This window comes from Danaus plexippus, chromosome 8 (genome assembly GCF_018135715.1).
Source record: "Danaus plexippus chromosome 8, MEX_DaPlex, whole genome shotgun sequence".
NCBI lineage: Eukaryota > Metazoa > Arthropoda > Insecta > Lepidoptera > Nymphalidae > Danaus > Danaus plexippus.
In genome coordinates this window covers 1,887,334-2,175,691 of record NC_083542.1, presented here as the reverse complement: position 1 = coordinate 2,175,691, position 288,358 = coordinate 1,887,334, and the positions used below count along the sequence as shown (strand labels likewise).

The 288,358-nt window shown below is 29.8% G+C and overlaps 9 protein-coding genes across 12 annotated transcripts; 5 read left to right on the top strand and 4 right to left on the bottom strand.

Annotated features, from left to right (window-relative positions):
• Positions 1-164,055: 164,055 nt before the first annotated feature.
• On the top strand, positions 164,056-194,290 carry LOC116775534 (voltage-dependent calcium channel gamma-7 subunit). 3 transcript variants are annotated; one of them, XM_032668425.2, is made up of 7 exons: positions 173,789-173,941; positions 182,465-182,478; positions 190,969-191,092; positions 191,608-191,846; positions 192,621-192,713; positions 193,071-193,211; positions 193,305-194,290. In XM_032668425.2, exons 3-7 carry the CDS (start codon positions 190,986-190,988, stop codon positions 194,081-194,083), a joined length of 1,359 nt encoding a protein of 452 aa, XP_032524316.1. In that variant the 5' UTR covers positions 173,789-173,941; positions 182,465-182,478; positions 190,969-190,985; the 3' UTR covers positions 194,084-194,290. The 3 variants fall into 3 exon arrangements, with proteins under 3 accessions (XP_061377383.1, XP_032524316.1, XP_032524309.1); XM_061521399.1 differs by lacking the exons at positions 173,789-173,941; positions 182,465-182,478 and adding an exon at positions 164,056-164,179; XM_032668418.2 differs by lacking the exon at positions 182,465-182,478.
• A 2,158-nt stretch (positions 194,291-196,448) lies between these two features.
• On the top strand, positions 196,449-211,927 carry LOC116776266 (protein I'm not dead yet-like). Its single transcript, XM_032669416.2, has 16 exons — positions 196,449-196,520; positions 196,593-196,613; positions 201,287-201,422; positions 201,545-201,697; positions 202,979-203,103; positions 203,172-203,283; positions 203,472-203,562; positions 208,203-208,263; positions 208,332-208,457; positions 208,768-208,867; positions 209,036-209,145; positions 209,315-209,406; positions 209,635-209,730; positions 210,275-210,471; positions 210,544-210,696; positions 211,608-211,927. Exons 1-16 carry the CDS (start codon positions 196,513-196,515, stop codon positions 211,749-211,751), a joined length of 1,725 nt encoding a protein of 574 aa, XP_032525307.1. The 5' UTR covers positions 196,449-196,512; the 3' UTR covers positions 211,752-211,927.
• LOC116776257 (protein I'm not dead yet-like) lies at positions 211,894-226,565 on the bottom strand. 2 transcript variants are annotated; one of them, XM_032669404.2, is made up of 15 exons: positions 226,458-226,565; positions 226,234-226,357; positions 224,921-225,073; positions 222,835-222,950; positions 222,636-222,750; positions 221,801-221,903; positions 221,527-221,587; positions 220,475-220,600; positions 219,993-220,107; positions 219,505-219,620; positions 219,346-219,437; positions 213,208-213,300; positions 212,540-212,739; positions 212,179-212,316; positions 211,894-212,069 (listed from the first exon to the last, which is right to left on the bottom strand). In XM_032669404.2, the coding sequence occupies exons 1-15, from the start codon at positions 226,532-226,534 to the stop codon at positions 211,971-211,973; spliced, it is 1,728 nt and encodes a 575-aa protein (XP_032525295.1). In that variant the 5' UTR covers positions 226,535-226,565; the 3' UTR covers positions 211,894-211,970. The 2 variants fall into 2 exon arrangements, with proteins under 2 accessions (XP_032525295.1, XP_061377354.1); XM_061521370.1 differs by lacking the exons at positions 222,636-222,750; positions 222,835-222,950.
• A 5,310-nt stretch (positions 226,566-231,875) lies between these two features.
• On the top strand, positions 231,876-232,994 carry LOC116773462 (putative nuclease HARBI1; the record flags this gene model as incomplete). Its single annotated transcript, XM_061521226.1, is given in 3 exon segments — positions 231,876-232,018; positions 232,103-232,815; positions 232,924-232,994. Coding segments are annotated over 3 exon segments (927 nt in total), but the record flags the coding sequence as incomplete, so codon positions are not given.
• Positions 232,995-235,328: 2,334 nt separating this feature from the next.
• On the bottom strand, positions 235,329-241,022 carry LOC116774835 (protein I'm not dead yet-like). The gene is made up of 15 exons (XM_032667612.2): positions 240,931-241,022; positions 240,713-240,851; positions 240,288-240,440; positions 240,022-240,137; positions 239,662-239,776; positions 239,343-239,445; positions 239,211-239,271; positions 238,989-239,114; positions 238,804-238,918; positions 238,619-238,734; positions 238,390-238,481; positions 238,219-238,311; positions 237,570-237,763; positions 236,260-236,397; positions 235,329-235,819 (listed from the first exon to the last, which is right to left on the bottom strand). Exons 1-15 carry the CDS (start codon positions 240,936-240,938, stop codon positions 235,700-235,702), a joined length of 1,689 nt encoding a protein of 562 aa, XP_032523503.1. The 5' UTR covers positions 240,939-241,022; the 3' UTR covers positions 235,329-235,699.
• Positions 241,023-242,021: 999 nt separating this feature from the next.
• LOC116776120 (uncharacterized) lies at positions 242,022-261,521 on the top strand. The gene is made up of 7 exons (XM_032669226.2): positions 242,022-242,169; positions 249,960-250,148; positions 252,528-252,695; positions 258,373-258,450; positions 259,009-259,146; positions 259,504-259,600; positions 259,719-261,521. Exons 2-7 carry the CDS (start codon positions 249,968-249,970, stop codon positions 259,870-259,872), a joined length of 816 nt encoding a protein of 271 aa, XP_032525117.1. The 5' UTR covers positions 242,022-242,169; positions 249,960-249,967; the 3' UTR covers positions 259,873-261,521.
• A 2,873-nt stretch (positions 261,522-264,394) lies between these two features.
• LOC116774776 (coiled-coil domain-containing protein 96-like) lies at positions 264,395-268,698 on the top strand. The gene is made up of 9 exons (XM_032667526.2): positions 264,395-264,521; positions 264,866-264,944; positions 265,210-265,384; positions 265,451-265,574; positions 265,648-265,794; positions 266,048-266,249; positions 267,326-267,501; positions 267,827-267,931; positions 268,299-268,698. The coding sequence occupies exons 1-9, from the start codon at positions 264,507-264,509 to the stop codon at positions 268,446-268,448; spliced, it is 1,173 nt and encodes a 390-aa protein (XP_032523417.2). The 5' UTR covers positions 264,395-264,506; the 3' UTR covers positions 268,449-268,698.
• An 858-nt stretch (positions 268,699-269,556) lies between these two features.
• LOC116776591 (putative inorganic phosphate cotransporter) lies at positions 269,557-272,928 on the bottom strand. Its single transcript, XM_032669821.2, has 9 exons — positions 272,726-272,928; positions 272,445-272,641; positions 271,570-271,806; positions 271,293-271,502; positions 271,004-271,171; positions 270,710-270,926; positions 270,454-270,575; positions 270,256-270,372; positions 269,557-269,864 (listed from the first exon to the last, which is right to left on the bottom strand). The coding sequence occupies exons 1-9, from the start codon at positions 272,817-272,819 to the stop codon at positions 269,625-269,627; spliced, it is 1,602 nt and encodes a 533-aa protein (XP_032525712.2). The 5' UTR covers positions 272,820-272,928; the 3' UTR covers positions 269,557-269,624.
• Positions 272,929-274,933: 2,005 nt separating this feature from the next.
• On the bottom strand, positions 274,934-285,109 carry LOC116771531 (putative inorganic phosphate cotransporter). Its single transcript, XM_032663410.2, has 10 exons — positions 284,866-285,109; positions 283,916-284,085; positions 281,626-281,822; positions 280,572-280,808; positions 280,281-280,490; positions 279,893-280,060; positions 276,234-276,450; positions 275,893-276,014; positions 275,304-275,420; positions 274,934-275,170 (listed from the first exon to the last, which is right to left on the bottom strand). The coding sequence occupies exons 2-10, from the start codon at positions 284,013-284,015 to the stop codon at positions 274,940-274,942; spliced, it is 1,599 nt and encodes a 532-aa protein (XP_032519301.1). The 5' UTR covers positions 284,016-284,085; positions 284,866-285,109; the 3' UTR covers positions 274,934-274,939.
• Positions 285,110-288,358: the final 3,249 nt, after the last annotated feature.

Genomic DNA, 288,358 nt, shown 5'->3' with positions numbered 1-288,358 from the left:
CAACTACCCGCACCCGTAGAGAACAGGTTCAAAGGGGTGAATGGATTTTCAGACGAAATAACATATTAAACATTTATTATCTTTAGAAAAACCTATTCAGAAACTTTAATCAAAATGGAAACAAAATCAGTCATGAATGTAACATGTCTTTGGAATGTTAACCACAGCCCATTCAATAGTTCCCGAATAGTTGTTTAAAGAGTTCAAACTTTCTTTTCCACCAACCTGATTACTATTAGTACTTGAAAGGGATAACTAAAATATAAACCACCTTAAAAGTTAATCTTTTCAAGTGCAAAATAGTACCGGCATTTGAGTCTCGTTTTTTTTTTATAAAGAATATCAAAAAAATATGAAATATAATGAAATGTTTTATTATATTATTGTTTTATTGGAAATTGAATTTAAAATTTAAATAGAGGCAAAAAAACACATTACACGAGCAGGATTATAACTTGTGACTTTCGGAATGCGAACAGTTGAAGTCTAGATATCCAGATAGTAATTATTTAAAAGATAAATCAGGAGGTAGGAGCTACATTTTATATTTATCTCCAGCCTGCAAAAAGTTTTAAGTATTCATCTACACATGTAGATGCATCATTGATGTACATTCAATAAGGAAAAATGTGAAATATTACCATGAACTGAATAAAATTTAATATCGAATATGTTGATCAGCTCTTAAATATCTAATAAATATACATTTTCTCAATCACGATAATTACACGTAAATATTATCATTTATAAAAGCCATCATCATCATCATCATCAGCCTAACAGAGCCCACTGCTGAGCAAAGGCCTCTTCTCACATGGAGAAGGTAAAAAGCCATATTTATACAAAATTATTATTTTTTTTTATTTTAAACATTTATTTAAATTTAAAAACGGAATTATTACTATAAAATACAATTTTGTTTTATGTTGGATACCAATTAGATTCTTTAGGGTATATTTGATAAAAAAAAATTCTAAATATATCACAAATTGCAATCCAATAAACACAGTCTCGTAGAACAATAACATCTCAATTCCATCAATACAAAGTGATCAAACGTAAATAGTTTTCGTTCCATCTACGGAACAGTTTCCTGAATCCCCTATATCGCCACTCACGCCTTGAAAAGGGCTCCGATGACGTATCTATGCCATTGTGTAAAAAAATATGTCAAGACGAATAATTCATACACGGTCAGAATTTTATCCATATATTTTATAAGTTTATACGTATGGTTGTTTTAAATAATTAGGTCATATTATTTTAGGATTTAAAAACATGTATCTACTTTATTATATAATAATCAAGTGGCATTTTTAAGTATTTGATTTTTTAGTTAACGGATGTGATTTGAACATTAGTATAAAATATTTCTGTATTAATTTCTTCCGTATCTTTCATCTTTTCGAGCCCATTTCATGAAACATCTAATAAAAATAAATGTTTTGTAAATTCTAAAGCAAAACTTTATTTCATATAAGCTCACCAGTGTCTTGTCAGTATAAAAGTGTTTATGAATATTCTTCAATACAACCAATATACACATATTCAAATAATCGCTCTATATTTTAAAAAATATTTTTATATATTAAATAAATCCAATGTAGTTCATTATCATTATATAAAATATGAAAACTAAAATTAAAATATGAAAACTAAAACACTTATATTTAATACCTTGACATTTTTAAAATCACTGCAGCAGCAAAAAAAGTGTAAACAAAGAATTTTATTTAAAGAATTTTATTTTACTTTATATATTTTTGAGCTTCTAAAACGAATAAAAATATTTTTTATTTTATTTGCATTCCAGAAAAATTGTTTCAAAGTTAAAATGAAACGTGATGTATTCTTTGTTCCCAGTTACCGATTTTTAGTTTCGCCTAGAAATCTGAATACGTACGATTTATTTCAAATTAAATATTTTGAAGTGTTTAAATTAAGAGGAGATGAAGGAAAGAGGAGAAGAAAATGTAAAGGGATTAAGGCGAATATGTTTTATTTACCTTGTTTCAAGTTACGGCTAAGAGGCACTGTTCGTAATCAGATACTGGCAGGGCTTGCGAACATGTTCCGCGTAAAACACTTTAATCTCCGTATTTTAATATTACATTTGTCATTATGCAACGTGACAGTCAAATTTAATACTAGCCATGTTTTTAAAAACATTGCCCAGAATATTTTGATTGCAAACACACTAATATGAAAAAGTATTTATTAGAATTCAGTCAAAATGAAAACACTTTGAAATACTGAAGTAAGTGTTTCTTTCATTTAATTTTTTATATAAAAAGTAATAATGTTTTTATTGCTTATTTTCAATGACGAGCAAAATTTCGTTAGGGTTATGAAAAAATACTGTCCCACTCTTAATATTTACCAGCTGTTGCTCAAGGCTATGCCTGCACATTAAAACCCGTTAATAAAAACATTGAAACCACTTGAAAATAACATTTCAATTTTAAAAAAAACATTTTTTTTTCAATCTACCTTTAATTAAGGAAATAATGGTTAGACAAATACAAAGTCTTTTGAAGTTTGTTACTTTTGACCAAAGTAATTCATTATGACTTTACCTACCTGAAAGCGAAAGTTAAAGTAGTAGAAGTCAGTTCTGACAAAACTGGTTCATCCTTCTAAAAACTGAAGTGATTCTGCAAAATATACAGACGGAGAGACGGACAAAAAATTTATAGGTTGAATTTTGATGTATGTTATATGCCTTTAATGAAAATCTGTCAATGTTCAATTACAACAGACACATCAGTTTCATTTATTTTTATAGACTAGTTTTTTAAAATGAGTTTAAATAACTATGGAGGTAGGACAATAAAAAAGCCATTTTTTATGCTACAAATTTAAAATGGAAAATAAAGTTCAAACACACGTTCGAAACTAAGCTAAAATTAATGAAACATCATTTCCGATTATGTTTAACTTCACTTGCATTTATGAGACCTATCGAATGGAAAATCTATAATAAAACGGTGACAAAGCTTTTAAGATAACTTATATTACAATTTTTTTTTATATATCTGAGACTTTATTGAGTACAAATTAAAAACTAAACTATGTTTATAAATGATTTGCTACTCGGTTTTATTATTATTTTTAGTAGCTTAGCATATCCGAAAAATGATATGTTTAAATGTTCGAGAACCATACGGAAAACTAATGATATATTTGTTTCTCATTATACATTGCTCTTGTATTACTTTATGGCGTATTGAATGAATCAAACAATTACTGAGGTTAAAAAATTCTTTTATTTAAACGTATTAAAACAACGTTACTTTTATTGATTTATGATAGACGATAATGTTTTAGCTTAGGCATTGGAATTGTCGCTTAAAATATGTGTAAACGAAAATTATTTAACATGTAAATAAATGGATTTTGTTCTTAAAGTAGTAATAGAATTTAAAAAAAAAAATGGTTTTATCTCAGAAAATTAAAAAAAAAACCTTTTAAAAGTACACATGAAAAATACCAAAAATTATTGCAACACTAATATTCTAACCGTAAGCACCAATTATGCAGTCACAATGGTGAAATTTTCAGGTTCATAGATTTACAACGCCCGCTTTAATCAATGATTATTGAGCAGGTTAGTAATAACCTATAAAAGTAAATATTAAAGGTTTACATCAAAATATTGTTTCAACTAAATTGAAATAAAACATTATATTACATTTTTTTGTTCAGTAATAGTAATTGCTGTTTGTGATACTTAGGTTTCTTTTAAATTAATTAATTCCACTGTAATTCCTACATTTACTGAAGAAGTCAGTGTTACGCCGTTTTTTGTGGAAGCAAAAGATTTTTTTCAGGACACTGCAGCAAAAATTATAAGTTAAAACGTGGGTTCTAATGCAGCAAAATGTTTGATCGATTTTTAACAAATCGGGGTAAAATAAGTAACAAGTAACTCATACATAATATAAAAAAAATATATCTTAGAAATGACTTATATTACCTATCAACTATCCTAAATGATGAATAAAATCCACCAAAAACACCGTATCAAAAATAAGAGGAAAGCTCCAGAATCCAAAGACACGTGTATCAAAAAGATCAAATATTCACAAGTGGCTTTCTGTTGAGAGAAAATATCCAATTAGCTGTATTATTACTTACAAAAAATGACTAACGTTTTGGAAAAATTCTATTATCTTCCCTATAACATAATATTATAAATTTCTTCAAAGAAACTCGTACGATCTTAAAAAGCAATTAAAAAAGGTTTTTTTAAGTTAATTTGTGATACCTTAAGTATTTTGTATCCTTTTTTTCATCTTGTAAGCGATTTTAAAATTTTAAATCTAATTTAATATAATATTGTCTAGATAAAAGTGTACCGAAATAAAAAACTGCAAAGGTCTTACTTCTTTCATTTTAATATAATATGCGTTTTAGATATTTTATCCGCACACTGGTTTTTATATATTTACTAAATATAAAATGAAATTAGAATGTTTTAAATTATTCAAAAACAAGTTTTACAATGTCCATTATATTGTTTCGTTACCTTGCTTTGAAATATACTAGAATAATTGATTCACCCTTGAAATTAATATCGTTTATTAGAAGTAGTTGATGAATTTAATATAATATTTTTCAACTACTGTTTGGTATCTAAAAATATTTAAATTTCATATTAAAAAACTAAACAAAGAGCTTAAGTCAGTGATATATTTTCTCGTTATGAAAGTTCTGGTCAATAGTGACTTGTATACGTTATAAAGAAGTCTTTGTTGCAGATTTTGTCACTAATAACAATTTAACAACATTGCTGTTGTTAAATTGTAGTAGCGGTAACTTTTAGCTATTAGAATAAAAAGTTATATATCATCGTATTTTAAATCACTATAGAGGGCCGGGCACATATTACACGCCGAGATTAATAAAATTACAAAATATATTTTCTACTAATCAAGTCGGGCAAACCTAAAACCAAAAGTGTTATTTGTGTTCCAAAATTCTAAGCTAGTTTATAACATTTTTTTTTATAAAAAGCCGCTAGTCAGTGCGTGGCATAAATACTTTGGCATAAATACTTTAACTTTCCTAGTTTGGAACTTTAGAAATAGTTGTTGAATTATTTTTACTATTTATGTATTTTAATTGAAATTATTTATGTGACGATTGCATTGGGTGTTGTAAATTTAAGGATTAGGATACGTAATGCTAAAAATGCGAATTTGGAATTCTTTCGCCAGTTATAGTAAATTTAAGAATATAATATTGCAAGATGGTTTTGTGAGATTGTTTTGGGTATGAGATGACTTTTAAGTATAGAGTACCTGTAAGAATGACGTGTGATGGGGGTCTGATACCCTGATAGATACAAATGTACGTAGTAGTAAATGTCAAAAAGGACGGTTCAAGAGCAGGGTTGATGTAACAAGGATCTTTGTCGAGACGACTTGTTTAGTAAATTCTTATAATTATCTTCGATCTGTGATTCCTTCAGTAAAGATACAAACAACATCTATGTATTATTCTTACTTAATCTCCACACCATCGCTAGTATAAACTAAAACGTACTAAGGACAATGGAACAACAAATAATACATATGTATATGTAACTACAAAATGGGACAAGTGCTATTACACTAGATTAACATTAATATGGACATGAAACATGGAATTAAGTAAACGGATATATATTAATCATAGTAAATTAATTGCTTAGTCCTGATTCGTAGTGGTTAAATGAGGCACTAAACGTGATAATACATGATTGTAATTAAGAAGGCGTAATTCTTAATTAGAAGGTCCCGTTTTAGATTTAAAGTAGAATCTTAATATTTCCTATATTTATTTTAAATATTTAAGTATCCTACAATTTTGAGTATTTTGAAAATTAGCTGTTTATGTTTTAATAAAATTAAATGACCTGTATAACTATGTTTATTCTGTAAATATGTGTTACGAATTTAACCTCAGTTTTCATTTATTTTTAATGCTAGTAGACCTCAGAAGATATTTTTTATAGACTAAATGTAACTTTTATCATATGATATTCTAAGAGATAACTTCACAATAGGGTAATTCTTGTACCTTTACTCTTTGGTTGTCAACTGATTGTGGATCGACCACATTGTTCAGATTGTTCCCATCATAAATTCATTTTTATATATATGTACTAGGTACCAGCACTTGCTTCGCATGGGCTCTTTACAAAAAATATAAAATAGCCTATTTAATTTTGAGAATTATTAAACTTATATTATGATAGCTTCAAATGGTACGCCCGATTTAAATGATTTAAAAAGTAATTTACAGATACTTATGTAGGCTTGAAATTTAATTTGATAAGACTTAGCACCGTATTTATGTAAACAGCTTTTGAATAAACGCTTTGGGAATGCCAATTTTTAAAATTTATAAAATGGATATAGTATGTTATCCTTAAGAGATAGACATATGCCATCGCAGAGTTTTCTGTAGACCTGTATATAATACTCAATTCCTCCATACATTGCTTTTTTATATCTCAAAGGATTTTGGCAGCGTTTCGTTAAAGCTGACCGACGAATAATTTTTTCCCGACATCTTCAAAAAATATCGTTAATTTACACACAAATCAATACAAAACCTTAACAAATTATATATTAAAACATTCCTCGAGAATCACGCTATCGAGTGGTGAAAATCACTTGACATTTGGTGGTGTAGTTTTTTCTGTTTATTGCGACCAGACAGACAGATACGGAGGGGTACTTTATTTTATAATATGTATAGATAGATAAAAGAAACTTAATATATCAGGTAATTATTTTGATGTTCTGAAATATTAAATACGTAAGGAAAAATGAAATTCTTGCTAGTCGACGATATGACAAATGTCTCTTAAATATACGTAAGTATAGTCTAATAATGTCGGGGATCACTCAAGTTCTATGTAATGCCAAAGTTTGAAATAATTAAATAGTCATTGATTAAAATCCTGATACAATAAACTACGGAGACCGCTGTATAAATCGTCGAAATAATACTTAATTTTGTCTACAAAACACCAACTTCACATAAAATTACAAGATTTTATGCCGAGGTTATTGTGACAACAAAGTACGTGGATTTTCATTCATTAGCATCTGTAGAAATTATGAACGTAGGGATCATGAAGTTGGGTGCTTTCATTGTCTACATACACGGGATTATTAACAAAATTTTGTGAATCCACCTAAAACATTTGAATGCAAAGATGAAGGTTTAAAAGAAAGTACGTAAACAAAATCACACACTTGAAATCTAAGTTATTGAAGAGTTGATTTTACATAAAAATATTTATTTTTTATTCGATTTCAAGATTATATATGGCTTTAAGATATAATGCTATATATATGTGATTCTATAAATACTGAAAAATAAAAATAATTCCATATACGTAAAATTAAAAATCTTTTAAATGAAACTAGTATTTTTCGGATAAGCTACGCGTCATTTATTTTTGTAAAAAACTACATACTCCCGACGTTTCGGTTACTTTTCAGCAACCGTGATCTCGTCTGCCCGTGAATGAATAAAACTCGCGAAAATCTTAAATCTCATTATCAAAAATCTTAACTAAATTACATTTTTTACTACATAATTTAAGGTAAGGGAATTAGTGAAACGTTGTATTATACAATCAGCAAAAAACATATTAGACTTTTAGAAATAATATAAGAAAATTTGATAAAATTACGTATAAACTTGTGTTACAAATAAAAGATTTTTACAGGAAACAGTGGATTAAAAAATACAAAATAGGTTAATAAAAGTAATAATCCATTAAAATGGAAAAGGAAACGATTAAACTGATTTTCATTTATGAAAAAATAAGTCAGAAAATGAATTTACAACAAAAATTGCTAAAAATTGCTACTTTGTGTGTATTATGATTCTTTGTCTATTCGTATTAACTTGGGAAAAAGTAATACAGATATGCATAATTTTAATGGCACCACAAAATATAACAAAGGCTTCCATTTTCAGAGTAACCCAAACCGCTTATTTATTTGTACAGAGAATATTTAGCTTATATGAAATTGTAGCTGGCATTTAGTAGCTATAGTTGAAAGTATGAATATTACAGGGAAATAAAACGAGTTAGGAACAAAAATGAATTTATGTTCATTATTTTAATATCATGAAAAATGCAAAGTAAAAATAATATAGTGCAACAGTGTTTGTAACGACGTAAAAGTTTCTTTGTAAATCTTCCCTTATTGTGAAATTATTCTCTAAATGACTCTAAATGATATTTTAAAATTGTGAATGTGAATAAATACTTCTCTTGTACTTGACCAATAGTATTTTATAATCACTCGTAAACAGTAGGAGAATTATTGATGTTTATCAGATTAATAACTTATTATATTTCACCGCGAAAAGCCATTAAGCTTAGTTATCATTTTTAATTACTTTCTTTTCTGCTTACCGTCATAAAAACCAAAGTTTTGTTGTCATTGTTCAAAGTTAATGAAAAAATGCCTAATATTTTTAAGGATTTTTTATTTGAAAATGTTTCTAATTTGATTTGATTTTAGTCAAACTGGTGTAGGAATTTAAAAGAACTGTAAAACTTTGAAATCACTGGCAACTTAGTTAAGTTTTTTTTTATGAATTTGACAACAAGTAACAATTTTTAATAAGCTAAGACATTGTTTCTTTTAACATAGAAATATAACTGTGTTTCTGGAAATGAGACGTTTATCTACTCTGCACACGTATACATATACCTAAATAAAATAATCATCACGACAAGATTAAACTCTAATGACTTTGTATCAGACATAGTAAAAAAGAATCGCAGTTTAATAGTGTATGTTCAGACGAACTATTAGACAGACGTCTAGAATATTGACACCTGCCAATTCCTCATAACTAGTTATGTACCGTTAATAACATTGATTGAATAATTAGAACTAAATATTAATAAATCGTAACATAATTTATTGGCATATTTATTCGATTAAATATAGATTTTCTTATTTGTAAGAGAAATTATATTTCATGCACATTTTAAAAAATATTAACAATTAAATTTTATCTCGGTGATGTTATGTTACTGTTTTTTTAAGTTTTCTTCGGCAGTGTTTTTATTATATATATTATGACGTATTATATTAAGGTTAAAATAGTATGGTTACTAGTCACATTATTACAAAAAAAATATTTGGATTAAAAAAAGCAGAGTTTGAAAACAAAGAGACTTCAAAAACTATTGCCTTTGTGTATATTAATTGATTCGTTGTTGATAATTTTGGTTTAATTTTGATACATTTAGTATATGTTGGTATATTTTTTTATAATGATTCGTTAATAAATTCAATGAAAGATAGAGGTTGGTTTATAGCAATAACACTTTAAGGGGATAGAGGAATTAAGTTCTGCAAAAAAAATAGGGCACACTATTGCTTTTACAATACTGAGAGACTTGCCACTTTATGTTTGTGTTAGGAAACGAAAAAATTGGTTTTAAACAAATCGTAGTCAAAATTAAGGTTTTTGTGCGAGTGTCTACGAATTGTCTAACGTGTTGTAATATTCGCAGCACTTACCAAATGTGACGGCAGTATTTTACACACCAGGCATATGTTTTGTTAACATAGAAGCTGTTATGGTGTGGACTACCGTATTTTTGCTAGGACACGAAATGTTCTTCAAGCTGAATTATCCTTGAACCCAAAGTACCCCTGAAATTAAAAGTTCGATGACACCTCAAAACACGATAAATGACGGCGGTAGTTTAGTCCCAGGACGTATTCTGAAAAGTTAGTTTAAAAGTAATCGAATTATTTTCGAAGCGAGATTGAAATAACTTGCAACTCCTTCTGTGTAATGATTATTAATTATGAGTTATACACAAAAATAGCACTAGTTCCATTACGTAATTTTTAAAAACTACCGAAAGTATTTTATCAACACCAGGCCAATTTTGAATGTTTAGAGATAACTTCAATTTAAAAACCTCTTTTTCTGTAACGTTTATACAGTTGTAAATATCTTCCGAGGCCGTGGACATACACTCCCAGTGGTGTGCGTAATTACTAATTACTCGCTCAGTTAATAATTACATTTTGAAAAAAAATACTGGACAAGTGGGTTTTTGTTAATTGTTTTCCTATAACTCAGGAAACTAGGTACCGGTGTTAATAGCTGTGGATAAATTCATACCATTTAGTTTGGAAATCACGTATGTATATGTTGGTAATAAAATTTTATCGGCTTTGTAAAATAAAATTATTTTTAAAGCATAAAAAAGTTGTAAGGTAAAACGTAATTTTTTTTTAAGGATTTTAAAATATATAATTTCTAGTATTGAAAATGTGTATATTTATTAAGGACTAAGATTATTGCAAAAAGTTTGTTAGGCACATTACAATGGTCTTGGACTTTCGAAATTAGGCAGATTTTCGTACCCAGTCTTTCATTTGTTGAAAAAAAATATATAATATGGTGTACGGTGACCGCTAACAAACATTTTTCGTGGATTATCATCAAAACTTAATTTAATGCTGTTTATAAAATAAATATATGCTAAGTAAGATCATTTAACCCTTATGATCCGGTCTATTGTTTTAAAGCTAAATTTTCTGTAGCTAGAGTTCCATAATACGCTTAATACTGTGTATGAGATGATATAAGACACTGCAATTAATTTGAACATGTAGCAAAATTATATTGAATTTCTTGTATAAACTTGGATTTTTGGCAGACATTGAAGCTGTTGGCGTTCCCAATTTTTTTGTTTCTACTTTTACAGATAAAACAAAAAGATGTGAATGTGGTTGAAGTAATTTTTGATTGAGATTCATAATTCTTTTTGGATACCTAAATATAAAGAAACTTTTTGAAACATACATGCAATTCATCTTATTCTTTAGAACAGACATACAACATTCTTTGCATTAAATTTACATACACACAAATTAAATGATAACAGTGATTCTTTTAAAGCTAAACACGTTTAAGACAGACAACTGAAAAATATTAACGATATTTAAAATTTTACATAAATTGTGAACCAATTCAAAATTAAACCGGTCATTTTGTCACGACCTGTCAGAAACGCAATTTCTGTGCTGGTAGAACTTTAAATATAAAAGATTAATGTTTGTTTTATTGGTTCATTCACGATCACTTAATACTATTTTAAAAAGGAAGTACAGCTTATTTTTTTATTCTTTCCCACAAAATTAATTCATAAACATATCTTCACTTTACTTATAATTTAACAGTTATTGTACTTGGTCTTGTACGAGAAACTTGTTTGTTACTAATATTAATTTTAATCTTTTAATTACAGAAACTAATTAAAAATATTTTTACATTGTCTGGTTAGATGATGAAGTCTGTGTGTGAACACAAACACTATTCACTTCTGTTATCCCATAGATCTTACAAATACGATAACTTAATAATTTAACATGACAATTATATCCGAGAAATTTGGTAATTTATTTCGCCGAACGAAAAAACATAGATTCAAACCTGCTTAAAATAAAGGTCATATGAGAAAAAAAAGAACAATTGAATTATGAACCTACTTTTGATGGTACTTAAAATTGTTTTAAACCTTCTACAAACACAGAATTGTAAAAAGATAATAATAGAAAAGTTTTTATACTTACGTGTATTTTAATTATATTTCCTTTCCAACAGCCGATTCTTTTCAGAACTAATCACTGACTATAATACATTACATACAAAGTAACATAACAAAATAACTATTTATTCTTTTATTGTTATTGAATATATGAATCTATTGAAAACGTGAATGAAAATAAAACTTTTGTGTAACTTATGTATACCTAATTGAAGTTTCAAAATAGTTGAGCAGTGTTCAAATCTTCAAATTCAGTTTTCTACCAACATAACTGAGTATAGCAACTTTACAGGAAATACTTTAAATATGAATTTATAAGAAAGGCTTTAAATATCCATAATACTATTGAAATATGGGCAGGAAATAGAGAATTACTATTATGAAAAAAAAATCTTAAAATTTTATTAGCTTCCTTCTTTAATAGATTGAATTATAAAGGCTTTTACGAAAGTAAAAATTTCAAGTTTCGTATACAAAGTATCCTTTTATGGACTATAGTGATAAATATTACAAAACCGTTAAGCAAAAAGTCATTTTAATTTTTAGATTTTATCAATTGAATAATCAATTGAATTGAATCAATTCATCTATTGAGAAACATTTCGATAAATATTGATAAAATATTTTTAATGGACTGACTACTTGTGTGTGACTGACTTTTGTTAAATTTTCCAAATATCTTTTAAAATATTATTGACAACTTTTTTATGACTACAATATATTGTTATGAAGATAATTAACCATTTTAATGATGCCTAAAAAGTTAATCCCGGACCGTGTCTCCTCTATTTTACACGACACTGGCAGAATATACTGTGCACGTCTTTGTACGGATGAGGGCATTATTAAAAAAAAAAAGAAATGATACCTAAAATTTTCGCGTGTATTCGATCAACCTTGAGCATGTCAAGTCGAGAGTATATAGTATTAAAATAATAAAAAAGTGTTGTAGTTATATCCGAAAATATTTGTTTTATATTAAATTCAATTTCTTTAAAAACAATTAAAAGACTGCATTTTTACTTTACATTTTATATAATTTTTATTAATTCTTAAGCTTTTTGCAAGCCATTTTATCACTTGAAATACTAAAGTAAACAAGAGCCGAGAATATTTAAGAAATGTATTACACATTTTCTCATGAGACAAGTGACGCGAATCGAGTTTTTCCTTTAATTTGTTAGAATTGTTCAGAAAAAAATGTGCTTAAAATTCGTTCACATATAAAATACACATGTTTATTATTTATTTACAACCTTATTTTTTAAATTTTGCTGAATAAATGAAGAAACATTTTAAACAACACCTTGTAGATAAATCGTTGTGTGGCTCCATATAGCTTAATTAACGATACTATATATTAGAGAACCTTAATATATACTAATTCAACTAACTATTGAATAGAAATTTAGTAACCAGTGCTTTTTACATTGTATTTTAGTGTAGCAAAATCAGTAATCACATAATGTAGTTTTTACAAAATTTTTACCTAATAAAATTCAGATATCGACACATCTCTAAACACTTACTCAACTCAATTTTGATGTCAGTGAATCAAATTAAATAATATTATTAAGACATTAAATAAATAATAAACTAAAGTCATGTTCACCAAAAAAATATAAAGAAGTTATAAATTAACACAACCTGGAGTTCTAAAAAATACATACTTTTTCATGAACCTATAAAAGTAATAAGTCATTAAAAATAATGATTATCAAATCATACCAAATTATATTTGCATTAAAAACTATCAGGTGTTTTATGATAGCAATCACTAATAGTGTTCTGCCACGTTTAAGTTAATAGAAAGTTTACAATTGCAATGCTCTTTGGTTTGCAACCAATTTAAAGTTTTACACGCAATATGAATAAGACGATCATGTACTTTGTGTAACACTATTAATTGTCGTTAATGCCATATTTTGTTTAGTATAATTTGAAAACTTATCACAAATAATGTGCTTTAATATCAAAAGATTAAGGAATAACGTTGAAATTTACCGAAATAAAAAAAAAAACATATTTCATTCATAAACAGACACTTCATAAAATATATCTCAAAATTTTTAAAGTTAAAAAAATATTTTGCATATTAGTTTAAATATAAGAATTTATTTTATGCGAACTTAAAAGGCAGCCAATGTTGGTACGTGGAAAGTGACACATGAATTAAATTTAAACTTTATCCTTACTAAATCTCATCATTGGCTTTAGCTTTTAAGCAAACAGACATTTGCCTCATACTTCAAATGAAATAGTCTTGTTTATTTATTAGTCATGTCTATTAAAAAACAACAAACTTAGAGTTGCGGCTTGGTTAACATTTAAAATAAATCTGAGAAAAATATTCGCTTCAGGTGTTCTGGATAATTTAAGCAATTGATGCTAGAAGGGTTGCACAGAAGTTGTATATTTTTAATACTTGCCCATGATCTCACGTGGTGGCTGTGATTTTCCTTTCGTTTTACAATAATTTCAGACTATTTTTTGTGTGTAGCCGTAAAATCTTGAAATCATTAATTTTATAATACTAGGTATTAAGTAAAATTGCAATTTTAACGATAAAAGCATACTATAATACTTGGTTTGTCTCATAATCTTTATATAACTATGTGGATAAAAATACTTACTGTATCTTTACTTACATAGTAGGGACTTTATTTAGACAATCAGCAGTTTCCGTTGACCTCCCTGATTAATGTCAGCTTTAATGAAGCTCCCAGGTCTTAAATCGTTTTAAAGAGGATTTCTATAATTTTTGAGAATGATTTAAATCCTCTAACTACTTTTACTTGAAGCGACGTGGCAACAAACTTAGTTTGAAGTTCTTATTTAAAGTTATAGCGCCTTTGTTATAAATTTTATAATATTTTGCTACAAAACTGACGTAACAATATTTTTGTCGGCTTCAGATTATTAACTTGGTTTTTCTAAAACAAAATTCAATTAAAACATTAAATGAACTATAATAAATCTCATGTTTAAACAATTTTGATATAAATTAAAAAAAAAAATTTGTTAAGTTACAAAGAAAAATAAAATCAGTATACGAGATTATTATTATTATTATTTATAAAACAGGTTTGAAAATAATAATCCAACGGTTATATGAGATTTAAATTTAGATTAGATCTAACAATTCAGATTAAAAATTTTAAGCTATGTTTCATAAAGTGGATTTTAGCGTAGAAACATGAGATTTTATATTAAACGATAATAATATGTCATAAAATTAATTGATGAAATGGCACAGGTGCGGGTAGACCGATATTCACGAAAAATAACGGACGATTTAAAATTTAAAAGCCAATTACGCGGAAATTAAGTTCACCACATTCTAACAGCTGTTTCATCAAAAAGTATTGATAATTTTGTGGTTAATTTGTTCAATACAAAATAATGACAACTTTATTTGAGAAACTTATTTTTCACTATAGTTTAAAGTAACAAATCAGCAAGACAAATAATACAAACTATTCAAAAAAAATACCAGTAATATAGGAAATATTATTGGGAAATAAATAATAAAGATACATAATTTAGACTTTTTTTTTATTATAACACAGAAAAATAATATTCTAAGTGCACCAAAATATTTTTTGTATATTGCATTGTTTGTAATTTTAAACGAACTCATTGTTACAAATATAAACAATGATGAAACTCACAGCAAGTTTAAAACATTATGTGATGAATTATAACTACAACGATATACTTAAAATTATATAACAAACAAAACTCACACCTTAATTAAAGGGACGTAAATAATATATTTTACTAAAATAACAAAGCTCAAAAAAGGTATTCTAATAATTACTAATATCATCTACACTTAAAACAATATTAATTGCTATTTGTAAGTGTGAGTAGTCGTGTATGTGAGCTAATGGTTGAAAGTTTGAATATTAGACGCGAAGAATATGTTTTAAGAACAAAATGAAAGCTAATTCAATTGATGTTCATTATTTTCATATGTTGAAACGATCAAGTAAAATATAATAATTAAATATAATAATATAATTTACAAGGCAATTGAGATCTTGTTACGTACGCGCTACATATTATAAAATAAATTACGAGTAACATCGCCGGGGCAACATCGTTGTATGAATAAAATATCATATAACAAGTGACGCCGCTGACTCCGCGGAACGAACACCAAGCCGTGTGAACCAGGAGATTCCTGATACCACACAAGCTATGGAATGGCATTGCTATCCTAACATCGGGGCAATCATGTAGTCCTAGGTATAGGTTATAAGTTTTAATATGTAATTTTTATTATAATATACATATAAGTATCTTGCGTAGTTTTCCTGGAACCTCCGGTTGCCTCCTTATATAATTATATTTTATTTTATCTTTACTGTCTTATTATTACCAAGACAATATTTAAAAGAAAATTTTAATAACTAATATTGACGTATCCTTTTTATTTATTATTTTCAGCATTTAAATTATTGATAGTTCATTTTCCTTCTTATCATTTAAAAGCCAATAGTGACTTGGTCATTATTGAGATTTCGACAATTTCAGCCCAGCAATATCAATAAATGCTTGCCTAAACGACCCTGCTTAACGTCTTAGGACATTGAAAAAACGTCTCTGTAGGTGTTAGCTTTATATAAAAGAGCTACGTTTAACGTTCATGCCAAATCAGTTAACTTCACGATTTTAAAAGCAATTAATAATCTTATGTAAGAAGAAGTATTTACCTCATGGATATAAATTGTCGTGAACAAAATCGGACAGTAAGTGAGTATTCTGGGAAGAAATATACTTAAAGAGCATTTACTCATTGGCAACTTATTCGTACTTTAAACCAAAATGAAAATGGAGTTTTCCTTTTAGGCGCGTCGAAACATTTTTCACAGAAACATAACAGTGAAAAATTTCGTTAAAATTTCGTGTGATAAAATATTTTCAGTTATTATGGTTCTAGTTAACTGAGAATATATACATACGTGGCTGTTGTCTGTTCACATCTATTTGGGGTTGATTTAAAGGCATTACTTAATGACAATTAATTATAAATGATAGGTTTGCTCCTTGAAGTTTTGATTTAAGGTTGTATATATATCGTTAATAAATTGATCTGTTGGTGTTTTGAAACTTATTGTTTTTATTGAGGGGAAAAAATATTTAAAATATTTTTTTTATAAAGTTATAATGCAGGTAAACCTGCAACCTGCAACATTGAAAAGGAAGAAATACTTTTGTTATGCTTTTTCAAACTACTTTTATTATTTTTTAATTCTTAACTTTTATCCAATAATTTCCAAATATTTACGTAACAAATCTCAAATTTCTAAACTTTTTGTACGAGCTGCTATAATGGCTTTAAAATAACTGTGAAATCTCTCGTCAAGAAAAGCCTTCGAATATTCAACGTATCTATTAAATTAAACCAAGAATTAGTGTCTCTATTTTTAAAATAAATTATGGACTATACATACAACATGGACTTATTTGTCATGGTTTAAATGATTTACAATTTTATTGAGTTAAATAAGGAGTTTTTACACATTTATTAATTAAACATCCTTACTCGTAGAATATTTTTACGATAAATGCAGACCAAATAATGTTCATAAAACACCTTTATGACTTTGACGTCACCACAATTATTATGAAAGAGCACTGTAAACAATATACACTTTAAGTACTAAGGAAATCCCTAATACCTACATATACCACAAAGCATTGTAATGTAATAACAGTCTCGTGAAACAATAACATCTTATTTCCATTAATACAAAGTAATCGAACCTAAATAGTTTTCGTTCCATTAACGAAAGACTTTTGTGAAAATGAACTAATCTACAAATCCGTCCAATGAACTCTGACGTCTTCAAAAGAAGGTTTGATAACGTAGTATTATTTCTATAGCAATTTTTTTTTTTTAATATTCAGCCTATACTGGCAATTATTCTAACTATTATATTATTTACAGGACGATTTTACAACACAGTTGAGGATGCCTACACGATAGTCATAAAAGTATTTACTTAATCGATTGTATACAATTTTATATTTTCTTATAATATATTGTAGAAATATTATACTCAAAGGAAATTTCTTAAAGATCCCACATAGATGATAGAAGGTAAAGTAACGGTATCAAATATGTAGGTTTATTTAAATATTATTAATACACATCAAGGGTGAAGGGTTAATGGAACCTTAAGGAAGTGCCAGAGGTGTGTCGATAATTAAATTTATTAGGTAATATTAGATAAAGGCTTTCAATTTCAATTAATGGGGGAGAAATAATTATGACAATATGATGAGTGTTCAATAATAATTAACAACTAATAATTAATTTATAAATCATAACTCTCTGTGGTTTCTCTATTCTTTTGTTTTATATATTACTTAAATATGAATTCAAAGATATTAAAAATATAAGCCAACATCAGTTATAATTTAGAAGTAAATAGAATAATTAAAACAAATGCAAATCATATTGTTCTAATAAACCAACAATTCAAGTGGAATGCATCACGATTATTAAATAAGCAATATACGTTCATTGTGCGAGACTAAAGCTTTGTCGTACAATAATGTACCCAATATAATTATAACTATACAATAATATAATATACAATAATACAAGGAACGCATTATCCGTCTTTTGATTACAACTATTCAATATGTAACATACATAAAAATGTAATAAAAGCAATATAGAATTGAGCTCTTTCACTATTCATCAGAACCAGGCAATATTATTTTCTGATAATCAATTATAACTAGATCAAACCATAGATATGGACAAATTATTGTTGGTCATAAAATTTAAAGTTCGTAAACACTAGATGCTTATTTAAATTACCTTTATTATTTTATATATATATATTTTTTACCATTATATTTTTTTGTTCATTTTATTTGAAAGACTCTAACAAATATGCTAAGAAAGTAATAAAGATCAAAACAATTTAGGAGAAAATAATATTTCTAAACAGGCTTCAGAATTGTCGGCGTCCAAAGTGAAAGAAGAAAGACTAAACCCAACACTAAGTGAATCACTACATATTAAAGTTACTTTTTATCACGAAGAGGAAAAGGGAACCTGAATGGTAATAATATTTGTTAAACTATTCAGTCAAATAAAAAAGCAAAGTTGAAAATTAAATGTTGTTATTGTTGAGTTAATTATATAAGGTGGTTATTTGCTTTTAAATGATGAGAAGGAAAATGAACTGTCAATAATTTAAATGCTGAAAATAATAAATAAAAATAATACATCAATATAAGTTATTAAAATTTGCTTTTAAATATTGTCTTGGTAAGATACAGTAAAGATTAACAAAAAGCTATTGCTTTATAATTAACAAGTGCTATTGTGGTTACTTAGGAGAATAAATTAATATGATAATTTAGAGGAATAGGTAATATGACACAAGTAGGTATAGATAGGGTAAAAAGTTTTAATTAAATATCACATTGCTTAATAATCTATTCATTTTATGAGAATAAAAACGTTTAATTTAAAGAAAAAGGATAAAATGAAAATGAAAAGTTCATTTATCTTTTAATTTTTGCAAATATAGCATATTTCTTTTACTTATAACTACTTTAAACCTTAAATTTGCTGGATGCAATTTCAAAGGAATAGAGGATCTTATTACCAGGGAAATAAGTAACACAAGAGCGATACTGGTGTATTTACTTAATTTTAGTCGTAGTCTTCCTAGGTCGATGTGTGACGAGCTCTAGCAGCCATCCGTTTTCCGTAATGTTCTGAACTTCCGATAAGGCTTGAAAGCTTCGTCAGTCAGACGGTCTTCGATTTTAGAAAATCCTAAATCTAGCTAACGTCGGAAATCCTACCGACTGCGCCAATTACGATTGGTGGCAGAAAAGGAAGCAAGAAAAATCAGTTTTACTTATAAAGCTATATTCAATTAACAATTAAGACTTATATCTAACTACTTGCTAGAGAGGTGTCTTTAAGTCAACGATTGACACCAGACTGAATATGTGTTGGAACCCATTTCCCATTCCCACCGATGGCTCAGAGTCAGCATTTGGTACTTAACACGATTGTTGTACATATAAACTTATTTCCCGGTTATGCTTGCGTAACAACTTTAAACTTATTTGATCCAAATTAATATATATAGAGACATCTCAAAAATGTGATGAAAAATGAAAAAAAATTGGGATTTTTGTGTACCAGTGGAGAATGTGCAAGATTTCTGACTATTGCTGGAGACTTGTATACATTTCTACAATTGCTGCAGTCTTGTATACTCCTTTAAGTATACACTAATAAGAAAGACTTCACTCGGAAAAAAAATTTTTAGGGACGAAATAGTTTAAAAACATCTTGTTTTTGAGCTAATTCTTGTATTTTTCAGCTTATATGGAAATGAAAAAATTCTTCTCATCAATTTGTTATCGACATATCATATAGAATTAGCAATATCATAATTTTATGGGCAGCAGAGTCACTGAAAACTAATATTTTTAAAACGTTCACTTTAATATTCAAATACAAAAGGAAAGTTATGCGTTGATATATTCATGAAATATCTAAAACAGCATTTAAGGAAATTCAATACATGTTTTGAAATAAACAACAGCAATAATGTCAAATAAACCAAGAGCTGTAACCAATATCAGATTTTATTTTTTCTGTATTAATTTTCGATTTTAAAAGCTGATTATAACTAAATTTTTTTGTTATTTTTGTAGTGTTCATTAAAAAATTAGAGTTAAAATAGAAATGTTATGTATACCCACTGAGCATAACCAACGACCAAGAATAAATTTCTCTTCTATATTTAAGCTTGCTAATTGAAATAAATGTAATTTACTCCTAGTCTTATTTATAAAGTCAGTTAATAAAATGGTACTTAGTGTTAGCCGTTCCGTAGTAAGCCCCACTTATACTCACATGAGTGTTTGGCTTAGATTAGTTAGATAACTATAGTTAAGCTGCTGTCTAGCCTTTATTTGGATGTTGTAAAAAGAAGGTACCTACTCTGAAACGTTACATTTTTATGAGAAAAAAATGTAGTGTCAGAAATAATCAGAACTTTCTGATCGTTAAATATGATTAACGCCTCAAAAACGTGATTTTATAAAATTTAAGCGTTGTTACCAAAAGAATTACGAATTTAAGATATTATTTACTTAAGAATTTATGTTTTTGTCTGGAAGAGGTATGATTTACAAGTTGGTGATCAAAACGTAGAACGTAAATAGTAGTAGTATGCTGTATCAAAGCTTTGTATACCGTCAATCAATTTCTTATTAATGAGATTTCATTCCAATAGAGGTGAGTGTATACAGGACCATGGTAAAAATTCTCGATTTCGTAGGAATTTAAGCACATTGAATCTTTTATCTATACTATTTGTTATAGTAAAAAAAAACTTATATTTTTATTATATTAGGTATTTTATAATTGAAATGATACTACTTATAATATTGGTAGATAGTTTATATACATATCTTTGAGTGTTAAACGTTAAAAATTGCTAAATATATAAGGAAAGAAATTGGTATTTAGCTAAATAAAGTGCAAAAATAATATAATGCCAGGTTTTGCTCCATAAATATAAAAGGGAAGGTTAAGGTGAAGCACGCGATCGAGTATTAGAATTTAATCGAGTAAAATTAAATTTTGGATTATATTTAATTTCGGGGTTCCTGAAAAATTTGAGCAACAGAGGTAATTACTTCATAAGAGAGCTTTAAGAGATGATTCCATTAGAATCATTTGATAAATGTAAAGCGAAAAGTAAATGAGCGATATGACTACAGGTCATTTAGAAGACACTTAAAATAGAAACTAATTACTATACGTACATACGTGAGAAGGCTATAAATCTACCATTTATGTTTCGAGGAGGTGTTAACAGATTTTTAACCTCCCACCTTGATAAAGATTGCTAATTTTTAAACTTAGTACTTCATATAATAAGATCTAAGATTTTCGCGAGTATTCATTTAAATGAATTTGCATTTACAGTGCTTATTTATGATATTATCAAAGTAAAGATCATTCTACTCATCTGTCAATTAAATGTTTATAACTATTGACACTATGCACCCCACGCTTTTTTACAATAATGTACATTTATTTTTTATTTACACTATACTTAATCTTAATTTAATAAATTTTATTTTCTGTTTTTTTTGTTGGATTTTTTATAAAAGCGTGTTTTTTTAGTTTTTTTAAACTATTATTTATTTTTCATTTTTTAGTTGAATTTTTTCGTTGTGTTTTCCATAAAAGCGTGAATTTTTTAGTTTTTTTAAACTATTATTTTTAAGAACATGAACCGGGCCATACATTAATGTGTAGTCATTAACTACGCATGCGTAGTTCGCACACTAGCTCTATCTCTCTTACTCGCATGCAAAGGATGCGGAAAGGAATTAATTAATCCTGGCGAATCTAATTGGGATAATCTGATTTTTTAATCGAATTATTGCATTGTCATCGGTCTTTGACAGGTGTGCAAAGTTTCAATTAAATCTGATCGGTCAAAGTATGGCAAAATCGAGCTCAAAGGAGTCGGTACAAACATACAAACATACAGGTGAAGCTAATAAAAGCGTATTAAAATGGAAAGGTATCGTTACTGCTACTAGCAAATATATGGGTCAACTGAGTTCAGGTATATCATAAAAATTGGGGAAATCAAGAGGCTTTGTGTTTAAATTAAATTTGAATTTAAAATATAATGTTTATTTTTATTTTATTATTTTGTAGTTAACAATTGCTTAAATTTAAATATACTGGTATTATCTAGATAGAAGTTGAAACAAAAATATTGGTTGTGCCAAATTTAAATGAACGACTTAAATTTAATGTTCGGTTAATACTTTTTGCTGCCAATGACATTTCCATTTATAGTAAATTAATCAATTCCTTTGTTATTCCAGTTTCATTTAAAGTATTAAGATGTATTGTCAAGAACAGAATAATCTGCTTGTGACTTTAAGCGGGTGCTCTGTGGAAGACAGATGATTTATTTTTAGCCAAGTGCAGCTAAAATGATAAAAGGTTTATCCATGTCAACATATAAACGAGCTCGAATAAAGTAAACCACAGTTGCTTGATAGAGAAATCTCTTTTAAATCGTATGTTACATATTTGAAAAGCCACGTATATAAAAATTTACTCCGTACTTCGACCGCAAAAAAAGTTATCAAAAACCTAAGTTATCGTCACTTATATCGTGATAACTTGATTTTATTTTAAAATTAAGAAAAGCTTAGATGTTCAAAGTGTACGTGACAAGAAGTTTTTATGTTCACGAGTTGCGTTCAGTTGAGAGAAAATGTCTAATTAGCGGTATTAATGTTACGAAAAGGGTTACTTACGGTTTTGGAAACTTCTTTCTAAATGTAGTTATTTCAAAAGTTTTTGACATTTTACAAGGGAACAAGAGAATTGAAAATTTATTTTTGATATAATAGTATTTTACACGTTTTAATATATTCATCCTTTAAACTAAACGGTACCCTGACGTTACTAACTATTTTTTTAAATTGCTCTTGATTTCATAGAAAATAAATATTTATTAATAAATAAAATATATATTTAATCCTAGTGAAACATGTATTTCTTGTTGAATTTCATAATAATATATCAAATTATAATATTGCTTTAAAATAAATTTTATTTCTTTTCTGATTTATAATATTCTAAACCTATTTCAGATATTTTATGTCTTTACCGACTAATAAAAAAATACCAAAATTTTCTTTTTAGGAAAACTTTGTTATTTGAAATTGAATCACCGTCGGAGTGGAGCGCGGAGTGGAGCGTAATGGAACAAGCTAGACACCTCGTTGCACCAAAATTAAATGCCTTCTAAACCTTATTGACTATGTTTTCATAAAAGCCATGAAATAAGTTAAACAATTTTTGATTTTTTTTTATTCTCTTAATTTGTAAAATTTATTGTCACAATATAAATAGTAAACCAGCAGCAACATTATTTAATATACCACAGTAACATACATAGAAAAAGGGTCATTTTAGCTTCCGGGTGGTAGACCTGGAGACGTCTGCCATCTTACGGTCTGAAGCCCCGCGAACGCACAGTATACCACTGACTAAAATGAAGAGCCCAACTGAAAATGGTCTCTTTGGTGGGGCAGCCGATGCTAAACCACAGCAGAATCGCCTTGCGGGCCCTGTGACTTAGCAGAAGAGCGGCACGTGGGCCATCCGTGTGGTTTTAGTCGGTAGTGCGTCCTTTTTAGGACGAGAGTCCGACATAGCTCCTCTTGTTTTCTTCCTCCCCAAGCAAGAGAGTATGTATAATGTATTTCCCCACGAAAAAAAAAAGCATTTTAGCTAATGTAAAGCACCGATAATTAATAAATTACATTTATGGGTAATGTCTATAGCAGTAATATCTCGATTACTCTGATGTTACCTAAACTAGTATTATTTTCATTTATTTTGTAATGTAACTTATTATTGATAAGTCACAAAGAAAAATGTTTCCTTGTAGTTTTATAAAAAAATCTATCGACAAATGTATAGGGTTGTTTATTACTGTTTGTATCATCAAGATCATCGAATTTTATTTTAAAGTAAAGGCTGGTGTGTTTTCTAACACACCGCTGGGAAAAAGGAACTTCAGAATGTTGTAATGGGAAGATTGACCAGAAAACTGACCATATCGATGTATCTTTCTCATAATATGTAAAGGACAAAATAAGTTATTATAAAGAACAAGCCTTATAATTTTCTTGAACCGTTTAATCAAGAATATTAACATTCTTGTATAGATAATAGTGTAAGCATTTATTCCTCCTTATAAAAATAATCTCACCTTACATTTTCTGCCCCAAAAAAGTTTTTCCAAAAAGCTATTTATCAATTATAATATTACGATATAACGTTATGTTTACACATATCATAACATCGAATGCAGTTGGGCATTGCAGATGTGTATATGGACTTCCTTTATATATGTATGTATGTATGTATGTATGTATGTATATATGCATTGATCAAATTGAAACAAAAAAAAACCTTGAATTTTTCAAAACGATAAAGCTAACAATTACTTAAGGAGATTACTTAAATCCTTCTGTCACATGAACGGATTGTTATTCGTCAAGGATTTCTTGCTTGGTTTTTCCTCCAGTCTGAGAATCGTCATTCTTTTTTCCTAAAAATCTTTTTATATATACCTATATTTACTGAAAACTTCCATAATGAAATTTCTTGTATTAGCAAACTAATAGGTGTAAAGAGATTTTGATATTGATCTCTTAAGAACAATTTCAATTTTATATTATCTTGTAAAAGTTAAACTTTTCTAAGAAAATACCTAAAATGAGAGATTTAATGTATTTATTTGTGATAAATTACATTCCTGAGAAGAAACGACTCCCTTAAAACTGATAAAAGAAGTAATTTGTTCGCTGATATCCTACTGTCTTCCAAATAATGAGAAGCCGTATTTTAGAAGAAAGATATAATGTATCAATTCACGGCAATGTTTTACAGCATTATAAAAATAGTAAGTGATATTGATAGTGACAAGATTTTTTTGACGGTATCACCATAAGAGAGTTCCAAAACAATACAATACTCTTACAGTGCTTAAATCATATTAGTTAAAGAAATCTTGTCAGCCTTTTCGTCAATACTATGTATCTTCTAGAATCAATAAAAAAACTTAGCAGTAATTACAGATTTGTTACATTAAAATGTTGCATACGATAAACAAAGGTTAACATAAAATTAGAAGTAAATTTTTTACCTTATATAAAAACACACAATTTACCTAAAGCTCGTTAAATACGAAATGCTATGTAGAGAATAAGAATTCATAATATTTTTAACAAACTATTTATCTTTCATTGGGATAAATTGCAAATTAAAATATTGTCGTAAATCCTTTCGCACTTTATAAATTTTTAAACAATAGGAAAATCTTCATATAGTTTGGAAAAATACCTTTTTAATTAAACATTAATCATCAATCATTAATTACAAAACAACATATTAAGGCTTATTGTGTAAGGCTTATTGTAAAACAAATTTTCAGTGCTGGTAACTTTATTCTGCTTTTAAATTTTCTAATGAAACAAACAAAAATATAGATTGTTTGATTGTTTAACGAATTACATTTTCATAAATTCATAAAATTGTTTTAATCCCATTCAAGATCTTCATGTTCTTCTTGAATAAGGGAAAAATACCGAAAAGACTAGAAATGATTTCATCTTTAGCTTATAACAGTCTTGAGTTTGATTAAATTAACAACTTTGTTTTGAAATTTTATGTATGAAAGTGATTTTCAATTGTATTCACAATCACAATAATATTTAAAATGACACTATTTGTGAAAATACTTCTTACTCTTTAAGATATAACTAAATGAGTTTCAATAATTTTTAAAGTAAATATTTAATACATCAGAACATATCAATTATAACTTATTCCTTTATTCCATAAAACACCGGAGGCGACGTGCCATGACAGTTGTATTTTGTATGAACTCTAATACCACAGACGATAGATAACACTCCTAGCTACTTAGGGTATTTATTCTAATAAGCACATATTATTAATATCTCTGAACCCCGTTCTAAAGACGCGGGTAAGAGCTAATTAAACGTATATTGAAGTCTAGAGTAAAACTGAAACTTGGTTTCGATGAATTTACAAAAGAAAAAGTATTTCAGTGCTGGGAAATGGCGATTAGTTTTACAGCACTTGGTACAGCTTCAATGAAGACAAAAGAGTTCTTTATTATTAAATTTTATACAAGTCTCAAGGAAGAACAGAAATTAAATAGAATAAAATAATTTGATACCAAGATTTTATGAAGGGTTCAAAATTAACTAGATAAAAATATGTTGTATAAATAGTTAATCTGGAGTACGTAAATATTTTTTCTGAACGCTTTTTCCCTATTGATCTTCAGAACCACAACTGTTTACCATACCAATGTGGCCATTACCGAGAATCCTAACCAAGTAAACAGCAGGTATCGCATCATTATACAAATATTTGTTATGCTAACAGTGTTTATGCTTTATAATTTCTTGTGTTTATGAACATGCCATTTCTACATAAACTTTACAATAAAAATGTTATTTAGGATGGGATTTTTGTTACTTTTGTATGTTTAATTTTAAATCAATGAGTTGCTGTATTGAGTGCTAATTATATTTTAATTGATATTTGTTATTTTTTTTGCACTTTTGATTGTTTTCCGGAATTATTCGAAGCATAATACACATATTTTTACCTTCTGTATTTGAACTAAAATATTTGATTTCAAGAATTTTTGGATATTCTAACATTTTGTTCTAAGTTTTGAATACCTGTTTACTGGATCTAACAGGATTAACAATTTATTGGATCTATACAATTTTATAACATTGTTTGCAATGCGTAAATTTCTTCCAAATTCCCAAGGTGTAGACCTGCCAAAATGGCTAGCGTTTCGAAAACATTTAAAAGGTTTATAGCGCTCTTAAATAAAGTTAATAGCTCCAGAGAAGTTTTTCATTGAGCCCCCTTAGAGCCATTAGGTAATGTCACGATAGGATTTATATTAAGTTTATAGACTTAGGGCTACGCAAAGGATTTTCAGGGCTCCATTGACACTCACACATGGACGATTTATATCGGTGGAATTTTTGTTACCTGCAGATTATCAACGGAAGTGAACTCCTTTTTTTCTACATTATTTTTACTAAACGATAAAACTTTATCTATGGGAAAAAAGACTATATCCAAGGTTGTAATATAATTAAAAATCGATACAAAATATTGTTGATTACAATAAAGATATTCTAGTAGATTTTATAGAGGTTTTAAGTTCAAAATACATTAATATATGTTACTATAAGGGTTCGTCGGCAACACTTTTTTAACCGAAGTTATAATAATAAAAAATATATTCCATATAAAAAATGTAAGGGTAAATTTGTCAATATGGAATTTATTTGATTTTAAGACGGATATTCTTTCATTTGTGAGATAAATTTTAAAATTTATTGTCTTAAGATAACATTTTCTTATAATCTTTAATTTTTTTTGCTTCCACTAGCATGAATAGTTTAGTAGACTCGTTTACCTTAAACATGTCGTTCCCAAGTGATATCAGCAGACTCTCCCTGTAATATGGATTTTATATTCTTATTTCCACGATTGTATATAGCACATTATTCCTCACATATAAATGAATGAGATTTTTATGAAAACTTATGTTAGTCATAGATATAATAGTTCGTTTTTATTTATTTCGAAATTTATATTTATAAAATAAATTTAGAAATTCAAAAGTGATAAAATCTTACAGTGCCTCTTATGGGTAAACCTTCAGGTTTCAAACGGTAGGGTCGTATATAACTTTCTACCATAAAATGTAAGAAATACTTAGCTGGTAACAACAAAAAAAGCAATATTATTTCGTAAAATACGTATTATAATGTAAATCAGAATATTTTGTCATATAATTTGTACTGGTATCAAACTTTACACATGCTCTAAGAGCATCAGGGTATAATTGAGATATATTATTTTTTACTTATTTATGTTTTGATCTTTTATATATATAAAATTATTAAAAACATACAGGATATCAACTTAGAATATTTAATAGTACATAGATGTTCCTCTACCACGAATTTTGGTGCTATTTTCGAAGTGTTTCCTTTTCATTAAGATCCTTCTTAATATTATAAAGTTCAGACTCCACTTACATCTGTTCATACACGGTAATCAGATTACACTTTGATGATAGGGAATGGATCTTAAGTGAAACATACAATAATTCTTCCAGCCTATATAATTAGATATGCAAGGAGTTTGCAAATTTATTATTAATTTTCTTATATTGTAAATATGACAGTTGTACATTATTTATCAGCTTTTTAATGGAATAACAATTTTTGAGTTGAGTTTAATGAAATTTTGTAAATAGCTTAATATATAGATTATTTACCTAGTTACAGTGGTCATAGTATCACAAAGTCATCCAACCGTTAAATAAATCTTATTGATTTCATGCTTAATGCTTAAATAAAAATGTTATGTAAATAAAAAAATAATGGAATGGAATAATAATGGAATGGAAAAATAAAAAATAATGGAATCTTTAAATTTTAGTACACAAAATTTATATGTAGGAAATTTAATAGAATAAGTTGCAATCTAAAGGATACGAAATAAATCAAGAACTGTATGGTTTAATTAATTATGTTAGTTTGTGTCCATTAAATTTTGCTTGAAAGTCATTAGTCGCGTGATAATGACCCACACAAAACTTGCCACATTGAGTATATAACATTAAATTGCATAATAAATTGTAGGCTTAAAGAACTTTGCTATTCTTATGTAATTACTTTTTAGAGTTTCATGTTTATCTTCTTAAAAATATCGCTTCCTAGGAATTAAAAAGATGGGGACCAAATATTTATAAAAATGTATTTGCAATCAAATACATAATTATAAAAGATTGTGTTTTTAAAATCGTTCGTTCGATATATTTTTGATATTTAAAAATCTTAGATAGTAAATTGCAATGTAGCTAGCCATTACAATGATCGTAGCCTTTCGACATCATTCGAAAAGAAAATGTGACTTTTTTACTTCTAGTTAGTTTCACATATCAAGTTAAAAAGAAATACTTTTTTTTGTAGTCTAATTTGCTAAAAGGAAAAACGTTTTTATACATGTTCCCGAACTCACACAAGACACATATATACTGTTTACAAGTGTACATGCGGATTGTAAATAGTGACTTATAAAGTATGACTTTTAGTAGTTAGTGATCTCATTTCTACGCTATTTAGTGTTTTACTACTTAGTGATCTCATTTCTACGCTACACTCGTATTAAATTTATGTAATATTCGTTAATTGCGTACAGCCTGTACATTTTATAAAAAATAATGTGTTAGAGTTAGCATGATCTGTTACTTTATTTTTGTTTGTAGATGTCACTTTTTGCAGTGGCAGCTGACTGCCTGACTAGCATTTCCATATAATTTTTAGATATTTTAGCTACTCCATTATATTTAAATCCATCTTTTTAGTTACGTGTGCTATATTAAATGTTTCATCCGTATTTTCATCTTAGTCTAAGCTTATAAAATAAAAATATTAAAAAGTCAAGAACTATTTAAATCTGTAAAAGCCTATTCTGGCGGGATTAACTCAAGGGTTTTTCACTTTTATGCATAACATCATGATTTTCTATAAAGAAAACATATTTTCTTAATAAGAAAGTAGGTTCTTGTGTATAAAATAAAATATAGCTCTTTTTTTTGTTAACATGAATCGAATATTGAGACAAAATATTAAAAAAAAAAGTTTTTAATCCAGTTTATATAATATTTTTGTTGGGCTATTTTTAATTACTTTATAATTGTATGTATTTTTTTTATATCAATTTCGTTAAGTTCCATCTACTTTACATTATGTTGACTCTTAGTTTTTATACAAGGTTTCTCGTTGATGAGATTTCGGAAATGTCATCAATACAAAGACAGCAGCACATAAAGTTTTAATGGTTTTCTAATCAATGTAGTGCGAATGAATCGCAAAGTACTGGTAAAGCCTTTGGCTGCATTCAATCAACTGGCTTCAATTACTTACGATTCAAGAGCCTTACAATTCAGCGCGATACAAACATACGGTTTCTATTTCTTCACAAGAATAAAACAATAGAACGGATGCTTAATATTATATATTTTTCTGTATAAGACCTATTTATTTATTACAGATTTTGTCTTTCGTGAAATAAAACTCGACAGTAATTAGATATTGAGAAGTATTTTTGAATCAATCTGAAAGATTTCATCCCATTAATTACTTATTATTAATAAATAACTTATAATTAATTATTATCTTAGAAAAAGATTAAAATGTAGAAATATGATTCGATCGATTCGATGATCGATTAAATTTTGTACTGAATACGTAGTGAATAAGTTATTGAATGTGATTCTGATTGTGATTTTATATAAACGAATGGCATGCGTACTTGAAGGATAAGAATTGTATAATAAACTATTACAATTAAATTGTAACACTAATAACAAGGACAACAGATCGTATATTTATTTAAAGTGGGAATATAGTAAATCCCACTCCAGTTATACAATATAAAGTTTAAGGATTATTTAATAATCTGTAGAGATAAACAGGGCAACAATAAGTAAAAGTAATAAAAACTTGAAAAAAGAAACAAATAACAAAGTTATCTGAAGTTGCTGGGGCTGAGGCAACGACAAAAATTTGTTTACACCAAAAAAAATTCTATGTAAAGCTTTAAAATTAAAACACACTCTAGAGTCTAGTGTATTGTGAATGGGTCGAGGGAGACCTTTCCAAATATTTTCCGGAGCGACCGCCGCCGTGTTTTCCTTCAGACCCTTTTGGATTAACGTTATTAAAAATTGGGGTTTATTTTATTTTCAGTCATGTGTTTATTAAATTTTATTTACAATTCTTCACATTTACACTTTACAGACGACTGTTTGCGGTCGTAAAGATGTAGAATAGAATATGTACACGTAATATTGAGCTGAACGGAAGCAAAAATAATGATTAATATTCCATATGTTTAAGGCAACCATAAATATTTTTCATCACTAAATAAATTATATTATTGTTTAAGGTTTTTATTATAAATAAAATTTATTTTTAAAATGTCGTTCTGAAATTAGTTTTAATTCTTTTTTTTTACCTTCTTTCCATTATCTCCTCTAAGCGTGTACAGATATGAGGAGAGGCGACCGCTCTTGGATAAGTGATGAGGATCGAATTCCACTGTAAAAATTGATGGCCATGATTTTTGATGTACATATGTACCTAAAGCCACGATAAAGCAAAAAAATATGGTAATCATGAAAATATAATATATTACTACTATTTTCAATTACTTTATCTATGTATTATTTATTTATTTGACCATCATCGTAATTTTTTACACAAAAATTATATATTGGTACTTAAAACTAGCTTAACTTATCAACATCTTCATGTTAGCCTAAGTGTTACGAAGAATGATAGTGCTAAGCAGAAAATTATACCATGAATTTATAATATTTAAAAGTTTAAAATAATTCTGTTCACCAATTTTAATTGTTAATAATTTTCCTTACATTCCATATTATGGACTTTGAAATCTGACTACATAGGAACGTTCTAAGTTCTGAACTTTGTTCTTGGAAGTTTGCTTATAACTTATTTGATTTATAGCGAAATTTGATGCAACTTTATAATTTGAATTTATATTTTATGTACAAAACTGGTGCCTTCAACACTACCAACAGTGCAATAATTTCAAAACGCTTTGCATGATATTAAATGCACCAAGAAATTGAAAACGCTTCCTGTAAATGTTGACCTTCTTACTTCTCACGAAAATTCAACTGGTTTCAAAAGCTTTCCTTGGTAAATGTATTCATTTAGCAAGTCATCTTGAATTTGACGTCATTTTCACCCTGCATACCGGAAATGTTTAATTGTGATTAAGGCTTTATTCATGTAAATAGAGTTGGTTCTTAAAGTATATTTATTAAAGCTTTACTTTATGTATATTTGAAAAACCAATTGAAAAGTTTGGGAAAGGTTTATTGCCCGGTATCCTGGTAGCGGTAACGGTATTGCTTTGAAGTGTTTAAGTATAATATAAAGAGTAACGCTACTGTATCCGTGGAACAAACACCAGGTCGTAGTCACCAGAAAAATCCTTATAGGCGACAAGTAATGGTATACTATTGCTTTTCTACCATTGGGGCATAAGGTAGTCTTAGATAAGGCTTATAAGTTTTAGTTTTGTAACTTTTGTTAGAGACGGACCCTCTTAGCATTCAATGGATTCACCGTACTGGTGCCGGGTCCATTGCGTTGCAGGGAGAGGAGCTTCAACAGTGCCTAGGACTTAGGACACAGATGTAGGTTTAAGGGGCCCCTAACTGACGCGCGTTAAACACTCACCTCAAATGTACAAGCTCCTCTCCCTACCTAACCAAATTTGAAAAGAAACCTACTGGGGCTGCCTTCGAAGTACGTTCCAAGAATGAATTGATGTGAGTTCTGGACAGGCCCAAGTCTTTTAGTAGGTTGTAGAGAGATTTAGCCGTTATACCTCTCACTCCCACTTCTACCGCGTATAAATCCACGACGAACCTATTTGTAGGTTACCTATAGTGAGTTCGTTAGTGACCTCGTAATATTTGTTGACCTTGATGGAATGGTCTTTGGGGATGTTGGTTTCTCAAGGAACCGTAACCTCTATCCTTGGATATCCTCGGATTTTATATTGTTTTTCATACGTGTCCATCATTATAGTCCAATCCGAAGCCGCTTTAAGGATGGAGTTAGGCTTGAAATTTGATTTTATAGCCCTACTGCCCTCTCTCACAAAACCTATTGATCGCTCGTTTGTGGTTATTTCCCTTTGCGCTCTGGCTAACGAAAGACTCACTGCTTCACGTATCATTTCCAGAACCCTATCGTGATGACGCGAGTATTGACCGCTATCCAGGAGTACCTTACATCTTACTAAGAAATGCCTAGCAATTCCAACTGCCTTCCCATAGATATAGCAAGTCTTTTCGGTACCTTTACCCCATCTTACTAAATTACTCTGATCTGAGAGACTCATTTGGAACGCATTAAGATCGCGACCAATCATGGATTAAGGTGCGCCATTTTAGTGCTAATGGGATGCAAAAATCTCCTATGTTTAACCACTCGATCTGCATTTCTAAACTTATTGCGTGGATCTTATATTTATCATTCTCGTCTTGCCGAATAAAAGACTTCAATATATCCGTATCTTAGACCTTCTTACTTGATCCTAACCCTACTTTGTTACTTTGTGCTCCTATCATAAACTGCTTGTGGAATTGAAGCCTTGACTCTAGCTCTGGGGCATCTTTGTCTTTTGGGAGCGATGTAACGACGTTCAATCATGGGATTTTCCCAGGATATATCTCTTGGAAACTCTCAGGTGTTTATAGCCAAATCCTTTGGCCAATGGCCTTTCTCGACTCATCCCAAAACGATTGCGATCCCTGAATAAAGCTGATGAATCAGCCGTTAGCGCGAACCCGAGCCACAACTTCAACATCTTTATGACACCTGCATCTAATTTTGACGAAAGGGTTTTATTAAAATCATAGAAGAAGAAAGGTCAATTTAAACGTGAAGTTAAGTAATCATCGTAGATCCAAGCTTTTTTAACGTTACTGATCTGTTGGCTATCTACCTCGTTGAGATCGTTTAAAAAGCTATCTATTATTCCTTTTAAAGATTAAATACGACCTATATTATCAATCTTCCGATCGAGAAATTTAAATGGTGCATTTTCTGTAACCGTAGAAATGCATTGACCGCCTAACGATAATCCCGGATCGTGTGGGGTGTATCTTATATTCCGCCTACCGTTTTGACATTTACTTGGTTTAGTCCTCAATCCATCGGTCCACTGACAGAATTTATCCACTTCATTCAATAGTACTTGACAGTATTTGGGGTTACGTGTCAGTATTGCGAGATCGTCAGCGAAGGCTTAAATGGATTCCGTGTATTTATTATTAAACTTGAACCAATACTCCCAGTTTTTCTCGTTGCTGATTAATTTATCCACTAAGGTGTTAATTACAATATTAAATACAATATGAGATAAACAGCAACCTTGAAATAGTCTTACATTGTAACTAAAAGTTATATACATCTAAATAAGTTACGTAACTTTCATGGAATCTCTGGCTCTCCATGGAATTATATTTATAACTCTTGTTTACGTCCAAAATACCTAAAAAATATTATTTAATATATCGTAAGACGTTTATTATTTGTTTTTTTTTCTAACAATAATATTATTTAACACTATTGATAATTTACCAATTTTCTTATCAAGTCATTATCACGTTATTCTAAATTAATGGACCGTCTATATAATCTGTTTCATAACATTAGTTTTCATGAAACAATAATACAATAGTTTTGACTAATGCGTAGCTGTTTATCAATAGTATTGGTAATCTGTCATCACATATGGAATATTTGAATATGGAACAAAATCATCAACCACATCCGTTAAGCATATCGTATTCCCAGTTAAATTGAAATGTTCATTGGTCAAATTATGTTTTTGTTATTCTATCAAGTAGATTGATCAATGATCTCTTAAAATTGTTTCATAATGTTTGTTGCAATTATAATATTATTTCGCAGTTTTTTATTCTGATTATTGGTTTGATATGACCTTATAATTTTGGTGTAATGAATAGGTAATGATAAATAAAATCTATATTACTAATTAAATGTATTATTTGAACATAAAATATTTAAATGTATATTCAAAGATTAATTAATCATATCTCTATTTTAAATAATGTGAATCACGTAACATATGGTTTACGGGAACTTAAGAAGACAAGAAGTGGAAATTAGACCCTGGACTAAATGTCACTACGAATTGGTAAGAGTGAAGAGGGTTCAACAATACATGAAGGTCGAGTTTCTTAGTGTGAATGTTGATTAAACTAGTTTCCGTTCACTTAAACGTTCCGCAAAGGTATAACGTAGTCACTTGCTTCTATAGTACGCTTAAACAAAAAACAAGGAAACAACCTAATACAGCTTAAAACAAGTTTCTTATTGTGATATATTATATATTGCTCTTTTAGAAACAAGCGTTGACGCATTCAAAGTATATATATTTATATCAAATAAACATGCCCTTAAAGGAAATGTGGTCGAAAACAAACAGGTCGGAATGTTTATTTGGTTTATCAAGACCTCAAATATATACATAAAATGATAAATAGTATATTAACTTAATATCAATTATATTTCTTCCAGATAATAGCTAGTCAGCTATAGTCAGGAAGTTTTTACTAATATAACGACTGACTATCACTTCAGTAACGTGGATATCACAACAGTAACGTTTAATTTAACGGATTAGGGACCTTTTAATTATCATTTCCCACATCATCCAAAGTAGTCTGCCTATTTTTTCAACCCACCCGTGGTTCCTGAAGAACAAAAATTACTTTTTAGTGTAAAACAAAATTTATTATTAAAAAAAATTCACTCTACTGCATGATTCCCAAACAGACTTTATAAAATCACTGTGATGAAAGTCCTGTTAATTCAAATTAATTCACTGTCTATTTTATGTCATATTAAAACTCTTAAAACGTTTTTCCGGCACTTATTTGGGAAGCGTGTTGAAGTATGTTAGACAATTTAATCTCAAAAGTTAAACGACAATATCTTTATTGTTTTACAGAACACTGTAAAACGTTACATACTATTTAAATAAAAGTAAGCTTTAACAGTCAATTATTAACCATACTAATATATGTATATTGTATTGTTAGAAGGTCATTAATAAGAAATTTGGTTTGTTCTTTGATACGTCTATTATAAGTTTAAAATATGGTATTCAAAAATATTACCTATTGCTTTCCAATTTTAACACTTTTACTATTTTCCTACCCTTCTTGGTGCGATAGTACAATATTTGTACTATATAAAAAAATATATTTTTATTCATTTCCAAATTTTTCTTCAATTCAATACGAATAAATGATAGTCATGATTATTCATAGAAAAGAAAATGTTATTATGAAGAGGTATACATAAATTATTATAGAACCTAATGTAAAATTGTTACAAAAGTCAGAGGGTGGAAAGATGAGAGGATGCAATATAAAAAGTATGTATTTGAAAATTCTACACAAACAAGGATTACATATGTAATTTCATTTTGCAATTGCAATCACACAGATTATTATAATCTAATGTTCCATTGATAAAGACAAATTGCTCCAAGTGTCAAGCTCAGAGATTAATGCGGGGCGCGATATCTCACAGTCAGTAATGAAACACAAACACATCTCCCGTTCTTATTCATCTTAAATGTTTTCGTTTTTTTCCGTCTGCACCGCAATTTGTAAGCAAATTTATCATGATTTGTCTTACTTCTTTCTTACTTTAGCATCAATCAGTCTTAGCAATTTTTATGCATTCCAAACAATAATAAGTCTTGAAACGTCTAAGTTATTTCGAACATAAATAACAAAGGTTAGTAAGAGAATAAGTCGTTAAATTATTGCTGGATCGGGAATTTTAAAATTAAATTGTATTTACTTTTCATTTTCGTTATCTTTGTAATCATAGAAAAATGAGAATAAGGTAAGATAAGATAAATCAGAAGAACAACTTTCCGTGCAACACGTAAGGTTTCTTATACCCCCATTAAATTTTGTGGTTCTAAACGTATATCACTTACTTCATTTCACATACAAATTATATTTCTGGTATTTATAAAACTCAGTAGTAGTCAGAAACCATTTATATTTTTGAAATAAAAATGCATTTTATTAGTCACAAGAGCCTATAAATTTCCTTAAGATATAAGTTTCATTTAAGAATAGATCACACAAATTTTTCACTGTCATAAACAGGTATCTTTTAAGACGTTTGTTTGTGGAGCATCAGTATTTCATTTTATTAGATTTGCCTCATGCATTCTTTTTATTATTCAAGTCAAATTAAACAAATACTTGACTCACTGAAATTCCATCTAGAGCAAACGGTCGTGTTTTCATAATATCCTTGAGGATAACTACATTTGAATATTTCATCGGAAGTTTTCATAACTTTGTCGTGACTATGTTTAAGTAATAATAATAATAGGATTTTATTCAAGTAGCACACATAGTCTTCTACGCATTGAACACGAACTATTGTATCTAGCACACACACAAACACAAACATACGAGTATGTACGTACATACATGCCGCCAATAGTACAGTATTAACCATATACTACTGAAAAGGCCTCGAGCTCAGCTTAAAGCTGATTTTCAGCTCAGAACTACACAAAGTAATAGTGCCAACACAACATAATAAAACAATTAAAAAAGTGTTTTCACTTACTTCCAGAAAACCATAGTACTACCAACATTTTAAAAGTTCATAAAAATTGAGTAAGAAAAGTAACACAAATGAAATCACAAAACGAATAACGACATGAAAGTCATGAAAATTTAATTTATATAAAATCTGCTACTTGAGAAAATCTTTAGAAATAAATTTGTTTTTTTTTTATTTGGAATTCATAATGACACTTTGATCGCCTCTTCGAGGCTTGTCGCTTTTAACTTGATAGATAAACAAAAGAAACAAGAAGCTAATATTAACCTCACTCAAAGGCAATTAAGTGATTAAGACTGATAAGTTGGAAAATAACCAAAAATTAAGCGATGATAATTTGTTTTTTTATTGTTATTTAAAATGTTTATAGTTTTGTCCATATTATTCAATATTCAATAGTATTTTTCACAAAAAAAAACAGTATATATAATATGTATAACAATAAATTCTTTGAAACTTAACATTTACCATTTTCCGTTTAGTTCTGTCAGTTTAAATTGAATCGCCGTCTACCCCCTTAATGCGAAAATCCAGACAGATTCTTAAAACTCGTTTTACCTTTGCACTCCTACTAACACACAGGGGAAAAACTTCATTGTTTTTATTGACTACCTATAAAATTCTAGAGGAATAAGATAACATTGCAATATTATATCGAAAAATAAAGATATTGAGGTATCGCTGTTTTAACTTATAATTAACAGAAATAAATTGTTTTGAATAAAAAGTTATTTTAAAATCATTAATAATACATTTTTTTGTAACTAATTCCGCTGCAATTGTTTTTAATAGCATAATTTTGTTTGATCCTGCGTGAAATCTTAGCTTTTACGGCTTGGGTAATTTACGAATGTTTTCTTTTCATTAAGCCTCCACACAATATTGTAGGAGGATCGTAAATTCGGGACGCCACTCACTTACATCTGCTGGTACAAAGTAATTGAATTGATAATGCTAAGTAATGATGCTTTAGTAAAATAAATTATACTTCTTATATATTGAAACCGAATAAACTGATATTAAATTTTGGATGAATAAAATCTAATTTAAAACACTGGCTAGAACGATATTACACGTATTTCTTAGCTTTTTTATTCTATTTCATAAAACTCCTGCCTAATAACACATAGTACTAGATTTCTTTATATGATGAAAGACGCAAAAATCTTTTCTTAAAAGGGCGGTGGTTATTACAAATTCTGTGGGATAGTGGTTGTTAGATGTTATTAGCTATGTAATTAGATGTACAATGTTTTTTTTAATAAACTAAAAATTAACACCCAACAGAGACTTGTAGTTTTAATAATTATGAAACAAACATAATACTGTAAGTAAAGTCTCTAGAGTATTAAAGCATTAGAAAAAGAAAGTTAAATAGATTAACATTCTAAATTTTTAGAAGAAAAGGCCAAATCTCTTTTGCTAAATATATGAGCGTTTGCTAGTATGTCTCTTTAAAATTTCGAAACTTGATTTTCCAACATTTTAAATGGCATATATATCTACATATATTAAAACTTTACGCTTGTAAAAAATTAAATTTTCAGGGTATATTTTTCTATGTAGTATAATCAAATAGAGGTTTAAGTTTCTGTACATGTTCTTTTGTACACACACACACACACACACTCACATATATATTAATATATATTAATCCACAACTTAATGTTTCAACATTATTATATTAATAAATAATATTGTTTAAAAAACTGCAACGTTTTTAGGTTTTTTGAACATGCAGCAACGAATAAACTCATAAACTCTTATAGTAAGACTCGTGTTCAGATACGAAGAAAGACAACTAAAAAAAAAATATATTAATTAGTAGTCAACTACCTACCCACTTTAAAGAAATTTCAATGTTGTTTTAAATGACTCATAATAATACTGAAATAAAATGTTATCTCTAAGGTTAACCTTTTCAAATATTTTCATTACATACATGTTTGCTTCCAACCTTTTCAAATTAACATAGCACACAATTTGTTTGCCTTTATTAATCGTTTGTTTATATTTTTATTGCTTATGAATTATTGAGGTGATTTTTTTTCATCACGGTTGCTGCAAAGTAACTGAAACGTCAGAAGAATGTGGTTTAAAATAATGGAAAAATCATAGTACATCCCAAAATATTAGTTCTATTTAAATAAATACTCACGAAAGTCTTAGATATCATTATGTTTAATTTTCTTTAGGAATTAAAGTTAAATATATTTGACAGAAATTCTTAATAACTTTTATTAACCATAAAGCAATATATACAAGTAATTTTAAGACAGATTTATTTCAAATATGAATCCCATTAAATTAAGTAATTGTACCAGTTGTTTTACAATGTATGTTTAAAACACCAAACATTTTTTTTCCATTTTAATGCATTACTGCCGTAAGACTTAAGTATTAGTAAGTGTGATAGGCTGCGATTATGTAGTTGAAATAACAACACATTCAAGATTAGCAGAAAATTGTTTATATATCGTAATTAATCCGTTTTCGTTACGATTATTTACGACAGCAAATCAAAATAAGAACATTTTGATTTCTTATGAATAATTTTCTAATAAATTATATTTTTTATCCTAATTTGTCCTTTTATAAACTAAATCGTTCTAATAAAACTTTCAGATACATTAAACCGCAGATTAAGTCATCATTTTTTTTTATATATTTTTTTAACTATAGCTTGAAGTTATTTTACATAATATTGGATGCAAAGAAATTGCATTCCGTCAATGCATTTTTATTGTGGGAACAAGAACCGGATCTATTCGTGTTTCACGAAATGTATTCTATTCAACTTCTGACGAATAAAATGCTTCTGAAAGTTAAAAATATCGAAAGTACTTCACCTCAAGGAGCTTATGATGAAAAAATAAATATAATAATGATCATCATATTAAACAGTAATATAGATTTTAAGGCTTCATTGTATCCAAAAGAGGCAATACGCCTATACTATTTTGGTATAACTGTATTTTTTCCATTCTGTTTATTGTTATTTTTTTTTTGTTATATCAAAGCTTTAAATGTTTGATTGACGAATAATGTTGTTGTGATGTTAGCTAGTGAGTAATACTTTGTTTCTGTTTTATGTACCTCCATTGATGTTAAAAAAAAATACCACCCATTGTTCGATAGACTGAATAACTTTTAACCTTATATGCCCTGTATTAACAAATTCATGTTATTTAAAATCAATCAAAATCTTTTTCATAAGTTAACACCACGTTATATAAAGAACGTTTTTATCAGGATAACTTAAAAAAATATACATGTATGTAATTGATTTTTATGATTGGTTCCTTCGTTATATTAATGCTTCGTTACCCATTTATTCTACATTACTTATTACCGTCACCTTTATCAACACCAGCAATTTCTGGTATTGCGATACCCATCATATAAAAACTTATTAATCTAAATCATAGTTATTTCTCCTTCGAATTAACTGTTCAGTAAGATAATAAGTACGAGTGAAAATTTATTACTTTTCACCGAATATAAAATCTAAAAGTATGAATGAATTTATATAACTTTAAGTAGCAATCAATTTTTCAAGATTGTACCTAAGTAACTATTGTCGTCCTCAAAGCTAACTAACAAAACATTTTCTCGATAATAACAATCAGCAATATAATTGTGTCAGTATTAATATCCATTGAGCAGATGTTCTAAACGTTTCACTATCAAGGCTAGAGAGCGATAATGTGCAAGATATACAAGTTGATTGATCGAATGTAATAATCAATTGTTTCATATTGAACCCTCAATGTTATAGCAAGGAATTACATATAATGATACATATTTGTGTTGAAAATAAATATATCAATAAAGCGATGTGATAATATTTTTAGAATTGAAAGTTCTATGTGAATAATTGAAATTTTTCATAATTACAAAATATCGTTGTCACTTTACAGTATTTCAATAAAATTTTGTTTTTGAAAATGATTTTTTTAATTTATAAATTATTTACTCATTATTCATTATAAATAATAAAAAGTCGAATACTTCAAATATACCATATTTTCATTGCTTATTCGAAAGCGAAATTAGAATTTTACATAAGTTCTCGTCCTACGAGGAATTACAGAACTTTTTTAATAAGACTGATCTTTGTGATTGTAAGCAAATAAACTTTAGTTAAGCTTTTGTTTTTCATGTTAAGTGAACTTATGTACTTTGAAGAACATACCTCTAAAACGGATGTCATTATTTATATCGTTACTGATTTTTATTATAACTAACAAAAATAGGTTTGGCTATAAACTGTGGTTTGGCTATAAACTGTGTTTAAGAATAATCAGATGTAGAAACAGTGTAAATGCTACTTACTGTCTATGCTACTTACTCTCTCAATACAACGTCATCATCGTCATCTAGCCAAATCGATTGTTGAACATAGCATCCACGTGTTTATCCGAGCAGTTAAACGTGGTGGCCCTGCTTTCACTTCTCTTTCTCTAGTTTCAAACACAGGTCTTCATTACTCCAATTCCTAACAGCACGTCGCACCTGGTCCGCATATTGTTAAGTAGCTACTTATATTTAGTTTCATTGAAAGCATTACACATTTAAATCATTGGTGCTCCCTTTTTCTACCATTTTACTTTAATACTCAGTACTTGTTGTATTTGTAATGTTTTTATTATTTTCATAACTTCATTTATAATTGCATCCATCATGTGCGAGCTCCTTCATTTGAAGTTCTAAGTAATTAAATATAAAATTTAATTTATAATTTATATTAAACCACCCTTGTTGTTTTAATTACATTTTATTTTATAAATTTGTCCAAAAAATCACGATAATATTATACTTTACTTTTTTCATGTTCCCCATATAATTTAAGGCATATTCAAATATAAAATCTGATATAATTTAGAGGTTGAGGTCGTAGAGTCCAAATTCAACATATTGTTTGTCCGAAAGAATACAATATTAGTAAATTAATTCTGTAGATATATTATAAATGGCACTTACTTACTTAACGATAGTTTTTTACCCAAAAAGTATGCTCTACGCTCTAAATGAGGCCAAAAGTTGCTTAAAACCTAAACGGATCAATTAGGAAAGTTGTATCTCTACGTCTTTCGTTCTTTTATATTCAGTAGAAAAAAGTACAATGTCACTTTTAGTCTAACTCCTACCCTTAAATTGGTTTATGTTGTTGTTGTTCAGCTATACAAAGTTGTGTAAATATTTAAACGTTATTTTAAATAAGTAGAATCTAAAATTTCATTTTTATTTCAAAATTTATTAGGATATCCTGTTAGATTTTTTTTTATTTGGAAAGAATAAAGATGATAGTCTACACTGGATACAATTTAAAATAAACATATTTGACTGAGTCTATCGACTCACGTAAGTCATGATAAGCTAATTAGCAAAGCAAAAACAGTTCAAGTGTCATTTCACCAAAGGTTTTTGTGATGCGATTTTTTCATTATAATTTTATTTAGTACTTTTAGAAGGTACGAAATTCAAATTAATTATGTATATATGAAAAAAATGAATTTTATTGTTCGAAACAAATCAGAAAGTTATAGCAATCTTTTAAATTTTATAGTTTTTATTTAAGACTCATTCGTGAATACTTTAATATACAACGGGGTTATAATAAAACATAGAAAACTATTATTTGTCCTCACAAAATTATTAAAGTAAAAACAAAAAGTCGACCCTTTTTGTGGATAGTCTATGAAAGAAATCAAATGTTTGCTTATTTTCTATTAATATGTCGGAGTAGGAGCACTTTGTCGATTTTTTTTTGAAAAGAGTGACGTCAGCAAAACTGACGTCACCAAAGACTTTATTCTTTAATGTCGTCAGGATCTCAGACTCTTGAAGATAACCTCATAGACGGTTTGACGATCACCTTACTTCGAAGAGATCCGATCCCTGCAACGGCACGAGCAAAACCCTCTGTAATTTGTACTCTCGCCTCTATTTACACCACCGCAGGTGGTTACACGGGTGACACCTGATAATTTCAACTACCCTCAATTATTTATTATTCAAATAAAACGAATTGCGCCGATAAATAATATAATGGTTGATAGACTAAAAGAAAATAGCATATGAAAACTTCGCCAATGTGGTCCGTTACAAACACCAAGCCACACTCACAAATATTATAATAAACCCACGAGATTACATGGTAAGTAGGAATAGAATTGTTAAACCGTAGTCTGAATAAAAATAAGGTCATAACGATATTTACAATCATATAATCAGCAAATTAATATTTACCCATGTAAAACATTCACTCCGCCTTGCAATCGTATTGAAATATTTCAAAACTTGTAATAATTAGTGAATCTTACGTTATTTGCTACTGCTACAAAAATTATATAATACCAGGAAAGTCCTACTCTAGTTACGACTAGAGGATAGCTATGGACAGGCGTTTTGTCTTGCTTCGTTAATAATCATGCAAACATGAATAAATCCGCTAGAGCTCAGGAAGTCCGTAAGCATGACAAAGTCTATTCCGAGCTTAAACATTTTATCATGTCTCATTCTAGGCAGAAAATGGATTTTGTAGGAAGATAAGGTTTTATCCAACTTCTAATAAAAGTGTCGTTGCTTTTAACAAACTTTTAGCAAGCTTCACCCTCCATATTATGTTAGGATTATTGAGTGAAACTCTTACCATGTTCTATGAGATTCTCTTATAATGTCCTCAGAAGACAATGGTCTCTCAATTTTGTGGGCGGTGGTTCTGAATATAATAAATAACAGTAGAAATGTTCAATGGTCATATAAATGAGACTGTCTTATTGTTTATTTGAATTTATTAGGTTTTTATTTTTCACTTATTCAAGACAGTAATTACATTTCTACATTACCCATCGTTACGTCTATCAATAATCGCGATGTGTATATTATGGAATAATTAGTAACAAAAGTTTTCATTTTCGTGTTAGAGAATCAGTAAAGTTCCTTACATATAGCTATTTACCGTAGTTGAAGAACGTGTATGAAATGACTTAGTTTGGTGTATAAGATAGTGTTAGATAGGGCCTTTATAAAAATAAAATGGTACAACAAATTTCAACTAACAAATAAATAGAAAAAAAATCATATAGCATCAATTATCAGTTTTTATTTCTTGTTTACTATTTGGTTTATATGTTGTGATATTTCATTCATTCATTTACAGAACATGACATTTTCCTAAACCATAAGAACAATTTTTGTTGTTGTTGAATCTCAAATGCCTATTAATAATCTGGAAGACAATTGCATAAATAATAATTTATGACCACGATTATATTTTATAAGTTACGGCTTCCAATTTCCTATGTCTGAATTTATAGCAATAATACTATTTCCACCATAATAAGGAAGGTTTAAAGGAACTTAATTAAATTTATTAAAATAATCCGGATAGCAGATTTTACCATATTTCGACATATTTCCGTACTTTTAAATTATTAATTCTCTAATTAATCTAGTAGTAATTATTATTAAGAATAATTACTATTAGATTGATTATTACTAAGAATCATTATTTATTTATTAGCCGTATATGTATGTATATATAAATGATAGACTTTTTTTTAGTTTCGACTTGACTGTACCTGTAAGCCCTATTGGCTTTTACAGCGTCACCGGGAGGGTTGGGTGACCCGATGGGATATACCCGTTTAATTCGGGCACAAAGGGTCCGAGTGGGGGTGGTGCGCCCATCCCGACGGCAGAACGCCGGAGCGACGTGTATGAAACGGGACCTCGTCTTCGCCGGCGAAAGCGGTGTGTGTGTACGAGTGTATGAAGTTTCGGTGTGTCTTGAGGACTTTGGTATATGTTTATTGTCAGGGTATAGGAGGAATATCTGAGACGCCTAATCTTTAGTACTTAATTTTAAAATTTTTTGGACATCTGGAAAAATTCGCGGGATGACCCTGCTGATGACCACAAGATGCAGGTGGGCGGCTCCGCCGTAGGCAAGACTCTGCTACTTTCTGACGTTGCCCGGGCACGTGGGCACCTTAAGCAGAACGGGCGTACTTAAGAGGACCGGTACGAATGTAAATATTTGTAAGTTTATAAGACGGCAAACGGAAGCTACGTTAAAAACTTTCTTACCTTCCAGGTTAAGGGACAGGTGCACTTGAACCATATCGAATGGTTTCTTGTTTGTTGGTTTGTGCATACGATGAACTTCCAACACCGGTAGGTTTTGGGACTGAAGGTCCTCTTTAATAATTTCAACAGATACCTCCGCGAGGAGACCCTTGATGGCTACGGTTAGTCTACGCTCCGTAGGTGTGGTATTCAATATTGTTTTTGCTTAAAATCGCGGACAGGGCACGGTGGTCGGCTTGAGTGGCCGTAGAGACCTTGATCCCTATCGCCATGTTTCGGGCCGACAAGTAATTAATATTTTTAATATTGAGCAAACTGGAAGTATTGTTCCAGCTTTTGTTTGCTCAAATATAGAGCGGCGGCGGGTAAGTCAATTTGAGTCCTTTATTGTTAATCGTTATGGTCGGTTGGGTTTTCCGCAGTTGCGCGAAGAGGTGCAGGCGCAGGTGCGGGCACAGATTTGCCCGCAGGTGTGTCCACAGCTGCACCAGCGGCTTCGGGTGACGTCACTGGGTGACATCACTGCCTTCCTTTTCCCCAATTTGGACACAATGGGCTTGAACCCGTCGTTATCCTCCTCAGCGTCCGATGTCTAAGTTAAGATGAAATCTAAGAGTTTCTCTAATCGAGTGACGATATTTTCGCCCAAGATGGACGACGGGGTGGAGGTGTCCTCCCTGCCTTGACAGACAGGTGTGTCATAATGTGAGAGAGCACTGAATCTAATTCCCTGCTTTTAGGTAACAGGGGTGTACCTATCTACCCCATCGACTGTAAACTGGCGGCAGAACAACGGTTACTAGCCAACGATGACTGCTTCCCTCTTCTTTATTTTTCTTATTAACGCCGGACACGTTGATCTTCGAACTTCTTCTTAGCACTTTAAAAACTTTTTGACTATAAACACATCCCATCACTGGACCATACGACTGCACCGTGCGGCGGTCGGACAATAAGTGACAGATAAATAAACTATCCAACCTTTATACATCAAGCAAATGTGTCGCATTAGGTTTCGTCATATCTATACTTAATAAAATATGTTTCTTAATTGTATAGACAATATCAATTGAATACGGATATACTGCGATTATTTAATTAGTTCCAATTCACAAGACACTGTGAGATGTAAGTTCAGGTTTCAAGGAAACCAAATAGCATTTATTCATTGACCATAAATTGAAAGCTATCCCTTATATTTTTATATTTTTGTGGCCAACATATTTTCATCCAAAAAATTCCATAAAAACAAATTATTATTAATTTTCATATAATTTAAAAATGTTGTAAAGAATAAAAAATACATTAGAAAAATTGTGATCTAATTTTATTTAAGCGTATATAGACGTTGCTTCATAAAATGTAAAAAAGGTGAAAGATCACTTGAGCTTAAAAGAACACATCAAATACGACACTGTTAATCTTTTTATAATATTATATTAAAAGAAGAACAAGTGTCCGAAATTGATACAATTTAAATTCATTTTGAATTTGTGATTATATGTCACTCGAGATATGAATTGTTTTAAAAATAAAACACGTCATAAAAGAGAAGCTAAAAATAAAACAAACCCTTGTTGTTCTTTACATCTTGGTTCAATAGTAAATAAAATGGATCTAAATGAAACTAATAGTTTTCGGATTCTCTTACGCGTAATTTATTATTTTAAAAACTACATACTCCTGATGTTTTGGTTACTTTACAGCAACCGTGATCACGGGCAGACGAGATGTGAATGTCTTTCAGTTGATCTTGTTATTTATCATCTACCGCCAACGATTTTTTAATTTCTTGGCGTATAGCTCTGGATGCTGGCAGAATGCGGTACGTGATCACGGCTGCTACAAAGTAACCGAAACGTCGGGAGTATGTAGTTTTTAAAATAATAAAATACACGTAGTATAATCCGAAAAATATTAGTTTCATTTAAATGAATACTCGCGAAAGACTTAGATCTCATTAAATAAAGTGGATCGTTAAATGCGTTGAGTCAATTAGTTGGGTCGGGAATGAGGTCTCTATTTACGTACATCAATAAATCAATTAGTAATAAACTGATACATAAATTAAGTCAATATTACAGTGTTTCTGATAACACATATTTAAATTGAAAATACTAAGTTCCGATTTATTAATAAATTACGGTAAATATGATTGCATTGTAAAGAAAAACACACCTATATCCCAGGAAACGATAATATAGCAATGAGTATATACTAAAAAACTGACTATTTATTCTTAGCATGAATTCTATTCAGTTTAATGAACAATATATTAAATGGTTATAATAGCTAAATGCAGAATATACATTGAAATGTACGTAAAAATAAATATTTAAAGTCGATTTTTTTAATGGAAAAATCTCTAAGTCACCTAAAAAAATTGAGAGAATAAACTGCAAGATAAAATGGGAGATAAAATTTCAAAGAGGTGGCATAGTGTCGAATAGTATATTAGATATATGTATCTAAAGTAAAGAATAAGGGTACTTAAAAGCCCCATAAGCTAAGATTACAAAATGGTTCCTAAGAAAAGTAGCGTAAATTAAGTATTAAAAGAAAGAATTTATCAAATTATAACAGTTGCTGACAAAGGTAATACCAATAGCGATAGGAGCCACAAGGATAATAGCCAAAAGCTCACACAGGTAGATAAATAATTAAGATAATATCATAATAGTTACATAAAGTGATGGGGATACAATATCTGTAGATAGGAACCCGGTTATGAATCACATGATTTCTCAACAGCAGTACAAGATAAATACTAGACCTTGTTAGCGTGTAAAGTTAATAATCAACAACAAAAATATTTTCAGGTCATAAGTATTCCGAATTTTATACATTTTGCACAAACAGATTGAAACACCTATATATATAAGCCAATACAAGTGTTAAAACTGATCACTAAAACCTCTGCAAATAACGTTGAATATATTATGTAGATGAAATTCATTGTTTTGCTTTTTGAGATCACATATTAAGGTCACATTATTTTATCTGATTCATAGAGCGCATTGCAGCATTTGGCTCGTTGCTCTTTTACTTATTTAGCACATCTATTACTGCGATATCTTGAAATTATTGAAATAAAATTATGAGAACGTTGAATTGGAATCTATATTTAGACCGAGCGGTATTTATCCATGCCAGGAATTCACAATGAGTTCTTACCTTTCTATAAACTTCCATGACTTAGAATATTACTAAGAAATGGATATAAATAGTTATGGTATGGGTTTATTGAGAAGCGTTACGTAACGAGGGATAATATTATTAAACAATCCAATCATAACTACAGACGCGATGTTTACTCGATTAGATGGAGGCAAATTCGGTAGAAAGTATAGGATGTTACGGAATAGTTGAATTTTCTGATGTGAAATCTTCGATAAGGAATACATTAGAAACGCATCGGAATAAAACGCATATTACAGTCTACAAATATTAACTTACATATACTTCTCAGACAAAACTTTATCTCTTGTATTTAATACTTTTTAAAGAATAAAAACGCCTTTTTAATGCTGTGCTAACAAGTTAGCTAAATAACAAAATTTATAGATACTTTTTCTGCAGTAAATTACTTAATTTTAAAGGAAATATTACAGCCGCCATGCCGCGCTTCATCCGGTGAATGAAAATAAATGAAACATTCATTTTTTCATAAGAATAACGCTTTTTTGGTTGGAGAGAAAATAAAATTATGATTTAACTATATGTCGGATATGTACTCTTAATGTATTATTTATTTCTAAAACCTTTGCATTCAAGTTTACATTTAGAATAATTAAGGGGTTGTAACATCTCCATTTTCAGTGGTATATTATAAGATATCACAAATATCTTAAGGTAAAATGTTAGTATTAAATTATCTCTAAAGGCTTCTTTGTATATAAAATACATTGCGTTCGAGAATTGATTGAGATTTGCGCTATAAATAGAGAAGCCCTAAAAACTAATTAAACTTTATAAGAGGCTCGGTTTTAGCAGTACCTTCATTCATCTTAAATTGTATACACAATTCTACTAAGTCTTAATTGTACTAAGGCTAAAGTCTTGTTGGAAATAATAGCGTGTGTATCACACACGCTAGTATATCAAGTAATATATCAGAAGTTTAAGTTAAATGAAAGAAGGTAAAAAAAAAATTATACACTTTTATACGTTTTGAGACTAAATTCTTTAACCTAAGTTACCTGTTATTCTTTATAAATAACATTACAATAAAGATGTTCCTTTGAATATAAACTTATCGTAATAATGTTACAACTATGTTATAACTGTTATAGATATGTGTTTATTATTATTCATGATTTCTTGTAATTTCCTATCTTTGAAGAACTTCCGCCCTAAATATTTGTTTTTTTGTGCACTTTCCTTAGTCACTTCAATAGAGTTGTTAACAGGATGTTGATAACATAATAAATAAATCATTACTTGGTTTTTGTTGTCTGAATTTGTTTAAAATAATACCTAGGAATTAACAATAAAACTTTTCAGCTTGCAAATTATTTTATTGTATAAAAAGTCTTAGAAAGTGTTTTGCAGATCAGATGAAAATTTAATTTTTGTCCGCAAAGTTTTTTTTTTGACACATTATTTTCATAATTTTCACAAAATTTCATATTTGTACATATTGTTGTACTGACATCACTTATCAAAAATTATAATAACGCAGGAATTCTTGTAAGTATTGTATTCTTGTAACAATATGGCTAAAAAAAAGGTTTTTCTTACAGTTTGAATGCAGGTGTTCTCTTCAAGTATTTTTTAATGAGTTTATTTATGTTCTATGACTATAAATTAGGTTCTTAATATATGTTTATATTTTTTTATTATTTAACGTACATCACATTGCTTAACTTATGCATTATCTCCCTATTACAAATACATCAATCGTAAAATTGCGTACAATGGATATTTATTATATACATTTTATTTGAACTATTGCTGACTAGGGGTAGGCTTATTTCTACACGAACTGTAAATTTGGTTTAGTCAAAGACTTGAATTCTCTATAAAACAGAAAGAATCCTGCAAGATCTAAAATTTTATTTATGAAGCTACTTAAGCTAGAATATCTTAGGACTAAGAGAGCGCTTTGAGCTCTAGAAATACATAAAAAATTAAATCTCGTCGAACATAATTTGCATACATTGAGTTGGAAAACTAAATTCTTCTAAGAATGATAATTTTATAAGAATTATAATGAATAATATTACATTATGATAAAATAAAAAAAAACTTAGTCTCGGTTAAGTATACATTTCTGGTTAATTGCTATTTCCGTTCAAATTATAAAGAATGTTTAATTTAAATAAGGAAAATGTTTGTCGAACGTTACCAAATAAATAAATAAGATGAACTTATGTTTCATCACGAACTAAGATATCGGACCATGCATCAATCCTCAGCCGTGACAGTTGAAACGATTTGTCTGAAGCAATGTGCTATACATTACATTATCACTTGCTAACGACGTATTAAATATTCCTAAAATATTATTTTTTTAATGTAAAAGTTGGCAAACGAACAGACGGCCTACTTGCTGGGCAGTAGTTACCATCGCCCATGAACATCTGCAACATCCCTTATGTTGCAGATGCATTGCCGACTTTGATTATGGGAGAAAGAAAGGAAAGGGTGGGAAAAGAAAAAAGGCAACCGGCTCTCACACTCGTCGGACGAAACGCAGTCTTTAATGACTACTTCACGCCGACCTTCTGGAAGCGGGTGGTACTTCCCCGGTCGAGCCAGCCTATGTTTGAGCTGTAGTTATTTGACCACAGCTAGGCTCTACCACCTATAAATAATTAATGATAATTATGTTTTTTATCATTCTTTAATATAAATATTTACTGAATGAATATATATCTGTATTTAACATATATTCATATAAATTTCAAATAAAATTCTGGTCTTTGTTAGTTATGTCATTGATATACATAAAATTGTAAACTAAAATTCTCATTGTCTCCAACAACCATTTTTATTTTACAATCAAGATAAAAGGAGCTCATAGTTAACTTATTTTCCCACATATGAATTACGATAAAAAACTTAACAAAATATTTTTACGCACTTTATATTATAACCGTTGTCTTTCTTTGTAGCAATTTATTGTACTTAGAAATTTAATAAAATGCGTAATAATGCAAACCCTTTTTAAAAATATTTAAAATTACATAGAGTGAGACTTTGGAAGAAACATTACACACATAAAACTAATCTAGCTGCAATCCTACACTGAATAACATTATAACAATATTTTACTGGCTTGTTGTTGCTTATAAAATTATGTTTTAAAATTAAAGTAATGTTGAGATTACACTTCAAATGTTATTCAGATTGATAATATCCATTGAAACAATCATCGAACCGAGGTGGCAATTAATGTAACATTTTTTTTAAATATCTCCAGTCTGAATAAAAAATGTAGTGGAAAATTTAAATGGCATAATTTAAGACCTATCAGACGATAATTATCCGGACTTGGATACATTATAAATCTTTAAGTTTAACATTGTCTTTATAATAAAAAAATAGTGAAGAAGAAGCACAATATGATGTGGTGATATAACGATGTTTGCATTGTTATATAGTAGTATGTTTTTAATTGAATTCACATAATTGACATATGTCAATTTTATATAATACACTTTTGAATATATATATATATATATATATATATTGCAATAACATTTTTCAGTAAGAGATCTAGAACTAAACCTTCAATGTAATTAATTTTTATTTTATCAAAATCAATCTCTAAAACGTTTTCATATTCACTTCTACAAATATTATATTCAGTCCTTTGTTAAAGTGAAGAGTAAAGTCCTTTGTTTTAATTCAATGCATGTGTTTGACAACATATGTTACAATTATAATAAATTTAAATTGTAATTTTTAAGAAGCATGTATTTCGGTTATATTGTAGTTTTAGTTCGCTAGCAACGGTGTGAATTCAGTTATATGATCACGAGCTCCGTTATCTTAAATCCGAAGAAAAGTAAATTGTTATGACGACTTATCATTTTTCGGAAAAATTGTTAAATTTGTGTTAAATTTATATATTTGACTTTATGACTTCCTTAAGTCCTTATTAATTTATGTTAATAGGATGTTAAAAAATAGCTTTTAAAGTGTTTTTGACATTTCAACATTTTGAATAACAGTTAATAAATAATTAAATCCAAATAGGGCTTAGCCAATTTAAGCAAAATATCATATATACATAAGTCACAGGAGATTAAATCTGTACTTTTGACTAATGTATACAAAATAAAAAATGTCAATAACTTTTACAGGTTAAAAATATAACATAGAAAACCAACGCCAAACATAATTTTGAAAATAATCAAAATGTTAAGATAGTTTCAATATTTATTTTTAAATATAATAAAATAAAAATAATAAAATTTATCAAAAAAAAAAATATAAACAGAATATGATATAAAATCAACCGGATTCGAAGATTTCTATTAAATATATAAACAAATCGCAGTCTGGAATCGAAATAAAGGACTGTCACTTGAGCGTGCGTTTATTAATTATTCATGAATCCTTATTGCCTTTTCCTCGCGCCTGTAAGGAATAATTTCGCATTCTAAACATTTCCACAAAACATACTCTGTGTTTACTGTTCATTTTATTCTTTATTTTTTTATATAAAAATACGATATCCATCTCAGTAGTATTGCTTGTGTATTATTATTTATAGACAAATATAGATTCATTGAAAAGAGGCTTGGAATTATTGTTGCTTTCAACAGAAAATTTTTCTTCCATTTTTATGAAAGAATTAAATTATTATCTTTTTGCTGATAAAGGGACGAACATTTTACGATGAATTTAATTAAGCCGTTAAATAACGTTGGTTTCAAACACTAGAGTTTACCCGCAGAATTGCGTGATTATTTTGAAATTTTTTGATGTACTCCTTCATTTTAGATCTTTACTTGCACAGGAAGTAATCTTTTTGTTTATAGAGCATATTATTTCGACTGATTTATTATTTTTTGAATGATACAAAAAAAATATTAAAATTAGAAGTAAATCTTAAATACCTAGCTCTTGTTTTAATATAATGTAAAAAAACTACAACTAATAGTGAAGGTATGAAAGTATACAAATGGTTTTTATTTATTTTGCTGTCCCGTGATCAAATAACATCTGAGATAGGACTTCACCAAAGACATTCGCAGTGTTAATTTTCTTTTAACCTTGCAATAAAGTGTTGACTTTGATTAGAGAAAATTGCGCCCAAAACTGCGAGCAAACCGTTAATTAAACGATGTAGAAAATCTTCAGCTTTGGTCAGGATTTCTTTGTCGTTTTTAATTAAACCTAAAATAATATTTATATTCTAATAAAACCTGACAAAAGTCGTTTATAATGTTTTCATATAATAAACGTAAAAGATAATAGGCTAATTTCGTTATGTAAAGTGTTTATTGAACAGTGTATAATATCTCAAAGACATTTTCTAAGATAGGTTTTTGATAAAAAAAGATACAAAAATGACATAATTATTTCAAATATCTTTTAGTCTTGTCTACTTAGATTATCTCTACAAAGCTAATTAAGATTTGTAAATATGTTGAAAATTGTTAAGGATGCAAATAAATATCACAAATATATATGTAATAAACATATTTTGTCTATAGAATTTTGAATAAAATATGATATTTTTAGTAGAATAATATAGAACTGAAAAGTCAGTACTCTCAACTTTCATTTGCATAAAAATATTAATAATAAGTAACTAATTAAAAGAGGTCTTTCAAAAATCTCTTGTTATTGCTTTTCATGAAAGCTTTTACTTAGCGCTTATGAAAAATGAAGCGTCTATCACACTTTTGTTTTGTGGTTTTTTGTTAATATTTTACGAATCGCTGTATTCTTTTCGCCAAGATATTTACTTTTATAAGGCTTAAGAAAAACTTGGTTAACGAAAGTAATAAGACATTAACAGTATCGCTGTGAGATAAGTTATATACACAGAAAGCAAATAAATAAGAAATTAATTAATTCTTATTGTAAAAGTACCTATCTGGCGAGGTCATGTTTTTGTAAAAAAAAATACTGATATAAAGATCGAGGAAAACATCTGAAACTTTTGAAAGATTGTTTTCAACAAAAAAAATAATAACAAGTCTTGAATTCAAACAATCTATGATAAATTATTTTAACGAAGTTCACTACTATCAACTTGGTTATCATGCTAATTTGAAATAAGCTCGTTTTAGTATCATAAGTAACACAACAGATTAACACACTTTTTAAGTAGTCTTCACGAGTTTTAATAATAGCGAGGCTAGAAATTTCTTTATTTCAATATATACAACATAAATATATTAAAATCTATACGTATAGAAAATTATCTGAGTATATTTTTATACAAACCAAGGGTATATACTTTTCTTTGGTTATCTAAAATGTGGAACCCACGGGAGCAAGTTAAGCGATGCCTCAGAAAATACGCTGAGATAGCGTAAAAGTTCTCCTAACATATTTTTCTTGTTCAAAAACACATTTAGGTGCACTTTAGACATTTGAGCTTTTAAAAGTGGTTGAATAATGTACGCTTATATGATCGGCAAATTTCTATGAAATTTTAGAGTAGTTAAATATAAGCAGGTAATTATAATAATAAATAAATTAGTTTTCCATTAATTTCTGACAATAAAATAATAATTAATAATAAAGTCTAAATCGTTTTCTATTGACATATTTAATATATTACTATACAAAGTTTTGTTCGATCTTGTAATTTTTTATTAAATAAACCATAGCTTAATTTATCACTAATATTATCGAATCGTCAAATGAGTAAAAAACGATGACATAAATTCCATTACATTCTTAGTCACGAACTGTTTTGTTTGTACACAAAAAAAAACTCACTAAAGACTATACCAGATAACCTCATAATAAAATACTGTGTCAATATCAATGGTTATCATAGTAATATTTCATTTCACATAAAAAAAAGGAAGTCCAAAATAAAATATGAACGCTCCGACTGTAAACTTTTGCAGCTTTTCGTGTTAGTCTCTTTAAGAACTTGTTATTTATTTTCTTATCCTCACCTTTTTGTTTTATTGGAAAGAAAGTTGGAATTTCTCTGTATATTTTCTATTTAGCGTAGACCAGTTATCGTTTGTAAGGAAACGTGACTTGAAAATACTTATTACATTTTAGGAGTTATGATTTTGTAGATACAGACATCTATTGAGATAAATGTGTTTAGGATCTCTAAGTATTGTATTTATTCTCTAACTAAAGCAGGCACGGCACTATTCTAAATAAAATCACTATGAAATTTATTTGCATGATTATAATTCTTGTAAGTAATAAATTTTAAAATACAGCATTTTCGAAACTACCTAATAATTATAAGGTTTGATTTTGCTACACGGGTATAAAGGACAGATCAACATCACATTTACACATCTGGATGATTTTAACTATGAATATTCAAAATTTCTTGTTGATTAATAACATATCGGATTATTTGTATTTGGATACTGAAGTATCTTATGTACAACATGAGTGAATATTCATAACAAGTAAATTTGGTTTCTAAATCTTATTACGGCGAGTAAGTCTGCGTGTTATGAAAGATACAGCGAATCAGCTCGTTTAGTATATGAAATCAATTAAATACCAAGAGTAATGTTATAAATTAGAACGTTTATATACGTCTGTGCGTCTTTGACAATATAGAAGTAAAGAAATTATTGCTTTAATAATGTATTTTCGAACGTAACATTGATTGTAATATTTGAACACCGACGAAATTTAATATAACGTATTGTACATAGCATTTTTCTTCTTATTCGTATAGAATATTTTCTATAAAATACATAGTACTCTACACTTAGCTTGTTTGTTTTATGTAATTTCAAAGTGTGATAAAGCAAAATTTGCGCTTCGAAGATTTTCCCAAGGGAATTAGCTTGATTTATGCTGAAACAAAGTAATTTGAATAGATACATATGGGTACACATTAAAGAATATATCCTTCAACCTTGATAAAATATTCAGCAAAGTTAATTAATAAATATTATTATAAGTTCTAATAAATTAATGACAAAACGATGCTCGAATAGTTTTTATATAATTTAAGTATGTTGTTTTAATTAAAAAAAATAAATGTTGTTTTAATAAAAAAAAAATCTAAGCAAGGAGTTTTAATATATAGGTATAAAATAACATAGATTCAATTAAGATATATAAAAAAAGGCGGTAGAAAATTTCCTACTTTTAATTTTTTTTTTTAGTTATATTTATGTCAATATTGTTTTGAAATTTGAATTGTTGTAGAGTCCCTGTTCAGAGAGAGGCAATGCATTATATTAATGGACGGGATGATTGCTTTGACCAACGCACTATTTGTTAGGCTTCACTGGGACCTGCATATTGATGTTGTTTACTTTTATACGGCATCAGGATTTTCATGAAAATTATTGACTCTATATACATTCTAAGTAACAAATCAATATCACAAAAATAATTGCAGCAATGAAAAATAAGCAAAATAAAAGTTGTCTCAAAAATTTTATATGGTAAAAATCTATGGCCGTTATGATTTATCTAATATCTTCAATCATACCATTAATCAACTACTGAATTATAGTGTTTTATTTTAAACAACAATCAAATACTTAATCTCTTTGAAAAGTAAGTTTTAATATGTTAAAAGTGAAATTTTCTTAAAGAATTATATATTTCTTCAAAATATTACCCTATTTCTTTACACAGATTTCCACTTATTAGAATTCTGTGTAAAGAAGCAGCATTTAGTATAAGTCATTAGCGAAAACACTTTGAGATGGGTCCATCTACCCAAGGGACCACTTCATACACTTTAATAAATCCTCGTACCATGTTTGAAAAACAGTGGAACGGACCCAAAACCAAAGCAGAAATTAATGCCAAATAAGTTGCCTATTAACGCATACAGGCAATAATAAACATTACCATAAATAAACGAAGTTGTTAAGATAGACACTTCTATTTGTCTTTAACAACGCCTAATACGGAGAGACTTGAAAAGGAATATAATATAATAAGAAATATCTCTATCGATGAATGATAATTTTTCGATTTATTCATTAAAAACAAAATAACATTAAGTATGGGTAAGGAAAAAACAAAGTTTGATTTAAATCAAAATAGGAATTCGAGGAAAAGTTGTTTCCAATTTTAATTGGAATCACATCATGGGTCATGTTTTTACTTCGGCTTTATATTTTAGACAAGTTCCTTGTAATGTCAGGGTTGCCTGGCGGCGATCTCTGTAGCGATAATATCATCTTAGCTATATTCCTGTTGTTTAATTTACTTTGAGAATATACAAATAGAGAAGATTATTATTAATAAATTTTATATGATACCTGCAAAAGATTTATAATGACGTTAAACATAGGACTAATTTGAATTCAACATTGTTACTATAATTTTTTTCTATTGGCCTGTAAATCAGATTAACGTCTCAGACGCAGTATAAAGTCAATAAAATTTTACATTATAGAGTCTGCACCAATCTGAAACGATTGTTATATACTGAACAAATTAACTTCCTTAGAACAGCGTATAATTGCTACCTTTATAAAAGGTCGCCTTATTCATATAAATGAAAAAGTTTTGTAAATAAATGTATTTATCAAAAAATGATATTATAAAAATGATCAAAAATTACTTTTAAAAACAAAACATTATTTTATGAAAAATTATAAAATTTTGATAATATAAATAAATTTACAAAAATATTCTCGACTTATAATTACAGATATCGACAATGGCAATAAATAGTTATGACAGTATATATACTGAATATATTTGTGTGCATAGGACATGCAACACAAGTGCTAGATCAGCTTCAAAGTTAAATTGTTGTTTCTTCAATCTCTTGTAGCTTGAGGGATCTCGTTTCATAGAAGAGATTGTTAGGTAGGATGGTACACTTAGTGGAATTGTAAAAATACAAACATATCGTTTGTTATTCAAGCAAAATATTTTCCTTTTGCTCTAAAGACTTGTTTGTCTTGTTGTATTTTTAAATGTAATGCTGTTATAAGTTAACTTTGAAGCTAAAAAAAATATAATTTATATTATATTAAAATGACTAGACATAAATTACAATGGGAATTTTGATTTATCAACTTTTTATACCGGATAACTATTTAAAACTTTCGCAGGGGCTAAAAGCGAAATCCTTTATGCTTGTTTGTTAAATATGTGGATTTGAAAGAATACCAATAATTATAACATTTTCAGCATATATATTTACATAGATCTGTCTAATGTTTCAAATTCCTTAAAAGAAAATCTCAGGTTTAATAAAAAATTTAAAGTACAAATACACCAGTCAAAAAGCAAAAAATCTCAAAGGCGAGTAATTTTATTCCAAATCTCTATGGACTTTTCTAAAATTATCAAAATCCTGTCGACTTCATTAGAGTTACATTCGCTCTGGGACTAATTTACTTTGGCCCTTTAGAATTTTAGGGTTAACAGTTTACGCACATTTTTAAAATATCTCTAAAAAGAATTTATGACTATCGAATACTTTTTGAATATCAGATTAATAAAAATTGAACTAAAAACTTAATTAAATGAACGCCGGAATTCAAGGATTGGATTAATTTCGAATGTATTAATCTTTTTCACATAAAATATTTAAAATGCGGACAAAAAATATGCATCCGTCAAATTAACACAAAATGTTGAGTTTATTTATATTTGAATTTTTTCTCATATTAAAATAATTTTTCACTTCTTAATAATGTTAGTACGGAATGATTGCCAATTTATTAGCCTGGAAACCAAAATGAGCATAGAATTGTAAGTTCAACCCCAAGGCAAGTTGCCAAAAAACTACTTCCTAATTTTCCGTAATTGCTTCTTAATACAGCATACCGACATTTTTGATTTTCTTTCACACAGTGCAAAGTACTTTTAGTTGTGTATATAAAAAACGTAACATGTAAAATTTATAATTTTTTATACATCGTAGTAATAAAATGTAGACAGAGTTCGAAGTAATAAAAATCTATGGCATCGAAATAACAATCATTGTTTTCATTGTATATTGGTTTGATTGCATCTCATACAATCCGTCTGGGAGGATACGTAAATCGAGTTTGAAAGATATCGAATTATTTGTTACGTATCGAAATGATCTGATATCGAATGTTTTTTTACTGTTTGTACGTTACTTACGTGTTTTAAAATGAACTCTCAGCCAATTTATATTGATTTCACAATAGATTTTTTTTACACAAATTTACATTACATGTTTTAAAATAAAATATTATACAGTAAAGCTAAACTTTCAAGCGCTCGAAGTATTTAACTTTATATGAAGGTTTATTAATTTCTAAAATGAAACTTATTACATCGTTCTAAGATTCTTGGTAAGCACTTTCAATACATTAAATAATTATTTCGATGTAATATACACGTGCATAAACTCACGTATGTTTCCCATTGGAGCAAGGGCTGTTGATTGCTTCACGCTACGATTCAGACAATGAATAGTCCAATAGCGTTGATTAAAAATACAATAGTAGTTGAAATATAGGAAAAAATTCTCTTTTACTTTTTACATGTTTGTCTCTTTTATGCTTTGAAAATCATTAAGCAGATGACATAACATATAATTTTAAATAGGTTATCTTTTGTACGCTGTGTTTTTATAAGCGGAACGTTATAAATATTTTTTTCACAATATTGATAGGATAAATATTATAAATGTTTATATATCGATAATCTTTCCGCAACTCTTTTATGAATATTTTTTTTTACATAAATTCTCATACTTATTTATTGTAGAGACTATGTTTATTCTCTTTACAAGCTTTTTTATTTTATTGCAGCAATTTCGAAAGTAAGGTTATTAAAAAGTTTACTGTATTTATATAGTATCATGACGTAAACCAAGTTCGACGGAACCGAACTTTTATAACCCGGGTATTTTGTAACAGAAAAGATTACAGAAGTTACACCGTCACAGAAACGCCGCATTAATATGTATGCTACAATCCTTATGGACCTTAATAAACAGCTTTATTAAACTCTGCAGCTACCCTCATACTCTATCCCTTAATGAAATCTGCACCTTGTCAATCTATTAGGTACAATATTTTTTTATATTGTTTAAAGACACATGAGTATAAAAATCAACATGAGGGTAAATTAGTGTGATTTCCCTAAGACACTTGTAAATGTCGCTCCACTTATTTTATTGAGCAAGAATAAAGGAAATAAAAATATTGTAAACATTGAAGATAATATTTAGGTTTCAGTTTTATAATTCTATCCATCAATATGGACCTGTAATAATTTATATTCTCTAAGAGTATTGCACAATTTTCAGAACGCTGGTCGAAATTAAAATTGCTTATGGGCGAAGTTGTGGATTCCGCTTTCTACTGATTATATTTGTAAAGTTACATCTTGTTATTTTATAATTTCAAATTAATTTGGGATCACGTGGTACTAATCACATCTATATGTGTAAAAATCACCTGAAATAATTGATTCTATGTGAAACATTAAGTGAGAAACATTTTATATAGAAACTTTTGAAATTTTATAGCGACTCTTTAGTATGAAGTTTATGGTATATTTCTTATTTAAATCATAAAAAATAAATATTAAAAATTACACTATTCTTGACACTCTAATACAAATTATTGGTTTAATAAAAATACTTAAATGTTTAGTTTACTATCTTTTAAGCAGAAATAAAAACTAAATTGATAGATTCGTGAATTAAAAAATCTTTTTATTATTATTCCCAAGGGTCTAATTGAATAAGCCTCTAAAAAATACATTGTCTACTAAAATTCCTAAGGATTAATGCTTGCTTATTTACGCTGTATTTACAGATCTTTATCTAAAACAGTATTTATTGAATGATTTATTATAATTATAATATTGCTATTAATTGAATAAATATGATTTTTTGAATTTTAAATCCAAAGTATCTGTACTATAAATGAACAAATAGATTTTTTTTATATTCTATTCTCAGTATACATATGCCTCTCACTAGCCGGGAGAAATTGTTTCAGGTAAGATTTCATTTATAGCTCCGAGTCAATAAAATTCTAATACATAACTTTTTACCAAATATAATCCATTTTTAGCCTTACGCCCATTGTTCCAAAAATCCTAAAACGTTTCAAACTATGATAGGATAACTGGAGTTATAAATATAAGTATTCGGGGGGCGTTCATAACTCCTTCTCCCAGTTCGCTAGTAATCTACTAACGTGAAAAATATACGTATACTACATCGTACATTTACAAAATTTTGCTGTCGTGTAGACTTCACTTAGGAATACAATATGAGGGTAGCGACAGAGTTTCATAAAGCCGTTTATTAAGGTCTACTAAGGACTGTAGTTTCAAAATTTGGTCATCAGCATTCTAAATACAAGAATCTCCTTAGATTAAAGTTTCAAATGAGAAATTTGTAGGTACACAAGTGTTATGATTGATTAAAATTTCAAAAAGTCTCACACTGAATAAATATAACCCATATTTATTTAAAACTTGAACCTAGGTCATGTATAATATTAATAATACTAACTGATACAGCATTTCTACTGTTGTATTTGATATCTGAAATGATATTCGTATGAGCAGAAAACACAAAATAATTAATGGTTTTAGATATCGTCGTAATATTAAATGACAATATCGCAATATTTTCTAATTAAAGACTAAGACTATAAGAAATTAACATTTTATTTAAGTCTATCCAATTATTTTCCATTATGTGTGTAAGATTGTGAAATTCAACAGTTTTATTTATATAGATGAATTCTGTAATAACGCCGTATGTTGATAGTAAAAAAAAATATATGAATAATTTATTTTATCACATTTAAATAAAAGATTGCTTTAATATTGCTTCGCATGTTTATGCACCGAAATTAAATCCTTATTTTAAAATTTCGTTTTAATATCGACGAAAAGTTCGACGTTCACATCAACGAATACAAAATTTCTTAAATTATTACGTATTTAGTTGTAACACTAGAGAATATTATGAGAAAATACGACAACTCACTGTCTACCAATATATTTTCTTTTATATCTCAATTACCGAGCCTCGCGATAAAAGAGTAAATTTATTTTCAATAGCCCGGGTGATTTTCACCGATATTGTGTTTACGCTTCCTAAAAAAGGATATTAATTATGGAACTATATCATAAATATATATTAGAAAAAAAACGAAGTGAGAATACGTCGGTTTTTGTTTGATAAGTCATTCTTAACAATTGTTACACTATAAAATTGTAGTATCAGTCAAATATATTATGTAATAAAAGAAAAAAAATGAATACTTCACTTATAGTTTACAGTTTATAAAACCTGGCCGACGGTAACCACTTAACGTCTGGTGCACCGTCTTGTAAATTGCTCCATAGATACAATAAATAAAATTTATTTCGTTCAAACTCAACATATTCCCATAACTTATTTTTAAATGAATACTGCTCTCCTAAAAAATATAGTGCTGTATTCTGTATGGATATTTTATATGGATTCGGGCTGTTTTTGTTTTATATCGTATAAATATTAGTATAGATTTAGGTGTTTTTGTACTCACTGCCATAAACTCTGTTTTAAATAAGAAATATTTTGATTATATTGAAACAACCAACAATCAAGGCTGCTTATCCCTGTTAGTGAAACATTGAGGATACCTGTTGAATGAATATTCATAGTTTCCGGCATCGGATGCTCTGGGTAGTTGTTTGTGAGAAACATTCTGCTCTGATTAAGGAAACAATGATTCGGCGATCCTTTGTTGAGAATGAAATATCAATTAAAGGATTTATTTCACATTGTTTTCATGTCCGTGTGCTGAGGGAATCACGAGTGATGTTTACTTTTTTACATTCATAGTGACAATTCACATTTATAGTATTAATATTAATTATCGACAATTTGAAAGCACGTTATTAATACTTTTATATAAAGTATATATGTATAAATACTTATTTTATTATTATTGTACTTTATTTATCATATTATTTTTAATGGAATACAAAAGACACTTAAAAAATTACAATGATTAACTTTTAGACTCGACAAGTGTACATTACCACATTAATTTAATTCATTTGAGAAGGGTTTGAAACATCAGCAGACAGAACAGGCCATTAAGATCAGAGCTTTCATTTGGGTTGGAAAACTTTGGGGCTTAAAAAAAGGTGAAAGAATTAATTTGAAAATTTTCTTTATTGAATTTTCTTTTCATTTACATATTACTTGAATATTCTTACAGAGACAAATTATTATTGGAAATTTTTAATAATTGTAAACAAAGGAGAGACTGCGGATTTTTGACATTAATACTGATTTGAAATTAGATTAAACGGTAATGTTATTGAAGGCTTGTAACATTCCATAACGGGATATTTCTGGATAAAAATCAATTGGTTTAAGTGGTCAAAAAAAGGTTTCTGCGTAGAAATCGGTAACTAAATGTATTTGTTTCTTTTTGCATAGACTATCACTGTTAAACCTATTGCCTTTGACAAATTGTTCAAGAAGGCTTAGTAGTCCTTATGGGACTTGTCTTGTTCATTAGTCATGAAATACGTTCTTGAAGGTCTCAACAGTGCTGCTAAACGACCAAGTAATGTAGTTTGAGGATCTAGATGGTATAGGTATAAACTGCTGTGTCATCCGGGACTAGAGACCTCTTCGATGATGATATGACATCCCGGTACTTAAATACCAACCCATATCACTATTTGGATTGATATTTTAGATACCAGGTAGTTGTTCGTCTATAGAAATGGAGAGAACTGAGCCCCGAGCGACTCCCGTCTTTAGGGAGTGGGATGGGAAGACGTTGCCTTCCGTTCTAAAGAGGAAATAGTAATTCTACAAAAAGTCTCATATGAAGCGCACGAGCCTATCTAACACCTTTAGTTCGGACAACTTATAAATCAAGCCGTTATGCTAGACTTTGTAGAAACGCTTTTGCCTCATCGAATGAGATTGTGATTGTTATATGAGTCTGTTTATTATATAGTTCCTTGACGATCTCTATCGTTAAGCACTGCGCTGGATGGTGATGTATGTACTTGAGTACTTTAGCCGAACTTTGTAATCTGTCCACTTTTTGCCTTAGTCAGAAAACCTAATACGGTGGTATTTTTTACCTTGGTCGGAAAACGGGCATCCGTTCAGTTCAATCGCTAGATTTGGATATGAGGACCACTAGGTAATTAACTCTTGTTGGAAAATGTTGTCTTTTATTCATTCCTGGCTCGTTGCTTTATTTTTGTGGACTATATTTATTATTTCAGATAGTGACAATTCTTTAATCGGTGTCTACCGGGTTTATGAGATTGTTCGTGATATGTAGGCGTCTGTCTCAGCTAAGTGACCTAGGTCACCATTTCTACTCTCGATAAAAAAATTATATGTGAGGTAAACTCAATGTATGCAACTACTCAATAACTTATAACGTCTCTAAGTATATTTTTATAATCACACAAATATCAAAGTTAAAAAATAAAAACTAAACAAAACAGTTCCATAAATATAGTGGCTAATATTCCCATATGAACTGTAAAAATTTTAAATATCAGTCGCATTACGTAAAAGCTATAAATCCCTCCAATATTGTTACTCACGCCAACTTTTTTAAATAATTTAATGCTTGTATATTACCTGCATCGTGCAGTTTGATCTGCAGGTTGAGCCCAGTGCAAATCGCTAATCTAAGCATGGCTAAATTAAATCATTTTGGCTTTAAGCATTTCACCTCACTAACTATCTATGTGAACATTCTAATTGAAAAAAGGAACCCGGGTCACATGGTTTTTTGCCTGAGGTAAACTGGCGCTCTTGATTGTTCAATCTCATTCTGTCATTCTGCTTTCTCTCTGTCATTGAAGGCGGGTTGTCAGTTTGGTTGTTGACTTTGCTTGACTTACCAATTACGCCTCCGTTGGGAAGACCGCGACAGTGGCACTCCTCATCACTCTTTGCAACACTTGTCTTGTCCCTAAAGTCTTACTTTTTTTTGAGACTATGAAGCGCTCTGCTGTTTGCTTTGGCAGTTCTACATCATGGGATGTATTGATGATATTTTTCATTTTTCTATCGTAAGAGAGGCATTGCCAATGGGACATTAATGTCTCTCGTTGAGTTAGTCTATGTATTCAGTTATAAATTAGATTCCATGAAATGTGGCGATCTTCACATCCTCAAACTAATTTAAGTTGTCAAGGATTTGGAATAGCTGCTAATATATAAATTGTAAGGATTTTTTGTTTGAGCAACATTTAAATATTTATATTTTTTCTTTTTGTTGCCTCGGTTTGAAGGCGGGGTCCTCAATGGTTTAGGACGGGTTTTTTGTCCGAGTCTACCTAGGAAAGCTCCTAGACCGAACATAACTAAAGGGCCACGATTTTCAGGAGGTCTATATTAAACAAATTTGGACTGTGGTATGAACTGGTATTTTATAGCTTATCACAGTTTTTACATTTGGTTGGAAATGACAGTAAGTTTGTATCAATGAGGCTTCCTTTATCTCTGATAATCAAACCCTCTTTTATTCAACGAAGAGATAAAAAAGTTAAAAATAAAAACAACACCTTTACATTTGTAATTTGTTTCGAAGTAAAAAAAGTAACTACTTCTTAAATTCCAATAAGTATGCAAGTCGCGCGAAATATTCTCATCATATTTCTTTCAAGGGTATAAAAACCACTTTGACTCAAGATATTATATGGAAAAAAGTTTAGTAAGTCTGTACAATAATATAAAAACTTTTGAAAACATAAAATAAAACTGAAAATACTTTAATGCAAATTTCAACAAAAATACACTATCTGTAAGGTTACATATAACAGTAGTGATATCTAATAACGTTTAATGGTACTTTATATCGAAAAGCAGGATCTTTAGTAATTTTTTTATTTTCACCTCACTATATATTCACTAGACAATGCAAATATTGACATCAATCACTTAGCAAGCCTATTCATGTTATGTGCTTAGCATCTTGAATAAGTTAGTGTAGTTGATTGAATGTTACCGACGTAGGTAGTAACAACATTGTACTTTGGTTCCCACAGATTCATCACTAATTTGTTACAGATAGCAGTTGTCATACGTTTTTGTTTAACGATTTAATTGTGTAAATTCTATAGTGTAGGTAAAAACAAAAATCAGAATTTTTATTAAACTTTTTTAAAAAGAACAAAATGTTAAAATATTATCTGTAAAATATGTGGTATAATTTAATTAAGGTGTCTTCTATTTTTATTTTGTAATGCCAGCATAGGAGTGTAAGTTATTTAAGGGAAAATCTTTAACAAAATTAAAAAGTTGCATATCAGTCCAACTAACCAAAACCCAGAATAGAGAGTGCTTTAAATATACTTTTGGACTGTCTATCACATCATATGTAGAATAACGTCACTTAGCTAATTGGATAGGTCATGTTTCATGCATAGTTATTCAATGAATTCAAAGTAAGGATGTAACATAATTTCATTTCCGCAGGTTCCTCATAGCTACTTGAGAATTTAGTTCGCCTTTTAATCAGATCTCAACATAAGTAGTTCATGTATAAAAGGTATATTTTTCAAAATATATACTCACTTTTATTTCAAAGCTTATTTTAGTCGTCCTGAAATGAATATTATTATTTTTAATGTAATAATAAATACAGACGGACGTTTGGATCCCATTATACACCTTTCTATTAAACTCAAATGATTATCTTACAAAATGAACAATGTTGATTAACTTTGATTATAAACCTTTTAAGGGTCTTGAAGTTAGTGTTCCAGAGGCATTTCATCTTTAATTCCAGTATGAGTTAGAAGAGAGAACTTAGAAAATTTGTCATTAAGTCGTAAGTCTTACATTGGATGGTAAAATATATTATGTTGTGTAATTTATATGTATATCGTGTAATTACTCATCTGTAAAGATAAATCATATATGAGATTTTTGTTCATGTCTCACTGTTCATCCATCCCGTTCCTTTTTCCTGTGTCTATGTTTGATTGAGTTAAATGGGACTATGCGATTTATTAAATAGTACTAAGGCTTTCTTAAGACCTTACAATTATAGTTCAATGATACAATTTTATTTATAACATTTTATTCACTATCAAACAGTATTCATCACATAATATTTCATATTAGATACATTTAATAATATTTGCTTAACTTTTAATCCTCATGATTTATAAGCTATTCGGTAACAGATTATGATTAAAATCCTTATTTTCTTTTCACATTTTCTTTCATATTACGCTGTGAAAAATATCTACTGATATTACAAGTCATGGTTGGTCAATATAACTTTATATGTTATTTACCAAGTCCTGCGCCTTAAAAGGGTAAATCCATTTTCCGGAGCCTCATAGGCCGGTCTCGCCAAAATATTTTTAAGTAGCTTGCTCTAGAAAAGAATTTGTTTTTCACCTAAGCTCGTTTTTTAAAATTTTTGTCAGCCGTTTTTATTTTTTGAATTAAAAACTGATATCGAGACATCTGGTGTATTTTATGTTATGGAAATTATTTGACACAAAATGTTTAATTTCAAAAGAATACAACAAAAATGTTATGAGTTATTTAAAGAAAATAAGAAGATATTGTACATTTTAACGGTTTTAGTCATGTATTGATGTATTATAAACTAATGTACAAATAGGTTTTGTAAACGATAATTTGCCCCTTATAAAAATATTACTTTCACATCCACAATAAATATTTTAATCACTGAAATGATTTTAGATATTTTTATAATGATAAATATTATTTAAGGTAATTATTATTATGATAATGATAAATATTAGGGGTATGAATCGTCCCCAAAAAGAAGACAACTTGAGGGTTATCGGAAAATATATGCAAAGACTCACAAGAGCAGAACTGGTAAATTAAAACATGAAACTCTGATAAAAAACAATAAATAATAAACTAAACCTTTAATAAAAAAACTTTAAATAGACTTAATAATAAATCGCCTTTCCCCAAACGATTTAAAATAGCTTTACATATAAAACTTTAGGTGTAGAAAAATTGCGGATAATAAATTTAATTCGTTGGTTTAATCCACAGCGAAGCTATGCTCAGGTGGGTACAGATAATTTAAATGAATGTTATTTACAGAGATTTCTAAATTAAAAATTTAGTTTCGTAAGTAAAAGCAGAATTTTCAGCTGGAAGAATAGAACTCAATTAAAAATATCGATAGGATAGGATAACACACTATGTAGCATAAAAATTTATTGAACATATAATGAATGAATAAATGATCTAAATAACGTTATTTGATTTCAAAATACATTTTGATTTGATTTCACTCAAACTAGGAAGTGCAATGATTTTGATTAGAAAGACAATATATAAAACTTATACATTACAAAAATCTTGAGAATATTAGAAAAGAAATTATAAGAAAACTAAATTAATTATTGTTTTTAAGCTATTGTATTAAAGAGCTGTCAAGAAAAAAGAGAGCTCCAGGCTATTAACAAAATTTTGCTTATTAAAAGAATATCGTAATATTGCCATTTAAGTTCATTTTTATTTTTGATATAGAGTTGATTCCTTTCGTCACTGTTTTTTCTCAAAAACATAACCAGAATTAGCTCTCAACATACAGACAGACAGACATGACGAATTTATAAGGGTTCCGTTTTTTGCCATTTGGCTACGGAACCCTAAAAAAGAGCTATAAGTTACTAATTTTCATGACTAAACTTTATTGGGTATTTATCATTGAAACTTATTTTCAGTTTTTAATTTACTAAAATAGTAAGTTTTAAATTATTTCATTGTAATTTTTCATCTTTTTATTAAATAACAAAAAATCTTTCTCAAACTTAATGAGCGCTGTGTACTTTCCATTACGTGGGAATGCATTATAATTTACGAGAATAAAAAGATGTCGAAATCTTTAAAAAAATAATTTATATATTTCTGACTCAACAATTAGTTATAAGAAAACTAAACGTCGTAAATACATCTTATTGAAAAACCGGTCCACTTTCTTTTAATTTGGATTGGGAGTAAAACATCAGCAGTTAGTAAAACTCATCAGCGACAACGTTTTCAGCCCGTCAGCCGCCCTGAGGGTCTACTTACAAAACTTTAATAAAACCTCTATGATATTCAAAGATTCTCTGGGACCGTCCGTCGTTTTTAATTGAGATTTCGTTTTTGCTAAAGTATTTTTAATTTAATGAAATCTAAGATTTTCTCATACACACATTTAAACGAAACTAAGTTTTTTAGGTACTAGATGCGTATTATATTATTTTATTACGACATGTTCCGGACGTTTAGATGACTTTTCAAAAACTGTAATTATAGTCAGATAAGAGGAAAATGACTGTCAGTTAGTCTTGTTAATTATCATCTACCGCCAACGATTCCCGAATTTTCTGGCCTATTGCTGTGGATGCACACAAAATTCTCTAACTGTGTCTCGGTCTCGGTTTCGCGACGTATTTACTGACAAAGGATTCAATAGTTTTGATGAGGGGATCCCATATGCTGGATAATTTCCAGAGATATTGATCTCTATTGATATTAGGATGTTGCTTATTTTCACTGGCCTCATGGATGGATATCAGCATGTACCTGTATTCACGAGTTTTGTCCATTGTGGTTTCACACACTGTTGACTTCGACGCGCGCCTATTTTTAATATCTCAGATATCTTTTTTAGTCCTTATACTAAAGTTCGTCTTGGTCTGTCCAATGTATAACATATCACAGTCATGATCAAGTTTGTAAACACCCGCTTTTTGTAAAGGAAAGTTATCTTTAGTCGATCTTGTGAACTTTCACACTTTTTGTGTGGTTTATATATTGTCTTTATGGAAACCTTCTTCAAGATGTTGCCTATTATGTCAGTAACTCCTTTCCAGAAGGTTTACGGTAGGCTGTTGTTGTTGTAGGCTACAAATGGTTTTTGTGATGGTGGTAAGGCACGTGCAAGCTATTATATTATATTATAACTCGTCTTCTAGATAGATCGTCATCAGTGTCACAAAGGTATTGAGCTCTCTGAAACAAAACTTTACCAACAGTGTTTAACTGGCTAGGGTAGTGGTGTGATTTTCCATTGAGGTACCTATCCTATCATATCAATTAAATATTTGTTATTTGACCAGTAAGTTTTACGTGTTATAAATGTTTTAGCTGTATTAAATGTTCTAAATTATTTTTGCTCATATGTTTAATCATTTTTAAATTATTGTTTGTGTACTGTCCGAACTTTCTTTAATATATGTACATATTAAAATAATTGTTTCAAAGTGTTTAATAACTAATGGTTAATTTATTAAACAATTTGAAATCCATTTATATACAAGTTTCTAAGTGCTTGTTCTGGTAATACTTTACCGTCAATTGGTTCTTGAAGATAGAATAATTAACTCTTAACTTACGGGAGACTACCAATCAATTAAAAAACTTTGTACAGACTCTTATCAAAGATAAGGGTTCACTAGAGAGCCTACTCATAAACTATTTAAAAAGTATATTATTATAAAAGAGGTGTATGATAATACGTAAAAAAAAAATCAAATGAATAAACTCTCATCACATTAATTATTAATACCATATTTCTAACTATATCATAATAGTTTAAAATTCATTTCAATAATTAAAGTATTAATCAGATCAAACTAATTACATTTACCTTACAAAATTCACGATATAAAGTTTAATGATGTATACTAATTTCGCTGTAATTAAATTAAATTAATTACAGCGAAATTAGCTTAACTTTAACTCACCGACCATTTATAAAGGGTGAAAGTGTTCGAGAACAGAGATTGCTGACACTTTGGCTCAACAAACAAATTCCGATGTAAAATTTACTTTTCTTCAGTGACATCTTCAGAAACTTCTGCCATCACAAGACTCAATTATGATATCATAAATACTAAACTTAGGGTAATTAAACTTATCGAATATCAAATAATATAACTTATTATATTTTACACAGTTTTTGTTTGAAAATGTTCCTATACAGAAATGAAAGTACTCAATGGGTAATATTATTGTTCTGCGATTATGTTTCACTTTATTATATTAAATACTAGGATGTTATTTATATATCTTAATGAGAAGCGTCAACCATTGTCAATTCATGAACTCTTTGCTCATTCTTGCGTATATTCTCGCGAGAATTACCAGTGCTTTTATAACACCAAGTGCCAATTAGTAAACCTACACCTTTCCTCAGGTTGCCCACTCAAAGGCCTTCCGTTAAAACGATTTTGGTAAATAGCCGTTTATTTTTTCTTCCACTCGAATATATATATTTTTTTACATATAAATATCATTGTTTTTGTTTAATTAAAAATAATGTAAGCAGTGCTTACTTATTTTACGTACTTTTTTCATAACAGTAAACCACTCACTCCTGCTTATTAGCAGGAGTGACGTTGCAGGAGGCTAATAAGCCTGAATGTATTTTTTGGCAAGATAACAAAATTTACAATTGTACTTACAAATAAAAATTTGCTTGATTCTTTTAAATATTCAGGCAAAGTCAGATCAGACAATCTTACGCGATGAAAAACAATAAATATTTGTATCTAAGCTGTATTTTTTTGGTCTAAATTATGTTTTTTGGTATATATTATTATGGTTGAATGTAATCATAATAGTCATATTCTTAATGACTTCAAATTCAAGATATTATTTGTTTACTTCAGCGTATGGAGGTTTTTAATAGTTTGTTTAAATTTTAATGATATAACAAGCTTTGATGCCTTCACGTTCTTTCGAAGATGTAAAAACTTATTTCAAACTTCACCATAATTGGCTACTCAGAATTTTTTAGCTTCATATAATTATGTAAATTATTTAATCCACAGAGACTTAAATGTGCCTGAATATTTAAAAGAATCAAGCAAATTTTTATTTGTAAGTACAACTGTAAATTTTGTTATCTTGCAAAAAAATACATTCAGGCTTATTAGCCTCCTGCAACGTCACTACTGCTTATTAGCAGGAGTGAGTGGTTTACTGTTATGAAAAAAGTACATAAAATAAGTAAGAACTGCTTACATTATTTTTAATTAAACAAAAACAATGATATTTATATGTAAAAAAATATATATATTCGAGTGGAAAAAAAATAAACGGCTATTTACCAAAATCGTTTTAACGGAAGGCCTTTGAGTGGGCAACCTGAGGAAAGGTGTAGGTTTACTAATTGGCACTTGGTGTTATAAAAGCACTGGTAATTCTCGCGAGAATATACGCAAGAATGAGCAAAGAGTTCATGAATTGACAATGGTTGACGCTACTCATTAAGGTATATAAATAACATCCTAGTATTTATTATAATAAAGTGAAACATAATCGCAGAACAATAATATTACCCATTGAGTACTTTCATTTCTGTATAGGAACATTTTCAAACAAAAACTGTGTAAAATATAATAAGTTATATTATTTGATATTCGATAAGTTTAATTACCCTAAGTTTAGTATTTATGATATCATAATTGAGTCTTGTGATGGCAGAAGTTTCTGAAGATGTCACTGAAGAAAAGTAAATTTTACATCGGAATTTGTTTGTTGAGCCAAAGTGTCAGCAATCTCTGTTCTCGAACACTTTCACCCTTTATAAATGGTCGGTGAGTTAAAGTTAAGGAATAGCCAAAAAGGGTGTTAGTATAGATTGGCCTCACCGAGTATGATTGTTGAGAGAGATTAGGTGTTGGATGGGTTCAAAACAATTACTACTTATTTGTTTTGTTAAAAAGTTATGACCATGGCTTATGCAATAAGTATTTATTGTTCTTGTTTTGGAAAATATTTATAGTATACCATATCACTATTTTGTCTATAGAAGAAAGTGATATAAAAGTATTAAGAAAGTTAAGGTAAGAGCTTTCTATCTTACTATCTTAGAACTTCTTAAGAAAGGAAACGCTTAATATTTAGTTAGTTAACAAGTATCGTAATCTTAGCAAATCTTCTAACTTTCTTCTATTCTTATCGTTGCTTGTATAAAAGTAAATTTTAAATCTCTCAGAATAATATAGAGTAAATGAATAGAATATTGACATAAATAAATCACTTAAACTTTTAATGACAATCGAAAATCTAATAAAAATTTGTCAATTTTATTATCTTTACTTCAGGTTAATAGCTTTTCAGTGCTTGTGGACTGCATATAGTATTGAGAAGCGGATATTTTTTTCAGGTCATTTTGGGAGCATCTTTCTATCTAAACTAGACTAATGTTGGCGTCACAGAACACTGTAATGTCAACTTAATAAATCAGGCGGAACTCCGCTTTATTCTTCATTTATTATACTCTCCATTATATTACCGATGATAACTTGGAGATCTATCTCCACTTCATTTATTAGACCCTAAAAGTCTAAAATGTGCAGTGAAATAACTAACCGAATTTTTTCTTTTTAAACTATTCATCACAGAATTCTGGTGTTTACATCTATGTTATTAAAATCAGTCTAGTCAGTGTTTTGCAGGAAGAAAATTTGCTTAAGGGATATATTTTAATGGAATGAATTGATATTTTGTGTATAAAATAAGTTGATGATGGTATAAAGAGGGCAAATAGAATTCATAGAGTTATATTAAAGTTCTCATGACAAGGGTTGACCTCATGTTTGACTCTCTCGTCTTCTGAAAGATATAAATATTATGTCAGACGCATTAATCCCCTCGAGGTTTTGTTTTGTTTCTTTCGATAATGTTGTGAGGACTTTTTGGTCCATTTTTGTTTTTATTTTTAACTCAGTAACATTTTGAAACATAGTATATTCCGTACACATTATTATGTATCACTGTCAAATCATCTGCCTCACTCTTATTTATTTTAATCATTTAATACTGTTAATCATAGATTTAAATTCATTCTTGATGTTGAATGAATTATGTCATTATACAATCCTTTATACAATCCTTATATATTGTTACCGAAAATCAATATGTTTTCTACTTGAATGGTAATATTGAAAATTTTAGACATAAAAACAATTTTTGTATTTAAATGTCCAAACAGCATAGACAACTTCTTTTTGATGAGAGTTTAAAATTATTTCATGACCTCTAAAAGGATTAAGTAGCTCAAGGTGAGGTATAGCAGAAACTTGATGAGTTAAATGTCCTGTTTCTTAATTCCATTTGGTGTTATAACGAAATAAATTTGAAGTAAAATTTTGTTTATGTAATATTCGTTACAAATGTCTGTGTAACAATAATTTTACTCCCCCGTTATATACAGTTATTGTTCTATTTTCAAATACGTATTGTACATTGCGTAATCAATAAATGTCAAGGCTAAGAATTTCATATTTAGACTTCATGATAAATTGGATTTATTTCAGTTTCTCTGACACAAATCAATAATCATATTAGATTATCGTATGTCAAGTCTTTTATCTGAAAATAAGATAGAAATCTTGTTAAATACGTATGTCAAGAAAATAAAGCCTTTATACACTGTTTCTATTTTTTACATCATAAAAAAATGTTTTGGTTTGTATACATTTTTTATTGAAATTTTTGTAAATGAACAATGGATAATGAATGCGTTTATTTTTAATCCTTTTCATTGAATATGATGGAAACTAATAAAAAAAAGTACGCAGGATTCTTGCTTGTATTGAAATAAAAGGAATGAAATCTGTTCGCTGAAATAAAAGGTAAAATATTCGGTTGAGTGGAGGTTTCCTCTTTCGCCGTCTATCCCTCGGGGGTGATTTCTCATCCGTAACTCGTACGTGTCTGTTCTCTGTTCTGGATACCATTTTAACCTTTTTTACAATCGGATCTATGTCTTTGTCATATTTTATTGCCTTTAAGTTCTGACTGGTGTATATAAAGTACATTTTAATTTGTTTAATACTTTTAATTTTCAATCAATTCAAAGCATTAAGGCGAAGACTATGTTAGTAATATGGCTAACGTTTATACTTCCCAATTAGGTAAGAGCAAGTTAGAGAGTGGGCAGCTGCCCGCTGCAAGTGAAACTATAATTAAGGGCAAGTTGCCAAGAGAGCTTAGCCATATGTAACCCATAACTATATCGAAACTTTATGTTTTCATAAGATTTAATTGTATTTAGTTATTTATATTTAAATGAAACAATTCAAGATTCCTCTTGTTTTTTTTAATATGCAATAACATATTAAATTATTTTGAAATATGTATTTATATTAACAAAACAACATTAAAATTTACAAGTAATACGAAGTAAGTCGAAGAAAAATTATGTATATATCCCAAAAAGTAGTCCCTTTTTACAGACAAATAATTATAAATATAAAAAAAACGAATTATATTTTGTCATAAAACATAAAGGACTTGGGTTGTTTAATTGATACTTAGTACTAAAACACGTGAATCTTGAGATACTGCAGACATTGTTCGGGTGAATAATGAGTTTCAGTTCTCCTGTCAGTTATTGTTTACAGTTTATTGATTTTCCACTCGTTATTATATAAGTAAAATTCCTAATAAAAAATATTTTTTTCCAAATTTAAAATAAATGATAATTTTATAAGCGATATTTTAAATAAAAGAACTCTGCTAAATAAAGAAAAATAGGGACGGCTGCGGCCAAATCGAGCAAAAGATTTCTGATTCTGTAACAGTTTTAAAAGATCATGTTATATTTAAATTTGAGAAGAATTTACTTAAAAGGACAATTCAAATACTGGTATGCAGGTGTCCCAGATCAGTGAAATATGAATGCCATATCGCGATGGTGTTGAATTATTTATGAGGCAAACACAACGCTTATGAATAACGCCGTTTGAATAAAGGCTGATCGGTTAAATACTGCCTGATGGGATATGGGACTTTGAGGTTTATTGCCTTTTGGATAATTCCCGCTGATTTAATAGAAGGTTTTAAACGTAAATTCTGTTTATGATGTTTGCTTTATAAACGCAACATAAGATACGATAATGTTGATTGATTTTTTCCACGTCTTTTTTATCACGGTCTTATTTTTATACCAAATGCAACTTGTTAAATTCACGCAACTACATTTGGATAGTGAACACAAATAATCAGCTATACATATAAATGTTACCAAAGAGCGGCTTGACAAATTAGATAGTCTTAAGTATTTTTGCTTTGACTATGTTTTTGGTTTCGGAAAATTCATTTATATATTCTATTATGATCGTCACCTTGGGTGGCACCAAATTAGTTTTCTCCAGATTTCGCACATACTAACTACCCTTTGTAGAATCTTGGGTCACTAAACAAGACTCTATTTACGTGAGCGTTTCAAGGACTCGTCCTAAGCGATCGACCATCTCAATCATATGGTCCCTAGATACCACTGATTGTATTTAGAGGTAGTACTCAATTTTATTCAGATTCATTCACAATAAAAGCAGCACGTTTATTAAACTCCCTCGTGAACTTTATTACAGTTAGGGATAAGTTTTTTCGTTTTTTAAATGTAGCTATATACTGAATTTATTTGGTAAATAATGATTTGAATAAATAAGTTTATTTTTATAAATAAAAGAATCAAACTTACAAAGATATAATAATTCTTTAAAAATTATGCCAATTAATAGCCTGTGCCAACTAATAAAAAGTGGACATTTTTAATATAAGTGTAGACATTTTCCGTACTTTACGTTAAGTACAACAATTTTGTAAAAACAAAATGTAATTTTTGTTTTACATAGAAAAGATAAAAAGTAAATTTGTGTTCAACTTCTACTATTTTTGGTTTTTATAATTATCGATCGGATTCAAAACAAAAATCCCTAATTAAGATTTTAATATATTATTATAATCCTGTTCTCAAAGTCTGCAGTTTGATGTATTTCATTTAAATAATATGAAAATTTTTCCTAGATCTACTATTTCAAAAGTTCCTCAAGTGCATAGTCTTTTATAATCTTATAAAAACTTGCTCCCAATTCAAGCATGATAATGATAAATCACTTTTAATGACGAGATTAAATTCAACAACTTCAGCTTAAGTTCCCAGCAGTGTTATAAGGTTTTGATGATCAAAATCCCTCGAACGAAAACATTGCACCCAAAACGTACCGTATTTTTTTTACAGTAGCATCAGTATAAACGTCATTAATCCTTCCAACTGTTTTTGGATCGCTTCTGCTACGTTGAAATATTCGTAAATAGTGCGATATTTAATGTTGTCCATTTCAAAAATAGTTTCATGTCCGAAAAACAAACTGGAATGAAAACAAATGAAAAATTAAATAAAAAAAACATAAACAATGGTTTTTTTTGTGCTTTTTTTTTAAGAAACATCTTTTCAAATTTTAGATTACTTGAAATCAAACAAAATATTTCATATTTAGGGACCTAACAGTACTTGTAAAATTTGAACGTATCTAAGCGGAATTGATTTTGTTTGATTACTATAAATATTAGAAGACCTCATTATGACACTAAATACAATAAACTTAAATATGACTAGTTAAAAAAAGGGTTTAGTTTTTAAATCATATAAAACATTTTTAACAATTTTAAAAGATTTTTAAGTAAATACTTTAAGTTAAATAATTTCTTTATATAAAATATCCTTCAAATCAGGATCCAAAAATAAAACTATTCCAAAATAGTAAGAAATTGAATAACTACAATTATGTACTAGGCGATTTGGTCAAGATACTCATTTCATACATTTTTTTTTGTATTATCTTAGCAGTTCATATGCTGTTACCTTATTCATACGAAATAAATCGAACGTAATTTTCTACTCGCACAAAAAGGACTTTGTAAAGGAGTTCAAGAGAAACAGATTTGAGTATAAAATAAAAAACAAATTAAAGTCATCTTTTGAAGTTGCTTAACGAGACTCTTTGGTTTCCAAATTCAGTATTTTTCTGCTTCATGTAGTGGGTAAAGCAGTTTATATTATCATTCATATCACATATTAGTGTACCAACTTGCTATACAGATCTAATGATGTAATATTTTGTATAACAATACGTCCTAAACATACGTTGTGCCCTTTCTTCGAGTGAAATAATGACTCGCATTAGTCTCACTAACAGTGATTAAATAGGTCGGTAGTGCGACGAGATGTAATCATGTGTTAACGTTTATTTTACACACAGTCATAAGAAATTCATTTGATTTCATATACATATATTTTGATAAAAGTAAAAACTGTTAGAATCTCGCCCTCGTAACTTCCTATAGAGATCATTTAGTTTTCAATAATACATGTTCTAGATATTACTAAGCATATATTTTCTTTCAATTTCAGTCATGTATTAAGAATTTATTTGGGATATATGACGATTAAAATATTTAAGTTTATTATATTTCTTCCATTGTAGTATTATGCGTGATTATCTGTGATACGAAGAATAAATCCGTGTGTGAGTGATAACGGTTATAGATTATGTGGGCTTAGAATAACGCCGACTGGGAGGGAACGCTTAACTAATCCAGTTTTAATATAATACAGCATACAGAGTTAGAAGAATATTATTTTTTCTCGCTTTTATTGAGCGAATGTAGTTTTTTCTCTTATTAAAATAACCTGTATATTTTAATTGTAATATCACACAGGATATATTAAAACAATAAATACGCTAACAAGTGATCTGGGGAGTGAACCACAAGAATGTAATAATTTTTCGCCCCTTATAAATCAGTGTTTCTGATACATGCTATTTATAACGGCCATGATATACGGTCTCTAGGGTACGCCCAGTGACTTGCAAAGTATATGAAGATTTTTTATCAATTATTATAAATGTTTAGTGACACGTAGTGAGAAAATTGTATATGTCAAGTAAAAAACTGATAGAATGATATAAAATGTAAAGATTATCATCAAAGTAAAATAAGATTTTATTTTCAATATAATTTCGATGTCAAATATTACAAATTAATTTAGAAAACTATAATTATTTAACTAATCATCTTTAATATAATATGTTATATAATGACAAAAATATATATGTTCATATACATCTGTACATATACTCTACAGCTTATCGTTCCTCAGTCAAGTGTTGGAAAACTACTGAACAAAATTGTAAAGTTTCTTTTATAAAAGCAAAACTGAAGCTGATAGCTATAAATAAGCCCGTGGCGTCGTCTGTAACGTTTCCGTGTCTTCCCGTGGGAATAGGATTTATGCCAACAGAATAACTTCCATAAGAATAAAGGGTTCTTTATTATGATGTTGACTGGTTGAAAAATGTGCATATATTTAAATATTAACATATAGCGAACGATATAAGAAAAAAAATGTCTTCAAATAATTAAAAGGCCTTTGGACACTGTTTTGTGTGCATTTTTACTTGAAGTGCAACAACAATTTTGATGTTGCTAGGGTTCCGTGCTCTAAAAGTAAAATCTTTTATAGGATCCATTTACTAAGATTCCAACGTCAGTCCTGTTGTCTTTCTGTGATCACACTGTATTTCACACACCGTGGTAGTAAGACAAATTTTTATTGATGGTGATTAATTTGTCATTTTTATTGGTAATGGCATGAAAACTTTGCCCCTACTCGTCCAACTACTACTTGGACCGTTTTTTTTTTATTTCGAGATGTTAACAAAATTTATTTACGACAGCTGTTTCACATTATTTTTGTTGTGTAAAAGATAAAGCCAACAGAGTATTAAAAAATGTTTTTACAATTAATTAAAACACTTGTACTACATTATCATAAAATTTTGTACAATTCGGGTTACTAGCGTCTCATCATCGCTTCTCTAATATCATTTACAATGGCTTTATTTACGCCTGTAATTCCGTAATGTAGATCGTGATAACGACAGTTTAAAGTATATGACACAAAAAAGTAACCAAAACATAACTATTGTATTTAATTTTAAACTTCAAACATATTTAGATGTTTAGCTGTAAATGGATTTTCAGCACAGAACCGAACGAAGTGTCATCATTATTTATAAATAATTTTTATTTATTCATATAAAGTAAAATATACCGAATGAAAAAATGTAAATACATTTTCATGCAATGCTGTTCGTGAGCCCCGGTTGCCTCTATCTGGTTTTTAATAAGCCGTTATAATATTTTCAACATTTTACAGCGAGGATTTTACGAAAATTGAGAAGCTCAGCCAAATTTTCATGATAATGATCCCCATAAACATTCGGCTTTACCACTCAAATAATACGAGCATAAACTATCAGTGTGACAGCCAGCAGTAATAATATCGCTCTTATGCTCTTTTATAACAGCAGAATGTTATTATGCGTGAAAATAGGAAACAATTTTGATTTTATGAACGATAGGAAAACATGAAATATAATCGGTGTTTGGCCTCTTCAGATGTATTGTAATACTGATAATAATTTCCAAGACTCCGTCATGACAAATTATTTTATAAATCAATGTAAAAATTTTAATTAGTATAGAAAAACATCTACACACTTTTTTTTGAGGTTTAATTGATATATTATGTAAATGTTAGTAAACAAATTGTTAAATCAGTTATTATTTGATAAGATAAAATATGATGACAATGAAGGCAAAAAAGTAATATACACACATATATATTATAATCATTAGGCCATTAAGACTTTCGTGTGATATATAAAAAAATAATATAGTTCAGGTAGGTTCTTTAAATAAATTATTATTTTTATTTTTTTTAATTATTATTTCTAAAGCAAAGTTTTAACATAATTAAAGCTGTATTTTTTGATTCTTTGTATAGTTCAGTTACTAGTTTACAGCAACTATGATCAGAAAAAACTAGATGATCATTATTAAAAAAGTATCATCATCATCATCGTCATTATCAGCCTATAGGAGCCCACTGCTGAGCAAACGTCTCTTCTCACATAGAGAAGGCTAGAGCTTGCTCAATTATAAGTCCAAGTTTCCTCAGGATATTTTTCCTTTCAGTGGTGTCTGAATTCTCTTAGAAAGTTCAAAAAAGTATGTATAGTTTAATTAAATATTTTAGTTGTATAACTGATCAATGTGATATAAATTAGGTTTTAGATATAAAAATATCTTTTCTCTAAATTCAAAACCTTTCGATAGATTTTGTAACAAAACAATTATGCCAAAAAGACATTAATCTCTTTATCAACAGTCTCTATTCAGTCATTTCAGTATTATTAGTATTTAGTACTAATATTTTTTTATACTATATCCAAATTTTTTAATCATAATTTTTTGTCTTTTACATCCCTAACATAAGTTAAAATGCACTTTAGAATTAAGATCGAATTTCGTACAAAATTTGTATCCATATGTACATATGTGTGCAAAAAAATAATAAAAGTGAAGAATCAATACCGTTAAATAGAGTACTATGTTATTTTAAATTCCTTAGTCTTATAAAACCATTATGAACATTAACATTGTGTATTAGTTTTTAATAGAACATTAGACAGTAACATCCTGATAATCTATCACTGTAATGTGGATGGATAGGCGTGATGCATTTTGATTACCACGATGCAGCGAATGAGCCAGAAAATGACTAATGGGAAAGAAAATTGTAGTAGCTTGATTACTTTGTTATTCTTACGTGTTTTTGAAAAAAGAAATCATTAGAATATGCATATCAGTTTATAACTATTAATAATTCTTATGTAATAGTTTTTATAGTCAGTTCTCTATTATATTTCCTGCCTGGAAAAGGATTGGCATAAAACTAACCGACTTCGAATTTAATTTCTCGTATTGAACGCTACGTGATGACCGGTTTTTGATGTGCCGAGTAATATTTTTACATCACTATTAATTGTCAATTATTATAAATTTTTGTCATGACTACATGAATTATATTTTCCTTTACAGATAAAACGCACTTTATCAAAAAAATATGTTATAATAAATAGTTTATGCTTTTAAAATTCGAATAAAAAAATCTAAATATATATTACGTAGACCACTCTATCAGTCACATGGTTTAAGCATTTATACATACATTTCAAAACAATTTTAAGATTATTCTATAATTTGCTGTTAAACATCCATGACAAATAAGTCCATAAAAATATATTTAACATGATATTGGTTGTTAACTATACGAGTATGGCTTAATAACTGTATACCAATAAAACCAAGATGGAGCACTTTATGTTTATAACTAAGATGATACGAGTATGAATCAGCATCCTTATTTAGGACATAAAGTTTAAAGTATCTCACGTTTTATTTACCGTGATAAGGTGTGGCCATAAATAAGATGGAAATATATAAAAAAATATATTTCATTAATAACTAAGCAATAGGAATAAATCAACATAAATTTTAGAAGAACGGAACGAAATAACCTTACTTTTATGAAACCTTATATAGACATACTACTTACGTACATATGTAGATGCCCAAAGATGTAACACTCGTTATGTCATGCTGATTCACACGAATTTTAGTTATCTACTGCTTCTTAACCATAATTCATGACATTATTCAAAAAACTAAATAATAGATAAATATTTAATTCTAACCTAACCTGTAGTCCTTAAATGAAAATAATATTTTTCGGTTTGCACCCGCGATCACGGTTGCTACAAAGTAAACGAAACGTCGGGAGTATGTAGTTTTGAAAAATAATAAAAATACGGATAATAAAACCGAAAATTATTAGTTTCATTTAAAAGAATACCCGCGAAAGTCTTAGATTTCATCAGCAGTCCATAAGATTAGTTGTTAAAACAAACATTATACAAATATTTCAACTTCACAACCGTATTCATATTCATATTGTGCATTGTCTTGTTTCTCTAAGATAAAAGTACATTCCTTAAGTATATCATCCCCAGCCTATCGATGCCACCACTGAGTAAAGGGCTCTTCTCACACGGAGAAGGTTAGAGCATTATTCACCATGATTGCTCAAAGTGGATTGTCGATATCCAACTTTTAATTTGAAATTATAAGTCCAGGTTTTCTCACGATGTTTTCCTTCACCGCCTGTCAGTGGAGTCTGAATACTCAAAGTGCATATAACTAGGGAAAAATCACTTTGGTACTTGCCAGATTTCGAATCCGCACTCGCACACGTGTTAAATGTTTTAAACTATGTATGTAAATATGGTAGGTAGGTACATCCGTCCACATAACTTATATAAGCGTTTATTGATATTTAAATAATAAGCAATAATGTTATCATATTTTTTTTTATTGTAGTACATACAAATTACTGCAAATGTCAAGCATTATGTTATATTTTATAATTAAAATGTTCGACTAGTTCGACAGTACCATAAAAAAAAATAAACAATTACACAATAGTAAAATGATAATAAATATTATTAGAAGGATATTATTTTTAGGTTTCGTACCTTTAATTGTTTTTCACGTTCGTAGCCGTGGAGCAACTGACTATTGTACTGAATACCCCACCTTTTCCACCTGTTCACAAACATCACGCGATAGACAGACGAATCGATCAGTGACTTATTAGAATTGTTTTTAAAGAAATAATATTTAACTGTATAATGAATTATTAAAATATATTCGAGATTATTTCTCTTAACGACATAAATTGTAACACATTTCTTATTTAAACCGGGTCACAAACATCCGGTTTGTTTGTTGTCATTGTTTTTAATAGTGTCAATTAATAATACACATAATATTAATTTCATTATCTATATCACAACATATTTGAGATTTCTATAAATAAAATAAATGATTGCAATATTACTATTTAAATCTTCTTACAACATCCGGTGTTTCACATGTGGTAAATTAATCGAATTGATCTTTTAATGAATTATTTATTAATTTATACATATTTAATACTATTTATTTTATTAATTACATCTTTAATTGCATCTTATTATTATTATTTATTATCAATTATTAATTACATCTTTAATTACTTACATCTAACATTTACAAACTTCCGGCGATTCACATCGCAGATTAATCAAATCTGTTATTTTATAAACTACCCACATATACATTCTCATAATGTCCATTAAAATGCCTTTTGTCCAAATTACAGTTAGTTAATTAAAATATTAAATTTATATATAAGTATTTCTATATTTTTTAAATAATCATATCTATTACACGAGAGGCGGGATTAAGTATATACATATATTACGTATATTTTTAACTACTTAATTTATACAATGACGAATGTATTTTTTTGAAATGTATTTTTATGAAAGCATTTGTGTCAGAATAGCAACATTGACTTATGTAATATTCGGTATAATATCTTTATTATATATTTTATAACTCCCGTGTTTTATTATAATACTAGCTTATACAAGCGAATTCGTCTACGTTGTTTGATGTATTAACAAAGTTTCCGTGTGTGCAAGTAAATTCACATGACTGAAAACATAATGTTTATGAAAATCGTTATTTTTTTTAAATATTATATCATCGCATTTATTTTGTAGATGAGGGCTAATAGTCTGAGAAAACAAATATATTTAATTTAATTTATATCCATCCAGTACTCTAGTGATGCATGATGAAGAATTTCCGGCTTCTATCATTGTATCATACAGATTACTATTTTAATTATAAACTGTGTTTTATTAAAGTCAATATTAGGAAAGCCTTTTTTTTTCGTTTTGGCTAATTTCGACAAGCCTCGGACTAAATGGATCAAAGGGCAATTTTGTCGTTACTTTTTTACGCCTTTATCGGATTCCTGTCTTTTCTGATCGTCAAATAACAAATTTAAAAGATTAGTTGTCACGAAGTCCCTTTATACTTTTTCTCAAATTACGTCAGCTGTTATTTTGGATTCTATCTCAAAGATGGGATGCCTCGGTTGAATAATTTTATAATATTGTTTTTGTCCGTGACTTTATCTTAATTAATCTTGAATTACATATCCTTTAGTAAAAAATATACCATAATCTTGACTAGGAAACACGTAATTCCACTACTTTACTCAGAACTCGGTAGATATCGTACCTAATAACAATTGAAGAGCGAACTCACTATGGAAATTGTTTCCAGAATCGAGTTAAACTGTCATCGTTAACTTCAAAGTGCAGTCGAGTCCGCTTTAACAAACTTTTATTGCTTTTTATTGCATTTATTAGTTACATGTTCAAATTTAAACTCGCAGAAATCTGATATTTTCGCTTATTTGGTACAGCTTTCATATCATGATAATGAATGTATTGTTGAAAAGAATAAGGAAGCAAACATACTTTGAAATATATTTTTTACACAGTTTATACTCCCATAACTTCTATCTCGAATACATATAAGTAAATAACATGTCTAAAAAAATGCTTAAATATTTTTACATTATATTTATTAAGGTTTTAAAGGTTACATACACCGTTTTTTGAGTGTTTAAAATCTTTTTATTTGAATACAATATTAATTCCTTTACGTTCATCACTGTGATTTTTGTTGTGATTTTAACTTTGTTTTATATATATAACAAGTCTGCAGAAGACATTGTAAAATATTTCTTTTTTATATTTATATATTAAATCTGGAACTAATCAAAATTTGATCACATGATGTTTAAGATTTACACGACGATAAATTATTTATAGCATAAGGATTTGCTTGTAAAATCACATATTTTCCTTAAAAGTCTAAAAACGCCATTAATCTTATAAGGGTTTTCATTATTTATGACCTACATAATACTAAATTTTAACTTAAAGTGACTTTGTTATGTTTGTGAGAATGAAAAATGGATTATATAATCTAAAACAAAAAGGAAATGACTGTTGTAAGAAGTTTGAATTTTCCCAATAACTCTTATTGCTTTTCATTTGTTATTCGACTTGGCTTAAATTACATTTCATTCGAGCCCTGCGGTTAATCCATTATTCATCATTTATGTTCAATTAGACTTCGATTGATATTAAAATGTACAAAAAAATATAAGACAAATTACGCATTACTGCTAGGGATTGAAACAACAATAGAGATAATCATTCATTTAACGAATGGCCCAAACAAAAGCGATCGTTCGATTGCTTCAACCATTTTAGAAACGACAATACGTGACGTGGAAATAGTACTGCTGCAGAATTTTAAAATTTATATAACCAACAAACCCATAACTTTTTATAAAAAAAGGAATGCTTAAATAGCCATTGATGGAATGATAAATGTTTTAGAGCACAAAATTATAATTAGTCAAATAGAATAAAACAAGTTTTGTGCTGAAAGCAGCATATAAATTGAATTAAAGCGTGAATTCAAAAGGTTCAAATAATTCTAAATGGCCACATTGCAACACAAAGATAATTTGGATCACGCTGACTCATTTACATCTCAATTCAATCGGCGCATCGTTGAGATTTATTAATTTGCTCTCAATGTCTGCTTCTGATCTATTTACACGTTAGAATTTCAATACACCATGGAAATCGTTGCCTTTATCACATTATTTTTATTTGTTGTACTGATGGGCAATAAAAAAGTCGATTGCAAAAGATAAATGATATATAAGTTTCAAAATTATTACAAGCGGTATATGGTATACTTGTAATATTATATATATTAACGATTAAGAAATGAGTTTGTATGTCTGGCTATGAAGAAACACTTAAAACAACTCAAACGAATTTTTTGACATTGTAAGATTAAAAAAATTTAATAAACGCAGGTTACTTTTTATTCTACATATAAACAATATGGAGGAGTTAAAGCGAACTTATAAATATATCTGGTAATTGAATCCTTGTTTTACTTTTTTATCAGAGGTAAGCTTTAGGTTTTAAAAGGTTAAAGAAAAGTAGGATGAATGTGACTACTCTGTCGTCGTTATTTTTTTAAAGATAAATAATTATTCGTTATTATGACTATTTTATTTTCCTTAACGTATAGTAATTTTTATGAGATTCGCTCTTAGTTCCAACAAAAATACTTATTAAATACAAACTATTGTATTTGAAAGAAATAAAAATTGATGTAACATTATTGAACTTGTATATTTGAAGTGAAGATGGCAGTATTGTCTTTCTTTATTGCATTGTCAAACATTTTTGGACGCTGAACAATACATTTGAAATGAACTTTAGCAAATTGAATTGTTTTGGTTTTATTACATAAGTTTCTTTACTTAGAGCCCATACAAAATGTAGAAAATTGTGATATCAAAGGTTTATACACAATAACTTAAGTTAATTTTGTTGTATAATTAATTTATGTGGTTTATATTATTATTCATATATGCTTATCATTTGCAACATATAGCCATTTATATAATTCAGGAGCAGCCTCTCGGATTAAAAAAAAAATGAATAAATATTTATCAAACAATATGATTTATGGACAGAAACTCTTTCTCTAAATACAAATGAGGAAAGTAAGGACGCTGGGTTACTGCCAGAGTGGACTCTGATTAATGACTTTTGACATAGAAATGTTTCTGAGGAGAATGGAAACTCGTTTATGGGACGACAAAATATATGTACATTTTGGCAAAATTGTTGTTTTGTTTTAAAGTGATTTTAATTTTTATACCCTAACTTGTATATGAAATATTATCTTATATGCATCAATTTGAATAGGGGTCGTAATCAAAATCAAAAAATGAGATAATAACAATAAAAATTATAGCATTTTTTTTTACAATTTCTTAGATTTCTTCAGCAGATCTTTTGGTCATTGGTCATCACCATATCGTCATCTAATCTGTTAATTTATTCTTAAGCAGCAAGCTTATTTATAAATTTTTTGATAAAGCTGCACTAATGTTATGAAGTTTTAATGTAACATTGATTATTTCTTGCAATGATAGGAGTTGGAGATAGGATATTAAATTTAATTAATTTAATTTTATAAAATAGAATTTTCACGTTTACACATTTAAAATTAAAGTACGTTTTTATGTTTAATTATTATAGTATAATTATAATAATTAAAATAATTGAATTCTCTATTAATGACTTAATTCTATGTAAAAATATTATTCTGTAATGATATTTCCTAGTCAACGTAAATATTATATTAAAGGAGTCTACAGAGGTATTTGCGCCTTATGAAGATAGCATTCAAAAAGGCCACCTTTTAGTAGTTCGGTTTCTGCAGTGAGTATGGCGCAGGTTCAGGACTTCCGGCAGTTGAGAGATCAGCGTTAATAATTTCACGACCATCTGTAGGTGAAGGTGACTAGAAAGATATTTAAAAAAAAACTATAAGTAGTTTATCAACACTATGACACTGCGAGTTCAAACATTATTTTCGACGCATATAACATTTCCGGCTCATGAAAATTATTTAATATACCCTGATTACAATTGCGAGCTTAAATTTCTGGCTTTGTATATCTATTATTTCTTCCTGGTACATGGCTTTTTTTTCTGCGTGTGGCAGTACTAGCGAGCAGACTGGGATAGATGGCATGGGCAAAGCGTGCAGTATGCGTGGAGACAACTTTGTTTCAAATTAGGATGTCTTCCATTCTAATCTGCCGCTACCAATGAGTCCTGAAGGTATGGAATATCTTATTACAAACTCACTAATAGTTTTAGAGTTTTATATTCCATTATTGAATCAATATACTTTTGTTCTTTTGGAAGATTATTATTGTGACATATTGTTTCAAAGAGTACTGTATAATACCACAAACCGCAAAGACTGATAAACTCCGTGTTACCATGGAAACCATAATAAAATCATATTAAAAAGCAAATAATAGTTACAAAAATATTTTTATTTTTAAAATAAATAAAATTTGGAGGTCTGTTTCTTGGAATCACAGGAGACTTAGATAAAAATGGGTTAGTTTATGCCATATAAATGGAACATTTTGTAAAATGTAAACACCTGCAAAACGTAACAACATACGATGTGTAATTATCCTTCCTTATAACCACGGCTCCATTTCCATCATTTAGAAATTACTTAAAATTAAAGATATACGAGTATAATTACGGAACACAATATTTAAAATTTATAGCAAGATGAATTTTGTCTTCTAAAATATTCGTATGTATTAACTTAAAACTGACATTAATGAACAGAATAAATGAATTTATATTAGATATATGTCTATAATATCCTAGTAAGAACATTTTTCAATGTGATTAAACCTTATTTCAGGGGAAATAAAATATTTATTAATATTTTTATGTTATGATTTAGAACACACAGCAAGACTTAAGGTTATAATAAGTTTGGACAAAATAAAAAAAATATTGATTTTTAGTACAATTTTATATGACTGGTGAAACAAAATTCTAAAAGCTATTGTGCCATACGAAAGAAAAAACTAAAGCCAAAAAAAGGAATGCATATTTATTTATCTTAATCTAAATTATATTTTTACACAAATGAAAGTAAATAATCTAGCCTTGGCGACAATTAAATCTAGAAATACTGTTAAGCAGTAAGCATGTTTTAACGAACATAAAATTATTAAAGATGCAAATGAAACAAAAGACCACTATGAACTATTATGTTATAGAATAAAACATATCAATAAAAATTGTATTTATCATAATAATTAGGTAATTTTGCACTAAGGAAACAATGATACTTACTACATTTATTTTAAAAGTAAACTCCGCATGGAATTTTACTATCAGCTGATAAATTAGTTGCCTCTTTAAATCATAGTGAGATCTACAAGCCGAGAGATGATTTATGTTGACTGCATTAAGCCGCAGAGCGCACCAAGTGGCATGTTTCTTCCCAAGTCAAGTTTGTTTAGAACTTTATATATTATGACGTTATACGTAAATTACTTTTGTATTCAAATTTTATACATTATTTAAGCTATCCCTAAAATGTACTTTTAATAATTCGTCGAAGTTTAATATAAAACAGTTTTTATAAAACCTCTCAAACTATAATATAAATATTCAAGAAAAAATTTATGAGATTTAAACACAATGACATATAAAAACTACATATACCTTCACTTATATGCATATTTCTCTATATAAAATTGTTGGTCTAGTAGTATTTTTATATTAATAATCTTTCTTTAAAATCGGACAAAAATATATATAATTGTTTGTTTACAAGTACAGTATACTTGTTACGTATGCGCAACATTTCCGACGTTAATTAGATTTAGGATGTTCTAAAATCGAAGATTGTCTAACTGACTAAGCTTTCAAGCCTTATCGGAAGTCCAGAACATTATGGAGTAGAGGTTGCTGCTGGAGCTCGTCGCACATCAACCTAGGAAGACTAGGACTAAAATTAAGTAAGTGCATCAGAATCGCTCTTGTGTTACTTCAGAAACCAGCCAAAACCTTAGGGAAATGGTTTCGCAAATAGAGAATCAAGATTAATCCAGACAAAAACACTGCAGTCATTTTTACCAGAAATAATCGAGTAGGCAACCCCTTCCAAAAAAATTCCTTGTACGACAGCCCCATTCCTTGGCAAAGAAGAGCCAAATATCTTGGGGTCACTCTGTGGATAGATATTTCACTTTCAAACCCCACACTCCGATAGTCAGAAATAAGGCAGCCGACATCCTTGGTCGCCTATACCCCCTGATCTTCAGTAAAAGTAAACTGTGCCTTAGAAATAAGATCACACTTTACAAGACCTGCATACTACCTATCATGTCGAACGCAAACGCGTGTTTTGCCCACGTCCGTCCCTCAGCCATCAGCAAACTGCAAGTGCTGCAAAATAGATTCATGCGCACAACCACAGGCGCACCCTGGTACATCAGGAATTCCGATCTCCATAGGGACCTCCAACTTCCTACGATGGCTATGCACTTCAAGACGATCTCAAAGAGATTTTTCGAGACCGCGACGGTACATCCCAATTCACTAATAGTCTAAGCGTGTGATTATTCCCCATCACTCAACTCCCCGTTAGGCAAGAGGCGTCCCAAAGACGTTCTCCTAGACCATGACGATAAAAAAAACAACAGACACAATGATCCCCATTACACAAAACCACATTTACACACACCGCCTTGACTGGCGAAGACGAGGTCCTATTTTAAACACGTCGCTCCGGCGTTCTGCCGTCGGGAAACGTCAAGCTATCCAATCTCCGATGTCATTCTCCACTACAACGAAGTCCTAAGCCGAGGTCCAGCCTCTTAGAGGCACCCCTGGAACGGGCGTATCCCTCTGTCGGGTCCTTGGGGCCCAAATTAAACGGGTAGGTCCCATCGGGCCATCGGACCATCGGTGACGCTGTAAAAGCCAATAGGGCCAACAGCTACAGACAATTCAAAACAAAAAAAAGCTCTTGTGTTACTTCTTTTCCTAGTAATAAGATTTTTAATCCTTTAAAATTGCATAGAGCAAATTTAAAGTTTAAAGTAGTTATAAGTTATTGAGATTTACTATATTTGCAAAAATTAAAAAGATAAATGAACTTTTCCTTTTGATTTTATCCTTTTTTTTAATTTAATTTTTCTATTCTCATAAAATGAACAGATTATTGAGCATGGTGATTTTTAATTAAAACTTTTTACCCTATATCTACTGGTGTCATATTGCCTATTCCTTTAAATTATCCTATTCATTTATTCTCCTAAGTAACTACAAAAACATTCGGTGTAATAGAGGCAGAAAGCCCGAAGTTTTAAAAATAAAATCTTCTGTAACCAATCTAATAAATTAAAAACTTGCAAAAAAATAAGGAAACCAAAAATCTGGATTCATGGAACACTGCGGCAACATTTTACTTTGTGGAAAATGGTTACCGATCTGTGGGTGGAGATGTTACGTACGGGCTCCATATTAAAAAATAGATGAATATCGCCGAGGCAACATCGTTTTATGGACAAAATATCATATCACGATTGACGTTTCTGACTCCGCGGAACGAACACCAAGCCGCTTGAACCAGAAGATTCCTAATACCACACAAGTAATGAAATGGTATTGCTATCCTAACATCGGGGGAATCTTGTAGCCTTAGGTATGGGTTATAAGTTTAAAATATGTAATTCTTATTATAATATCCATATAAGTATGTTTCGTAGTTTTTCTGGAACCTCCGGTTGCCACCCTATATAATTTACTTTTGTAACGAAAACGACCCAATTATCTATCTACATCAAACTGATCCTAAAAAAAAAACTAATTTTTATTTATTGAAGAACAATAATTTTATTTAATGTCAATGCCCAGCAGCCCTCCTCAGTGAAGAACGATCTATTTCAAAAACAATAATTCATTTTATTTAAACTGTTAATTACTATAGTATTTCAAACTTTGGTACATTCAGTGAATAAAAAATATTTTAACACTATTTTTCTATGATATCTAAACACATTTTTTATATTAAGGGGACGAACGAGCAGACATATTTTTATCGTGTTAACTTCGATTAATTTCATTTGTTGAGGCTATAAATATAAATGTTCTGTTACACAACGTATACGTATCTATTTATTGGATAGAATTGGATAAACGCAATGAAATGCTCCAATTAAAGCAAAATTTGCAAATTTTCTTCTTAAGCGGATTGTAGTTGTATATTTCTTTGGAATGTGGCTGCGTAATGGGAGAATAATTTTGCTTAATACTTAAGTGGCATCGTTTGTGCTAAAATAAACGTTGTAAATGAAACCTCGATCAATACATTGCTTCAATTTTAAGCTTCCCAGTTTGTTATTTAATACAAAAATGTTAATTTCCTAATAACATTAAAATTTAATTTCTTTTGAGTGAATCGACCAATGCGAGCGGAACGCTATACTCAGGTCATTAATTCATGGATATGATCTCAGCAACCGAATGTCTAATAGAGTCGACATTTTTTTTTCAATAGCCCAGTTATCTGGCAAGTTTTATTTTCAAAAAATATTTAGGTCGGACTATTAATTTCAATTTTAGGACTGGAAAACCAATAACTAATCTATTTATTTTTCTGGAAAGGATGATAAAATTAATTCTTCAATTTAATTAATGTGAAATGTCTGTACTTACGGTTGGTGGGGGAATTATTATTATAAATCTTTCACGGGCTCAAAGAAGATTTTATTTGTGTCTAGTAGATATGTGCCTCATTAGTTACTTTTTTATAGTATTACTAAGAAATATTACTGATCATTTTTAATATCCGACTTTCTTTTAAACGTTCTTCTAAGTTCGTTCTTCTTCGTTCTTCGTTCTTATAAGTAAAAGTAAAGAGATATGTTGACATAAATAAGCAGCTGTAACAAAAGTGTCATATCGACTAGTTTCAAATTTTTTTATTTTTTATTTTTAGAGTTTGATAAGAATGCGTTAATTACAGTTTAAAAAAACATAAATTAATTTAAACAATAAAAAACTGGATTTTAACATTAATTCTGTACAATTATATATTTCACTGTTTAAATCGTATGATGTTATATGCTGCGTTTTAGTAGATCTACCAGTAAAAGTGATTGCTAACCACTTTTTTAAATATGTAATTAAAATGTAAACATTCTAACAAACGATAAAGAATTGAGTTTTACGCACAGAATATTTTATGTTGCGATTGTCAGGAATTACATTTCGTCCAACGAATATCGGACGTGACGTTGCCGACGGGAGATTGTAAAATTGTTATTCTAAGCGTGCTGAGCTCGCGCGGTATTACGAAAATTGTTTCACGAATAAATGTGTATCCTGTTTTAACGATATACTTTTACGTCTTAACCAGATGACGACATTTATATGTGCTGTGCCAAAACATTTATAGCATTTAAGAGTTTTGCGAAGTAAGTGCTTTTTGAGCTTTCTAAACTTTGTAATACAAGTTACACATCCAAAGCCTCGTCTTAAGTAACAAACTTAAATAGCTTTAAGCGAACTGCATAAATTGTAAAGAGCTTTAAATAAATTTGTCGAGCGACTAGACTTAAGACAATAGCTAAAGTCAACTTACATGTAAAATGTTTTTTTTTGCGGTTCGATAAGCATTTCTAAATGTTAAATTAACTATCCTAACTAAAATCTACGTTCTAAAACATATACTAAATACAACGAAGTATTAAGAAATATACGTTTCAACAAATTTATTTAATAGATGCGAGTATACATAAAGTTTGCAATACAAAACATAACAAGCGAAACCAGTTTTATAGTCACAGATTCATTTCTGTCCTTCCGAAGGTAGAGTAAGAGATATAAAATGGATGTAAAATTGTATTAATGAAGCAATTAAAAAAGAGGAGAAATTGAATAGAGTGTAGAAACAGAGGACTTAATCGCATCTAAAAGTTAAACTAAATCTCATCTCAAAGCTCCTCATCTTCTGTGATAAATAGAACATCCTAGTCAGGAAAGTCTTTAAAAAAGCTCTTATAAATTAACTGGATAAAGTCATTGTCACTCTCGTCCTAGTAACATACAAAAGTTAAAAAAAAATTAAAGATTTTTTATTTAGTTCAAAAGCAATATATTTTTGTGCTGGTTTTTGCAATTCTTTAAATATATTAAGAGAATTTAGGTACAAAATACAAAAGTTTTCGGGCATATTAAAAGAAATGTTATTTTAATTTATCCGATTGCATATAATTAGAGTTTCTTGAATATTTTTTTTATTTATTGGCATGAACATTTATTAAAGGAAGTCAACGAAAAATTATCCATAAAAAATAAATGTTCTATCACATGTTTTCCTGTAATAAAGTGTCGGAACAGTCCACCTTTATAAAGTCTACATCAAACAGCACATGGCGACAATGTGCCAACTTCGGACGTAAATTATACCCTTGTAATGTTCGGCTGTCTTTGACATTGTTTGGGTCAAGGAAACCTACTCGTATATTAAAAAGACATTCCTTCCTTACACCCTATATTTATTATTATATAAATATAATACTAAAATGAAAACTCCTAAAATTTCAATCATTTATGATACATCTTACGAAATACATAAAGAGCATTGCACAGTCTGGAGTCAAGTAAGAGCGGACTTGTTGACTGCATCAATGCAGAACGATCATGGGAAAATTTTACTACCTTTGGATATGAAGTAGTAATAACTTGTTGAACAGAAACTTTTATTGACAGACGTGGTAATTCAAAAAATTTAAAATTATTTAACGGAAAGTCAACAACTGAATAGTAAATTTCAAAAGGATTGCCTGTATAAATCAATTTTCGATAAAAAGTTTTTGTCGATAGTAAGACCAATATAAAAGCTTTAATCAGCCACAGTCTGGTTTTACCGGAATAAATTTAATTTTATTGGATCTCAAAATTATTATAAAACAAAAACATCTTAACAAGTCGCTAATAAACAAAAATATTTTAAATACAATTATGATTTTTTGCGTGTGTTTAGACTATATTACGTATATTGTATAAAATATTTTTACATGTTTTCCGTATCAATTTTAGTATTTTTTAATAATTTACATTACTGAACATTATGCAAACCAGAAAAATTGAGTCTGTTTTTACCAGAGCTGCAAAATTTAGTTTTTACTACAGTATGGAACGCATCCAGAATTTGCAAAATTTTTCAACAAATGCTAATTTCTATTGTTATTACCGAGGCATCTTTCTGTTTAAAATTTTGCATTGTGTTAGTGCTAAAGTTCTGTATTTCAAAGTAAGTATTCTTTATTCAAAAATGTTGCATGTGAGGTAGTTAAATATTACTTTGACACTATTTTCACATTAAGTCTGGTGATGTGTGAAAGTACTAAGTACACAATAAAACAAAAAAATTATTTAACATTTGTTTACTATCCAAGCAGTCAGTGATCCTATCTCTGATAATAAAATGTATTTTTTTTTAATAACATCCAAAGAACTTCTTTTAATCTTATAAATTTGTGGTAGGTTTTAAATTTTGACCTTGACCTTGACCTTGACCTTAGCTTGAATCATAATTTGCTTATAATGGAAACAAATACTCTTAAATAATATATATAATATAATAATATTAAATACTATAATAGAGTTGACCCTCATGTATCCCATGGTCAACTATTAAGTGAAAAATACGAGGAGTCCATTGACATCCGGACACGTGTTAACATTCCAAATATAAAACAATCGACTTGGAAAGTTCACAACGATAATTTAGGGGTCCTGTTTGAGCATCCGTGCTTGAAGCAGGAATTGAACTCGCAAATAGAAAATTCCCAAAATACTGTTTACGACTATTTTAACGAGAAATATCCACCTCAAAATCGTTACGCTTACAAAAACAAAGACCATTATTTCAAGATAAAAATGAGGAGGAAAATACGGAATTTAATAAAAAATCTAGGTATAGCTAAAGCCCTTCGCGACAATCACCTAGTCATCAGCTAACTAAGATGGTAAGGTCAATTCTAAAACCAATTCAATAAAAATTGGCGGAAACCGCAGAATATCGCGATAATTTTGACCGGGCAAAACAGAAAGTAGATTTTGATAAAAACTCTTAGTATTCGAAAACCATTTTTAGGAAAGAACGCAGAAAGCTTCTCCATCGAACAAATTTACGACCATTTTAAGCGCACATATAAAGTACCTAAAAGTGTCAGACTATATAAGAATCTCGACGAAAAAAAAACCTGGAATTCCTCGTATCGATTTCCTCGACATTCCACTAACGCTGGAGGAAATAAGTTATCAGATTAAGATAAATTCGTCGAAATCTGTACCAGGACCCGATGGTATTCCATATAAGTATAGTGTTTAAAAAATGTAATATCTTAGAAATATATATTGTAAAATCTGGTCAAGGAAGCAAATCCCGGAGCCCTTCGGAAAGAAATTTTTGTCCTCTTTCCGAAAAAAGATCGAGTTACGGATCCGAACGATTCTATACCGATAGCCTTAAGAAACATCATGGCCATAGTCTTTGTCTCGGTACAAACGAGAATGACGCGATTCATGCTTAAAAACCGGACAAAACACCAGAAAGTTTTTTTACCTGGGATTTTTGGATGCCTAGAACACAACACTTTGTTGTCGGAGAGCTTAAAAGATGCTAGAAAAAGCGAGAGGCAAATTATAGTTTGTTGGATAGACTTAGAAAATGCGTTCGGGTCGATACAGCATGATTTAATGCTATTCGCGGTAAAATGGTATAATTTTCCAACACTAGTTAGGGATATTATCGCGTCACATTACTCAAAATTAATGTTTTCTATAATAACTAAAGAAGGCTCTTCAAAAACTTTGAGTAATATTGTAGGACTATTTCAAGCTTGTCGTTTATCTCCAATATTATTTAATATTGTCATTTATATCTTAGCAGATAATCAAACAAGCAACGAGAAAAAATGGGGTATCGGTTCAAGTTTGGAAATAAATACATAAAATCCATTTAAGCCGTCGCTGACGATCTCACAATACTAACACGTAACCCCTAACACTGTCAAGTACTATTGGATGAAGTGGATAAATTCTGTGAGGGAATGGATGGAAAGGACGGATGGATTAAGGACAAAATCAAATAAATGTCACTGTTTGTGTCTCGGTAGGTGAAATAAAAGGTGTACCGTATACGATCCGGGGTTATCGTTAGACCGTCAATGCGTCTCTCCGGTTACGTTTCCGTAATTATGCACCATTTAAATTTTACGGTCATAAGATTGATAAATAAAAGGGGTCATACTCCACCTTCAGAAGGTATAGTAGATAGCTTTTTAAACGATGTTAACTAGGTAACGTTAAAAAAGGTTGGATCTACGATAATTACCTAATTTCACGTTTAAATTGGCCTTTCCTCGTCTATAATTTTAATACAAACCTTTTGTCAAAAATAGATACAGGCGTCATAAAGATGTTAAAGTTGTGGCTCGGGATCGTTCTATCGGCTGATTCAGCAGCTTTATTCAGGGATCGCAATAGTTTTGGGATGAGTATAAAAAAGCCTTTGAAGCTCCATAAACACCTAAGAGTTTCTAAAAGATATATCTTGGGGAAATACCATGTTGACATCGTTACATCGTTCCCAATACGAAAATGATAAATATAAGATCCTTGCAATGAGTTTAGGGATGCAGAACGAGTGATTAGACATAGGAGATTTTTTCATCCCATTAGCATTAAAATGGCGCACCTTAATTCATGATTCGTCGCTAGCATTGCTAAAATTTTACCTCAATGCGTTCTAAATGACTCTGCCAGATCAGATTAATTTAGTAAGATGGAGTAAAGGTACCGAAAAAATTTGCTATATCTGTGGGAAGGCAGATGGAACGGCTAAGGATTTTCTTGTGGAATGGAGGGTACTCCTGGATAGTGGTCAGTACTCGCGTCGTCACGATAGGGTTCTGAAAATCATACATGAAACGGTTAGTCTTTAGGTACCCAGAGTGCAAAGAGGAGTAACCACAAACCAGCGATCAGCAGTTTTTGTGAGACAAGGCACTAGGGTTATAAAATCAAACATCAAGCCTTATTCTACCATTGAAACGGCTTTGGATTGGACTATAATGATAGATACGTATGAGAAACAATACAAAATCCCATAGGATATTTTTAATAATTTTATTTAAGGACTTGGGCTTGTCCAGAATTAACATCAGTTCATTCTTGAAACGTGCGTCGAAGGCAGCCCTTGTAGGTTAGTTTCAAACTTGGTTAGGAATAGAGAGGTAGAGCTTGGACGGTGGAGGTGAGCGTTTAACGCGCGTTAGATAGTGGCCCCTTAAACCTACACCTGGGTCGCAAGTCCCAGGCCCTGTTGAAGCTTTTCTCCCTGCAAACCCGATGGACCCGGCACTCGCATGGTAAATCCATTGAATGCTAAGAGGTTTCGTCTCTATAGCGTATTTATTTACAGCCATTACGCCAGTAAGGTATCACACCACACATTATATTATGATACGTCAATTAGTTCGAGTTATTTAAATGTTAAATAATTTTCAATTAAAATAAAACTTAAACAAAATGAACACAACTTAAATGTCCCAGGAATTTTCCACTAAGGACTTTTTATCTAATTGTAGCTATTTAAGCGTATTGAGTTAAATTTTAAAAGCAAGAGCCGTTAAGTTTGAAAAATTCATTTTTAACAATTATGCCATTTTTTGTTTGAGTTAAATTAGATAATTTTAATTGAAGTGCAGTTGAAGTAATTGTTATAAAAAAAAAAATTAAAAAAAAAACTAAAATAGTTAACCAGTCAAATTAATTTATTATATTCTTTTCCAAGATATTTTCGTATACTTTTACTTTGTTAGAACTCCCTATTATGTGAAGGTCAGAAATATGAAAATAATATTATTTTCTTTTGTTATATTCCGAGTATTTTTCTACAAGACATTTCAATCATAATTACATGACATCGTATGACTGTAACCTAAAACCCTCAACCTAGGACCCTCAAAAACTTATTTGATTGTATTTGGCATAAAATCTTCAGCAATTTGTATGGCTTAGGGTAGAATTTTAAATAATACAAATAAAAAACTATGAATCTTTTAAAGATCACATGGTGAAGGGAATTATTTTTTTCAAAAGCCACATTTGAAAAATCTTGCAAAGTTTCAAGAACATGCATGCAAGATCCCATCATGATAAACTAAAACCCCCTAAACACGGTGACCAAACTGTAAAAAGTAACTGGTTAATTCATAATCTAGACACCATTAATCACGTAACCACAAGTAACCATGTAATCAATCGAGAAATTACAAGTTGTAGAGCATTGATTTTTATACTGGAAAAATTTTGCTTAAGGTAAATGCATAAATGAACATTCACGGTGAAATCAGAAACAAAATGTTCATAGAATTGACAATAAAAATGAAATATACAATTGGAGTTAAAAGGCCGTGATACAGCTATTTTCACCATAAAGTCTGTTCAGTTGACCGTAAATGCAACATATTGCGTCCAGAATTGTAACGAGACAGGACATTCACGACAACACGGCGTGATGGCTGGGCTTCCGTTATATTGCTGACATTTAGTGGATATGAGCTACTGTAGGGCTTCTGTATTGTAACATGCCGTAATAGAAAAATATATAATATAATTAAATTTCTTTGTCTAGCTTTAAAGCTGTAGTACTTTAATGACGGTAAAAATGTGTAATGTCAGTGTTTGTAAACTAATTTCTTGATAGTTTAATATTTTTAATGTTTTATTTTACTCAATAATAATTGTAATACATATGTACCTGAGTATATAAACGATGTAAGAGATATTTAAATAAAAAAGCTGTGAATGTTATTAAAATTGCAACAGATTATTTTCTGTTTGTTCGTTTACGTTTATTGTTACTGTATTATTTAAAAAGTACTGGAGAAATTGAGATTAAAATTTGTACTTAAATAAGAGGCTTTAGAGCTAGATATAGTTTACATAGTTTAAAAGGCTACAAATACTAGGGAGAGTCTTGAGCGAAATACAGACCATGTATAACGTTAATTAGCCACTTTTCAGATGAATTTTACATTGAACAGAAAGCAGTTTATCAATAGACGCATTTTTTAGACTAGAGGGTGCCACTAATTATTTCATAAAACATTTATCATTATTTTTAACTACCTAGTATTAATAGTTTAGAAAATAAAAAGAAACAAATATTATATTTCTAGCAAACAATATTCAGGACACTTTTTAACAGCGAAAGTACAGGAAACCCCGTATTTACATATTTTTAGCAAAATGTCAAGCTTCATTTTGATCATTTGAGAAAGAAAAGATTTCAAAATTTTCTTTGATCATGATAAGAAAGTATTTTTTTTACAACTCTAATATAATAGTATAACTATAAACATCTGTTACTGCTTCAGGACTGGAAATTATTAACTGTATATACAATTTTGCGTTTCTATTATTTTTGTATAGGTATATTGAAGCTAGAATACAGTTAGGCAAAAGGCAAGGTGTTAAAGGCACTGGCGATGTCTAATGGCACCGCCAACACCACTTTGCCTCATTACCCTCACCTGCTCAATATCGTCGACAATGGATCTGCCCCGTCGAAATCTAAACTGATGGTCGATGTTTGATTGCTTGCTCCAAAGAGTCTGAAAGATGAGCAGCCACAACAGACTCGAACAGCATACTGATTTCAACGAGGAGGACAATTGGCCTGAACGCAGACGGTGGATCAGAAAGGCGGCCCTTCATCTTGAGTAAGTCTCTGTCTACTATGTTTTCCAAGCCTTGGGAAACTAATATCGCTGGAGACAGACTCTCACTCGTGACTTTAGGGGCCCTCATAACCACAGCTGCCCTCTCCTGAATAAGTGGTAAGCGCAAAGTATTTTTCCAATCAAATATAAAAAACAAAGGGACCTTGAAGCCAAAACAATCACTCGTCTCGGGATAAAATCCAAACCCGGAGAAGTTTTCTTCCTACAGAAAAACTACTTCCAAGTGTCTTGATGTCGCGCCGCTCCACACTCATTGCGTTAACGAGCGAGTTCAACCCTATTTGCGTAAATAGAAAAAAAGATGACATCCTGGTATTTAATTGTCCTGGTCGAGAACGGAGTATGGGTCAGTGACAACTGCAAAGCAGAAGTTGGGCCTCCAGGAGCTTCACCTTATCAGAGGCACAAACTATAAAACCATTGACTTCTTAAGTCAGATTTTTGCAATTTAGTATTGACATCCTCGAAAAAGCAATCGCCAGAGTTAAGTTCAATTTCATAAGCTGAATTAGTTTTCGATCGCTCGGTTAAGCTGCTGAGAGAATTTTGTTCAGTCGTCTCTATCACCTCTGCTGGAAGCCGAAGATAACTTGGCCCATAGAGCTAAACGGAAACCGATATACTGGATAATATTTGCCTGGAAATCGACCTTGGACGGTTACACTAGTACCAAACCTCCTATCATCTTTGATACTGTATGTCCGAAAAAAGAATCTTGGTTGAGAAATGTTTAGCGAAAATACATTGTCTTGATGTCCATAAATTGAGTGGGTTTGATGGCATACTAGCAATGATCTCACACACCGCTGGGCTTCGTTTATCTCTGGACTTCGTTCAAAAACAAACTGTGAGAATCCTGCGCTCACGGGTTGTATTTAACCATTAAGTCTTAGGAAAGGTTTTGAGTCCGTGTATGTGCTTTGCTCCTATCTACTGAGTTTCCCCAATGGATTACTATCTAGGTTTCTTCAACAGAGGAGTGAATAGGTATTTAAAGGGTTGGCAACGCACAAGTAAGACCCCTGGTATTGCAAGCGTCCATGGGCTATAGTGAACGCATAACATTAGGCGGATTCTCTGCTTTTTTCGTCAAGATAGTGGTATTTTTTAAAAAAAGAGTCTGTTTAGGACTGAATTTAAAAACTATTCATGAAATCATATTCATAAAATATAGTTTTTAAACTCCTTGTAGCAATGCTAGTAGACATTTTATACTCTTTCATCAATGAACATAAACGATATCATTCAAAGAAAAGTATTTATCTTAACAATTGTAATAATAAAAATAGCAAATAATACAAACAGCCTTTTACAATCACCTAAGTTATTTATATTGAATAGGGTAATTGCGGCCTTCGTGAATATACCAATATTCTTCATAAACACAAATATGAATGTAATGCGGTTTGACGATCGAAAGGTATGTGGTATTAATAAACTCCGATGTAATTGCGTTCTACCAAAATTTAATTATAAGGACCTTATCACTCCAACAATTTAACACCCCACTCAAAGCTTCCTACCATTGTATTAAAACTAAAGCTGGCTCTCGAGTTTAGTATGGAATTATAATATATTTCTTAAATTTTCGGTCCATGTTTTATTTATATTTAATATTGATATATGCTTAAGCGAAAATAATTTTTTCACATTTGTTTTCGGTTCATACAGTTCCTTTTATATAATGAAACCTTAAGTACTTTTACTATAATTAATAAACACATAACTTTTGTAAAGAAATTTTTGCAGTCCAAAACGAGTTTAGTAAATAAAAACTGCTCAGTTTTAATATCAAGTAGTTTTAAAAATAAAATGACACCCCGTCAGCAAATCAAAGCGCCTTTGTAAGCGCAGTTGGAAAAAGATAGAAAGTTTTAAAACATGAAAGGGTATTACGTTGCAAATTTATTCAGACCAATCTAAAATTTAAATGGGAGTTCATCAAAGTTTCGTCGTTGGCAATACTTATGTATACTTGATAGTAGCAAAAAAAATTTGATAGGTTTTAATTTCTTTCTACAGTTCTTTCGAGACTATTCAACTATTAAGTGGCATTATCAAACTTTTACCTTTCTTATCAATCATTCATAGTATATATAATGTTCAAATAATAATCATTATGTTCTTTTTAATCATATAAAACTAATAACGCTTAAAATTTTACTGATCTACTAAGTAGTGTGTTTTTAATTTTATTAAGTTTTGATTATTAATTGTTTATTTTAGTAAAATGGAAATGAAGTTAATGAGAAACCTTTTTTTTAATACTGATAATATTCTTAGCGAAATAAAAATCAGTATTCCGAAAATAAATACAATGTAAAAATATTCTTAAAAAGTTTGGTTAAGTAACACATACTTAATGTGTATGTAGATACTGCTAGAGAGCCAAATTTATTTAGTTTTATTTATGTTACAATACACGTTTACTAAGCAATGTTGGTAAGGCGACAGTGCCAACAGTAATGCAATATTGGCTTAGAAACTTGAAGATGCAATGTAACAGACGTCTCTTTGAAATCCAACTGAACTTACTACACTACACTTCAAACAACAATTTAAATATATGTATTGTCTTTAAGTAAAGCAGTATTGCTAAAATAAATAATAATTTATAGCAACAAAATAAAAGAAAATGTAGACTACATTATATATAATAAAATAAAATTGTTATGTTATTATAATAAAGTTAAATGTATGAAAATTTTGTCTTTTGGGTTTGAGGATTTTATAACTGATTTTTGTATTTTATCTCGATGGAAGCCCACCCAACACTAACATAATTTCCACCTATACATGACAGAGTTAAGATCTAAACCATTGTTGGTTTCATCACGCTGACTGGATATCGTGCAAGAGTTATCTGCGAGGGCATGGATTAATTATCCATGAAGTCTCCAGATAAAGCCCCCATTGGCAGGTTGACCTCTCTTTCAAAGTTTACTTTACTGTTTTCTTATTAGTACCCCAGCACCTAGAAACTAAAAAACCGGACTTGCTTTAATTTATAAATTCAGTTAAACTTTGGAATCTAACTTTATTAACGATATCTAAAAAGTACCTATGTAAGTGTATCGTAAATAATATCTGCTTTCAGGTTCTTCGTCACCCTGGAGACCCCTTAATATTTACGCTCTAACGTATCTGAGCTGTCTTGGTAGAAACTAGTGTAATAATAATAGTTTATGGCGGTATCTACTAATCTCACAGTGCTAACTATGGGATTACTCAATTATTTGAACATCTTGGACTTTAATGCATACTATTTAAAAATTTATTTAACTTTGTGAGAAGACAAGCTTGGAATATCGTGTTAGAGCTAAATTTTTACAGTGATTGAAAGAAACTAGAAGTATTCTGGATATTGAGGACCATTAAAGACACGGTTGCGGCTTCCTGCTGTTTGCAAGTATAGACCTCTGACCATTGTCTGGTTAAATTCCTATAACCAAAACTTTTACCTGATCACGAGATGAGGCCTAATTTGTACATAAAAGTCAGCAAGTTGGGATAAATTGCGACAATGTTTTGCTTTGGTGGTTCAGGGGCAAATGTGATCGGTTTGAATATTTAAGTATTCTGGATATCTTTCCTGGATAGATGTTCTAACATGAAAACCCTTGGATGATAGTTCCAAAAAGTGAGTTTCTAACCAAGCTTTCCAGTGCTATGAAAAGGAATAAACAAATCCCCGGTTAAAAATTTTACCATTGAGGTTTCCGGTATACTATGATATAAACATAGCGGATCATATTGAAACTACTCGTTGGGCAATTATTTATGAAATTTAACACCACCAGAACATAAAAAGCTCTTTCACCATCACGAGAAGTCAGTTTATCTTGAATTCAACTACTCACGATGTTTATTTGGCATACCCAAATCGCCTTTAAGAATTATCTGCACTCAAGCTTTAAGTTCAAGTCATTCTTTGAATCTAAGACTAAGGTAACTAAGTGCAAAAATATAGCAGTAAATTACGCTGGGACAGCTTTTTTATCTTCATAAAGCGTAGATCAAATTGTGAGGAGTAATGTTGTAATTATTGTGAAAGTGAACTCCTGGGGGATATGTTGAAAAAATATTTGTTAGTTAACATATTTTCTATATTTATTCTAATTAGTTAATTGGCGTACAATAGCCAACATATAAATATCATGACAAGCGTCTTCAAGAATTGCACTATATAATACCCCGTTTTAGTTTTGATCACTAGAAAATGTCAGACGGATTGCCATAATTTCGTTATAGATCTTTCTTGAATTAGAATAAAGCTATGCTTATGTATTTAATAACTTGTGCTTCCTTATGTATATACTAACTTATGCTTCATATCTTTTGGTCGTGATGTTTTTTGTGACTAGAAATAGGTAAGCTACTTATACAAAAGTCAATGTTTTATTAGTGTGCGCGTTAACACTAAAAGAGGACGTGCTTAAGCATAGGAAAGAATAAGTTATTTTAATGAAAAATATTTTATTTTTGGAATTGTAGACACTATTGCTATTTCATTGGTTCTTATATATATTTGAGGAAGTTTTTAATGTAGAACAGTAAATAGCAATCGTTTCAAATATCAAATAAAATATAACTCAATAAATATTAAATACTTTAAATGTTTCGGGAAATTCCTTTCGATTTAGAGTGAACTTGATCCTTAAATCGAACTTAAATCAAGGATTAATTATTTCCGCTCAAAAGTATTTTTACTTGTATTGAATTCCGTTTCCTTATTTAAATGACAGTAAGCCACGTCCACTTACCTGAATATCCATCAAATCATTGCATTTAAGGTTATCAGTGTTATTATTGTTACGTATTTAAAAACAAGGCTGGAAATAATTGAACAATAAATTAATGTATTAAATAACATGAAGCAAAATATCAGTATACCAAATTAAATATCCCACTGAAAATACGAGAAATTGACCTACAGGTTTGATCGATCACCATTACATCCGGGTATAATTAGTGCTATGCAGTTCATGCAGGCTTTATTTCACAATAGAGATATTACCTCGGCATTGCAAGTTATATTACTTAAAGTTACGACAAATTTAGTATCAAATGTAAAATAAACAATCCGAAAACAAAATGGAAATCATTCAATAAAAATTTACGAGCTTAAATATGTTAAAAATATTATTGAAAAAATATACTAAAAGTTGATAGCTGTAGTTCATCAATTCGAGTATCGATTAATATATGACTATAAATAAATAATTAACGAAATGTGTCTCAACATATTTTATCCCCTTATCGATAAACTTTTTTTTTTGGTTCAATTAGGTTTCTGAAAATATATACATTTTTTATACATTTCAATTCTTAATTATAAATACAAAAATCAACCTATGATAAAAATACTAGAACCTTTTTTAACTATAACCTAATACAATTCAAAGGTTTACCTTTTTTAAAAAAAAATATCACGTGACACTAAACGTGTCACAATTGGCGGTCTTATTTGGCATATCATAATGTTGGAGTATTTTCTATAGAGACCATGGCTCACATTTTTACATAACATATATTGACAAACCGTATTAGGATTTTTATGCAAGTTAGATAATTTTTGAACGTAGATTTATAAAAATGTACTATAACGGACTTCTACTTAACAAGGCCTTTCAAAGAAATTGTTATTTTTCTTTAGCTGATGTAAGAAACTAACAATTACAACCATTATTTCCTTGAAAATTAGGAGTAATTATTTTTAAGGCTTCATGTAAGAATTGCAGATATAAGCCTATATGTTAGGAATAGATTTATTCCTCTTTTTTCATTGACTATTTAATCAGAAATTAAAATAAACGTTTAAAATAATAGACCATAATTTATTTTCAATAAAAAGAATTATTAATTAATGAAATTAATATACTTATTATAATTTATGTAAAACGCTTGAATGGAAATGATGATATGAAAATTATTGTTTTGCGTTTTGTCGTGAAATTTATTAAAAAAAGATACTACCTTCATTTAACTTGTTGTCATGAATGTTTAAAAACTTGTGATTTTGAATACGAATTTCGTATTAGCTGACAACTAGGTACAAGTAAAAATTTAACAATATAAAGTCACACGCACTCATTTTTTTCCGTAACTGACGGCGCATGTTCGGTATAAGGTTAAGGTTTAAATTAATATAGCTTATTATGACTTTTTTTCTTTTTTTTCTCTGAGTGTGCATGTACTGACATTAAATGTGTTGTATTGAAATTAATTTGAATGTCATTTCAAATTTATGTATGCTTTTTTAATTTTCCTAAATCTTACCATGTGTTTCAGTCATCAAGGCTTTATATTCGTGAGCGAAAAGCTCATAGGTATTTAGACCGGCCATACAGTATCTTAATGATTCTCTTTCACAATATTCGAAATCTAAATTTCGGTTGCTGGGACATATCCGAGCAACATCTTCATCTAATATAATCATAATATATATCAATATTCATCTGATAATAGTAAAATAATCTCAAAATTTTCATCTTTAATATCTCATCTAGTTTGTTTGAAATTTTTCCACAGTATATTGACCAAACTTTTGAAAACATCTTACAAGAATATGTAAAGATAATCCCATTAAAACACAGTTCAAACAATTTTTAATTGGAATTTATTAGTATTATAAAACATAACAAATAGTTATGTATTCTTTTTTAAATATTACAGTATTAGAACACTAGCAAATTAAATTTGAAAAGTTTTAAATTCAAAATGTCACTGAATGTTATCTTCGTCGCAAATATAATAAACGAAGTAGGACATTTTGAGCTACTGGGCAAACATAATAAGACATAATAAGAATTATTACATAAGTATTTGATTAATCTCTAGTAAGGATACAATTGAAAATTAAAATGTTACTGCTAAATAAACATATTTTTATATAACCTGTGACAAACTCGCATTCCACCTGTTTGATAGTAGAGAACGCACTATCTCAGTTATAATCGATTTACTGTAACTTTTTGGTCTGGGCATAAGGAAGGAGATAGAGAGTATCATCTATAAAGATTAAGGCCTGAGCTGCGTCTCTTTGTAAGATGATGTAAAAAGGAAGTAAGAAATAAAACATTTCTTTACTGCATATAGCCATATACTTTTCAGAGTGTTTCCTATAGAATTATTGAGGCTGGCTACTTATCCCTGTGCTCACAGACGGCTATCGGCCAGTCACATCAATTTCTTTTTTCAACTACAAGTTCAATTTTTTGTTCAGTTTATCTTGTTGACATGTAACAGAATAAAACTAGTGTTATTCGGATTTACTACGCGGATTTTATTATTTAAAAACTACATAATCCCGACGTTTCGGTTACTTTGCAGCAACCGTGATCACGGGCAGACGAGGTGAGGTGAATACTCGCGAAAATCTCAGATCTCATTATGTAACAGAATACCCTTATTCTGTTACATGTTTTTTTCACAGTGTTTGTGTACGTTATATGCCATTTTCTTGGATTTATATTGGTAAATTACGTAACTGAGCCTGTGATTATGTTACGAGTATTCAGATAAGGCTCAGCGAGAACTAAGTTATACGGCTGGCCTATTGATTGATTACAATCAAATAGTCGTCATCAAATCCGTGGTACCTCAAGCGGTGATGTGACATTTGGCAGCACTTTCCTAAGCGTGACGGCAGTAGTTCTTTACCTATGAAAGGGCATTGTGTTTCCTTAGATTTGACCCCTCCAATTAGGATTCGGCGACCGACCCACAAGCTCTAGTTCTGAAAAGTTAAAGTCAAGATATATGGACTCTTCTTGGCTGTGGAAACAAATCATTCTGTTTAGGTAGATATCACGAGAGAGAATGTAAGTAATTAAAAAGAATGACAATTACCAAGGTCTCCATGGTTTCCTTCGAACAAGTACCAGAACAAAACAGGACCGATGTTAGTCTCCCACTCAAAAAATTAAACGATACTACGTACAAGTACTAGTCAAAGGAATAAGTCAAGTCAATACTTAAAAGTGCCATGCAAAATTTTATGAACCAACAGATATAAGAGAAATACACACACTAGGTAAATATTGGTACACATACGCATGAACACATTTTATACATCTATTTCGTCATATAATTATAAAGCTCTTGTTTTTTTCATCTTTCAGATTGATACAAAAGAAATAAAGCATTAAGTGTTAGTTTTGTGAATAAAATATTAACTAACAATAATTAATTATTACTGATTTTTCATAGATTAGAGCTGATTCAGTAAAAGAAAAGCAATATGCTTAAATGCGGTATACAGTAATATTTGTAACATAATAAACTTATACATCAATGTAAATGAGCTATGATGTAGACCCTCTCTTCCTAATAAGCGTGTACTAGCACTTTGCAGACTACTCAAACAAACTTTATTAACCACTCTTTGGTTTAATTAGATTTACAACATTAGGGTGGGTACCTTTATCAAGTTAGACTTTATGTTATGATATCATCTCTACTGTAATCCAAATATTTATACGTTAGTTATTTCTAACGAGATTGGGTGTTAGTATTAAATTTATTATATACATGAAGAATTATTAACTGTTAATAACTACAATTATATTTCTCGCATTTGAAAGAGATAAAAATTACTTTCTTTGTAATCCTTGAGCATTGCTGTAAGGACACCATTGATACTAAGGAGATATATTGGGTAGATTTTAAATATACCAGTAATATGGAAGGCATAGCTTACTTTAAAATCACTTTTAGTGAAAGTCTACGAGGCCCTCAATGTGTACTCGTATATATGAGATATTTTAAGTGTCTAGTCTGTATCCTATATCCTAGAAGGTATTTTTTTATATTTTTTGGGATGATATGTTGGAAATAGACATCAATATTACTTCACAGCACATTAGAAGCTCTCGTTACTCCATCCATTACAGTTTAAGTGTTCGCAGCTACAATAAAGTTATCGCACTTTGAAACCCGAATATAAAACCACCCCTTGTTATTACAATGGAACCAGAAGGCTATATTAAAAGCTTTCTAGAATCTTTTATCTATTTGAAACTACAATTGTGAATGGGGTGTCGTCAATATTTTTTTCCTATAAAATTTAACTATTACTTAATATTTGTGGTTAATCCTTTAGAAAAATTTCTCATTTACCATTAGTATATTGAAATAATAAGTTGTGTTTAAGTTAACAAACTTAACATAATTGGTTGTTGTTGTGTCAGTTTGATAGTAAACTATAAATTGATATGAGTTAAAAACTGTAATATAAAGAATGTAAGAGCGATATATATTTCCAAGAGCAATAATATAATAAGCTCTAGTATCTCTGGATGTTTGAGGTAAATGAATTAATATAGGTTCTCGTTAGAACGTTCCTGTTACGCCTCTTGAATTATGAACATTAATATTTAAAAGTCAACAAATTATAAATATTTAGGTACTATAATATAAACACAATATAGTGTACGTTTTAACAGACAACCAACCTAATAACATTTGAAAGTAAACACGCTACTATGGAAATTGTTGCCAGAAACTAGTTAAATTGGCATCGCAACCACTTTAAACAACTTGCCTTTTATAGCTTTTGTTTAGTCGTTTGTTCGATATACTCTGATTAAAAAGAAATATGTTTTATTTGTATAACGCAAGAAAAAAATATTGCATTTAATTTTTACCATAATGATAATTTAATTAAAGAATTAATATCTCTTTAATTAATAAGTTAAAATAATATTAATATTTCCATATAATCAGCTTGATCTGAAAAATAACGGTTGCATATGAATATTAAACGTTTCTGCTTTAGCATAAAACATAAATAAAAAAAATATAACAGAGAAAAATCCAACGTCAACTATTTTGCAGTCGCACTGAATTTCACTTTATGTCTACAGTCGTAAAATTAAAGTACCTGGGTCATCCAGTTAAAGTAAATGTCTTAGTTATCCTCCTTATATTACAGTCTCATCAGGCATATACTTATTTTGTATTTTAGCTTTTATTTTATATATAATACATATTATTTTGTCTAAATAACACACTGGTGTACCTATTATTTGTGACACTGATATTTTTTTAATATAAAAATTTCGTTCAAGTGACCGTACTTGGGCGTTTTCTCAAACAAGTTAAAGTATCAAAATGCATTATTCACAAGCTAACTAGCGGTACTAATAAAATAACATGTATTTTTGATATAATTTTATTTATCTTGGAAAAGATATGTTATATATTTTAGTTACATGTTAAACTTTACAGCTTTTAATATATTTTAATAATTAAAATATTTTATGAAACAAGAAACCGCTAACGTATATTGTAGGAAAGAAAATTAAAAGTGATGATTTTTAATCTTGCAAGTTCAATTTGACATAAGACTATATTTTGTAGGTTCAGTGGTAATTTTTCAGATCAGTAATCGCGATCACAGGCTGACGAAACGTTCAAAAAGAAACGAAACGTTAGTTAAAACATATAAAAAAATAATATACAAAAAGTACATCCGAAAAACATAGTTAAATTTAAATGAATAGTGGATTTCAATAATAATTTGCGCTGTAGACAATCAAACAAATCCCATTTCACTATAGTTTCTATTTTGACATCCGAGTTTGTGGGTTGGATAAAACAAAATAGTAATTTACAGTATTGCGTTCGTATTTCACCATCCTGGTTAATACTATAATGTTACTTATATGGATTTTGGTGAAATTGGTCAACCTTAAATATATTTTCGAAGGAATATATAAATATTCAATCATTCGTACTAACATACGAGCATGAAATATAAAGACAATGGTTTATTTTTAACTTTGTCGCAATCGAATATAATCTTTTTCAGAAAAGCAAAATTGCAATATATAAGATAGAATAAGTTTTAACAAGTACCTATAATCAAGTCAAAATTTGCTTTCAGTTATTTAGCTTTGATAATAACAAGACATCGAAAAAGACTGAGACTAGAGCGTGTTTACAAGACAGATACAAAAGGATGTCCTTGATGATCTATTATGATGATAGAGAAAAATACGAATTGTCATCAAAAATTTACGAACACTTCAAACCAAACCGACAAAATTTTCACTTTATCTCTGGGTGTACGTATATCGAAAAACCTTTTAGATTATTTTAGTCGATTAAATCGTTGGATTTCCGTTCCAAAGAAATACTGTATTCAATAAAAGTTAATTTGGCATGAAACCGCCCTTAGTACCTATCCCTTTTTCTGCTGAAACCTTTATCCCGAGATTAATAATATTGAAGAGAATTTTGTAAATATTTGTAGGATTCAGTTAAATGTAATTCCTTACTATCAAATTAAAATTAATTGCTTTTTGAATATAAAATAATGGTGATTGGATTTTGATTTTAGGTTCACTATGATATGATATAATTGGCACTTTAAATGTTACAATATGACCATATTTTCATAGTAATCCATTTAGCATGTTTATATTTAAATCAAATAGAGCGATGCCTTAAACATACCTTAATGTAATTATTAAAAGCATATACAGAGAAATAAAATAAAGGCATCTTGAGGTGAGGACGAAGATTACTTTTAGATATCATAGGAAGTGAACAACCAAACGCTTCATTTCATCTCCCTCGATAGTTTTCAACATTCCAAAGTGTATCACTAAATAAGGAGGTAGCATTTCTTATATCAAATGTGTGCTTATATTTTTAAGCTTGCCATGATGTTCGCATACAAGCAATGAATAAGAAAGATGACTATTCGAGTTAAATTTGTAGTTGTGATAATTTTGTGACAAACAATTTCTTGATATGAAATCTATATTATCATTAACGTAATTAAAATTAATTCAGATTTATTTTCTTTTGTTGATGTTGACAGTTATTTGCTTTAGTTGAAATATATATAATATCGCGAAAATAATAGTGTAGTTCAGTTTTAAAATTATTGGTCGTATTCAAGTTTCAGGACCACTTCTAACCATTTTCATTTTCACAACCCATTTAATAGTTTAAGCTTCGTTTGCCCTAATGAGAACGTTGTATAATAATTTAATTTCTTTTTCTCATTTACCGAAAAGAAAATAAAAAAATATGATAGCAATGATGATCACAGTGACCGTTAAAAAATTATATTAAACACTTTTCGTAAAAGCAAAAATTCTGGATTAAATATATTTATATGTTAAATTAAATAGAATAGGTATCAGTGAGACATTTCCACAAAAAGTCATTATATTTATTTATAGTTTTGGTGACGGACAAAGTCCTGACAAAATTAACTTACCGTAACGACCTTGGAGTAGGTAACGACCGAAATTATTAGAATTCCTGTACAAGCTTTAATAACTATTCGATCGAAAATCACATAGTTTAAATTTTATCAGAACCAATAAATTACCGCAAGTTTTGACTACAGCTAGCTAAGCTCAGTAATTTATGGCTTCGTTATATTAATATTTCTCAATATTGTGGTTTAGTGACATCGTTATAACATTGTTGTGGACATTAACTAGTTCGATAATTAGCAACAATAATAAAGATATTCCAATATTTATAAACAATAATGTAAAGATTCGAAGTCATACGTTATTTAAATAGTAGTGAAAAATCCCCCAAACAATTAATTGAAGTTATAAACTACTAAATAAGGTTGAATAAAAAAATTATTTATATATAATTATTATAACAAAATGATTTTTCTTTTAAAAAAAAGATATTGTATTCTAAACACAATTAAATCAATGATTAATTCAGGGTAATTTTTTTGAAAAAGAACAGAAAAATAAAACCTAATAAACATATGAAAATTTGAAATATCTTAATTCTCAAATGATTTTTGTGGAAGCTTTTAAAATACGTCTGGAGAAGTTAAGGTCGAATTTTATACAGGAAAAGGCAATCTGATTTGCTACATTTAACGGTCATATAAAATCACGCACGACTTGAGAATTTCTGTTTTAGAGTCCCATGTTGAGCCAGCAATATGTGGTCGAAAATATTTGAATATGTTGAAATCTTAGAAGAAGTGCGACGATTAATTTATTTATTTTGTAGAACTATGAATGATTTTTTTATATTTAGTTAAAAATATCTTTCTTTGCTAATTATTGATTATTTGCTTTTTGCTATTGGAACTTAAATATTATTAAATTAACAAAAAAATGGTAGGAATTCTAAAATTAAATATTTTTAGTAATACTATTCACGTACTGTTGTAATTAATTAATTGTACAAAATGAAGTACGTGACTTTGAATATCATGTAATTTCATCCACAGGCAGATACAACTCTATCAAATTAGATTTTTTTACGTCTGCCCTATGTTATCACGGCAGTTATAAACATTTGCCTAAATTAAAATAACTACACAACACGTTGCTTAGCTACAGTCAGAAAGCCTAACAAAACCCACAGTCACTCTCTTCTTCTTCTTAGTCCTATGAGCCCTAGATGGGGCAGTTGGCGTCCACAGTACGCCGCCATCCCGTTCGGTCCCGAACTTCGCCTTTCATGTCGCTCCAAGTCTTTCCGATGGTTTTGGCTTATCTGCCGCCAGGTCTGCTTAGGGCGGCCACGTTTTCGCTTTATTAGGGGAGTCCAGTCTAGGGCTTGCCTCGGTATGTGTTTCGGGTCCCTTTGGAGCGTGTGGCCAATCCACTTCCACTTACAACATTTGATTTGCCGATATCGGTCCGGATTTGTACTATTTTGTACTATATCTTTTGGATTTAAGTAAGCGAGTCACTCACTCTAATAACTTTTGTTAATTACACTCTAATAACTTTTGTTAATTACAACAATAAACTTACAAAAATAAACTTAACGTTGTTGATTGTGTACTATCTTGTCAGGAAAAATATAATACAGTGTAACTCCTAAGTTGCAATTAAGCATTGTCAATTATTGTAAGTTATTGTAAATTTCTATGAAAATCTACATGAGCTATTTTACTGGGATATGCGTGTATAACTCGCACGTTCACTTTCATCGTACTTAAGTTTTCAAGTTAACAATGTAATTTATTTTTATAATAATATTAGACATAGTAACTATTTAGCTACGGCTATAATATATTGAAATAATGAATAAAAATTTTAAAATATATAGATTAAAAAATATATATTTTTTATTACTATCTAATGACTTATGGTTAGGAAATCGTTTTTCAAATATCAATGAGAGAAATGAACGTTGGGTCACTGCCAAAGTGAGGTCTGATTAATGATTTTTTGACACAAAAATGTTTCGTGGCAAAATAAAAAGTCGCTTTGGTGACGACAATAACAGAATATTTCATATTTATTGTTGTCAAATATGAATTTAGTTTTTCATTCATTATTTTTCTTAATATTTTTTTTGTTATTAATAATTATTGAAATCATGACTAATTTGTTTGTATAATGTTATTTTGAAACACACTGTTGAATAATAGTCATTTAATTCAATTCTTCGATTCTTGGATAATAACAGCTGAATTTAGGCGGCAAATCATTGGACAAATTCTGATATATTTCGTGCTATCCTAACAGCAAAATTGTATCCCGCGGCTATTCGAATAGCCGTTTTCTGTTTACACATAACATGTTAGCGCTGCTCTTTAATAGAAACTTTTATGAATAAGGGACAAAGTGAGTTGTATTCATGTGTGTTTTGCTGTTTTTCATACATCTCTTAAATATGTTCTTTTTTCATTATTGAGTAATATGTATTTGGGTACTGAGAAACGTAACGGCTAATATCTTTGTATTTTTATTTACATTTGGTATTTTATTTGACTTTATATTCCGACATCTTGACCCTTGATATACTAGTAAAAACGACAGACTTTTTCTGCTATATCAAAAATATCATTCCGACCAGGTACCGTGGATATAATTTGTTCCTAATGCCCTCCATGAGTATCCAAGATAAAGTCATGGATTTCGACTGATACAATTCATTCAACAAAATGTAATAAAATTACTTTTGAATTATTTCATTTTGTAAGCGAAAAATGCTCTATTTCTGATTTTTCTCTATATTTAGTTAAATTGCCTGATCAATTACGAGACAACTGTCAAACGACTGACAATTATTTTAAACGTTAAGTACGCAAAGAGTATATTAAAAAAGTGATCTTAAATTTCTTAAATTTAAATCGTATTTCTCTATATTATTTTACGTAAACACTTTTTGAAAAGTATTATGGAATTCTAAAAAAAGGTGATTAAATTACTAAAGCTGTTTTCAACTTATATCCACGATATATTATTATTACCACGAATAGCAGGGATTAATTTTGATATATAAGGATGAAGTAAAGTTTCCATATGATGTGGTGAGAATTGATTCTGTTTGAGTACTACCTTACAAATTATACAAATGATACTACCATATAGTTCGTTTAAAATGAAAGACTTGTTAACTACCAATGTTTTTAAATAACCTTGTACAATTTTTTTATTTATTTTAGGATACAGTTCGCATGCGATGAACAATGAGAAAGCTTTAATAGTGAATGAAAATTCATAGATAGAGAAAAAAGAATATTCAAAGCTGTTTGTAGCGACACAATTTTAAATACCGCGTGATTAGTATAAGTTCGCATTGTCAATTTGCGCGTCTATTTAAAGGTATCTTTACGTTTAAACTGGAAGTGCATAGATTGGAAATGCAAACTAGTTCTAAGGGTGCAGCTTTTAATGGTCTGCGATTTGCATACAGGTAATTTGTATATGTTTACGACGGCTTTACATTTGCTGGGAATAATTTTATAGATTCAATTTCATGAAATTGGATGCAAGTCTCGTTATTTTTATTCAGTTACAGGTCAGTTTTGAAAAAGGTTTATCATATACTCCATAGTAATGTTTGTTATATATTAAGAACTACATCTCTGTCTTTTGGATTTATAAAAAAAAAAATTGAATATAAATTTCAATATTTTTCATGTGACGAGAATGTTGTGAATAGACTCCTAATAACTTAAAACATCTTAACTCACGTCTTCAACGCTCTACTTAAAATCTTTCTTAGTGCAATTTAAAAAGATTTACTTTTCAACTTGCAACTTGCTTCACTGAATAAGTTCTTAGTATTGTTTATTCTTATACTTATTTGTTAAATTTAGTCGAGATGCAGTTTTGAAGTTGGATTTTGTAATAACAGCAGATTGTTGTGTATTAAAAGACTTCCCTTATAGAAACTGTGCAAAAAATTATACACAATAATATGAGTTACATAAATATGTTGTACTAGGTTTTAGACATAATATATCGATTTTTTTTTTACTTCGAGTACTTCTTCTAAAAGAAATATAGAACAACCTTAGTAAATTTTATTAAACGATTATTTGTACTGATAATCTTATAGAAGACAATTAATAATAAGCAAAAGTTTCTTCATGTTCATGGTTGAGGATATTGGCACACAAGAGTGATTTATAATAGTAGAGGTCTGGAAAACGGAATTTATTCAGTGGACCAAGATACCGACACACTTTATTATTTTCAGAAGTTACAATGTAAAAATAGCTAAAAGCTATCTTTAAAATTTTGTAAAAGAGACTAAATACGATATAAAGAAATCTTAAAACACTCAGAGCCTCATCACCATATTCCATAGTATAGATTTACCGTTTAAAATATATATTTTATAACGTGACGATAAAATCTTTATCTCTTAAAAATAATTAAAGTTTGTGACATACAATAATAATCTGACATTTAAAAGACAACAAAGTCCATGGTCGAGATAAATCCACCTTTTAAGATCGAGACGACAACACTCTCAAAAAATAGTTAAGCTCGGTCAAGTTTCACTAGTTTTTCCAACGCTTTAGTAATATGAGAATAACATCGAAGTAGGTCCCTTCACACGGAACGACAAGTATATTTTTTCATAGCAAGTACTTAAACAGGGCCTCCCTTTCTAATTCTGAATACATTAAATTTATTCTGTAAAATGCAAAAACAAAGTATCAAAATGCCTTCGAAAGAAGGTTCCGACACTAATATTTTATCAGAAGTGATGAAAATCAATGTTTTATTGGTACAAAGTAATTTTATTATCCTTATAGGTATAATCATTAAAATTGATATCCGACAAATAAAGAATCGCTAAATGTAAAAGACACATCGGGAGGATTTGGAAGGGTGCTAACGACTCGCCATGTAATCTCAAGTTAGAGAGCAATTTGGTGTTTGCTTACGACGTAGCTTTAACTATTGGATTGTCTTTTTCTTGTTAAAATACAATTTATTTTTGATTAAAATTACTTCGAATACATTGCTACGTCATCTTTTATAAGTCCCATTTCTGACCTTACTCCTATGAACATTTTTATATAGGTCTGCAATAAAAGTATTGTAAAAACTCCTATGGTTTAAACTAAATTAAGCGCTTTCTTTACTCTGATTCAAAAACGTTTTATCTCTTGGTGAGCCCCAATATTTCGTATATCATGTATCCACAAATATGTTACAGAATATTATTATGATTTTTCTTGCTACATAATTTTACTAATTTATTTATTTTACAAGTATAATCATAGTTTGGATAGAATTCAAATCCACTCCAACATACTAACAAAAAACACAAGATACTAATGAATAGTCACTCTGCTTTTAAAATTCGATTGTATGTAAATAAAAATGTTTTAAAGATTATTTTGGTATTATAAAAAATATCAATATTGTACAATAAAAACCTGGTGGCCTAGTTTGATCCAGCTCATTGTGTAAAGTATCTGCCATTACTTAAGAATAGTTCTAAGTAGTTCCAGGTAAGTTGTCGCGATGAAACAATTTTAGTGGGATAGAAAAAGTGGAGGATTCAATATAGGATGTGGAAAACAGCTGTTATAGTTATTTAAAACAAGGGGATTCTATCGTTTTTGAGCCAGTCCTAATACAAGTGACAATCTATTGACCACCTTTCCTAGCATCTAAATGTTAAAATTATCTTAAACTTAAAATTCAGAATGCGCGGAATTTACATTCTTAATAATTAACACACCTGCATAATTTGTCATATAAAGATTTAACATTTTTGACGTGGAATGTAAAATATAAATCGAAAGCTTAGAAAATTTTATGACACTATTTGTACGGAATAAAGAAGAGAGTATTTTAAATCGAGAGTTCATATTTTTATGTTTCAAGCCCTGATGGTCATCAATTGAGATTAGTCGAGGCTGCGAAATGGTCCGCGGTTATAGAACGATGCTCTGGTAAGTTAGAAAACGAGAAAGGCGAAAGATGAAACATAAATTGGCCCTATTTTTATTTGAAGAAGTCGCATGTTTGTCTTATGTAAGAATGTTTTGGGAGTAAAATTATGAAACAACAAATAGGATACCTTTTTTTCTTCTACTTCCTTAATATTAAAGTCAATTTATTTTAAAAATAGGCTATATTTCAAAACATTCTGTTGAGTGAACTTTTCGTTAAATGAGTGTTATTATTGCAGATTTCTTAGTATATATCCAGGGTGAAAAATAAACACATTATTGTAATACGAAAATTTCGTCGAATTAAAGTTCCTAAGAAGGAATTGGATAAATTTACTTAGAAGCTTGATTAATTAAATCATTGTAAATTAATCAAGTTTATATTCTAAGTCTTTTTAAAACTTAATCTTTAACACAATACTATTTCTCGTATTATCTAAATATTCAATTACACACTTCGTATTTTGTTCTCAGCGTCAGGTCATCTTAAATGTTTCCGACTAAATAAAATAAGAAAGATTTTCAAATAAAATAAATTGTAATTCGAAACAGAAATTTTAAATAAAGAGTTTTATTAAAACTTCGTAATAATAAATATATATTTTTTTAAATAAACTAAAGTTGCAGACACAAGTTTTACCTAACTTGTTTAAAATTATTGAGGTTTCAGCAGTTTTGTAATAAAATTGTCAAATGTTCCCTATGTTTGAAATAACCTTTGGGAGTCAGTCTACCGATATGCTAAGTTTGCTAACACCATAGAGGTTGCCTTTTAAACTTTACTCTCAGGAGTTCTAGTAAGCTCTAAGTTAAACAAACACATTTCTACTTTAAGATATTGAAAAAAGTTTTCTTCGTATTCTAACTCTTAAGACAGAATATATTTGTATTAATCGTTTGAATGCAGTATTAATAAGTTATCAACTTTAATGTTTGTTACAGAATTTAAATATAGTTTAAAATTTGTTTTTAATTTAATATTTTTTTATGAACTGGCAGATTTTATAAAATGTATGTAAGTTTAGTAATTTAGAATTTAGTTATAATTATAAGTGTTTATTGATTAGCAAACAATCTTCAATAGACTACTATATTATTATAAACGATGATTAATGAGAAAGTATTTTTACAACCAAGTAAGATTAATGAAATATTTAAAGAAAAAAGCAAATGGCAAGTTTGCAAGCACAGCCATTACGGCTTGGATATGGGCCCTGCCAGTTAAATAGAATGTATTTTTTATATTAAGCATTTTTTTTTCTAACTGATAAATATTTTACTCAAACTTATTTTAAATACAAAAATCCAATATAGAAAAGGTGAGTGATTTGTAAGAACTTGTAAAACTATTTGGTTTGTTCAGATGAACACACTTAAAATAGTTTTTAGGTTTGAGTTGTTAAACAACGAGGCAAACTTAAATTAGATTGTAATGTAGTTAAAGATTGTTGCAATTTTGGTGAATAAAGAGAGGATAAGGAGAGAGGAGGAGGGTGAAAAATGAATATAATATAGAAAAAAAGTATTTGAAAATAAATTTGAATTTTTCTGTGTAATTTATAATTTCAGATTTGAAGTCAAACATACCGTCAAATCAAAAAAAAATCTAATACCGCGGTACAGGCTATCGATATTTATCTTCAATATAAAAATATCATCAATATAATAAAAAAAGTTTTGTCAAAATGATTACCAATGCACAGGGTGAATTTTTTTTATATCTATGTGATACAGCATCATATAGATGTAAAAAAACCAACGAACATCACTGAATAATTTATTCATGGCACGAAACAGGTACGATACAGGCAGTAAAAGAAACTTCAGTCAAAAGGCAGAACTATAAAAGGTCACAGTTAAATGTTGAGTTTATAAACTTTGTTAATAAAAACAGTATACAAAAGGTGAATTTACAAAAGTATTAAACCTTATATTGTCTATGGCATGCCATTAAAAGTATTCACCTGATAATAATACTTTTTGATCATGGTTTGTTAATTACAATTTTGGAATATCAATTTAGATTTTTTTTTAATATAGAACTACCAATGCTTTTAAACTGTGCGCTCTTAATTGGTTAGATTTTCTCGTTACTAAGTTTATTGTTATTTATGCTTTCAAAGCTTATGAATATATTTTTACTTTTTAGTTTTTTTATACTTATTTATAAAATGCAACTGTATTTAGACATGGTTCGGGTTATTTATTTTACAATATTAATTTTAATTGACACGACGTTTATTGTTACTATATAAATTAATAGTTATTGTATTTTATATAACATAATAGTTAATTGAATTATTTATTGATAACGAGGTTATAGTATATAACCATAAGAAACCCTTGTAAATAGCCCCGAGGATGCACAACGATGGTCACTGGTTATTTAGAGCAAAGGAGATAAATGAAGAGAAAATATGGTCAACCAACTGTAAAAACGCTTTTATGAAACCTTTTGTGAATAAAAATAGCCTCATTTATAACTAACAGGCGTATGAAAGCATATTATTTTTAGTTTTAAAAGTGTTTAACATTTATTTTTAAACGGCAAAAAAAATTGTATCTTCCTACTAGCTCTAAGCAATGTTCTAAGCGTATGAAACAACTATATTCTTACTTAAATTTAGTATCAATTAAAATTAAAACTTTGATGTTATATCGAAAAAAAATAGTCATCATCATTTTCATCATAGCCACTCATAGTCACTCTTGGTCCACTGCTGGACATAGGCCTCTTCCAATTCACGGCACAATACCCGATCCTCCGCCTTCCGCACCCAGTCCCCTCCAGCGACCTTTTTCATGTCGTCAGTCAACCCGGCAGGGGGGCGTCCTACCTTACGGTAGCCGAGTCGCGGTCTCAGTTCTAGGACTCGTCTGCTCCATCGACTATCGGTCCTTCGGCAGACATGACCAGCCCATTGCCACTTCAGCGAGCTAATTCTGCGAGCTACGTCAGTTACCTTGGTTCTTTGTCGGGTGAATTCTTTGCGATCTTTATCTTTCAAAGAAACTCCGAGCATAGCCCGCTCCATAGCCCGCTGTGCGACTATGAATCTATGAGCCAGTCCAACCGTCAATTTCCACGTTTAAGCACCGTCATGACTGGTCATAACAGGTAGGACGCACTGGTTGTACACTTTTGTCATCAGGCATTGCGGTGTAGGTGAAGAGAAAACTCGACGGAGTTTGATAAATGCTGCCCAACCCAACTGAACCCTGCGATCGACTTCTCATTCTTAGTTGTTTCTACCGAGCTTGATTACTTATATACACCTGAACAACTTCAAGCATCGATCCTTCGACATATATTGGACTTGGCAGAACATGTTACTTGAACATGACTTTGGTTTTATCCAATTGTCAAAATAATGTCCGTGTGGTGAAGGACGTAAAGAATACAAAGGTCACCACCCCATCCCATCCCGTAGGTGTCGTAAAAGGCGACTAAGAAAAATTTAACGGTGCAATAACCACTGCCTAGAGAAGGAAAACTCGAAACCAAACCCTATGCCAACCCGTCTGGCCAGCGTGGCATCAGTAAGCCAAAACCTCCTTATGGCACTACAACACCGAAAACGGCCCCCAGTTCCCGGTGGTACCGCTATTACCGACCAAGGTAGCGGTCGTGGTTACAGTGGTACATTGGGTGCTAAGAATCTCCGGGCTACGGTAGGCTACCACCATCTCAAGAAATTGACCCTGGCGACGTACAACGGACGAAGTCTACGGCTGGACCAACACCTCACCGAACTCGAAGTAGAACTGGGCCGCATAAACTGGCACATAGTGGAATGATCAGAAGTCAAAAGACAGGGGGAGGACAAGATAACCCTTGAATCGGGCGACCTGTTTTACTTCTGAGCAGGTGAGAGGCCCTCCCAAGGCGGTGTCAGTTTCTTGGTCAACAAGTGTCTCACTAGCAGTGTTGTGGAAATCAGTAGTGTGTCGACAAGGGTAACGTATCTTACACTGAAGATTGCCGACAGGAAATTCCTGAAGGTGGTCTAGGTATATGCGCCAACCTCGACATACTCTGATGAGATTGTCGAAACCATGTACGAAGACATAGCTAAGGCATTGCATGGTACCAGGAAGGCTCACTACAATGTTGTGATGGGAGACTTCAACGCCAAGATGGGAGTACAAGAACGAGAAAAAAAAACAAAAATCGGACCTAATGATGTGGGGCGCCGAAATCATAGGGGCCAAATGTTGGTCAACTTTCTAGAGTTCCAAGAGCTCTTTTTAATGATTTCCTTCTTTAAGAAAAAACCCCACAGAAATTCGATATGGCGAAGCCCCGATAATGTGATGAAAAACGAGATAGATTTCATCATCACAGACAAGCGGCATATATTTAGAGACGTATCTGTGATCAGTAGGTTTAATACCGGGAGCGATCATAGACTTGTCCGAGGCACTCTAAATATTAATCTCAAGGCCGAAATAGTTAGGATAATGAGACCTATTCTCCGACCCACGCTGCCCGAAATAGCCGCAGGTTCCGAGAAGTTTCAGTTGGAACTTAAAAATCGTTTCGCACTACTGGAAACTACGGACAATGTTGACGAAGTAACCGACGCAGTGTTCAAAATACTACAGAATGTGTCTCCAAGGTTGCTTCCCAGAAAACGCGGTAATAGGGAGTATAACCTTTCGGCCGAAACGCTCGAATTTATGAAGGAAAGGCGAGAAAAGCCAGACGCCCAGATGTTTTCGTCAGATAAGCGGTCCCTAAACCTGAAAATCAAGAAACTGATGCAACGTGACCTCCGACGCTGCAGCACTCCTAATATCGAGAGTGCGATCGAGCGAAACAGAGGCACCAAAGTCTTCGCTCAGCAATTAGGTAGACCCCATTTGGCGAAACTGAAGACAAGAGATGGCAGGACCGTCACCTCCAAGTTCAAGATTATTGATGAAATCGAGAGCTTTTTATAGACACCTCTACGCATCACGGATGACTAAACCATGGAGACCTAGCGACGATGACCACAGAGCCCCAGTCACACGCCACTACACAGAGGAAATCCCGGATGTCGACCTGGGAGAGATTGAGGCAGCTTTCTGGCAGCTTAAGAACAACAAAGGCTTGACGCCACAAGCGTGGAGCCGGGGTGTGGTGATTCTGTTCTTCAAGAAAAGCGACAAAATCTTACTGAAGAATTACAGACCTATCTCACTCCTGAGCCACATTTACAAGCTGTTCTCGAGAGTAGTCACCAACCGCCTCGCTAGAAAACTCGACGAGTTCCAGCCACAGAACAAGCTGGGTTTCGAAAAGGCTTCAGCACCGTAGACAACATCCATACTGTTCGGCAGATTGTACAAATAACCGAAGAGTACAATCAGCCGCTGTGTCTGGCTTTTGTGGACTAAGAGAAAGCCTTCGACTCTATCGAAACTTGGGCAGTTTTGGACGCTCTGCAACGATGTGGTATAATAGGTTGGCGATACATCGAGGTGCTGAGAAGCATATATGACACCGTTACCATGACCGTCCAGCTCCAGGACCATAAGACCAATCCCATCGAGCTGCTTCGGGGAGTGAGACAGGGGATGTTATATCCCCGAAGCTGTTCACCAACGCACTCGAGGGCGTCTTTAAGACTCTGGACTGGGCTGGACGGGATATAAACGTGAACGGTGAGCACATCTCGCGCCTTCGGTTTGCCGACGACATCGTTATAGTAGCATAGTCGCTGGAACAGTTAAGCGGGATGCTGTATAGCCTTAATGAAGCCTCACGACGAGTCGGTCTTGGCATGAAAAAAAATAGTAGATCTTTGAATTTCCTGAAAATAATAATGTAACCGTCATAAAAGAACATAAGTCAAAACTTCTTTTACCTTAACATTGTAAAAAACCATTTGTAATACTTAAAAACGAATTGTTATAAAGTTCACCAAACAAGCTATAAATTAATAATCATCAATTGTAAATGCAATAATCGCTTTTTAAATGAATTATTACAATATGAATTATCTTTAATTAATCTGTAATTTATAAAACTTTACTTACACTTTAAAATTTAAATAATACTTTAAAATTTAAATGGTCGAAAACAGTCACATATCAAAATAGCTCAGTGTTTTGATTGAGAAAACAAAATTAATGTTTCACTACATTTTGTTAATGGTATTATATTTTACCATCACAATTAGATTCGACAAGAAAACCTGCCATCTTAATACTTCTGATAAATAAATTAGGATTTAGGTAGAAATATTATGTCCAAGTATTTAGTCAACATTGACAAAAAATTTGCCTTTTTTAACAAGTACTATTTCTTAACATCCACAACAACAGCATGTGTACAAATTTTCCACAATTAAAACATTAAGTTTCTTAATATACCTTGAAGACATTTATATATGTAATTGCAAATAATTTATAATATTTATCAAATAAACATGTATTTGTCAAATAAATATATTACATCCGACTGTCACCATTGACCCTATTTCTAATTTATTATTGATTTAAAACCACTCACACGAGGCGGACGATAAGGTCTTTGATTATATTCGTGTCACTTACTGTTATAAGTTATCAGTAGGTATCTTCAAGATATTTTATAATACGAACGCAAAGCCTTTCCACGTGTCATGTTAAAAAATATATATTTATTATTAATGAAATTGGGAGCCTATTTTATTTCTGTAACGATCGTTCACTATTTTTAGACTCTAAGAAACGCAGACAATTTTATACTTACCGCCAATTGATAAACCTACTCGTAATATTATTATATACCGTAAAAGAACGACTCACTATTATACAATAGAAATACCTAATATATTCTCAAATGTTCATATTCGTATCAAACATAAGGTAAGTAACGTTAAATAATTATAATAATTTAAATTACAACTTTATTTTTACTCTTCGAACCTCTGTTATCTGTAAGCAGAGTTCAGAAGGAATTTTCCAGTAAACAAGGTTATAGCGTTATTAAATTTTTATTTCCAATAACCTGAACACTTTAGTTAGTAGTGTAAATAAAATACTACTTCCACTTGTAATCAAAATTAAACAAGATATTAAAATCGTTAAGCCATTCATGTTATGCAAAATTTAAATTTGACATGGTATAGAATGAATTAAATGCATAACCTGCCTTCATTACACTTAGTTGGTACTGAGATATAAAAACTTTAGCAATACAAGTTTGAAAGTTGTCTTTATAAATTTGTCCTTATATAACGATTATATTTAACATAAAATCATGATTTACGACGGAAAATAGTACGGTAAATCAAGCCTTCAACCTAAAATTGCCAATGCCTTACTGATATTATTATGAAAAATAAAGTATAAGCCACCTTATGACGAGAGAAGCGTGTACAAACAGAACATTTAACAAAAAAAAAATGAGGAGTGAAAAGTGTAATTTTCTCCTCCATAAAAACAGATCAGTTATTTACGATGAAACCGCAATCTATAGAAGGGATTTGACCCGGAGCGAAGTATTAACGATTACCCTTAATACCCATGAAAAAAAAAACATTTCCATTTTGTCAAACGAAAATTTCGCTAACATCGAACAAAATAATTTTTATTACAGCATGAAAAAATATTCTCTAAGATTAATAAAAAAGAAATATATTTTGATGAATCGGAAATTTTCCCTGAGGAATATTTTTGCAGTTTCAGGAAATATCCACCGTTTAATAAATTGATGAATCATCAAGTAAAGCGGAAGGAATGATCGATCACAGTTTTTATAAATAAAAATTATTCTAAAATTTATAAAACTTATATATGTGTTCCAATATAAAATTTTATATGGTTACTGTACTAATTATTCCATATTTATTTAGTGAAAAAAAATATTTACTTTCTTAACGATGGCTGTGCAAATATTAAATGACAATAGATTTGGTATATTATAAAGCAAAAAGAAATAACAGCTAAACACATTTCCTCAAATTCTTTATTTTTGTAAAAATTAACATAAACTAAATTTTTCGCTGAAATAAAGTTGTAATATTATATTTCAATTGAATAAATATTAACACAAGAAATAAACTCATTTATCATGAAAAACGCGACGGGAAAAGAAAATGTTTGTTCAAAAGCGGTAACGAGGCGATTTTAAAGTCCGCACTCCGTTGACAAAACTCCATGATTTGCATACAGATTGTTTACACATGTTTACGATGGCTTTTTCTCTCCCGAGAATAATTTTGTATACTAAAACGTGAATGCCGCGGGACTTTTGATACTTTTGCTGGATTTTATGTTTTAGAATTTCCTTTATGCTTTGAATTCAACGTTTTACGCTAGCTTAAAGGTTAACCAATAGTTATAAACACTATGTTTATCTGGTATTGTTATAAAATGTTTACATAGAGTTAAAAAAATAATACATGTATTTTTTTTTGTTAAAAAAAAAATATGTTGAATGTATTGATATTCGATTAGTTTACCATGTATGTTTTGTAATTTCAGATTTTAATCGACTTAAAGAGGAAGAGGTTCTCAATATGGTTCTGAGTTTCAAACTTTTTTTATAATCTGAAAAAAGGGACAAACACAACATAAAAAAGTCTGAGCTGTAACTATAAGATTAACGTCTTGTTTTTGAAACTATGTAAAAAAAAATAATCCTTTTTCTTGTATTAAAATATTATTTTTTTTTTGCATAAAAATAAACTCATTTTTTATTTCAAATGTGTTATCTCTTTCATTACAAATAGTTTATTTTCATCATTAAATACAGAAACTAGTATATATGTTTCTCTGTGTCCTTTATTTTGCGGGTTAAGCCATGTAATTATATTTTTTGTTTCTTGGTCGTTACGAAATTAAAAGAAATTCTATTAAATAGTCTGTATAATAATGTGTTGGTTTATCTGAAATCTCATCACGAAAAATAATAAATATCACGTCCACCACCAAACTGCAAGGCCTCCATTGCAGTTAGTCTGTTCGGCTTACATGTAGATTAGTAAGCCAGTGAGTAAAGACATTTTTGCGGGGTGATGACAAAAAACACTAACTGACCGAGACTTATATCATTTTCCCGTTATCATTGTTGTTGAAAAGATATCGAAAAGTTTAGTAAGATGGTGTATAAGCAACGCAAGTTATATGAAAATGTAAAAAATGTTTTATTTAAATGTTTAGGCAATAATGTAAATCTCAGAAATCATCTAAATTTCAGGAGTAACTTCAATGAGATTAAATCCTATTTTAAAATATAATTCGAAACCAGGAAAATATTTATTATAGCTTTCAACAAATAAAGGCAATTTAAAAACTTATTTAATAGATTAACAATTGAACTTATAATTTAATGCAAAATAATCTTCTCCGCATAGCTTATTCCGCAATTTGCACGTTATAAAGGAAAAAAATATGTCATTGCTCCACCCGTGTGCTCATTTTGTGCTATAAATTATATTATGAGTCTCTTTTGTACACAGGCAGCAAAAAGAAAGAAAGAGTTTATAATAATTTTAACCAAACTCATCAAAAAGAAGTCTAGAATTTTTATCTACGGTGCCAGTTATTACTCAAATTCGATTGATAAGCTTTACAAAAATACTTACAATATTTTTTAAAGAACAAGTTAGGTACAAATGAAACTAATATTTTCGGATTAGTACGCGTATTTATTATTATTTTTAAAAGTACGTATTAGTTATGTTGTATCAAAAACTTTTGTATTTTATAAAAAGCACAGTAGCTATTCTAAATAGAATTGCTAAAGACATGTCTAAAGTTTGGATTTCAATAATACCTTAAACTTAGAATTTACTTCGTTACAATGTAGTAAAGTACTTCTTTGTAAAACAACAACTTTTTATTGTTGCTATTTTTAAACACATCCGTTACCATTATGTCTTATTGCCTCTTTTATGTTAAAACAGTGCCTTGAGAGCAACTTTGTTTAAATTATTGAAAAGAGGTTGGTATACAGTATGCACATCAAATCATAAAAAATATAAAATTGAAAAAAAAATTAGGAAAACCTTAGAAGAAGGTGGTGTATTCAATCGATAGTGAGTAGGTAATAATTTGAAAATTTCTCAGACACACGGACCTATGTCGATTTGAGCATTTCCTGGACGTACCTTTAGGTTTCTAGGTTCGGATTAAAATTAAAAATATTTTATCGAAACGAATGAATATTGTGAAAAGTTATTTTTATTTGTGAATAGCGGAGTAAGAAATATTAGTTACCACACCATACGCGAGGGTTAACTCACGACATCGTTAAGGTAAGAAATTCTTTTGTTTGTTCCTCGTCTCTCAAAAATACAAGATAGAGAGCACATTTAAAAGCTAGCCTTCAGATTTTTACAGTATTATTTTTTTAATTAAAATCTCTGTTTTTATTTAAAAAAAATTATATATATGACAATCTGTTTCTAATACCAAATATATTTTTATAAGTAAAGATGTTTAATATATTTTTTCAAAGTTTGCTTCAATATTTTAATAACTATATTTTGCGAATGCTATTTCTGAGATTGTACTGTTAAGTGTTCCAGTCGCTTTGCCAATTAGTCTATCGTGCCCTTCCCCGTAACAGAGAATTTAATTTTCTATAATATATTACTAACTTAATTGGGAATGGAAGTAAGTTTCAAAATTGGTCGATGTTTCTGAAGATTTTATTCTATTTATATAAAAATTTTTTCTTTTATATTTTGCATCCAATGTTATATGCTGTGTTCATGGCCTGGTCAAGCGTTTGTGAATTTCATGACGTGGTTCCCGTTTAATTATATTATTTTAGGGAATGATATCAACATTAGTTAAACAACGAATTCCTACACGCGAATATATTATGTATAATTGGATTTACTAATTTACTTGACAAATTCAGGAAGAAGTCAAAACCACATAAAACTTTGATTGCAGTTTTCGAAAGCAACTTAAAAAAAATCAAATGTGGATCTATAAGATTGTTATATGACATTACTGAAATATACACTGAAATTTTGGCACAGATGAAATCCGTAAATAAAAGAACTGAAGTGGACTGAAAGTTCTTGGTTTTATTATCGAAAATCATTAATATTGGTTACTCATATAGTTATCTCGATTCGATACTTCGGTTCCAAGAGAAATTTAATCAAATTAAATTTAATGAAATATTATTTCTAACTTTTTTATTATATCATTATTGTGGTTTATTTTTTTTATTTGCCAGCTTTTATTACATCAAAATCAAAAGAGCATCTAGCAACCTTTTATGACCATAGAGTAGCCGGTTGGAGTACGCTCAATGAGTTTAGATGGCTAACTAGGCCGCAGGATGAAGTTAATGAAGGGAAAAACTGATTGACCAGCTCTGGAAGCCTCTTTTTGAAATTTATGCATGTTTAATTAAATATATTGACATCAAATAATTGTTTTAAAGTTATACACACATGTTCAAGTTTACGGTTTTGTTTATAACAAAATTTAAACACATAAAAATGTATTTACAATGTTGATATAATATCTAAACACTTTTGTAAGATTTTGTTTAGAGTAAAGCAATATTGGCATTATAATGAACAAACATGTTCTAACAATATCTAATTAAAACCACTACGTGAAACTAATTCAACTCGTATTTCACATTAGTACATAACAGAAAATAGTTCCAATTTCGCTAGAACTAAGTGCCTTTATAGGGAAAAACATAATTTGTACTGCACAATAACTTACAGTCTGAGGTAATTTACAGTATTTGGCCACATTTTATTCACTGTGTTTGCTTGGAGTAAGTTAATTTTATGTTTACAATTTGTTTTTCTTGTCGGATTCTATATTTACTATTATTGTATGGTATATAAAAGCGAAATTTTAATTGAATTTTCAATATAACATTAAGAAACAATATTAATATATAAAAATGTCAATGTATAGATTAGGTTAAATTATTCTTAGTATTGGATTTTCGTTGTTAGTCTTATTTTGTTGCTAAGGTCTAAAATCAAATATTTGGGATAACCCTTCGCTGGGCGTTGGAAATGGGAACTAATTGGATTCTTTAGTAGGAGGCTTTATTGTGAACTGTTATTATATGTCTCGGATCACAGCTTTTTATATACTTGGGAACAATTATTCAGCACATCCACCTAAACGAGAGAGCGGTTGTATTACGTAGGGCTCACACACCTAAGTATGGGGTATGTACACTAAAACTGTATGTATCGATAAAAGCGCCCTCTGTTACTCTAAAAACTAATTACGGGGGGACTCCCTAGAAGACGCAAAACGTTTCATCTTAGTAGGAAGACCCCACAGATACGCCACAGACTCAATAGTTCCATGGACATAACGATATTCTAAAGGATCTTTGGTAATATTTTAAAATATCTTGCATATTTGTCTGCTGTTTACAATGGGATGTGTCAATTGTTCGATGAACGATTTAATTGATCGGTCTATATAGAAAATGCAAGTTCTTCTAAAACAACCAACTACGCTTTTGTCTAGATTTATATCTGCCCTATATCTTTTCGAAGGGAAAAAGAGGTACATCAACTAAACTGTTCGCTGCAGATATATAACTTATGATAAGGGGTAAAAATATGAAGTGACAGCTGAAAACCAAGAATCTTCGGTCCACCGGCAATTTGTGGGGCTAGGAGAGGAGAGTGCGCCAGTCAGTTAGTAAGCGTATTAATTCCAAATATAATCTTGTGCAATGTGTATGAACTTGTCTCGCACATTGAAAAAATGAAACTAGTATTTTTCGGATTTACTACGCGGATTTTATTATTTAAAAACTACATAATCCCGACGTTTCGGTTACTTTGCAGCAACCGTGATCACGGGCAGACGAGGTGTGAATGTCTGTCAGTTGGTCCTTGTTATTTATCATCTACCGCCATCGATTTCTTAATTTTCTGGCGTACCGCTCTGGATGCCGGCAGAATGCGCTCACGGTGTCTTGAGGTCCTGCGGTGTGGTTTCGGACATGGGATTTTATATTTTTAAGAACGGGGTCCCAGGTGTTTGATAGATTCCAGCCATCTTCTCTATTGAAATTGGGATGTTTTTTAATTTCAATAGCCTCGCGAATTAATCTCGGTATATACTTGTCTTCCCGAGCGAGGATTTGAGGTTTATCAAAACGAATGTAGTGGCCTGGTTTGTCCATTGTGTGTTCACACACTGCTGACTTCGACGCGCGCCTGTTTTTGATGTCTGAGATGTGTTCCTTAACCCTTGTACCGATGCTCCTCTTCGTCTGTCCAATGTATGACAAGCCACAGTCACAGTCGAGTTTGTATACACCCGCTTGTTGTAAAGGAATGTTACTCTTGATTGGTCTCAAGAATTGGCTCACTTTCTTATGTGGTTTGTAAATAGTTTTAATGGAAACCTTCTTCAAGATGTTGCCTATTCTGTCAGTAACTCCCTTCACATATGGTAGTATTGCAGGTTGTCGTTCAACTGTGGGTGGCTTCAGGTGGTTCTTGCGATGCTGGCGAGGCACGGGCAGGTTGTTGATGGTGAGAGCATGTTTTACATGCTGCAGCTCGGCCTCTAGGTGGTCAGCATCACAAAGGTGTTGGGCTCTCTGTAACAAAGATTTGCCAACGGTAGCTAACTGTATGGGGTGGTGGTGCGAGTTACCGTTGAGGTACCTGTCCGTGTGTGTGGGTTTCCTATAAACAGTATGTCCCAAAGTATTGTCAGGATTCCTAATGACAAGTATATCAAGGAAAGCTAAAGAATTATTTGCCTCCAATTCTATAGTAAACTGAATCTTACTATTGATAGAATTAAGATGGTTCAGAAAAGCAGATGTTTTATTTTTATTTAATATTGTGAAGGTGTCATCTACATACCGTTTATATATTAAAGGTCTTATAGGAGGAGAGCAAAGGGCTCGCACCTCGAAGTCTTCCATGAATATGTCAGCGACAACGGGGGAAACCGGCGAACCCATTGCAACTCCATCTACTTGTATGTAGAATTCATCCTTCCACATGAGGTAGCCAGATGTTAGGCAATGCTTTAATAGTTCTGCATATTCTATAGGCATATTGTTATCCTTTAACTTACCTCTTACAATCTCAATGCAGTCAAGAACAGGTATACTAGTGAATAATGACTGTACATCGAAACTGACCATACTGTCATTGTCGCTTAATTTTAGGTGTTTTAAATCTTTGACAAATTGGTAGGAATCCTTAACAAATGACTTTGTGTGGCCCCGGAGTGGTGATAATATCTTTGAAAGAAATTTAGCCAGTTTATAAGTTGGTGAGTCAATCTGGCTTACTATTGGGCGTAATGGAACATCTTGTTTATGGATTTTAGGCAACCCATACAATTTTGGAGGTTTTGCACACGATGGTACGAGTGATTTGATATCAAGATTAAGTTTTGAACTGTATTTGTTTATTAAAAATTTTGTTTTTGTTAAAACTTTAGTTGTCGGGTCTTTGTTAACTTTTTTATAAATAGAATTATCTGAAAGTATTTCGATTATTTTATTATCATAATCACTCGTATCCATTATTACGGTCGCGTTCCCTTTATCTGCACGGAGGACAGTCAGGTCTTCATTGTTGCGAAGTTGTTTGAGTGCAACCGATTCCTGACGAGAGATATTTTGTCGAGGCAATTTGCTCCGGCGCAGAACATACGAAACATCCTGCCGGATTGCTTCAGACTCTTCTCTCGTGACATGATTTTTATGAAGACATTCCTCAACGTTACAGATAATGTCTTCGAACGGTAATTTTGATGGCACTGGTGCAAAATTCAATCCTTTTTTAAGGATCTCAACGGTTTCTTTATCTAAAGTTTGTTTTGACAGATTGACAACAGTTACCGATGTTTGTGTTGTTGTGTTGTAATTTAAGTCGGGCATATTTTATAGTCCTAATGCCCTCTCTCACAAAACCTACTGATCGCTCGTTTGTGGTTATTCCTTTTTGCGCTCTGGCTACCGAAAGACTAACCGCTTCACGTATGATTTCCAGAACCCTATCGTGACGACGCGAGTATTGACCGCTATCGAGGAGTACCCTACATCCCACTAACAAGTGCCTAGCAGTTCCAACTGCCTTCCCACAGATATAGCAAGTCTTTTCGGTACCTTTACCCCATCTTACTAAATTACTCTGATCTGGGAGAGTCATCTGGAACGCATTGAGATAGAATTTTAGCAATGCTGGCGACCAATCATGGATTAAGGTGCGCCATTTTAGTGCTAATGGGATGCAAAAATCTCCTATGTCTAACCACTCGTTCTGCATTTCTAAACTTATTGCATGGATCTTATATTTATCATTCTCGTCTTGTCGAATAAAAGACTTCAATATATCCGTATCTTGGACCTTCCTACTTGATCCTAACCCTACTCTGTTACTTTGCGCTCCTATCATAAACTGCTTGTGGAATTGAAGCCTTGACTCTAGCTCTGGGGCATCTTTGTCTTTTGGGAGCGATGTAACGACGTCATCCTGGGATTTCCCCAAGATGTACCTCTTGGAAACTCTCAGGTGTTTATAGAGCTCCGATGGCCTTTTTAGACTCATCCCAAAACTATTGCGATCCCTAAATAAAGCCGATGAATCAGCCGTTAGCGCGAGCCCGAGCCACAACTTCAACATCTTTATGACGCCTGCATCTAACTTTGACAAAAGGGTTTTATTAAAATCATAAACGAGGAAAGGCCAATTTAAACGTGAAGTTAGATAATTATCGTAGATCCAAGCTTTTTTAACGTTACTGATCTGTTGGCTATCTACCTTGTTGAGATCGTTCAAAAAGCTATCTACTATACCTTCCAAAGATGGAGTACGACCTATATTATCAATCTTCCGACCGAGAAATTTAAATGGTGCATTTTCTGTAACCGTAGAAATGCATTGACCGCCTAACGATAATCCCGGATCGTATGAGGTGTATCTTGTACTCCGCCTACCGAGACACAGACAGTGACATTTACTTGGTTTTGTCCTCAATCCATCGGTCCACTCACAGAATCTATCCACTTCATCTAATAGTACTTGACACTGTTTGGGGTTACGTGTCAGTATTGCGAGATCGTCAGCGAAGGCTAAAATGGATTCCGTGTATTTATTATTAAACTTGAACCGATACCCCCATTTTTTCTCGTTGCTGGTTAATTTATCTACTAAGATGTTAATTACAATATTAAATACAATTGGAGACAAACAGCAACCTTGAAATAGTCCTACATTGTAACTAAAAGTTTTTGAATGGCCTTCTTTAGTTGTTATAGAAAACTTTAATTTTGAGTAATACGACGCGATCATATCAGTAACTAGGGGCGGAAAGTTGTACCATCTCAGCGCGAATAGCATCAATTCGTGTTGTATCGACCCGAACGCATTCTATCAGTCTATCCAACAAACTGTAATTTGCCTCTCGCTTTTCCTAGCATCTTTTAAACTCTCCGACAGCAAAGTGTTGTGTTCTAGGCATCCAGAAATTCCGGGTAGAAACCCTTTCTGGTGATTTGGCCTAAAATACCTGTTGCTCAGCATGAATCGCGTCATTCTCGTTTGTAGAACTGAGAAAAAGATTTTGGATATAGTATTTGTTAAGGCTATCGGTCTAGTATCTTTTGGATCTGTGACTCGATCTTTTTTGGGAATGAGGACAAAAATTGCTTTCCCGAAGCACTCCGGGATTTGCTTCCTTGACCAGATTTTATCGTATATATATGTGAGATGTTTACGAACCGATGGACATTTTTTAAAGACTATATATGGGATACCATCGGGTCCCGGCGCAGATTTAGACGATTTTTTCTTTATCTGAATACTTATCTCATCTAGCGTTGGTGGAATGCCGTGGAAATCGAAACGAGGAATTCCAGGTTTTTGTTCGTTGGGATCCGCATAGAGTCTTACACTTTTAGGCACTTCGTATGTGCTCTTAAAATGATCGTAAATTTGTTCATTGGTCAAGAGAAGCTGTCCGCGTTCTTTCTTAAAAATGGTTTTCGAATACTCAAAAGGGTTTTTATCAAAATCTACTTCCTGTTTTGCCCGGTCAAAATTATCGCGATTTTCTGCGGTTTGCGCCGATATTCCTTGAATTAATTTTAGAATCGATCTTAACGCCCTAGCTAGTTGATGACTAAGGTGATTGTCGCCTAGGGCTTTGGCTATACGTAGATTTTTTATTAATTCCCGTTTATAAAATCCGCGTAGTAAATCCGAAAAATACTAGTTTCATTTAAATGAATACTCGCGAAAATCTTAGATCTCATTACATTGAAAAAAGTTATTGTTTAAACCATTTTTCAAGATTTAATTGAATATTTATGCTATATATCTATAGAGGAGGGTACCATGTGAACCATGTGTATGACATCTCTTTAGGACTCTAATAACCTTCTCCGCTAAGGTAGGCACTGTATCATTTTCTGGGTGTTTGTCTATACGTGGGATAATATTACAGTATGAATTTTAACATCGATTTCATATTTTTGAGTCTCTGCGTCTCGTCCTCATTGTTTAACTAAATATACTTGAATTCTATCTAGATGAAGCTACTCAAATCTATAATAGTCTAGCTTGGACAAATTCGCTAACAATATATAATATAAAGTAAACTGTGAAACATACGTTTAAATTAAAAGTTTTAAACGAAAACATTTGTGTGAGTTTTTAAGGCTTTACTAGATAAACAGCGAGAGAAACTTAAATGAAAATGCAACGAAGTTAGAGTTAAACAAGATTGTGTTTACACAAACTTAGGAAAAAAGAAACACGCTACACTTAAAATGAACACATAACTTTAGATGACATTACTGCTATGATTACCAAAAGCTGTTAAACTATTCTCGTTTTTAACTACTAATTCTTCTTAATGACTTTAAATGGATATAAAAATCCGTATAAAATCTGAGCTGATGGTTAAATTATTCCTTAACTGGTAACGTTAAGAATTTATTCCTTATTAGACAAGTAAAAACCTATGACCACAACGACATGAAAGAAGGTATCGGGTCGTGTACTAATAGAATCTAAACTTGTGTTAATCTCTTTCATGTGACTGGCTTACAAAATCGAAGACCGGTTGTTGGCGGTGAGCCAAATGGGTGGTCGCATTCGCCATTACACGTCGATAAGTTATTTCTTTTCTATTACTTAAACCTGTCGTCTTTTTTGCACTCGTGAAGTTGTAGTTCTATAAATTTAAAAAATTCTATGAATGCTTTTACATATATTTTATATATTCTTATTTACAGCTGTTCCTATTAATCATATTAATTGTGCTTGTGCATTATAATTGTGTAATTATTTTTGTTGAGTTTTGCCTTCGCATATGTGTAATTAAATTATGTAGTATACATCATTATTACTGACTAAAGCGCCATTGTGGGTGTGTTTTGAAACTTTTAATAGACATAAAATTTGTAAAGTTAAAAACAATTTGTGGTTCAGTAAATATAATGAGTTTTTCTAATTATGTAGAAAGTCATTTATTCCCTTGTCTATCCTACTAAACGGGTTGTTGTCGCGCTACCCACTAGTCTTTCATAAAGACCATTTAACGTGGTCGAAACTATAGTTGGACCTTTCCTACGCTGAAAGCGGCTTAAGGATCATTAATTAGGATTATCAGAGTTTTGCTTGAATCAGTTTTAAAGTTGCTACCCGCTATGCTTAAAACTCAATTCAGCTTAGTTTTTTGTATCTCTAGTACCTACTAGTACTTTTAAATTGCACTTATTTAAAAAGAAAAAGAAAACAGGCAGATTTGAAATTTTTAATTCTAGGATTTAAACAACATTTTATTAAAATAAAATTATTATTATTACGTATTTATTTAATTTGTAAATGCCAACTTTGTATGAAATATTTTTTATAAGTATTTTTAAAGACATTCTTATTTCTTATTTTCAATAGACGGTTTTCACAAAACCTACTTAAACGTAGTCAGATTAGAGATAAATTTGCAATGAATGTAATTGATATCCAAGATGTTAGCGAGTTGGTACACAGTTAAATGAAACTATTGTTTTTGATTTTTAGATTTGACGTTTCGATTACTTTACAGCAGGCGTTATCAGTGGCATCCGAGAGGAAAGAATATATGAAGTAATATGTAGATCCGTAATGGAATTATAAAAATCGTTTTTATATTTATTTGTAAGGTTATATTTGTAAAATAATATAATCCGAGGGAAAATTAACGTCAATAATTTATAATTTATATTTAAAAAATATATTGTCATCAAAACTTTTTTGTAAGACAATCCAAACATTGTTATTATTTAATTCGATTTTATTTATACAAAGATAATTATTGTAACATTAGCCTCTGGCAACATTGTCGGAGGAAGGGATGACTAAAGTAGAAAACGTCAAAGAGGTAGATATAAAAGGGGTAAGCAGTGATCGGTCGGGGGTTAGAACTGTTTAAAAATACTTGGTGTATACGCGTGTTAAAGTATTGTAATAAATCGAAATAGTGAATCTCTACTATGTTGGATTTTCAATATATCCTATACTGAATAGGTATTTCTACATATTAATAATAAATGATCATCGACCAGTTTGGTTAAAACATTAAAAAAAAACCTTTGTATCAAACGTCTTTGTTGTTTTTAATAATTCTAGTATAAGATTCTTTACTGACATTAAAAAAATACTGAAGGTAAATAAATGGTGTCCGTTGTTATTAACTTAATTGAAAGTAAATTTTAAATTCCAATCAGGTACGTACTTTCTATGCAAGTTATATATTATTTTTGGACAGAAATGTTTGAAAAATTTTCAAATGTTTTAGAAAATCAGATAGACACGAACTCACTATTAAAATTTGAATAAAATATTATAATTAATTAATTAAATTAGGCAACTTCAATGTTTCTGGTTTCCCGAAAAAAATGTGTTTTGTTGCATAATTGAGCACGACTTTTCATTTTCGCTTCTGAATAATCTCGATTAATAAATTTCAAGCCTTGTAACATAAACAAAATTATATTGATCTTTATCTTTAATACATATCGTGGTAATTTGTTAATGTATTTTCTTAGAAACAAAAAGTTTATTCTTAAAAAAATATATACAAAAACACAAAATCTACATAATATTAATTTAACACTACTTTAATATTAATTACATTATCACAACAAATTTACAAATTAATCATGTTGAACAAAATAATTACACAATTAAATTTAATTTCAGACAGAGCTCTCGCTAGTCACTATTCTTCGTAAAAAAATGTTTCTCATAATCAGTGCGCCGCTGCTAATGTAGGCGTTGCTCCCCACCACTGATCCTTATTTTTTGTCTATGGCTTACACGGCCTCTCCTAATAGGAGGTCGTCCTTGGCCTCCCTTTCCTTAGGCAGACAACTTGTACTCGCACTGGAGGTGCTGGGCTCAGACTCTGTTATCAAGGGCATGTCATTGCGTAGAATCGTTCAGTCGTGGATTCATCATAAAAATCGTTAAAGTTTGCGCCCGTAAACACACAGATTCTTATTATAACCGGGTGATTATAGGGAAACACAATATTTGAGGAATTCGAAACAATTTCAAAAACGTTAATTAATAATCAACTCATATTACATAGGCGCGACACTAGCTTATCATAGGGCACCAACATGTGCATGACATAGGCACTTCGTTAGTTTCTCACACACAAGTAAGGAATACACAAATACTCAGTCAACCATATGACATAGGCATTACGTTAGCATATCATAGGTCATGTAGCAATGTATAATATAGACACTGCGTTAGCTTGTTATACAGAAACAGCAATGTATGACATAGGCACGACGTTCGCTTATCTGAGACGAACGGTATATTGTGATAAAAATATTCTGAATGTAACGAAAGGAATTTTGGTGAAGGTTTCAAAATTAGATCTAAAGCTTTCAATTTTTTATAATTTACCTTATTTACTTACTTATAATTTTAAATCTTCGTCTTTTAGAAAATGGCCTCTTTTTCATAGCCTCTGTGTTTTTTTTTAATTTAATTGCCCCTAGTATAGATTCATGCATTACTATGCAATGTTTAACAGTGAGCTGTTTCATGAGCATTTGACGCAATATTACAAGCATATCTAAGTTCATACGACATGGAGAATCATTTTGGTCAGCTGTTGCAAATACAGCTTCCTTACAAGAATTGGTATATGTTTTTACTTTACAAAATTTAATAGATTCTTAATTTTTTTTTGTTTATTTTGTACGCTACTTATTAAATAATGAGGTTTTAGTAATATATATTCAAAGTTGGCAATTATTATTATTCATAGTTGAACTGTAATCTTTAAGATTTATGAGAAAACTGACACTTTTTTTGCTTCAAGTATTACTAGTCTTTGGTAATGAGCACATCTCTTTTGCTTTTATGAATTTATGACTTGTGCCTATTGAAGATAACTTAGACTTTTGCAATAACACTCTACGTTGGTAGATGGTGGATTTACCCCTTTTACGTGAACTTGTGCAAACAACAGAATCTACACACCATTCTGGTTCAGATTTTTCTCCAAAATAAAAATCATAATTAGTGGTATATTTAGCTAGGTTATAATTTCTTGATTGACTCGTCTCAATAGTCGAGCATAACAATGAGGAATATGAAATTTATCGAATATAGTAAACTTATTTACCTTGCAGCTTTTACACCCCTAGCTTCTGCAGAAGTAGAGTGAGGATTATTTGCAAGGAACGTAGTTATCATAAATACGTCGATTTGAGGTAGATTATCTGACTGTGCCTAGACAAAACCACTTTCATTTCTTGTGGTGAGTCTTTTCACAAGCAGTTACTGCTATCAGTAAATAATATTAAAAGTACTCCAATAAATTATCTTAAACACGGTCAAAACAAGCAATTATTTATACAAATGACCTGTTGAACAGTCGTTGATAGTGCTCGATGACGTCACATTTTAATCTGCCAATAGTTTTGCCTTTTGGAAACTCGCGAGGGAATGTCAAAGTTACTATTAAATTTGATAATAAAACATGATTATTTGGAAAAATATTTATGTGAGAACATTTCATTAGTATATATGATTACCTATGATTTTGGTTAATTTTGAAATCAAATGCCTATTCCCCATTTTCACATTCACTAGTTGTCACACAGCAAATAGATGGAAAAAATAGACACACATATATTATATTGGTATGTACATATGTACATAAATATAGTGTAAATCAATAGAAGGAGTTGTACAAATAATATATCTCATGCTTGCATTGAAAGATTTACTCCTTCTTGAAAATTTAAATAAAAATGTACTCGGATCGATTCTGAGTTATGTGGAATGGAAATATAATAAAAAGTGAGTTCCAGATTAGCGGTACTCATACAGAAAAACGATTTGCAGACGGACTTGAACTAAAGTATGAGATTTCAAGAACTTTTTGTTCTTTACAAAAGCGTTCTAGAAATGACTTCGTATAGCAAAATTTATAATGCTCTAATAAATACATAGAACAAAATCATTAAAGTCCATTGTGAAGTATTCCTAAAACATGCATATAAGGCCAAAAAAAATATAGTCGGACATTTTAATTCATAAGCCAAATGATAATGTGATCGTATTGACATTAGGTCGGATATATAACGAATGCGTAAGTTTTGAAACAAGGTTTCGGTTTCGGTACGTTCACAGGCTATATTTAAATAGCTTATACAGCCTCCATGTAGTATCAAAAACATGTAACACTAAAAAATTAAAAATTCAATAAGTATTTTATAAAAAAAAAATATAGCCTTAGAACGTTAGTGTTATTCAGACAGTTAAAGAATTAAAAAGTTAAAACAAACGTCAATAATTTATTGTTTTATTTTTTTAATCTAAATAATATATTTAATCAGGCATAAGGATTGATCAACTTTTATATATGTGTGATGATTTTAAGACAAAAAAAAACTCTCTAGCGTGGTGAAATAGTAAACATTGAGAGAACATTCTCAAGGTCTCCAACATATAGAATTTTAATTATAACACTCAGATCAAAACATAAATATTCTGCGGTATAATCTAAAGATTTTGACGATTGTGAAATGAGATGAAAGAGTATATTGTGACGGAGATTAATTGGGACACAATAGCATCTTTTCAGAATTGTGTCCCAATGTATGAGAATTAGTGAATTTTCTTAAGGGAATATTTTTAATATTGATTAATCCATAACCAATTCTTGTTTAGAGCGGTTGAATAAGTTATCATTTATTTTATAAGTTTGTTTTCTAAATGAATAATCTAAATAAAATACTGGATTCGTTGGATTAAACATTATTATAACAAACTATAATCTTATTAAGAAAGATAAGTATTTGAACGAGATTATGTAAAAAAATAAAGATCGAACAAAGATTATGATAATAAAACATGGATATTCATTTTAACACAATAATTGAAATATAGTTAAATATAAAAATTAAATCCTCAAACGTCGTTATCCCAATTTCATTCACTGTTACTCTATTCAAAGTCTGGAATGCTTTTTGCTTCATTACGCTCAGGGCTCTTCATCACACCCTTTTGTTTTTCATATATGTATGTATTAAATTATGTTATTTATGAAGTACTTTGTTTTAGTGATTTTCCATAATCTTAATATATAAGGTAAAACTTTCATCAGAGAAACATTAATGTGAAGAGGTTACATTATACTTTCCTATTTATTTGTTTACTAAATGTGAAGATATTTTCTTTATTTAAAAATATATGGCAGTAAAATTTTTAGAAAAATTTAATTATTGTTACTTGCACTGCTTGCGTTTTTATTTTATTTAATAAATCTTTAAGGAAAGCGTAATCAAGAATTTTTAGTTTATATTCTAATGCTCTATTTATTCATAAAATTCACTAAGGACTTCATGTTTAAATAAACACCATTATATTTTGAATAAAGTTAAAAATATTCCCTATAAACATATGTATTATATTCAGCTTTTCAAGAGACTCAATTTTCTGTAATTTACTACGAAAACAATAAAATTATTTAACATAATTTTGAACTACTAATAAAACCAACAATATTATTTGAAATAATTATATAATTTATCGAATTACTCTGAACTTGGAAATGTTATAAATGCTAATTGGTTCATATCTATGTGAAATTCAAATACCTATGAACATTTCCTAACGACCGTTATCTCTCGTACATATTCATAACACTCAAGTAACAAATATTAACATATTTATAACTTATTACTTTATCTTATTTCTTAAATTACAATATCTTCTAAATATTTTAAGAAGCTTTATCAAAGTGAATAGGACATGCTTAGGAAACCATAATAATTACGCAATTTTTAATATCTCAGTTACATTTTCATAGAAATTGATTTAAAATATTGGTGCGTAGTTCGAAAGTTTTCGATATCTATATCATGCCTAACCTAATTAGTAATAAATTCTCTCGCCTATGGGTATATGAATATGCGTGTTAAAGTTCAGTGGCCAACACGAACAAAGGGCGTGACTAATGAAGAGAAATTAATCAACCAACCATGATGACCCTTGGGTAAAAATATAGTGGTTTGGTAAATAATATTCATAAATATTCAAGAAAATTGTTTAATCAAATTCAAAATACTCAGATGTACAAGGGTACATTTAGGAATAATATTGCACTATATTTTATTTCAATTAAAATAAAAATGCTTTAATAGTAACCTAACCTAACTTAATTTATTATAAAAGAAAGTTAAATGAAGTGTATACAAATAAGACTAATATTAATGTTTGCATAAAAATGCGATTTAAAATTTAAAGAAGTCCTGTAGGACTTTAATTATGTATAATAGGCTTATAAGGAAATGTATCTCAAGAATAGCTTATCAGTTCTAGAAATTGTCCTAGGCCTCATAAATGTGTAATAATATTTTACCATTTAGTTATATGCATACAACTAAGTAATTATAACTTAAATATTTTGAGATTCTTAGCAAAAACTTCAAAACTATTAGGTATGTCACTGACTTCTTTAATTTGTAACTAATATTTTTAAACTAATAGAATGTCCATGTTTTATTGACAGCCCATTAAAAGTTATTTTGTTCTGTTCGCATTTCAGACAATTTACATAATTTATATAAAGAGAATTTTTCTCTTAAATAGTATTACATCATAAGTGATTTGCAAAATCCCGTAGCGCTCGCAGCATTTTTTTTAAATAAACTCAGCAAAATTATAGTACCACAAAATAATAAAAAAAGTTATGAGCAATAAAACATCGAAACCCCTCTATTTTCTTAGAAAAGTATTAGTTATAATCTCTAGAAAAGTAAATTTCATAATTATCTACAGTAATCAGTCCACTGATTCAATCTATCCCTGCCTTACGGATATGATCATCCAACCTAGCTACAGGCGTCCTGTACTACGTTTTCGTTTGTTCATGGTCTCCAGAGGTTGTGGCTTAAAATTGCATATTATTCAAATGAATTTTTCGTGCTAATTTCAGAAAACTTAAAGGCAAGGTCAGCCTTTTCCGGCAGTTACTCTTTTGGGGGTGATAAGTATCATCGGGGTAACGCAACTTACCAGAAACGGTTCATCAATAATAAGCAATACTATAATTTGATTCATTATAACATCCTAAGCGATAATATGTATTTTTCTAGAAATTTTAATAAAGTCAGACTTCATGTATTTTAATTAAAACATTAATAAAGATATCCTTTTAGACTTTACAACATCATCAAAGTCTTGTTGTATAACCTGTTTGAGACTGCTTTCAATTAAAGTGGCGGCGGTTGTGCAGCAGGCACGTAGTGTCTCCGCTTCATATAAATGTCACGGTATTTTATAACATTTCGCCATACCATTAGCGTCTAGAAGTCCGCACATTATTCTCTTTCTTGCCAGGTCCACTATGTCTTTCATCTAGTCGTGCCTTAAAGTTAAATTATATAAGTACTCTCGAGACACACTTTTATTATACAATATTTACAAAAAAAAATACAAAATGTTAAGTAATAAAATCTCTGTGATATATGTTCTTTTTATTTGCATTCTGAATTATTTTCCTCTGAATAAGAAGAAAATCTTATGTATAATCAACAATATCTTTAAAATAAATGGTTAGAGGTTTTTAGGTGGAAATAAGAAAAATATATATTTTTTGGTTTTGATATTAGTTAGATGGCTAATTTTGAATTTTTGTATAAAATGTTAAAATCGTATACCTTGAAGCATGATATCTCACTGTTAAAGAGGCTAATTTCTGTATTTTAAAACCATTTATTTAGGATCTACTAACTAATAACTTTGAAGATGTCTTCCGAAGCATTGAACCGAAAGTAGTGCTAACCGAGTGTAAAACATGGAGCATTTCCTTTACTAGACTACAAGAGACACTACATGTTCACCACAACTAAGATAGCAAGACGTAATTGTTTTAAAAAGTTTGTATAAAAACGTATTTCTCAGTTGAGTTTTCTGAAATAAAAGCGATATTCTAATAGGACTATAATAGTTGTAAGATTTTTAAGGTTGATGAATATAAAATCTGACGCCGTGATCCAAAATAGCTCGCTCAATTTAATAATATTTATTTCTTAATCCAAAATTTGAAACAATAATAATATATTTTATTTCTCTTTAAATAATTATAAACCTTACAAATAACCATATAAAACTGATTTTGTTTTGTAAATTAGTGTTGTACATAGCAAACTGGAACTTTAAATGAGGCTCACTGGAAATAATTCAACTGACGATAGTGCCTCTTGCTTCATTATGCCGTAATAAGTGTTCAAAATGAGGCACTATTTCAGAAATATGAATTTGTAACAGCGTTATTTTACGTATGAAATATGTTTTAAATTATTTGTGAAAGTTTGATATAAAAGCTATTCACATTGACAGTTCTACACAATTATCATTAAAATGGCATTCTCTTTAAAATTGTAATTTATACAAAACTAGGAACCAGGCCCTGCTTCGCACGGGTTATTTATAAAAATTTTAAAGTAATCTATTTAATTTTGAGAATGATTAAACTTATATTATGATAACTTTCAAATGGTACGCCCGATTTAAATGATTTAAAAAGTTATTTATACACACTGATATAGACTTGACAACGAAGTAATTTATTTTGATAAGACTTAATACGGTTTTAATGTAAATAGCTTTCCAATCAACGCTTTAGGAATGCCAATTTTTATCATACCAGTATGTTATCCTTAAGGGATAGACGTATGCCACCGCGGGCTTTTCTAGAGACCTAAATAAGATACACAATTCCACCATATATTATTTTGTTATATTTCAAAGACTATAGGCAGCGTTTTTATTGAAAGCTCTCAAACGGCTCATGTTTACCCGACATCTTAAACAAATATCGTAAATGAACACACAAGTTAATATAAAACTTAACAAATTATGTACTAAAACCTTTCTCGAGAATTACTCCATCGAGTGATAATAACTGTTTCATAATCGGTGCAGTAGTTTTTCCGTTTATCGCGAACAGACAGACAGACAGACGCGGCGAGGGACTTTGTTTTATAATATGTATATTGATGTATTGATTTATTGATATTTTTTTATTATCTAGTCTCGTCCTCCCAATCATGACAAGCTAACATAATGGTAAACAAAGGTATGTTCGAAGAAATCCCTGAGATATATTTACATAATGTGCTGTTTTCTGAGGTTTACGTACGTGGCGAATTTCTGTCTTTCTACTGTTCAGCCAAATAGTACAAAACTTAATACTTGAGGAACATATGTATTAATTGCAACAAAATTTTGAGTACTTTATCCTAACACAGCATTTTAATTTAACACTATAATCAGAAATGAGAAGAAAAGATTTTTTCTTAAAAGTATTTGTAGTATTGGGGACATACTTGTAATTTGATGCAACGCCAACCCTTTTCAACCCATATCAAGAAACACCTTGTCAGCAACCTTATTTGGTCGATATTATAACCGATTGTTATGAATAGAAAAGAGGTATCATTTTTATTATTCATAGTACATTGAGTTTAACAAATATGCTATGAAATGTAATGATTATTGTGGAACTGTTGCTATTTTATGAATTTTATTAACAAGCAACGAAGTGTCAAAACAAAACGAATTTATTCATCGAATAAACAAATAAAGTTAAAAATATCCAAGTTGTACTTCTGTACTCGAACTATTTTAGGGTTAGTATTTTTTTACAAACGGTACCCAAAATAAAAACTAAAGAATGAAACTGTACAAATAGGTTATATTTTTAGTGTCAGTTGAACAAATTCCTTTAAATAGCAACATAAAATCCAGTGGCCAAGTATAGAATATTATAAATTCACTCTTACTTGGGGTTGCGAGCATTACTTTTAATATTGCCGTACAGTGCAGTGCCGGAACCTTTAACATTATTTCTCCTAGTTCTAAGGGTAAACTTAAAAATTTTCCGTTATGGTAGAGACAGACTGGCAGAACGTATATACGCATATTCAGAAATAAAGACATCATTATAATTACATCCTCCTTAGCATTGGATTTTAAAGCAAAATATTTGATAATAATGATTCTGGATTCAATAAGTCAGTGCTAAAATGTGGTTCTTACACAAAATAATTAAAGTAAAAGTATTCACTTAAATCGATAATATATTTCCTAAAACTTTTAATAGAACTTAAAATGTCCGAAACAAGATTTTAACATGATTCTCGCTTTCTCAAGCCATTTATTGATTGTTCGGAGTTTGTGATAAAACAAAGAGTGCATGATTTGCATCGAAATAGCTTTCATAAATTACTCTTCAAATTATAAAACCCCTGCCTTCTTCAGGAACTAAAAGAAAACTCGATTCTGTATATAGTCGTTTCTCTATAATAATAAATAATAATGATTGTATATGTATATAAATATCATGACATCCGTTATTAGTGATCATTGTGAAAGTCAAAATCAATACCCCGAAGTTGAATCACAGTGAAGCAGACAACTACCCCAATTGACTGGAGATTTTGACTTTCTACTATAGACTGTCTTGCAATTCCCTTGTCGGCAGGCAACATGGAATTTACCAAATCAAACTACACTTTGCTTGTAAATTTAAATCTCCTGGGTACATTTCGTTTACCCAAAAACTTATTTATGATTTGTTTAAATTGTGATAGTGCGATAAATGTTGACTAAAAATCGACTTAAAATTTCAGTTAAAATTTTTTAATACTTCTTTAATATTATTTTATAGACTTATGTTTAATGTCCAAAAGTTGCTTGGTTTAAAACACGATCAAGTAATTATTCTCAGCTGTTATTTCATATTTGCTAATAATAGAACGCTTTTGGGAACATGTTTGCAACATGTTTTCTTTTAATGCCGTTGTATAATTTTGTGATATTTAATACTTAATAGGCCAAGGCAAGGATTATATTAGAAATATCTATGATATTTTATGTTATATATATATAAGTTTATACAACTTGTAAGTACATATGAGCTGAGGAAAAGTATACTTATTTTTCTTGATGCTAAACAAACCTCGTATTTATTCTCTAGAGATTTCCAGAGTCTTTTTATTTGCATCCCAACTTTCTTTAATATTCTTATTTGTGATTTCCGCCTAATAACTTTTACGAGATGTATAAAGTAAACCTAAAAATATTTTAAATAATCAGTCCGCTTTCAACTTCAACTCAATATGTTATAAATAACCGAAAAATAAAAATAAAACTTTTATTTTAAAATCGAAAATTAATACAAAATCAGACTAACATAAAAAAAAAAACGAGAATTTGTTGATCCACAGATTTTTGATGATCCACTTGTCAAACAATAACTCCTCTGCCAAAACTTAGTAAGTTGTCTTTTATTCAAAAGTGTACAAATAAAAAAATACAGGGAACTGCAATTAATCTATAAACCGCAAAAAAAAAATTAATAAAATCTCGTTGCCAATAGAACATTTTTTGCGTAGCAGATCTAAGCCTTTAATTGATATAAAAATCGTCTATAAGGCTTTAGGGTCTCTCTTTTTACAAGCTTTTAACTAACTTGAGATGGGGGGTTCATATGTATATATCTTTTCCCAGTGGAATCTTGCACCTTAATTTTGAACCAGTTATCTTCAACTGGTTGAGTTGAAATTTTGTATACATGCTGAGTTTAGCTGAAAATTCATGATTACAAAACAAACATCGAATATGGCGGATTATCTAAGACAAAGGACTAGTATTTTTATTTCCACTACCGTAATACTGGTATCAAATTAAAAGGCTTGTTAAGTAGAAAATAACAAATAGTGCAACGTCACATTATATCTATAAAATTTAATTGATTTTCAAGAAATTTTACTGTCGAGGAAAACACATATAATAATTACAACAAAATAAAATATAGAGTTTTAATTAAATGAAACTAGTATAATTAGTATTATGAAGCTATTATAAAATTTAAAATTTATAAAAGGTTGTGGCGACACTTATTTCCTTATTTTCTAAGAGACATTTCTTTTTATGTCAAGTGACTTAACATTGTATTATAACCAGGTAGTTGCAGGCACATCTCGAGACATTTATGCCCGGATATATTATATTTTCCCGAGAGATATATGTCCCGACGGTATATAAAACATCATCTGTATTGTCATCCTCATAGAAACGTATGTTGTTGATTTGCAACATATCGTTGATATGTAAGATAAACAGTGTGGAAAACACCGATCTTTTGGATACACCGGCGCTAGTTAGTATACGCACCATTCACATAGTGTGCATGCAACGCGGTAACATAGGTGCTTTTCTCTAGACGTCAAGAGTTAATTTCAAAGCAAAGAAGTTCAGCTCGCTCTTGAAATGCGCCAGCAATCCGACAAATTTATACAAGGGTAGTAAAGAAGACTTACAGAAGTTCCCTTTCACAGCTTTGCTAAGACATCAAAAAGAACGGGTTCCAGGGAGAAAGCTCAGCAACCTCCTACCAAGTCTATAGAAGAAAGCAGAACCTTTGCTCGGTCTATTATTTTCTTATAAGACCTACAATCTGCATTATATATGGAAAATATACTCTAAAATATATATGGAAAAGATACTGTTAGGTCAACCACCTTCCTGTCAAACTGAGTTTTGTGCGTCACTGGCATGTGGGGCAGAAAATCCCCAAAAACGACTCGTTGTGGAAAGCTAAGTTACACTCCAGTCTCCCACTTAAACATTTTTGGCGGTAAAAAATATACTAAAATTACAAAAACAAAAAATACATACATGTTTAAAAAACTACGTTATAAACTATATAAATATTAATAATAATACCTTATATTAATAATTACTTTTCCCATTTAATAATGGGAACAAAAGAAGCTTATTCAAAAATATATTGTAAAGTTACAGAATCATAAATACAAAAAAGCTGTATAATTAAAATTTCGTGTTTAAGATTTGTATGATAAAACAATACATTGCTTTAAATTTTCTTTACAAATATATATTTAAAATTAGACATATTTATTCTGTAATACTTTTAAATTCTTTACCCTTGAATAGATTCTTGAGGGTGATATTTATAAATATAAATATTTAAAAAAAGGGTCAACCCTTCTGGCTATAGATGCGTAAGCCTAATGCATAATAGTGTTCATTGAAGCTCGTGTTGAAACAGAGGTGAGACCAGTCAAGAGAAAGATTGGTCGACCACCCACGACAAGAGATATTGGGTAAGCTTCAGTGTAATTATTAAAATCACACGCATTTGATGCGTTGTAATAATATGAATATATTGAAAAAAAAAACATTGTCTTGGTTAAACAATTAACTAGGTTTAATGGTGTCTCCGGTAAAGTGGTCTACAGAATCAGTGATCTTTTGTTACGTTGTTAAATATATGTGCTAATACATGTATGTACTTAACCCAGTTATTGAAAAAAATGGACTTAATATAATTACTAATTTCTAAATGATTACTAAAATAAATTATAATACGTGTGAATTTAATACCACGTATTAATTTTGTAGCTTTTCAATTCGTATTATATAATATAAAAACGGTGTTATTATTTCTTAGAAATTTAAAGAATGAATTTTAAAGCTGTAATTATTTCCAAAAAGCTCCATTAAGTTGGAACTTCGTGTCTAAGACGGCCAGCGCATCCTTCCGGCACTATCCAGCCGGAGATGAACAGTTCATTTCGATCGACAGCTATAAAACTTAGTCCAACTTAATAAATATATTTTCATTCTATTTACTGTGACCACGTTATAACTTTGGTATTGCTATAAGTATTTTGATTATAAATCGATCTTATATACTGAATTCGTTTTTAGTGAAAACTACCACAATATGGAAAAACCTCTACTAAATCACAAAAAATTCCTACTATCATTGTTTTAGGTTAAACCATTGCTTAGATCACGTATATTACATATATCAGCCAGAGGAATTTATCAACTACAATATTACTAAGTTATTGGTCAAAACCCATTTGCTTGGAAATTATGATTTGATGTGTTAAAAAAATGATCGTATCACCAATTAAATATTCTAGATCAACACCTCTATAACAGACTCTTCAAGATTAATCATTAAAAATTTATACCGAAGTATTCATAGATTGCATTAAAAGTTCTCATACAGTTAAATTAAATAAATGTTCCACAAACATTATGAAAAACATAGAAAATTTTCTCATCAATAATATTGTTGAGGTTTATAGATTATAATTTTATGAACGTATGTAAATATAATCGTACTTAATCCTGTTGAGATGTTTTGATGTGTGCTTAAAGCTTAACCCTCCCTTTAATATGAATTCAAAGGTTTTTTAAGTCATAAAAGAAAAATCGGTTAATAAACGAAATGTATTATTATATTTAACATTTCAATAACGGTTGTACCAACATAATCCCAGAACATAAAGGAGTAATTAACGCCCTTGTTCTCATTATTTTTTGCTAACAAAGAATACTTTTGAAACTCCATATCAGCTTTTGGTAAAAATAATCTCTTTTTAAAAAAATAAAAAATTGCAACTTGAATTTCATTCACTTGCAATATATAATATTTAAAATTTATTTCACAATGTTGTCTTACATAGATAGCTTGATATTTTTTTTTAATATAATACCGAAAAAATATTAAACTTAGGTAAAACTGTAGAAATTAATCAGTAAAACAATTTTGGAAATATGAATAAAAATCAAGAAACTAGTAAATATTTTGGACAGTTACAAATTCAAAGTCAGTTTAAAAACCATTATGCAAGCTTAATTATAAATACGACCTTATATCATTCCAGCAAAATTTCTCTAAAAGAATCCGAAATAAATATCGTATATACATAAAACACTTATACTTCCTACGTTTCCTGTAACCGTAGTCGAGTAAAATTTGTAAATCAAATTCTGCATCATTGATGAGGGGAGTATGAAGTTATAGCAACAGAGAACTTTCTAAGACGTATTTATTAAATGTTGTTTAGCGTCTCAGAGAAAAACAACTCTATTTATGACTACGTTATCTTGAAACGTAAAAACTATAAGAAAATGTGAATACATAACGATAAATACATCTAGAAATACATACATTACACGGTGTGTTTTATGAATAGTAACTTGATTATACTATTAAAATACTTCATTTTAACCAATCCCATATCCTATGTAAAGCCTAGATGCTAGATTTTTAAAAATAAACAAATTTAGTAGTATACATTTTATATTTAAAATCCATTTAAGAATGTAGTTTGAGACTAATATTTGTATAAAAATGTTGCTACAATGAAACTTCCTTCAGTGTTAAGTTGAAAAAGCGGAAAACATAAAAAGTAAATTTATGGAAGAAATTTGGATGCAAATCATGAGCCATTGGCTTCCAGAAATCTCAAGAGGATGAATACCGACTCTTTAAATAGAAAAAATACCTTCGTGAAGGAGGGCCTCAGAGAGTTTGAGCAAATAGATGAATTCACATGAAAATATACCTTAATAAATTAGTATTGAAAGCATAATATATATGTACCAGCCTACAATATGCATGTAAAAATATGTATCAAGCTTAGACATTCCGTTTCAACTTCAGTCTTTACAATCCTTTGCAGTATTTTTATTTATTAAATAAATTTGAACAATGAGAAAATTAAGACAAAAATGTTTTTTTGCGTTGGAAGTTAAACAACTTCTAACAACTTACTCTTGTTTATATTTGAATGTATGCGATAAATATATGACTGGAATTATTAATACAATATCAAATTTTTAATGTCTTTGATATCATCATCCAATAAACTAGCGGAAAAAATAAAACAGGTGTAGGCACCTGTTTTATTTTTTCCGTGCTAGGGCACGTAATACTACAGGGCCTGTAGAAATATGAAGATGATCAGAGAAAAAACACAGTTTTTAATCAAATCTCTATAATCTCTAAAATAATATTTTTGTACTTGTAAAATTGGAATGTAATTTTTAGGTTACTTCATAAATCATAGACAATTACGACAGTTAATATTTTAGTTATGCCATTTGCAAGATGAAAGATTCTAAAGGTAGACATTATTGTTACAGTATTCATCTTATAATTACAAGACAAGATAGAAAAGAAGAGTTGTCTTACTGTTACTTTTATTAACTCTTAATTTATGTTAACACTGCGTACTTAAAAAAGATGGCAGACTTTAGGAAAGATCTAGAAACGAGAAACACATTAATAGAAGTTTATAAAGTAATGTGGCAAGAAGTCCACTGAGTCATTTAGCATGTTATAAATTCATATTTGTTCATATACATATTTGAAATTCAAATACGACTTTCTAAAACGACCCTTATCTTTGCATGCATATTCAATACAGCCGAATTGAGAAGCGAGCAATCGGCGTCAATATCATAAATTTTTGCAAATTTGAAATACTGACATCGTCAATTGACGAATTGAAAATATTGGTATTCTTGTAAGAAAAATAGATTTTGAAAGGGCAACGTTTAAGAGAGTCAAGAGAAAAGAGAGTTGAATAAAATTATTAAAATCGATCTAAAGATTTAGGAATTCACAATCTGAAATTATGATGAACATGTATAAAATTATTAGGAACTAATTTTTATTTGCCGCACAAATTTTGACAGAGATACTGATTTTAATTAAAACAGAATTTCATTAAAATTCTTTCAGAAGCTCTTTCTTGCATGATACATAAAAACAGAGATAGGAACTCATTTTAACGCTTGATTTAATATTGACGTATTTTATGGCAAAAGAATTTCCAAAATATGGTACAATTTGATGTCAGGATTTTGCTTTTCCACTTTAAACACATGCCGTACGAAATAAATAAATAATAATTTAAATGTTGCAATCAAAAACTTTACAAAAAAGCAGCTCATTCGCAGCAATTTATTCACAGAAATGTTGAACTAACGAATCGTGAGAAGGAATTTTGATTTTATTTTGATTCAGTCGGCTGTAAAATATTTCAACAATATCATGTTAGCTTCATTGACTGTATATTTTTTAATAAATGCTATGTTTACTTTACGTATCTTATATATTTTGTCTCCTTCTTAATTTACCATTAAAATATAATGTCATTTCAAAGGATTCTATAGCATCAAAATAGTTCAGCGATACGTAGGATTGAATGTTTTTGTTCACTGACTTTATGATGTTGGCACCATACTTTCTAATAAAATAATTATTATTGAATGACTATTGGAATCTTTCAAAGTATTCTTGAACATTTGTTATACTGATTTAAATCTTTGAATTATATTCATAAATTGCATACTCACTCACAGACCGATGACAATTCAATAATTCAAAGAGATTGACTAACTAGGCTGATCGGGAATTTATGGATTAGCAACTATATAAATCCGATTATTAGTAATGTCTGTCTGTCATGAAGATCTGGGTTAAAGAAAATCTCAGAACGGTATTCTAATTGGAAGGATTTGATCACTCAAAGTTAACAGGAAAAGTTGCATGTAATAGTGATGCTCTAAAATAAATGGCCCGATGTCGATAATTGCTTATAAAATATTTGCGGACTTTGAATCTAGGGTTATATATATTAGTTCAAATACGATATCAAATTGTAAAAATCATAAATGAATTTAAAAGTTTTGTCGAGATAACCTAATGTATAATATATTTTTTTAACAAAAAGTTAACGAATTTACATATACAAATTATTAAAAGGCATTCTTTAATCGATAAATAAAATAAAATCGCTTCAGAGGCGGGAAAGGTGGTAAATTCGAATAGTAAATTTATAGAAGCCATCTAGATGCAAATGAACTCTCTCTAGTGCAGACCTCTAGGGAATAAATACCGTTGTCTTGAACGAAAAGAAAATTACTTTTCGGATCTTTAACTCTAAAATGCGTCACGCAAAAAAAATTATTTTGAAGCTATTTTTGTACGTACAAAAAGGTTTACGACTTGAGTTGGTATTAAAACTGACATCACGTTAAAGAGCCGTTGGTGTATGTACATTTATCGATTCCATTGAACGGCCCTGTCTAAGTGAATAGCTCCGGAAGGATGGACCGTCCGCTCTCACTATGTATCCAGCCTCAATTTATTCTACATTTTCATTTCTCCCGTTGCGTATTATTTTATAAAGCATTTAGTTAGTACTAGTTTTATGTTTTAAACCAATAAAAAAGTACTTGAAATAATTGGATTATATTTTAAGATATGATGTATGGGATAGTTTATTGAAATTTTGAAAATATATTTTGAAAATATATATATATATATATATATATATATATATTATATGTATATATTTACTGAGGTAATAAAGCAGGAGAATACAATAGTTTATTGTTTCACAGTTTTAAGATAACAGACAGTTGTTGTCAATAGATTCCTCTTACATTAAGTGTACTTCAATGGGTATGCAAAATAATAATCTAACAACCCGATTTTGTGAAACATACTTTGGATGATAATGAACAAAGTTACATAAAAGTGTCTTATATGAATAAATTTTATACACTCGTCATTACTCATAGCTGCGTTTAAAAAAATGTCATAATAAAACATTTTGTAGGTGAAAAACAATTTATGAGTTTTGTCAGTTTTTATTAAGGCAATGGAGACTAAAACGCTCTTTTTTTATATTTGTATAACTGATAGAGTATATAAAAAATTTTGTACTTTTCAAATTTGATGAAATTATATTGCAATTTTATTTTATTATTATTTTCGGAACTATCCCTCATTAAATAATTCTGTTTTTTTTTTCTATCATTCGCTGACTTCTATTAAATTAATATTCTTAGTTTGCTGAAAAGCTAACCATTGATTCGATGAGATTCAAACTTAAATGCCCCGAAGATATCAATAATGAAGTTTCTTACATTGAAAATGAATAGGTAAATGAGTTGCTATGGATTTTCTGGTGTTATGTAAATCCCTTCAAAGCTTTACATTACTCCAAAGTTTAACACTCCCCGGGAGAAAGTTAATTTTGAAACGCTAAGAGACCTTTCTCGGAATCATTTGACTTTCATGCAGGGTTAATTACTGGTTACATTCAGAGTAAAGATAACAAAACTTTGTTTATTTATATATATCTTAAGTTATCAATAAATAATTTAAGATATATAAAAAAACAAAACGAAATTTTTAAAATGCGTGTTTTTACATTTATTGTTTATTTTTTTATTTCATTGCATAAAACTTTTAAAGAAAGTTACTAAGACACTGAATTTAGATTGTACTGGAATATTGTATCAAGATGATTTTATTTTCAATTTTGGAGTTTTAGAACCCAATTTTAATAAGACATAAAGATTAGTAACTGTATTTTTTTTTTATTCTAAAAATAATACAGGCTTAGTTGACAATTCTGTTGATGAAATATAATATAATATCGGATCAAATATAGAGATAATATTCTTTCTAATATTAAACTTAAATTAAATTGTAATGCTACATTTGTGATTACGGGAGATTGAAAAGCTAATCGGACCTCTGTTACGTAGGGATTAGGTCCGATATTACAACTTTTTCATACTATATATGATAAATATTTTAAATAATAACTTTAAGTTCTTCTCGAATATAATTAAAAGTATATTGTTAGCTCATATATTTTACTTGTCTTAATTTAATTACAACTAACAAATCATATTTTCCATAAAATTTCAATTTCACATTAAAATTTACTAAAGTTAAATTCATTATCATTTAATAGATTCATTATTATTTTGTGAAGATCATTGAATTTTGTAATTTAAAGGGAAAATTGAAAAGCCTAGAGGTATCAATAATGGAAGTTTTCAAGTTCAAAATAATTCCGGTTTTATGTAAATCTCTTTAGACGTTTACAATTCTCTTCTTAATTTTGAAGAGCTGAGAAAGCTCTGGAAACTCATTTGACTTTCAAGTCGGGTTAATTACAAGTTTCATTGAGCAAAACGTTATACAATAACTTATTTTATCCTTACAGATCTCAAATAGACGTAAATATGATACCGAAGACGAGTAAAGGCTTCAAAATTTAATTTATTCTATGTTCTCAAATAGTTTTAAATATATATATTTTTACATAAAAATATAACTTGTAAATAATAAGCAAATGTTACAAAGACACCAGGTAATCTAAACTTCGGACCAAATTACCGATAGTTGGAAATTGCAGGAAAGTTAGATACCTAGCCCGGTATCAGCCAAATCCTTGCGTTCTAAACTTTGTTTGTTCAATTTTCGTATAAACTACAGAAACTATCCAAGATGATATCTTAATGACATACATACATAAAATATGAAACACACATTTAACTACGTACAATACATACATGCATGTTTGAACATTAAAATGAATTTTGGGACAATAGTTTATTAAAATCAAAATAGAAGTTGAAGAAGAATGAAAAATTCAATGACACAACAGGATTCGTAAGTTCGCGTCGTAACGGAAGATCGCGTCCAAGTTGCTTTTCTTTTCATTTAATGTTTTTTATTTAAATATACAACAAATTAAATTTTATAAAAGTTATACAATTTATCAAAAAGTTTTATAAAAGTTAATTGATATATATATGACCTATTTTGCCTCTTAGAAACTATTTTGAAAATACAAACGCAGAGTTCTTTTATTAATGAAAAAGAAAAAGATGGATGGAGATCGTAATAATGAATGGCTTGACGGAACCTTATCAATTTTTTATTTTTTTAGTTAACTTTTACCTTATTGTGTTAAAGATATTCCAAGGAGTTACTCTTTTTATGAAGAACAAAATGAAAAGATAACGTTTTTCAAAAGTTATTGTCTAAAACCGTAATTTAAAAAAACGGTTTAATTAGTTCATTTTTGACTTACGTTTTCTCTTAGTACTTTTTCCTTCAGTTATTTTATTAATTATATTTACAATGTTATAAACCTTTCGTTACTAATAATGATTAGCAACAAATCATTTTTTTTGTTAATATCAATTCTAATTGTGCTGTTAAAAATATAAATGGTCTTCTTTAAAAAAATTAATACAAAAATAATATAATAAACGCCTTTATTCCATTCCAAACGCTCCTTCGTCTTTTCTTTACACAGTACTGAAGATTATAATTTGTCCAACATATAAAGACATACAAAATATTCAACGATTCCAGGGGGAATCAATTCATAGCATAAATAAAAAAACGTTTCTTGAAGAATCAACTATAAAAATTACTTATGTAATCTATAATGATACTTACATTTATTTCTTGGTAAACCATTAGACAGAAGACGCAAAATGGACTTTGGTACCTTTTTCATTTATGCGTTTATATCGTAGCGGACCTTCCCCTTCAGATTCAACATTTTTTCGTTGGCTATGACAAAACCTATAATGTTTAAAAAGTATAAGACATATTTCTTTTGATTGGAACAGAAAATCTTGAAGTTTGTTTTATTTTCAAAAACATATTCCGTATGTTTTTAATAACACCATTTTTTTTGGAGTTTATATACATGATTTAGTCATCAATACATTTTAATTGAGATATTATTTAACAAATACATAATAAATAAACAGACCTTGTTTGTTTGTAACCTTGTTACATATATATTTGTAAAATAAAGAGATTGTATAGCAATACCATCATATTATTACTTACAAACTAGAAACAAACACGAAATTATGAAGAATATATTTTACTTACTGCAACTTAGAGAAATGGCTGAATTTTGTCAAAACTGCTACTTCATAAAATCTTACATTCAACGATTTTAACAAGAACTATGCTTTGGAAGCGTGAAGTCAAAATTTCTCCTTTATGTCTTGTAAGCCACCGAAAATAATCAGAGAAATAATTACTCCTTTGTGGTTTGGGACTAAGCTAGTACAGTGCTAATTAGACTGTAAAATATGTTGCAAGATACATTTTAATTATGTAGCTTAGCTTTTAAATATGTGCTTTAAAATATTACTAAAAGTGACTCCCTTGTGTGATAAAAACGTTTCCGAGAATTAAAAATTGTATTAAGTCCCAAACCACAAGAACTGCAACAAACTATGTACAGAATGAAACATATTTCCTAAACTACAAGTAAATTTCTATAACCTATGCTATAATGTATGAATAGTAACTTTGGCAATTTAATTTGAAATGATTTTTTTTTTTCTCAATTCTACCCAAGACTTCGTTTTCTATAAAAAATAATAAGTGTGCTAAAAAATAACTTGTCTACGATGCTTGATTTAAATTTAAACTACTTTGTTTTGAATTCTTTCGACGAACCTTTCGATCTGATAACTTTTCATGCAATTGGGAAAAAGGTACTTCAGTGCACTCTAATACTAATTGTGATCATTTCAATTTCAAAACACAAACGATGACATACCTCAGACTTTTTGAATAATCGGATTAGTGTATGTGTGTGCTGAGTATCAGCGTTCTATAATGATGGTACTAAATGACAAAACCTTTGTGTTTCAAGTAATAATTATAATTGCCTCTTTGTCATATAACCACTATTAATCATGTGTATTTTTTTTATTACAAAACTGCACAAGTAACAAATAAAAATAAAAAAGTTTTCTGTAGTTAAATTATATTTTTCCGTTAATATTTGTAAATCTCCTAATAAAATTATAAAATAAAAGATATTTATCATTAATGTGATTTTAAGTTAAATTATTAATATTTTTCTATAACATATATAAATAAATAACATAACATAAGGGAAAAAATAGAAAAACAATAATTTCTCCTTTTCAATGATTGCTGCCTATGTTTCGGTTACTTTTCAGCAACCGTGATCACGGACAGACGAGATGTGAAATATTTTTTTTTATGTGAATGTTGGCAAGCGAGCAGACGGCCTACTTAATGGGAAGTAGTGACCATCGCCAACCTTGATTGTTGAGGAAAAGGGAGGGGTGGGAATAAGGAAATGGCAGGAAAGGGTGGGAACGGGGAAAGAGCAACTGGCTCTCTCACTCATCGGCCGAAACGCAGCCACTAAAGGCTACTTCACGCCAATCTTCTGTGAGAGGGTGATACTTCTCCGGTCGAGCCGGCCTATGTTAATGTTTTAGTTTCATTTAAATAAGTACTCGCGAAAGTCTTAGATCTCAATATTTGTACACTTTTTTTAAATGATTCCCATTCATTTACGTTTACTCGCCTTTTAATAGATCACACTGCTTTATAGTAATAACATATTTATTGTCTGTAACTTAAGTTAATCTGTTATTATAAATAACTTAAATGAATTTAAGATAAAGATAATGTCTTAAATGTATATATTATTTTCTTATGAAGTAAAAAAAATACAGAAAATAGGATATGAGAAATAGTATGTCATTATTTAGCTGGTAATAATTTTAACGACCTGTTGTTAATAACAACCTTTCAACTTCTTCAGTTTTCCCTAAACCTATTTTTATCTTGTTATTTTATATTTCTAATGTAATTTTATTTTTTTATATAACGTGTAAAAATTATTGTCTCTTTAAATGAAACGAATATTTTTCGGATAAACTACGCGTGATTTATTTTTGCAAAAAAAACTACATAGCCCCCGTAACTAACTACGCGTAATTTATTTTTTACAAGAATAAATCACGCGTAGTTTATCCGAAAAATATTAGTTTCATTTAAATGAATAAAGCTCGCGAAAATCTTATATCTAATTATTGTCCCTGTTTTAACACGTTTTAGATCTGAACATTGCACATCTGAAGAAGAAATACTTATATTTGGTTAACAAAACATGGTCTTTTATAAATAATATGCATATATTATTTTAAATTATTCAAATCGATACTAATTATTTTCTATTAAATCAAAAATTTCTGTAAATAAAAAATACACTGTCGCCAGTCCAATAGCTATCTAAGGTTATATTTCTTCATGTTTTGGTCGTTGTTAACAAAGTATATTTAATCAAAGTATAGTAATATCAAAGTATAATAAATGAAACAAATTTAATTTAATCTTTAATATTTTTTAATTGTGAAACTACATTCTCATTCTAGGTAATGTTTAAAATAATTTCTAGTATAACATTGTAATTTGTAATATAACACTAATTGTTCTGACTTAAAGGAATAATAAGAAAATATTTAAAAAAAAAGTAAAATAAGTCTAAATTAATTCACAATCAATATTATTCTTATTATAAAGAAGTAATCTTTTTTTGAACGGCTTGTTAGATAACTCATTAGCTGATATGTGAGCGATATAATTTATAGGGAAAGGTATTTTTATCCCTAAATAGATATTTCCCATTTCTGGTCATATGAAAATATGGTACTAATGTTAATTCCCTAGTAATTTTCCGAGATATTTATGTACCAAACAATTTTTAATAAAGAAACGAATGAAAAGCGTTCCAAACATATTAAATGTTATGAAGCAAAAGCATCTCGCAAATACCGAAAGGTATTCCGCATCTCATATGAAGCATTTTTCAGGCTAGAAACAAAAAATGTTGCACAGTTTTAATAAAAGAAATTTAAAATCCTTAAAATCTTCATTTCAATTTTCAACCGGGCAGTATGCTTATATATTTTTAAAACTTATTATTTGACAATTCGTGATTTTTTTTTTTTAATTTTATTTACGTTTCTCAACAGATCGCTTACAAAGTTTTGTTCATAAACCAACATACATTTTAATAAAGTATCTTATTTAATAGAGATACGCGGTTTGAATTTGTATTTTCTTTTTATAGTCGAATGGTGTTTGTTTGGTCAAAGTACATAAGACCTCAAAAAATTAATTACTTCACCAATCAGAGCTTAATGCTAAGAACCATTCATAGTCAAGAAGTGAGAACTAGAAATTAAAAATGTACGCTCCACTACACTTAATTGTTTGTTATGAGATTTACCTCTCACGATATCGTCTAATAAAAAGCTAATTGATTTCATTCATTAAAACAATTCTCAACACTAAGACAAAAAGATTATTTAAATGTAAATTGGAAAAATTACGTATGTTTTATGAATCAACTGCTATATTTTATTTCAAAAATTTGAAGGTCCCTGGTGGGGGTGTTGAAATAGTTTTTCAAACGTTTAACTAGGATTTATAAGGCAGCGATTGACAATAAAAACGAATAAGAGTACTATGAACTAGTTTTATTTTTCATCAAACTATAGTAAGTCGAAGTTATGATTTTCAATTAAGTTATAAAACTCCAGGATGAATTTTTATACTACTATATATATTCGGTGATTTTAAATTGACAAACAATTATATTACAATATAATAATCCATTAAAAATTAAAAAGGTGTAATCCAGGCTTCTGGAAGAACAGATATAATGATAGAAACGAAAATTTAACCAGTCGTTAAATTTAAGTCAATAATTAACGGAAAAAAATATGAAATTCATATAAATATATCGATAATGTATCAATTTTCTACATTAACATATATTATTGAAAGGAAAAATAAGGGTATGGCTACAATTTTCAATCATTGTTATCACAAGTCACTGGGTTATAATTATTGTACTGAATTTTATTCCTAATATATTTTATATCACATAAAAACAATACGTAATCATTTTAACGAAACGAATTTATTGAATGAAAAAACAAAAGAAAACGACAATGGTCACATTAATTGTAACTGTATATACACATGAACACTGTAAGTAATTCAAAAATAAAAATATATTCTCAGTACGAAACGAAAATAAAACGTGTGGGAATTCAAAGCTTCGTCCGTAATATCTGAGCACGTTGGCGTAAGACCAGAACGCGTATTAGCAACAAAGTGCTTGTTTTTATTATACTCATTGTCACTATAATGCTAATTACCGATCTAAGTGTGTTGTTATTCTGCCAAATGAATCATAATGTAACGTGTAATACTCTTCAAGTGATTTATATTTGGTGTAAACTAATATAGATGTTACATTCCAGACATCCTACTCCATAAAATTTATATATAAAAGTTGTACCAGACTGCAGACCCAATATAAAAACAGTTTTTAATGAAGCACCGGCAAGAGACGCACGCAATTTTAGTACGGCACATTATAAAATTTCAGCAAAAAAATGTTTAACCACACCACAAGTACATTCACTGCATCCAGTACATGCAACATACCGAAACAAAAAAAACGTGAGTAATTCAGTTTTTAAGTTCGTATTTGTTTAAATTTCTTTTTCGTAACGCTTCCTAAAACAACTATTCTTCTTGTTAGAAACGAGTCATTTTTACACGAAACCAATATATTAGTAATATCATATTAATTTTTTCGTATATGGCTTGTAGTAGTTTTTGTATGGTCGTGAAAAATAAAGTATAGAAAATTTTGTACCTACCAACCTTACGAATAATATTATTTGTTGTGGTTGAACATTTTACAGTGAGCTTCCTGATAATATCTTCTGATTCGCTTTTATTACTTCATCGCCTTTATTCGAAGTCGTAAATTTAAACAATTAAATGTTATAAACAATTCAGTTATTATCATAGCATATAAAATGGTATGAATTATATTTTACGGGTAATAAAGATCAGCTTTTCAATGGGATTATATTATCAAACATTTAATTCTCTCATCAATAACGATACAATCGAATTTAACTACGGCTATACAGAACTGGCTAAACATTTAGGTTTCATCTCAGTGTAATATGTTTATTTCGATGTTTTTATACATATGTTCTTGTACTAGTACTGCATATTACTAGAGCTACAATATCCCGTGAGATCATTACGGAAGCTGGCAGCAGATAATTAAAATGTGGTTACAGCGACATGAGCGACGTCAGTAGCAATTTGTATAAAACAATCGATTGAAAAATGCGATTTATTAATTATTGATACAGTTTTAACTGAGTTGAAATTATTTTTTTTTTCTCTTCAAATCTGTTGTCGTGTTTTTTTTTAAATATTATTTTTAAATTTGTAAATAGTAAGTTAAATCTGCCATTCGAACCAACTTCGAGATTACCAGAGTGACTGAAATGGATTGCAATGGAAATAGTTGGAGAAATTTACCAACAGGTGTTAAGGCACGCCTGAATTAGGAAACACCTATTTTACAGCGTATCAATAGAAATGACAATATATAAAAATTGCTGTCATAACTCTTTAGTGTTATTTGTCGTCGATATAAAATATATTTAATTTTATGAAATAATGTTTTGTATTTCATAAATCCAATCTGTTATTTTTTCAAGTTTTTGGTTGAGATTTCATTTAACGTGTTATTATTTTTATTAAAGAAACTTTTATTTGTAATGATATTTTCAACTTTATATGTATGAGTTGCATATGATACGAGGCTTTGCGAAAGTTGTTCAGCAATATGAAGGAAGCGTAACTTCGCGTCGGTGAGTTATATTGTCTTGTGACAGTTCACTGGCATTCGCATAGTAACTTTGCAGCATTGAAACCGCATTAGAAACAAGTCAGAACTGTGAACAACAATTTCTATGAAACAAATATTTGCAATATATCATCGAAGTTGTATTTATTTGAAATAAATACACTAATATATTAATCTATCTTTATTATGAGAATTCTGATTAAAAATTATATCACTGAAAGAATATTATGAAAAATAATTAAAGAAATTCTGTGTATTTCGACAAGCATGGCAATTAGGTAGGAAGGAACAACTGCGACCTTTACGGGCTTCCATCCCATTACATAGTTTGTTATACGGCATCCTTATAATTTGATTTGATTTGCCCTTTTGTTATATCAAACATATTATTCTAAATAACATGATCATTACAATATATGTATTTTTTAATTTTATGAAACTATAACCAAACTGTCATATTTTTTTTTTGTCAAAATGTTATACGATGGAGTTGTTTAATTACAAAAAATATTTTGGTGGAATTATCGAATAACAGATAAATAGATTTATTTTTAGTTTGAGATGATAGGAATGGAGCAATTGAAGTAGTGACATCTAGCTCATACTCGTAATTACGTTATATGTCATAAGGGAAGAAATTTAAAGTGCGTTGTGATAATGGAGCTTATGGTTCCTTGGGAAACTAACATCCCCAAAGACCATGCCATCAAGGTCAATAAATATTACGAGCTCACAAACGAACTCACTAGAAATAGTTTCGTCGTGGATTTGTACTCAGTAGAAGTGGGAGCGAGAGGTATAACACCTAAATCTCTCTACAACCTACTAAAAGACTTAGGCCTGTCCAGAACTAATATCAATTCATCCTTGGAACGTACTACGAAGGCAGCCCTAGTTGGTTTTTTTCTGGTTAGGTAGAGACAGGAGCTTGGACGGTGGAGATGAGCGTTTAACGCGCGTTAGATAGGGGCCCCTTAAACCTACACCTGGGTCGCAAGTCCCAGGTTCGGTTGAAGTTCCTCTCTCTGCAACGCGATGGATTCGGAACTCGCATATTGAATCCATTGAATGCTAAGAGGTTACGTCTCTATTTCTTACAACTGATCACTAACACTATCGATGATTATTTCAAAAATGAAGTTAATTTAATATTATATTAAATATAAATGGTAATAACAAATAAATTCCCACATCTGAAGTCGAAGAATCGGAAGCAAATACCTTAGGTGAGGGAATTCTAAAAATGTTCGTAGATATTCGTGTCCTCTGTTTTACGAATCCTTTTCTGTATATTAAATTCTATGGACCGCATTGTTTTCTGCCTTATCTGCTCTGCTTTTGTATTTTATTTCAAACACTTAACACCATATCAAATATTAATAGTACCCTTCAGCTGTTTAAATATTTTTATTGTTTTACGCAAGATAGCTCTGATGTTACAAACACGCAATTATTACATTATTTTTTTTGGAACACAAAACAAAACAAAATTATTATGTATTGTTTTGTGTTCCAAAAAGATACGAAAAGGGGACTCCATAACATCTTTAATGACAAATATGTTGAGGTAATATTTAAAACCAAAACCTCATTACTTCTAAGTAATACTTTCACAATTTTAAACAGGTGAGTTTTAGGATGATTCTTATATTTTAATAACTTTAGGATGCGAATATGTAGAATTCAATTAACAGTTGCTTAAAACTAATTTTTATAGGTAACCTATTTTTAAATAAAATTTATTATTACCAGTTACGAAGTAAATGAAACTTAGACAATTGAAGATCTTTCGACTGAGCCCCGGAATAGACCTTATCGCCTGTTTCCATTCACTCAATAGTCTTTATTAGAACAAACTCTAGACGTTGCAAAAGATAATCTATTGTCTTCAAAAAAGTCTTCGATAAAACTTGTTTCTCTTAGTAAGCCGATAATTGTTACATAAAATTATTATACATGTGTATAAATCTTGATAGCTACAGAACATTCAGAATATATATATATATATATATATATATATATGCGAAAAAATTATAATTTGGTTAACAACTTTAAAAAGGAAGGCTCAGATTCACATAGTTTTTTATATAGACCAACCCGTTAAACTCATGACGCAAGCCCTTGGTCAGATTTTAATATTATTTGTGCCTTCGTTGGATAGACAGAAACCTCTCTAGTTAATTATATTTTATTATCATCATATAATAGTCGTTTATTTACATACTTCATGTATTAAAAATTGTTTTAATTTAAGCTATGGTAACTAAAATCCTATGACTTTGGATTTAACATGTGCATTCATTTAAATGAAACTAATATTATTCGGAGATACTACGCTTTGTTTTATTTTTGAAAAAAACTACATACTCCCGACGTTTCGGTTACTTTTCAGCAAACGTGATCACGGGCAGACGAGATGTAAAACTCGCGAAAGTCTTAGACCTCATTTTGTCCATTTCCTTTGTATCTGTGATTAATTTTTGATATCTGCATCAAATATAAACAAACTCTAAACAAATTTTTGTTTTCTTGTATATGTATCGTTCTTTTAGTTATTTTTTCCAATTAAGATTTGATACCGTAGCGATAAATATAAAAAAGTTTACTGTAGGCGCAACTTTTGGGTCTGAATATTTTTTTAATGTTTTAATATAAAAATAATATATTTTAGGTTACTGCTAAGTACATAATGAGTAGTAATATTTATCAAAAGTCAGTGTGTCGCTGGCTGCTCTCGTTTGTATCACGCCAAAAGGGTTTGACATACACGTGTTAATACTTACCTGTTATTGCAGCTTGTTTGTTACATAGGACGGATCCTTAGTTAAGATACAGGATAACACTGTCAAGGGTCCATCTATTATTATTAACTATAACGCAATTATAATAACAAAGACCAATAAATTTAGGTTTTTTGTTTCACTTTTTATTTAAATTCTCTATTTATATCCAACATTAACAAATATACTTAACAAATTATGGCATTATAGAGAGATTTTATAGAAATAATTTTTTGTAGATACGTCATATGCACATGTTATTGCTAAGAATACGGCCATGGTTTGATATTCTCATTTATATTAAAATAATTCAATACTTTATACAAGTAAAAAATATAATTACGATTACATGACCGCGGAACCGAAATGTGAGTCGTATATGAAAATGATATCATATACTTTTTTTAACTTAAAGCTTATTCAGAAGCAATAAAAATATAATTATTTTCTCTCTCAATATCATTTCTCAAATACAGTGAGAGATATGTTACTGCAGTTTACACTAACTCAAAAAAAGCAAATTAATAAAATCTAGACTTTTCATACAGATTTCATACATTATTGTGAATATAATAATAGCACACTGGTTATTTACGCGTAATAGCAATGTTAATTTTTTTTAATGATAATTATTATCTTGCTATTACACGAATTAATGATACAGAATAGCTGTAAACTTAAATAAATCCTACTTATTGTTGACATATTTTTTATTAGACTAATTAATAATTTTAGTCTAAAAGATCACAGCTTGATAAACCATTCTGTAAGCATACGAAAAATTTTAACTCTATAATCGACAAACAAAACTCTTTTTAATTCATGAATTCAACTAGATAATTATATGACATTCAACAATTATCGTATTTGAATATTTGGTAGGTACTTGTAATACTCATGCCTTAACTAAATTATTCTGAACCGATTTGAAAATATTAAAAATTCCATTTCTAATAATTAAATCCACTTATTTTTTTTTTGCTATCCCAATGTACTACATTAAAAAATAGAAATACGATTTTTTCCAGATAATATTTTCAGCCGTATATTTCAAATATGCGATAGACAAAGAATTACGTATTTATTTGCGCGTAAAGACACTTTCAGCGCAGTATTAAATATCAACAGAACATAAACGCATTTATGGGATAGTTTTATTTTTCATACAAAATTTTTTTGGGTATGAAAACAATATATAATATGATACAAAATTTCCATTACTGTAGTTGTTATTGCAATTATTATGAAATATTTTGTCCCTCTTACTTACGATTTTAAATTATTAATACCATGCCATTGTTACATAGCATGGTATACATAATTGCCAGAAATTAAAATAAGAGTAAATAAATCCAAAATAGATTTTGTTTTTATTAATTTTAGTTTTGTTTGTAGGATTCTTGTAATACTTTGAAACTATAAAAAGATACTGGAAATATCGTTCAGGTACAGTTAGTTTAAATTAATATAATTTCGTTGAAATGAAAATTATTTTCATAAAAACATTTTTCATATTCGTTATATATCTGTATTAATACACATGTTTAGTGCATTGACCTTTGAAATAATAGTTTAGAATATTATATGGAGAAAATTATATCTGCATGGGAACACACTCGTTAGATAGATTAAAGTGCTCATCGATATAATATGCTTATGTACTAGATATGATTATGAAAACTTTACTGGTATCGAAGTTTATTGACCTAGAACAAAACTAAGAGTAGATAATTATTAAGAACTCATCATATATAACTATAAATTCTATTACTCCCACTTCGCTAGTTACCATAAGTAATTATCAGCGATAAAGACACTAATGAAGACTCCAAATTAATATCAAGACTAATTTTCTTCAATTCGTACTAGAAACCCTCTGTGTACGTGCAGTTAACCGCTCTGCAGGACCATTTTCGGCGCCATTGTGCCATACCATAGCCATTTCCATTATTGGACACTATCTAATGAACACAAATGACTTGGAAGCTCCAGCTAAATGATTCTCCTCCATTCTTGCCAACCATTATAGTTACGTTCCTGAATTACCTTTTTTTTTTGCTTCATAATATTTATGCCACTAAAAACTAGAAGTAAAATGTGACAAATAATATTATTTTATGAATGTTACATTTGTATATCCTCGTAACACTAGTTAAGTAACTTCGTAAGTTTCAAGGATCATCCCGCCTATCAAGTAAACATAAAAAATCATTAAATTATCAAGGAAATCTTATTTATTTTATTTTATTCTTATTATAAACAAAGTAACGGAGCACTCATACATAATAACAATAATTTATTTAGTAAAAAAAAAAAATAAGAAATTTTCACACAATTTCGAAGACGCGGACCAATTCTCACAGAGTATAATTAAACTCAGTGGAATCGTTAAAATGAGGAGAAATCTAGAGGCTCATAATCCTTTAATCTTCCTTGAACGCGAAACCGTTGGTAACAGACAGTAAATTCAATATGCGCAAATTACTGCCATCGCTATGGTAACATGTTTTAAGTGCCGTCGAATTTAGAAACGAATGCCCGGTTTTATTGAAGTGAACTTTATTATTATGTTTTTAACAGTAGTCCATACAAGAAGCGAATATTTATTTCATATATAGTTTTCACGAAAAGATTCTTTTATAAAATGATAATTTTTTTGGTACTTGCCCTATGTAATTTAGCACAGCGCTTTGATGATTTTTGCTCAGCTGAGTGTTAATATCAATGGTAGGGGATGGCAAGGATATGATGAATGGCCAAGCTATTGGGTAAAAAGGGATAATTATATAATGAATATAAAAGACAAAAGGTTTTAATAGTCGATTTTTTTGTAGATTTTTAAATATATAATACAAGTGTTATGTCCAGAACTCAAACATTTAAATTGATATTTTTTTTAATTTTTTAAACCATTTATTTAAAAATCCCTTGAAACAAACAGTTTTACTTCTAGTTCTATAAAATAAAAATATCTTTTAATACATTTTTATGTATCGGCTTTAGGTTGTTTTTATTATTCTATTCTGTTTTAGACACAAATTTAAACTGGTGATGATTGGCGGATTGTTATATTTAGACGGCTTTAGAGGGTCTTTAATATTACAGTTATAGCTATAAAATAATGCAATAAAATAGATACACAAAATTTTTTTTTCAATGACTTCAAAATAGTATAATGTTTATATTTACGAAGAAAAAAAATAATACCTTGAACCTCCTGATTATGTATCAACTGGGATGTAGATACTTCCAGGTGCTAGTTCAGATGTTTTGTCACTCTGAAGAGTATGGAAATAACTAATTTAATTATCGGAAGAAATCAGAAAAAAGTTGGATCTCGTTATCGTCACTCATCTCAAGTATCGCCGCTTTTTATCTTCTTCATATCTTCGAGAGAGGGTTGTATTTCTTAATGCAACCAGTCCTTACCAATGCTGCACCGCACAAACTACAGCTATTTTATACTAAGTAAAATTTAAGTCAAGATATGAAAAATAGACAGGCAAACTGGAGTCAAAAACTTGGTTAATATAACAATTACACGTCCTATTACGCTGGTAATTCACAAGAATGTTAAAGATACTACTAAAGCAAAGATTACGTGTGCAAACGATTTATGTACAAATAGAGTTCTTAAATAAAGTTCTTAAAAGATCAGACTTTGGATTTTTGTCCAAAACGTTAGTTTTAGGACAAAAGTAGCTCCGACCAAAAGTTATAGGTTAATAAATATCTAAGATTTTTATTTCTGAAATAATGCTATTCGAAAATTAACCGAAGCTGACAGTTTTTAATGACATAGGAGCTATGACTAACATATGATAGTTACGACTAATAGCAAACCAAAACAATTTTTATCAAACGTTAATCATAAGCGTCAACAATATTTTATCATCGTAAAGCTCGCCATTGGCAGAAAGTACATCCCCACAACTTGATTCCCAAATAGCCAAGCACAGTACGGTGTCAGATTAATTTTCTCCGAACGTTTATGCAACGGAATAAATTGTCTTCTGTAGTTCTACCGAGGGACTGCAATATGAGGTTATTCAGGTTATATTTCAGACTTCCTTAGGCTTGATATTAAGCGACCCTACTTGTTACATCTAATTCTGATATTTATTTTTACATGCATTTACTGCCTGTGATACATAAAAATTGCTCTGAAGGTGAAAGACATCAATGTTAAAAATATTCTATCATGTAACATCTGCTACTTTGTCCAATATAGACATCTGACCAAGTAATTGTTAATATGAATTCATCACCAGGAACTCTAATCATTCACCAAATTCATTTTCCTTTTAAAGTCCATGAAACTGCTGCAAAAACTAAACACATTGATAGGTATTGTAACTTTATAAGCTAGATAATTACGTTAAAAATAACGTGTCCACTAGAAATATATGGTCGGAAGCTAATTAACATTATGCTGGGGCGGATTCATACTCCACGCGTCGCTTTACACATGAGTTTCTCCTTAGTAACCCTTTCGGCAAAAAGGTGTTCAGTGCAGCCTCAAAAGCGGGCTATTTTATTCAACGAATATACATATATATTTATTTATATATATACTAACATAAAATAAATTATTAATCGTAATCAAATGTATGTATGCCTCTACAACAATCAACATCGTCTCAGGTAAATATTTCCACAATATAATAGAAGTTACTAAAGAAGATGTTGATGGAAAAAGGAAGAGGTACAGGTGAATAAAATCTAAGTCATCATTAAAATACTCCGGGGATTATGCCCACCACTAAAATTGGGTTAGTAAATACATTTTTGAAAAGGCTAGTGAAAAAAAATATTTATGAAAGAAATGGAAATGACACAGTAGAAATATAAAACATTTTTGGTTGTAAATAATTACAAGAAGTACTAGGTTGTTGGTAACTTACGAAAGGATCAATATTTTTTCAATAGAAGTCAAAATAAATATATTACTAAGCTAAAATACATAAACATATTTTGCTCTCATTAGTTAAAAAATACCTGAAAGGATAAATTAACCTTCAAAACATAAGTTAACATAGTTTAAACAAACTATGTCTAAATAATGACTTTATCCTATTTAAATTATATGATAATTGAAACAAATTTATTTTGTACGTGAATTGAAATCCAAAATACTTACTTTATTTTCTTTGCATCGTTTGCTTCGTGCGTGATATTTAATTTCTCATTTAAGGTATTTAATATCAACTGTTACCTGTCTTTGATGATTTAAAAACGAGAAAGACAACGGAAAGGTAGTTTCCTCAACATATTCTGCTATCAAAATACTGCTCAGTATCTTCGTATTTCTTTTTTCCGAACAAATTCGTCATTACTATAATAACTTTCTGTATTCATTGCTTGTAAGCTTTCTTAAATATTATCGAAAGAGAATAAAACAAACAATGAAAAACATTGTTTTTTACTATCGCGAATTTCTTATATATTAACGTCCGGCGTAATATAATCTTTGAAACAAAAACCCATATAACTAACAATTCCTCACATTTCATATGATATCAATCACGACTCGGCGTCTCGGCTGGCGTCGGTCCCGTTCGGATCTATTCGGCTGATGCTCGTCGCAAGGGTACTTCAGTGTTCCTAACAAGCTACGGTATACGCACGTGCTGGCTGTACGTTGCATTGGACGGGTTACGAGAGCTATCCCCGCGTTGACTTTGTCTTGTGTACATTTTAGTGAACAATGGTGAACTTAATATAAGGATAAGCCTGTGTGATACAATTGTTGCTTTTCATTATATGGTAAGTATTTTGACGAATATAACAATTAAAGCATGGTTTACTTAAGACATGGACTTAATTTAATAATCGTATGTAATTTATATCATAATTATAACAGTAATGTGTAATCAACGTATTTAATTTTTGATTTTAATTAGACGTTGCTAATCCACACGAATTACGTCTTAGACTTTTAAAGAGTAAGTTAAAAAAAAATTGTTTTATTTAAATTTTTGTATATTTTAAAAATGGAATAGAATTAAATCATACTAATAAAATCGCAATTATTTGACAAAACCATTTTATGGACATCTAATGTATTATTATAAATCACTTAGTTTTATTACCAATGCTGTTAAGCCTCCTAAGAGGCAGGCGCCTTTTATTATTACGCTCATAAATACATTATAATACATTTTAATACCAAGGGGCCTATCTTGTACATACACGACAACGTTTATCTAATGGTTTGATTTAACGAATATGTGATGATATATCTCTCATTTTTTCTCGCGGCTTTACTCGTATTGAAGTATTATTTTAGGGAACCTAAGTTTATGAGATTATGCGATAAAAAACCTATACTTTACAAGAGTTGAAAAATTATTAAAATTACCATTTTTTATTAGTTTTTGTGTTATGAATAATATTATATAACCTTCTCATTAATAATTTTAGATAGACATAATAAGTAAATGATATTTTCATTTTTGTCGGCTTTAAAGAGAACAGTCTTTATTATATGACTAAAACTCTTGCTATGATCACTGGAAATACAATTGTATCTATTGCACATGTAATGTTTGCGCAACACGATTCCTTTTCAATATATTTAAAAGATATACATATAAAGCTTGCTACTACAAAATATGTTACGAGTAAATAATATATTATTCATTTTTATTGCACGAAAAATTATGACTGTGACACTCAGAACGCAAGATTACACAGAGGGAAATGTACAAGTTGATATAAAATATCCGCGGTAAGGATTTAGTTATCATATTTTATAAATGTATATATATTAGTTAATATTTTGTCGTTAATTCATTTGTAAATAGGCTTAAGTATCGTAATAAAAAGTTTTATTTTGCACAATTTTATCATGTAATTATAGTTATGGTAAAAATATTAGGTGTGATTTTATAGCGTATACGATGTTATAGCATTATTTTCAGCTGTGATTCTGATAACATTAAGTTATAGAATATTTAAAGCGTGAAATGTGGTTGTTGAAACTAGATATAATAGATATTGAACAAATATAAAAGACATCTCACATGTTTACTTCACGTATGAATAAGTGTTGCTTTAATATTAATAGTTCTTTTCTCTTAATATGTTAGTTTAGAAATTATATTTCGGATTCGTGTGTATTCGTCGTATTCACACGCCTTTATCAAAATTATTGCATATTGCATTTTGATTTAGACATTTGTTAAAATACTAACTGTGACTTTTTCTCACAGTTTATTTAAATTATTTAATAAATTCTATGGCAACAATTTAAAAAATAAGACCCTTATTAGTGGAAAAGTTGTGATAATGCGTCCAGTCGCTATTTAATTTCGAATAACTCTTTACAAAATAGTCACATTTAATTACAACTTGGTTTTAAGTTTAATATTTCGAGTCCCTAAAGGTTTCAATTTTGTAGAAAATCTCTTGAGAACATGTAATAAATTGTTACAACAAAAATTTTCAACGAACAAACAAATTTAACGTTATCTAGAAAAATTAAGTTGTTAAATATTAAAATGCCATAAAAGCTGGCGATTATCTTTTTTATCGGATTATGGAGTCATTCCTGGCAATGAGCCTAAAAAATGCGGAACTTCAGAGCCAAATTAATGTTTATAACTTAAAATAATTGACGGATATAACATAATTCCGCATTTTGAGGTGTATATTTTTATTAAAAATGCTTCTGTTCATATAGTGCTGTTTACTTTAAACAACAAAATATATAGACTTATATGTTATAAGAAGACCTACCGGAGGAAAATATTTATCCCCATATAGAGGATGGAAGCCATTTTGTTTGCTTTCAATTCAAATATTACTCCTGCGTTATTCAATACAAAGTAATATTTAAGGCATATGTGAATTCAAAAGCACTACAAGATCAATATGAGAAAACAGAAAGGAAGTTGAAGTCAGACATATTTTTTATTAAAATATTATATAATTTTTATATATCTTAACGGTTTATTCGACGATATTAAGAAGGTATATAATTAGACAAGAGGAAAATATAATTGTTTTAACAGGGCTGTATTAATAAGAAAAAAATCTGAATGCAATTTTTTTACTCAAACCTTCCAGAATGACTGAACTGAACTAGATGGGATTTGGCAAATAGCTGGATAATATTCTTCAATATCGTATAATATTATTATTCAAATTTTTATTCGGGAAAATTTAACATTCCAGTGGGATAACTATTGCATAGCGAGTAATTGTATTGCCGTTTTATTATACTATTACTATCCCATATTATGCATCTTCATTAGTTTTTGACTTAATATTTTATACAAAGCATATTTCCTTATACAATATTAGTTTTGATTTGGTATCTACTTTCACTTTATAGTTTACAATGTGTTACAAAAATAACAAATATGACTAAAATATTTTTCCGTTCCCCACAAAACACAATATTATTATAAAAGTAAGAAAGTAAACTCTCGTGTCACGTCATCTATTGTCCGCAATCTAAACTAAATTTACGTCGCACGTTCAGTTCATTCTGTTCGCTAATAGAGGGCAGCCCAATTGACGCCTATAAAATCAAATGAATCATTGTTATTGTTCTTATTCTATATATTAAAATTATTAAGGGTTTTATATTCCAAAGAAAAATTTATGTTTAACGAATTTAATACAAATGTACTAGTGCCATCTATTGCCTTACAGTAAACATTTCTTATTAGTCTGTGACAGCGTCTATCAGCTCGTTGTATTAATTTATAGATGTCTTTACTGAGCTCGCTGCAAAGTCGTTGGTAGCACAATTCAATTTTGATTTCAGGATTATTTATAGTCAAAATCATGGAACACTCAAATATTGGTCATATCCGGTATTGGAAATCTTAGTTATTAGATGTTATTAGAATTAAGACTATGCTTATTAGATACAATTAATAACATTTATATTAGAAAATATGTAAAGTAAACCTGAGCTTTTAAATGCTTTATGGTAAATTTTTTTCGATACCTTGTTATTAAAGGAAGAAAATTATTATTATATATTCTATGTTCTCAAACGAGACAGGTGTAAAAGAAAGTGATTATTTTATAATAATCCATTTGTCGTTTATTTGGAAAATTATACATTAGTTGATTTTTTGTTTGTTAATTTCTTATCATTGTTTCATGTAGGTTTTTTTTTTGTTTTAGCTTTTTCTCGCAGTAAAATAGTGTGAAGAAAAGTTAGGTTAACAAATTATAACATAAAATACTTCTGAGGGATATATTCTATTGACAATCTGATATATTGTGACGGAATTCAATCAAATCGACTGAATGAATATCATAAAGATTATGGACTGTTGTGTTGGATAACCAAATATAAAACTGGACCCTACATTTATTTTAAATCATTTTAATTAAAAAGGTGAAATTTTCATAGACGTTATACAATCAAAGCATTTCTTTCTACACACGTATAATCATCTCCTTGACAACCTATTTCGTTATAACATTTCGCATAGATTTATTAAATAAAATAAAATATATTTTATGCCCTAATTATATGGAGTATAGACCAATGAAAAACAAAAATAAATCATAATACCTGGTTTACTGAAATTTTAAGTGCTCGTATTGTTTATTTTAAGTCTTTATTTGATTGAAAGAGCACTTAATTTTATTAGAAAATGTTTGATCATTTTTGTAAATAAAATAAACAAAAGTGGAAAATAAAAATATTAAACGTTTATTCCATTTCTATTTGAAATACACTCGTTCATTATTTATTGATAAATGTTTTTTAAAGCGGTACACCAGTCAATTTGATTTAGTTATTTTTTACGAACTTATTTCTTTTTAAGTTTTATTATTACTCAACTCAAGATATACTTGTCTTGCTGTATTGTTCTCTCAATGGTTACTAGGAAAATTAGTGATTTTTACATCATAGCGGACAATTTCTCGAAGGCACCTCGTTAGATATAGATGTTGCATTTATCAGACCACGTTTGAACTATGCTACAAGAACAAGGTTCTTATTTTTGTTTGTAACCCGGAAAAAACCCATTTGAACGATAAAAACAACATATTATGTGTAATATCTACTAAGATTTAAATAAAGAATGCAAAATTCAACGACACGGCAGAATTCGTAGCAGCAAGCTATGTATTTCCCGTTCCAGTTGCTCTACCCGTTATACAATCGTTTCAGTACCTTGACACTTTATATCATAATTAAAAAAACAATAATTTAAATACCACCTAAACAGTTATTCAATGTTAACAGCTTAATTATGAGTTTTTTTAAAGAAAACCATAAGAATACATAAAAATATCTAGACATAAATAAAGTTAAATATGCTTATATCCAAAATATAGTTGTTTTCAATATATTGTTATAAATTAAACTCGATGTATTTATTGGACGTTCGTCCGATTGCTACTTTGTACATACGAATAAAAATTAATCATCCTTTTAAGTTCACCATACATAAGAAGGAAAAAAAGGATATTAAAATTAAAACCAGCCTTATCATCATCTCTATTTCATGGCACAGGAACTTTTACAGCAACAGCCTAAAAAAATTTAAAGGCGTAACTAAATGTTTGATTAGTTTATAATTTTCTTTATTTTACTACACATAAATAAATTTGTTTACTACACATATATAATGTTTGAAAACAGAACATTTTAAAATATGATAAGAGATTGCAATACGTCATCGGCGTTTGTTAATTAACTTGTTAACTAATTCAAACTCCAAACGTTTGAGGAGTCCCTTTAGAGAAGATCCAATCTAATCTGAGTTACAAGCTCTCTGATTTTAAGTACCTATATGAACTGGTAATAAATGGTAAAACCCATAGAATGTATATCAGTATAACTATTGTATAAAACTAATTTACTAAGAACTTGTTTGTAACAATACTATAATCTAAAAACGAGAACGAAAATTCGAACCTTTTTACAAGGATTAGTAAAAACAAAGGTCTTTGGAAAGGTTGATAATAATAGCGACATAAAATGCCGCAAATCTATTATCCATCCCAAAGGGTTTTTGGATTTTAATGGATTCCTGAAAACACTTAAACTGTTAATATAATATATTGTATCTTATACTAGAGTACAGTAGTACTAATATCAAAATAATTTGACATAAAGTATTATAAAATACAAAAAAATTATAAACCATTTATCTTATTCCACCGCTGCTAAAGTACTTAGAAAGTTAAGTACTTATAACAGTAAAGGTCTAGATAAAACTCTGCTTTATAACCTATTAGTAGCAATTACAATGAAATAAAATATGTACAAAACAAACTATACTATGATGTTTGAGATTATTAATAACTTCATACAATAAGAATAATAAATGCGTTTTAATTTTATTTTATTCCAAAAATTCATTGCATCCAAAACAATGTATAACATATTCATTATTTTTACGGTAAATGATGGACGAATATAGAACCTATATTTTTAAGACGCTTAATAAACTATATAATTTACAAATCCGTGATATATTTTTTGTCAAAACAAGATCTAGTGATCATAGAAAATCATAATTATAATATCATATTTTGTTTAAGTTACGAAAGCACATCCCTTTTGTTTTCATTACACTTTTTATACACAATTAAATAACAAAGGTCTGCAAAAGAAAATATTTAGAGCTGTTTCGATTTTTAGATGTGTTGATTCCGAAAAGGACTTTCATTTTGTCATAGAACGTCACGTTTTCCGACAATGTAGGTGTTTATGTTAAAGAAGTTATCATCTTAAAATAAAGTATATAAGACTAAAATTGTTTTCTTTACTAATAATTGCATAACAAAACTTATTATTTATCTAAAATACATTCATAAGTAAGCACTAAACAGTTTTCCTCGTGAGACTCCTTTTGGTACGTTTTCGCGTGTTGGAAGCATCTGGAACGTCTTGCTTCGATAAATTTCTGCGTTTTGCAAAAAAGCCTGAAGTTCTGGAATTTTTTGAGTATTTTTTTCGTTTTCAGAACACTTTAATACATACAAATTAGTTGAATTCATGCAGACAGTATTATTATTGCACACCCGTGTAATCATTGTCGTGTTTCTAAGAGTAAAAAAGACAACATAATATAATGTGGTTTTTCTTGTTATCTGTGAAAGTTTCTTGCAAGTGCCTTTGTGTGCATAGAAGGTAGAATCGTACACCAAAAAAAAATTTCTCAATTGTAGGTGAAAAAACACGTTTCGATTTTATTACTACTTACACTTTTTTCATAAAAATCGACATCAATAAAGCGAAGTGTACATAAAACTTTCGATTACATTATATTAAGTTAGCTTTTGCAACTTTTGATGTTTGTTATCGGACGAAAATAAACTTATTCTTATAAGTAAGTATACTTATACCTTTTACGAGGATTTTCCTTCTGCCATCAAACAAGATTTTATTTTTAATATTTGGATAAAATCTTTTATATTTTTTATGATAACATAAGGTAATGAACTTAAAAATCTTACAAGAATATATAATAAGAGTAAAAAACCTTTTTACTTTAGTACAACCTGTCATACAGCAAACTAGGAATACATTATCTCGTATACAGCAATTTCTTACTTACTCGTTTAAGTTAATTTGTAAAGCTAGTACTATTCAATTGGATTTTTTAATTAATTTCTATTTTAATATGGCAAAAGTATATTAGCATTAGTAGAATTATAACAAGACTAAATAATATGTTTATACGATCAATGGAACTTTAACACTGCGCACGTTATAAATAACCTAATAGTATTTGATCGGGTAATAATTATCTGTATTAATCTAATTAGTATGTTGAACGTAGTACTATTTGCTTAGTGAATATTAAATTTAATTCGGTTGTAGATTCACGTCAGCTTGATTATTTACATTTAACGATTATTGAAATTAGAGGTAACAAGTTGCGTGTCGTACTGAATTGTTACAATACAAATTATCATGTAAAATTTAATGCTTCCTTCATCGCAATAAAAATGTTATAATAATTGTTAGATAAGGTAGAAATAATTTTAAATATTTCTTTAGGAATATTTCAAATATATAAGTCAGAATACTGTAGAAGTACGAAATGTTATTGCTTTAAATGAAGCCACATGGTTACTTTAGACTGTAATATAAATTCCGCAACATCCGATAAAAACGCGTTCAAAATTTTATATAATTAATTAAATTAATGTCTCTAAATTTCATAGAAAATATAATGTAATTATTGGTGTCTATGAAAATGTTTGAATGATTCAAAATATGAACTGCAGTTTTTATATCTCTTGATTAAAGCGTGCTACTTATTTTAAGATAATAAAATGGATGTTATAAAATTAATCAAATTTAGGGATGGAATGTATTATCTATAATCTACGTACTTAGCTTCCTATGCATCTATATGACTATAGCTATCTGTATACTAGTATGTATGTAACAGTTCTGAATAGTCAAATATATGCGTAGTCCAAGTTTGTATCGTCACACAATATAAGCAGTTTCCCGTGCCGTCTTGAATAATAACCTACTTTAATACTATAATTTGCGTAGATTTATGAGTGGGAAACTAGTAACTCGCCGTATAGCATACTGTTATCTTATGCAAATCACTCGGCAGGACTGCGACTTCTGAAGTAGCATCGGTGTTTAAAATCAGCTGACCCTACGGTGCTCTAAAGCGTTTATATTCTCACTAGATCTACCAAATGCTTGGTCATATCAGAGCGCTTTTAAATATTTACTGTTTCCAAATAAAAATTAGGTTCAGTGTTCACGTATGTCTATTATATGAATTAATGTTTTATAATTATGTATTTCTTATCTTCATAGACAGTTTCAAATCAAAATTTTCTTTCTGGATATTTTGCGTGCTTTGTATTTTATTTTCGCCTATCATTCTTATTCGCCAATTAAATTGAAATTAAAAATAAAATTTCGATCGAATAATCTTTCAAATGACTTTAAATTGTACATAAATTTCTGTTATTGTATCATTTTTCTTATTTTATCTAATTGAAACCCGATAAGAAGCAACAGAATATATAAGTAGGAATAATAAATAATATAAATTTCCGTAACTAATTAAGATTGAAAGAAAATAATTTCATTTAGATACAAATTGAAAATATATATCTAAGTCTGGATGTTAATCAAAATCTTATTCAATCAAATACATTCAATGGGATTTTAAGAAATTGGCTTTCAAATTCACTTACCTAACACCTCTTATGTTTGAAGATGTCGATCTTTTTATATTTAAATGTGAATAAATGAAATTGTAATTCTCTTCTAAGTGATACTGTAAATGCAAATGTAATTAACCTTGTCTTCAATTGTTTCAGATTAGTAGCAGATGGTAATGTTGATAACACAATAATAACATTTTTGAAATCAAATTTGATAAAAGCTTCATTTCTTCCAGTTTTAATGATGTTGGTCTTCGAAATTATTAAAAAATATAAAAAAAAATCTGTTTTATAGAATGAATTGATAGTACTTTTGTAAGATCTTTAAAGATCAGGCTAAAACATAGTTTATAAAACACAGATGCTTTACAGAAATTGCTGTTTCTGTATAGCCATGAATAATATGTGAACCAATGTTATTACATCGTGAAGGCCCTCATTCGTGTCCACAGTCCCTTGTCGTTATAGAAACAAATATAGTACCTTATTAGGTATTCGATAATGAGTTAAGGTTTTTTTCTTTTACATCTTTGAAATACAGATATTTAAATTTATAAATCCCGCTGTTACGTATCTTATAAAATCAGTACATAGTACCTAGCTGCGATTCCACGATGACGCACGACCCGTTGTGTTGCGGTTATTTAATAATAATCCCATGAAAAGGCCACTCTTTAAAGTGCGACCCTCATCCCTTGCTGCTTACTTCATTTAAAAAGATTTTGTACAACATTGGATTCCCTAATATTTCATTGTTTAAGTGAACGTCGATAGTGCTATACAGAGCCCTAACTTTGTGTTATTTATAGCATATTATCAACTGAAAATACAAGCAAGGCATGTTTTATTTCCAATTTTTTAGACAATTTTTAAATGAATGTTGGGTAAATGTTAGACTTTAGCAAAGACAAAGAGTGAATCAATAAAACAAATAAAATATTTTATAAAGAATTATGATACTTACCTGATTATATTTATTAAGTTTTTTACAAGGTATTGTTGTATGAAGGTAGAGGAAAATATAATCAGTTTAATAACAATGTTTTTGGGTTTTTAATTTTCTATTAAATTTCTCCGCTTGTTCAGTTTACGTTTTTTAAATCACTTGGAGCTCCAAGTTGTTATAAGTGTCTTTTTCTTAGCCTTGATTAGATTCTAAATCAAGATTAATTTTTTTAACCGTATAAGAAACAAGAGGATCAAAATTTTAAATTTTAAATAGTAAAGAGTTTTCTCTGCTGAACGATTACTTCATGATGAATTATGTGTAAAATGAAACGATGTTTGTCAGATACACTTACTATTTTGTATTATTATTTTTACTGACACTTACTTTTTCATTATTTTTATTATATTTTACATTTAAACGAAGTTTCGATTACTTTAAAGATACTGTGATCAAGGGCAGAGGTCAGGAAGTCTTGTTATTTTTCATGTACAAAGCACGATTTTTTGGTTTCTCGCGCAGTGCTGCTAACACACAAAATGAGATAACTGTATCTTTAGACCTTGCGGTATCGATATGAGATTTAATATTTTTGACATGGGAATCCCAAGTACTAAATAATTGCCAGCCATCTTCTCTATCGAAAATATGATGTTTTTTTATAAATTTCAATACTTGCGCATTATTCTCGGTACGTCATATCTCCACAAGCAAGGATTTGTGGTTTGTCTGGACGTAGTGTCTTGGTTTGAACATCACGTGTTCACAATCTGTCAACTTCAACGCACGCCTATCCTTAATATCTGAGGTATATTCTTTAACCCTTGTACCGACAAGCCACAGTCACAGTCAAGTTTGTATGTTCCCGGTTGTTGTAAAGGAATGGTTGTCTTTATCGGCCTTAAGAATTTGCTCCCCTTATGAGGGGTTTATATATTGTTTTCTTGGACACCTTGAAGATGTTTAAACAAACTTTTATTTCCATACTCACACGTAAAAAGCGTAATCTACTGTCATCATCTCTAGTATTTGAATTTAGAAGATTATTGTCAACCAAAATATAAGTATAACAAGTTTAACGTGTCCACTATAATATGGACAAGAGGTTATTTAATTGTGTTCATAATTTATTCCAATCTCATTAAGCTGTCTGAAACTCTTACTAATAGATGTTTCTAATTGAACGGGTGTACGAGGTTTTCTCCTTAAATATATTTATATTATTTAGTAGAGGCCAGTTTAAATATTTTATCCCTGTTTTGAAGATTTCGTACGTATTTTTATGATATAAAACTATTGTTGGCATTCATTCTGTTCCATTTAATGAATATTTATGAGAGTTGTATCTATATGCAAATGAAGTAAGAGTTCTTCAAAAAATCGTCTAACAATTTATGGTGTTGTAAAACAGTAGTTGCAACTAAATTAGAAAGGCACGCTTTGCATTGCCCACTCACATACATGCCTTCGCCTGAATGGATTTTCAGTAGAAACATAATTAAATCTTTTTACGTGTACATATTATAATTCAAGTAATCATTGTCAAATTAAACTTCCATAACATGCTAAGCATTTGTGAGCGGTTTCGAAGGAAACATAAGATATAGTCGAAATTTTCAACTGATTTGTCTTTCATTTCAAAATTTAATTTTAATAATGAATGCAATTCAAAGCACACTTCTTTTTAGCATGTCTAATATACTAAAATATTCTTCATAAAGAGTGATATTGCCATCATCTTGTGTTCAAAATGCAAGAAGAGCGATCCATATTTCATTTCTATTCGCCCCTTGAATACAAAATGAGTGAAGCACCATGAATGTTAACTAGAACACAGTTTATTTTGTTAATCGTGCAAACAAGAACTTTCAGTTTATATTGCCTTATCATTACTGGACGACTTTGAAATATTATGTTTCAGTTAAGCGCCGTGGGATTTCTTTGAATTTTATTTATTTATTTTATTATGGAAAAGTGCTGTGTATGTCCAGACTCCATGTATATCGATTACGAAAAATTTGCATTTGAACTTCAACCAATAACATGAAATTTTGAATACTGTAATGGTCTTTGAGATTATAGTTCCTTTTTGTGCACTGTTTCTAATATTAAAAGTATGAAATTAAATTTTAAGAAGTAAATCCTTGCTGGAAAATAAAGCCTCTAACTGAAATACACCCCCTGCCAAACTAAAAATAAATAAAAGACTGAAAAAAATATACAAATCCAAATCTTGACGGTAGTCTTGTTTCTGTTGAAAGATCTTTTCGTTTGATCTGGCACCGAAGCGGCATCTCGTATTACAATAATACATCCCGGTATCTGTGGTTGACGCATAAAGACGTATTCGCATGTTTCGAAGGCAGTCCTTTTCACCCTCAAAAATTATTTTGTATTGTATCATCAAACCAGCATTTAAAAACTTTCTTAATAATGTCGAACATAGTTGCACCACACCAAGAAGGGAAGAACATTTTATAAGCATCAAAAAAATTATAACAGGAGAGGCATCACGATCCGGTATTGTCCAAATGTAGGATGTGTGTAATCTGCCTTTCGGATTTTTTCCAGAAACTTATATATAACGTTGGGTTTTTTAGGCGTTAACTTGGATGTCTTCTTCTACAAAAAATACCAAAATTAGTTCCGTTTGTGTTGAAGATGATAATTATTCATTAGTCATTATGTAAACCGTATAATCTGGGTTTTGCTGATAATTATCAAAACAACAACATTCAAAGTTTTAGAAATAATTGAAAAATTTCAATAGACAAAAAACCTTCAATTTATGAAATTACACAATTACACATGGAGGCAGAGCAACTAAATAAACTTATTGTGAAGGCATCATTTAGCGCGACAGTGACAAATACTTGTCTCTTATTATTCAAGTGAGCGTTAGTCTCACATTTCCCCCCATTTCTTACACACTGCGCCGTTTTATCATAGATATTTTGGAACTTTTCCCGTCCCCTTCACTTCAACATGTTTGATTGATGACTTGTTTTCTAACAGCGATATAAAATCGCGGTGATTCCCATCAAATTGCTTGATTGCTAATGTTGAGCTTGAAGGTTTGCTTTAGATTGTTAGGATTATACTGTTATATTGATTTGTGAAAAATGTTTTGTTATTGGTACGCTTTCGATTAATGAGTAACATAATATATTTATGTTGCAATAGAAATTTTAAAGTATTTAAGATTATTTGCCATTGAAAATCTTATTTAACATGGTAAATATTTTTAATTAATGAACACTTTTATTAAATATGAGATGAATCAGGTACTTTTTAAGTTTTACTTAATTACTCAGTTAGTAAAACGTAAATAAATAAACTGCTATTGCTTGGTTGAATACACATCTACAAGGCGTACTATTAAAGTTATTTATAAATAAGTAATTTATTAGGGACTTACGGTTATGCGAATATATACGTGCTAAAGTATAAAGCCTCCCAGCATTATGAACTCCCTGTACTGTAACATCAATCAATTAGAACTCCCCAAAGTTCTCCAGTGTTTCTTATTTCTGCCGAAAAAGTTTCGGAATAATTTAATACAAAGAGGGCAAGTTCATGTTCCGTAAAACTTAATCGTAGACACGATTACTGCAATATGAATGAGGTGACCTTTTTTTACTAATATTTTACTTTTTTTTCTGTGAACCCTTACATATTTTCGAGATTTTGACATCAGTTGTTTATATCAACATATTGATGTGGTGAAAGTGAAAAAGTAAATCTAGAAATAGTAAAAGTAAAATAGTATCTAACATAAAATTGAATTAATCTATTAATATTATTTCATTATTATTTATGGAACTCTTTAAGAGAAGTGGCTTATGAACACGACTGATTGTAAAACCAGCTTACATCGAAATATCATTAAAATATCTCTTTTTAAATTGTACTTGTAGTATTGAAAACTAAATGTAGTTTTCTTAGCAACTTCAATAATCCGCTGTGATTATAACTATATATATATATATATATTTATACTTGAGCTAGTTCATATTTTTCTATGATTGAAATATATCATAGCCGCATCAAGCTAAAAAGTGTTGATACTTTGATAACAGACACAATTTATTTAGAAATATCCCTAAAATGGGCAAAAATATAGAATTGCATTGTCCACAGCATAGAATGTAATTAAAAACATAACTAGGGAATGAGGGTAGATGTTCCAGACAATAAATATTTACGACCTATCTTGCAAAAACAAGATTTGAACAAGCAAAGTCAATAATTCTAACCATAATGTATACTTTGAATATGTGCATTACACAAAGAAGAGATATATAAAACAGCAATTTAACTAGTTATATTACACAGAGGTTTGGACCTTGCATCATATCCTGAAATATAATAGACGTGCATGTGAATAAACTGTATGTTTTGCTTTTTTTGTGTTCGCATAAGTTTTATATTCATGAAACGATTCAGATCGTGACTAGAGAATTCAAAAGAATTTATAGTGAATTTGTAAAAAAATTATTATAATATAATTATATGAGAAGTTGAACACAACAAAAGATAAGTCTACCATATATAGTGTTCAACACAGAGTTACATTAGGTCTTTCAAATTAGAATTCATTTCAAATAATTTTTTGATTTTCGAAACTCTTGTGTTATTAATGGACATATTTTTTATTAGACTAGAGTTTTTTTATTAGATATGGTGGGGATGAGTGTGTCGGTTAGTCAGTTCCATTTAAAAAAAAAAACTTACTTTCGACGTTTCGGTTACTTTGCAGTGACCGTGATCGTAACCGTGATCTCGTCTGTCCGTGATCACGGTTACTGTTGTTGCAAAGTAACCGAAACGTCGGGAGTATGTAGTTTTTAAAAATAAAATAGGCGTAGTAAGCCGAAAATATTAGTTCCATTTAAGTAAATACTCGCGAAAGTCTTAGATCTCAATTAGTATCATGTTGAAAGCATCCTACAAATGTTATTAAAAAATTAAATGTTGAACTTTCGACAGCCAGAATGAAAAATAACGATTGGTGGAGAGGTCATCCTAGAGGATAGGAATGCGAATTTTCTGTTATTTATTTAAACCTTTATATCTAAAACACTCTATATATATATATATATATATATTTAAAATTAAATTATGATCTTAGTGCATATACTTAAATTTTTAGGTTATGAAAAAATATCTATTACTTTTAACTTATCAGTTCCCGGGATAAAATGGGTACCCGGGATATAAAGAGCGGGTTGCACAATAAATAATATTTATTGTTAGAGCAATTTCTACATAACACAAATAATGTATAAGGGAATTTAAATTTTTGTTTTTAATGTATCCTAGAACTACAAATATATAATGTTGCTTGATTTTTCTATGTAAGAATAACTATTAAATATAAGATATTATTTTTTACAATATTATATTATATATTATTACCTTTATATATCATTCATGTTTTGCTGACTATTTAGTTTGTTAGTTGTTGTTTAAATGTTTTATAAAAATATAATTTGTTTTTAAGCAATGTTGTCACAGCAAGTAGTAGAAGGGGTAGTAGAGTTTCTTTAGTCAAGTTCTGTAAATATATATAAAAACCGATTTTTTTTGCACTTATTACAAGTACAAATACACGAGACATACATACGTTTATATATTATCTTGAGTAAGGAAGTATTGTTACTAAGGGAACACGTTATTACACTTCGGATGCGGTTTTCAATCTTTTCATTGTGTTTTGATTTTGTTTAATATCATTTAATATTCGTCATTTCCTTTTTGCATTTCATTTGTCATATTTTTATTTTATTAAGATGAATGTAACAATTTGCCATGCATATGTATGTATATATGTAAATAAACAAAGTATACAATAATTCATATTTATCAAACACGCTGTGACGAGACGTTGGCATACCGTATCATAAATTACCAATTTTCTCATACCGGTGTCAAGGCGAAATAGGTCGCTAAGGGTCGTGTCAAAATTTGAGAAATACATCAATCACAACGCAATCGAACATTGTTAGATATAACGGAAACACGCTAAAGCATTTTGAAAGCATCACATCATATTACTAAACACTTGCATGTAATGTTTCCGCCGTATATAATAATTATTGAGAATTTAAATGAAGACTAAATTTAAAAATATATATAGGTTTTTTGACCTTATGACCTTTATCTTACTGTCAGCTTTGGAAGAGGTAAACTTCGATTTAAGTTACGTTAAAAGAATAAATATAAGTAAACAGGAAGAAGAAATAATTGATTGTGGTTGAACCTAAGTCATTTTTATATTCCTATGTGTCTGGTAACCCTCTAGTGATAAAAATAGTACATTTCAATTCAGTTATTGTCGTGAAAAATTTATATTTTTCAAGAGATATTTGTTTGATAAAAGATACAAAATTCTCATTCTTACTATAATTATCGATAACATTAAAGTATTTATTATTCATACATCAGATAACTTTATTTCATGTATGAATTTATGAAAAACTTTAAAATATACTTATTGATAAAATTTTATAACCAGGCCCGGTTATATGTAAGTAATTAACGTTACAATAAAATTTAGGATTCTTAGGATGACCGAAAATAAACCTAATTTACTTTATTTTTAGATTTATAGTTGAATGATTTTTAAATAAAAATATACACCGTAGTGTTAAAGTATTCAATTTCAAACATTAAGTTGTTGTTAACTCAGTAAGCTACTGCGTTACCCAGGATATTCAGCTTTGAAGTAATCATTTAACGGAATTGAAATTTATTTCCCAATACACAGAACTCGGTTTTAATAGAACGTTTATATTGATTGTTCTAAATCAAATTTCAATTCATATTTATATATTTATATTTAAAGTCATATAAAGCTTTTGTAGGATATTCATAAATTTGGACAGTCAGTAATAGTTTTAGAAAAGTAAAAGTCGTTTTGTTTTTTATATAATTATACTTTAAAAATAAGAACTGTTACTTATTCATAATTACAACTTATTACATAAGCTGTTAAAAATATTTCTATTTTTTATAATACTGAATAAAATTATACGACGTTTATAATTATATATCATGGTAGATCTAAAATGAAATAAAATTATTTTGAAAATTATAATATACATTATTAAAAAAGAGCTTTATGGCCATCTAAAAGATCTGTCATATTCATTAGTCATTAGTACTGAGTAATCTATACTTGTACAATACTATTTCAATAATAAACCAAATAAAATGGAATGTCTTTTTCCGACAATTATTGTAAAATTTTCAACCTAGAATAATAGAAGGAAGCCGTAGAGAAGTTCCATGTACATTTCAAAGGACGTATGTATATAATTCCTGCCCAGTTAATCTATGTATGTTTATTACATTTCGCCACTTAAGGAATGCGTTTCTGGCACCTGTCAATTCTTAACGGCCTGTGAGGTAAAAAAAAAGTTTATATCATTTAGTAAAGATTCGATATTTTTTTATTATTTCAACTTCGAACACAATGTACACAATATTATTTATTTAATATTAATATCCAGATCATTCAACGCCCTATCTGCGCCATTTATTTATCTTATTTTCCAGCTTACTCTTCATCACCATATTTTATAATTAAAATTTTAAATACTGTAAATCAAAGTTCTGCCAAGATGTACAAAGAATGTGTTTCTGAGTGGACCTGTATAGATCTCTCACAGCCAATTGTTTGTTAAAATTTATTTTTGTTATTGTGTTTCAGTAAAGCGTCGGCAAGGCATGTGGGGCGGCGGCGCGCAATGCATGCACTCGTCGCTCCCGCGCGGTACCCGCGCCCAGCCTGCCCCGACCCTTAGCGGGGCCATTGCCAGCCGTCGCCCACCTAGGTACTTAAACAATGTTTTTTGCTGTTTCTTATTAGTTAACCACATTAATTATATTTATTGTTCAATTAAATGCTAAAATTACAGAAATTTTTCTTCTGTATTTCTTACTCTAGAGCTTATAAGTGGCACCGCCTTCATCTTAAATGTTCAGTCATAATGAATATGTGTATGTAACTAAAATATTTATATAACCATGTATAGATTACACATTCCTATTTTTACACAAAACACAAATCTATCGAAACATAAATAAAAAACTAAGGTACTTTAAGTTATTGAAAGTTAAGGATAGTAATAAAAGCTTAAGGATTTATAGATGACAACGCGCACGATCAATACATTTTATTGCACAATACATAATTTTTTCATATTTCATAATTTGGTTACTACAAAATATACATTATTTATTGAATTTTATACCGTTAAAGTAATAAAAGAAAAGTATTGATAATGTTATTGTTTATAATACAATAATTTTCATGAATTCTAATAGTTACCACTTATGACTTTTACAGGCCTATACCTCCATCACCAACGCTAGTATCTCAGATCGACTCATCCGTGGCTTGTTTATGGCTACTAACTCCTTTGTCGGCTGGTACTGCTGTGGTTGCAGTCCTCATAGCTGTGACAACAAATAACTGGTTACACACCCAAGAAAATATGTTGAATCCGAGTCCGAATGAAACTGGAAAATATGAAATTCTTGCGAAACATACTGTCTCGGGACTTTGGCGGATTTGTTATACTGATCGTTAGTATTATACTGTAAAGATTTTTTTCTTTTATTTGACAACATTTATTGCTAAAGCCTTTCTTAATAATCTGTAAAATACCCAAATAACTAAGGGAAAATCTTTGTCCGATATTGATTATATGACATACTAGTTTTTACCCGCGACTTCATCCGCGTTAATTTCGGCATTACTAATATATGTATAGCTGGCCGAACGAACTCTACTTCGCCCTAGAGGTCATAAATAACCAGATATTGGAATTTATTCAGTTTTTTTTCTTTTTCGATCGAACAAAATTAAATAACCTATGTCCGTCTCCTGGTTCCAAGCTATCTGCCCGCCAATTTTAAACCATATCCCTACAGCCGTTCTTGAGTTAAAAATAGAATAACTAACTCAACTTTCTTTTATATATAGATATAATATAATATAAAACGAAATGAAATTGTTTTATGGTTACCAAATTGTGTAATGAATTAAACAAAAAATATTAGTGGACGTAAAATTTTCGATTACTTTAAAACGTCATTAAAACTAAAACGAAAAATATTTTAATCACATTTAGTGGATATATAACTTATTAAATAGTGGTATAAAGATTGAAAACTTTTAATTTTGGTATTAAATAAGTTACTATTGGCCAACCACTTACCTGGTTATTAGATTCGCCTCACCTCAAGCTTCGTAAAATAATGATCGTTTACGACTGGGATACATATAAACCTGCCCGTGTGCCTATAAACTACATTTACGTTAATAAAATTGTTTCAAACTAATACTTTTTATTTCAGCTGGCAGCACTGTTTATCGATGTCTAGATATTCCATACTTTCCACTATCTCAATATGCACCTGATCCAAGCGATTCTACCAATGCTATACCATGTGAGTAATTATATAAATGTAATGTGGATATTTTTATCATTTTAATAGGTCGCCAGGGAGATGTAAATTTTAATAAATTGCTGTAACTCTTCTGTAAGACGATAACAATCTTAGCAAGTCAATCGCATATTGAAGTTATAGCAACTTTATTCGATTAGTAATGGTATAGAAATCAAAAATAATTTATTACTTTTCACAACGTCCGTCGTCTATCTCTTAGTTCTAAAATAAGATAATCAATTAATATTATGGTAATTATCTGCTTAAAGTCGTTATTATTTTAGTATTATATGTGTTCAATTTTCTAACACATATAAACTTTATATGTTTTATAACCAGTAAAATATCTATTTTCAGATGTAGTGACCAGATCAGCTATACCTCTGCTGCTAGCAGTTTTAACTCAAGCAGTTGGAGCATTATGTTGTGTCTTGGGACATTGTGTGAAAGGAAGACGACTTTGTACATTTATTGCTGGTGTTCTTTTTATAATTTCTGGTAAGACACATAGTATATGAACAGAAACTATAACTACTCGTTATCAAATAAATATAAAATAAAAACATTTTAAATTATTATTTCTCATTTTAGGTCTTATAATGTTAACCGGAATCGTCATGTACATATCTGTTTTTAAGTCACAATTAGGCCATAAATTACGTTACATGGCTTATTTTGATGCTCCGCGTATGTCATATAGCTATGGTTACTCGTTTGGTCTATATATTAGTGGATTTATTGCCGTTGAATTGGCAGGAACATCCGCCATCTTTCTATTCCTACAATGGTATCAAAAAGACTGGATTACAGAACTATGCGATAAAGCGAAGGCAGATTGTAGAGCTTGGGACCGAGAATATGCATTTTCAGACTTAAGAGAAAGAGAACCAACACTACTAGATAGGCGAATTATGAAAAGAGATACGTACCCTCCTAGTGGGTCATCAGCAGCAACACCAAGAGAGCGAAGACGTTTTGTCTATGACGATGATGATCTTCCACATTGTTCCATACATAAACACAGAAGGATAAATTTAAGCTCCGCATCTCTAAAAGACTTGTCATCTTCGACTCTTTATGGTTTTCCAGCTGCACCTCGACCAACAGCTTGTGATAATTATTTTGAGGAATTAAAAGAAATTCCACAGAGTGCCAATACTTTGAGTGGTCTAAGGAGTGCTTCTATATTTCAATCTACAGCTTCAGTAGCTAGCGGAAGATTTTTGGATAATACTGTTGTCGAACAGCCACCTCGAGAAGAGGAAATGGTAACTTTCGGTGCTGGTGTGAGGACGGCAGTAGAAGAAATACCAACCCGACATGACCGGGCTGTCGGCACTGATCCATACCGCAGAACTACTCCTGTCTGATTCACAAAATGAGTCTTTAAATCATATCGATGTATTATATACAAATTGTAAATAGGGGAAACATTTTGCATTATCATGTTTCCAAATGTTATACCACCAGAAATGAGGTCAATAAGTGATTTTTGAATTAACGAATTTAAGTGACAAGTATCATAAAAAGTTTTGAATGTTAAGATTCCTTTAAATAAATACTGCCATTTATGTAAACTATATTTCTTTATTACACCACCAATAAAGACTTCTACAAAAAAATATAAAGGGTTATATGAACATGTGATAAGAGATCGATGACCATATCCTGGTCATTAAAGATTACAAAAATTTTCTAAAACCTAATCAGCTCAGTGTCCATTCTGAACCCCTTAAGAGATTGAAATATATTACTATCAGCAATTTTATGTGAACTTAAAAAGATTTAATTTTCAAAGACGTAATTGGAATTGAATTATTGCAATCTCTTAGATTGCAAGAATTGCATCATTGCATCTTAGCAGGAATTTCATATGTCGATTATAGTGCCATTACTATTAAAAAGTTAAATCATGCCCAAACGCGCAAAATTAATACCCATGAAAACCCTTTCCCAGTTTGGCAAATGTAGTGTATATACCAAAATATTCCTATTTATACTTATATATGTAACAAAAATGTCGAAGTTAGTTAATGAGTATTATTAGGGGCAATGAAATTAGAACCACTTTTTTACCATAAATCTATTCTTCAAGTTTAGTCATATTATCTGGGTTATTTTATTTAATTTTCTATTCAATACTTTATAGATTTTATTTCTTTTTTAACGTTTATACGTTTTTTTTTACCAATAAACTTAAAACAGTATTAGAACAATAATTTTACCAATGTCTCTTTTTCTTCAGGTTTTAGGCCAATTTAACATTTAATACTCCTGCTCAAAACATTAATTAAAAACGACTGTTTAATAAAGTAAAATCACTATGGCGTTATTATTCTAATATGAGAACATTATACTTTTATTTTAATCTATAGATACAAAATTTAGTAAGCAACACAACATCCAGATATATTTAGCACATCATTCAGTCTCTAAAAGCGAACAGTGCATTTGTTACTACACAGATTAAAGGGTGACGTGCACCAAATTCTATTAAACTGTTTATCTAGTTTTTTTTTTTTGATTCTTAAGCATCTTTTTATTACCGTCTTCCTCTTCACTATTATGTAGTTATTAATAATATTAAAAATTTTGTTCGGATCCAGCAGACACATAATATTTCATTCTTTGCTCAAAAAATGATGTCCATATTATAAAGACAATATATAAAAACTTAAATCTTTCACTTTCTAACCTTTAGGTTATTATACACTTTAATACAACTAAAAACTACCCAACTATACAAAAATAAGGTCGTTACAAGGTGTGACTGTAGATAAACAATTTAAATTTAAGGATAGCATTGGGTTAAGAAATTTTAAAAAGCAAGCAGTAGCACTTATAAGGAATTAATGTTTGAGATAAAGTTATAGCTTTGTTTTTATACATATATAAAACATTAGATTTAATGGGACTAAGTTACTACACTACTAAACAAATATTACGAAGTATATTGAAAAATCGTTCATGGTAATATAAATAACAGTGTGTTAAAGAGTTGAAGGCTAACATAACTCCAAATATAGCACAATCCCAAAATAAACAAAACAGAGGAAGTCACTGGTTTGAATCCTGCTTATATCAATGAATATTTCATATATCGTAATTAGATAATACATTTAACGATTTAGATAATTATAATTAATAAAAATATTCTAATTAAAGTTAACATTTAAAGAAAAACTAGGAATAAACTTGTACTCTTTGAGGATGTATATTCTTTTTATGAAGATTACTTTCCAACAACCGTGATCACGGGCAGACGAGATGTGATGTGATGGGATTCACCAAACATAATGTCATACATAACCGAAACGTCGGAATTATGGAATTTTTAAAATTATAAAATTCGCGTAGTAAATCCGAAGAATGTTAGTTTTATTTTAATGAATACTCGAGAAAGAGTTAAATCTCAGTCTAAAAGTTCTCCATGAATAACCAATTAGCTCACTGAAACAGCATATAACACGGTTTCTTTTAATTGAAACACTTATCCAACAGTTGTCACATGGAGAGTCTATGCTTGATTTGAAATTACAATATCGTTGAAAGAAAAATAATAATAAAAAAAATGTATTAATTTAAGCATATATTATGTTATACAGTAAGTAATATTATCTGTAAATATTATTTTATTAATTTTTTCTTTTTTTTTTTAAACTACTATTTTATTATCATAATGCATAGAAACTTTTTTAGGTACTAGTTCTAATTATTTTAAATTCATATTTTTATGATTAAAACTTAGACGTCAAATTCACTTAGCATATTGTATCGTTCTTGATATCAATGGTTTACAATGGGATCGTAAGTGTTTTAAATTTTGGTTAATATTTACAATAATATGCTCACAATTCAATAATACTTTCTATTTTTCAGCGTTTTGTCTTGGATTACTGGGTAAGAATTTTGTTTTTTATTTGAAAGTAATAAATCAGTGTAAGACCAAAATTAAACTTTAATGTGCAATAAGTAAGTAGTGTAGGGCAATGTAGTGGCTCGTATTCGTCTTTAGTTTGTCTTAGACCAAGCAAAGTAATTGGTAAAGACAGTACAGCGAACCACTTTTAAAAAGTCTGATTCGTGTAAGGGAAATCCTTACGCCACTTAAAAAAAACCTTTGATTAAGATGCATAACTGATGAAAACAATAGTTTACTCTCAAGCAGATAACAAAACGCTAAATAAGATTAATCAGGCCCAATTTACACTGGTATTAAAACCAATTTATAAATATAGTGTGTTCTTAATTTTTACCTGTACAATGTATACTTAAATTCTGTTTCTGAATTTTTTTTTTTAAAAGACAAAAAAGGGTCGTATTGTGTACCATGTCGGTTAAGGAGCTCTTTGTCGTTTTATAATTTACTAATTTTTGTCCACAACTTCGTCCGCGTTAATTTCGGAATTAGTAATATAAGTATAGCTGACCGGGCGAAGTCTATTCCACTTTAGATGCCTTAAATAACAAGATATTAGAGTTTATTGAGAATTTTTTTTTGTTTCTATTATACAGAATTAAATATCCTATGTCCGTCTCCCGGTACAAAGCTATCCCTCCGTCAATTTTCAACCATATCCCTACAAACGTTCTTGAGCTATAAATAGTGTAACTAATACAACTCTGTTATATATATTAGGGTATCCCTTATTTTTCAAAGTTTTACATTTGTAACACATAAGTCCTATATTTGTTCAATTGCCTCTAAAACACTCGGAAATTGTTGTTTACCTCAATTGAAGAACAATAATTCGTGCCGACTTGCATCGAAACATATTCATACTCGTCCTGCGACAGTAGCGGCGCATACTAGCGGCATTTGTCATTTATTGTTATTTATTCTCGAGATTAACACGTATTGTTTTACATTGAAAAGATGGCAGTGGATTTAAGAAGTAATACAAAATGTGTTTTCTTAGTTGGTGACGTGAATGATCAAATAGCAAGCGCAAAGTAACCGTCAAATCGTCAAGTTCTAGCAGTACTTTTATTTAACATTCACGAGGTAAAGTTTTCTGTTACTGAAAGCGCTAAAATTATTACCTGGTCTTGACGTAAGAAGTTCTAAGAAGAACGCCTGGCAATTTTAATTTTATTTGGAGAAAAAACAACAACTTCTGGCTGTAACCAGACTCGAAAGCTCTTCTGGTCAGGATCAAGCTAAAGCTTTGTTAACTGCACGTTATGACTGGAACCTTGATGAAAAAGTACATTTAATGTGCTGTGATACAACTGCGTCTAACACGGCGATTGAAAGGAGCTTGTGCACGTTTGGAATTAAAACTAGACAGGGAATTATTACTATTCGCTTGCCGCCATCACGTGTACGAACTCGTTTTAAAAGTATTTTGAAACAAAAATCCACAGTCCTGAGAGCTCTGATATCTCACTGTTTAAAATGTCGAGATAAATGGAAAACTATTAATCCCGATTCCGTTGAAGCATTTACTTATATCGTCATGCAACATTTTAATAATACTACAATAGATTTGTTGACATTTTATAATGATGAACTGCAAAAAACCATTGTACGTGACGATAATCGGGAAACTGATTGAACTGTCTATAATTTTCGTAGGAGGAGATAGTGAAAATTAGATTTTCTGAAGCGATGAGTCAAGCAAGGTGGATGGCTAGAGCTATTCATTCTTTGAAAATGTTTCTTGCAATCCCAGTTCAAAATGAGCGCCATAGACAAGCGAGCATTTCAAGACGTATGTTTATTCATTGCGGTGTTATATGTAAAACCATGGTTTGGATGTAGTCTCGCCGTGAAGGCACCAAATTAAGATTTGTGCTTTTCAAAAAGGGTCAAGAAATATGAAACTGTTGACAAATCGATATCCAAAGCAGCTCTGAGCAAGTTTAGACAACGTCTTCGGTACTTATCAGAAGAAATTACGGTTTTATCGCTCTTTGAGGAGAGACAAAAAGGAAAGTGCTCTCATTAAGGGCTGTTAATGATACGGCTAAAAGAGCTGTAAAACTTATGCAAGATTTTCATGATTTCATCCCTGCAAAGGAAGCGCAAAAGCAACTTTTGCTTCGTTGTGTTCAGGAGCATAGAAATCTGAATCCGGACTGTAAAAAAACTAATTTCAAAAGAAACTATCCTGCCTGATCTGTAATTTTATCTTTTAATAAATATTTTATAGAAAATTGAGTACTTTAAAAGGTTTAGTTCTACAAGGGAATGGGTCAAAAAACGCAATTATTTTAATCTTCCAAGCCCTGTGGGCACGGGTTAATGTTGATTAAATTTTATATTTAAGTTAGTCTAGATATTCTAAAAAGAAATAGGGAGTATGAGTTTTAATATCTGAATTTTTTTGACCCATATAAGGGACACCCTCATATATGTATATAGATTTCATTATATTAAACATTTTTACAAACAATCTATATACATATAGCTGTTTTAATGTTTAGCTTCATACTAAAGATTCAAATATTGGTAAGCAAATAAAGATTTTATGACTTAAAAAAAACCAAGGTAACTATAGTAAACTCCCAATTATCTAGGTGGTCGATAAATCATACTAAAGCTGATTAAGGGATAAGCATTGCCAGAAATATCCTCAGATTTTCTAATCGCTTTTGAAGTGAATTAATAAAAAGCAAACATTTAAATACTCCTTTCCGATTTCTGGTCGATAGTACTGGCCTGATGGTTGTTTAAAGAATAATATTAAAGTCTTCATTCTTTAGGAAATCACAAATAACGTTGAAACGGACACTACAAACCTTAACGTATAGGCAACAAAATCAAATATTTGATTTTGGTGTCAAAAATAATTTGTCAAAAAGTAATTGTACACTAAATAACAAAATCGATGGCAGTACATTAGACGCCTGAAGATGTGTAGGGTTATCCACTTATATAAATATACTGTAATGCAGCGGAGTTTGGAAACATTTTATATATTTTAATTGGCATTTAATATCCCAAAATACTTTTTGCATTTCATGTTTAAATGTCTAAAGCATTTTTACCTTTCAATGACTTTCAACTTGATAAAATAACAATAAGGATACAAGAGGTATTATTTCTTTCATTTCCTTAAAATATTATTTTGTGAAATGGTATTTATGATAACTTTCATATGTCCAAAGTTCATATCAGTGAGTGAGTAGATAACAGTTTATTGTAACAGAAAATGAAAATAAGCCACAAGTTTTAAACATGATATTTCCAAATCAATTTTTTATAAAATTTTCTTACGGGCGCTAATTTCTTTCACAGCTATACATGTTTTTAATTTTATTTTTGTAAAGGAACCTCGAGTTTTTTCTTTCTTGCCATTCCACCATTGCAATTAATTCCTAATAAAAGAAAAAGGGGAAACGAAAATTTTAATTGCGAATTTCCCAAACTGTTTAAAAATATCTATTAAGCCATAGGATTATGGCAGCATAATAATAATGATCTATTTTTCATATGATGTGATGAAAACAAAAATAAAAATTTGGCGTCACATTTACATAAATACAACATGTTACAGATTTTAAGACACTTCTGATTATTTTGTTTTTCTCCATGTCAGATACCAAACAAGTAAGGTTCATAGATAGTTCAATTAAATTATGGTCAAGTACAAATACTCCAAATAGAAAAATAGATTAATGAAATACACCTAATAGTTTGCTTAACTAAGTCCCTAAAATGGATTACATACAAGTATTCTAAAGCAATACCTGCTTGAGGTTTTGACGATATGCCTCTAAAAGTAAATGATAGTACAGCAATTTTTTTTAGAGCAAATTAAAGAAAAAATGTGCATCTTAACAGTGAATAGTGATAGTAAAGGAAACTTAACCATATAATGTCGAATGATTTCCATACATCTACCATTCTATACCGAGCATAAATATAAACAGTTATAAAATTTATATTTGAAGTAGGAAACTAAAAAAATTGGAAATGATTGTTGACGGCTCAGCTTCCGAATTGAACTAATTTAAAATACCACCAACTAAACTAATATTGTTTTAAAATTATCAAATAAATTTTTATTCAGTTAAATAAAACTTCTTATTCAATTCGTTATTTAACATATTTATATCAAAATAGTGGATGGTATAAAATATATATACGAAATGGAGAATGAATTGAAAATTGGAAACCTACACCAAGAGTCGATTAAAAATTAGAGTTCAAATCTATAAAAAAATCTTTTTAGAACATGATTTGAGTCAAAAATAATTGCAAGAAAACTCGTCCTAGATGCCTTTTTCCAAAGCTTTTTTCCACCTTATATTTAAATTTTTCTTTGAATACTTTGCCAAAATTTTCAGCCTACATCTGACTATATTGAAATTTTCAACCATACTGATCTATACATTGTTTTTAAGCCCATATGACACATATTGTAACATTTTTGATATTATTGAACGAACACTTATTAATAACTGTAATTTTTTTTGTATGTAACTTTTTTTGATTTGCTATATGTTTTCCAAAATAAAATTATAAATATGTATATAAATAAAACCAAATACATTTATTAAAGGCTATTAGTATATATTAAGAGTACATTTAATTTGACAGCATTTAAACTTATTATTTTTACCAGACCACAAAAAGATCCCCGAACACCAGTAGTTGGTTTTGCACCAAGAATTAAGAATATTTTTAGAGTTCATTTTAGAGGACTACTGGGTGTCTTAGTTCCTCTTTTGCTCTTGACATGGCAGCCGTCAAAAGGAAGAGTAAGTTTTTTAATACACATATTCTTCTATATCTGAAATAATATAGATAATTTACCACCATAGAAATAATATAGATAATTTACCACCATAGAAATAATATAGATAATTTACGCCTATTACAGCATGATATTACAGTGAGATGTATCTGGATTTTGATGTTTTGGTTTATGCTAATGCAACCAATGGCAGCTCCTGCTGCCGGTTTCATACCTTTATTTATGTTACCCATGTTCGGAGTACTTGATACAGTGAAAGTGGCAGGAAGCTATTTTAATGTGAGTTATTATAATTATGGTATAATTTGAAATTACGATACAATATGGAAGGCAAAAAAATAAAATTAAGTATTTTTAACAAAAACCACTTATAACGTTCATTTTATAAAGCTTTCGACGCCGAAATGTATAACAGCTTCGCTTTTTGTTCAAAAACGAAGCTTATCTCTAAAATTAAATTATCGAAAATTTGCCCTAAATTACCATTTAATCCATAGTCATTAGAACATGGAATAATTGTCGCTTGAGATCTAACTTTAGACAGGAAGTTCCCGCTTGGCTGAAACTACTAAAAATTTGAAATCAAGTCAAGCAAAAATTTTCATCCTTGTTATTTTGGGAACTTGTAAAACACTGGTGACGGTGACGACAACTACCGATAGCCCTATGTCTTCGAGTCACCTGCTCGTTAGGGATTTACGTTAGAGTTGGCTAACAATTATCAAGATAATTAATCTGCAAAGGCATCGACTTACGATACTCGGTATCATCAAATATTTTCTCTCGATTTCGTTGATATTTCACGACAAACATACAATATATAGAGGTATACCTAATTCAGTACCACACAATTCAAAACGTTTTATTGACAATGGAACAGGTCTCCTTGCTTCTAGATTCATTGACTATAGCGTGGTTATTAATATATCGAAGAGCGCGTTTGAGAGTCTCAAGGTATTTTTTTTGGATTTACTTATTATGAAGAAAGGAACCAAAATTTTCAGTGAATGAGTTTCACGCCATCGAGGACTTTAAAAGAACATCATATGGACGTTGTTATTCCTAGTAACCATACCTATCTACTCGCCAGACGATTTTTGATCTCTTCTATTCCTTAAGTTACCTACTAGGGGATAGCTGAATGTTTTGTGTGATCTGGACTTTGAAAAATATACGAAGTTGACTCGCAGACATGTGTAATTTTACCAATGTGATCAGACATGTATCGACTCAATTTGGTGCTTTCTCCGTACCTTCCACAATCAAATTTTAATAGGTTTAGTTTAGACTTATTCATATCATCCGCTAGATAAAAAATTTGCAAATACCTTAATTTTACAAAAAAAGTGTGCATGTACAGATTTTAATAATACTACGATTTTTATCTTTTTATTGAGTTAAATATTTTTGCGCTTGATTTTTTTTGGATGGATCTAATATTGGTAGTAAATTTAAATCATATCTAACCACATAATTTTCATTGTTAAACACTGAAAAAAAAAACAGTGACCAAGTTTCTAAAGAAAGATTTTTTATTTTTTATATTAAAAATACTTTTAGGATAGTATTTGTTTATTTGTTGTTGCCGGAATGCTGCAAATGTTATTGAATTCCTCCGGCTTTGATCGTCGAATTATATTATGGCTGTTATGTTCTGGAGACAACTGTCAATTTGCAGGAAAAAGGTTACAGATTTGATATATCACTGTTTGTTTCCTTTTTTCATGTTTCTAAAAATATTTTCTGTTTTCAGACTCATATTTAAAGCTTGCACGGCGGCATTTTTTCTTTCCATGTTTTCTAACAGACTAATTACGTCATCAACTATAATTCAATTTTTGACGCCAGCTTTAACGAATTTGCAGGTAAATATTTTACCATCAATTGTTGTGTTTACCTATTAACGAGCTTGTCTAAATATATTTAAGTTTTTTATTTTTAAAGATTTATGAAACTTCTTCGTGCCATTTTTATCATAAAAAGTTTAATTAGCAAAAAAATATAAATTTTTAAAGCCCACCACGGTCATCTAATTGTTTTTCATACTTTACAGTCTTTGACTTCAAAAAATAGAAAAGAAGAGCCAAACTACGATGAAATGAGATTTATTATCCTAAACGCTGTTCAAACTTCTGCATCAATAGGTAAGAATAGCTGTTGGTAGGATAATAATACTATATATAATGAGTATCTATAACGATTCAATAGATGAAAGTTCTTTTAATACTTATAAACTTTTATTTTTTGACAGAACACATCGAGGTATTAATTTTAATGACTATGTTACCGAAATTCTATAAGCGTGATAATTTTTCACTAAACGTGTAATAGAAAAAGCTCTCGAGTTCTACAATAATATGAGAGCCCATTTCGCTCACCCTATAAATAGGTTGAGTTGAATTGCAATTTTATAATGTAAGGAAGGGAAAGAAAATAGTTTTTTTATTTAGTAAATTTGCGATCGTGTGAGGTAGCATCAACCTCCTTTTTTCACCACCCGTTCGCAACCTTAAAGCATATGCTTAAAAATAAGAAGTTATACTTACGCAGCTTAAAAAAAAATTGTGATTGCGGCGTCTTCTTTTCTAACATTATTAGGTATTACCGTGATTGTTCTGATTTATCGCAGGTCAGTCCTGATGTCTACCAATGGCTTTCTATAGTCATTTTTTTGTATCAGATGGTTACGTTTGTTTGAAAACGTTATTAATTAAATCTTGGGGATTTCAGTAAGAAAATACTCGGAATAAAAGACTATTTATTAAATAAAAAAAGTCACGGTTCGGCTAAACCCTAACGGCAAAACTAATTCTAGATTACGTTAATAATTCTAAAAGTTTGTATCGATCTAAACATTAAAAAATAATATATAGGTGAATCAACTGTTTACTTACAGCCTTTATCGTTCTCCTCATTTTGTCACGGTTCATTTCTGGCAACCAATTTTGTGGAGGCATATCCATATAAACTAGCAAATATCAAACCTAACGTCCAGCAATGCCATCAAAGAAAGGATCCAGTAAATACTATTCCTCACCCATCTGCCTAGCGCGGTGACTGGTTCTTTATTCTCCAATAAACTCTCCAGGTAGTCAGACTACTCCTAGATATGGAATTGTTTATTATATAAGGGCTGCTGAGCAAGAACAGGGTGTCCAAAAATAACTACATCTAGTTACATATAATAAAATCTCCGGCAGAAAAACCTTGAGTCTTTAAGATATGGTGGTGTCAGATTATTGTTAGTGTGTTCAATAGAGTAGTATACATTACAATAGGTGAGCAAAAGATAGTCCCTTAAGGTTATTCAAGTGTATGCTACTACAACCGCACACTTTGATGGAGACGAAGAAAATAGTAAAAAGATCTGGAGAAAGGTATATTACGATTTTTATGAGTGCCCTCAAGGCCTAAGTGGTGGTATACAAAGAATGCAAATCGACTTTGGGGCTTAGAATTACCGACTTTGGCGCTTAGAATTACCAGAGGCAGATCCTAGTAAACTTCCGTGGAGTGCAAGGACTATTTTTAATTAATTTCTATTTCGCGGGAACGCCTCAACGGACGTGGTATTGGTAAGCCCATCATATTCCGGGATTTTCGGTATTTAAAGTTTGAAATGCCGCCTCCTTGTATTTAACGCCTTTTGTATATAGTAGCCACCGCCGCGTATTTATATTTCTCTCAAACACCTCCACTTACGTTCTAAGACGACAGCTTTCTGACGTTGATATGAGCGAGATGGAATCTCTCCCAGACAAATTGCTAGTGACATGGCTCCGAGTATCCCAGTGTATCTGAGAGGATATAATTACGATAGTATTAAGGTGGTAGTTTAGGTGTGGTCAAATTACTGCAGCTCGAACATGGGCTGGCCCAGCCGGGAAAGTACCACCCTCTCACAGAAGATTGGCATGAGTAGCCTTTAATGGCAGTATTTTGTCCGATGTGTGAAAGCGATTGTCCTTTTCCTGTTCCCACAAATTCCTACCCTTTCCCCTTTCCCACTCTTCCCTCTCCCTCTTTTTCTATCAAAGGTAGCAACGCATCCGCAAAACTTTAGCATAAAAAAGAAAAAACAAAAGATCTCATCTAACTCAAAGCCACTACGGTTTTAAAAGAGAAAAGAATAAGATAACAAGATACTTTATTGCCCTTGTCGGCAATTATATTACAACCGAGATTTGAAGTACAAATGTGGTGATACTTTTTTTTGTCGTATTGAAGAACTACCGACGTCTTCAACCATTTCTAAAAGTTTTTCTTCAGAGTTATTACAAATCACCTTACCCTTAAATTTAAACCCTCTAAAATTATGTGAAAGACAGAAGAATAAAAAAAGCTTCTTTGCTTTGTATGATAAAAAAAAGTTTTCCACTCTATTGACACCTGGATTAGAGTAAACAATGTTGCTTTATTGACATGCAAAACATTCAAGGGTTTAGACATTTCTATAACAGTTCCATGACGTTCACCTAGGCATACAAACACAGGGAATATTTCTTAATATAAATATTAAGGAATAATACAAGGAGATGTTATCTTTGAAAATATGCTTTCTAACGCGTTGGAGGATATTTTCAGGTCATTCAAACCTGACTAATTTGAAAGAAACATTTTATTTACATCAATGAAGAATTCCTTATACAATGTGGTCATCTTGAAGGAAATTGTGTCGGATTTGATAATGAAGCTTAACAGGCGGAGTAATTTTAAAATTTTAATTTTAATTCAAGTTTAGGAATCGAACTTGTCATAAGTTATTATCAGTTTACGCTCCTCTTGAATTTATCAGTTGAAGAAACATCTAACTTAACCATATACTCCAGATTGACCGACAATATTTTGAAAAAGAAGCATCCATAGAATACATCTGGACTCTTAGATGGTGTTTGGGAATCTGTGATATTTTTGAGTTTTAATCGCACAGTCTCTTAAAAGCACAACTCTCGAACTAGTGGAATACATCTTACAAAAGAAAAAACGTTGACACTCACCTACGCTTTTTATTTCTCACCATTTTGTCGGAATTATATACATATATGCGAACCAATACAATTCCCAGAGAATACGTATGCGTCGGCCTCCAGACCAGACATATTTAGGTAATGGCGAACTAGACATATTTAAAGCACGTTGTGTTCATACAGCTTACGGTTCCTTCGGAAACCAACATAACCAAAGACCATGCTATCAAGGTCAATAAGTATTACGAACTCACTAACGAAGTCATTAGGAATAGGTTCGTCGTAGATTTGTTCGCGGTAAAAGTGAGAGCGAGAGGTTAAATAGCTAAATCTCTCTACAACCTCTAAAAGACTGGTAGGCTCAGAACTAACATCAATTCATTCTTGGAATACTCCGAATACTCCGAAGGCAGCCCTAGTAGGTTTATTTTAAATTTGGTTGGGTAGAGAGAGAAGCTTGGACGGTGGTGAGCGTTTAACGCGCATTAGATAGGGGCCTCTTAATCCTACACCTGGATCGCAAGTCTCAGGTACTATAGGAACTCCTTTTCCTGCATCGCTATGGACTCGGCAACCTCACGGGAAATTCATGGAATGATGAGAAGTTTCGTCTTGTCTATTCACTTATATAATGCATTTGTAACCAGCTGAGCGTTTTTAAATAATTATGACGGAATGAGTTTTGTTTACATGTTTACCTCTTCCTTTAAGGGGTTCATATAGGTATAAAATCAAACTTTTCATATAGGTATAAAATCAAACTTAATTGTTAGAAAGTTAATCAGGGTAAAATTAAAATTCTTTTCAAAACTGCACGCAGATATTCATCACTGGCTAGTGTTCCCAGCGAACAACTATTTAGTGGAGTTGGGTTAACTTATTTTGGAAAAGGTTGGGAACAGGTTGGAGGCTGAGAATGTAGCAAAAATACCTGTTTATAAAGTATAATGCACCAATTTTTTATTTGGATTATTAAATTTAATTCTATTATTACAAAACCTACTCTAGACTTAAATTAGAATTAAGCTTTGATCTCAAAGTACGATTAAATATATTATTTTTTCTTCATCGTCGCAATAGGCTTTGCAGACTCGTCGTGGTCATCACGTATCAGTGATCCGTATACATGATGACTTTTATGGAAAGATAGTTGCAGTGGTTTCCCATTGCCTTCTGCAACAGCACTTTTTTGGGGGCTATTTTGACCCCGAGGCTTGTTCCAGCCAGTAGTGTCTAAATACTCTTAGAAAGTACATATGACTTGAAAAAGATCACATTGGTACTTGCCAGGTTTAGAACCCGCGCCGCCGCGCTCCTAAATATAATAAAAAAATGTTATATTGAAATGATTTCCATTTATTTATAAACAGTCAACAGAATAAGAATCCACATAAAAAATGAACTGTCTTTAAAAAAAATTCTATTACATGTCAAACGCAGTTAAATTACAACTGAGCAAATTTGACTTGAAATTGGAATATTTTCAAAAACAATACACAAATCTGGATCCGCGGATGTTTGCCTCCAATAATCCCTTTGTAGAAATTTTTTCACCCGTAACAAACCTAATATGATGAACCCCTTAAACTGCTAAGTTGACTAACATTAGTGCTAAGGCTATAGTACCTTTTTCTTTTTTAGGTACGTACTTTCTTAGATAAGGACCTGATGTACTGTGTAGTGTACATTAGGTCCAAGGTTGATAAATGTTTAATTGTAATGTATTTCATAAAAAATATCTATGATATCTTAGGCCTAATACTTTCACATCTATGATCTCGCATATATTTTATAGAATTTCATTGCATGCCACTTAGGAAGCATCACCATCATCCATGCAGCTTTGACCCCTATAGCTATGAGAGCCATTTGGTCTTCGTAAGTATTATTATTAATATCATGATAATTTGAAGAGAGTTTTTATTAAACCAAATATGTTCTAACAGAAATGTGGGTGGGAGCGAGGAGTATGCAGATATTTTTAACTATTTGGGATATACATGTTTTGCCTTTCCTGTGGCATTTCTTATGTTCATTTTCAACTTTTTGTACCACATGATGCTTATTAATTGGCAAGTACTCGTTTACACTTAAACTATATCAAATATTTATATTTTTCATCCGATGTGAGTGAACCACCTTTTATTTTACGTCAAGAGATTTTTTAACACTGGAATTCTTATAGTTTCTTATTCGTCCAGCCAAAAACTAGTCACAAATGAAAGAATACTATGTAAAATAATAAGATTTTTTTTTTCATTTTTAAGTTCACCAACATAGTTGATTTATAATATCGTTATCGCGTAGAAAGTTTACTATTGATTCTTGAATATACGAATAAATCAAGAAATGGCTTTATATTGATATAAAATATTATTTTAGTGTAATTGGTAAAGCGATGAGTGCAAACAGCATGACAGAAATGAGAAATTTTCTAGTAAAACAACAAAATGCCTTGCCACCCAGAAGCTGTTTTGAAATGGTATTTTGACACAATCTATTAAATAAGATTTAATAATATCAAGTATAAAAATCGAAAAATATACATTAATTTAACTAAGATTGAAATCCATTTGTTCATATATTTTAAACTATAAATTGAATTAATATAGAAAAAATCATCTAATGAATAATATTGTTGTTTTTGTAGGAAACTGTATTTTTTTACCTATTTTTTTTGGTGGTATGTTTATTTCGATGGAGTGAATGGTTAAACATCGGTTGGGCGACTTACAATAGCGACATGCCTGGAGCACCAAAGTAATGTTCAAAGAAATATTTTTTTGCATATATATGTACATACATATTTACACATTTATTCCTTACAGATTAAGAAGATAAACATTAGGGCGTGTATTTTATACATTTTATTGATTACAGCAGACTGTTAACAATTCCCATTTAAATGAAATATTATTAAATTTTACAGGATCAAAGATGCTACCGTTGCTTGTTTGTTTTTGGTGGCCCTTAGCATTTTGCCGCGATCGCATAACATTTTAAAATACATAAATGCTCAAAGTAGGTATATGCATATAAAATATCACAATAAATTTTTACCTTCATGGTTTCAATCAATCTGTGAATTCTGGTTTTTGTAACATTTCGTTTAAAAATTTGGAATTTGGAATTCACAAGTACGACTCGTTTAGATATTTGGAAAATATCATAAATAACTTTATTAATGCACCAACTATAAGCGCTCCGTTAATATTTTTGAATAATTTTTACGCTTCTATATTTTTTCAGAAAAATCTGACTTAGGTAATGTAAAGCCCGAGTCTGCTATTTTGTGGTGGAAGTTTGTCGACAAAAATACATACTATGGCTACATTATACTATTGGGTAATTTATTTTTTACTAACAAATCAAGGAAAGTAAATATTATTATTTAGAATATATTACCATAAATACTTGACACATAAACGTTATTATAATGAGCAATTTTAGTACACAATTTGGTTAGATTTTAAATGAGTCAAAGTATATCAAACAATTGACACAACTGTCTACGTTCAGTGGACATTGTGAAAAAAATAACATAGAAACAGAACTAAACATCAGTGTGTGCTAGTCAGTATGGCTTGTTGCTTGCTAATGTTATCCAGAAGGACCAGAAAGATGTGATTAATATGTAATATTACACACCACACATTTGTAATTGGTTTTTGATATTTAACTATTACAAGTTTAAAGCAGAGAAGAGGATTATGATAAATAAGATATCAAAAATTTAGCTATTATGATTACCTAGAAACTCTGTTTAGCTTATAAGTATAACAGTTAATTAGGATGTTATTGAATTATATCTTGAGACTTATTATTGCTTTTCAACTATAATTCTCGATGAAAAATACTTAAGTAACATAAATAATGAGATTTTTTTTAGGTGGTGGTGTGGCATTAAACACAGCAATTAAAACGACCGATCTTACAAAAGCAGTGACTTCGGACTACGGCACATTTATAACAAATAAATCATGGAACACTTCAATTTTTATTGTCTGCTTGATATCAGTTTTACTAGCGAACATTATGACTGGCATAGCTGCTTGTTGCACATTTTTGCCGTTTGTATTAAATATGGTCAGTTTTTTGTAACTTAAATATTATAAAGTGAAAATTGGGAAATTAAGAAATTTAAGTATTTACTTGAAGGCAGGAGAAGGTGTATCAGAAGTATGGAAAAAACGATTGTATCTGGGGACATTAGGGGTTGGCATTGGAACATCATTTGGTTTTGTTAGCCCATTCTATTTCACTCCCGCATATTTTTGCCATCATACAGGGAAGGTACCTCTGAAGAAAATGGTAAATACATACTATAACATAACTTACATATTGGCACACAAGAATTTTAAAACAAAATAAGTAGGTTTACAAAAGACGAGTATTTAATTTAGATTAGTTTAGTTTAGTAAAAGTCTACATAAAGTTAACTTTAGAGTAATTTCAGATAAAAAAAATTAATGACCAGAAATTCCATCGGTAATTTTTTGTAGTCGATGAATAAAAAAGAAATATATGTAGTATCGGCAGGATGTTGGATTGATACTTGTAGGATATAGGATGTTGGATTGATACTTGTAGGATATAGGATGTTGGATTGATACTTGTAGGATATAGGATGTTGGATTGATACTTGTAGGATATAGGATGTTGGATTGATACTTGTAGGATATAGGATGTTGGATTGATACTTGTAGGATATAGGATGTAGTATATCTTATTTATGAAATCCCAGGTCAATGGTTATAATATAGATGTTCGTTTATTCATCGGTTTCTCAAGAGATGATTGACCTTGCATCAAGTCTCGGCTAGAACTAACCAACTAACTTAACTCTAAGTACAAGTAGCTTATTTTTCTACCTGGCTCTCACCCCGCTTGTACTGACTTAATTACAAGAACAATACACATTGTTCTTAAGTATATAAACAATACACATTCCATTCCCACGCTATCTTAAGAGATCTTTTAACTATTTTACTTATTTCAACGATTCACAAAACATATTGCACATTTCAGCCCACGTCTCAACACAGTATGCCCAAAATGCCCAAAGCTTTAATCCCATCATTTATGATACCCCAACCCTTACAGTAATAAAAGTGAAACTTAAATACTAAAGTACACAGAATAACTTAAATTGCTATTTATAACTCCACACATATGATTTTTACTTTAAAATAAGTCTAGCATTTTGATAATTTCTTTTTCAGGTGAAATATGGGATTGGCAGTGCTATTATTTGCCTGATTATTTTATGGCTTGCTTTGTGCTTTTACGCTCCAATTATTTTTGATCCGGAAGATAAAGGCATACCCGTTTTCACAATTGGAACGCAACAAACAACTGAAACCTAGTCCGTAATCCGATCCGATGAATAGATCTTGAATTTAATATAAGATATATTTAATTACTTACCCAATATGATATTTAGTTGCTTAGAAGTTAAAAGCCCTTAGTTTTGTGAAAATAATATTGTCTAATAGGATTATTTGAAAATAATAAACTGTTTTTGTTAACCATTTTATATGGATATATTAAAATTTAATTTTACAACGATTGTTAATTTACAAACATCATGTAGATAAGTCAGGCCATATAATTGGAGCCCAAAAACAAACGGCTAACCATGTTACAAAGATACTGGAAAACGTAACTCCAATACCGGCCTTTATCTGAAAGAATGTTCGTGATTTGGTATTTTAGGTCAATTAAGTTCAGTTAACGTTTATGTATGATTAGTAACAATACACAATGGAGATTAAGAAAATTTCCTAGTCTCACCATTTTTGAACTTGGTATATTGGCCGCTCCTTGAACTATGAGATTCCCTGGCGTCCCAACGGGTACGCAAAATGCATAAGATGAAGATAAACCAGCGGCAAGGTTGTACCAAAGCGGACTTCTATTAATTTCCCTCGCCTACAATTTTAAAAATGTAATATATTCTTTATATTATGTATTATATATATATATATATATATATATATATTCTTATCTTCTATAAAGTATTACAGTACAGAAGTTATTATTAATGATCGATATAAAATATATTTTTTCCGTTTTGTTCTAATTCATGAACTCTAGTTTGCAAAAGTTTAATCTTTCAATAAGTAATGTAGATATTTGCCGAAATGTAACTTACCAACTGCATTGCAATCGGAACTATAACATTACAAACTGCAACATTTGAAGCAAAGTTTGTTATGAATACAGTTACGATAATTATTAACAAAAGTACTAATGGATTCGGCAGATATTTAAAGTTCTTGAGAATATTTCCTATTTTTCCATTGAGATCGGTATAGTCACTTTTTGCAGCTTTAGAAAGAGCGAAACCACCACCTATGAGAGGAAAAACACATCAGTATGATATTTTGTCACTGATTTATAGGTGCCTCCTATTTTAGTTATGCATCTTTTTGAACCTCCTGATGGCTTACGAAGGTAGTACTTGAAGTGAAACTTCTAATAAGGCTTTCAACAACGTCGTGTTAAAGGTTTAAGGCTCCTGGGGAGGGAAAAGAAAAGTCGGAGCGAGAGTAAATGAGTGAATTATAGCATCAATTGAATATGAATCAATTGAACATGAACTATTAATTAAAGCAATGTTAATAATCTTTGTATTTCAACCCATTTACATATTCATTTCCACATTACGAAGTTTCACTTCTTCCACACGAACGGACTCCACACACTATTTTTTTAATTCATTTTCAAAACTCTCATGGAAATAAAATGACGTTAATAAGCGGTAGGTGATTTTAATAAAGTAGGTTTTTCTTCGTGAAAATAATATGAAACTATACTTGCCTAACAAAAACATAAAACTGTAAGGCATTACTTCATTCATTTTATCCCAAAGAAGTACTGATGGTAATTGTTTGTCCGGAAAATCTTCATATGCTAAAATAAAAATAAAATGTTTTTATTAGGGTAGAGCATAAATATATGTCGGCTCACGATTGAAGTATGGTCGAGCTAGGTGGCTCTGAAGGTTGTAAGAATTATCCTCCATTTTATAATACTTATTAAATAAGTATCATCAAAACAGGTAGGCGATTCAGGCGGATCCGTTTGACCACAATAATGAGTTGTGAACAGGACAGCTGCCGAACCACCACCGGCTCATTTTTTTTTTTCGAGTTGACAGTAGCTGTTAGCCCTATTGGCTTTTACAGCGTCACCGGGAGGGGTGGGCGGCCCGATGGGACCTACCCGTTTAATTCGGGCCCGAAGGGCCCGACGGAGGGATACGCCCGTCCCAAGGGTGCCTCTAAGAGGCCGGACCTCGGCTTTGGACGTCGTTGTAGTGGAGGATGAATCGGATATTGGAATACATGACGTCCCCCGACGGCAGAACGCCGGAGCGACGTGTTAGGAACAGGACCACGTCTTCGCCGGCGAAGGCGGTGTGTTTGTGTCATGTTGTCTTGTGTGTCTTGAGGACTTTTATGTCTGTACTGTCGGTCATATGTTTACTGTCAGAGTCTAGGAGGGGTGTCTGGGACGCCTAATCGTAGGTACTAATTGCCATTGGCTTTGAACGCTCCCATGGCACTCAACATGCCCGCGTGCTGGCACATTGCCAGCATGCGGGCCTGAGGATTGCCATCGGAGGCCCTCAGCTTGGCTGCGAACGTCTGCACCTCCGCGGGGTCTGTAAGACTCGCGAAGTTACAGACTAACTGCAAGTCAGCTGCGAGGCCGGTTGCCGGTATGTGCGCGGGTGCCTGAGGGGCCTGTGTTGCCTTAGGGGCCTGGGTTGCCTGAGGGGTCATGGGTGCCTTAGGGGCCTGGGTTGCTGTCGGTTCGTTAATAATGCTAGGCCTATGCCAGGCGTTTTTTGCAGGAGGAGCAGCAGGGATGGGAGCCGGCTCCTGGGCTTTATTGGGTTTCCGCCCAGCTTTCGCCCAGTACGGCGCTTTGGGACATCCGCGAAAGTTCGCGGGATGACCTTGCTGGCCGCACAAGACGCAGCTAGGTGGCTCCTCCGTAAGCCCGACCCTGCTGCAGTCGGATGTGCCATGGTCGCCTAGGCACTTTACGCAGCTCGGGCGTGCGTAGCAGAACCTCTGCGAATGGCCATATAGTTGGCATCGGTGGCATTGCCCCGGGGCGCCGCGGTTTCTCGGGGGCTCGATTTCCATGCCCGACTATCGGCAAATGGATATAATGTTGTAGATTTCCTTACCTTCCGGGGTAAGCGATAAGTGGACTAAAACCATGTCGAATGGTTTTTTGTTGGGCCTGTGCATGCGATGCACTTCCAACACCGGCCACCGGCTCATCGACGATTAGCCCTGCTTATATAGGAGCCGTCCCCTCCCTTCACAACTCACCTGATTCACTGATTGGTGGATGAAGTCCGAGTCGTTTTACTTATAAATAAAACTAAAATTATTATTGACAATGAAAAGTAATTTTGATATTAATTTGATTTTATTTACAAATTAATTGACTAATTATGAATTTATTTCGAATTTTAATCATTAACGCAAAAATATTTAATTCATAAATCATTTGACTTCTTTCGAATAATAAACGCCGAGATTTACAAATCAATTGAGTGATAATTGATTTTGTTTTAATTAATACATTTTTATCATTAACGCCGACATATATGACGAATTTTTTTTTTAATGTTTACGTTCCTATAGTTCATTTCAATAGAATTCGTAATCTTGTAAACAAAGCAATCGACCACGATTACTCCGTTCTTACGTACAATTGAATGTCAGTCCTGATAATAATTACATCTCAATGAACGCGCCCATGTTTTTAACTATCTTTTCATCATCAGAAAACTGTATTGATCATTTCAATAGAATTTAGCAATCTTGTAAACAAACGAGATCAGCTGATATTGAAAGACTTGTCTATGCCCTTGTGATGTGAAAGATACTAATCTTATTTGTTATTTTAAAGTATTTATATACAAATACTTTGTAATTATCATAAAGACTTATAAATACGTATATATATTTTATTTATTAGTGAGCTTTTTGTAATGTGTTTGAAATACAGAACGAGTGGCTACAAATAGTAGATTTTTGCTTCCCAATAGCACTTACATGGCGCAACTTAATAAATGATTGGTCGCCAGCATTGCTAAAATTTTATCTCAATGCCTTCTAACTGACTCTCTCCCAGATCAGAGTAATTTAGTAAGAAGGGGTAAAGTAATAAAAAACTTGCTCTATCTGTGGGAAGGCTGTTGGAACTGCTAAGTATTTGCTGGTGGGATGTAAGGTACTCTTGGATAGCGGTCAATACTCGCATTGTCTGTCACAATAGGGTTTGTACTTTTTAGCCGTATCTATATTTAGTTAAACCTGCTAAATATCAGAAAAAAAAATGCAATTTTACTTCTCAGTTTAAGCTGATTTTAATCACAGCCTGTTGAATAAATTATAGTGTTTGGTATAATCAGATCTTTTTAATATTTGTGACTTGGTTAAAGTTCAAATAATAATGATTATAAATATCTTTATATATAAAAAGAAAATCGTGTTAGTTACACTAATTATAACTCAAGATCGGCTTTACGGGTTTTGCTGAAAATTGGTAGAGAAATAGTTTAGAACCAGGTAAAGGATACTTTTCAAAGATCGAAAAAAAGTAATTAAATGAAAAAATTCAAAATCTTCTTATTTACTACGTTGAGTAGGAACAGAGTTCGACCGGTCAGCTATACATTTCTAATTTTGAAAGTAACGCAGACGAAGTCGGGGAAAAAAACTATATACTTTCCATGTATCTGGCAAGATGTAAAAACCACGAAAACTGACCGGTTATTGAGGTAACATCTTTTTATAGATCCCTAAGTAACATATATAAAAATTTGCTTTTATACTATAAAGAAAGTTTAATTGTAATTTATTAAAGTTTAGGTGTGTCTGGCAGGGGGTAGCAATTGTCATAAGTGTCCCACAATAGATGACGAGATTTCTAAAGTTATTCTAAGGAAATATAAAAAAATTGTGTGTCATACTTTAATAAATTTTAAGTATTATTTTATACACCTTTACTACCTGTTACCTGCCCAGGTAATCACAACCCAAACTCTATAAACGCTGGTCGTTCTTATCTGTATAGCAGACACGTACAGAGAAACTTTCAACTTTTATACAATAACGAAGGTCTGGCCGTCGTGGGCTCTTGCTCTATCACTTTTAAAAGATAATTGACTTTGATAAGTAAAACATGATCGTGTCAATTTGACAAACGCAATAAATTTTCGTATTCAAAATTATTTTATAAAATAAACATGTATACACAATTTATTGATGATGAAAAGATTGTTAAAAACAGTGGTGGGTTTATTGAGATGTAATTATTATTAGGACTGTTATTCAATTGTACGTAAGAACGGAGTAATCGTGACCAATTGCAAGGTTTACAAGATTTCCAAATTCTATTGAAATGAACTGTATAGAAATATGTTTATTTATGCTTTATGTAAAAACATAAAAGTATGCCAATTTTCATAAGAATTAAAATATATTTTCTACCTCCGAAACCGCATTAAACTTTTGAAATTCTTAAAAATACTCCTTTTCTCATATCTATATTTAATAGATATTAAAGGTCAATAGGCGCAAAAAATACACAATGTAATGATCACACAAGTAATAATGTAATGATTTCAAAAATATGAAAGTTACATACAAAATATACAAGTTAAAACACCTTTAATTTGGCTTAAATGACATTTTGTATCGAATTTAGACATTTTGTCTCTTGATTCCAATTTTGCTTTTATGGCAACTAATCGCGATTTTTAGTACATTGAGAAATAGCTGCGTCTGTTGTAATCTTCACGGCTCGTTCTACTACCTGCGTATGACACCGAAGACGCAAAAATTTAATCTGATTCTCACCACCAGACTGAAGAATATTAGATATTGTCAGTGTTGACGTTTTAAAAATTGGTGGATCAGTTTTCTTTTTGCCAGTCTATCATGTCGAAATAATTTGACGAATTAAAATAAATTTCTGGTCTATCAAAAATCCTTAGATTTTGTATGGTTGCTGCTACGAGCCTTCAAAATATGCCGGGCAGCCAGATCACGAATGTGTTTTCGTTCATCGGTTATCATAGCTAATAATAAATTATCGGCATGCGCGAAATAACCATTCCTTTGAATTACAGTATCTACTATGGATTTCAAATTTTCTGACAAGTACGATGACGAAGATATAATTTTGAATAAATGACGGGTACCATCTTTACACGATGGATTATTCTTTATTGAAAACCAGGATATTTTATAATAAACGTAGCTAAAGTAATCAAGGCAGATGTCGGGTTTCCGGTTGCGACATGAAGATGCAAAAATCAAAAAATGCAAAAATTTTCCTTGTGACTTGTGTCCTAAGTCATCAGCAAAAGTGCCTGTAATAACTAATGTAATAATTCTATGTAAGGACTTTTGGTCTGTACTCCGATCATTGGTCATTTTCGGTAGCAAATCCCCTTCAATTTTTTGAAATTTTACTAAAGGAAATGCTTCACAATTCTTTACTGCTTTACCTAATGGACCATAGAAAGACTTGAGTCCTGAAGTTAAACCATCAAGATGAAAAAATAAATGTCGTAGAAGCAACTCATTTATATGAAGTAAACAAATTATCCACTGAAGTGGTTTACTCAGCTGTTTTTCGAGAAGCCTTATAAAATCCCCATTCTTCCCAGTATTGACATTAGTTCCATCACAACCAATTGCCATAAGTGTATTTCAGGAAACACTATGCTGTTCAAAAAATGATTTTATAGAAATACAATTCTTTTCAACTTGCGGTACTACGTAACCTAGCTAAGTGGATTCTGGCTCCTGAATGAGTGATAAATGTTCCCAACTATTACCTTTCTGTAATTTCTTTTTCCTTGTTTAATAATTTTCAAAGTTCTGTTCTTTCTTCCATCGAAGTATAGTGCAGAAATATCCCTGAGACTTACCTGTTCCACTAACTCCTGTCTCATCTTGTTTCTTTCTCTTCGTAACTTACTTCTGTCTATAAATTCTACCTCGGACCCAAAGTCATGTAGGACTTATGACACAACTGTAGCAGCAGCCCTGTCAGATACTCCCTATCTATCACATGTGTTCGATACAGTAGGTAAATTAATGCAGGACACTTTTTTCCCCTTCTTTAAAGGAATGACAGCTTTAATATTGCTGGCAGATGATTCATTTATTGTAGGCTCATCGTTATCGAAAAAAATGAAGAGGTGCTGATGTCTAAATTAACACTCAACGTAATTACACTGGTAGGGTAATTGGAGCAATGTTTTCGTTTTAACTTCCGTTCCTGATTTATTTGATTTTTTTTTTTGGTAGTGACAACATCAACTCCGCCAATTATCATTTTACGAGCCATCCTTTGGTCAAAAAAAAGGAAACTATTTTTCCCTTGGACAGGTGCAATAGTTGAAATCCTTGCAATTGCAAGACGATATAAAAAAAAGTAACTTTTAATTTTGTATAAAAGTTTCCATCGCTTGCTGAGATTTTTTTTTATCGACTTCAAAAGAATTTTTCACTTCTATGATACGCTTTTAATATCTGGTCAATCCTGGTACTGGTAACTATTGGTAAAGATGTCGTTTGCCATATACTTTCGATTTCTGGTACGATTTTATCAGCAATTTCTGAAAATCTGGGCTCTTTTTTGCTTGTTTTCATAATATGCCGCGTCCATTCGTAATGTTTGACAACATCATCGTAAGTTGGTAAAACGTTTCTCTTTAACTCACAACATTCACCAAATATCGGGCATTTAGAAGCTATACTTATTTATTGTAAATAATATTTTGCAGGTGCTTGTTTGAGCTTAGAAAGCATAAAGTTTTAACACTTAGAATTACGAAAAGCGAAAAAAAAATTTCGCTCCACCCTAGTGCTTATTCTTTATAAGGATGAAAACTCTTTAAGGAGAGTAATTTACCTTTTGCCCTAAAATTGTCATAAAATTTTAGTGATGACGGAATGAGCAGCATCAAAAACACTACGAAAATAGCAGCTGCTGAATCTCGGACACTGAAAAAATTAGTAAGTATTAAAATTTAAGATATAAAATATTTTAACGCATTTAATTAGTACTTACAATTTGACATCTTCAATTCCAAAATAATTGGAAATAGCATCTCCCCAACCAACAAAGATTTGAGGTGAACGGGAAAAAAATAACAGTATTGCTCCGGTAAAGAGTATCAAGACAAACTAAAAAAAGACATTTCCAACGAAAATGTAAACAATTCCGGTAAAAGACTATAAATATAAATAAATTAAAATTAAAAAATACTAGTGTATAAGAATATATGATGCGGGCTAAGGCAGGGAAAACGCTAAAAAAACATGATACTTTAAATGGTAATGATATATGATTGTCAGTTTAATAATTGTATAAAAAATAAGTGATATGTGGCATCGATAGTGTCATCCTGAGGAGGAATTAAGAGACATAATTATAGGCATAAAGATCGTTTTTCACAACGAAAGTAATAAAAAACGTAGAGTATATGCCGAAAATACTTTTCTTGCAATACATTTTTTTTAAATATCCAATTAAGGTTTAGAATATGCAAAACTTACAATTTCCCACGTAGTTACTGAACCTATTTCTTTAATTTTTTCTTCAACAGCTTGTTTCGCTGCTTCCATTCCCGATTCTGTTATTTCAGCATTCCTCGCGGCTTTACTTTTTGGCCTGAAATTAATTCTTATAGGAATTACAATATAGGAATTCTTCAATTATTAATAAAAATACTAACTAATTTTTAACTTTTTTTTTTACTGCCAACTTATATAAAAATAGTAATAACTAAATTAACAACTGCTTTATCGAGTAATTTCAAAAAATAAATAAAAAACCATTTGTAGTTTTATTCTTTTATGCTCTTTTTCTATGCGAATCTTTTTGCCTACAATATCTGTTTGTAGGACCACTACTCTGTAGCGTTAATTTATCATAGCTGAGGTGGATCTCTCATATGAGATCTTCAGTCTCAAAGATAACGTTATAGTATAAAAGAAGCTTACTTAATATTGAAATTATATTCCAATTATAATATTACCTCAAATATCCAAAATAGACGATGATAAGATATAAGTAACAAAATAATTCCATTATCACCATAAAAGGTATTGTAAAAGCGGAAAATTTTGGAAATGACAAATATTCTGGAGCATCTGGGTAAAGTCTGAAAATTGCGAAGTTAACTTCCATTATTTAATGATTTAATTAGTTATAAATGTTTTCTTAATAAAACTGTGATTTTGGATACACTACTAAAATTTTATATTATTGTATATTTTTTACACGATGATTTGGTTATTTTATGAAACCGTGATCACGGACAGACGAGGTGAAAGTTTCATTGTCGGGAAAAAATTTACAATAATGTAATAAAAGCTCTTGGTGTAACAGAAAATTTTATATTTCTTTATAAATATTTTAGATCTAGAGAAGAAATACTTTATATAATAACGGTGAAAGGTGAACGGTAAAGTTGACACACTTTGAAGCAGGTCTTCATTCGACGAGATTTAATTTTGTGACGGGAAATGTTTACCTTATTGCATATAATATTTTAAAAATATTTTTATTCATTTAATTGACATGCAATCATCGCGGATCAATTCACATCAGAATGAAGTTACCCTAGACCTCTAACGAAAGATTATCAATATTGACAGTCTTTGAAACTTTCAATGTTAAACAAACTTTACTAAAAAAAGAAATGCTTAATCTTAATAAAAAAAAAATCAAATATAAGTTATCAATAGACATCTATATATATAATTCCCTATTTCGTAATTTCATTTCAGAGATCACACTAACGACTTGAGTGGTCTAACATATGGGCTAAGCTTTGAGAAGGTGATCCAGTATTGCTGTAAATAAATAACTGAAAAAATGATCTAATTCTGTACTCACTAAGGGAATCACTTGGTACAATCGAAATACAGCATTCAATTTTGTGCGATCCCGTATTAAAAAGGTCAGCAAAATTTTTATTTTTTAAAAAAAGATACCAAACAGCAATATCCGTAGTTACATTACGTAGTTCCAAAAGTCGACCTCTTTAATAGTTTATTTATTAATTTTTTCAGAAGAATTTAATACCTTGTAAATAATTCTTTAAAAACCAAGTTAGTAGCGGTTCCCACTAAAGATCCAATTCCACCTTAAATTAAAGAAAAATACATAGCTTGTCGAATTATTCTCCTGCATGGGATATTTTGTTAATTGCATGGAATATGTGTTAATTTAATATAACTTTTACATATTACATATAATCCACCACACCACAAATACCACATCATAGTGGTAGTGATAAGAAATTTACTCATTTTAATAATAACAGTCTTTTTAAATATTCTAAGTACTTTATACGAACCTATACTTGCTGATAAAGTAGCGGCACAGAAATAGCAAGTTGCAATGTCTGACGCCACTTTCTCCCCATGAGATCCTTCGTCGTAAATTTGAAGCAAGTTTTGCTGCAAAAATAATTATTTTGATACATTTATTTTTAAAAATGATTCTTTTGTTACGTAAACAAACACGAGCTAGGTACAAAACATATATTATAGTTACGAAAACCATAAATAGCTCTCCATGTTAAAAGAGTAATCAAAGAATTAAATTATGTAATTATTTTCTTTATATTTTTTTTTTTGAAATGTGTTAGCCTGTGTTACTGTTAGCCCTGCGGCTTTTACAGCGTCACCGGAAGAGTTCTTTATAATGTACAACATTGCTGATATTTTAAATAGTTTCCACAAGCCTCAAACAGCTTACAGGGTACACATTTAAGTGTAAAATCGTTAATTTTGGAGTAAAATAGTACATGAATTCATACAATATAATTATCATCTGTAATTGAACAATATCCGTAAATGCATTTTCATTCATTGTTAACCATAGAGAATTTCATAACTTCAGCTACCAGAGTTATAAAGTTATTTCTCAAAATATTATATAAGAAAGGCCAAAGTTAAAAGCTTCAATACCCAACTTGCCGCTTCGTGTTTTGGGTATGTAAATTTTATACAAAAATATCTAAAATACTTATTTAATAATATTATAAAATATTTTTTTTTCTTAACGCAAAGTGAAAAAAGATAAAAAAAAACAATACAATTAAAATACGTGTTAAAAAAAAAAGGAATTGTAAATACATACTTCTATAACTCACAAGAACACAATACTTAATTTTAATAATTACTAACATCCTCAAAAACTTTCAGTATTGCAAAATTTATGGGCACCATCATTGTTGTAGCAGCGGTATTTGTTATCCATATCGAGACAAACATTGTAGTAAAGGACATAGAAAACAATAACCTATATTGAGAAAATATGATATGTTATAACGAAATTGAGAAAAACACTTATTTCAGGTCAACATAAGGTAGAAAATGTAATTACTTGTAATGAGAATAGCCCACACAACGAATGACATGATGCGCTAATCTTATATGTAATCCTGATTGTTCTATAGCATATGCAAGCCACATGCTAGCTAGGAACATCATAATAGAATCCTGAAAAATATATTTCATCAAATATATAAAAAGTAAGTATTGTAGTAGGAAGTAAGAGTCTCGATTACAATATAACGATGTAATTTACAATTATTCTTCATATAAGTCACGTAACCTCACTTAGTCACAAGAAACATCATCTAGGCAAAAATCTCAAAATTTTAATAATTCTATAATAGATTTTGTAGCGATATGGCAGTCATTTTATAATCAAAAATATCGTGAATATAAAAAAAAAAAATTGCATAAAGTGGTGTAAGGTCAGTCAGTTACATACGGTAGTTTTATTAATTTCTTTAGTTATTCTACCACATATATACATACTCAACTTTTGTGTCTTATATAATTACGTGTTTTCAATCCCTAATCTAAACAGACGCAAAACCTTGAAGTCTTTAGATTGAGCGCAAAATGTTCACCAAGTGTTTTATTTTAATAATGCTTTTATTTACAATTTTTATTTTGTTTTATAACATCTGGTTATTTGAATTTTACAAGGAAGTAAAAAAGTAGTCTGAGGACCTTGTTTAAACTTAAGAGCTGTAAAAAATCAATATCTTAATTCCAACTATGATATTATAATTTTCACTGAGACTTGATTAATAATGGCAAAAGCTTCGGAGTCAGGTATTATATTTATAGTTGCGAGCTCGAAACTTGTATTATAACTATAAGAAAAGTAGTAGAAGTATTTTAATAAATGTTTGGAAGAGTGACTTAAATCATCATTAACAATTTTCATGAAAAAGTAATTGCGAAGACCTGTAGATTACAATTGAGCTTGGATTTGCTAATATATTTTTCCTCCGCCTGATTTTACAATGCTAGATGACTTAAGTGATTTTTTAAGTAAAAACAAAATTTAACAAATTAAAATAAATTTTATAAGCCTAGCACAATATATGCTACCACTCATTCGTGATTTTAAGATAAGTTCTATTACAAGGACAAAAAAATCCGGAAAAAACGTACAGCATGCATCAGCGGATTACTACACAATCTATCAATTTTTGTTTTAGTTTTGTTCAATGTACATAACTGTTACCGTCGATGAAAGTCAGCACCCAGACCATAACTTGAATCTACCGTTAGAACCTTCTCAAAAAAAAAACGCATTAAATAATACCTGACTTAAAATAAAAACTAAATACATATTTATCCAATTATCAAAAAACTGATTTCGATTCGATGAAAGAGTATCTATATACAGAGACTCTATTATAGAGACAATATTGACACATAAAAGACCCTGTGCGCACTGAATAATGTTAATAATTTTATAAAATATTGCAAGTCGCCAAAAATATTATATACGTTTCTCTGTCAAGAACATAATTGAGAACATATCCTAGCTTGTTGAGCCTACACTAATAAGACTTCATAAATCATAGAGCAAATATGGTACCACAAGCTTTTAAAAACCTGGACGTACTAAATAGACATACCCAAACTGTCAGATATAGTTATCAAAGGTTTAGACTTTTGTAAGGACGTGAGTTCGTTCTGCAAGTCTTATTGTAGAACCACGGAAAATTTTTAGTGGAATTACTAGATATACTGCCATTTACACCTTTGAATTTTAACAATCTAGGCCATATGGTAACATGTCATTCGCATAATGCGGAAGCTGTGCTGTATAAAACGTTTATTTTTAAGTAAACAGCCTTTTTTCAAGAGCAGATTGTGGAATAATATCCCTTCAGTAGTCGAGTGTACAAGTTTTTAACGCAAACAAAATTTGCAACGCATCTGTTATTTTGCAACCACATTACGACAGGTGACATGAGAGAAGTAGTCTATTGTTTTAATGGTATGCCATATTGCATTAGTGTGAAGAAATCGATTGTTAAACAGAAACAACGAATGTTATTATAAAGTAAGGACTGCTATTTCCATTTTTAATGTTGAAAAAAAAAAACATAATAACCAAGATAATAACTTTTAGAACTTCGTATTAATATCATACTAACATTCATGTAACAAGCACAAGTTTCTGCTGTACTCATTATTCCGGTAAGAGGGAAAATCACTACTGGCAGAAAAGATGTGACCGCTAGAGGAATACATTCCGTTACCCAAAATATGGCCATCAACTCAAGAGTGTAAGCACACATCTCATATCCCTAAAAAGTGAATAATCAATTTCAAAGGTTATAATATAAGACATCTGACCTTAAGTTAATGTTAGGTCATTACATATGAAGTTGGCATTTTGTCGTAATAGAACAAGCCCCATAGGCGGCTGGAACCAATAGTTAGTATTGACGAATTGAAGACTGTTGTGGAAGCGGACCCTGCGCAAAACCATGACCGAGTTAGCTAAAAGCTGCGGCGACAGTGACAAAACTGTTTTAATCCACTTGAAGCAAATTGGGAGGTGAGAAAGCTTGAAAGGTGAAGAATTGAGTGGAACAAATTAACAAACGCTCGTAGATTGTTGCAACGTAACATTAGTCGACCAACATAACAGGATAATTGACCAAATCCAGCCAAATCGTGCCCCAAGCGAAAATTAACTCAAAAAAACGGTGTTGTTCACTTCAACTTTCTTAAATCAGGCCAGACTGCAAACCATGGCGTAAAGGCTACCTGTTAAACAACCAAGGCTGAAAGCCGGTAAATCAGCACAACGCTAGACCATTAATTGTGCACAACAGACAGTTACCATATTAGAAGTGATTCAAATAGAATGTGTAAGACATCCGCCGTACTAGCCGAACCTTGTTCATACAGACGACCCTTTTCCCCATCAGATAACTTTTTGCAAAAGAAAAAAATTAACTCTGATGGGGCAGTCCAAGCCACCTTCAATGATTTTATTGATTCCTGTCCGAATGGTTTTTTTTAATAAAGAGGTCAATGAACTACCTATGAGTTGGCAAAAGTACATAAATAGCAATGGTATATACTTTGATTAAATAAATATATTATATTTTGAAAAAATCGACTTTAGGTTAGTACCTTACAAAATGCCAATTTCATATGTTAGGACCCAATTACATTTTTTATATTCGAAATGTTTTTCTTGCTTGAAGTTTAGACTGTCAATAACTTCAAATCGTAAGATCTTCGTTTCTGGGAACTTGTTCCTTAATTAAGGAGTAATAATTAAAAAAACATCATATAAATAAAGATTGTATCAAGCTTTTGCAGAAATAGTTCATGCGTCCGATAACATATATTAGGATACAAGGATACTTCGTCGTTTCTACTTTCTAATGAAAGAAAAATAAAAAGAAAATATAATTATTTTTATTTTCACAGCATTAAAACACTTACTTACCTTAGGCGGAAACGATAACTGTATAGGTATTAAAATAATGGGCAAAAATGTACATATTAATCCCCGCCAATGAAAGCAGAAATAATAAATAAATTTCTTTTTTATTGTCAGCAGTTCGTCGTCCCTAAAAATTAAAATTTATTATTCATTAATTAATTCATTGATTAATTTCAACAACAAATAACAATAAAGTGTAATATGGTGCATGTAAAATCTTAACTTACGGGGAAAACTGATCTTCCTCTTCATTTCGTCCAATATTTTCAGATATATTGTCAGGATCACTTGCATATTCAGCCATTTTGAGTAATAAGAGATTATAAGCAATATAAAAAAATATTTTAACTCAAATCTAGTTGGCCATTTCATAAAATTCATAAAAGTTGTTTCTATACGAATCTTTTTAAGGGTAGGAAAAATACTATAAAAGTGAAGAAAAAAAAATCAGAATATGCTAGGACAAACTGTTTCTAGAAAATTTACTTACAGGTAGATAGGTATTTAAAAGGAAATCACACCAACCCTTGCCAGTTAGCCCCCGTTGGTAATTCTTTGTTTCAGAGGGCCCAACCAACACTTTTAAGATGCTGAACATCGAGACCCCGACCTGCACCATGGATAGCATAATCTTACCATTAACAACATCTCTATGCCTCCACAGTATCACAAGAACCATCTGAAGCTCCCACAATTGAGTCATAACCTTCTCTATATTTGAGGAGAATCACTAACAGAATAGATTACATTTTTAAAGGTTTCTGTCGAAATAATATATAAATCTCATCAAAGAGACAGCCAATTCTCAAGACCAATTATGAGCATCATTCACTTACAAGACATGGATATATACAAATTTGATTGTTAGTAGACCTTGTCAGGCATTGAATAAATGATAAGGAGCGTCGACATAAGGGCTAAAAAATTTGTAATATTAAAAGCATAATTGTCCAGGCTAATAGTATCTGAACATACATTAGACGAGTTTAGTTACAGTTAGGCTTTGATGAACCACAGATTTTTTCTCAAAAAAATAAATATATTGAAAAAAAATAATGAAAAGTAAAAAGCTACATAATTAAAACGGCGAAATAAAATCTGAAAATCATATATTTATTATAAATGCTCCTTGATATTTCTGATAAAAAATACATATACAATCTTTATTTCACTTATGTTAATTTTATAAATAAAGTGAATGTAAAATAGACTAAGAATTTTTTAAATACGACCTACGTAGGATCGTTTCTTTTTGTAAATATTTTAACTGTTTCGGATAATCCAGAATATTCTTTTATATTAGTAATAAGACAACGTCTCAATACTTTTAAATGGACTTATAAATATTGGTTACACTTCTAATTATTTAAACTGAATTTTAAACATTTTTTTGTTTTCAACTAATTTATAGAATTTCCGAAAAAATTATAAAATATCTATTAAAACACTTAGAACTTATGACCAATAAACTGGTGACTGGCATCGTGGTGAGGACTAAAGAAAAGTATTAATTGAATTAATTAAATTTAAAGTAAAACCACCACTAAAAAATAATTACAGTAGAAGTTATACAACGCAATATTCTGTTATTGCATTGAAACCATGACAAAATAAAAAAAAAAGAATATAATGATACGGTATTATATCAAAAGCAAAATTATAATTATTATTGTACTTGAGAGTCAATAACATTGTTTTCACATAAAGAAGGTTCTAAGCTTTCAAAAGGTCTGGTTTTAGTGAGTAGGGACCTGCCCAGGTCGAGTCTCACACATCCTCTCCGGCCCCACCAAGGCCGGTGAGACGGCTCGTAAAAAGAGTTTCCCTGCGTCATCAAAAAAAAAAAGGATAAAAATTAAGAAAAAAACTCATATAAGCAATCATATCAAAAGTCTACCTAACATGTGTTCTCTACGTGTCACAAGTACACTTATTAGATTCTAATTCACGATAACTACTAATATAGTGACACATCTAAGCAACTTGTCTGATTATACAAATGAAACGAAATCATTATTAAAATACCTTTTTTAACTGTAGGAATGACAACTTTTTCTAACTTATTCGGTAACTGGTCGTCATTTTTAATGTCTCACTCTCTTCCACTTTTACTGTATAGAGAACTTGGTAAAGTGTATTTTTTATTACTCCATAGAATAAAGTCAGATTTATGGAATAAGAGTAAATTTTCTAAACTGAAGGTATACTTATCTAAGTTGTTTTCTTGTTATATACCAAATGACAGAAGATATAAAAGGAAAGCATTAAGGTTCGCGGTTCATTTGGTTTTCCGACGGAGAAAAAGAGCTTAAATAATTTATTCGTGCCATTCCAGTTCACACTCCCCTGAGTGTATCATATAAAATACCAAGAGGCTAACTATTCCACGTCTATACTTGCGGCTGACAATATTGGTTTTATGAAAATTGCAATAAGTAAAACAGGTAATCTTTTTTAACATAACTTTTAATTGTCAAGCAGTACAAAAGGAGTGAGATGACATTCCTCACCACTTGGCAAAATGTAACAACATACTCCATAGATGCAGAACTTTTGCATTTCAACGTAAAATCAGTTTTCTCGTAGTGAGGTATTACCACACTTTTGAAGAACATGAAGATCCTTGACAGTTACTTTGGATTGGACTCAATGAACAACTGAAATGTTGTGGTTTGAGAACCCTTTATGCCTAATAATTGAAGTTGATTCGTATAGTATTATACATTTGGGATTCCAAGAAAATCATTAAAAAAATATAATTAATTGTCTTATATAGCCAATACTTTTCAATAACAAATAAAACCTTAACTAGAACAAACTAATTATTATCTTAAACCAAAACACCTTAAATAAGATAAATTCAATTTACAAAGACACAAATTCCGTCGATAAATATTTTAACGCGTAAAAGTGAACAAAACAAATGTCATCGCTTTAGCGGCACTTTGGATGCGTTCAGGAATTTAATAGTTCGGTTCAAATTAAATATGCGTTCCCTAAATCGGCCTCTCCTGAAAAACCGTCGTCCTCGGTACGATCTACATTATGTTCAGTTGATAGTGAAGCCTGAACTTCAGCGGGAGGGTCGCCACTACATCCAGCTATGTTGATACTTAGTTGGACGGACGATGATGATGACTCCATTCTATGGCCTTTTACGTCGTCATCTTGAATACTTTAAGAGATTGTGATAATCTCATTGGTTAAGCACACGAAGAAAGTGGTGTAAAGTGAAATTATATATATAGGATAAAAATCTGTGAAGCCCTCATAATTCGTATTCCTGTTTATACTACTTTTCGCAGCAAGGTTCCATCGAGCCGATCACCAAGCCTGCATCTGTAAACAAATCAGACAGAAGGTGTCCCCACTGTCTGCGGATGGTAGATGCATCTCTGAATTGCTCGTCAACATTCCAGTTATAAGTTACGTGCCTCTAATTACAGGCCTATCATTACGGACGGAGGCATTTCTGAATCGCACTTCCAATACAAGATTGTGGCGTGTATGAGATATTTCAAGAATGACATGAATATGTTTACCATGGAAGGAGGCATCAATGAATCGCACGTCCAATATATGATTATATCATTAATAGTTTTTCGATAATGACATGAATATGTGTCAAAGCCAATCATCAGCTTGCAATATGCAACTAGATTTACACTCTATAAACTGCGCATGATTTAGAACATCTCTCTCAGTTCAAAGGTACCATATACTCAGATGCTGCTTGTGTAGTTTTCCCACACGGACCACTGATAAGTTTGAACTGATAGCAACCATTGAATAGGACTTCAATTACCTGATAAGGTCCACGTACACTAGAGTCTAGTTTCAATTTGAACTGTGAATATTTAATTAAGAAAACTAAACCAACGTTGCTTCCGCCTCTGACGATTTACATAAGTCTTGTTCACATAATGAGATCTAAGATTTTCGCGAGTATTCATTTAAATGAAACTAGTATTATTCGGATTTACTACGCGGATTTTATTACTTCAAAACTACATAATCCTGACGTTTCGGTTACTTTGCAGCAACCGTGATCACGGGCAGACGAGGTGTGAAAGTCTGTCAGTTGGTCCTTGTTATTTATCATCTACCGCCATCGATTTCTAAATTTTCTGGCGTACCGCTCTGGATGCCGGCAGAATGCGCTCACGGTGTCTTGAGGTCCTGTAGTGTGGTTTCGGACATGGGATTTTATATTTTTAAGAACGGGGTCCCAGGTGTTTGATAGATTCCAGCCATCTTCTCTATTGAAATTGGGATGTTTTTTAATTTCAATAGCCTCGCGAATTAATCTCGGTATATACTTGTCTTCCCGAGCGAGGATTTGAGGTTTATCAAAACGAATGTAGTGGCCTGGTTTGTCCATTGTGTGTTCACAGACTGCTGACTTCGACGCGCGCCTGTTTTTGATGTCTGAGATGTGTTCTTTAACCCTTGTACCGATGCTCCTCTTCGTCTGTCCAATGTATGACAAGCCACAGTCACAGTCGAGTTTGTATACACCCGCTTGTTGTAAAGGAATGTTACTCTTGATTGGTCTCAAGAATTGGCTCACTTTCTTATGTGGTTTGTAAATAGTCTTCAAAATGTTGCCTATTCTGTCAGTAACTCTCTTCACATATGGTAGTATCGCAGGTTGTCGTTCAACTGCGGGTGGCTTCAGGTGGTTCTTGCGATGCTGGCGAGGCACGGGCAGGTTGTTGATGGTGAGAGCATGTTTTACATGCTGCAGCTCGGCCTCTAGGTGGTCAGCATCACAAAGGTGTTGGGCTCTCTGTAACAAAGATTTGCCAACGGTAGCTAACTGTATAGGGTGGTGATGTGAGTTACCATTGAGGTACCTGTCCGTGTGTGTGGGTTTCCTATAAACAGTTTGTCCTGGCGACACAACCACAAAATTTTTCGGTTCCAAAGCTTCTATTATTTTCTGTCTACCTGCTAACTAGCATTAAGCATTTCACGAGTTATTAAATGAATGTTGCAACCAACTTTGGCAAGTAAAGTAAAAAACTCAGAAAATTGGAACATTCACTCACGGTCAGATACTACAAGTTTAGTGAAGCCAAAGAGTGAGACTGTATTGATAAAGGTGAACTTACCCACTCCTACATATGCTTAACAATTGAATATAGCAAACAAAACTTACCGAATGCGTCTTCTTTTAATTAATTAAATTTGTAGCTGATAGACTCATGCATTAATTTAAATTAATTTAATTTGAATTGCTTGTTCTTTTTTTTTTAATTTCCCAGTTGAAAAAGTATACCGAACAGTTTCGTTAATTTTTATTTCGATGCTAAAACCCAGTTTCGCCAATAAATGTTAAATAAATAATGGCTTGTTAAGGCGTTTGATGGACTGTTAGATGTATCGAGCGTCCTACCACGCACTAACGTCTGTTTAAATATTTTAACAAGACATTAATATTAATTCCTGCTCGAAAAGTCCGTCAAATGGCTAACGGACTATTAATCTGTTGTATTGTCAAAACTCAATGTCAATTAAATATTGTGAAATTTTGTGATAAATCTATAATCATTCTCATTATGGATTCTGCATATAACTTTATTTTTGGAAACGACATTAACGAAAATTTTGATAATTTAGACGTTTTAGATATTATTGTAAAACGTCCAAGAATATTTAAAGAACAGCAGGATTACTTTGAAGAATACGACGATGTTGATTTTAGCACAAGATTTCAGTTTTCAAAAGAATCTACTCTGGGTGTTTTGCGGTTACTAGAATACAAACTTGAGCACCCATCAGATTGGTAAGTATATACCCATTCGTAACTATTCGTGGTATTTATTCTAACCTATATCTGAAAAATATTATAAACTCAATTTTGTTACAGAAATGAATCTATTTCTCCCATAAACTAACTTTTATTGACTCTACGATACTATACAACTGGTTCAACACAAATGACAGTGGGTGACAATTGTGGCAAGTCAACTGCACACAGAATTATACATAAGGTCACCGCTGCTATAGCCTCTCTTAGCCGAAATTTTATACAATTTCCGGACACTATAACTGAATAAAGAACAGTTCAGCTACTTTTTTATAATAAAGCACGGTTTCTAAAATTTCTGGGTGCTATAGATTGTACCCATATTAAAATCCGCTCCCCAGATCGAGAAAATGCTGAATATATTAGAAACTGCAAAGGCTACATGTCAATTAATGTCCCAGCAATTGCTAGTGCAGACTTGAAAATTATGGATCTAGTAGCAAGATGGCCTGGTAGTAGTCAGGACCAAACTATATGGAATTCTTCATTCAGAAATGCAATGTTTGACAGAGGTCACTATAGTGATGCAGTTTTGTTAGCTAAAAGTGGATATATGAATAAACCCTATATAATGATGCCACTGGATAATCCCAGAACACCTGATGAAAGTCTATATACTGAGGCCCAAATACGAAGCAGAAATCCAGTAAAAAGTCTGTTCTGGGTTTGGAAGCGACGGTTTTCTATACTTTCTCTGGGCATGCAGATTGAGCTGAAAAACTGTTTGGCAGTTGTTGCTACTGGTGTATTTCATAATATATTGATGAAATCAGGCAGGCAGTTTATCAATAATTATTTAAAAAGTTTGCACCAGTATAATGATTTATATTAATGGCGACGGCGTAAGAATATAAAGTGTCACCACTTCGTTTCTATCCCAGGATGTCGTAAGAGGCGACTAAGTGATACTGCGCTCTTAAGACCTATGCAAGAGAAAGAAAAATCGAAATAAAACCCTCCGCTTATAAAACTCGTCTAATAATAATGTTAAATATAATAAATGAATAATATTACTGTTGGAGTTTTTTTAATTCTAATGTTAAAATTTGCGTCTTTATTTGTTCCTGCTTAATTTGTTCTTCTAGTAATTTATTTTTCAAATCTGCTTCTGACTGAGCATTTTGTTTTAGTTTTTCTAATAACTCAATTTTATTCTGTAAAACTTCGTCCTAGAGTGATGTTCTTGGTCTTCTTCGATGAACTATGATGATGATGTTCGATTATTTTCGCGTTTAAGAGGATTAGACACCTTGGTCTTTAATGCTGCTGGTGTCCAATTTTTTCAAATATTGTCTGTATTCTGAAACAATAGTGATAGTTATGCTAACACAAATCACAATACATGATACAATTAGGGTTCTGTTGTTTATACACATTTTGTACATACATATATTACTATAAGGAACATAGTGTCAAAATATCATTGTAATTTACAAACAAGCAATACCTACATCTGATGGTAAATTTTCTTTTTTGGCTTTGTGAAGGTCCAGCATCAGTTTTCTTGTCTTCCTAAAATAGAAATAAAAAAATTATATGTGCATACAATCAATAACCTACAATAAAAAAACTATGAAAAAATTTGCATTTTTTTAATATATTGCATTGTATTCATTTTATTTCACTTACTTCTGTTTCAGTTTCTGCTAGAACTATTACATATTTTCTCTATAAATTGGGTGTCGGAGTCGAAAACATTAACAAGTCCGTCTAAACTTGGTCCTAGCAAAGACTACCTGTGCTTGCAATGGACCATCATAGTTTATAGCAGGCGTGCCTCCTTCTAAAAATAAATAAAAATGCAATGTGTTTGTTCTTAGGGTTTTAATACTATATGATGAACAATGTGTATATTATGAATTTATAACCCTCAAAGAGATATAATTACGGATTTTACCTGTTAAGAGGGACTCCCGTTTTGCTAAAGCCTTCTCTTTTCTTGTAAATCTTTTTATGTTGTCCCAACGTGTTTTTAATTGATCTATTTTTCTATTACATAAAGAGCTGAAGGAATTAAATTCCTCAGCTAGTTTTTCCCAGCCCTGATTTTTTGCAACGATAGTTACAGCATCGGTTTGTTTATTTTCAATTATCTCCTTATATTTATCAATGAGATGTATTAATATCTCTTTTTCATTTAATGGAAAATTTGGTATAAGACTTTTTCTTGGCCATTGCAAATAAGATATTATATAAAATATTACATATAACGGCTACAATTCACAGCACGAGTTTGACAGATTATACCTAGTAAAGTGAAAAGAATCTCTTTTGTGCGTCAAATCTATGCAATCAACGACATTATTTAATTCAAAATTTAGTCTCATCACCTAACAACGTCCGTATTATACGATCAAGGGATAAAGTGGTGCATCGCAGCAAAGATATCGTATTTAATATGTGTACTTCAATGTCTTCGTATTATAAAAAGAACGATAAAATTTACTAGGCGGTCCTTTAACGCATCATTTAATAAAGGCTTGTTAATTTTTCATCGTAGGACAGAAATATTTTGACGGACCATTATATTTTTGAAGGTTCGTTGGTAAATGCCTTGTTTAGATTTAACAAACTGAGTAGTGAAACTGGGTCTAAGATTCGCGTTACTTAAATCAGTGCGATAAATAATTAACGTATTGAAACGTGATAGGATGGTCTGACCAAGAATGAATCCTACTTCTCGCTCGTAATCTAAACATATACTCCTAGATCTTATTCTATTACAAAATCTACGATCCCTATTTCGTCGACGCGATTTGTTGCGAGACTAATGTTATCTATCAGTCATATTCACACGCAAGTAATTTTTAAAGTAGATTTTAAAACATAATTGGTGTTTTATTTTATTTAATACTTTTTGTACAATCAAAAAGGTTTTACATGAAGGCTATCCCACTTCTGAATTTAGGATTCTAACAAAACCATTAAAAAAAATTGTCTTATAAAGCCAGTACTTTTAAATAACAAATAAAACCTTATCTAGAACAAACTAATTATTATCTTAAACCAAAACACCTTAAATAAGATAAATTCAATTTACAAAGACGCAATATACAAAATAGTATGATTTCGTTTTTACAGCCCCCAAGATCCTGACAACCAAAGGTATTATCATTGTCACCGCTTTGCTCACTTAGCTATAAATACCTTTTTTTAGAAACCAAACCCCTTTTAAAGAACTCTAGGCTAAGCTGTAGAACGTATAATAAGCAAAACGTTTTAAAAATGTTTAAATTAGAACAAAATGTAAACCAACTAGGGAAACTTAACCAAATAATTACACCAATTGCGAATTAAATTAATGTTTATTTAAATACAAACGTACTAATTACTACAAACTATAAAATACTTTAAGGTGGTATAAATAAAAAACTATAACATAACTAATCATAAAATAATTATTTTTTCCCAATTTCCTTACACACATTAAACATTTTCCCATCCCCTATCTAATCATTTTTTTCAGCCAGAAATGATCATATATGTACATATACCCCTATCGCTGATGATTTATGAATGAAAAATATTAAAGCAGAGAGTGTTAAGTCAGCGATGCAAACTTGGACTAATGGTACTAGTATATTGTTATTAATTATATAAATCCACTTCCATAATATTACAATGCTTGTAAATACTATCAATGTTCAAGACTAAACTTTAACCAAGCCAATCTGGGGATGGATTTTTCAAAATTGGCCACACAATAGGAGCATAAAAATTTACTGCAAGCCATGTTATAATGATAGTTGATATGGTTGGTCCAATTCCAGCTACTGCCTGATAAAAATATATGTTTTTATTATTGATTGTTGTGAAAGTATTAACCTAATTGTTATCGCTAATTATTTTCGATTTCATGACAACTTGATATGGATATAGTATAATATGAAAAAATATTTACATGACAATAAAATTTATTTGATAATATCTTGCATAAATACTTTAAAAAAGAAATAAGGAACGAAGAAAAACTATTCACATAGAAGAATACATTAGAGACGATTATTCTTTTAATTCATAGCTAACTAATCAAAGTATTAGTGGGAAATCAAGAAAAGATAAAAATACTGTCATATTTTTTTTTTAATATCAATAAATTCAAAAATATGTATTAAGGCAATATATACATATATATATATATATATATATATATATATATATATATATATATATATATCTATCACAATACGTAAATATAATTATAGATTTTTATTTACCATTTTTGATGTTGGAACTTTTGCAGCACTTTGCACTATAAGATTACCAGGTGTACCCACTGGCAACAAAAAACAATGAGAAGCAGCAAACCCAGATGCAATGCAGTACATCAAAGGATTGTGTTTCACTTCTCGTGCCTAAAAAATGTTCTAAATATTAGTGACGTCATTCATATTTAAACCATCAAATTTATAAAAAAAATAAAATAACTACAGCCATTCCTGTGCATAAATATCATATGTGCATAAAAAAATTGTGGTAACAGTAACAATTGATAAGTATTGTAAACGTCTTACGGTTTCCTTCGTAACTGTTTTTTAACTAATAAGGAAGTATTGTATTTATAAATTAAAAAAAATATATATTTATCCTGTCTTTTTTGCTGTATAACTTATATAATAATTAACACCTTTCTTTCCTATATTGACCGACTATTAACGATACATGAAAGTTAACATTGAATCGCATTCCAATGACGACGAAAGGGGAGTCGCTTGTTGTAAAAGTAACATAAGCTGTTCCTTGTTTTAGGATGTCGTAGAAGGGAGGGTACATTGAGGGACGTTACAGCATCTCGTCCTCCGACGACAGGACGCCGGAGCTACTTGTATGAAATGAGGCGTTGTTCGTAGGTCAAGATCGTGTATATTATGGTACGTTGCGGGATTATAAACTCGTATGTACTATGTTACGAAAGCTTAAATTACGGTAGGTGTTAAGATTTTCCAGTAGAACTTAGGGTTTTTCGATATGAATTTGTTAAATGTTGAAAATGAGATGATTTTTTCGGGTATTTATTATTCGAATTCCGTATATGCTAGGTTTTATTGCTGTTAGCTGGTAGTTGTTCGTTTTAGAAATAGCACAATGAGGAATTCTTAATTATTTACTTCAATTAACCGATCCTTACCAAACTTATCATTTGAGATTTACCGTAGTTCGAGCTTGTACAGTAACATTCGTCGTTATTTTGAGATCAAATTTTTCGAATATCTTTTGTTTATCTAGTTACCTAGCTCGCGCACGGTAAATAGCCGATCATTTTTAAGACGAGCGGATTCGGACACGAAATCGCAGTCCATAAAATTTCTGAGATTGTTATCAAAAGCGTGGTTGCCCTAAAAAGGTGGAGGTCTCTATGCAGAACGGAGTTCGATGTACCGTCGCAGGTCATGCTCTACATTTATAGCAAACGACAATACAGTGTTACGACAATATGTCTCTTGGTGTAGTGTGTTGTTTACAATACCATTCTAAGTTATGATAAATTTTTGGACGTAAAAAATATTTTACTAGTATAAATGCTTACCAGTTGCATTGAAATCGGAGTAAACACGTTACAAACCGCAATATTTGATGCAAAATTTGTTATCATTATAACAACAGTAACTATTATCAAGACAATTACTATATCGGGTAAAACTTTTAGTCCTTGAATGCATTCTCCAATTTTCGAATTTAATCCAGAGAGTTTAGCAGCAGTGGACAAAGCGAATCCGCCACCTTAAAGAAATGTTTTTTAATTTTTATAGATCACTTATTAAGTATTTTGTCATATCAAATATTATTTATTTTCTTAAGCCGTTTTCATCAACAAAACTGACGCATAAATTACGTTGGCTAACTTTCGCTTTGATTTTGACGAACGACTTATAATTATTTATCCCATTCATTGTACACATTCGGATTTTCTAAGAATAAATATATACAAGTTTAAATAATCCACATTCAATCAATAAAAAAAAAATTCCAAAATTACCAAGCTAGTTTCTATTCCTATTTTGCACTATTGGTATTAGGATATATCCTATATGCAGTTAAGACAAGCTTTGATGGAAAGGTCAAACGACTTATAGATACTATGTTGTCTATGAGCGCTAAAAAAAATCTCTCATTCTGGCCAGCATCGAAGCCTTAAAACATGAAGCCAGGTTAAAATTTGTGTTAGTAATACACACCGAGAAGGAAAACGAAACTGAAGGGCATTTCTGCCATCATTATAGCCCAGTCCAATACCGACCGAATTGGTTTTTTCGGTAAATCTTCGTGAACTAGAATTTTTAACGCAATTAAAATAAACACACTATAACGCAAACTATCAAAAAATTCGTAAGTAAAAAGTTATTCACATTTTGCACTGCAGTTCTTAAAGAATAAAAGATTAGATGGAAAAATAAGCATTACAGTTATTATACATGCTGCTACGGCCGAGTCTCGTACGCTGGTTAAGGAAAAGTCATTATTTTTTGATTAAGAAACAAATATGTTATGTAAATATATATGAATCGCGTTATAAAATTTATTAATGATTATATTTCAATCAAAAATATTTTCATCTACTAAAGTTTTTATACATACAACTTTATGTTATTTAATTCGAAGAAGTCGCTTATAAGATCGCCCCATCCTTTAAATATTTGAGGAGATCGACAAAAGAATAAAATGATGGAACTTCCAAATAATACTATGACTGCCTGAAAACAAATAGGAATGTTATTATTTATTTGATCAGCTAAATATTGTAATCCTACAAAGACAAATACTTTTTCCCAAAATGTTATTTTTCCCAAAGAAGCATATTCACGCGCAACAGCCTCTTCAGCGGCTTTTAAAGCGTTTGCTGGTATTTTCGTTTTTCTGGCAGCCTCACTATTTGGCCTAAAAGAAATGTTAATATTATAATAAAAAAGTATGCTTTAGTTTTAAGTACTATTTGATATTTTCTTACCTAAACAAACCAGTATAAACTATTAAGATATATAGAACCAAAAATATATCTAAAACTATCATGTATGGAATACCAAACGCGGAAAACAAAGGAAATGATAAGTAATCAGGAGCATTGGGATATTCTCTGAAATAAGTTGTAATTTATAGTAGTTTGAAAAATTATAATAAATTTAACTTCTTTTATTTCATGCAAAAAATATTTAAAATGATATTAACATACGTGACAAATAGACCCTTAAAAACTAGGTTTGTTCCTGTTCCTATAAGAGTTCCAACGCCCCCTAAAATATGGTTTAAATTATATATAAAGCATAATAATTTGCCCACGAAATGAAAATCTTAATACACAAACCAATTGTTGCCGAAAATGTTGCAGTACAGAAGTAGCATGAAGCGATATCAGAGGCAACTTTAGAACCGCTCACATCTGTGTCATATACATTAAGGAGTTTTTGCTGAAAGAAATTTCATATAATGTTTATAACACTCTTCTCCTCTGTATATACTAGTGACAATCATACTTAAAATAAAAAAAATTAGTAATATGCTTTAAAATATAAGTTAGTCAATTTAAGATATTTTTTTAAAGTTTTCAAATGATTTGATTCAACGCGTCTCGATTTCTTGAATATTTTAACTCGTTGTGTACATATTCGTGGTCATTTACTTACATCTTCAAAAACTTTTAATACTGCAAATATAATGGGCATCATCATTGTCGTGGCGGCTGTATTTGTTATCCACATTGAACAAAATGATGTTACTATGACCATCGCTACCAGCAACCTTAACAGAATCAAATTGCATTCAATAAATTATACTTCAAAAAAATTGTAGTGGTGCCTGCTTTAAATTAATATAGATTTATAAAAGATTTAAATTAAATAAATTTATAAAAGATTACTTTTTTATTTTAAAAGATTTTAATTTAATTTAAATTGATGTTTTCTTCTAAGAATTGTAGACATTTATTATACATTAAGGTATACAATGTTACTATGGCGATTAAATTTCATAGAACGAATACTAACTTTCGATGTGAATATCCAACTGATCGGATAGCTACAAATGCCATACGCCTGTGAAGTCCTGACTGCTCGACCGAGGCTGCTAACATAAGACTTCCAAGAAACATTATCACTGCATCCTGAGTAAAAAAAATAATATCATTATGTAGAACAAATTTTCTATTCTATTTAAAATCTTTTAGTCCTCTCTATTTTAATAAACACTTTCATTGCAAAACATGGATATAAACTTTGTTATAACAGATACCTGCATATAAAATTATACTTACACTAACGTAACACTTGCATACTTCAGTTGTAGTCATAACTCCAGTGATGGGAAATACTATCACTGGTAAAAATGCCGTCACTGGTAATGGAATGCATTCAGTGACCCAGTAAACCGCCATAACAAGAAGACAATATGCAGTCCATTGCCATTTCTGAAAACAATACAGGTAGGTTCCTATAAATAAAATTGTTCAAGTACCTGTGACGTTTCTTATTGTGTAATAATCTTCAGCTAATATCAAAGTTACTAAATAAAGATATATACAAAAAAAAAATCATATTAAAATCATTGTGACAAATAAAAAGTGTTTCATTCTTGTTGTTGGGAATACAGAACGCACACTGAATAAACTGGTTAATAGTTTTTGAGAATATTTTGTTAAACTGTATTATTTTCTTATGACTAATTTGTAATACTTAATACCTCAGGTGGAAATGGTACTAGGATACCAATGGTTAACAAAGGGACTAATAGGGTAATGATGCCACGCCAGTGAACGATCAAATAAATTTTTAGTTTATCCGTCACTTCTAAAGGCGGAGCTTTTTCGGTTTCCCCATAACTAAAAAAATCTCAATATCATTAATAAATTTAAAATTATAAATATCTCATAGTGTTTATGAAATAAAAAAATACTTTACCCAAACATCTTGCGATATGGCGAATCCACAAAAAAAATATGTTATGAATCTTCTTTTTATAGGAATAGAAAGAACAGACGTTTTGAAGTTTGAAAGAAAATTTTTAAAATATGAATTTTTTAGACAGCTGAAGAACAGTTTACAGCAAAACGTTTTGATAGCATTATTAAAATATCTATTTATTAAATATTTTTATTTGCTATAAAGTTACAATAAAAGTTGTTACTTTTGACTGTAAAAGCAAGCACTAAGATGCTTCTGAAACATGCAGCCATTTAAAAAATATACTAAATTTATTAGGTAATAAAAAAATTATATTGGATAGTTGCACTGAAATTTAGGAGGTATGTAAAACCCGTCAAGTTACGAGATTTTCTCCACCTGGTAAATGTATTCACCACCTTTAGTCTGCTGGAAGCATATCTTCTTTCTTGGAAGCATTTATTTTGACACTTTTTGTCAGCTTGTACTACAATAAAACCTGAAGTACAGAAAAAGAAATTAAGAACATACCACTTATATCACACTCTCTATCTATGATCCTTTCTCTTTATATTCTTAGTCACACAAAACCATATTTTGCATGTAGCATATACAATCTACATATAAAGTCTTTGATGTGGGTATCTACATCAAATCTACGTCAAAGGGCCCACAAAAATTACAACTGTATTTCTATTCAGAATAAAACTGTTCTTAATTACAACAACACATTACGTTCCTGAAAAGATTCCAGTTTTTTTGAGTTCACATCGCGTAACTTTTTTGAAACTTTATCGGGATCTATTTAGCGTGATGATGTAGGTTTTAATCAATTTTAAAAATACTAATGAAAATTGAGAGTACAATATAATAGACCTTATTTTAATTATTTCATACTTTACAAAACAAATATTGTGGCATACATGAAAAAAAGACTGTTACAAAAGACCTTGCTAGGATGCGCATAGATTAAAAAACATAGACTTAATAAAAATATAATGCAATATATTAGACAATACTTATTAATTTAAAGCGAGAAAGAAACAAACACAGATTATCTCAAAATAGACTCAAGACGTGAGTGTGAGCCCGGTAACTGGCGCGCGCAAAACGCTCCTGGCCACGTGGTCTCATGTTCAGTTCTACAACGGCTTAACGGGGGACGCACGTCCTCTGACAGGCAACAAGTGAACAAGTGACAGTGTTCCGTGAATTCATGTGAAATATGATCGAAGTTACATAGCTGTTCCTAAAAAGGTTTGCTCCAACTTTTCGAACCATTCCTAACTAAAAGTAATGACAGTATTTTTTTATTTGTGTTTTATATATATGTTTTTGGATGTTATACTTTATTATAAAACAGATATTTTAATTTAATTTAATTTCTGTAACTAATGTTTAAACATTTATGAATTTATATCGTTTTTCCTTCATTTCTTTTTACATCAGTGTATATAAAAACAATATTTGATACCGTTTCCCTGAATAAAAAAAAATACTTTTCCGTATTAAATTAGACAATTTAATAATCATTAACAATGTATCTGTATCATAAAACCGTGACTATTGAAGGTAAGACGGTGAACTTTAAAAGTTGATAATAAACTTTCCGTAGTAAAATATTCGACACTATCGAAAACTATGGATCTAAACGTACAAAACCATAAAATCCATTGAAAAACAACTTGGAAAATAGAGACGACGTATTCATCGTCTCTATTATCCAAGTTGTCTCTATTATCGTCTATATTATTAAAAATTAAATATCCTTCCCATTGAATGAAACTGAACTTTACCATTGAACGAAAACTGAAAAAGTTAATATACATTATTTATTAATTAACGTCATATAAGTAAGGTCACTATAGTTTCAAGTGAGCGTGCTAATTAATAATTCAAACATCCTACTTTTTTATATCTAAACAATTTTCTATGGCCACGTACCCATTTTCTCTATACGGAGACTCTTTGCTATGATTTGATAAAGCAAAATAACCAGATTTAAATAAAAGGCATAAATTCATGAACATTTTAAAAATAAAAACTTTTGTTCAACATCTAACATTCAATGATCAATTAAAAAAAAAACAACATTTATAGTAATAACATAAATAAACTGGATCTGTTACAATTGGGAAAAATCTTATTTCTAAAATATTAATTTATTTAATACAAATACAAATTACAAGTTTATATGCAGTGGGTATTGCAATAAAATAATTAATTCGTAACAATTTTACAATGTCCGCAGTAGTGAACAATATTTAGAGCTTGTGGTGTTGTCATTTCAATACAAATTGTATAATCTTTTGTATTTTTGAATAAGAATAGCTATCCTCTTTTGATAAGTTTGAAATCTCTATACAAAGAGTTTCAAACAGCTCAGTCCGTTTTTCACTTACGCTTCATTTTAATTACTCTTTTTTTATTGTTTTAAAGCCACAATTAAAAGTTAAAGAAATAATATTAAATTAAAAAAAAATCTCAAGTAACACGAGCAAGCCAAACGTTTCTAGATTTGCGTTTTTCTATGAATTTTATTAGAAATTTTTCCTTCTCTTTTCTATTTCACTCCAATATCAGATCATCTATTCTATAACATTTTATATCCTGCAATTATATTTAATAAGTCAGGAGGTAGTAAATATGAAAAAAGTTAATATTTATGTCTTTGCGAAAACTTATATTTAAATAGATTATGATTTATGAAGGAAGCCTGGTCCTAACAAATATTTGTCTGAAGATTTTTTTATTAAAATGAAAAAATTTAAGAAATAGTAGTGGTTTCTCACAAACACCATGTCATAATAATTACGCCGGAAAACAAGGAATAAAATGTTACTACCAATCTATATCCAAACGGAAGATTATATTTTACACTAATTTCATACTTGTTAGTGAAACTTAAAACAGTTGAATTAAATTATAGCACATTTTGATTTCAATACAACGAACATTGACGACAACTAATAATAGTCGGAGCAAATAAAAATATAATTATAAACTAATTAATATATTGTCTGTCAATATAACCCAACTGAAATAACAAAAATGTTTTAAACACAGCCAAGTTTCAATATGCTGGTCGATTGAATCAATTTATTTAAATGTAATAATCTCTACTATTACACTACGAATGTGTAACACGTGAGTGACAGAACGCTAAATATATTTAGATTAGCTCTTGATCGTTATTCCGCCGTCACGATTTCGGATTGGTTTTTATTTGGCAATAATGAAATCGTGTGATATATTTTACGTTATTTTTAGGATATTATTTATTGAAAATTCATATATTATATTTATTTACGTCGATTCCCTGAGGTTCAAGATAAAGATTTTAAATGTAACATTAGAAAAGTTGTTTTGCGCAAAATAAATTAATAGGAGGTAGTAATAAAAAGAAATGGTTAGAGCACTACACAATACTCAATATTTCTCACTCATAAAGTTTATTTCTTAAAATAGCATGAAGATATTGACAGAAATATGTTAAATATAAATAGAAAGTCTAAAAATGTTTGTACGTATAGTAATCTTCACTAATAGTATAAATTCAAATGTAATATTACTGTTGTCTTCAGTAATAAGAGAATAGCTATTCAATTTGTCTGAGTGTGATTTGAAACATGTAGCATTTATTGAACAAAACAGTTTTATAGAAATAATAAATACATGAGTTTAATGAATTTATCAATGTGACCTGTTAAATAATTTGATATTAAATTACTTAATTATTTTTTAGATTACTAGTAGATCAATAGATTACTAGTAATCTAAAAATAATTAACAAGTCGGGAACAAAATTGTCCTCCATAAAACTAGCATTTATAAATGCATTTTTTTTAATGTTTGTTAAATTATGAACTTGGACATAACTTTCAAACTAAGTCTTTGTGAAAATTGGAATATCCCCCATATTGATATAAATATAAATCTAGTAGCGAGAGGCTTTATCAGTCAGCGTATCAGCTGTTACTATCAGTGAACGAGCAATACCCACTTGAATATTAATGTGTTACTCATATTTCAGGTAGACATTTCTATAACATCCGATTTTATTTTTCATATTAAAACGTCCTCACTTTTTAAATTTCAAAAAACACTCGCCCTTCAAAATTTTCTTTCAAACGAAATGTTTTTAAGGTTTCTACAGATATTTTGAAAAAAGACCGTCTTAAAAAAATTACGATTATTAGTAAATATATTCTTTCTGATTTTACAATATTATGTAAATATCAAAATTTAATACTTTTTTCAAAGAGTTTTATTTCAGAAATATAATACATAAAAAACGCTACAATAATTTGAAACTCTTTTCAAAATACTTTATCACTCTTTATTTTTTTATTTTTTTATTAAAAAAATACGTTATTATAAGTGTTTTCCGTTAGCTGTTTCAGAGAATAAGAAGTAAATTCGCTTTAATTATAAACAAATTGAAATACAAAACATGATTTTTTCGACATTTCAGATTTCGATAGCGACATTTGTATAACCTGATATTTCATTTACATTTAAGTTATAAGGGTAAAATATTATTATAGTTACATTTATACTACCACGAGCATAAAAAAATATTTTCTTTTTAACCAACCAAACGGAAACGTCACAAAATTTATTGTTGTGCACATTTTGATTTTGTTGATTTTTTTTTATACTTATATTTTTTCTGTTTCTCATATCGTCACTTAAAGTCTCGTGCAAATATATTAAGAGATCTTTTAGTATGGCAAAATTTACGGAGTCCAAAAATAAATAGTAATGAAAACTAATGAAGTTACTGACAATTAGCCGGTCATGCCATTTCTAGCTGACAGCTTTATGAACACCGACTAACTGTTACGCAAAGTCAATGAAACTATTACATACATATATTTGTTTTGTCCAAAAAGATTCCCTATATTTCCTAAAACAAATATTTTCATACATTTATCTCGCGTATAAAATATTTTTTTTTAATTTTTACACTGAGCACTCGATTGTCAACATGATATGATAGGGAATGTGGTGAGTTTTTATTATTATATTTGTATTCGTTTGTGATATAGTAATTTCATTGTATACTTTATGTTGGTATATAATTCTTTTATAAATTTTATTTAATCTTAATAGATATTAAATAATATTGATATTAATTTATTAGATTATAGCTAAGATGTTATGTTCCAAATGCACTAAAGCAAATTAAAATCTGCATTAAATACGTGACTACTCTATTGGATCGATGTTTATTTTATTGATTTCATTAAAAACTTTGCTAAAACATCAGGAACCGTAATTATGGTTGAAATGCTTTAAGATTTTTTTTTTTTATTTCGTTAAAAGGAATCACTTTCAAAAATCAATCAACACATCAGTTTACTACCGAAAGATCCACTCCTAGAAGAATTTAATATAACAACAAAAATAAAAATTCAAAAAGAAAAATATGATTACAAAGAAATTCTACGAAACAGAAACAATGCTTAGCAATCGCGATACATGAACTGTTATTTATAATGTAAAATTGTTGATATAAATAACTTATTTTAAGGAATTTGTTTTTATTGGAAGAGAAACATTGAGAAGTTTTAAGCCATTAATTATAATTATTCCTAATTTATTTATAAAAAAAAACTTTCTTTATTTCGATTTGGATGGATTTCATTTTAGCTGAATTCCCCTTACTAAGTTGGTAACATAATTTTCGTTTGTTACAAGCAAAAAATAAATAAGGTAATTCATATACCCTTTGTATATAGCATTGGTGCGGAGAAACATTATATATAAATTGCAAATTTCAATATGAATGTTTGCAAGGTGACGAAGTTAATTTTACTTATGCATATGACTATAATATTTTATTTATATCATTTAAACTATAGTTTTATGATGTTTATATAAGGTCATAGGACTAGGAGATAAAAATATCAATTCAATTTTTATTATTCTAAAATCACTAAAAAAATGTACTTAAGTTTACAGACAATGTTGATTTTATAATACTATGAGGTATTTAGCGCTAATTAGAGATGTTTTTTTACTGATATTATTATGACACTTACAATGAAAACATTTAAGTGAAGGTTCTACGTGGCGCTAAAGAATTTCATGTACAAAGAAATACTCACCTGGGCACTACACAAACAGACATACTTGATTCACGGTTACCATTTTACGGCACCACTTTGATATTCCCATTGTTGCTTTTATAACCACTTTTACAGCTACATTTATTTTTAATTTCGCCCTTTGTTCACTGTAGAATAAATTGCAAAAATAATAAACCCTTTTTACAGACTAGATTCACAATTAATTCTAAATTTAAATTATATAACCTTCAGATGAATTCAACAAGTTAATGTGCTAAAAGGAATGTAACTATAAAAGTGATTATATACATACATACGTATACATATTAATTTTTGCTCGCGACTCCATCAGAGACGCACTCAGAAAGAAATACATATTTATTATACAGTGTATTAAAACAATACACATAGTATCAGAGAGGGTGTCTATTCATTTTAAATAACCTAAATACCGACTGCAGCGCCATCTACAGGCCTAACCTGTGAATCTAAACCAACTGGGGAGTCGTCAAAATGCAAATAAAAAACCATTAAAATCTGTTCAGCTGATTAAGTGGAGTTCAATGACAAAGAAACGTACAGTAAAATTATATATATATATATATATATGATCTGGGCGCACTATCTGAAGTTAATCGTATAAATATTTTACTAAATTGCACACAAAGGTACTAATCGGTTACGTGTTACTAAGTTAACCTTCAAATTTTAAAATAAATTTGATCCGTGTAAGTATAGTATATACCAACTAATGAATTATACGAAAATAAAGCTTTAATCAAAGCTTTTTAAATACGGATTGAACAAAAAAGACGTTTTTATTAATCCTAGAAAAATATAAATATTGCTCTTAAAATCGTTCATCTCCTCATTCGAAGGTTTTTTGTTAACTTAGTTATCCATTTATTCGTTCATTTTCTAAATCCAATTATTACTTTAAACATCAAATTTACGCTTGTAATACGTTAAGAGGAAATAAATATTATGGTATGTCAATTTATTACTGAATCTTAAAAAAACTGAGTCCATATCGATCGATATAATATTATGTTGTATAAAAATGTTAACCGTCAAAACTTTCATGCAATTGTTCCGGGATCTCGCCAAAATATACGTCAAGAATACAATAAAGTATGAATTACGTCCTCGATAAATTCTTGAATCTAAATATTTTTTACAAAAACAATATCAAACGTCAGTTGTGTTTTCTTTTGTTTTTATAAATTAAGACACATCGTTACAGCTTACGGCATTTGTATCCAAATAAAATGAAAATTAAAGAAAAAATTACTTAAAAATACACGTAGTGTTAATATATGTATTAAGTCTGGAAGTCTACTTTATTTTACAGAATCTGTTCTTATTTATATTTCTTACAAAATTCTAGAGTTCAGACTAAAAGTGATTTATTTTAATTTTTAATGTAACTTAATCAGTAAAACATATCATAGGTTGAGAAGCATTTATATATAACTCAAATTTCTATTTGCTAAAAGGTATTTAGGGCAAGTATGGTTTGACATCTATAGAGACTCGTGCTAAAGCAAGTCTTGTGTAAATATGGCGTCATTGTAGACGTCGCCAGGCGTCCCGACGTCCTACGACCCTTGAATACAAAGTGAGTAAATAAAACAACAGCTCTTTCACATTCCAGAGTGATATAAGCTGTATTTAATAAAATATTTACTGCTTTGGAAATGTCTTTATATAAATATTAAATAGAAACACTGCTCTGGATTATATGATCATTTGAGTTATAAAAAAAAATTGTAATGATCTTTATTTTGTTTCTTCTCAAAGATTTTCTAAAGTCTCATTGATTTTAATTTATATTTTTGATGAGAATAATTTCGCTGCTCATTGGTTCCTACAAATTAATGAGAATTTTGAGTGAATTATCGGAGAAGGAATTCATTATATTTATTATTTTTAAACGATACTGCTGTCAGTAGTGAACATAGATCAGCTCTCGTTATCTCTCTGTTCTCTTCAGTACCACATTAAGCTCTATGTGAGTAGAATATTCATCTGTACTGTCTTCACAATTAAACATGTATGACAATTCTGGGCTCTGTTTTTTAAACAGGTAAATTAAATTTAGGAACGAAGAAGTCAAAACACCAAGTTTTTACAATACTCTCATATTGCTTTGTTCCCCGAAATATAATTTTAAATCTAAACCCGATACTAATTTTCATTATTTTTTTACTGAGAACATTATTTAATTTATATAAAGCAGAATAACTTATTATCCGATGTTACTTCACCACGGTTATAGGAGGTAACAATTTGGGACAAAGATTTGGTTGTCACTTCAAACAAGCTTAGAAGGACAATTTAATTGAGTGGTTTTTGCTTGAAATTTACAGTTGAAGTGATCTTGAAATTGACAGTTCCATTCGTAATTTTACTTTCCACTGTATTTTCTATTATTATTTTCTATATTTTTAGAACGAATTTTTTAAATTCAAATCATAAGGTTCAAATGTTTTTTAAACATTTAAAATAAAGTAGATACAATGAAGCAGACTGTTGAAAAGCTTAATGAAGCGAGGGTAAAAAGTTATGTAGTTATTTATAGATTAATTGATTGAAAAGAAAAGAAAAAGTCAAATAGCTTTCTGATAAAAGTGTTTCAGTTTATTTAAACTTATTTAGAGGCATCCTAAAAATGTATCCATTTTGAGATTGCTGCCGAGAATTCTTTCAAATCAATGAAACTGAACAAAACCAATTTGGGTGCTAAGATTAAAGATATTTTTAAAGAACACTTAAAAAGTGCAATTATTTCGTACATACGCAATACCAAATATGTTTATATTAAAAGAAACTTATTTTTATTCGAATACTAAAGTTATATTTATTTAACTCATAATCATCACTCGTACATAATTTAAATTGTATGTTGAATTATCTCTAAATTTCCAAATATATCTCTTTGTTCATAATTTCTGATTGTTTTCATTTTTACAGATACAAGTATGGAGACTGATAAGATGTCAACGGCATCCTCGGTCGGTGCTGAGAGGAGACCGCTGATGCAGGCACTCGTAATCGAAAGACGAATTCTCTTCGGATGCACTGTATTCGTTGGCCTTTGCACCTTTCTTTGGATAACAGCTGTTTGCACGGAAAAATGGGTGTACATTTCAGGAGGAGATGGTAAATGGTCATTATTATAAGAAATATATAAGGAAACTTAAAAACTTCTCTTTTATTTAGAGATATAATTGCTAAATGTACCTTTAATTATACAACGAAGCTTTATATAATGATAACATAATATTATAGCGCTTCATATAAATAAAGCTATAACAGAATGTCTTATTTTTAACTTCACCTAACATTTTGTACAATGATGCTTTACGCTTCACCGTCAAACTTGTGAATTATAACAGACTCATGTTCTTTAAAGCGCCTATGACGGTAACAAAAAGTCGTATTTTATAACGTCAACATAATTGTATCTGTGATATTAAAAACCTAAAGATATCTCGAAATGATTAATGACTCCTCCACGTGATATCAAATTATATAGTTTGATGCTAATAATATTATTTTTTTTAAATTTTGATGAACATTGTTTACATAAATATGACGTATTAAATTTGATATCTTTTGTAGTAATATGATGTAAATCACGGAGACGCTTCGTCGCCTATAGAATAACTCAAAATGCAACTGCTGTATTATTAATTAAAAGCTTATAGCGGTCGGGTCGACGGCCGAATATCTATTTCTGTTTCCATACGCTAAATGTAAATAAATTAACATAGAATTTTTTAATACAGTTTTTTTACAGAAGAGTCAATTGTTGGTCATGCTATTTAAGTCTGATTGATTGATGAATATGTTGCCCCAACAGATTTGGCAAAGGGATGTAAGAAATATCTGTGCATTGTTATCGTAATGACAATTAGTCATGCTTGCGTGTAGCTGAATAGGCAAATCAATTGCATTTCATTCATATTTTAAATAATTAGAAACAATAAAAAAACGTGGTATTAAAATATGAAAACGTTAAAGTAAGTTCTGCGCTGTGTTGCTTTTTATTAATAATTTTAAAATTATTTTTCCAATGAAACTGAAAATGGTGTATATTTTTGTAAAAAGCAATGATTGTTTTATATTGGCGAAGTTAAAACGAAAGATTGTCTTAATTAGCGATCACAACACCGCAAGTGAATCGGAATAAATAATTTAATTAACAACAGACTTGCAGACAACGATTAAAATAACAACAGACTTTAATCGCAACATTTGAAATATGAATAAAATATTTAACTCCATTACAATAATACAAAAAAAAATATGTCAGGTAAATCAAACATAAATAACGTACAAATAGCGGATCATTGTCAATACATCCCTTATTGTAATACAGGTAACATTAGTTAATTTAAATTTTAGAAATTCAAATCAATAAAATATTTTTAAATCCCCTAATATTTATTCCATCTAATACTTTTAAATGTTTCACTTCCTATATTTATTAGGTTTGTTAATTTTAGCTTTAATAAAGCAATATGAGGATGATGCCAAAATAATTCACCGAATGTTTTAGATTGGCAACACTTATTTAATTTAAATTGCACAGTGACATATCAATGCATGCAATTGCTTCAATTTGTGATTAGCAGATTCAATTTGAGTTGTTTGCATGTGAAACAAAGAAATAAATGTAGTCCATTTTAATAACATATTAAAAATTATTTGTAGAAAATCCAGAACCGAATATAGGATAAAGTATATATATAGATAAGTATATTATTAGGACGTTGAAGATTTTTTTAACAGACACTTTATGAAGTTTTTATTATAATTTTTAACATTACCCTAAATTAACTTATAAACATATATAAGATTTTCCGTGTACTCATTTAAATGAAACTAAACGTTTTGGATACTACGCGTTTTTTATTATTGTCTAACTACATAATCCCGACGTTTCAGTTACATTACAGCTCACCGTGATCACGAGCAGACGAAATGAAAGTATCCACAGTTATTCTTGTTGACAAGAACTAGAAATAATAATAAAAAACCGAAAGTATCCGTAAAGCTTAGTTTCATTTAAATTAACTTATAACATTTCAAAATAGTAAAATTTACATTGTATTTCTTCTGCCATCAGTTATGTTACATACCTTGTATTTTATGATCGAATACGTCGAAACATATAGAAGTTTTTAAAATAATCCGTACATATTAATTTCTGGACGAAAATTATTTGAAATAAATATCTAAAATATATGCAACTGTGTTAAACGACTTTAATATAAAGATTCATAGAGATAGAATTTTTTTTTTACATAGGTAATGATTCCTTGATAATTGACATTTCTTTAAATAGATAAAGTAAATTTTAGAAGTAAGTAACTTTTTAACGTCCAAGTTGCTGTCACAGTTATTCTCTTTCCTCGACTTTTTTCGAATTCTTTTGATAACTATCAAAAATTTAAAGGCAAACTGTATCCACAAAATTAAATTAAAAGCCAAAAGATCTATATTTTCGAACGCTAAAAAACATTCTTGTTTCAGGTATTTATTTGCCGTCCAGAGGTAATTACTTTCTATGGAGTGATTCAGGTGTATGGGAAATATGTCGTAATGTGTTCCATCCGACTGAGAGCTTTAAGCACAACGCGTCAATGCACACCACCCCGATACCCATTGACCTAACTGTAATAGCAGGAGAATATTACACAAGTACGTACATAATTTAAATTAATTTTTATTATTATGATTATGACGTTACCTGAAGCACGAATACTCGCTTCCTGTACTGCTTTCACCCGAAAATGATTTTTTTGTATACAATTATGAAAAAATAAAAGTGGTACCTACAGATTGTGAAAAATATTTATGTTCTTTTTAATTAACAATTAACTTGAAGCACTGTGTGCGTTTAAATTAAAGTGAGGGACTGTTTGTATGTTTGACGAATGAACGGTTTAGTTAATTTCAATAACAGTTTTAGCAATTTGAATGTTTTTATTAATTAAAATCATAGAAACACTTTATTTTCTGAAAGGGTTATCCAATCAGGAATTTTAATGAAGTTATGCTTGTTATTTAGGTTGACAGTTTTTTAAACTTGGAATTTTCATTATGACTTTAACTTGAAAAAAGATTGTCTTTGATAAGAGGACACTTTAGTAATATAATCTCACTATAGCTTCTCTAAATCATACTTACATATATACAAACGAGCATAAATAAAATAAGTGTCCTTTTCTTATCTTTAAAAATAGCACCATTGAACTAAATGCGTATAAAATTATAGGGGATGCTTACTTCAAAATTGCAGTTATTGAAACATTTGTCTGTCAGTCTGTCTGATTACTTTGGTTTGTCTTTGGAGCGGCCGGAACGATTCCGATGAGAATTTTATGTACCGGTAGATAATGCTGTTAGAAGGTGTTTAGTGTACTTTTTATCGATTTCAAAAAGGAGGAAGTTCTCAATTCCACTTTGTGTTTGTTGTGCTATTATTACTTTAATAAAAGGCCGAAGTTAGAGATTTTTTTATTTCAGTAAAAGGAGAAGGTTTCTTTCAAATCTTAGGAAAACTTTACGATGACATTGATGGCGCGGAGTTTAGACTCAATTTAAAATAAAAATTAACCATGTCGTACACATTACTTTTTTATAATATCATTATAGAGAAGTTATATAAACATGAAACTAGAATTATTTCGCAGTTATGGTAAATTAAGAAACGTTAACAGTTGAAAGGCGGTTTATTTAGTTTACTATTTCTGTGAAAAGAAAATAGATTTGAAAGAAAAATTTAAACCAGCGGGTGCTAATGGAGTTACCGAGTGAGCTAAAACAGAAGGTGAATGAAAAAATAAACTGGGTGTACGTGCTCAGTGTTAGTTACTCAGTTAACAAGGTTATAATCACGAGGCGATATAATTCAATCAGTGTACAAATGGATGTGTCTGTGCGATGCTTTCCCGGAATTAGCGTCATCTCCCAAACAAAAATATTTTCTGTTGGTGTGTGAAATAATATTGCTTATATAACTATAAAGAATAAACTAACATTGCACCAAACACTACGATATGCTTATTTTGTTCATTTATACAAAAATACCGTTTCTTTTAGTATGTCTATTTGTTACTCCGATGAGGTATTTGATTGATTTGAATTTTATATGCAGTTTCAAACAAGGCTGTGATAGTTAAATCAATATATCTTTTAATTTTTTGTGTCATATTTACACGTGTGAGCGGTAGGTTACATTAGCGTGTAAATCTTTTTATTTCTTTAAATATTTCAAGCGCGAAAGATCACAAAACGTATATCAATTTAATTTCCTTGGTTTTTGTAACATTAGTAAGATTAACAATTTCAATGTAGTGAAGGCTCGACATGATTGCTATAATTTTTTGACGTGTTACAAAATTTGAAACAATCTTAAAGAAGTAGTCGAATGATTTAGTCGTCGGGTTTTGTTCTCGAGCGACTATGAGTAACATAAATCACTCGTCTTCATAAATTATAGTCAGTGCACCAGACTCCACAATTAATTTGGCTTGTATGTTTACGTATTATGAAACAAAAATTTACTACTTTAAAACAAAGTCTTACATTCAAAAGATTCAATTTCACTATAAAGTTAGAATGTAAAATAATACAAAAATAAATTATATATATATTATGTATCCTATAAAAAACATAACAGATCAAAACGCAATGACATTGTACATAATAAAATGTGACAATGAGAATTCTTACTTGATATGACTACCATATATTTAGTTATATATATATTATAATCTATGTGTTATTCAAAAAGTGTTTCAAAACTTTGAGTTTCCTTGCGTTAGTTATCATTATTTTTCGAGTCTTTAAAGTATTTTGTAGGGGTTCCTTAATATCTTATTAAAAAATAATTGCATTCAGTAAATTTTTTACAGCTCCCTTATTTCGATGTTTTTTAAGAGTTCTTAAATTAAAGGATCAGAAAGGTCATTAAGAAATTAAATTAATATCTAACGGAGACTACTACAGAAGAGACAAGATAATTAAATTTTTATTTAGAAATAAATACGTAATATTTAGATCAACAAAATTCGCGTTATTTTTTAAATAATTCACTTAGTCTTATTTGGTATTGTTACGGTACGGAGAGTTAACAGTTTTACAAGTGTTCGAACATTTTAAAACATTATAACGTACATTTATAATATAAACGTAGGTTATTGAATATGAAAAAGCAAACACCCTGTATGTAGTTTGACAATCAAACTGCCGCTTTTGAGCATCAGGACAGCGAGTAACTCTCAGTTTCCAATTCAGAGAGCTAGTGTAGTTTCAATACACAAAGGATTGACCCTCACCAAATTGGCACGTAGAGGTTGTGGTTCAGGTTAGGTTACTTCTAACGACCTTTCTCACAGAAAGACTTTATAATATGAACTCTCGACATAAATAAAAGGACTGAACATCAAAAAGACCCTACGTTCGATGGATTAGTATTCAAGTTGTATCAATTGAAATTGTTTGAGAGGCTCCTACTCATCATAACTTTTGAATGGTTGTGTCCAATAGGAGGGAAGGATCTTTTTTTCCCAACCTATCAGAGTCGGATTCCTCAGGGATCCGTGCTAACACCCACAGTGTACACCATATTGAAGAATGATATTCCTAGATCCACTAGCCCTGTGAAGTTAGCCCTCTTCGTAGATAATATCGTTATCTATTCCACTTACTAGGATCCAAAAACTATCTGCTAGCAATCCAAGCCACGGTCACCGCTCTAAATGACTGATATCGGAAATAGACGATCTTTTCAAACCCCGAAAATCGCTATTTTCTTCAAAAAGGATTTATAGATGGATGTTCTGCGGGGGATAAATACCTAGGATATACTGGATAGGAAATGGACTGGATAGGACTGGATAGCTCCGCAAATTAAAAATATCAGAAATAAGCCTTTTTGGTCTTCCTTTTCATTTTCTTAATTATTATAATTAATCTTTATAAAACCAGTTACTAGTTTTTTATTACATAGGCCGCAACACTTTCACAAACTGAGGCTGGGAACACGTCATTGATAAAATCCAATAACATACCGACAAAATACATCATAGGTCTGCTGATTTATGAATATAAAATTGATTTTTGTGAACATGGACCTGTATTATTAGTATGTAAAAAATCATTACATTAAAATAACAATCTACTTTTATTCAATGAATGTTAACAACAAGGTATTAAATAAGAATACAAATAGTTGCTACTTAGGTACTAATTATAATTTTCATTCGACTACTTTTAATGAACATAGTTTACAAATTTCAATAACATTTATTTTCTTATGCAATGTTTTTTTTTTAACATATATTTGTGTCCAGTATAATTTATATCAATTCAATTATACTTACTTCGCAAGTGTTTTTATGCTTTGTGTAGAAATGTTTATCATGCAGGTGAAAAAATATTTAAATATTAAATTTTGATGCGTTACTTAAATTTATCAACATTGAGAGTTTATTAAAATCATTCAGATAATTAACTTGTGTTGTGGCTGTTGATAAGTTATCATCACAAACCTTAAGTTCAGTGTGACTTTCCTCGCAAATAACAAACGTTTAATAAATATTATTTTCGTATCAATAAAATCACATCATGAAAAATAAATAGAAAAAAAATTTTCAAATTTTATTATTTTCTTACCATTTTAATTACTAACAAAACCTTGTTTGAAAAACTTTTTCATATTTAATGATTTTAACAAACCTTATATAACCTTTTGTTTGACAATCAACATATTTATTTCATCGAACCACTTTGTGCCTCTGCCAAGAACATAGTACATGAGAAAATTTAATTATATATATAGTCATTAATTCTCAACGCATTATTTAAGACATTTTGACTTCGGAATTTCATTTCATTTCCTGTTATACAAATTATTATGTTTCGTATTCTAATCATGTTGTAAAAATATATATATACCTTTAATAATTAATCTTGGAATTAACTTTAACATAAAGCTCATTTTATTTTTCTTTTCCAACAATACTAAACTATAACTGTAAAAATCTTTTCAAACCTATTCTTTAATTTTTTTATCACTTACTACATAGAATTTACATAAGTATGTTTTTTACAGATAAAAGTAACCGAACGAAATAACACCAATTAGTTAAAAATTGAATATAATTAGTTTATAGCAATTATATTCTTTACAACTTTAATTTATATAAAAATAATATTTGCAAATAAGTGATGAGAAGTGATTTTGATTACATCTACTCGTAATAAAGCCCAGTGGCTACCAACTATGCAAACTATTGTTTGCAACAATTTGTAAATGAATATCAAATTTAACCTCAAATGATCAGCTATTTTCGTCTACAACGAGATTAAATGTACCATTTGATGCACATTAGCTAGACAGGGCCAATGCTAATTCATAAACAACAGCTCACCACTGACAAATGTATGAATATTGAAAAGCTCGGTAACTGAAATCAGCTGAAAACACAAAAAATAAACCTCAACCCACACAATGCGATTTATAGTGCCCGATAAAAATACCGCATTACAAGTCTGCGACCTACATGTATAGATATGTTGCGTGATGCCAATGTAAATAAATAAACAGTGGTTAAAGCAAACAATGAGGAATTTGTTAGTGATAATATATTTCTGCATGGTGAAAATATTAATCTGTTACCTACAATGTCTCTGAAACATGAAGACCATGAACATTAAGTCATTCAGTTTTCTAGTTTCATATGTATGTTTGCTTGTTCTCTTGCTACGAACTAAAACAGATGTATTAAATTTATAATAACGTTAATAAGGTTCTAAAGATGCCAGTTAATGTTCCTGATCTAAAAACTACTTAAAAGGAGCCATTTAATTTTAATTTTTTTTTTGAACCAATTTTTTTTTCATTAAAACAAAAAAAAATTATCGATACCATATAAGACATGTTACCAAAAAGAAATGCTTTTTATTGTTGTTTGATTTTAAACCATACAATTTTCTGAACTTCATCGTTTTTATTTAAGGCCTCTTCTGAATCATCATTGAAATGTCAAAATATAACTTTATATAAATAAGGTAGATAGTTAAAGTATCGAATTCTTCGATCCCAATTATCAAATTCGTTTAATTTTCCATTCATAAATAAGATACACAGATATCACATAGATAACTGAATAGTATATAGTTTTGTATTTTTGTTAAACATCTACGCGAACAGATTATAATTTCAACAATTACGCTCGTTAATACATCGATGATATGAATGAAAATAATAAATTAAATCCATATGAAATTGAAATTCAAAACATTATAGACATACGAAGCTGTCGTATAAATGTGTTGATGTCACTATATTGGATATAAATTGCTACAGATTGCACAAATTACCTGTCACAGCCAATCATGAAGAACGGAAAGCCAGTTGATCCAGCATACGATGTTGACATAGCGAGTAAGTATGAAACAAATAGTCTTCAAATTTCAAATAGTAAAACATATGTTTAAAGATAAATATAAAGAGGATATAATAATATAATAGTTCAATAAATAATATTCAAAAGCTCACCAGAAATATAATCATTAAGATAAAGCATTATTGATGAAGTTAATAAAATAAGAAAATTAGGTAAATGTATATCTGTTTGACATAAAATATAAAGATTTTCATGTTAATTAATTGACGGTTATGTTATACTTTGTTTTAGAACGACTAAGTTCTATAGTAGCTTTCATTAACATACTTTCTATGCTATACTAAGAATACAAGAATGTGCGTCTCAGTCGAAACTATTCAATTGCTTATAAATTGGTATGATTATAAAATTTTATGGAGTAAATATTATGTTGCGTTCCGATACAGCTCTTCAACTAAGTTTTTATTTAAATATACATTTCAGTGTTTGCAATAAACTTAAAATCTTTAGTGTTTCACGTGTTACTATTTAGAACATAAATTCCATATCAATGTGAAATATATACGAATAAATAAAATAATGTAATATTTTTCTAGGCTACGTACGAACGATGATCTCTTTTGGCATCATTAGCCTGTTCGTAATGGCGATGGGCTGCGGCTTCTCAGTATACACCTTCCGCAACCCACGCTACATGTTTAAACGACTAGCAGCAGGCATACATTTCATCAGTAGTAAGTTTATTTTGCAACGGAAATCGAGTTTTAATTGTTGTTTTCTCTTCATTTAAATATTGTATACTGTTAAATTAACTTTAAAATAACAATTATTTAATACTTATGTATAGAACTAAGCACATACTAGCACTAAAAATATTTATTCTGTATGGAAATCTAAAAATAATATCATTAGTATAATCACAAATTATGTCATAAGCAACTCATCCTACTGAAATTTAAGAATCATAGTGATTGTTTTCACTTTAAAGCATCATTCATATTTTTATCAAAATCGGGAAAAAGGTATAGTTAGGTAAGATACTGTGTACCTAGATTTGGATGTTTTTTTAACTCAAATCTTCTTACTGCCAGCCTCGTGTACTCTAGTGGTTGTACAAGTCATGATGACATCGGTAGACCATATGAAGAAGAACTTGAGATACATCTACCCAGAACATGCTTACCACTAGTGAGTATTAAAAAAAAATCTTTATAAATTATAAATTATTAAATAGAAGTCATAATAATATACTTCCCAAAGTTTTTCTTAAACTTATTAATGTAAATACATTATGTATTATTTCCAGCTACCACGTTAGTTTCTTCCTAGCGTGGTTCGTTGTTTTAGTAAATCTATTCGCAGCGGCCTCATTTCTATGGTATTCCCGTAAAAGAAAAGGCGACAAAGCTGCCACAGACGAACTAGCCATGGCCGATGAACCCACTATCATTGGCCGATGACGCTTCCAGTTTAACTTCAAACGGCTGCTGCAATCGTGTGGACTTTTCTTTAAATATCTCTTTAAAAGTGCTCAAATGACCAATAGCTGTAAAAATAATTTATATCTTAATGTTCTTATAATTTTATCTAAATGTCTTCCATATACCTCTTTAAAAGCTAGGGTCTACTCTGGTTTATATTTATTATAATCCACTATAGAATATTTTGCCTTGTTAATCTTATAGTCTGGTGTATTTTTTCCTGTCCCTTACTGATGCGTGACATGATTATGAGATTAACGACAGCCTGTCTTATGTTAAGTGTTATTTATGCGATTCAAATATAATTAGAATTTGTGTTTTTATATTGAAATGGACCAATTCGTTGTATAACGGAGAAAATTAACTAAATTAGGAGCATATCATCCAAATTTAATTGAAAATATTGTTCTGAAACGAAAAAATAAATAAATTTCTACAAATTTTTTGATCAAATTAATCGTATTTTTTTTATTTTCCGTTTCAAATAAGAACACACTTTGTATTTTTCTAGTCAATATCTTTATTGAAAACTTTTCGTAACCGTCAACAAGTATGTTAATATTTGAGGAAGTAAATAAAAATGAAACCATGAAAAAATTATAGCATCAGTTTAAATTTAACTCATAAAAATCTATTTATACATTTACGAGAATCTATAATTAATCATTTTGTATTAATAATTAATTAAAATTGAATGTTTATTAGAAGGAAACTTTCTACGTAATAATCACCTTAACTTCAATCACGATTTACGGTTATCGAGGTTATAATTTTTATTTCCTGGTACTGCGGTTTCTTTAGTAAAACACTACTTCAAAATCAATTCCACAATAAATTTCCTTTTTTCTTCATTTAAAACGATCGGTTTAGAACTCTGTTTACCATAAAACTTGGGTTTCAAAATAAACAGCAGATAATACAGAAATCGGAGTTTCCGTAAACTTAGGCTGAACACAATTTATATATTTTATCTTAAAATAATACTGTATCCATGCTAACAAATGTTGTTCCATATTAAATGTTCCTTCTTTTAATTGAATCACACGATTAAATTATTTTTTTTTGCCCTCTTACTTTTACCTGTGTTTGAATGAATAAGTGTTATTTATTTCTATGTGTATTGTTTTAAAAATCGACAATCTTATTAAGGTGTATTCTTGTTACCCATTCAAAAAAATGTGTATTGTAATCATACTAAAACGAGCGCGTTTACTTTATAATAATAATTTTATCCTGGTATATAGAGCTTAGTGTTATATTTAAGTATACTCAAGCTAAGCTAAGCCAAATACTTATATGCTTAGCAGCTTTTGTATAAGTCGAAGACAATATTTAGCTCTCTTAATATTTAAATGATGTCCGTCAAAAAAGAAATTCTATATTAGACCTAAACATGTGTTTAAGACTTATCTTTCTTATGCACTTATTTATAGAAATTGCTTACATTATTGATGGATGCCATTTTGATATTACGTATATAATTTATCTGTTACGCTATCTTTTGTGCGAAAAAAAAACTAAATGTTTTTTGTCGTGAATATTATTATTCCAATTTTATTTCGCATGTGTATTTTATGTACCTCGTTTTAGTTTCTCATTGAAAATATATTTAAACAAAATCACTTAAATGTTTCGTTTTATTTAACCACATTAGTGATATAATGACAAACATAATGACCGTTATCTCCATGGTATGGAATGGGATGGGTAATTTAAATCAAATATAAAAATCAAAAATTCAAAAAAGGAGTTCAAATTTATTGGAGTAGAAGAAAGGAAAATTGAACTCACTTTCCATGGTCTATTTTAAGCCGTGCATTGTAGGAAATTTGGCAATCTACCAGACGCGGACTGTGACACTGCCAACCTCAAAGAAAGGTTAGTGTCCCAAAAAAAAAAACCGTTGAAGGAAGACCAGTCATGCTAATGAACCAATAAATAGCTTTTAAAACAAGAGATCATTAAACGTTAACAGTCCGAAGTTTCTTTAGTTCTATTTTTTCACTGACTTTTATTACCTATAAATGTGTCTTAGCCCATTGATTTTTGTTTAAATGCTCTTACTACTATTGGAAGACTATAGTACGACACAAAAAAAATCTATAGTATTCAATATCGTTATAAAAAAGTCTGTATATTAACGTCTGTTGTTTATAAGTTGCATTTATAATAACGTTTATCAACGATTTGCAAATCTCTTTCCTAAGCTAAAATTAAAATAGACTACATTTTTTTTTTCTTAATTTGTTACATAGTGCTGGAAACCGGTATCAATTTTCTTAAGGAGATTAGCCGTAAACAGCAGACAGAAAAAAAGTTGAACTTTTTTTTGTTAACATAATTTTAAATATACATTATACATCTACATATACAGAAGTAATATAATAACAATTGCATTCTTTAAGACTTTCCTTTGTTTTAAAGCTGTAACATGAAAATAACGTAGGAGTTCTATTAATCCATAGCAATGAAACAAATACTTGTAAAAGTGCACAACGTCTATAAATAACTTTCAATTGATTTCCTTCATAAATTAAAACCTGTCATTTAAATATTTTTTTTCTTGTGAATAACTTAATAAATCTCAGAGAACATTAAATTCGTCTTATCTTTCACCTAACAATAATTTCTATATAAAATGTTATTTATGGCCACTAAACATTCTTTTTTTTCTAGGCAAATGGTGATTTTAATACAGTTGTTATAAGATTAACTGATAATACCATACAAAGCTATATGAACTTTAATAAACTTATAACATTTATAGAGCCAGGTACACGTTTATATTAGTATTCAGAGGAATTTGTAGAGAGTGTAAAAAATTGAAATGATTTTAGTAAGGAGACCAGAAAATAAGATCGTTCGAAAACTAGGAAAAATTTGTGGTATTTATGAGTTTAAACTTATACAAGATTATTGCTAAACATAACTTTTGCTACAAGAAATATAAATGACTTACGATTGTTGACTTAAAATAAACGTTGGTGTACAAAAATAGCTCGACACTTAAAGAATTCCGACAAAAGCTGCCAACTAACAATTTGTCTTCAAACTTTTATTACTTACTTGATTACTACAACCGAAAAATGTTCAGAACTATCTACGAAACCAACATTAATTCAGATGATAAATAAATAAACAATAAAAAACAAACTTGACTATTTAAAATGCCCAAAAAGAATGTTGCTCTAATTCTTTTAATATTTAAAATAAATAGATACTTAATAAAAATTCTACTTTAGTATGCTCCTAAATTAATTACTTGTTACATTATATATAATATAATGGCAATGATAGGCTTATGTCATCATTAATAAAATGTAGTTTGTATTACTCAAGAATTTTATTACATCCATACACTACATGAAACTGGGTCGGTGTATACACTAAAACAAATTTTTTAACAACCGAATATCAACAAGAATAGTTCTTTATTTCCGTTAAATAAGTTATTAGAGATATTATATTAAAAAAATATTAAAATTAATTTGCATTAATTCATTATTTTACTCCCATCTTTCCGTGATGCAATGAACTAATATTTTTATGCAAATATACAGATACTGCAAATTTAATGGAATACATTAAAAGTTATTTAAAGAAGTTAACCTTCATATAAGTTTCTGTTTTATATAAACTGTGCAATTTAATTTACTTGTTGCCACGGTTTGAATTAATTTAATTTTCTTCATAATCTTGAATAGAAATGTAAATAACAACAAAAAGGTTTTATTCAACTTATTCTGACGATGACATCTAATCATTTGGGTGTAATTATGCAATTACTATAGAATACTTCTTGCTTATTCTAATCAGTAAAAATTCTAGTACATCACATTAAATTACTTAAGGGAAATTGCTTAAAATTATGAGATTTACACCTTCGCGAATATTCATTTAAATAAAACGATTTTTTTAGAAATAATAATACTAATAGGTACTACGAGTTATTTTATTCTTTTTAAATTACATATTTCCGACGCTTCGGTTACTTTGCAACAACCGTGATCCCGGGCAGACGAGATGAAAATGATCACGTCATAAAAACGCGTAGTAATCCGAAAATATTAGTTTTATTTAATATGAAAATCATCTAGCTAGCGGGAAGAGAGTAACTCAGTTAGTTGGAGGATGATTAAAATAAATTAAAACTTAAATTTCTTAGTAGGCATGATAACTAACGGAATTTTATTTTTGCGGTTAAGAACCAGTAAATAATATACTATATTTTACTGTGATTTATACAACTTATTAATGCTATTGTTGGAATCCAAAAAAATAATAATTTGCTGTTATCTTTAAATGAGAACTTTAAATGAAAAAACGGTCAAATAAATTCTTTATATTTAATGTAAGAAATATATATTTTTTAATAAATGTATTATCCCATTATTTCATTTATTTATAATTTTTAAGTAATATTAATAAGACTTTATTTTATGCCTAAAAGGTATCTTACTTGTCACAATGGAAAGAGGATCAATACTTGTTTTCCCGTTACCATGGTAACAATTACGAGTTGCATGTGCTGTTGGGGTAATAGATTAAAATAATTTTTGTTGAGGCCTTAAACAGATCAATAAGGGAAAGGTAATTCAATCTGATCACGCGATATGGCAGACTCTAAGGTAAGGTTAACATTCTTTCCCTTTCTATTTAATTAATGTGACTTACGCGACATGCAAGGGTTAGTTTTGGAGACGGTTGGAATAATTACGGTCTTATTGCGAACTCCTAAAAGCTAAACTTCATTGGCTCTGTATTTCACGGAAACCGACTGGGTTTTTACGGTATTTTTAATGTAATTGCGCTGTCTGAATAACTTTTTAACGTCGTTTTCTACCTTTCTGACTTCGTCAATTATATTACATTGTTAATATTTCAGTAGCTTCATCTTCCAATACAAATTCTTTATTATTGTATGATGAGCATACTGCATAGCGATGCATAATATAAGTTTTCTTTTTCGTAGGCTAAAAAAGGTAAAAAACGGAAAGATAAGAAAACGCCTCAAAGTACCGGTGATGAGGACAGCTCCAGTGTGTCTAGTGGTATGTCTCTATATACATATGTAAATCCAATGGAGGTATGATCGGGTAAATAATTTTTCTGAAACTAAGTTTTGAATTATACAATGCATCGATCAATGTCCTCATGAAACGAAAATAATAGGCTCAAATGTACGGCAACGCAAAACTGATTAGGTATTCTATGCCATCATACTAAAGAAAACAAACATATATATTTAAATATAACATGGACTGTTTATAGAATATGTTTCAAAAACTAAAAATTTTTTTGCAATTAATAAAACAGTGAGTGAAAGGGACAGATCTGATACCAGCGGTCAAATCGGACGCCGCGTGGGTTCAGCAGCAGTAACAATCAACAGAGATGAATACCTCCAAGCTTATAGAGATTTAGCTTTCGACCGTAATCAATTACTAATAAAAAATAGTCTACTGCACCGTCGACTTGCTGAGTACTACAGGTAAATAATTTTCATCTTTTTATTGTTTATTACAGAACAGACTTTAAGCGAAAATATGTTTTTCAGAAAGAGAAAGCTCGAACATGTTTTGAAACCACTGGAAAATGCACCGCATTTTGAAGAAAAATACCAGCAAAAATTGTTTACTTATCAAGAACTGAAAGAAAAGGAAGAAATTGAGATGGCAGACGTAAATAATGTTTATAACTTTGTTTGATATAATTTTTATTGTAGATAAAAAAATTATACCTTTTATTTGATAGATAAAAACAAAACTGAGTGCTGTTCAAGAGGAATATGAAAAAAAACTAGAACAAGCAGAGAAAAACTTTGACGACCTTCAAAGCTATGAACGAACCACAGGCACTGGTCTAATTTACTCTAAAAAGGGTAAACCTATAGCCGATAAGGTACTTTTAACCGCTTTAATTTTAATTGCACTTCCGTACAGACACTTTAGAGAAATTATTCAGAGTTTCAAGATATTATTATGACATCCGTTCCAATTATATTTCATACTTGTTCTTCAAATTTATTTTGACGACATATTAAAATTAATACTAAGCAACTTAAATTTGTTACGCTTTGTAAGACATTACAAAGAACAGTCTGCGCTAATAATAGAGAACGGTAACGTAAAAGCTTGTTTTATTTGTGTTACAGACCGTAGAACGTTTTCTGACATTACAAAGGCGCAAGAGCGAACAGTCTTCAGCACTTTGTTTGAGATACATACGAGCTAGAAACGCTGTAACCGAGCTTGAATCTATCGTACGCAAATTAGAAATGATCGCCCCGGGATTGAATGTAGCTCAATACGAACAACTTCAAATTGACAAACAAAATTATTTGTCCAAAATAGAAGGTTCGTCATAAAATCACGTACTTACATATCATCATTAAAGCATTTATTTTTACTTCAAATCATAATAGTCTTCCCTTGATTTGAGATGAGTATTTTATTTTAAAGTATTCATCAATAATATAATAATGGTCGCCTCTATTTAGTTCGTAGGCAGCTACTTCATGATGCAATAGTATGTTGCGATTATTTCAAACGCTATTGGACCAATAGTTAATCGATATTTATTAATATTATACAGTACAATAATATGTTTTATGACATGTAAGTTGTATTCCAATAAATTCACTCCAAAAAGCATTAGCCAACTAATTTAACATTATGCGTTCACATCTGAAGTATTAGTGGAATTGTTATCAATCTCACTAAAGAAAGCGAGAATCATATCAGTGGGGTATTACAATTCGTACCAGTACCATTTTTAATTTTCTCTTATTAGAAATATAAGCAATATCTCTTTATAATGACATAATAAACAATACCTAAGTTTTACAGGACTAAAACTACTTTTACCTCGTATTTTTAAATTTTTATTGTTCATGATGGCTAAGAGTTCTGGCTCTATCAAGGGCAGGAAATAGACATGCCTTTGAGGTTTAAATGGGGTAATAACCAGTTTTTATCCGTCGTATTGGCTCAGAAAATCTTTGTATCCTTTTAAAGGAAAACGATATTTTCTTTCTAAAAGTTTTTCTATCTTTAATTTTTTTTAACAACAAAAGACAATAACAATATTAAGTACTATACTTATCGAGTTACATTGAGCACAATTTATGGCCAACAATACCAGGAATATTACGAAAATACTAAGACATTATTTTATATAATAATAAAACTATGATTTAGAAAACTTATGAGCTCTGTCTAAAACTATTTGATTAGCTTCGTGTTAGGATAACAAATGAAATTTCTTGTGTGCTATCAAGGAATTTTCTGATTCACACGGCCTCGTTCCTTTTCGCGGAGTCAGAAGTCACAAGTTAAAATGATATAACATTCATAGAATGGTCTTGTCCCCGACACATTACTCAATTTTTCATATTCAGAAACTAATAATAGCCCATTCATTTATTTTTTAGAAAGGGACGATGAGCTTATAAAAAATCGAACCAACTGTACTGAACACAACCAAATGCTTGCTCATATAAGAGAAAAGATGCACCACACAGATGAGGTCATAGACTTTGCGGAGTGTGACTTAGGCGATGCCGAAATCGAACTCATCAGGGCGCGAGAAGATCTAGGGCATATTAAAGTAAATATATTCATAAATAAGAGTCGATAGAATATTTTAATTTGCTCGGATTGTCCATAGATATTTATAAAAATAGTGCAACACGTATCCATGAAAATGGTGTACTTAAACCAAATAATATTATTATTTATAATTATAAACCTACTACAAAGTAAAACTTTCCTTTTTAAACTCAATAAAATTACATGGTGTATGAAATATATTGAGTACCTTCATAATTATTACAATATTTTTACTTGTAATCTCACTGTTAAATGACAACGAATAAAAATTTATATGAATTTATTTTTATTCATTGAAATACTTGATGTACTTTCTATTGTAGAGTAAACGCGACAAACTCCGTTGGTCTCTGGAGGCGGAACGGATAAAAGCCGGTTTGCTAACAAGGCGGGATTTGTTGCGTGATTATCAGAACGCTGGTGACGAGGCATGTTGTTTATTCACAAACTTAGCTAGTTATATTTAATTATTTTATAAATTATTTTTATTGATCATTAAAATCAATGAATCTGCATATCGATCGAAACAATCAAAACTGTCATCTAAATAATCAAAACCATGTTCTTTTGTGGAATTTTGAATGAAGAAAGAAAATCAAATATACTTTTAACTTCTCTCGTTTAAATTAAACCTAACCCCAGACAGTTTGAAATTATTTATCATTAAAAAATAATGGGATTGAGGGTCAAGTCCTCTTGTATATCGTAAATAGAACAGCACTTCTTTTATAACTATACCAATATTTGAAATTATGATTTAAGTAAAACTAAAAGCGTATATAATTTTTCATTCAGGTGGTGAGACTGAGGGAGAAAAAGAAAATTCTTGAAAATCAAATAAAAAAGACAACAGCACAGCTGAGGGAAGCAAGAAAACGTATGTTACTAGAGACGTGTTCTGTCGATAACACTGAAGACGCCCTTATTGTTTGCCCAAATTTTTAGATATACATATATAGTTATTTATCACATTTAATATTGACTTTACATTGAATATATTTTTATTATCATTGAAAATTAATAAATTGTTATTTATCTATATGTATTTACATTTTTTTTTCTACACAAATTAATTGTTTATTTTATTTCATTTTTAGTTATATTTTTTCTCATTGAAATGTCTTTAGACAAGTTTTATCGTCTAATTTTAGTTCTTTTGTTAGATTTGTATCATCGATTTGAAATCATTTGGAGTCTTATATGTTCCCAAGATTATTCTTATTTTGTTTTAATTTTATTGGTATTGACGATGTACCTTAATAATGCTGATTTCTTTATTTATATAATTCGATTTTTATTTAAAGATTAAGTTTTGAATGACATGAAATTAAATGTACGAAATTATGTAGTCTATTATTTAATTTAAGCAAGATTTATAGAAAAGATCAGAATACACTTATTGCACTGTATTGTTATTTTGCAAAACTTTCAACTCTCGCGAATCAAGTCAGTCAAGGTTAATTTTTTAATGGACCTGTCTTTTTTTTTTAAATATGCCTCAATATATTTTTTTTCGTATATTACTGCTCAAAGTGACAAATTTTCATTTAAAAAATAACAGATTGTTTATATACTTGACATTACATGCGAAGTACTATTAAAGTGATTGATTTTCTCGCGACTATGTACATTGCAATGTGTAATTTTAATAATTTTTAAACATGCAATATCTGACTAGCTATCAATTCTAATTTGATTTTATATACAAAATGTAAACAAGATCTTTTTGGATATGAGAAGGTATTCGTTTATAGATTATTATATTCTTAATATTTTCTGCAAATCCAACCAGTGTAAACTTCATTATATATGCTCTATTAAGAACTGACATTAAACTGAAAGAAAAATTTAATATAATGTCTTGGACGTCCTAATATATATAAATAACACAACCGAGTTTCTTGCCGGCTCTTTTCAACAGAATTGCATTCTTAGCCGGTCGTGCAAACTCATAGTTTATCTTAACGGAGGCAATGATATTTATATCTATACGGTTTAAGAATAAGTAATAAAATATAAGCTTCTGGATAAATGATGCAATATATATATTTTTAAAATTTAATTTGACTGATTTCTCGACGTAATATTTTTTTGTCCTTTGTGTTTTTAATAGTAAATATTCTATTTAGATATAATGCTATCAAGTTCCTTATCCCTATATTTATTCAACTGCTCTTCTTCCGAATTTTTGATTTCATCCTTGACTATGGGTCCAAGCTTCCAGTCTTCCGGATATCCGAACTTCCTTACATCATCCCACCACTGCTGTTCCGTTTCCGTGAATAAGCAATAAATCAAATTGGTACTCATTAACATAGCAAAGCACACCCAAAAAGCAGTTCTCCACTGGACTAACGTTGACTGAAAATTTTTAATAATTTAAACATGAAAAATATGCATATTCCAGTTCTGGCTTAAGCTATTTTTTATTGCAACTCATTTTTCTGTTTACAATATAACATTAAATTAATGAAATAAAAGAAATTGTTTGAGGAATATTTACCATGTTTATGTCTTTGGAACTTATTTATTAATATACCTATCTTTTTACTTTAATGTATATCTTAAATGATGTCTTCAAACATATTTGAACTTTCAACCATATATACACGAAACCCAAATTCATTACATAACATTTGTTTTCACATCAGACAAATTAATAATTTTCACGTCCATGGTATTTTCTGTACTTTTCATGACATAATTAAGTAAATCTGCGTACACAAAATTTGGTACTGATTCTAATACTTACATCTGGAGTCAAGAGACCTATTAGAAATGGTGATATTATGCCAGTGAATGTTGATGATGTATTTATCAATGATGTTAAACTCCCAGCAAAGTTTGGTGCGATATCCAGCGTGTTAATCTGAAATTCAGATAATTCTAAGCGGTCCATACATTTCTTAGATACGTATGTGTATAAGTATTATTTTCTCTATCTAATTACCTTCATTCCACTGTAGTAAGCACCCATAAGTCCCATAGATATTATAAAATAAATCATCGCTGCGTTTCTATCACATCCTGAATACGAAGCCAGTATTATACAAATAGCTGGACCAGCTGCGGCTAAAATTTATTGAAATTTTAAGCAAAAAGATATAATATTCATGGCTAGTCTAAAGTAATGTATTTTTTAAGGGTTTTAAGGGTCAAACTTTACTACTTTTATCCTGTTTATGAACAGATGTTTAGAAATTTACCAATTGTTGTATAGAGTATTCGTCCGGTTTTTACACTATGGTAACCTTTTTCAATACATAGGTCACTAATATATCCGAACAGAAATGAACAAAGAGTCATTGCCGCATAAGGTAATCCAGAAAGTAGTCCAGTGTCAGTTATATTAAACTTTAGTACATCATATGAGTATTTTGGAAGATCTGTTATCATCGTATACAAACCCCAGTCATGACCAACCTATAAGACTAATAGCATTAGAAAAACAATTAATATAATAGATAATTTGCTAAAATATGTTTTTACGAAATACTTACATGTGAAACTAAAAGAGCCCATGTTGTTGGTGACCGTAAAATTGCTTTCCAAGGTACAGTGTCTTTACAATGTTTATGTTCAGATCTTATTACAACTTTATTCAAATGGTTTAACTCCGCTTTTGAAATAAATGGATGAGTGTTTGGCTCGCTATAGCATAGTATTATCTAGATTTTTTTAAAAATAAATTAATTTCTTTATTATTTTTTTTATTAACATTAGAAATTGCATTTCAAATAAAGAATACTGTAATACAGTAGATTCGAATTATTAAAAGAAATATCTTACCCAAAAAACAAACCAAATTAAGGCTGAACTCCCAAAGAAATAAAACACATACGCCCAATCTCGTCCACCAGATAGCAAAATACCGGATAAAAGTGGACATAAAACGTTTCCCATTTGACCTCCGCCAAAAATCAAAGCTGAATGGATCCCTCGCTCTTCTGGAGGTATCCATCTCGACATCATAAACGTTAAACCAGGCATCGTTGGACCCTTAGTCAAAATTTACATTTTATTAACAGCAATACATTAAATAAAAATCAAACAAATTATTTCTTACCTCACCCATACCCTGGAGGACTCGCAAAATAAATAACCAGGTTTCTCCGCCTACTTTTAAAACTACCGGTGTGAGCAAAGTAAATATTGATGTGCTTAAAAGACCGAGACCGATTGTCCATTTCCCACCGTAGCGTTCCACTAAATATCCTCCCAAAAACTGCGTTGTGGCATATCCATAATAAAAACCACTTAAAAGGTGGCCCTGTGTTCGCTCGTCCCAATCAAATACGGCATGCTGAAAAATGTATTAAGTCTCACACCAAACGATCAGATAAGTTCAGAAGATGAGTTCATAAAAATTGCCGTGAGGTAGAACTAAATTATTTGAATTTTTTCCTTTCAATGATTATAATGTCCCTATTAAATTGATACTCGATAAGTATAATTTCAATCGCATCGTTTATTTTTCTAAAGCAAAGAAATGAACAAAATAAAAAACAGGACCATAATAAAAATCACGAAATGCAAACAAAGACTAAAAACCTATCACAGTTTCTTTTACATAAAGATTTTGATACCGTGGGATCCCTAACCTCTTATTACGCTCTATCATCTATGTTCCGTAAGTTTTGTTACTTTTGACTACTTTGAAGTTCTACTAGCTTCGGAAACTTTGTACACGTACGCTAATGTGATACAAGCCGATATGTTTAAAATGCTACAATAAAAATGAACAATAATGTACGTGATAACATAACTGAGGATTTATACCAATTTATACCAAATGTAACTTAAAAACATTTTTTTTTGTATTTATTAAATAATACATACCATACCAATAATTTGGCTTTTTTTTATTTAAATTGTTTGATATGATTTTTGGAATTGAATAAATATAAAACCAATTTTTCATTCAGAATTAAATATACTTACTGGATTTAAAACGATAGTTCTATTTCCTTCTACATCGTCACTGGGGCACGCATCAGGATCAAAGTGCCCCCCGACGGTCTTGACATGTCTGACCATTTGTGTTATGGCTATGTTGAGGCTTACTCGCATCGTGAACACATTCAAAATTCCGAACATTGCCATTATTGAAAATATATATCTTTTAGGGATAATACAGCCTTTAACACATAAAGGATAATGGTGATTCTATGTGAAACTTTGTAGAATTTTATATTTAATCATTTTTTACAAAATTTACTTACATGCTTGCAAAGTGCTAAGAATGCCTTTATCACTTTCCATTTTTGGTCCAATATTTGTTTGTGAATTACTGAATGATGCTCTCCTTGACGCCATCCTAACTATCTAGTCTGTTATTTTCTATTATATACACATAAAAGTTACAATAATATATATTATAATGAATTACAACTAAGATTTCTAAATATTTCACATGTTTTCTTTAACAAGATGCGAAAACTAACTAAAATATTTTACTTATGATCTTGACATAAATATTACTTACTATTATCACTGCGCATACATGTATATTTGCCAAGAGAAAACATGGTTTCATATAGGGAGCTATTGTTTAGTTTATTGTATAGTTTTAATGTATAGTTAATCTGTACCAAAATAAATCTAATTCGGGCGATTATAAAACGTATGATAAAACTATACAGACTTCCTGTATTTGCTTATCTTTTTAACATATCCACAAACTTTTAACAAAAATTTACTTAGTAATGATAGTAAGCAAAAATCACTGATTGATTGTTAGACGATAGAATATAAAAATTTTATGTTCAATGATGAATTTTAAGCAACTTCTAATGTTTATGATAATTTTATATAAGAGCACTTTTAATATTCCTTTGAAAATTCTTAAAGTTTTCATAAAAGAATAATTTTTGATATATTTTAACTGAAAATTTTCGACACACAGCGCCAGTAATTTAACTTTGTAAGCTACTTTGCTACTGTATTTTAAGCGATAGTTGTCTAAAACTGCTCAAATTGTGTAAGATTTAAAGCCCATAAGCCCTGAGGATTGAAATGGTTGCGTGCTATCTCGCATAAGAACGTATTCATTGTTCCTAATAGAGGTTCTATTTACCAGTTATAATAATATAACTGTACTCTCAAGTCCCGAAATGTTTTAGTTTATCAACATTATTCTGGATGAGATAAACAGAACAGAATCAACATAATGTTACCTAATTTCCTTACTGGCGCAAATTATTCTGCATTTATATGATAAGTTTTTATTAGATTCTGACTGTCTGAATAGATTAAATTGTATCTTGTTATAAAATCAGTAGTTCTATTTTACAGTCCTATAATTTATGTACCCAATATACTTGGGTGTATTGTATATAAGAAGTCAATTTCATTCACACCTCGTTGGTAATTTTAAACACATTACAATCTGTAGAGTAGACAAAATGAGGGTAAGCGAATTTATTTCATATAAACATCCAATATCAACAAAACTCATCGATTTCATAACAAATATTTATTCAGTAAGAGCATTAACAAATCCTTTTATTTAAATGAATTTAATTAACTATCATGTACATGTTTTAATTTATACAATATAAAATTTGCCTGTGAAATCCCTGTAACATTAATTATTACATGAACTAAGTTAATTAAATTTTACTTATAATGAATTATTTACTCTAATACAAAACAACAAATTTTATATAGAGTGTACAATAACTGTAATTTATTTAGTATCCTTTTAATGTAACAGGAAAGAGCTGTTAATTAATTATTTATTTTAAATATTTTATTCTGATATCTTAAAGAACAAATACTAAAGTAAGTTGTAAACAACTAATATATAAAAAATTAATGTACATAATAAGATCTGAACTTTGAAAACGACTGAGTGATTATCTCTAAAGATATGTTCAGTATGAATAAACAATTATACACTTATTATGAAATTACTAAACTACTTCTTACATCGTAATTTAAAAAAAAATCAATAAGCCTTTATCAAACATAATAATGTTTAATATATTTTACTTTACTATAATTCAGATTCTTAACTCTGTAAAGCAAAAATTAAAGGATTTACCCTTTAAAGATTTGTTACCTATAACGAGAACTCTAATTCGAGGGCTATAAAAAGACTATTATAATAAACATTTCAAGAAATTAAATGCACATAAATACAAACAACATTTCTATTATTGGTTATTGTGTTATATACATATACATACATTATGACTTTGCTTGTCCTAATCAACTTCAGAAGATATGGCTTTCATACAAGTTACCAAACGTAAAATACAGTTTTTTCCTTATTTTGATCATCTATATCAACTTTGTGTGATAATTGTAAGATATGAGTACTTGACACAACATATAACAGAATAAGGAATGCAGAAATAAACAGATTTAACTCTAAATTGTGACTAGGAAAAAGAGTTACCCGAATGTTTGGCTCACAACTATTATTATTTTAACTAATATACATCATCCGATGTTTTGTTGCTCGATAATCTCACAGTCTCTGGTTGTTCGGGATTTCCATCGGGTATTAAGGATCCGTGCTTCCAATCAGCTGGGTAACCGAGTTTCCTTACATCATCCCACCACTGCTGTTCACCGTCAGCCCAAATGCAGTACACTACGTTTGTACCAACTAATACAGCAAAACAGACCCAGAACGCTATCCGCCATTGGGCTAATGTTGACTATACAGACACAAATAAAATATATAAATCAATAAAGATGTTAATGTATCGTATAAAATTAATAATAATATTTCGTAAGCTATCACCAAAAAACCATCAGGCAAAGAATAAAATATTACGTCACTATACTTACATCAGGTGTCAATAACCCAATAAGGTATGGTGTCACAATACCAGCGAATGTAGAAGTTGTGTTTACTAGCGATGTCAGCGAACCTGCATAATTCGGTGCCAGATCCAATGCGTTTACCTTAAACAATTATTTCAAACATTAGTTATTTCATTCACTTCTTTTTTTTGTAATCATTGTAATTTTAATGAACTCTCGCCAACTTTATTGGAGTAAATGATATTATAATACTTTTATGCTTATTGTGGAAAACAAAACGGCATATTTTGTTATTAGATGTTAGTCTAAAAATTTCATAACACTTTTGTATAAAATGATAGCTACGTGTTTATATTGACCAAATTCTGTAACAAACTGAAAATGGTATGGATGTTACTCTTTATTTTCTAATATACGAAAAGTTTTAAAATCTATTAAAACAAATTAAAGTCGTAGGAATTGTAAGAGAAAAAAGTCAGGATTTTTTTATACTGATTACGTACAGAACATGGCCCAACACGCGATACAGAAGACTTATATTTCTTATAATATACTATTGAAATTACAAGTGAGGTACACATTTTAAGCAAAATACAAATAAGATTATCCTTACCTTCATACCACTGTAAAAACCTCCCATAAGAGCCATAGACAAGATGAAGTACACCATAGCAGCAGTTCTGTCACATCCAGCGTAAGAAGCCAGGATTATACATATTGCAGGTCCAGTGGCCGCTGAAATAACGTGTCGTTTAAGAATTTATTATCTTTGAATAGTCTTTAGAATTATGCATGATTTACAATTAAAACTGAAACGATTAGTGCTTTCTTATTTTAAGTCCGATAATAGCTATGAAATTGAAAGATTAAGTGAGCGTAAAAATATATAATAAATACAATACCAACATGTAGTTTTTAATAAGTTTTTTTACATACATCCTCATAAATACATACCTATGGTAGTGTGAATAATTCTGCCCGTCTTAATAGTATGCCACCCTTTCTTGATGCAGAGGTCGCACACAAATCCAAACAGAAAGGAACATAACCACATAGCTATATAAGGTAAGGCAGTCAGAGTTCCAGTCGTCGCAATGTTAAATTTAAGCACATCGTGTGAGTATTTCGGCAAGTCTGTCACCATAGTGTAATAACCCCAATCGTGTCCGACCTGTAAAGGCACAATCCTTTCCTAAGTTTTTCACACAAAGATAAATTAATAGTGATTTTTTTAGTTTCAAGTTTAATATACTTTTAATTTTTATCACTAAAAATATTCACTGTATAATATCCATCTCCAGCAAAGTTAGACATCGCTTACGTAATATTTTTCCTTTAGTTGTAAAATATACCTATAATCGTAATGCACCTATCTTTAAAGGTGGTATTGTTGTTTTAAATAGAATAAGAATTATTCTAAAATAATTCATTCTTTTTTATTATAATATTTATAACAATACACACAAGTACAGTTTAAATAGCCATACTTAATATATAAGATGTGCTACTGACATCCCAAGCAACGGAATTGAAATGTTGCAATAAAATTTTATGCGTTTTACTGACCCATGAATTTAATACCACTTTTCAAACTGCAGTTGCATAATTTTAATACGCAACCTACAATAAATTGTAGCAGTTCAAGCACCCACTCGGGAATTAAACAAGTTTATGTTGAGCAAACGACAATGTGTCTGTGTTGGGTTAGGTAAGTTTACACACAGTATTTTGAATATTTTAAACACATAAAATAAACTATCTCTGATATAAAGTCGCGAATTAAGGATATAAAAATAATATTATATCACTTATATCTGGTATCTAAAAATAAAGGTCCCAGAATTAAAAAATAATAGAGATATCATGGTTGTTAGTTCGTCTTGAAGGACAAGAAAAAGATTTTTTGTAAAGTATCTTAAATTTAGTACAAACTTGAAAGAACAGTGTTTCAATTTTAGAAGAAACTAGTTTTGTAAAAGAACGTTATTATTTCACCACCACCTTTGAATCACCATCGTCCCTAGGGCCAAAATGTCGTGGCAAATGCCACGCAATATATTATACATATATTAACTACGGCGATATTATGCATGCAAAACAAAAGAGTTAATTAAAATGCCGTAGCAATATCGAGTCAAAGAGACGCAAACGTTCATACACCGCGCAATTTCACTCTTATATTATCAGTAGGAAATCAAGGGATTACGAAGATATATTTACTTTACCAAGATAAAAATTACCTGACAGATGTCTAACAGAAATTATCAATAGGAGGAAATCATGTTATTTGTACTAGGGGAACTGTTCTTAAAATGTAAATACTTTTTGTTATGCACCTAGACACGTTAATTTAAAGTTATGGTATAAAACACAACTCAAGGTCTCTCGCATGGCATGTGACCATTGTGGCGATTACGTAATCGCTGAACCAAAATGGCGTATTACTGTCAAAGTAGGAGTATAAAACATGAACATAAATTAATTGCGTCACAACCTTTGTCATAATTTTAAACTATAGATATATTTAAAGTCTCTAAAATATCTTTGACGATCAGTTGTAAGTTTGTCAGTATTAAGAGTTTTTTAGCTCATTTTTGTGTTATAACTACCTCAAAAATTTTAACTAAATTGACCCAACAACCTATATATATTTGTACATAAACAAATACAAGCGGTCATACCCGATCACTCATTTAATGATACTGCGTATTAATTATATCCAAAAACTCTATTAAATAAATTAAAAGTATTATTCTATTTTTATTATATTACGTAACTGTATTCATCATACTTAAAAATAGCTGTTCACTGTTAACAATGCAATTTACTATATAAATTGCATATAAATTTATTCTAGATCCTAGTTACACTTCCTTATTCTAAATAACCTCAAAAAGAGGAAAATTAAAAGCTTCCCGACCTTCAACTATGCAGTGATAAGGCTGTGTATTTACAAACATAAAAGTAGTAAAAACTACAAAAAATTCATTAGAACACCTTAAAATATAAAGTACGTCGATTTTACAATTATTTTTAGTGTAACATGAACCTTATATTTAAGCAAAACTCAACTATATAAATCAACCATAAAAAAATATTCCACAACTCAATAAAATATAATAGATAACCTTATTTAGTAGTTATTTGCATAAATTTATAAGAGTCTTTAGTGCACCTGTCGTCTTCATTAAAAAATTAATATATGTGTACGTGTCTTGAGTACTCTGGATGCCGAAATATAGCATTTTATCTAAATTGGATCACATACCCTACTCATACAGAGTCTCGTAAACATCAGACTATATATTTTTCAATTTTTTTAAAACCTTATCACTGAAGTACTAATCGCGACATTAAATAAAGTGATAGGCATCAAGGGAGAATTCATCTTTATTTATGTATAAAAATTTTAGGGGCATGTTGAGAATTACTTTGTTCATAAAATTTGAGTGTGGACAAACTTCAAATCTTATTCCGAAGAAGCGACTACTAAAATTACACTTTATGTCATTGGTATAAGACAGCAAACGTTGCGATACATTTGAATCCTTTTTTGCAATTGACAAGCGAGTGATGGGATCCAACGGAATGAATGTCACGTAATATTTAAATTTAACGAGATTCTCTGGTTACTGCCCTATTCAATTTCTTCATAAAGTAAGTGGGTAAGTACGTTTTTAAATTCTAACTGCTGCCGTTCTTATTCTACTTCGTTTTAAATTTATAAACAAGAAAGTAGTATGATAGTCTAAATATATACAACAAATTTTCGTAGATAACATTCTAATGAAAATTTTATTCTTATCGTTCATAATCTGAACCTAAACAAATTAACACTTTTTTGCAGTTATAATGTGATCTAATTTATTAGAATAAAAATATTTAGAATGAGGCGATTTGGTTCAAGTATTCAAGCCAAATAAATAGCTTACTTTAATTAATAGATAAGTGTGCTTAGTGATAGGATCTTGAGGCATTTTTCTCAAAACAAGTGATGTCATTTACAAGATAGCGACCAGACAATCATAATTTTATTGCAACAATAGTTTGTTTTAAGTTACCATTTCGTTGTACTATATTGCGCGCAAACAACTACTCGCGCTAATATTTGCATTGATACAATATAACGACTTATCTAATATTTCACAATCAACACCAATTAGGTCAAAATGCTTATTGAACAAAACTATTGCTAACTACACTTTGCCCGTGGTTCCGTTCGCATATGTAAATATTTTAACGTAACTGCAAAATTTCCAACACCATATCAACCTTAATTGGTAATGTAGTTTTTGCATGATTGAGTTACAAACACACAAAACTATTGTATTAATAATCTAAGTAACATTTTAAGGTTGAATTCCCATTTGAAAACAAAAGTTTATCATGAATACTATCTTTAAAGCAAATAAATAGCTTTAGTTAACAAATGGCAATAATCTGATGTAACATTCGCTTGTCGGTCGTCAACATACAATTTGTATAGCACACGTATAGTTAGAAGATAAAATATTATAAAGAGGAAACATAAACTTAGATACATTTAAAATCTTAATATCAATATCTACAGATGGTCAGATCTAGTCATGTTATATAAAAATTGCGATACTTACAGCAGCCCATACAAGGGCCCATACAGGAGCAGATCTCAGGATCGCCTTCCAAGGCACTGGATCCTTTGCTGTAATACTCTCCGCAGTTGTAACATTCTTGTTGAGATAGTTAAGTTCTTTCTTTGATATGTAAGGATGAGTATTTGGTGTGCTATAGCAAAGCAAACTCTGAAATGATTAAAAATCATGTCTTTTTTTAGGTGTTCAAAAGCAATGACATTTAATGATGAAGATAAAAAAAAATAATGCATTTTTTTATTTGGTTGAACTGTATAAATCATTTTTTCCTCGTTTGAAAAAAAAAGTATATAAGTTGCAAAAACGTAACATTATGATATAAAAAATCTATAAATAACAAGTAAATAATCACTTTTGCGGTCAAACTTACCCACAAAGTAAACCACACAAGGCCGAAGCCACCGAAGAAATAGAATACATATGCCCAATCTCTTCCATCAGCTAACAAAATACCAGACATGAAAGAGCCAAATATATTTCCTATTTGTGCACCGCCAAATACTAAGGCCCCTTGAAACGAACGTTCATGCGGTGGCACCCATCTCGCTAACATTATCATTAAAGCTGGCATCGTCGGACCCTTAGTAATTAAAGATAACCAAATTTATACAGATATTTAAGGGAATCTATGAAATAAATTGTCTTGTAATATAAAACTCACTTCCCCCATTCCTTGCAAGACCCGCAGTATAAAGAGCCATGTCGCCCCTCCAGCTCTGATAACTATTGGTGTTAGAAAAGTAAATAAAGCGGTACTAAGTAAACCAATTCCTAATGTCCATTTTCCTCCAAACTTCTCAGCTAAATATCCACCAGGTACTTGAGTCGCTGCATACCCGTAGTAAAATCCACTTAGAATTAAACCTTGAGTTTTTTCATCCCAATCAAAGGTCGCGTACTGTAAAATAGAAGGTTTATATAAGACAAAGCAATTTTTTATGGAAATTTATTCCGTACTGTATTTTATTCATATTTAAAATTACAGAATAGTAATAGTGATATAAAGTCGACGAATTTTGTTTATGAATTTAATCATTTCTTTAATAGAATTTAGATAATCGCAGAGTCCTATAAAAATTAATACATACTGATAATGCATAATAACTTTGTCGTTCTGAATGTCTAGCATGCAAATATTATTTAATTATTATTTACGTTATAATAATAATACAGCTTGGCAAACTCAGCTGCTTAGCAGTACTTTGTTCAACATTACAGGTCAGGAATAGAAATGACGGTATGTTTACGTTGACATAACTTGCATTAACAATTAGACAAACACCGAGAACTGGTTACAACTCTAATGTACTTAAACCCTAAATGCTTTCACGTAAGCTCGATGAAATTATTTTAGGAATATGAAAACAATATATTTTATTATATTTCTAAAGATAAACTAACGGACTTCGTGATTGAATTGTTATTTTTAGATTAAGGTTACATAAAATACTATTAATAAATTTAAAGCAATGAAAAAAGTATTCGTATATTGAAATCCAGCGATATAATAGGAATTCCGATCCCAACAAAGTATTCTCATTGGTGTCATCAGGACGCACGCCCCAGTGACTTTCATATATTCATTAAATAAACATGCTTTAGCTGAGCAATGAGCATTAGTCTTAATTTGCACAAAATTTTCATTCCTTACATTGCAATTATTTAAATATATGAGACAAGGTGTTCTTATATTTACTTAATGATCACAAACTCACTGGTCGTAGAATATTTGTGGAATTAGAATCTTCAATATCACTTGGACATGCGTCGGGATCAAAATGTTCTGTGCCACTTTTGGTCTTATTGACCATTTGTGTAATTGCCAAGTTCAAACAGACTCTCATTGTATACGCATTGCACACGCCCAAAAGTCCCATAACTCCTAGAATGTACCTTTGGGGTATGACACAACCTGAAAGAAATATTTATTATCAGGTGATATGTCTCAGTTTTAGGACAAGTAATGCACAGAGCTTTTGAATTGAAGTGAAATGGTAAGTTATTTGTCTGCTTATTTGGTATAAATATTAAGTACATAATTTATATCAAAACAGTTTGACCGATCTATGTGCCTTATATGAAAGCTAAAGCAAATTCATCGATTTCCTTACCTGTGAAGAAATATTTACAGATTTTTTGAATAAACTTTAGGTTTATCAAGAATAATGAAACTTAAAGAACCATTGGCTTTACTAAGGGTAAGTGTAAGTAAAGGATACTTTAAATATTTATACAAAAAAAAATGTATTAACAATAACAGACAGTTTGAATAATTTTCCTTTAAAATAAACACATCTTGGTTTTATAATGAATTGAATCGAATTACAAAGAAACGATGCTTTCTTTAGAGTTGCGGAATGTTTTTTATAGAAGTGTATATTTTATTTAATGAAATAAATCCTAATGTTACTATCCCTTATCAAGATTAAAATTATTCCTTTGTTAATAATAGTTATTACTCTATATCATATTACGGTTATTTATAGAATCCTTTAAAATTAGGTTCATAATAATTCTTGAAACACTTCCATTTGTCACTTTGGGTTCATTCGATATTAATATAAATTAGGTCAGTTAAAAGCAATATTCTTTAGATACAAAGTTATCTAATATATATGTAGATATATAATATAAAGTTTATTTGATGTAATATTTGTTTTGAATGAAGTGTTTGAAAAGCTCAAAAATCAGTTCTTGTATAGCATTAGTATAGATAATTTTTATAGCGATATTTTTATGTGAAATGAAAATATAATTCTCCATATAAATGTTAAGATTACATGGTAGTTATGCATAATATATCACAACTGGTAAAACAGTTTTGGCAAGAGTTTAAAATATAAGAAGTATAATGCTCTTTGAGGTCCAAACTATCTTACTCTTTCAATCTTTATTTTCATCTCGATGTGAGTCCATATTAGTTTTATATTGCTTCAGATATTTGCATTATAATTTTTACAAATTTCTTTTTGATTAAAATTAATGAATTAACTCTCAAAATGTAGTATTAGTCATTTGATATTTTTTGATGATACGATACATGGTAACCACAACATTGTAACTATGAACCTCAAAAATTTATACTAAATAACCGAGAATACCGCTCATGGAAACCGTTTCCCGTTTTGATAGAGCGATATCGAATCTCATCTGGTGTCTTCAAACAACTTAATAAAAGCTGTATAAAAAATTACGATCTTATCAAGATATATGATGGTATACGTTTACAACCGTTTTGGTTCCCACTAAATTTATCCATCTCAGTTCTCAAACCCGTTTTACTACCCACGATCGAAGCTGATTATAATTCATGATACTCTGTTGGTTGCAAAAATGTGCTACTCATATTGTATACTATTTTCTCCCGCAATTTTGTTCGCATCATAAATAAATTCTCGTACATTCGAAATTTAACGAAACAATTTTTATATGTAAAGTGTAATTCTTGTTGTTTTCGTTTCAACATATGATAGTATTTTTTATTCATTTCGATAACATATTTTTTTGGTATTATTGAATGGTTTTTGTTACATGGTATCTAAATTTGGTTAAATTTTTAACCGTCGAGATTTCAAATGATAGGAATTTACATAGAGTCTAAAAGAATATATTGTTATTCAATTTTAAATTTCGCATTGACGGCTAAGTAACAAAAAAACATATAATTAAATATTTCATTATTAAGTGATTTTTAAGTCAAATATCCACCCAGGGTTTTCATGAAATTAAGCATCCGTTTTGTGCTTATTCTTTCTTTTTTTTAACAATGTATTTACGTATATAGAGATGAAGAATTTGGCAATAAATGTATGTATAATTTATATTGATATTTATGTTTCGCAAAAAATTTTAAAACAAGACAAAAATTTATAATTATTTATCCTTCGTTTTTTTATTTTTATTTTGAGTCTACAAATCATTTAATTTAATCATCAATTCCATATTGATTACTTGTCATAGAATTGACAAATTTTTACAAAATATCTAAAATTAAAAAATACTTACATGATCGCAAAGCTCTCGTAAAAGCTGTGTCCTTCGGTTTTCTTGGCTGGTTCTTTAAGCCAAGTAAGTTGTGGGCTTGTATTTGATTTAGGTCAGTCATTATTCATTTACAATGACTCCTGTCAAATTATTTAATCTTCACTTTGAAGTGACCTACAATAGCTTTATATCTGAAACAATGTGATTAACGTTAACTTTATTCACTTATATAAAATTAGTTTATTTTTATATATTTTTATACCAAGATCTTTAAAATCTGTATTTCATGTATACTATAATTTCATAAAACAAGTTTAAAATAAAAGTATTTTCTTTGTGGCAATAATGAAATAAATAAAATTATTTATTTATTTGATTTAGTAGTTTCCTTAAGCGATATTTCATTTGCTATCCATAACAATTAAGAAAAGATCTCACAAAGACGTGATAATAACTCATAGAAAAATTATCTATATTAATGTTTAAGAGAATATTATTTCAATCAAGGATATTATTACAACGACAATCAATCAAATTCTAGACTACATTTTGATAACACTATCTTTATCATAGCATAGAGGCGTGCGACAAGGTTCTGGTAAAATTTTAACTCATTATATGTCATAATTAAGAAGAAAAACATATATTATCTAAATCATAGGAGGTCGGGGTCAGTGGTGATATCAATAATATATTTTATTTAATCACTACTTTTTTTTACATATATTTAGAAAAAAATTATAGCAAAGATTAATTTTCAATTCTTCAAATATGCGATGTTTATGATATTGATTTTTTCTTATAAATTTACCCTTTTTACGTAATAAAGTTATACAAAACTATTATATTATCTATTACATTACAATAAATAGAGAGCTAAATGAAATAAAAATATTTAACTAAATTTTTATTTAAGAAAAAAAACTACATTATTTCCTTATTTAATTATGAAAATAGTATAAAAACATTACCTTTACAACACACACACACATCCAGAGACACAGATATACACAATTTAATTACATTCGCGTGTAATTTCAAACAGCATGTGCGCATACGTTTGTTCCGTCTGCATACATGGCTAATATTGTCATCGGGAGTTTGTTAGGCCGTAAAACTATAGGTTGACGGCCTTGGACCGAGTCAATCGGTTTATACATTAAACCAAGCGAAATCGTTGTGATAAAAACGTGTAACTTACACCGGCACATGTGAATTCCATTATAGTAAGAATCTATAAATACTAAATAACTTTCTGAATTATTATCTTCATCGAGTTCATTGTGAACTTTATTTGACATTAAGAGGATTGGTATGCTTAAATTCATCCTCTTATAAATTAAAGTCGTGATAAATCAGAGAGAATATGCTTCTCGTTAGATACAGATATTCTCTTATCTGGAGTCAAAGATCGATTTTGCGCAACTTAGCACTGTATTATATCTTCATATTTTTAAAATATTCAACAAAACATTTCGTTATAAGACTTTAAATACATTAACTTTATCCTCTGATTCTTAGCAACGAAATTAAAAAACAACACGTTCGTTTCATCGTTACTCTATTTTACGAGTAAATTTTTCAGTGAACTATGTTTTATACATTATTTTCTGAATTTCTATTTAAATAAAGGTTTAATTGAATTTTATTTCGATTTAAACAACCTATAGATAACAAAATACTACATACAAAACTGATAGTAAATTATAACATAAGAAATAGTACATACTATATACATATCTCAAGCTATAAAGACTTCCTTTTGAGCCTGTTATTGTAAAAATTTAAACTATTATAATAGTGATATTCCAATACAAAATGCTAATTTAATACATAATTTTCAAATAAACATATTTATGTAATTAGGTCGATATTTAAATGTGAATCGACCTAAATATACATTGAACTTATAAATCGAATTGATCAATATAAATACGTATCCAGTTTGAAGGTTGATATATATCTGTGTGTGTGAATTTCTGTGTGTGTTGTGTTTGCCATCCAATCCTTATCATATGAAACAATAAATTCCCACAATAACTAGTCATGAAGCAATAAAACACTATGTTGTAGATAAATAAGCAATTACGGATGGATTTTATAGGCCCAAAATACAATATCCAAGTTAATATAAGCAGAAATAGAATTCTTTTCTGGCAATATAGATGTTTTTATAAGTTATGATGTTTAAAAAACAATGTTACAAGTTAAGTATTATCTACCAACTAATATTAGATTACTTTAACAGTAACCTAATCCTAATCATATCAAATACAGGGGAATAGTTGGATACACATAATACGTTAACAGCTTATATGATTCTCGTCAAAACCACGGTCACAATAAAATTTCAATCATGATTATACCAACGATAGCATTCCTTTAAATCCATCGGTATTTAAATTGGTGAAATACTGTATGTGTTAATGGAATTATACAGAACATTGATTAAAAAAAACATTGATATACACGTAAAACAATATTTTAAAACCTCTTTTTGTTGATAACGAAAAATTAAGAGAAATATACTGTCACGATGTACGCATGATTGGTGTACATAACTCTTTCAGTGGTCTGATGCATGTGGCACAGAGGTTTGTTAATTTATTACCATTGCTGTTTTAATATGTTGTTTTTTGTTACAATGAAAAACTTTATATAAAATTATCAAAACTAAATAGTACTCAGTGTTTGAAAGAAGATTCAAAACATGTAGCATTAAAAAACAACGACTATTTGGTAAGTATTTATTATGAAAACACCGAGGTTATCAAAAAATTACATTAAAAGAGTACAGTTTGGTGTGATTTTGATATTTTTAAGATAATAAATTACTAGTTTCCTACTAATACGTTGCCTTCGACCTCGGAAACCTGTTAGGGTTTACATAGTACCTTCGACGAGATAAAATCTATACACAACAAATATCTTATTAGTGACATGCAAATTGCAATGCCAAGCATTTTGTGCTAAAAAACAACAAAGTCTTTAATCTTTATATTAAACATCTGTTGGCTACATTGATTATATAAATATGCTCATGTATTATTTTAGATGATACAATTAATTAATTAATATTATTTATATAATTGTAAGTTTTTATGATTTTGTTAAAGTAAATGTTAAGATAGGGAAAACAGTTGTAGTGTGTATTTATATTATATATTCTTATAATATCTGGCTCAAAATTTAAGAAGAATAAAAAGATGATGACCTTACTACAACCGTAAAATTAATTGCTTTAAAAAAATATTCTATTAAATAAAAAATCCATATTGTTTGTAAATTAGTTTACCAAAAATTTTTACGCTTCAACTACATAAAACACACACACACACACACACACACACACACAGTTGAGCAATGTCGTAAATATATCACGGATACTTTGACTGATGGCTCGAGAAGTAGCCACTGACCTTGATGAATCTTAGGTATGAACAAAAAAAACTTATTAAAATAATCGACCCAAACAAGTGAGTTACAAAACTAAAATGTTAACATTAAAGGGACTTCACACAAACTTTATCGACGACCAATTATTTTTTAACCGAAAATAATTATATTTATTACTTCAGTAAACTTGTAACGTGTGATTTAAAAATTTTATTTCGTTTACAATCATTTTATCGCTTAAGTATTTATTAAGTTCTATCAATATTGATATACAATTAGGAGATATATTAAAATATAATATTATTTTATATAAAAAAAATTGTCGCTGCCACTGCTGTGTGTGTGACACTTTAAAGACGTTTTAATAACCTTCACACAGATAGAACAATTAGTATGAGAAGGGCGTTAAATATAGATGTGTAATGAAATCATTTAAATGTTTAATTCAGGACAAATCAGTAAATGACAACGATTAATCTAAGATATCGTAAAACTATTATAAATTCAATACATTTTTTTACAATACATTTTACAATACATTTTTTTATGTTTTGTTTTTTGATAACATGAGTATTATTGCAGAGCAATAACTCTTCCATTCATTTCAATACATTAAGTAAGTAATTTTAACAATAATTAGTTTTGCCTAAAGAAATATTTTGTATTTTACTTAAAGTCCATTTCAGTTACTTCTAAACTTACGAAAAAATATAGAGAAAATAATACAAAAATATATATATATATATATATATATATAAAGCGAATAAAAAATTAAAATATTTTTATTAAATGGTAATCGAAAACGTTTTTTACTGTTATAAGTAGAAAAAAGTATTTTTTAATTTTTATCCATTGTTTGCTATTTTTAATCAACAAATTTAAGTCAAAAAAACGGAGAAGAAAGCCTCATATAATTTTTCTCCAAATTAAAATATAGGTATGTTAGCCACAAAATAATTTACCGAATTCAACAAGAAAATTGTAAACTAACGAATGCAGTCTTATCGTCCCATTACACATTGACATGTGAAAAATTAAAATAAAACAGATCCTTCTTAAAGAAAAATC

Coding starts and splice junctions, on each gene's coding strand:
- LOC116774835 (XM_032667612.2), bottom strand. Junction 240,138..240,287: donor TATGCAAGTGTTACGTTAGT/GTAAGTATAATT, acceptor TTTTTTACTCAG/GATGCAGTGATAATGTTTCT. Junction 238,919..238,988: donor GTTTATACTGGTTTGTTTAG/GTAAGAAAATAT, acceptor CATTTCTTTTAG/GCCAAATAGTGAGGCTGCCA.
- LOC116776591 (XM_032669821.2), bottom strand. CDS start 272,819: ATGGCGTCAAGGAGAGCATCATTCAGTAATTCACAAACAAATATTGGA. Junction 271,172..271,292: donor TAATTTGGTTTGTTTTTTGG/GTAAGATATTTC, acceptor AAAAAAATCTAG/ATAATACTATGCTATAGCGA. Junction 270,927..271,003: donor GGGCTCTTTTAGTTTCACAT/GTAAGTATTTCG, acceptor TTAGTCTTATAG/GTTGGTCATGACTGGGGTTT.
- LOC116776257 (XM_032669404.2), bottom strand. CDS start 226,534: ATGGCTGAATATGCAAGTGATCCTGACAATATATCTGAAAATATTGGA. Junction 225,074..226,233: donor AGTTATCGTTTCCGCCTAAG/GTAAGTAAGTGT, acceptor TTCACTTTTTAG/GGATATGAGATGTGTGCTTA. Junction 222,951..224,920: donor CTTGTGCTTGTTACATGAAT/GTTAGTATGATA, acceptor TATATTTTTCAG/GATTCTATTATGATGTTCCT.
- LOC116776120 (XM_032669226.2), top strand. CDS start 249,968: ATGGAGACTGATAAGATGTCAACGGCATCCTCGGTCGGTGCTGAGAGG. Junction 250,149..252,527: donor GTACATTTCAGGAGGAGATG/GTAAATGGTCAT, acceptor TTCTTGTTTCAG/GTATTTATTTGCCGTCCAGA. Junction 259,147..259,503: donor AGGCATACATTTCATCAGTA/GTAAGTTTATTT, acceptor TCTTACTGCCAG/CCTCGTGTACTCTAGTGGTT.
- LOC116771531 (XM_032663410.2), bottom strand. CDS start 284,015: ATGACTGACCTAAATCAAATACAAGCCCACAACTTACTTGGCTTAAAG. Junction 281,823..283,915: donor TACGAGAGCTTTGCGATCAT/GTAAGTATTTTT, acceptor TATTTCTTTCAG/GTTGTGTCATACCCCAAAGG. Junction 280,061..280,280: donor TTGTGTGGTTTACTTTGTGG/GTAAGTTTGACC, acceptor TAATCATTTCAG/AGTTTGCTTTGCTATAGCAC.
- LOC116776266 (XM_032669416.2), top strand. Junction 203,284..203,471: donor CAGCTTTAACGAATTTGCAG/GTAAATATTTTA, acceptor CATACTTTACAG/TCTTTGACTTCAAAAAATAG. Junction 209,146..209,314: donor GACATGCCTGGAGCACCAAA/GTAATGTTCAAA, acceptor TAAATTTTACAG/GATCAAAGATGCTACCGTTG.
- LOC116775534 (XM_061521399.1), top strand. CDS start 164,113: ATGTTTAACCACACCACAAGTACATTCACTGCATCCAGTACATGCAAC. Junction 192,714..193,070: donor TTCTACCAATGCTATACCAT/GTGAGTAATTAT, acceptor ATCTATTTTCAG/ATGTAGTGACCAGATCAGCT. Junction 193,212..193,304: donor TGTTCTTTTTATAATTTCTG/GTAAGACACATA, acceptor TTCTCATTTTAG/GTCTTATAATGTTAACCGGA.
- LOC116774776 (XM_032667526.2), top strand. Junction 265,795..266,047: donor GTAAACCTATAGCCGATAAG/GTACTTTTAACC, acceptor TTTGTGTTACAG/ACCGTAGAACGTTTTCTGAC. Junction 266,250..267,325: donor TTATTTGTCCAAAATAGAAG/GTTCGTCATAAA, acceptor TTTATTTTTTAG/AAAGGGACGATGAGCTTATA.